At 40.1% G+C, this 265614-nt stretch overlaps 6 protein-coding genes, 2 long non-coding RNA genes and 1 other non-coding gene across 19 annotated transcripts; 6 read left to right on the plus strand and 3 right to left on the minus strand.

Annotated features, from left to right (window-relative positions):
- Positions 1-304: 304 nt before the first annotated feature.
- LOC101738710 (mediator of RNA polymerase II transcription subunit 25) lies at positions 305-21081 on the minus strand. Of its 9 annotated transcripts, none has more exons than XM_062674373.1 (15): positions 20793-21081; positions 19700-19858; positions 18987-19150; positions 17764-17918; positions 16702-16802; positions 15423-15612; positions 13746-13916; positions 13156-13353; positions 11979-12122; positions 11027-11120; positions 10053-10174; positions 9490-9726; positions 8251-8379; positions 3877-3940; positions 1447-1581 (listed from the first exon to the last, which is right to left on the minus strand). In XM_062674373.1, exons 1-14 carry the CDS (start codon positions 20912-20914, stop codon positions 3905-3907), a joined length of 2022 nt encoding a protein of 673 aa, XP_062530357.1. In that variant the 5' UTR covers positions 20915-21081; the 3' UTR covers positions 1447-1581; positions 3877-3904. The 9 variants fall into 9 exon arrangements, with proteins under 9 accessions (XP_012546759.1, XP_021204390.1, XP_021204389.1 ...); XM_021348717.3 differs by having other exon boundaries at positions 13746-13919; XM_062674374.1 differs by having other exon boundaries at positions 1449-1581; positions 13746-13901.
- Positions 21082-21720: 639 nt separating this feature from the next.
- On the plus strand, positions 21721-38378 carry LOC101739309 (malonate--CoA ligase ACSF3, mitochondrial). Its single transcript, XM_021348718.3, has 9 exons — positions 21721-22078; positions 27146-27283; positions 27920-28012; positions 29206-29493; positions 30099-30276; positions 30769-31024; positions 32433-32627; positions 33422-33552; positions 34572-38378. The coding sequence occupies exons 1-9, from the start codon at positions 21928-21930 to the stop codon at positions 35011-35013; spliced, it is 1872 nt and encodes a 623-aa protein (XP_021204393.1). The 5' UTR covers positions 21721-21927; the 3' UTR covers positions 35014-38378.
- A 1233-nt stretch (positions 38379-39611) lies between these two features.
- On the minus strand, positions 39612-80396 carry LOC101739027 (probable sodium-coupled neutral amino acid transporter 6). The gene is made up of 9 exons (XM_004927212.4): positions 80208-80396; positions 68465-68671; positions 67322-67442; positions 66546-66658; positions 50261-50393; positions 48424-48586; positions 42490-42658; positions 41657-41782; positions 39612-40502 (listed from the first exon to the last, which is right to left on the minus strand). Exons 2-9 carry the CDS (start codon positions 68655-68657, stop codon positions 39919-39921), a joined length of 1602 nt encoding a protein of 533 aa, XP_004927269.2. The 5' UTR covers positions 68658-68671; positions 80208-80396; the 3' UTR covers positions 39612-39918.
- Positions 57429-58483, plus strand: LOC134200773 (uncharacterized). Its single transcript, XR_009975824.1, has 2 exons — positions 57429-58004; positions 58301-58483. It is a non-coding gene; the product is annotated as an uncharacterized LOC134200773 (long non-coding RNA).
- A 5709-nt stretch (positions 80397-86105) lies between the features above and the next one.
- On the plus strand, positions 86106-125391 carry LOC732996 (ornithine decarboxylase). Of its 3 annotated transcripts, none has more exon segments than NM_001046992.1 (9): positions 86106-86351; positions 115359-115516; positions 116825-117185; positions 117849-117966; positions 119066-119197; positions 119834-119957; positions 121424-121603; positions 123004-123135; positions 123484-125391. In NM_001046992.1, coding segments are annotated over 7 exon segments (1335 nt in total). In that variant the 5' UTR covers positions 86106-86351; positions 115359-115516; positions 116825-117001; the 3' UTR covers positions 123949-125391.
- On the plus strand, positions 86424-88611 carry LOC110385410 (thyroid transcription factor 1-associated protein 26). The gene is made up of 2 exons (XM_021348720.3): positions 86424-86800; positions 87872-88611. Exons 1-2 carry the CDS (start codon positions 86784-86786, stop codon positions 88503-88505), a joined length of 651 nt encoding a protein of 216 aa, XP_021204395.1. The 5' UTR covers positions 86424-86783; the 3' UTR covers positions 88506-88611.
- A 243-nt stretch (positions 125392-125634) lies between the features above and the next one.
- On the minus strand, positions 125635-150558 carry LOC101739596 (exportin-2). Its single transcript, XM_004927215.5, has 19 exons — positions 150337-150558; positions 149571-149716; positions 148599-148791; positions 147831-147976; positions 146683-146880; positions 145490-145660; positions 144260-144389; positions 143183-143346; positions 141364-141553; positions 140434-140534; positions 139237-139423; positions 138473-138629; positions 135809-135900; positions 134721-134932; positions 134047-134144; positions 133099-133266; positions 131625-131787; positions 130392-130536; positions 125635-129656 (listed from the first exon to the last, which is right to left on the minus strand). The coding sequence occupies exons 1-19, from the start codon at positions 150419-150421 to the stop codon at positions 129502-129504; spliced, it is 2901 nt and encodes a 966-aa protein (XP_004927272.2). The 5' UTR covers positions 150422-150558; the 3' UTR covers positions 125635-129501.
- A 5685-nt stretch (positions 150559-156243) lies between these two features.
- Positions 156244-156323, plus strand: Mir3374 (microRNA mir-3374). The gene has a single exon (NR_107653.1). It is a non-coding gene; the product is annotated as a microRNA mir-3374 (primary transcript).
- Positions 156324-181371: 25048 nt separating this feature from the next.
- LOC134200777 (uncharacterized) lies at positions 181372-188155 on the plus strand. Its single transcript, XR_009975831.1, has 2 exons — positions 181372-182898; positions 187474-188155. It is a non-coding gene; the product is annotated as an uncharacterized LOC134200777 (long non-coding RNA).
- The last annotated feature ends 77459 nt before the right edge of the window (positions 188156-265614 follow it).

Here is a 265614-nt window from a genome sequence, read left to right on the forward strand (position 1 = left end):
CCCACCCTTCAAACCGAAACGCATTACTGCTTCACGGCAGAAATAGGCAGGGTGGTGGTACCTACCCGCGCGGACTCACAAGAGGTCCTACCACCAGTAAATGTCGCTCAAACCTAGCCTTTCACTCCTCAATATTATATATTTTTTTAAATATTGTCATTAGACATTTACGGATTCACACATAAACGGTTACCATAGACACTGGAATTACCACAGTCGCAACCAAATTTCTAATTTTAAAATGATAATATGATGCTCATTTGTCGAAACACAAAAGGAGTTTATAAATAAGAAGACAATGTACTTACGATTTTATTAAAAATAATTTATTTCACTTGTCCTCTTGTAAAATATAATAAAAGACCAACAATTCAACAACTACAACAATACAATACTTATTTCCGTTTTTAAATCATTATTATTATTATTAATATTAAATTATAATATGCAAAAGTAACAAGTTAGATGACACTAATTTTTTTTTAAATTATATTTCACCTTCTTTCTTGGAATCTAAAAAATGTATACAAAAAAAAAACGTTCACACATAATATTTCATTCGCACAAATTTGCAATTTTTTTATTCAAAAACGGAGTCATTAAACAGTAGGTGTAGTATATTTATAATGGCGTAAGTCATGCATTCAATATAACTAACTAAGTGAGGGTATCTTTAAAATAAATCAGTATTGAACCAACTTGCGCGTGTTTCACTACGGTAGGTACAATCACGGAATAGATAAATAAGGTAAATAATAAACCTTATTTATCTATTCCGTGGGTACAATGATATTATCAAGAAGTTAATTGTAAAAAAAAACTTACACAATACTAACATTTTCTTCGGTCTATTGGAGACATAAATCCACTACCGCGATTTAATGTCGCATTTAGTATTTTAATTTTATTATTCTCATCGTTTGGAATACTGAGTACGAATTTCGAGTATTGAGATCTTACAACTTATATATCAAGATGGGTGGCGCATTTACGTTGTAGATGTCTATGGGTTCCAGTAACCACTTAACACCAGGTGGGCTGTGAGCTCGTCCACCCATCTAAGCAATAAAAAAAATAGTTACTTGAATAATTTCCGTGGTAATTCGAAGTGTTGGCAAGGGTTTTTTTTTCAATAAAGTCTGTAAACGTAAGATTAAGCTGCGATGGTAGTTTTTTTTTTACATACAATTTTTTGTTTTTTTTTATTGCTTAGATGGGTGGACGAGCTCACAGGCCACCTGGTGTTAAGTGGTTACTGGAGCCCATAGACATCCACAACATAAATGCGCCGCCCATCTTGAGATATAAGTTCTTACGTCTCCAGTCGTCTCTAAGTATAGTTACAACGGCCGCCCCGCCTTTCAAACCGAAACGCATTACTGCTTCACGGCAGAAATAGTGACGGGTGATGGTACCCACCCGCGCGGACTCACTAGAGGTCCTACCACCAGTAAACTTGCTTATTAAATACACATATTTTTTAAACTATTGTAGGAAATCGTTGTAATTGTTGACATCGTCGAACTGTTGGGTTTGTTGAGTCGTCGGTCTCACCACAGCTGTCCCGGGTCGGTACTGCGGCTGCTATACACAAAACACGTGTGACCTGAGTGGTTACGGAGGCTCAACAATCTTTACAATTCACCGATACTAAAAGCCACAATGTACACACAGACAATACAGATTTCAGAAATAACGAAATTATTTTCAATTATTATATATTTTTTTTAAGTCCCAATTCGCGTGTTGCTGGAAGAGGATAATTAAAAAAAAACAAATCAGTATTGTCTTTGATATTTCCCATCCCTGTTCATATCGGCTAAAAATAGTTACCAAACAAACCCTGTCAGTGGAACATCACTATTATTTATCCAGAACTATAATTATGTTACTATTACGTATTTTCATTTCACATATTGAAATGTTATTTTAATCGACAAATATACACGGACACTTTCAATGATTATTTACACTATTCTGAATTAATTTGACAGGTAGAGAAGAATAGGTTATGTTTATACAATAGTCTTTATTTAACCGATACAAGAATTCTTTAAAGTACCTACATGAATGGTTTTAATTTACGAAGTGATGAATATCGAATTATTTTTTATTTTAATGATAAAATTGCCACTTTAAGATCGCCATGCTTCCCTACAAACACATATGTACATAGATTGCAGAAGTTTGCTGATTTGTAAAAATTGCTTTTTTTTTTTAATTATTAATTTGCAATTCTGATTTCTGCAGACTGTTTCAATAGAAATATTATATTCTTAGATACTAAACAGCATGCATATCGAGAGATGAAAGACTATTTGGTTTAAGCAACATTAAAGCAACTTTACAGGAGAGCCATTTAAACTTTAAAATTTGGAAAAAAATATCATAACAAAAAAAAAACTTATTCATCTATTTGAATGGCGTAAACTTAATTGCACAGTTCAATTAAAAACATCGAACTGTTGATGCTGATATCAAACAAAACTAACCTTTAATGACAAATATAAACAGATAAAAGTCGCGTATTAAGCGAAATGTCGCTTAAGCCTTTCATCCCTCGATATTTACGACCGTACGACGTGTTATGTTGAAATATTAAACCAATTTCAAACCAAATTCAAACCATTGATACTTTTAATAACATGCTCAAAGTATACTAGAGTGTATAAAACAAACTTATACCAAGCAAATACCACATAACCAAAGTTATGATGACGCATGCGCTACTACGTTCGTGAAATCAAAGAATTGGGACACAATACACGCTTAATTTGATATCGTAATGTCGCTAAATCGTAATACCGTTGGACTCGGGTGTATATCTAAATTCGAGATTCTATTTAAACCCAGTTGGACATCGGGAACGTGGGTCGCGTTTCCGATCCGGCGGTAGATTCTGCGAAGCACCGCTCTTGCTGGGGTCGTGTTAGCAACGTCGCCAGGTTTGAGCCCCGTGAGCTCACCTACTAGTTAAAGTTACGCTGATATGGTCTCTCTAGGCCAGCCTTTCCCAAAGTGGACGATAACGCCCTCTTGTGGGCGCTACAGACCTAAAGGGGGCGGTAAGAGTCCCAGAAAAAAAAGGGGGCGTTGTGTAATTTCACTTAGGAGGGCTCTTGTACACCAACTGAGCTCTCGCTATAGTGATTTTAAGTAGGTGAAAAATGGGGGCGTTAAAAAATAATTTATCCTCAAAGTGGGCAGTAGACAAAATACGTTTGGGAACCCCTGCTCTAGACCATCAGCTTAGGTAAGGAAAAAAAGGGGGAAGTCAGGGGCAGTGGCGAACCGCTGCCTACTGGTTGGACCTGTCTTCAAACGTTTGAAGAAGGACATAGCATATGCCTTCTGTTGGGGGGAACTCATTCTAAAGCCGGTCCGTTGTAAAAAATTAACTCAGCCAAAAACCGGCAGTGCGATAGTAAAAAATAATTTAAGGGAACAACTCGATTACTTATTCACGATAAAAATGTGGTTCATTATTATCAATCAATTAAATTTACTGGATTTTTTCATATGATTTCACGAACACAGTAAAATGAATATTAATGTGAAAGCGATGAACGATTGCTGATCAGTGAATATAATCGATGAACAATAGTCGATTTAATCGATTATTGCAACGAATGATGGATCCGATTGTAAGAAAACATGTTGGGTTTGCTCAAATTCACAAGGACTTTACTAATGAATATTGACTTCATATCCGACATTAAATATAATGTATATTGAGCAATACAAAATACACGAAATGCCTTTCCTGTGATTGTAATTCGGAACTAGATCACTGTGAGTCTGTACATCACTACGTCACATCATCATAGATTATTTTCACTGAACAATCGCCCATAGTTATCTAGTGCGGGATGTTACTTGTGCGTGCTACAGCTTCGGCGGCGTCTCACGCGTGAGGTCTCGGCCCACGGTGCTGCTGTTGCTATAAACAATGCAGCAATGGTTGTGCTTTGTGTGTGCGGAAAACACATATCGACTTTGCTCCTGTGCTTACACGGGGGAGAGAGGGAGGGATGGTGAGGGGGTTTGGGTATACTATCAAAATTAGAATCGACTTTTTTCAAAAGTAATAAATAGGTGAGGAGACCGATCGAATAACTTAGATAAATTGACGTCTAAGCTATGCGAATGTATAAGAAGACGCCTCGTGAGTTAGTCAGTCAGTTTTAAGTGCATTAGTGAATTACATCTGTCTCGAAACAATATGAATACAGTTTTTTTTCGTCTGCTAGACTATTGGAAGGGTGAATTAAAACAAATAATCTGAATGATACGGTGGTGCTATTGTTAGCGCCCCTGACTGTTGCGCCTAGTAGGTCGTAGGTTCGATTCCCACATCGGGCATAGATTTTTTGTGATGAACACGTTAGTTTGTTCTTTGTTGATTATTGACTAGGTATATATGTATATTTGAACGTATATTTATTTATTTTATTTATTAAGTTGCACCAACAAAGTGATCATCGATACAAAACATTGAACAATTAACAAAAGTTCATTGCAGATGTCAACTCAATTATAGGTACAATCGACAGTGCATTAACAACAACAACAAAAAAAATATATATATATAGAACTAAGATTTGATTACATTTAATTTATTGCTTTAGATTAAGTTATATTTAAAGTATGTATGTCAATATAACACATGGAATCGTTATTATTATTAACAATAATGCAATTAAATCCGGATTTGTTGTCGGATATCAGTGATGGTATATTTCAAATCATTTCGTAAATATATGGAATATAATAGAAATAGACGAAAAAATTTATCACCGTTCGTTCGTAAGCGCATCGATTGACAGCTTTGGAAGCCATATAACAAATAGATACTTTTATACGTAACTAGCTGTACCCGTCCGCTTCGCTGGGCCTTTAAATTTAACATTATTATTTCTCACCCCCACAAAGATTCTCATCATTAATGCCCCCGCAACTGGTGTAGGGAGTCCAACACTCATATAAATATTAGCCTATCCATTAAGTACATGTAGTTTCTATCTGGATACTAAATTTCAAGTCAATCGGATGCACGGTTCAGTATTTAGAACGGAACATCCGTAAAAAACACTTTAGATTTATATATTAGTATAGATATAGATATTCCGAACAAGGGTTTTAGGGAGTGACATAATGACAAGTAAATTTTTATTGGAGTTTGGACAACGTCGCATAAGTATCTCGGTGCGAAACATTTTTAAAACAATATTTTTAATCATTTATGTACCAATTATTACAGCCCCGATAACTTTGAACTAGAAAGCAAAAAAAAAAAAAAAACGTGAAAACTACAATAAGTGATTCCGTGTACGGAAAAAAATAATAATCTGTAGATTATTATTTTTTTCGTAAAAAAATGCCAACTTATATACATTTTTGTTTTATTCAAACGCATATTAAAAAAACATACTGTACATAAACGGCCGTCTGGTGTAGTGGTAAGTGACATGGTCACTACACAAGGGGGTCGCGGGTTCGAATCCCGCCAAGGGAAGATATTTGTATGATAAATATAAATGTCTTTTCCAGGGTTATGGATGTATATTAAATGTATGTATGTGTATAATAAAAATCTTACATTTATTTCCGTTATCTGATACCCGTAACACAAGTTCTTTACGAACTTATCACGGGACCAGTTAACGTGGCGTGATTGTTAGTAAATATTTATTTATTTATTTATATTTATTAATAACGACAAGAATACGAACAGAAGCAAAGTCGATTCTGTGAAACTTCACCGAAAATTCTTTTTTTTTCAGTTTTTCTTTTAAAATATAATTATGACACAAATTACTTTTAGCGAGTCGTAGATATAATCAAAATCGCTCTTACGCTTGTCCGTGACAACGACAAACCTTAAAGTAATCGATAGGTCGGAAATAATAAATTTTTTATTCATTGCTTAGATGGGTGGACGAGCTCACAGCCCACCTGGTGTTAAGTGGTTACTGGAGCCCATAGACATCTACGATGTAAATGCCGCCATCTAATTTAAGATATAAGTTCTAAGGTCTCAGTATAGTTACAACGGCTGCCCCGCCCTTCAAACCGAAACGCATTACTACTTCACGACTGAAATAAACGGGGTGGTGATACCTACCCGCGCGGACTCACAAGAGGTCCTACCACCAGTAAAACAATAAAACAATTAAAAACAATAAGGCAACGAGATCAAAACGTAAAAGCGATTTTAATTTTATTAATTCAACGCAAAACATTGAAAATATAATTTCCGATATTGTTAGCTGTGAAATTTTCAAGCTATAAGAGAGATTCGCGACAACCATATCGACGCTTGAAAGGCAAACGTGACTAAGCGACAATAACTGCTTTGTACATAAATGATAGGCAATAACCATATTCGATGCGCAAAAAATATATATTTCTAGATCTATTAAAATAATTTCAATCCTACAGCTAGATCCGTTAAAATAGATTTTTTTTCAGGTATCTCAACTTTAAATTAGCCTACTGTAAAGTTCACGCGTTGTCGCTTAGCCAATTTTGTTGCCTTTCAAGCGTCGATATATATTTATATATATATAGGAGAAGGTAAGCAAAGATTTATGTGTGTACATAGATTAATATGTTCATCAAACACAAGGAAATTTTATGTTTACAATGAAGCCTTCGATAGGAAGATTTTTAAAAAGCATCATTCAAATGATTCTGATCGAACGAAGAATTTTGGAGGGGTGAAAATCTATTTGGTTTAAGTGACATTTTGGTTAACACGCAATATTTATCTTTGTAATTAAAGGTGCGTTTTATTATTAACTAGCGACCCGCCCTTGCTTCGCTTCGGAAACTGTAATTTATTATTGATTTCTCCACTATTTAATGGATGCTATTATACATATAAACCTTCCTCTTCAATCACTCTATCTATCAAAAAAAACTGCATCAAAATCCGTTGCGTAGTTTTAAAGATTTAAGCATACATAGGGATATAGGGACAGAGAAAGCGACTTTGTTTTATACTATGTAGTGATTCGCATCAACAGTTCAATGTTTTTAATAATTGAACTTCAATAAAGTTTACTCCATTCAAATACCTGAATAAGCTTTTTTCGTTTTTCCAAATTTTAAACTTTAAATAAGTCCCCGGTAAAGTTACAAAAAATGTCACTCAAATCAAATGACCTTTCACCTCTCGATTTTATCTTTATAAAGAATAACTACACGTTTTGAAGTCTATAACTTATAAGCATTATAAAGGCGTGTTTTCACTGACTCATAAAAAAGGTTCTTTTGATATACGTTAATATAATTTAAATCGCCGTTTTGGTCGAATTAATAGCAGAACACGTGATGTGTGAAATAAATTTACAAAGCACGTACCAGAATTGTGGTTAGAATGTTTTTTTTTTTGGTATATTTTTATTGACACCTAAATTTTGATCTTGAATGAAAGAGTTTGGCCACGAGTGAGAAGTGCCTTCATCAAAAATTTACAAACTAAATGGAAGGAAGCCATGGAGACGTGTTTATAAATACGCGATTTCTCACTTATAAACACTCGTCGCCGATCGGTCGCAGTGAAGACACACCTTTACAAATAAAACTTATCAAGTGTAATTGAAGACAGGACGGGGTTAAGTACCATTTTTTCCTTTTTTATTGCTTAGATGTGTGGACGAGCTCACAGCCCACCTGGCCGGTCACAGGCGGATACCAATTTTTCTAATGAAATACGTACTCAACAAATGTTCACGATTGACTTCCACGGTGAAGGAATAACATCGTGTAATAAAAATGATACCCGCAAAATTATAATTTGCGTAATTACTGGTGATAGGACCTCTTGTGAGTCCGCGCGGGTAGGTACCACCACCCCGCCTATTTCTACCGTGAAGCAGTAATGCGTTTCGGTTTGAAGGGTGGGACAGCCGTTGTAACTATACTGAGACCTTAGAACTATATCTCAAGGTGGGTGGCGCATTTACGTTGTAGATGTCTATGGGCTCCAGTAACCACTTAACACCAGGTGGGCTGTGAGCTCGTCCACCCATCTAAGCAATAAAAAAAAGCAAACTTGTTAAATTTGTATCATTATAAGTTTGTTTAATGTTATACGACGATGTAGGAATCGTTGAATTCATATATACGCTATAAATACGCGCGCACGCAATGTACTACGAACAAAAACATGACGAGTCAATGAACTCGCATGACGTTTTCGCTTTACATTGCGGGTCGGGCGATTAGTGTGAAAGCACACGTTACCTGCTGCAGCAGATGCTTGAGGCCCGGGTTGGTGGGCAGCATGGGCCGCAGTATGCGCGTCGGGTGAGCGCCGGCCGCGCGCAACTGTTGCTGCAACTGCTGCTGTAGTTGATGCTTGCGCTGTTGTTCCTGTAACGTCAGTTAAGCTAACTAAAGCGATTCGAGACACGAGTAAGTTCAGCGCGATATATATGTATATATTTATATTAATAATCACCCTCATTAGTAACATAGGTGAGTCACATTTTTGGCGGAAACGAGAGAATTGAGGTTATGTGATTAGTTTTTTTTTTTAATTAGCCTCTCTTTACTATACAATAATGAAGACTTATATTAATTTATAATTTATTTAGTATTTGCGGATTGTTTGAGTGTAAGAAAACAAAAACAATATCGCTGAACCATTAAAGCTTCCATTAAAGTCTCAATTAATTTCCCACAATTTCATTTTATTTCGTTTCATTTCATTCAAATTCAAATTAATCCACTTCACTTGTTTCACACTTTCATTATAAACTAAATTATGATTCGACTCAAAGGACCATGAATTGGAAGCTATTAAAAATTTAAACTATCGTAGAATTATTTTGTCCGTGCAGTTTGGGTCATAAATAATCGGAGCGGTGAAGCGAATATTCCGCTCTCCACTCCCGAGCCTTATGGACGGGCATAGTGATAGGCATTATTGTTTTCGATAATCGTTATGGATAGTGTATTTAGTTTTGTCATTTTGTGGGTTAGTGATAAAAATGAAAGTAAAAATCACTAATCGAACACTTACACCACATATCGCCGCAGCAATTTAACGAGAACGGCAGAAATTAACATTTTGTAACTTTTCGGGATCTATTTTCATTTCAGTGAAATTTTTTAACACATTGTTGAAAACAACACGTGCAAATATTGATTTGAATAAATTTTACCATTTTGGTACAAAACAAAGGAGTAGCCATTGTGTCACTAAAGAAATTCCGAGAACGAATGCATAAAAACATATTTCTCTTCGACATATGGTACTATAATTTGCAGGTAGGTACAACAGATGACTCATAACATAACAATGTCTCATCACCCTTCGTATACCACCCCGCCGCCGTGTACTTGCCTTCGATGACTCATTTGTTATTATCGATAATGGCGTTGCGCCCGCGCAACATGCTCACTGCCCTAGCTGGGTTATGTTTTATGACCCAAACTGCACCGACAAAATAATTTTCCTATAGCAATGCATATGATTACTTCTAGCTGTTTATAGTGCTGCTCTTGTTGCTGGGCGGCGTGCAGGTGCGACATGATGTCCATCTGCGACTTGAACTGGGCCTCCTGCTGGTGCGCGGCCTGCAAGGTCTCCTGGAGCTGCTGTATCTTCTCCAGGTTCTGTTGGCGGGCCGCCTCCAGCCCGTCCAGCTGCGTCACGGAGCGCGGGCCCTTGCCGCCGACAACGCCGCCCGACATCCCGCCGCCCATCATCATACCCTCAAAACAATATTATTACATTTCAAACACGTTCCACTGCGAATTTTTGGGCCGTCAATTTTTTATCCGTGCCTGATATCTATATGTATAGTCTGTGCGACCACGAAAACTACGTAGTATTCAAGTATTCAATATGTCAAAAATAAAATAATGACAATAAAAAACGTAAAATTTAAACCGTAAAACTAGTTTTAATTATATCCAAGATTCGCAAAAACCAAAGAAAATACTATAGTTAATCTTATCTTAATCTTAATCTTATATGATTTGGTTATGTCTCTATACATTGACACAAAACAATGTAGTCTATATATATAAATATATACCTGTGCGTGTTGTTGCATCTGCTGCGACACTATGGTGCTGTTGGCGGGGCCCAGCGCCGGCACGCTGCCCATCGCTCCCATCCCGGACGAGGACATGCCCGCAGTCGACATCTGACCTGCAACTAAGGACCGCACTCATTAGTCCACGCCACCTCTACCTCCTCCATCACGCAAATGTACCTCCTATCTATCTACAAAATGACGTTGTATATGTCTATGGGCTCCGGTAACCCCTTAACACCAGGTGGGCCGTGAGCTCCTCCACCCATCTAAGCAATAAAAAATAAAAAAATAAAAAAGCAATGCGAGGCTAGGATATGCAGGGTGGAGGTACTCATACGTGAGGAGTGAGAATATATACGGCACCAGTAAATGTGGCCGAGTCACTAGTGTGACTTGTGAGATACGGGTCTACCGGGTGTCTTTCTTATACATAGCAAGTTGCAAACCAAAATAATTCTCTAATTTTTTTTTGTCCGCTTTAGAAGCCCGCAGTGTATTGCGAACATGCAACCTAGCCACTACCCTCAGACACAGCCCACTGAGTTTCTCGCCGGATCTTCTCAGTGGGTCGCGTTTCCGATCCGGTGGTAGATTCTGCGAAGCACGGCTCCTGCTAGGGTTCGTGTTAGCAACGTCGTCAGGTTTGAGTCCCGTGAGCTCACCTACTAGTTAAGGTTCCGCTGAAATAGCCTCTCAAGGCTATCAACTTAAGTAGGAAAAAAAAATAAAAATAAAAAAAATAACCACTGGATAATTGCCTACCCAACTCGAGACGTGAAGTCCAAGTGTCAATGGTATAACAATTATACCAACCTTCAAACTGGAAAGCGCGACTGCTTTGGCGCAACAATAGATTATATACTGTTGCAAAATCATTAAATGTTACCAATAACCGTCATTACGAGCCGATCGCTTGATGGGGCGGATGCTCATGTTCCACCCAAGCCCCTAGAGAGAAGGTGGCATCGAACCTGGCATGCTGGGCGGCGGTCCGGCGGCCGCGCTGACCGTCGCCGGATGCTGCTTGTTGATTATCTGCTGCGTTATCTTCTGCTGTTGGATGACCTGGTCGAAAGATGGTTTTTATTGTTTTATTGCTTAGTTGGGTGGACGAGCTCACAGCCCACCTGGTGTTAAGTGGTTACTGGAGCCCATAGACAACTACAACGTAAATGCGCCACCCACCTTGAGATATGAGTTCAAGGTCTCAGTATTGCTGCCCCACCCTTCAAACCGAAACGCATTACTGCTTCACGGCAGAATTAGGCAGGGCGGTGGTACCTAACCGCGCGGACTCACAAGAGGTCCTACCACCAGTAAAAAATTCTACATTAATTTGCTGTAATTCTCCAAATTCATATTCTAAGCTTTTTTGTCAGACGCGATTACTAAATATTAACTTGGAACACGTGATCAAAATTTCAATTGTATTAGTACTTCTCAAGCAAAGTAATCAAAATATTCCGATATTGATTTTTGAAGTTATACTTCTTTAGGCGCTTTATGAAAAATTGATGAGAGTGAAATTTTACGATGCGCGCACCGTGACACAAAATTAACAGAATGAAGTTGCCCACTAAATCGCTCATTACAATACGACCGACGTAACTTGGCGAGCCTGAATATTTTTTATATGAATTTATACGATGTCAAGAAAAGGGATGTCCAATATGCGTGTTTGAGGATGTTGTTTAATCGATTTTTTTTCAAATTGATTAAAATTTAAATTAAAAAAAAAGAAATAAATTTACTAAAAATAAAGTGTAACTTCTTACGCGCGTACATAAGTACACGCACCCTTTTTTTTCCAGAATTTGCTTTCTACAAAAATACAATTTGAACTCCCACTTCAAATATAATGTTTGACGTTGATTATTCTTAAACATTTCATCAAGTGATATATAACACAGTAAAAATGCTTACACTTCTAAGTCTGTCGACGAACGCGACTTGGTTATTAGGAATGAATCCCAAATAAGCCTTTTTGTCGGGCGTGTACAATAACATTAGCACTTTTATGTCACATTGAGGCGGCGACGATATTGGATTGAAGTGTACGCAGCCAGCCTGAAACCAAAAACGTATTATTTAATTCCAATACGTGAAGCAAAAAAAGCATACACCGCTTAATACATACAAGAGTGTAGGACATACAGCAAACAAACACTCCACATACACACACACACACACACACCCTTATAACTATACATTTCCAGTGGACTAATTTTAATCATAAATATATTACTTAGTTGTGTTTATTTATAAATTGTAAGCTGTGTAGTTAAGGAAAGTAGTGTGCCATTTCCACTACAAATATCTATTACAGACTAGCTGACCACGCAGACTTCGCAGTACCCTTAATAGATAAATAAAAGACACATCAAGGGGACACATCAAAGGGAAAACAAAATTGTTTGCTTTTATAGAATTCCAAGTTTTTTTACCCTTCTCTGGACTTCCACGAATAATCCAAGACCAAAATTACCCAATTCGGTCCAGCCCTTCTCGAGTTTTAGCGAGACTAACGAACAGCAATTCATTTTTAAATATATAGATAGATAGAATATTCGTTTGGAAATAAAGCGGTCAGAGCGGTTAGAGCCCCGTGAGCTCACCTATTAGTTCTGTGAATCTAGTATAACCCCTCGAGGTAACTAGAATAGGTAGGAAAGTAAAAAAAACCTTTTTATTTATTTATGTTATGTGACTTTTTGACTCCCATTGGAACCAAAAAACACCATGACATGACTATTTAAGGGTAAACATTTTAAAGCCTTCGATCTGACATCAGCGTTTTATCAAATAAAACTACAACCTTAAAAGGTAGCAATAGTGGCAAGCGAAGTGGTTCATAACAATTAATAGTAGCTACATATTGGATTACATAAATTTCACAAAAATAACGCTTTCAATATCAAACAAATACTGTTTTACCCTGTCCAAATTAATTAAATTGTAAAGTTTATTTAGACGACCATCTACATACAGGCATGGAATACAACTTCTAAATCCCACTGATAGTACGTTAACTTTGCTTTGTTCTATATGAAAAAAAAAAAAAAACTATTTACTAAAGTAGAAAAAAAATTGTAATACTCACATACCCGTTGACCATAACGTTGGTTAAATGGTCGAGGGCTTCGCTCGGCTGAAGGTGGAACAGTACTGACTTGCTGTCCTTGAGATACTGTCCTCCGATGTTGCTGATCAATTGCTTCGGCATCAACTGCATTAAGAGCTTACTCGGCCACGTGTCCGCTTTCAATTCGGGTTCTATGTCTTTTGAAGTTGTCGATACCTATAGTATATCGTAAATCGTGTTAATTACGTCAATGATGAGTATAGATTTCACTGGTGGTAGGACCTCTTGTGAGTCTGCACGGGTAGGTACCACCACCCTGCCTATTTTTGCCGTGAAGCAGTAATGTGTTTCGGTTTGAATGGTGGGGCAGCCTTTGTAACTATACTGAGACCTTAGAACTTGTATCTCAAGGTGGGTGGCGCATTTACGTTGTAGTTGTCTATGGGCTCCAGTAACTACTTAACACCAGGTGGGCTGTGAGCTTGTCCACCCATCTAAGCAAAAAAAAGGATATTTGTACTGGTTTGCCTTACAATCCCGGGCTAGGCGCGTCCAGATCGTTATGTCTGAGCAGGCAATAGAATTGAACCCGGAACATTGCAACTCACTTGACAAGGTAGAAGTTTGGTTGTCTTCTGCTGATCTCCCGGCGCCTTACCCTTCTCCATGAGCTCGATGACGCCGCTCCAGATGTAGCTCCTCTGCAGCTGGGGTTGCTGCGTGTTGCTGGTCGAAGGAGTCGCCGCCATCATGCCCGGCATCCTCTGGTGAGGTGCACACTGCTAATTATAATGTAGATATGTGTCGTTCGCGAACGAATGAATCAAACCACCCGGGTCTCTCAAAATCCGCGCGAACGATAACGGGTTACTTCAAAAAATATTAGTCGTTCACTAAATCGACTCGTTTAACGAAACCTACGAATCAGAAGAAAAGAACTATATTCAAATTCAAATTCAAAATCATTTATTTCAACTTAGATGTCAGTATGACACACTTGTTGAATGTCAAAATACAAATAACAATGTTAACTCTACCACCGGTTCCAAAAAAAGCCACAGTCCTGAGAAGAACCGGCGAAACAAACTCAGCGGGCTTTTTTTTTTATTTTTTCTCAAATATTTTCTTTTTTTTAAATAAATAGAAATATTCACAATAAAAGAAAAAACAAGTCAAAAAAATACAATTAAAAATAATAATAATAATAATGAAAAATGAAAAGGCCAGGAGCAAGCGCCTCATTCCCACGTAGTGCCATCTAGTAAATAATCCTTAACTTTATAATATGCCTTGTTGCACAAACGTTCCTTAACAGTTTTCTTAAATCTATGAACAGGTAGTAGTTGAACGTTTAGTGGGATCTTGTTGTTATACGATAGTCATTCGGGTCGCCGCGTCTCGCTCCGCGCCCGTCTCGGTTAGTCGTTCGTTGTCGCCTAATGACGCATAACGCATTTGAATTGTTTTGATCTCACGTAAAAAATCGAACTATAGCAGTTCCTTTAAACTGTAATTCAATACTAAACTTTATCCAGCCAGTGACCTGATAATATTAAAGATAAAGAAGCCTTTATTAACAACCTTAATTCATATTTAGGTACATACTATTCTTTTTTTTTCTTTTCATTTGACATCGGCTAAGATTGTTTTGCTTTCGCATAGGCCTCCCCCAAATCCTGCCATAAGTTCCGCCATCAAGTGCCATCAAACGGCAAATGATAAAATTAATTACGTCATAAATTGATATGATAAACGGTAATCCAAACGTTCGGATGAACGAGTCGCACGAACCGGATCATTTTGTCAACAGGTCAGTATCGATCTGAATCTCTAAAATTGAACGAACGATACACATCTATTATGATGATCATCTTGTATTTAAATTAAATAAATTAAAATGGTTATGATATGAACGGGTGAAATTACAATATATGCTATTTTTGTTCTTTAACACGGAAGACCAATACGTACCTATTATTTACCTCTGTTTGCTCAACGTAAGTATTAAAAGTTTATATCGCCTCGTTCGTCTAGTGATTCTAATGACTATGCCACGCAGTCCGGTGTTCAGTTCTCGTTAGGGCACCTTATCAAAGGCTTCAAGTATTCATGGTCAAGTATACTTTTCTTTTCTTGTATATGTTTCTGGTATCCTTAGTATTAGGTGAAAGCCCTAATTTAGGGATGTCGAGTGTTGATCATTTTAAAAATGAAAATAAAAAAAAACCATATCGTGAAGGTGTAGTTTGTACTTTTTCTCGGGTGATTGTTTACGTAATGAGTACCTGTGTGGCGTGTGCGGGTGGAGGCGGCGGATAGGAGGGCTGGGCCAGCTGCGTCAGGAGCGCAGAGTTGTTGCAGTACAGCGCATGCGGGCGGGCCGGCATCCAGCCTAGCCGCGGGATCCCCTGCCCGCTCCGCGGAAACGGGGGCGTCGTGCCCCCGCGCGGGACCGCGGTCGCGCCGCGCCCTTGTCTGTCCCAGGGGAATACGGGGATTAATGTTCGAGCTTTAATTAGTTCGTTTTGTATTCATATCGACGCTTGAAAGGCAAACGTGACTAAGCGACAATAACTGATCTGTACATAAATGATAGGCAATAACCATATTCGATGCGCAAAAAAAAATACATTTTTAGGTCTATTAAAATAACTTCAATCCTACAGCTAGATTCGTTGAAATATAATTTTTTTCAGGTATTTCAACTTTAAATTAGTCTACTTCGTCATGTTTGCCTTTCAAGCGTCGATATATTTAGTGATTTTTTTTTATTGCTTAGATAGGATGAGCTCACAGGCCACCTGGTGTTAAGTGGTTACTGCAACCCATATACATCTACAACGTAAATGCGCCACCCATTTTGAGATATAAGTTCTAAGATCTCGTATAGTTACAACGGCTGCCCCACCCTTCAAACCGAAACGCATTACTGCTTCACGGCTGAAATAGGCTGGGCGGTGGTACCTACCCGCGCGGACTCACAAGAGATCCTACCACCAGTAAAAGTTCTCTCCAGTGTTCTCAGCCAATTGAGAATCACAATTCGGTCCTGTTTTTAGAATTTTCTTATTAGCTTACCCTATATATGTTGAGTGACATTAATAAATCTATCTTTAGTTCAGCTTGTTATTAAAGATTTTTTATTTCTAGTTTCTGAACTATATTTATTCCATCGAATCTATACTAATATATAAATCTACAGTGGTTTTTACGGATGTTTCATTATAACTACTGAACCGTGCATCCGATTGACTTGAAACTTGGTATCCATGTAGAAAATACATGTACTTAATGGATAGGCTAATATTTATGAATGCTGGACTCCCTAAATCAGTTGCGGGGGCGTTAATGATGAGAATCTTTGTGGGGGTGAGAAATAATAATGTTGATTTTAAATGCCCAGCGAAGCGGACGGGTACACCTATTTATCATAGAAAGTGGCTTAGTCGAATTATCTTACGACGTAGTTGTATGAAGCTTACAAAATTTTCATTGCGACAACCTTAAATCTAGACACAAATTTAAATGACATAAAAAAATAACTCATCAACGAAATTTTCTTACCCATAAACGTCAGTCTGTATGTCAGGTACGGGGGGAGGCGCGGGGCTTGGGGGGCGTTCCTTCAGGCTGTACCCACGAAGCAACACTTGATGTTTTGGATCCTGAAGCATTTGATTTTATTATCCAATCGAGCCCGGCACCAGTTTTTTTTTATTGCTTAGATGGGTGGACGAGCTCACAGCCCACCTGGTGTTAAGTGGTTACTGGAGCCCATGGACATCTACAACGTAAATGCGCCACCCACCTTGAGCTATAAGTTCTAAGATCTCAATATAGTTACAACGGCTGCCCCACCCTTCAAACCGAAACGCATTACTGCTTCACGGCAGAAATAGGCGGGGTGGTGGTACCTACCCGCGCGGACTCACAAGAAGTCCTACCACCAGAAAAATTAGTTGGGCCGGGAGGTCGTTCACACATCTAAGCAATAAAAAAGGTAATACAGATTAACTCTACCCCGATGAGTGGTGCAATGGGATATAAGCAACATTAGTTTTCCCACTGAGTTACTCGCCGGATCTTCTCAGTGGGTCGCGTTTCCGATCCGGTGGTAGATTCTGCGAAGCACTGCTCTTGCTAGGGTCAGTGTTATTGAGTTTGAGCCTCGGTTGAGCCCCGTGAGCTCACTTACACACGTTAAGGTGAACCTGAAATAGTCTCTCAAGGCTATCAGCATAGGTAGGAAAAAAGACATTAACTTCATTAGTTCCTCGTGGCTCTTTCTGCTGATGTGATCGCAGAGCATGCAGAGGAAGCCCAAGTTCGTAACTTTTTTTTTATTACTTAGATCAGTGGACGAGCTCACAGCCCACCTGGTGTTAAGTGGTTACTGCAGCCCATAGACATCTACGACGTAAATGCGTCACCCACCTTGAGATATAAGTTCTAAGGTCTCAGTACAGTTACAATGGCTGCCCCGCCCTTCAAACCGAAAGGCATTACTGCTTCACGGCAGAAATAGGCAGGGGCGGTGGTACCTACCAGTGCGGACTCACAAGAGGTCCTACCACCAGTAAGAAATGGTGTGATCGCAGAGCATGCAGAGGAAGCCCAAGTTCGTACCTTGGCATAATTCCTCTGTTGCGCTTGCAATAGTTCCCCGCCGGCGTTCTCGTACAAGGAGTTCAGAGCAGCGATGCGCCGGGCGCTCGTTATCGATAGCTGAACTCCTCGTTCGCTCAGCATCCTGGCCGCTTGTTCTATAGTGGCAGGTACTCCTGTTTGTTATACTCTGGTTAAAACTCGTAATCCAAACTTTGTAAAGTTTTTTTTTTTTAATTTTATTTTATTGCCTTTGTAGGCAGATGATCGCTCATGAACGTCAGCAATGCCAGGGGCAGAGCCAAGCCGCTGCCTACTATTAAGTACTCTCCCGCCAGCCTCGTTTGACATGTTTCAAATGTTTAATGCATTTAATACATCTAATATATAAAATTCTCGTGTCACGGTGTGCGTGATTGAACTCCGCCGAAACGGCTCGACCCGATTTTCGTGAATCTTAGCGTGCATATCGGCCAGGGTGGAGAATCGGACAACATCTATTTTTCATCCCCCTAAATGTTAAGGGGGTTCACCCCTAAATTAATTTTTTTATTTTTTAGACAAAAAAATTTGTTTTTATTTTTTTATGATACAGAATACAAAAATACATACAACCCTAAATTTTCACCCCTCTACGATCAACCCTTATTTTTTATTTGTAAATCCTTACACACTTACAATAAGTTAGTTTTTTTTTTCTACCCTAGAAATCTTTTATATGGCAAAACAACGTTTGCCGGGTCAGCTAGTAATTATATATGAATGCAATTCATTGAATTGAAGCAGTATCCGTCAGTGATTTCATTAATACAATGATGGTTGTTTTATTTATTATAGATCTATACTAATACTAATAATATATAAATCTACAGTGGTTTTTACAGATGTTCTGTTATAACTACTGAACCATGCATCCGATTGACTTGAAACTTGGTGTCCATGTAGAAAATACATGTACTTAATGGATAGGCTAATATCTATATGAGTGTTGGACTCCCTAATAATAATAACAACAATAACACAATAAATAATAATGTTAATTTTAAATGCCCAGCGAAGCAGGCGAGTACGGCTAATTATATATAAATCGGTATATTATATTATATATAAATATTGTACCCAATCAAAACAGACATATATTATAAATAAAAATGAGAAATCAAAAATAAATTAAATTTTGAATTAAAAAAAATTTGAATATGTTGTGTTTTTCTAAAGATTTAGACAAAACTAAATTAGTTTACCTGGTGGAACTATTCCTCCGGCGTAGGCAGAGTAAGGTGGGGAGCAGCACATTAAGACAGCATACATCGGTGCATCAATACGACCAAACTCATCGAAACATGTCAAGGCTGTTGTTAGGGCTTCAGTGATACAAGCTCTGCTCTCCGCATGTCCCCCAATGAATCTGAAGTTTTGTTTATTTATATGCTTGGTTTCACACAAATACAGAAATATTTCATTACAAATGTGTAAATTATTGTTTTATATAATTACATCATTTATTAATGTTTATTATGTATAGCATTAAGTACTTTAAAAATAAAATTCCCCTTTCATTTCATTTTTTAAATATTTTTTAAATAATAAACAAAACTAAATTAACATCATTCATCTTTACTTTCATCTTGTGGATACTGGTCAAGACATTAAAATTATTTTAGGTAATTTTTTAAACCTTGGGTTTTTAAACCATTATTGGAGTTTTAGTAAGGATCCCTAATTTAAAAAAAAAAAGATTTTATCCTATGTCACTCCAGAATAGTGTAGTTAACAGTGAAAGAATTTTTCAAATCAGTTCAGTAGTTTTGAAGCCTATTCAATACAAACAAACAAACAAATCTGTCCTCTTTATAATTATATATATAATATATATGATATGATATATATTATATAATATTAGTATAGAAGTATAGATGTCATAAGCCCAATTATTATTTCATCTCCTTCTACTTACTGTATTTTATCAACAGCTTCAACTACATTCTGAGGATTGTTGAAGGGTCCATAAACTGATACTGGTACTCCAGGGTGGCAGTCTGCAGCCTTGTATGTAACTATTGCATATACAGAGCCAGTACCACTGCCTTCTTCGAGAGCACCGCCATGGAAATATCTGAAAAAATGAGAAAATAATGTGATTTGATAATAACATGTTTTACTGTATTTCGATTTTTCTATTGTAAAAACAAAAGAATATATTGTAAACAGAAATTGAGTTTAACGGATAAAATGAACGGCTATTTCCATCAAACGTACCAAGCTGAACTAAATAAGGTGACGGTATAGAACTGTGTAGGTGGACGAGCCCCCATATAGACAGACAGCTGGTCATGTACTGATTAGGCGAACTGGGCTTCACAAATTGGGGCCCAAAGTATTTCTATAATATTCAAGTTGAAATAAATTAATGTGTTGAACACGAGGCGGCCCACCGGTGGGTCTAGCGTACTATAGCCAAGTCAAAATCAGGGAATCAGTAACTTTTATCAACTTCAGATTGTCACTCTAATATTTAAAAACTGTGACAATTTACAGAAAATATAAAAATTAGCAACTTATACAATCTAGTTTCTAAGATATTTTAAGAGGCTTGATAAACACTGGATTTGAAAACCAAGGCGTTCGGTATGGCTAATGGACCACGCTGCTCACTTCCATATATGTTTTGTTTCATAACTGAAATCTGTGGCTTATTGGAACCCTGACGCGGCCCACGGGTGACCCGGTTCAATAAGACAAGAAACACCGGTCAGCACCATGGCCTGAATGAAAATACTTGATTTTTCATGTTGCATTCAACGTATTAAAGTTGAAATTTGTCACTATAAGACAAGATAAGCCCCCGAAGGACAGTCACAACAACAAATCCAGAGTAGTCATTTATGTTGTGCTCTCTATGGCCTTCAGTTAATTACCAGATGAGCCGTGAACCCACTCATCTACAAACACGACAAAAATAAATAATTACTAAGACAACGACGAAGACGCTTCAACGTTTTAATAGATTTTTATTGTTATTTTAAGTTTATTTGTAATGGTTAACTTACTCTAATGTGGGTATAAGATAATTTACTTTTAGTTCGTTTATGAAGGCACCGTTAACAGCGGTCGCCTCAATCACAAACACTATCTCCGCTTGTACAGGAGTTTCCGGTGCGTTAGCCACCATTGCGACTTAGTTTAATATTTTTGTATGATATTCTAAAATGTGACAAATCTATGAAAACTTTAGCATAATCATTTAATTCACTTAATTTAAAAGAATAAAATTGAATGTTTGTTAATATGATGTTTGTTTATAGGTATGGTAGTCTATAATCTATGATGGTAGTGGAAGAATAAACTAGCAAGGTGAAATATTGACATCTCGAACTTTTTTATTTAGCAAGTCGATAATTTTGAGCGATGTGCAACATTTCATATTTTAATGTTTATTTTTCAAATCGATGTTTTATTTTTGAGATCAGGAACTCAAAAACTAAGTACGAAAATGAACCTTCACATCAGAGAGTTTTATACATTTTATTTTTCCTGTCATTTACGGTGAAGGAATAACATAGTTTAATAAAAATGAAACCCGAAAAATTTAAATATCCGTAATTACTGATGGTAGGACGTCTTGTGAGCCCACACGCGTAGGTACCCACCGCCCTGCCTATTTCTATCTTAAAGCAGTAATGCATTTCGGTTTGAAGAGTGGAGTAGCCCGAGTAGCCGTTGTGCTGTAAAAACTGAGACCTTTAGAACTTATATCTCAAGGTAGGTTATGTCGTAGATGTCTATGGACTCCGGTAACAAATCACCACTTAACACCAGGTAGGACGTGAGCTCGTTCCTCCACCTAAGCAATAAAAAAAATTAAGAATATTTATGTAATCTTAGATTATCTTTATCATTTACTTATGGGACTTCGTTATGAAGTATGTAATATGTTTCCTTTACCGGTATTGGTGATCAAAATAATAATGGACCGCAGTCAGCTGACTGTGTCAAAGTCAATACGAGCCCTGAGACTGCTTTAGGTTTTGGACAAAACTTGAATGATTAATTTGATCATTCTCCAAACTACTAGTAGTACTACAACTAAAATAGTTCAATTTAGCAGAGTTCGTGTTTGATAGTGGCTTTCGTCCAGTCCGTAGCTTGAATACGGGAATCACTTGCAACAAAAAAATTATTGCGATGGAAATAACTTTTCGTTCGTGTCGTTTGATCAACCGGCTTTTGAGAAAACCCCTCGCTTTAACAAGTTACAGAAGTGTAGTTAATGTCGCGGCCAAAGATGAAGTGAATACCGAGCTACTGACGAGTTTCAATAAAGATATTCAAGATGGTAAGTTGTTTCGTTCACCTTAAACAGATCTCACTCCTAATTGTCTAGTCTTGATGAACTTGTTGGCGTTAAACGGGATCCAATTGCGGTGGCCTGACCAGACGATGCACCGCTTTTACATACGTATACTGCCATTATAAGGAGCTCCCGTGTTTGGTTTGTCCCTAACTGTGAGAGTTGTGTAGTGTCGTATTGGCAGGTACGCCGCCCTGGAAGCGAGGTGACCGCTGCGTCTGCCACTGGCTATCCAAATTCCATGTCTACGGCTTGCTGTAACCCTGTCCTAATGTTATCTAAGTTTGGAAATCTGGATTGCTGCTTTGAATTGAAATTATTAAGTTTCTTCAGCTTGCACCCTGGCTGTTGATGGTATTTGTCAGATCCACGATGACTGGATGAACAACTTGAATACCACCTTTAAGACATGAGGTCAAACCCTCGGTTGTATTGTTATACAAGGGTGGAATAAACTGTATACAATAAAAGTTATTTCACCATTGAAACCAGAAGGTGTGACTGTTCATGGTAGAAATAGTCAGGATGGTGGTACCTATTACATCATCTACTACATCTTAATAAAATTAATTTGGCCTTACAATATTCTCTACCACCAGCAAGTGCTAGTTGGTAGGATAGTTAGGTAAAGAATGCCACCACTCATTATCCAGTGACTTCTTTAGTTGACTTTTATAGCATCCGTGAGAAAAAATAATTTATGATGCTTTCGGGCCATCATACATTCTAGATCCCTCATAGCCATTTCTGCATAACTTGGTCTAATGGATATAAACATTTGTTTAGATGAAAGTAAGGTGCTTAGTTTTATCAACTACTTACTGATATTTTGATAACATTGAAGAATTTTGTTAGTCATAATATACTGTTATGTCATCATTTTATCTGTTCGAAAATTCAAAAGGGTATGTATATTAGCTTTCCTACATTACGGAGGTAAAAAATTACACAGAGAAACACAGAGACCATCATTCTATATATTTCCTTCCTTGAAACGGTCACAGTACAATTGTGATCTCTACTCTAGATGGCAAGATGTAACCTAACCACGTCATACATGTGCTGTGCTTCCCTCTACTAATCCTAAGCAAATACTTTGTCAATTTTAAACAGTAATTTTAATTAGTTTATTTTAGTAATGATTTTTTTTTCTATTTTGTGTTCTATGCTCTGTTTTTTTTTTTCTAGATAATACATAAAATAACAGTAGTTTTTGAATTAGGCTAGTAGATAATTTGGTGATTTTTCACCTTCTTTGAGCCAAGGGGAAACTACCAAAAATAATTAGATAGTATATAATAGCCTATACTGTAATGAGGCATAAGGAAAAAGTCAGTTTCGTGACAGAAGTAATGAGAGTCATTGTATCTACCGTACCCTGGCTAGTGAATCATCCCACGACTTAAGTCTGTGAACTGTGAACTCAGAAAGATAAGGGGGAAAACACATAGCATGATGTTACTTTTCTATACATGAAAATCTGACATTGATACGTGCTCCATAATGTTATATAGAAAAAATAGGAGCTCTTGTTTCAAATCAATCCTCCTGTTTTTAGGAATTGTCAATATATTCTCCTATTTATCAATAAATTTGAGACTAAACCATAGAGATATTTGTTATCAAACCAAACTGCTTGTTTTTGAAGTAGCCAAAATAAAGATATCCCAATGACCGCTATCTTTTTGATAAGATATTGACTGCTACATGTCTTCTAAGGTGCCGTTAAACTCATCAAAAACATTATCATTAGTTACATAATGTTTGTTATCTTAAATATGTTATGATATACATAATACAAGCCCATAGTTATCAATTATCACAAACAATATGATGTGAACTAGAAAACAAAATACTGATAAAATATTTTGTTAACACTGTTGGTCTAGTAGAATAATCTGGAAAGCATTTTTTTGTTTATCATTTTTCAGCAGAACTGCTTAAAATATGAGAAGATGCTATTATGACGATTGTGAATTATTAGTTTTGCCTCACTATTGTCTAGATCAGTGATTCTCAATTTTGTTTGTTTCTCTATTATAATGATTTTAAAATTTAACAAGATTAACAAAGAAAATTACTCTTTACTCATGTACAATAATAATACACAGGTGTTAAATAGTAATATGTATATTCATTTCAATGTAGTTTTTTTTAAAACACTCGTGTGTCAAAGTTTTGAAGTCGTCGTGGCCTAAAGGATAGGACGTCCGGTGCATTCGTACATAGCGATGCACCGGTGTTCGAATCCCGCAGGCGGGTACCAATTTTTCTAATGAAATACGTACTTGATACGAGGGCGGCACTGAAAATTTCGGGAATTAACGAAGTGACACAACATTACTATTTAAAAATGTATTTATTGCTTTTCGAAGTATTCTCCGCGAAATTTGACACATTTTTCCATACGATGGAACCAATCATTGAAGCAACCATTCCATTCGGAAGTTGGGGTCTCCAAAATGGCCGTTTTGTAGGCGTCCACAGCTTCTTCAGGTGATGAAAATCTCTGTCCACGCAATTTATTCTTTATTTTAGGGAAAGTATAGAAATCATTAGGGCTTAGGTCGGGGCTGTACGGCGAATGGTCTAATAATTCTATGTTTTCTTGCTCTAAAAACTCTTTTGTTCTGTGCGCGGTGTGAGAACTCGCATTGTCGTGATGGAGGATGATGCGGCGGTTGCAGTTCTCTTTACGGAGTTCAGAAACGACCTGGGGCAAACAAATGCTAGCATACCATTCTGCATTAACCGTTCTTTGTCCCTCAAGAGGAATAGTCGTAATATGGCCGGTTTTGGAGACAAACGTGGCCACCATTTTTTTTGCAACACTCCTTGAACGAACAATTTTTGTTGGCTTTAACTCATTTTCGAACACCCAAACTCGTGACTGGTTTTTTGTTTCGGGTTCGTACGCGTATATCCAGGATTCGTCACCTGATACAATTTTGTATACAGCATTTGAGGATCCTGCTTGGAATCTTTCGAGAGTTCTGACGCACCAAGTAACGCGAGCCGCTTTTTGCTCTTCACAGAGCGAAAATCGGGAAAACAACTTTTTTACACCTAATTGTTCATGCAAGATTATTTGTATTTGACTCATGCCAATGTCTAAAGATGCCTGAATTTCGCGGTATGTCACATGTCGATCTTGCTCAATCAGCTTACGCACAGCATCAACGTTTTCTTGGGTGCAGTTTTTGGACGACCTTGACGGGGATCATCACTGAGCTTGACACGTCCACGTTGAAACTCAGCAAACCAGCGATAAATTGTGGTTTTGGATGGGGCTTCATCACCAAATGCAGAAATCATCCGGTCAACACACTGTTTTTGTGTTAAACCACTTCGAAAGTCATAATAAATCATCGCTCTTGAATTTTCTCGAGTCAATTCCATTTTCTCAACTAAACAAGTTTGACAAAACCTCGTGACAAGACCGAGAATCTTTCTTTAAATAAATAAATGGTATTCGATTTTTAAAAACAAGGAGTTTTCAATTAAAAAGATTTTAATATGACAGGAACAGTGCAAATATTCCATTCCCGATACTTTTAGTGCAGCCTAGTAATTGTTCACGATTGACTTCCACGGGGAAGGAATAACATCGTGTGATAAAAATCAAACCCGCAAAATTATAATTTGCGTAATTACTGGTGGTAGGACCTCTTCTGAGTCCGCAAGGGTAGGTACCACCGCCCCGCCTATTTCTGCCGTGAAGCAGTAATGCGTTTCGGTTTGAAGGGTGGGGCAGTCGTTGTAACTATACTGAGACCTTAGAAGTTATATCTCAAGGTTTGTGGCGCATATACGTTGTAGATGTCTATGGGTTCCAGTAACCACTTAACACCAGGTGGGCTGTGAGCTCGTCCACACATCTAGGCAATAAAAAAAAAACTTTTCTTAGTGTGTCTTTCAGAATTTAACAGCACACAAAAGTGCGACAGCATAGTCGTGCACTAATTACTTAGAGAAGAATTACTTAGAGAATCACTAATTACTTAGCACTAATTACTAATTCACTTAGAGAAACTGTTCTGGAACATCTATTAAATAAGGTTTGAGCTACAGATCTTTGAGAGCTGCAATAGTCTGTTCGTTTAGTCATCAGAAAAATTGGAACACTCTATGTCGTCCATATTTGTAGTCTCCTCAATTTACCTTCTTGCCTAATTTTCTGATTTTTATCGCTGAGGCGAGTGAACGAACTCACGGCTCACACCGTGTCAAGTTCTTATCGGATCCCATTGATATCGACAACGTAAATGCGGCCACCCACCATGAGACATGAGTTCTAAATCTCAGTTCTATACTACAACGGCTGCCCCGACCTTCAAACCGCAACGCTTTACTGCTGCGCGACAGGGTAGCGCATTTAAGTAAGCAGGTCTTTCCGTATGGACTCATAAGACGTCCTACCATTAGTAAAACAAGAGGTCCTCTCATCAAAACTACAAAATTCCTATCTTGAAAGCAGAGTGCGCTGCTAGCCTTCTTAAATAGCCTAGATGCTAGAAGCTAGACTTCTAGATGAACTTCCTGCCGTTACCAGCTACGAAGATATCATGCTTTCCAATTTAATTGGCAGGACATCAGCTATTTCAACGCGGTTCAAATTTCGGCAGGCTTCAGGCTTCAGTGTTGGTTGCGGCATATGCGTGGTCCATGAGCTCTAGAATCCCATTAACACCAGATAGGACGTGAACTCGTTTTCCTATCTATAAAAAATCAAAACGTTATGTTTTGTTTATATATTTTTAAATGATGTTCAATTTTTATGTAATAATAAGTTAATAAATAATTGAGAACAAATCACTGACGGTCATCCAGTCCCAATTTAGGAATCCCCGTGTTATGGGTACCAAAAACTGACAAACATACTTATATACGTTGAAATATGTAAATATATAGATAGCAAACACCCAGACAAAGACTAAAAAAACATGTTTATCACACGAATGTTTGCTTGACATGGGAATCGAACCACGACCCCGGCGCAATACTTCGAGTCAGTCGAATGTCTATAGATTGATGTGTCTTTGTGATTCCCAGGAGGTGCAGTGCCGGTGTTCCGTCGCGCTCTGCTGTTCCCGACCCGGGTCGCCTTGCAAGACGAAGTCGGGATCTACACATACGCGGGCCTCTATCAAGCCGCTGCAGCGCTGAGCACCGAAATATCTGCGCAACTTGGCTAGTATTTTATTTGGTCATTAGCAAAAAAGCTATCATAGGAGTTTCGAAGTAGTAACATCACTTTGGTCACCTAGATAATATACTTTGATAATCTTAGTACTAGCGAGGAAATGACTCCATAGAGCGCCTTGTCGTTCAGGGCAAAATAGAAGGCACCAGACCACGTGGAAGGTTGCCCATGCGATGTACCGACTAAATCAAGTCGGCAGTTGGCGGTTGTTTGCATGGGTGTGCCCAAACCAGGAGAAGTGGTGATAGCTCGTGAGGCACATAACACCTGCCCACAGTAATGATACTAAATGACGACCATGACCGCTCTAACAAGAGTGATGCGACAAATGAGAAAGAGTGAAGAGAGTGATAAGAGTGATACTATGACTGTGAAATTATTGTATCGTCATCACCTCGGAGCGTTATTGATATTTTCGAAAATAATGTTAATAAATTTATTTCTAACAGAGTCCAGGGTTCTATTAAATACGCGATGTACTTATTTTTTGGACCTATTATAAAACTATAGATTTCACCAAAGCATTCCACCAGTAGCCGGGAGTACATATTTTTTACTAAAAAAAACAAACTTAATTTTGTACAGAAAATAATTTTAAATTTATATCGATACACATATTCCAGTTGGTGAAACAGAAAGGACGATAGCTTATATGTGTGGCAACGACGCTTCGCATGTCATCGTGCAATGGGCTATATGGATGACGGGGAATATTGGTGAGGGTCTAAATAAAATTACAAATTTTTAAATGACTTTTTTTGTGTACATTGCGCGCTTAAATAGACTCTGATGGTAGGACCCCTTGTGAGTCCGCACGAGCAAGTACCACTACCCTGCCTATTTTTGCCGTGAAGCAGTAAAGCGTTTCGGTTTGAAGGGTGGGGCAGCCGTTGTAACTATACTGAGACCTTAAAACTCATATCTCAAGGTGGGTGGCGGCATTTAGGTTGTAGATGTCTATGAGCTCCAGTAACCACTTAACACTAGGTGGGCCATGAGCTCGTCCACACGCCTAAGCAATAAAAAAAATTATCCACTGTAAATCTGTTATAAAAGTCTAAATACCGCGCAAGTGCTCACGATGTGAAATATGAAGTCGATAGTTTGACTGTTATGCAAACAAAATTAATTTATACATGTATTATGTGGTTTAAAATAGCAAACCGAATCAACTGTTTTTTTATCCTGTTGATACTGCTCATAATATAAGAGCGAAGTTATAAAATTATTGTATGCCCTGATCTGTATCCTGTGTCTCTGACCCGCCTGCAGATTTTGATATCCATCAGACGTCAACATACAGTCAAAGATTTCATTATATACGAACGCACACACACACGCACATAAGCAAACACGCACACACACACACAACAAGCGCGCGCGCACACACACACACACACACACACAAACACACACACAGCACACACACTCACACACAGACACACACACACACACTCACACTCACACACACAGATACACACACCACACACACACACACACTCACACACACAGACACACACACACTCACACACAAAGACACACACACACACACACACACACACACACACACACAGACACACACACACAAAACACGCGCGCGCGCGCACATTCACGCACATCAAGCTAATAAAAGCGTTTTTAACAACAGTAGTTTTATAGGGAAACTTTTTACGTTGTTAAATATATTTGTAATATGAAAATCACCGTGTAAATTATATAACTTATCTTTCTGATTGTGAGCCGAATCGACACACCACTTACAAAACTTTTTAACTTCTTATAAAGCTAAGCTATATGGGGATATATAAGCGTTTATTACGAAGAGTATAAATTTATGTCTAAGAATGGTTACAAAACTGCTCTACATAACAAACCAAACTACCCACATTTCATTTACTCTCAATTTCAGCCGTCCCTTTAACTCCTCTGCATCCACCGGAGATGTTAAAGTATTTCCTTACGGATAGCATGTCGACGATAGTTATATGCACCCAAGATTACGAAAAGCTTCTGCGTCCAATCGCCCTTGACCTCTCCAGGCCTTTACTGGTCACCGGGAAAGATAAAGAGATAACGGCTCAACTGTACCAGCCGAATAGCGCTTTCATGAAACCGAGGGTAGTTGATAATTTGAGCGACGTGGGTAGATCGAACTCTTGGTACGGATCGAAGGATGCGCTTATCATTTACACCAGCGGTGAGTTCCTTTGCGTTTTGTTATATCATTTATATCATTATAATAAGGCATTATAAGTAAGCAATAAATTGATAGTAATATTTTTTTTTTTTAATTGTGTTGCAATCGATAATTAGTTGTATGTGTATAACTTGAATGAAACTTGTTACGTCTTCTTGGCTGGTAAGGACCGTTGAGATACCACATGGATAGGCACCACCGGTCTGCCTATTACAGCTGCGAAGTTGAAGTTAGTGTGTGTGTATCGTCTTCCACCACGTGACATTTGATTTTTGACATTTGACGTTTTCTTCAACCGCCTATCACGAGATGGGCAGTTACAAGCAGTTCCGCTCTGATCTCCAATTTTTTTAAAGAGATTTTATGTCATGGTGGTCATTTACTGAGATTTTTTCAGGGGACTTTTTGGAGGATTCCGAGAAGCTACGTTCAGTGTTCATTTTCCCACATTTTTGCACTTTCACAGATATATTAAACAGTTAATGAACCACCGTTTAAACCTAAAGAAACACTAAATAGATAAAATAAAACAAATCACACAACTTTACTCCTTGCGTTCTCGCCAAAAAGTCCCTCTGATCTCCAAGCTATCATTGGGTATACAGGTACGACCAGTAAGCCGAAGGGCGTGGTCTGGACGCACAGCATGCTGCAGACGCAGATTGCAGCGCTGCACAGCGCCTGGCATTACAGCGGCAACGACGTCGTCTTACACACGCTGCCGTTACACCACATACACGGGCAGCTGAACTCGATGCTCGCGTCTCTGGCCGCCGGCGCCAGGTAAGAGCTGACCTGCTGGGTCCTCGAGTATATCTTAATGCTTGAACTTGAGATAATGGAAATACCGGATTTTAGGGTTGGCGTTTCAAATGTTTTTCTTTTTTATTGCTTTGATCGGTGGACGACCTCACAGTCCACCTGGTGTTAAGTGGTTATTGGAGCTCAGAGACATCTACAACGTAAATGCGCCGCCCATCTTGAGATATAAGTTCTAAGGTCTGGTGGTAGGTGGTGGTAGGACGTCTTGTGAGTCCGCACGGGCAGGTACCACCACCCTATTTCTGCCGTGAAGCAGTAATGCGTTTCGTCTGGAAGGGTGGGGCAGCCGTTGTAACTATACTGAGACCTTAGAACTTATATCTCAAGGTGTGTGGCGCATTTACGTTGTAAATGTCTATGGGCTCCGAAATAATAATAATAAAACTTGAAGTTATTTTGCCGTGAGCGTAATTTTCTCTCTTGCGTCTTTTGAGTACGTTGCGTTGCGGACAGAATACGGATGCTGCCTTCGTTCGTATCGCACGCGGTGTGGGCCCGCCTCCTCGGCATGGGCGAGAGGGACGACTCCAAAGTGAGCGTGTTCCACGGCGTGCCGGCCATGTACATGCGGCTGGCGGCCGACCACGACAAGATGTTCGCGGACGCCCGCACCGCGGAGTACGTGCGGAACACGCTCGCCACCCGCGTGAGGCTCATGTGCGCGGGATCCGCTCCGCTACCCAGCACGCTCTTCGACAAATGGGAAAAGGCAAGTTTCGTGGCCCGACTGTATGTTTTTTTTGTTTTTTTTTTTTTTGTTTAAGGGGGATCTTATGACCTGGTAACTAAGACCTTTAAGTCATGTCTTATTTTAATTTATATCTTATTTTTATGGAAATCGATAATATCGAGTGAAGTGAAATGAGATGAGATGATATGGGATGAAAATATAATCTCAATAAAATGGTGGTCAGTTACTGAGATTTTTTCAGTAGACTTTTTGGAGGATCCCGAGAAGCTACGTCCAGTGGCTTTGTTTCATATTTTCCCACATTTGTGCACTTTCACAGATATTAAACAGTTAATAAACCACCATTATTACACATTTGAACCCAAAGAAACACTAAATAGACAAAATAAAACAAATCACACAACTTCACTCCTCGCGTTCCCGCCAAAAAGTCAAAAGGTCACTGTATGTTTCGTCTACACTGCTGGCCGCCCACAAGCTATGCCAGGGCTCTCAATATTTCTAAAAGTTAAACGTGTTTAATACCATCATCCTCCTGCCCTTCTCCCAGTCACCTGGGGTCGGCGCATCATGTTTTCTCTTTCCATACTCCTCTATCATTATCTTTTCTTCGCTCACTCCTTTCTTACACATATCGTCTCTCACCCAATCCCTCCATTTCTTCTTAGGTCTAACTCTTCGTCTAAAGAGAGAGAGAGAGAGAGAGAGAGAGAGAGAGAATACACTTTATTGCACACCAACACAATTTACATTCAAAAAAAAAAACAGTTAAAAAGCACATATGTACAATAGGCGGTAAAGCCTTCCACATTTTGTGTATGTATATGTATGTATGTGTGTATGTGTGTATATATATTTCAATTAATTGGTACACCGCGTGTAATTCGTTTCCAAATGATTCTTTTCCACCTGATGATTGTCTAGAAGAGATCGCTCTTAGCGATAAGACCGCCAATTGTACTTTTTTTTGTATTTAATGTTTCGCATTGTTTTTTTGTTGGTGTACAATAAAGAATACTCTGTCTCTCTCTGTCTCACACACATTCATAGTTAAAACTCTCTTAACAATCTCATTAATAATAATAATATATGACATACCTTAACTAACCTTAATATACTTATGTGTAATATACCTTAATATACTACATTCAAATTTATATTTCAAAACTATTTTTATGGTGATGATTGCTTTGTAAATACTTCACATGAATTTTGTTGTTTCATGTCGGTCTTAAATGTAAAGCGTAATAGCGTAAAAGAAATATGTTTTCACAGAAATAGACGGTAGCTAGCACAATATTTAAATGGCGACGAATATAAAATCTTAGTCTTCCGTGTTCACGAAAACCGTAAACTATTCGAAATATCAGAAATAATATAAGGACAATAAAAAAGAATGCAAGTATATCCGTGATGCTGGATGTAGATATCGGGACACCGTCTCCTCGAGCGGTACGGGATGACGGAGGTGGGTATGGCGCTGAGCAACCCGTACCGTCCGCTGGAGGGTCGCACGGTGAGCTGCGTGGGGGCTCCGCTGCCGGCCGTCAGCGCCAGGATCGCGACCACCGGCACCCTCGAGCCGCTCGTCACTGTCGAGTCTCCAGCCCCCGATTTGTTGGCAAGTATCATTATTTTATAGGCTTTTTCTATGAGATTTTATGACCTGAGAACTAAGACTTTTAAGTCATGTCATATTTTAATTTATATTCTTATTGTTATGAAAAATGATAATATGGAGTGAAATGAAATGAAATGTATTGAAGATGATTAATTTGAGACATTAATCAACTAGGATGAAATTAAATGAGACGATAAGGGATGAGATATAATCTTAATAAAATTGTGGTCATGTACTGAGATTTACTCAGTGGACTTTTTGGAGGATCCCGAGAAGTTACGTCCAACGGCTTTGTTTAATTTTCCCACATTTGTGCACTTTCACAGATATTAAACAGTTAATAAACCACCGTTTTTACACATTTAAACCCGAAGAAACACTAAATAGACAAAATAAAACAAATCACACAACTTCACTCCTCGCGTTCCCGCCAAAAAGCCCTTATAGGCCTTTGCGACTTCAGAGTACATACTTAGACTTCGGTAGCTATATACCGTTCGGGTCAGTATCACTGTATTGGCTGCTTCGTCACAAAACAATAGTGCTGGCTTGAGTAAGATTATCGGTGTCCGTGGATCCCTATATTTCTCCATATCCCTCTCAAAGTGCTTTAGATGGCTTCTACCATGCCTTTTAATGTAACCTAAGTAATGCAAAGCAGCAGCCCACGGTCACTGACACTGCTGATGTCCATGAGCGACGCTGACTGAACTCCTGAGATGTGTGGCACGGATTGTCAGCCTACAGTGAAAAGAAAATATCTGAGGCATTCTTTTTTCTAACCTAATCCCAAGCTCGGCTTGGCCAAGGATGGCTCCGGAGATGAATACCGGTGGGATCGGCCCAAGGTCACTGTGCACGCGCAGAGCGAGACCGAAGTCTATGAAGGGGAGCTGCTGCTGAAAGGTCCTGCAGTGTTCTCCAGGTCAGGCGCGAAGGTTCAAGATGTCGAGTTCGCAAGCTTTTTTTATTTTTTATTGCTTAGATGAGTGGACGAGCTTACAGCCCACCTGGTGTTAGGTGGTTACTGGAGCCTATAGACATCTACAACGTAAATGCGCCACCCATCTTGAGATATAAATTCTAAGGTCTCAAGTATAGTTACAACGGCTGCCCCACCCTTCAAACCGAAACGCATTACTGCTTCACGGCAGAGATAGGCAGGAAGGTGGTACCTACCCGTGCGGACTCACAAGAGGTCCTACCACCAGTTCGTAAGTAAAATTAGAGTTTGGTTGCGGGAGCATGAACAATAGGAGAGGGTGGACTGTTGTTTTTTTCCCTACCTATTCGCTGGTAGCCTAGGGGCTAATCCGGTTATCGTGGACGCATCGGACCATTATATAGTTGATAATACTAACAGATTAGCTAAGGGACTTGAGTTTTAGATAGGTACTGCCATCCTATCTTGTTCCTGCCGCAAAGCAATCATGTATTCCGGCTTGAAGAGTGTGGCTGCCGTAATACACTTGAGGTGGCAACGTCATGTCTCATGCTGAGTAATGAGGGTTCCGGTAATAGCTTAACGCCACGCGAGCTTGGTACTGGTGCCATCCGACTCTAGGAATTCTTCTCTGTTGACTTTTCCTTCAAATAGAGCTTACATATATCTCAAGAGTAGGCATATCCATGAGCGCTGGTGACTACTCATCATTAGGTTTTTTTTTTCCTACCTAAGCTGAGAGCGTTGAGAGGCTATATCAGCGTCGCCTTAACTAGTAGGTGAGCTCACGGTGCTCAAACCTGACGTTGCTAACTCGAACCCTAGCAAGAGCCGTGCTTCGCAGAATCTACCGCCGGATCGGAAACGCGACCCACTGAGAAGATCCGGCGAGAAACTCAGTGGGCTGTAAGGGTTAATTTACTCGTCGAGCCCTTCGTCACAAGCCACGGGTTCGACGAGGACGATGACCGGTTAGGTTCACAAAAACTCTTGACCGACAGATACTGGAACCGCGCGCCGAAATTAAACTCGGACGATTTCACGTCGGACGGCTGGTTCCGCACCGGCGACACCGCCTCGTACGACGGCAAGTTCAAGATCCTGGGCCGCACGTCCGTGGACATCATCAAGACGGGCGGGTACAAGGTGAGCGCCCTGCAGGTCGAGTCGGCCATCTTGGAGCACCCCGACGTCGAGGACGTGGCGGTGCTCGGCTTCGAGGATGAAAGCTTCGGGGAGATGGTCACGGCGGTGGTCGTGCTAAAAGAGAACAAAAAGCTGACCCTAAAAGACCTCAAGGACGAGGCCGGCAAGCGACTGGCGCCCTACCAGCTGCCCAAAGTCTTGCTGGTGGTGGAGCAGATGCCGAGAAACGCTATGGGCAAACTCGACAAGAAGGAGATCAGAAGACTGTACGGTGATAAACTTGGAACCAAAAAGTAGATTGTCTTGAAACAGTAGCTTTTATCAATAAGACTTCATATTTTCTTGCATTTGAACCTAAGTGTTTTCATTGATATTTTTTGGTCGTTTATTATAAAGTGAACAGGGTTCAACAGAAAGGACCCAAACCGTTACAAATATGTCAGCATCAAACTGGTATTCAGAAATGAACGAATGAAACAACTGAATTTGAAACTGTTATATCTGTAACGATTCTTAATATCGTTCTATTGTTACTATTTGAATTTTACGGCTTTTTATGTGTTGGTTACTTTTCGTCGAACGACATCCTAGAGACCTGAGTGAGACAAAGTGCCACAAGCTCTTTGAGTGGAAGGTGAGAATCGATTTTCTGAATTACGACATACGTCATCTGTGATACGAACGGATTCTTAACTCGTTCAAATTTATTGATAGTCCACAGAATGAATAAAACATGTTACATTCTAATTGAGTCGACTATTATCAAAGCCGGCAATGTGACTTTTGGACAATTATTGGTAAATCAGAAAAACGAATTATTGACTTTGTATTCCATTGGCAGTCACAAAACTCTTCTGAACGACATCTTAGATAAATAACAGGTTAAGTATTAACCTTTATTTAATGCAGGTTTTGAACCGTATTCTTTGAAGGAGACGATTATATTCAAATCAATCTGTATTGACATATCAATAACATTTTTTTGTCCAAATGCACAGATTGCCACCTTTGATAATAGACGACTCAATTGTGCAATTCTTAGTGAAAATCACAGATTTGGCTCAGCATAAAATTATCGACGCTTGAAAGGCAAACGTGACTAAGCGACAATAACTGCTTTGCACATAAATGATACGCAATATCCATATTCGATGCGCAAAAATAAAAATATTTCTATTATTTTATTATCCTATTAAAAACATTTCAATCCTACAGCTAGATTCATTAAAATAAAAAAAAAAATCAGGTATTTCAATTTTAAATTAGTCTACTGTAAAGGGAACTTTTTGGCGGGAACGCGAGGAGTGAAGTTGTGTGATTTGTTTTATTTTGTCTATTTAGTGTTTCTTCAGGTTTAAATGTGTAATAATGGTGGTTTATTAACTGTTTAATATCTGTGATAGTGCACAAATGTGGGAAAATGAAACAAAGCTGCTGGACGTAACTTCTCGGGTTCCTCCAAAAAGTCCACTGAAAAAATCTCAGTAAATGACCACCATTTTACTGCGATTATATTTCATCCCATATCATCTCATTTCATTTAATTTAATTTCATCCCAGTTGATTAGTGTCTCAAATTAATCATCTTCATTTCATTTCACTCCATAATATCATTTTTCATAAAAATATGAATATAAATTAAAATAAGACATGACTTAAAGGTCTCAGTTACCAGGTCATAAAATCCCTTAAAATCTAGTGTAAAGTTCACGCATTGTCGCTTAGTCGTGTTTGCCTTTCAAGCATCGATATATTCTTGTCTATATCTATATCCGCTAATCGTCAATAGATGGCGTTACACTTCTCGAACGTTTCCGATAGTATTCGTTGTTTGGACATTCGTTTCTGGTATTCGCCGACAGATGGCGATACTTGTACCCGACATAATAACACTGGTCTAAATAATTTGATCTAGCGTATTTTATTTGTCATTAAAATTGTATCCGACGTCTGATATTGTTCGTATTTGTCGAAATTTGTATATTGTTCTTCAACGCCTAACACTTTAGTCCTTTAGTACGGCAAAGAGAACTCAAATCATCATCATCATCATCATGCTTTCCTATTACCCTCTGCTGGGGTGTAGGGCTCGAATCAAATTTTTCCATTTATATCGGTCTTGGGCAGTCTGTTCTAGCTCCTCCCACGTCATGCCCAAGACCCCTAGCTCCTGCTCCACCGAGCGACGCCAAGTTGTTCTGGGGCGGCCTCTCTTCCTTTTACCAGACACTTTCCAGGTCAGTGAATACTTTTGGGTCAAGAGAACTCAAAAGTATTCGAAAAGTCGGACATAATGTACTGACAATAAAAACTACGATATTAAATTGAAAAAAAAATTTATATCGTTTATATCATATTGTTATGAATTAACCATTTTATGTATTTGTTTTGTTTATATTTCTTTAATAATATCCATTACAGCGTGGTTTTTTGTGCGGTATATATAATTTTTTTTTAAATTGTAAATTTTGATTAACTACATGCGTGGCTCGCGCCAAAAACGAATTTCGTCTGTGATTGTTTTTGAGATAATGGCTATGTGATGGATTCATTAAGAAAAGTTGTTAGGGCGAACTGTGAGACCGCACGTGTCGATTGCGTGGTCCTGTGTCTGCTGCGAAGTTTTTTTTTTTATAGAAAACAGAGGCTGAGGAAACTTTTCTTTTAAGACTTTTTACTGGTGGTAGGACCTCTTGTGAGTCCGCGCGGGTAGGTACCACCGCCCTGCCTATTTTTGCCGTGAAGCAGTAATGCGTTTCGATTTGAAGGGTGGGGCAGCCATTGTAACTGTACTTGAGACCTTAGAACTTATATCTCAAGGTAGGTGGCTCATTTACATTGTGGATGTCTTTGGGCTCCAGTAACCACCACCAGTAACACCAGGTGGGCTGTGAGCTCGTCCACCTATCTAAGCAATAAAAAATAAAAAATCCGTACAGGCGTTCCTCTTTTTTCGTCAACATCATCCTCATTCGACCTTTTACGTCATTTAGTTTCTACCGTATGTCTAATTTTTCACCTGGCTTCATTACGTACAACAAACACATTTTGTTAGTAGAATAAAAACTAAACACAAAGTATACTTAAAAAAAATATGATTCGCTTCTTTGTCATAAAACGGGGAAAACAAAACATAAATAAAGAGATATATATATATGGTCCATTCTGAAAATGTGTCTTTTCGTAGTAGGTATTCGAGCAAATTTGAGATAATATACATTTAGAATTATATTCGTTATACATATATTTAATAATATACACAGAAATATAATTTTAGTCTGATAGAGAATTGTTACGATTTATTTACTTTTTTTTTTGGTCTAAGTAAAAACATTTGTGGATTTGTTATGATTTGATGAAACTGAAATGTAACTCCAAAAGCGACACTAAAAGAGATAAGCATATAGGTTTCGCCTGCACGAGAATGAGATAGTAATATATCTGACGGTTTCGCTTTTAACTCATGTGAACTGCACAGATTAGGCTATTTATTTATTTTTTCATCTCGCAACACTTCAACATTATGAATGTTATGTAATATCATACCTACAGAACTTTAAAAATCACAAATATTTATGCAATTAGCATTTTAAATTTAAACAAACCAGACTGATTGTTGGAAATTGTTGTTAATAAATAATAAATATTAAATGAAATGAAAACATTGGTTTTAATTTTCAACGAATTTTATTGGTGAATTTGATACATATTGGAAATCACAGCCCAGTTGCTCAGGAATTTGAAAAGATGCTGCATAGCGCCACCCACCTTCAGGGACTAAGGCGAAAAATTGTTTCACTTGAGTGAATTATTTTGACCCTCAATCAAAGACGCCATTGCTTAAGCAATATATTTTTCTAATGAAATACTGTACGTACTCAAAAGATGTTCACGACTGACTTCCACGGTGAAGCAATAACATCGTGTAAATAAAATCAAACCCGCAAAATTATAATTTCCGTAATTACTGGTGGTAAGACCGCTTGTGGGTCTGCGCGGGTAGGTACCACCGCCCTGCCTATTTCTGTCGTGAAGCAGTAATGCGTTTCGGTTTGAAGGGTGGGGCAGCCATTGTAACTATACTGAGACCTTAGAACTTGTCAATTTCAAGGTGGGTGGCGCGTTAACGTTGTAGATGTCTATGGGCTCCAGTAACCACTTAACACCAGGTGGGCTGTGAGCTCGTCCACCCACCTACGCAATAAAAAAAGTATATGAAAGAAAAAAATTTTTTTTTTTTTTTTTCGGAATTTGTTTGACGTGCACTAGTTTTCACTCAACATGGGTGAATCACGTCGTGTACGGGCTTCGGTAATCTGTTGATAATAAAAAAGCCGTAACTTCCTTAACACCACCAAAATCATCTCTGAATTCCCTGCACACAGACGGTAATTATTGTTAATGTTGCCATTAACAACATAGTGTTGCCGAAGTCTGGTGTTTGTCGCACATAAACGATAAATCAATTAGCCAAATTATTCTTGTGGTTAAAGTAACCGGTTCTCACATTAAGACATATGCAATTAATTCCTACTGCATTTCGATATCGGCCGAAGTAAGTTTATTCAATTTGGCAACCCAAACGCGTTTAATTAAATACTACATTTATTATTAGCTACGCCCGTGGACGTCGTATGAAGGCTCAATGGCCGGGTCACAAATAAGCTGGTCACCCTAAAGCACTATACCTTTGATCTGACTTCTTTGAATGGAAGATTTATTTTATCCCAGTTCTTGTAAACGCCAATGAACGCATTTCTTATCCGCGCCGGTACGAAGTAAATTACGTAAATTTTTATATGACGCTAGCAAAGCTGATATACGAATGAATTAAATTCGCATCAAGCAAATATTTGACATCCTAGTCTTGATAATTAAAGAAAAGAAAAACAAAATGTGTAATACTCATATTTAATCTATTCTAGAAAAAAATTATGAATGCATATCAGACATAATACATATTCGGTAACCAATATTTTCAGACAGCAATCGTAACAATGAAATGATTCATAAACAAAATTTAAACTATCAAGATCTTCAAACGAACACGCTGGGGATCACGATTGGGGATCCCAATCACTTGAAGTTGTCTATGGTTTTAAAATTTAAAATTTTACTGCAAAAACAATTGTAGTAGTCCAGTAGTAGAGTCCCATTTTGTTTTCATACATCGCCAATATTTAGAATTGTCGATGAGTACTTTCATAGAGCCATTTGACTCTCCAGGAAACTTCTAGCCGCTATGGTAGCGTTTAAGAGACATGGCGGCGAGAACTCCGCGTACTCTATCGAATGTGCCCAACTACAATACGTTGCTATAACTGTTGCCGCGATGCCCAGGGTCATCACCACTAGAGCCAGTACGATGTCGTACCACTTTATCGTATATTCATCTTCTTTGCCCATTTCAGCGTAATCGCGCGAAAAAGTCTTGTATTTCGTGTACAACGATGGGTTGACATTTTCGCCATTTTGGATGACTGTCACGACGCCATTTTGTTGACTCGACCCGCTTGTTTCGATTTTGTTTAATTTGCTTTTTTGGCTGTCCAAAGAACCGTTAGTCGCATTATTTGAATAAGCGTTTTGGCTCTCTGTTATGTCCTTCTTTGATTTTAAATAACAAAGTTTTAGGAAGAATAGCGGCGGGAATATGAACATGAGTGGTCCCGTGAGCGTGGACCCGACGAGGCCCATCACTAAATCGAACCTCGGCACTGTTTCAGCTAGGAACACTGCGACAGCCACTACGCTTGATCGGATTAAGCAGCGTTGTATGCAGAAATCTGAGAAACAAAAATAAAAGTGTTCTCGTTAGAAATTCAATTGGAATACTAAATGGTATTAAGTGGTTACCAGTAAGTAACCTTTAGGCCCGAGATTAAATTCTTTTTTTTTATGCTTGAAGTATTACTGGTGGCCCGGAGGCCTTTCCACTTTCACCAGGACAGGTAGACGAGCAGAGGCTCAGCCAGGGGGGGTGGGATTTGCTAACAGCTGCCCGAGCGCTTCCGAAAAAGACCTAACAACTCAAGAGCAGTTGTTTCGCGAATGAATCTACTACCGGATCGGAATCGCGACCCGCTGAGAAGATCCGGCGAGAAACTCAGCGGGCTGATGCATGGGTTAGGCAAATTCAAATTTGCTGAACCACGCTCTAAATCAGAACGCATCGGTGACTCTCGGCAGAAATAGACATCATGGTGGTAGCTATCTATGCGGACTCACAATGCACACGTAGACGTAATGGGTTTGGTTTGCAGAATATGGCCGCCATTGTACTGTAAAAACTGATTTTTTTATTTATTGCCCTTGTAGGCAGACGAGTATACCGCCCACCTGATAGTGAGTAGTTATCGTCGCACGTGGATTTCAACAATGCCAGGGGCAGAGTCAAACCGCTGCCTACCGTTAGGTACTAGTGTAGTCGTTGCCTACTTAGAACTCATGTCTCCAGGTGGGTGGCGGCATTTACGGTGTTACGGCATTTTCGGGTTTTGAAGTCGTCGTGGCCTAAAGGATAAAACGTCCGGTGCATTTGTATCTTGCGATGCAACGGTGTTCGAATCCCGCAGGCGGGTACCAATTTATACAATAAAATACGTACTTAACAGATGTTCACGATTGACTTTCACGTTGAAGGAATAACATCGTGTAATAAAAATCAAACCCGCAAAATTATAATTTGCGTAGTTACTGGTGGTAGGACCTCTTCTGAGTCCGCACGGGTAAGTACCACCGCCCTGCCATGAAGCAGTAATGCGTTTCGGTTTGAAGGGTAGGGCAGCCGTTGTAACTACATTGAAACCTTAGAACTTAAGTCTCAAGGTGGGTGGCGCATTTACGTTGTAGATGTCTACGGGCTCCGGAAACCACTCAACACCAATGGTCCGTGAGCTCGTTCAACCATCCAAGCAATTGAAAAAAAAACCGTATTTACTTCTCGGGATCTGCAACAGGTCTTCGATGTGCTGGAACAGTGCGGAGTTGCTGACCGCGCTGGAGAGGCAGAGCTGTAGGGTCACTAACAACGCTACCAGGTACAGCGGTATTGAGGGCGGGATGGCTGACAGAACAAAACGTCATTAATTAATTTTCTAAAAACCCACAATAAAACGCAAACGAATCAGCAACAGGACCTACGTGCCGAGATATATTTAATCTGTGCTGAAAACTAAAAATATTTACTACCAAGTCTTACTGAACCGTTTTTTTTAAACTGGTGGTATTTTCCTCAAGTTCATAATCTTATTTGTATAACTTGGTGTCTGGCTGTTTGTTATAGGCTGTTGTGTTGTTCTTTATTAACATACTTTTATTAACTTGAGATGTATGTACTATCTATTTAAGTAATAAATATTTCTGTAACGTAAGTTACCTAAAATTAATAACTTTACACAACTTTAATAACAATTAACAGCTTTAATAAACAGAGATAGCATATGACCACGACATCATAGTCGGTTAATTTTGGCGCTCTACCATGACTATGATGACTTTAAAATCCACTGGTGCCACCTTGATTAGGTCCGTTTCAACGGATACCCTCTATATAAAAGCTGAACAAGTTTCACTAGATAGGATTTGCAAAAGGTGGTGTATCCAAATCAAATATCGTATTTATTAAGCGCCTTTTTTTCTGAAAAACATTACATAAATACACAAGACAGCCAGTTTATGAAATAAGGTAAGAAAAATGTCATAATGAACACGTTACGGGGAAATAGCACTTAGCAGGAATTCAGTGTTGCCTATATGGTCAGATATACTCACTCTGTAGTATGTTATTGGTGACGTCTTGGCCATATCTAGTGGCCACAAGGAAAGCGGTGGTGGTAAACATGAAACCGGTGATGGCGAAGCCACCGAGCACGGCTTTGTTCACCTTCTTACTGTCGCGCATGTCCACTTGGATGGTCAACAGCATTGGATGGATATCGAACTAGAAGGCAAAGGATTTTAATACGCTTTTATTAGCTTCAGACGTATGTATGTTTGTAACGGAATCTTTGAACATGATTTTGACCCCGTATCAAAACGTCGGATTAACTCGAAATTTGGTATACTCGGGAGTAATCAGTGTCAATGATGTGTGCTGTTTGTTCTTCTGTCTTCATTAGCATCAAAGGACTTCCAGATAGGTGCGTAAACACCTCCGCCATTCGCCCCATCATTCTATTCGGCCAGCCCATACCGTGGGCGACCGAGAGAAGTGAATTTTTCCTTTGTAATAAGGTGACTCTATAAAACTTGCACACGCCCGATCATCATGACCTATGCAAGTGCAGTATTCGCTCACGTGGCCCACGCTAACTTGAAACCTCTTCAAATCATACAACCTCGTTTTTGTAGGACAGCCGTCGGAGTACCGTAATACGTGAGGAACGTGGATCTCCAAGACGACCTAGCCCGCGAGTCCATCAGTAAGTATTTACAGTCGGCATCAGTGCGCCATTTCGATAAAGCGGCACGACACGAGAACCCTCTCGTCGTGGCCATCGGTAACTACATTCTCGATCCTGCGGACCGTATGGTAAACAGTCGACGTGGCCCTAAACACGTCATTTCGGATCCTCCCGATCCACTAACGATGCTTTTAGGCACCTCAAGCACCGGTCATCGTTCTCGTCGAACCCGTCGCTTGCGACGAAGGGTTCGGCGAGTAAATTAACCCACAGACACGGGCCACTGCGTTTCTTATCTTCACAGTGGGTCGCGTTTCCGATCCGATGGTAGATTCTGCGAACTCTTGCTAGAGTTATTATTAAAGCGTCGTCAGGTTAGAGCCCCGTGAGTTCACCTACTCGTTTTGCGAATTTAGTATAACCTGTAAGTTACTAGAATAGGTACCTATTTAAAAAGAAGAAAAAAAAATATCATAGAAAAAATAATAGTTTTTATATTGTATCAGCGACGTCGTTTTAGTAAATTAAATTCATAGAATTCGTTTCTCTTGTTTATAAATAGTGTCATGTCGTTAAGTATTACCCAACTATCAGTCACATAATAAATCATACACTAATTTATTACATTAATTATCGTACAAACGATGTATGATTTACTTTAATTTAGTTTTAATTGGTTTTTCCTACTGTCGGTAGCACGTATTGTGAGTCCGCACGGGTAGGTACCACCACCACCACCACCCCGCCTATTTCTGGCGTGAAGCACTAATGCGTTTCGGTTTAAAGGGTGGGGCAGCCGTTGTAATTTACTGAGACCTTAGAACTCATATCTCAAGGTGGGTGGCTGCATTTACGTTGTAGATGTCTACGGGTTCCGGTAACCAATTCACACCAGGTTTGCCGTGAGCTTTTTGCAGCCATGTAAGCAATAAATAAATAAATAAATAAACCTATCCTGCGGCTATGTAAGCGTTAAGTTTGTTATTCATAAATAATAAAACACTTTGTCTTTTTTCGGTATAAATAAATTGCTTGTGTCATTCTCTGGTCCTTAAGTTACCGGTTTTATAGCAACGATTACCATGGAAACTGTTGCTACTCGTTGCTATTATTAGCTAGTTTATCTGTATTATCTACTAGCGACCCGCCCTCGCTTCGCTTCGGAAACATTAAAACACACATGAAACCAAAAAAAAAATATTTAAAAAAGTAGCCTATGTTCATCAGGGACAATGTCGGCTTCTAATGGAAAAAGAATTTTTCAAATCGGTCCAGTAGTTTCGGAGCCTATTCGAAACAAACAAACAAACAAATCTTTCCTCTTTATAATATTAGTATAGATGACTATAATGTGAGCGATGGTGATAAAAAATTCGTTCCGGATTCGTTTTTAATGAACGCCTGAATTAAAAAGGCGATTTTACTATTCCCAATTTAGTAACATCTATCGGATTGAGAGCAAGTGGAAAGCAAGAGATCGCGCGATCGACCAGCACTCCATTGGACTGACCTAACAAAGAAAGCAACTGAGTCAACCATGGTCAAATGTACTCGAAACACTTCGAACCATTAGATCTGGAAGTGCATTGTCAGGAAGCTAATCCTTGAAAATATTGAGGACCTAACGAAAGCTCTTACATGTGCATCATGAGCGAAGCCACGACCACTCTGACAAGAGTCCCCGACCAAGTAGGAGATCGAATGAATAGCTTCACGTGATGAGTGGTGTTTAGATTTTATATTGAGTGGAGTATGCTTTATTGCACACCAATGTAAAACAAACACAATTGCGTAATACATTATTTTTTATTGCTTAGATGGGTGGACAAGCTCTCAGCCCACCTGGTGTTAAGTGGTTACTGGAGCCCATAGACACATACAAACCTTGCCCTTAAAACCGAAACGCATTACTGCTTCACAACAGAAATAGGCAGGGTGGTGGTACCTACGAGTGCGGACTCACAAGAGGTCTTACCACCAGTAACATTAGGTACATACAAAAGTACAATGGTTTTATCGGTCTCGATCGATCGAAGGAAGGAAATTAAAACCAGGTGGGCTGTGAGCTCGTCCACACATCTAAGCAAAAAAAAAAAAACAAAAAGGAAATTAACCACGGCTTACTTATCGATTGAAATAAAAGAACATATTTTTTTTTTTATAACAACGAGAGACAAACGAGCAAGACGGGTCTGCTCATGCTGGTAAGTGATTCACCGCCGCCCACGGTCACCAGCGTTTACGCCAGTGCGTTGCCTACCCTTCATATACATCAATAATACCTACATTACTACTAAAATAGATTATCTCAGTGAATTAATTCAATTCCACGTTAATGTTTGTGAAAACTGATCGTTTCGCTTCTATTTATAAAGTGTATATACAGATCAGATTTAAAAGTGACCTTACCATTTCTTGAGTTAACTATTCTGCTAACCTTCGAGCTGTCTGTTCAAGACCAAATTAATATACCAACAAAAACCGTGTTGACTAATCTTGTTTAGTAAATATTTAAATATGAAAAATTTGATTAGCAAATTATAACCTCTTTGAATTGAGAATGTCTATTTTAGTGTTTCCTGTGCAATATGCAAATGTAGGTATATACGTCTTTCGGCAACACTCTAAAGGCTTCGTCAAACAGAACGCGTAATTAGCGCGCGTCATAGCGTAGCGCTCTAGTAGTAGCGTTTGACGAAGCCTTAAGCGTTAATGCCTTCTTTGTTTTCGCACAGGGTTGCGTAATTGGACTTAAACATTATCAAAATACAATTGAATATCCTATCGCATTTTTTTCTAATAACTCTTTTAAATTATAAATAATCTCTTTTAAATTATCAGTTAAGAAATGACCAGTACGTCTCTTATAGGCTGCAAGTCCTAAGTCATCTTTTAAAATACGCGACATGGTTCTAGGTGGATTCTAGGATCTTTCATCTCCCGAGATAAAATCTTTTGCTTTCGGACAGGATTTCTTCGAATTCTTTCCATTACTGCTTTGTCCACCTTTTTCGTACGAACACTACGTGGACGGCCAGATCTTTTTCTGTCACAAACAGAGGAGGTCTCATTGCACCTTTTAATAGCACCATTTAATAGCCCGGTACACAAACATTTTACTAATACCAGGCGTATGGAGAGTTTTAAAAATTGCATTTGGCTCCATACCTACTTTGTGTAGTGCAATCACAGCGATTCGGTTCTCTTTATCACCCCACTCCATTTTCATATCGCAAAATATTGTACAATATATTGGCGCCAAAATGAGAAAACTCAATGAGCAATCATATAAAAATGACAGATTCCAAATTCAAATGTAATATTTTGTTTATTTTTAGTTGTAACAGTATTTATGGCCAAACTAAGTATAAGACCATTAAACGGTATCTTTATTTGTTTTAATTAATTAATTATTTTTAATTAATTATTCATAAATTCGTTTTGCAAACACGTTCGTTCGGTGTTTCTCAATATATTATTCATTAAGCATGATCAATTTTACATTTAAAAATGCATTTCGAAATAAGTAGAACCAAAGCGCCCACGTGGCCCAAGTCTAAAGTATCTACACGGGCAAAGCTGCGGTCGTAAACCTGTATAGTTGTAATTGAGACTCTATTTTTCGTCCGCGTGGAATAGCTGCTTTGGCATAACGCTAAATTTTACCCGCGACTTCATTAACGTAGAAAGTGAAAATATTTTTGAATAATAGAATGTTAAGGAGATATTTAAGGTACCAAAATCACGCTTTTTAACCGACTTCAAGAAAAGAAGGCTATCAATTCGACCATAATTTTTTATCTATGTTCAACGATTTCTCGAGAATGCTTGAACCGATTCTGATAATTCTCTTTTCTATTTTTTGTTCGAAAGGGTAGACTTCCCGAATTGTCCTTTAATCATCAAGACCTGATGATGGGATCCTGGAGAAATCCACAAAAATCTATAATTTTCTAAGCCTATCTTGAAGTGATTTGGGTGTTTCTTGTTATTATTCTTATTCTGTGCCGCCTTGTACATCAATATTACGCGCTTGATCATTATTTGTTGCGATGTTATTTTAAAACTGCGATATCTATAAATAATCACTGATCGGAACCCAGTAGTTTAAATTAACTATAATAGTAAGTGATATCGGTCATATAGGGGCAGTACTATCTGTCACGGACAGAGTTCCGTGCACCCACCGCAATAGGGACAGTACTAATCGTCAAAGACAGCGTTCCATATCCAATACTGTGCAGTACTGACTGTCGAAGTGACTGTGACAGTGGTCCGTACACCAAGACGCATCCGCTCAAATGCGTGCAGAGCTTTTTTTATGATTCAAAGATTACCGGTGACCCGGAGGCGTTTCCAGTTTCACCAGGACAGGCGGACGAGCAAAGGCTCAGCCAGGAGGGGTGGGATTTGCTAACAACTGCCCGAGCGCTTCCGAAGGAGACCTAACAACTCAAGAGCAATTGCTTCGCAAATGAATCTACTACCGGATCGGAATCGCGACCCGCTGAGAAGATTCGACGAGAAACTCAGCGGGCTGATGCATGGGTTAGGTTGCACGTCGAACTCTTCGTCGAGTTCGATGAGAACGGTTACCGAGGTCCCTAAGCCTGCTCCTAGAGCTGAAGATGTCTAATGCAAAAGTTATTGGATCTGATGGATCCATAAGGACGTGTCTAGGGCGTCGACGGTGACTGGCTCCTGCGTGATCAGGATTCGGGGAGTAGTCAGCGGCGGCAACGATAAGGCGATTATCATGGCGCATAGCCTTATCGAAGTACCGATCCGACGCTGACTTCATGTATTTCCGGATTGATTCGAGGCCCAGGTCTTTGTGTAGGTCAACGTTTCTCACGAACCACGGAGCCTCGACGGCTAGCCTGCAAAAGTGGGATTGTAGGGATTGGAGGGTATCTATGTGCGTGCGGGCCGCGTGAGCGAACACCACACTCGCGTAAGTCATGACGGGCCTTATGCAAGTTTTGTAAAGAGTCACTTTGTTCCGAAGGGATATTATACTGCCCTTACAGATCATGGGATAGAGTCTGCCAAGACTAAACGCAGCACGGTCGCGGACTGTTTTTATATGCAGGCGGAAGCGTTTAGAGCACTCCGCGCAACGGCTTATAGGTATAGAACTAATTCCCTATCCGACGATACCGCAATCGTGTGGCCATCTCTCGGAAATCCTGCTGCGTTTCGTGTAGCTACCAAACTGATGACCGTCTCAGACTTCCTTTAGCTACCAAACTAATGACCGTCTCTGACATATATTTTTGTATATCAAAATTCTTTTTCTCACCTGAAAAGCCAAGATGCCATAAGCGATAAGGAAGTCAGGAGCATGCGGCTGATACTCCAGTATGGTGCCTGTGCTCACAGGGCTAACGTCGTCCTGGATGATGCACGTCCAAGTGGATACCGCCACGGTGGTCACTATGAACACTGACGTCAGAGCGAGAGGCCTAAAACAGAGTTTCACTTGTCACTTCCCTACAAAATCATAAAATATAATATGGTGTCTTCCCAATGTATCCAATTGCTTGGGGTCTGTTTATCGGAAAATATATAAATTGGGGTATTTACAGATATAATAGTAATAATAATAGCAATCGGGGAAAGGTCACATGCGGTCTCCAGTTTCCAAACTAGGATTCTCTGTATAGTGGGAGTCCTTGGGAAGATACTGATATACATACTATGTATTTAATATAGAAACACCCAGATTTCCCCTTGCTCTAGCTGCCCAGGAGACCCAGGCAAGGTGTAGTGCTGAAAGACAAAACTGAATGCAATGTTACTGACGATGATATCGGAGAGACAGTGGGCAAGAAAAATAAAGAAAACTGACCCCACCATAATGTCGACCGAATAGCTAGGAAGAGAGAAATTAAACACCCAAACAAAGAGCAAACGAACCAGAATGTTTCCCCGACGTGGATTGTATTCGAACCCACGACTCCAGGACCGGGAATCAGGATGACTAATCACTACACCATCGAAATAGTGCTTACTTTATAAGGGATTACGTTCGACCGAATAGACCGAATAGACGCTTTTGAAATGTGGTGTTGGATAAAAATGCTACAGGTTCCGTGGACCGCCTTTCGCACCAACGTGTCTATTCTGAGAGAGCTTCATATCAAAGCCAGACTGTCCACTATATGCCTTCGTAGGGTGCTGGAATTCTTCGGACATATTGCTCGTAAAGAGGGTCACAATCTTGAACAGCTGATGGTGACAGGAAGGGTAGATGGCAAACGTCCCAGAGGACGCAGTCCCACGAGATGGTCGGACCAAGTACGATCTTCTCTGAGCATCAATTTCCATAATGCCCTTCATGAAGCAAAGGATCGCGGCAGATGGAGGGAAGTCGTATGGGAGAAACTGATGCAGCGGGGGAGTCTCGACCCTCAGTAATGAGGAAAACGACGCGAGGACGTTCGACTCAACAGTGCAGGAATTACGTTGTGAATTAAAGAATGTAATCCGTTAAGCTTATGAATTAGCGTAATAAATCTCGTTGGTTTGAAGGAATATTTAAGGAGAATTATATTTAAAACTAGCTGACCAGGCAGACTTCGTAGTACCTCAATCGATAAATAAAAGACCTAAAATTTTGTATAAAATAAAGTTAAAACAAACAAACGGAATCCGTCCGACGGGGGACACGTCAAAGGAAAAACAAAATTGTTATTTTCATTTAATCCCGAGCCTTTTCATATTTATCTACCTTTTAAACCTTCTCTGGACTTCCACAAATAATTCAAGACCAAAATGAGCCAAATCGGTCCTGCAGTTCTCGAGTTTTAGCGAGACTAACGAACAGCAATTCATTTTTATATATATAGTGTTAAGATTTTATGTGGAAGAATAAGCAGACTGTTATTTATCACAAACTATATTATAAAAACTTTACTAGGACACAATCTTCATAAGATGAGAATGTAACCATAGTAACCAGTTAACATTACTAGTGCGGGACACGCAGATAGTGCTGTACCTCAACATATAGATTTTATTTAAGGAATAAAGAAATTATTTGCTTCTGAATTCTGAATTAATGGGTGACACAGGCAGTTTTTTTTTAGAGGAAAATCCTAGACCTAAAAAGATATATATCTGAAATGGAAACTTACTTCATATCCTTGGGTGAGCCGAGCCACATTATGGGACAGAGCAGTAAGGCTAAAACTAACATCCAAATGCAATATGTTACGCCAACGTTACCACCGGAGATCTTCCACCAGAATATCTGCAGGCTCTGGGCGGCTACGACAATAAGAAATACATATATATAAATAAAAATTATATTAATAAAGTGAATTATCTTATACCTTTAAACGAGCAATTCTTGTTTATATATAATATGAAACTCGGAAACGGCTCCAACGATTTTCATAAAATTTAGTATACAGGGGATTTCAGGGGCGATAAATCAATCTAGCTACGATTTATTTTCAGAATATAATAATATAATATAATAATTTCTTAATGAGGGCAACTAACCAAGATGGCGTTATCAAAAAAAAAAACCGAGCAAAGCTCGGTCATCATCTAGTATTAATAAAGTGAATAATAATTAACATGCGAAGATTCAAACTTAAAGTTCTACTGGTGGTATAAAGTAAGGCATGAGACCCTAATGAATTCAGAGGGTGACGGAACTCTGGCCAAAGATTTGTTGTACTAAAGCTGGGAGTATTAACATGCGTATAGTTTCGTTTACATGGGAACTATCGATAATAAATGTAAATAAAAATCTTTATTGTCTAAAACTCTGTAGTTTTCTAAAAATGTTTTTATCTTGAATGTCTTTCAGTGAAGTCTGTCAGTCAGTAAAAATAAAGCTCAGTTTGTTTAAAATATTAATTTTATTAGATTAAGAGGCTTTAAATGTACTTTTCTTATGTATACAAATAAATAAAATTGGAGTGTCTCTTTGTAATATTGAAATAACTGCTTTTTACTACATGCATTTTACTACATGGTATATAGTACATACACCAAACTAACATTTTTTACAATTTTTGTCCGTCTGTATGTTTGTCTGTCTGTCTGTTTGTTCCGGCTAATCTCTGGAACGGCTGGACCGATTTTGACGAGACTTTCACTCATAGGTAGCTGATGATATGAGTTACTTTTTTTTAGACTAGCTTCGCCCCGCGGCGTCATCTGCCAAACGACAATAATCGCGAGTAACATCGCGGGACTCGGCTATCAATAATAAAATTTAATGTTTCCTAAGCGAAACGAGGGCGGATCACTAGTTATACACATAACAGAAAACGCAATTAAGCTTTTTATTTTTTATTGATTCCGAAGTATCCAATATCATTATAAAATAAAAATCCTTTAGAAAACTAAAGGGCTTTAGACAATAAAGTTTTTTCTTGACTTAAATAATAATAATAATCAATAAATCACGCACGTTCATCCAAATTAGGATTCCCTGTGTTATGGGTATCAAAGACTGACCTATAATGCACTCGACGTATCGTGAGATGCTGTTATACCGGTGTCCAAATGGGTAAGGCAGGTACAATTTTTTTAAAATAAAATACGGTCTTACGTCTTCACGTATGACTTCCACGATGAAGGAAGCAAATCACGCGATTTAAAAAAAAACTCGTATGATGATAGCATGTGATTAAGAGATGAATAGAAATGGTAGTGCAAGGTAGAGGGGGAAGAGGTCGAGAGAAGAAGACATGGATGGAGTGTGTGAATGACGATATGAAAGAGAGTAGAGTGAGCGTTGAGATGACGGCTGATAGAAGAGAATGGAAGAAAAAAATTACCTGTCCCGACCCCACCTAGTGGGATAAAGTGGAGAAAACGAAGAAGAAAACAATCTCTATGCTAGCATGAATAGATTCCTGCCTAGATCAGCTACAAAATAGTCGCGCGCTCCATATTATTAAAATACAGGCCTTATCCAATACGATTAAGGGAACCCCATACTCTATCAGCAAATCTATCTAAAAGCCATTTGCTACAGATACGTATTATGCTTTTATCGTTAGAATAATGATTATTTAATCATCACTTAGTTAAAAACACTGATTAGGTTAAACTTGTTTCAAAGTGTCATCAGCATCGGCGACCTTTTTAAAATACGTCATGTGCAAATATTCAGTTTTAAAGTTATGCGTTCAGAATCAATAGTCCACAGAGTAAATACATTACGGTGAGCTAAAAATCGAATACTAGATAAGTTAGTTTCAAAATAATCCGGTCATCGTTCTCGTCGAACCCGTCGCTTGCGACGAAGGGCTCGACGAGTAAATTAGCCCGCAGACACAACCCACTGAGTTTCTCGCCGGATCTTCTCAGTGGGTCGCGTTTCCGATCCGGTGGTAGATTATACAAAGCACGGCTCTTGCTAGGGTTCGTGTTAGCAACGTCATCAGGTTTGAGCCCCGTGAGCTCACCTACTAGTTAAGGCGACGCTGATATAGCCTCTCAAGGCTATCAGCTTAGGTAGGAAGAAAAAAAAATTATAATAATAATAATATGTTTAAACATATTATTATATGTTTAAACATATTATTATTTTTTAGACTAGCTTCTTAAGAGTTTTTTCGGCCTTTACAGTCGTAGACGTAATTAGAGCTATTAAATAAAATACATATCTACTCTAGCGCACAAGAACCACCATCCCGTCTATATATTCCTATTAGCTATGCCCGCGGCTTTCGTGACCTATGCAAGTGTAGTGTTCGCTCACGCGGCCCGTACACGCATTAGCTCTCTCCAGGTTTTCCAATCCAGGATCCAGGTTTACAGAAAAAAAACTCATTTTAAAATGTTCAGGAAAAAACTGTATTCTGAACTTTACTCTTGTAAAAATGTTTTATGTTGCTATGGAAAAGGAGAGAAATGCGTGATCGAACGTGGCGAATTGTAAGACTAATGATGTATTAACAATTTGAGGTCACTGACCCAGGGGGTTTTTTTTTTCAATCTTAGGAGATTTAAATGAAATAAGGAGATGCTTGATAAAAATGTAATACTTTTTTTTATTAAAATCTAATAAATGCATTTCACCCTTTATTGGGATGTCTTGCGCGTCAACTGTTCCGTGTATAGGTTACCTGAGCGACAAAGCTCACGAGCTATCCGGTGCTCAATGATTACCGCAGCCCATAGACATCAGCAATGTAAAATGCCGCCACCCATCTCGAGACCAGTGTGCTTAGTGCGAGTTTTTTAACGTTCTCGATAGCGTAAAAGTTAACTCATATTTGTATGGAATGGGATCGTTTGCCTGCGTTTGCCGCTTGCCGCTAGGGGCGCTGTTCCAACTGCATACAAAATTGGGTTAACTTTTACGTTCTCTAAGCGCGCTGTAAGTCTGAGTTTTAAAGTACATCGCACGTACAAGATGCCTATCCGTGCGTCGCCAGTCTAAACAATAAAACAAATAAATTCAAATTGCCGTTGGGATATCTAAGCTGAGGGCTTAAATAAAAACTTATTAGATAGCGTGGAGCGGTGGCCTCAGCTGACGAACTGAATGTTTTTTAAACTATGTAACTCGTTTCACGTTTGCATAAAAAAACCAGAATTACAAGGTTAATGTTGCTTTGAATCAATACATCTTCGTTTTTTTTTTCAGTAAGCCAATCGGTTTGCGATTTCGTAAATGCCGGCTTTGAGTTGCTAAATTCGTTTCTTTGAAGTATGAAACGTGAAACGGAGCGAAATAAAATGAAGTTTCTTTACCTGAAATAGGTCGTGGGATAAAATCGAATGAGGTATTACTGGTTTATTACTGGTGGTAGGACCTCTTGTGAGTCTGCACGGGTAGGTTACACCTCCCCGCCTATTTCTGCCGTGAAGCAGTAATGCGTTTCGGCTTGAAGGGCGGGGCAGCCGTTGTAACTACACTTGAGACCTTAGAACTTATATCTCTTATATGGGTGGCGCATTTAAGTTATATATGTCTATGGGCTCCAGTAACCACTTAACACCAGGTGGGCTGTGAGCTCGTCCATCCATCTAAGCAATAAAAATAAAATAAAATAAAAGATAAGATAAAAAATAACGTCTATAAGCCGAGTTCGACTATTTTTCCCCCTAGATATTGGTTACTTGAATTAATGAAGCTTGAATTAATAATCAATATTATAAATTTCCTTCAATTTATTCTTCTTGATCACGAGTATATACCAAAAATCCGCCTAAATTCTGGGATATGCGGACGCACTCGGCGTGGTAGGAAGATGCCTGCTTCCCCCGGAGGGGTTAGGGGTTGCATATCGTACTCTTCAAAAATTCGCCGCCAAAGCTGTCCATTTCATATGACTAAAATTAAGTAGGTAAGCAAGATCTAATTTAGGAAATGAATATTGGCAATGACACCTTTGCTAGCGTCAAGGAATTTGAATACCTTTGACCCTTGGTAAGTGATAAGAACGATATCTTCAGAAATAAGGCGGAGAGTAATGGCCGATAGCATGCTAATCTCTCCTATTTAATAAGCCTAAAACTTATTTTATGTTAAACCTTTAGTAAGGTTGTAACCTTAGTAACTTTAGTAAGGTTGTACCTTAAGTAAGGACCATAGGTGGTCCATACTCATTTACTCTCCTGGAGGTTGGGTGCTGAGTTAAAAGCCCGAAAATTCCTTATTAGATATTGAGCTTTTCTGTAAAAGCCCTATGGTCCATACTCAATTACGCTCCTGAAGGTTGAGTACTGAGTTAAAAGCCCGAAGATTCCTTATTAGATTTTGAGCTTTTATGTTAAGCCCTATGGTCCATACTCATTTGCTGTCTTGAAGGTTGGGTACTGAGTTAAAAGCCCGAAAATTCCTTATTAGATTTTGAGCTTTTATGTTAAACATTATGGTCCATACTCATTTGCTGTCTTGAAGGTTGGGTACTGAGTTAAAAGCCCGAAAATTCCTTATTAGATTTTGAGCTTTTATATTAAACCCTACTATGGTCCATACTCATTTACGCTCCTAAAGGTTGGGTACTGAGTTAAAAGCCTGAAAATTCCTTATTAGATTCTGAGCTTTTATGTTAAACCCTATGGTCCATACTCATTTGCTGTCTTGAAGGTTGGGTACTGAGTTAAAAGCCCGAAAATTCCTTATTAGATTTTGAGCTTTTATATTAAACCCTACTATGGTCCATACTCATTTACGCTCCTGAAGGTTGGGTTCTGAGTTAAAAGCCTGAAAATTCCTAGATTTTGAGATTTTATGTTAAGCCCTATGGTCCATACTCGTTTGCTGTCTTGAAGGTTGGGTACTGAGTTAAAAGCCCGAAAATTCCTTATTAGATTTTGAGCTTTTATATTAAACCCTATGGTCCATACTCATTTGCTGTTTTGAAGGTTGGGTACTGAGTTAAAAGCCCGAAAATTCCTTATTAGATTTTAAGTATAAAATACTTAAGCGCATCTTCGGAGCTGGGAAGGAAGATGACAGATGGCGAACCCGTTATAGCCATGAGCTATTATTAAATAAACGATGAGCGAAAGGTCATTAGGACCATAGAGGCCTGCAATGGGTTGGGCACGTGATATTATTGAACAAGGCCAGAGTACCCACCTTCTCGGAGGCCCTTTTTTTTCTTTTTATTTTCTTACCTATTCTAGTAACCTCGAGGGGTTATTCTAGATTCGCCGAATTAGTAAGTGAAGCTCACGGGGCTCAAACCTGATGACGTTGCTAACACGAGCCCTAGCAAGAGCCGTGCTACGCAGAATCTACCACCGGATCGGAAACGCGACCCACTGAGAAGATCCGGCGAGAAACTCAGTGGGCAAAGCTCAAGTGGTTGGACGGCGTCAAACTGGACACCGAGAACTTTAGGGTGTGAGGTGGAGAAAGATTTAGCCGCGAATAGATTGGACTGGAGAGATTTACTGGATCAGGCTAGGTCTCAACCACGGCTGTAATGCCTCAGATGAAGAAACAGGTGAGATAAGAAAACTGCTTCTCAGTTTGAAGGGTATTATTGAAAGTTCGACCTCATGTCTCAAGGTGGGTGACGGCATTCACGTTTTGGTGTCTATGTCTCCTCATCTACAGCAACGAAACAGCTGTGATGCATGAAATTATCCGGTTAATAATGCAAATGACATTGTGAATAACACCGGCGATAATAAATTAAATGTTTAGGCTATGAGTGTTAATAAGGAAACTAGAATTCAAAAGCTTGTCTTCCTCACGTTGTAATAGTTAAATATGAAATAGATTTTGGAGTTATTCCATATGATTTTATTGAATTTAATTCATAGATTTCATTAAATACACCTAAGTCGGTTGTAGGCAACTCGGAGAAAGAAAGAAAGATAAGAAAGAAAGAAATCTTTTACTCACTAAGCAAATTTCGTTAAGAAAATGAGTTATTATATAAGTTAAAAGCAGCGAGTATGTTTTGTCATTATTTGACATGCGTATTTTAGTGCCGTACAAGATATTATAATATTATATCATTTACATTCATCCATAATTCAACTAATAATAAAAAAATCCATTTATTTTTAATGTCGTCCCTAAGAAAATCATTTATGTGATAATCATTTTCGCTAATAAGATTATCTTTGAGTTTTTTCTCAAAATGAAATCGTCTAGGTCTCTTTTCTCTGGTAGTTTATTAAATATCCTTACCTAGTATACTGTTAGTCTTTAATGTAGTTTTGGTTTTTGGAAAACATAGTTTATCGTCGCGTCGATTTCTATTTGCCACATTAGATATCTTTTTTTTTTTTTATTGCTTAGATGGGTGGACGAGCTCACAGCCCACCTGATGTTAAGTGGTTACTGGAGCCCATAGACATCTACAACGTAAATGCGCCACCCACCTTGAGATATAAGTTGTAAGGTCTCAGTATAGTTACAACGGCTGCCCCACCCTTCAAACCGAAACGCATTACTGCTTCACGGCAGAAATAGGCGGGGCGGTGGTACCTACCCGCGCGGACTCACAAGAGGTCCTACCACCAGTAATTACGCAAATAATAATTTTGCGAGTTTCACTTTTATTACACGATGTTATTCCTTCACCGTGGAAGTCAATCGTGAACATTTGTTGAGTACGTATTTCATTAGAAAAATTGGTACCCGCCTGCAGGATTCCAACACCGGGGCATCGCTTCAACACGAATGCACCGGACGTCTTATCTTTTAGGCCACGACGACTTCAATCTTGGTGAATCTATTGGGACAAGTTTTAACAAAAGATGCAACTTCGTATATAACTTCGGAATCTAAGTAAAACTAGTGATAGCCTTTTTCGATTAAAAACAGATTTTGCCAATTGTGATACAAAAAAAACTTACCTAATATTTAATAATTTTCTTTATAAATTTTCACTTTATAAATCTATTCTTAGATAGATAAAATTTAAACCATTGTCTGAGGTCTTTTTTACTGTAATCCCGAAAAATTCTGATAGTTATAAAAAAACCTATTTTTTTTATCATCTTCAAAGTAAAATTCCGTGTGCACGTTTTAGATTGAATTGAAACTAAAATTGTAAGGTGAGTCACGTGACCAAGAAACTATTTTGTTTGATTTGCTGTTTCAAAACTTCACCAAGAAACCGATTGCTATCACGAACATCAACTTAATCTTCATACCTAAAAATATATTTTTAGATATACCTACGTCAAACATGTCAAGTTTTTTTTTTCTTTTAGTTCAATGCTACCTTCGATCAACAATACTAACTAGATTTCGGGTCGGTGCATAAAATCCGTCTCGTCAAATAACAGCGCACTTGAAATGTGAGCTCTTATTTTGTTTAGTTCACTTCAAACACAGCCAATGTCAACCCGTCTCACAATACCGCAGTATGTATTTAAAAGTTGCAAAAATTAGGCCCGAAAAAGCAATTTAACGGCCGGAGTATCTTACTTTCGGTAAGTACATGAAGTATAAACTATATTTTAAGCTTTAAACTTATAAATAATATTAAATTTTGAACAAAATTACCGATTTTTAACCACCGCTACAAATGTTGGCCAAGGCTCGGCCAACACATGGACAAATTTTTGCTTAACAGAACAGTAAATGCATGGAGTAGATTTGTGTTGTAATAATTTTTTAAAATTTGTTAGCAGTACTTCAAAATTAGTTGGTTAAAATTGTTTAATGCTGCTTTTGTGTCTGTTTGTTGGACTCTCATTAGATACTTAGCTTTCCATTTTTATTTTAGCTTTCCTAGCAATCACGTGTGCAGAATGGATCTCGATTGTCGCCAGAGAAACAAGAGATGACTTTTATAAGCCAGCTAAGATCTCCGCTCATTGACACTGGACATCTTTGCCTTCCGTGCTCACGGCTACTGAAACGTGGCCGAAACATTGTAATAAAAATACCACGCTTGAAACCGTTTAAACGTTGTTTTATTATGTGCACCGGTCGCGAAAACTTAAAAATATATATTACACAAAAACGTAACGCTAATAAAATAATAAGAAATGTATAGATACTAACAAACATACATTTCCAAAACATAAAAAGTAAACAACTAAACTTTTACTTTAATTCATTAATAAATTATTTTAGTGTTCAGCGCGACTCCCTTACTTCCTGTAGTAAACAGAAATCGGCATTTCAAAAAGCAAAAATAAATAAAGCAAAACGATGTTAGTTCTCGGAGCAATTAAGGGAAAAGTTACTTTATTTGTTGCCTCTTAAGATTGATTTAACATAAAAAATTGTTTAAAATATGTCTTTTTATTGGTAAGTGACAGGAGTAATTTATTGCTTTGCTCGTTTTATGTGACGAATAATCGTAAGTATTAGATAATATTTTAGAGATTTGTGACTTTATTACTAGGTGCCATAGTTGTAATTAGTTTGAACGTAAAAGTGTTTCAAAACTTTTTTCTCCGTTTGTTAGTAAACGAATGTAGCTATATAAGTATATATTCACGCGGACAGTGTTTGCTTTAATTTTGTACGTATCCCTTTATCTAGTTACTATTGTTGATCGAAGAATGCTACGAATAAATATATTATTTATTCGGTTATTCGGTATATAGGTTCAATGGCAATTATAAATGCTGAATTTTAATGAGTTCTAAGTTCCATGCGATCGTAACATAAAAATGAAGGATTCTTGATCAATAAAGAATAATAATAATAATATAAATAATAGAATATGAATTTAATCAAAACATCCTAGGTCGGGTCGCGTTTCATTTCGATCGTTTCATTGATTCAATTCAAGGTCAGTGGAATTGTATTGTGTGACTTTTTTTCCTACCTATGCTGATAGCCTTGAGAGGTTATTTCAGCTTCTCCTTGACGTGTAGGTGAGCTCACGGGGCTCAAATCGGGAGTGTTGCTAACACTGGCCTTAGCAAGAGCAGTGCTTCGCAAAATCTACCACCGGATCGGAAACGCGACCCACTGAGAAGATCCGGCGAATAACTCAGTGGGCTGTGTCTATGGGTTAATTTACTCGTCGAGCCCTTCGTCGCAAGCGACGGGTTCGGCGAGGACGGTGACCGGTGCTTGAGGTACCTAAAAGCACCGTTAATGGATCGGGAGGACCCGTAATGACGTGTTTAGGGCTGTTGACTGTTTGATATCTTGTTATACGTTTTAACTGTGGATGATCAAAAAAAAGTACTACAAGCCGCCCTGGCTCTGGGTAGCTCAACAGATTTCCAGCGCGAAATAGTGTTAAAGATTGTAATAATTAATCTACCGGTTGGATTCGTCTGATAAAAAAACATTTCTTAATAAAATGCAGAAAATTGTGTTCTAATGGAATTTAAGAAGCATAGGTAAATAATTACCTCCAAAAATTGATAATTTAAAAATATTTTTGTTTAAAAGTATTTTTCAACAACATTTTTTTTGTTAGTCAATGTTAATTATGAAAGAGCTCTAGGCCTTCTTGATGTTAAGTGGTGTAGTCACCGTTCCGATATCGAGTCGAGGGAACGCGTTCCCGCCCCCGTCACGTCACAGCCGGAGTCCCGCAAGGCTCTGCCCTCTCCCCGTTACTATTCAGTTTGTATATCAATGATATACCTCGGTCTCCGGAGACCCATCATTTAACGGCCGTCTGGTGTAGTGGTAAGTGACATGGTCACTACACAAGGGGGTCGCGGGTTCGAATCCCGCCAAGGGAAGATATTTGTATGATAAATATAAATGTCTTTTCCAGGGTTATGGATGTATATTAAATATATTTATGTGTATAATAAAAATCTTACATTTATATCCGTTATCTGGTACCTGTAACACAAGTTCTTTACGAACTTATCACGGGACTAGTTAACGTGGCGTGATTGTTAGTAAATATTTATTTATTATTATTATTATTATTTATTATTATTATGTGTATTAAACACCGCCACGCCTGGGAAGACGGCAGGACACACTCCGGCGAGGTGGGCAACAATCGGCCGGAGCGTTAGGGACTATTGGGAGAGAAACCGGCGAACTATACGGGCATTGTCGAGCAAGACTGCTTTTTGCATTTGGGCCACCACCGACTTTTTGTTGAGACCAAGCCTCTCGAGATGTTTTGAGAGGCTTTTAGGGACCAAACCATTCACCGACACAACTACCGGGATTATTTCTGTAGATACCACCCTCCACATGTCGGTCACCTCGTGCGCCAGGTCCAAATATTTGGTCTTTTTATCTGCCTCGGCCCGCACGAGGTTCTCGTCGTAGGGGATGGTGATATCCACCAGAAATACCCGAGACTCCGTCTGGTCCATCAGCACGATATCAGGCTTATTCGCAAGAATAGTCCTGTCCGTAATGATGGGCCGGTCCCAGTAGAGCTTGGCACGGTCGTTTTCGAGTACAGCGTCCGGCTGGTACTTATAATACGGTAGCCTCTGTTCGATGAGGCCATACTTAAGGGCGAGCTCTTGGTGGAGGATTCTGGCTGCTTGGTTATGTCTGTGCAAGTACTCAGTGTTAGCAAGCATAGAACAACCAGAGGTGACATGTCTGAGGGATTCACCCGGTCGGCGGCATAATCGACAGATGTCAGCTGTCCCATCCCTCAGAATGTGCTTCCTATAGTTGTTCGTCCTGATAACCTGATCCTGTATTGCACAGACAAAACCCTCGGTTTCCCCAAAGAGGTCACCGAATCGCAGCCAGTGCACGGAGGCTTCTTTGTCCACGTGGGGCTCATGCAGTGCCTGAAAGAAGCGTACGTGCAGCTCTTTCCCTTTCCATATGGCCTCACGGTCAGAGGTACTGAGTACCGCCGGTGATTGCCACCCGTCTCTGGCCAGGGCTAGCGGGGTCAGTCCTTTGTCGCATTCCATGACCTCTCTGTGCATCACACTGTCAGCTCTCGATAGGAAATATTTCCTGAGACTGCACACCCCACTGTTGTGCATGACCTTGGCGCTAAGTAGGCCCCGGCCACCACACTTCCGCGGAATGTACAATCTCATTACCGAGGACTTCGGGTGGAGCATCCTATGGAGGGTCATAATTGAGCGGACTTTTCTATCCAGGGCATCCAGTTCGGTCTGAGTCCACCTGAGCACGCCGAAGGTATACAACAGGACGGGCATCGCCCAGCCGTTAAACGCCTTTGTCTTATTCACGCCCGACAAAAGGCTCTTACACACTTTTGTTAAACGTTCACAAAACAAGTCGCATGCAGCCTGTTTAACGACCGCCACGTCAATACCTAAATTTTGCGACATGCCCAGGTACCGGTATGTTTCTCCCTCGGAGAGTGCCCGAAGGTATATCCCATCGGATACAGGTAAACGATCCGATGAGACTATGCTCCCTCTCTCTACATGGAGAACCGCACACTTGTCGACTCCCAGCCTCATCCTAATGCGACTACTGAAATCACAAGTGATGTCAAGCAGTCGCCTGAGGCCTGCAGCGTGAGGAGCGTACAACTTGAGGTCATCCATGTAGAACAAGTGGGACACCTTCAATCAAGCCCCCCCTTCGAAACTGAAAGCCTGTCCTCGAAGCCTCCAGTAATGAACTGAGAGGATTCAGGGCCAGGCAAAACCACAATGGACCCGATTGTGGATGGTGAATATACCCCGATTCACCTTTATTCGGTCTTCTACAGCCGACAGCCGCACACCGGATAGACTAAGCATTGTGTTCCATTGCCCCATACAGGCACCGAGGAAGTCTCGAACTGTATCGTCTATCTTATACAGCTCGAGGACCCTCTTCAGCCATGTATGGGGGACCGAGTCAAATACCTTTTTATAATCTATCCAGGCGGCAGAGAAATTTCGTCGATTGCGTTTGACCTGCTGGCCAGATACCGCGTCGATCAAGAGGAGTTCCTTAGTACCGCGGCTACCACGCCTACACCCGTTCTGGGCACCAGACAGTACTCGACAGCTGTCTATGTGGTGTGAGATCTTAGTTTCCAGAACGGATGTCAGTGTCTTATAGGTGGTAGGAAGACACGTTATTGGCCGGTACTGTGCCGGATCCGCGGTACTTTCCGATTTTGGAATGAGGTGAGTGATCCCAGTAGTGAGGAAGTCGGGGAGCACTTTTGTATCTATGGCTTACTGGAACTGTCTGGCGAGGGTTTCGTGACAAGCCCGGAAACTTTTTAGCCAGTAAAGCTGCAGTCCGTCGCAGCCTGGAGACTTCCAGTGTGAAGAACTACAGACTGCAGCCTTAATATCACCTTTGCTGATAGTTACCGGGCTCATCGGTGGTATGCCCGCACACGAGTCCTCAATGACCTGCATCCAGGAGCCCTCCACATGCTCCACAGGTCTTGACCACAAGTTGCGCCAGAATGTGACCATCTCCTGTCCAGCTGGACGTTCAGTGACGGCGCTAACATTGGCCTGTTCTAGGGACCTCTAGAACTTCCTCTGATCACTTACGAAGAGGCGATTCTGGCGATACCTTTGAACTCGTTCCGAGTACCGCCGGATGCGCTTGCTCCAAGCAGCCACCTTCTGCTTCAGGAGGTCTATGCGATCTGCCAGCTGTTGTGCATTTGGCACTGCAGGGCCTAAGCCACACCCCGCAAACGCAATTCTGACAAACCGCAAGACTCTCGGCCTCGTGTTGCCCGTCCTGAAGCTAATCAGTTTGCCGATAACGACTCTAGCGTCACCGATACGACGTTCAATTCTGCGCTTCCAAGCAGGCTCGGCATCTCTCACACGCTGAGCGTCGGCAGCTGTCACCTGCCGATTTGGCTGGAGCTTGGCGCCAATACACCGACATACTGCCATTGCGGCGCCAAACAGGATTGAATTCGTATCAGTGAGGCTGTTGATGTTCTCCAAATATGGAAGCAGCATCTCGTTAACGGCCTCAACGACATTCCGATTATGGTGACTCTGAGCTATTCTGGGGATCCGGGGTCTCGCGTCGAGAGGCATCTCACGCACTTCCAAAATCGCCTCTTCAAGAATCCTCTTGATCTGCTCGTTGTCCTGGGAAGCTATTCCGTCCGCCCCTCCGTCAGCAGCCAATGGTTGATAACCAGTGTCTACCGCACCGCCGACATTTAAGTCCTGCATAGATGCGATAGATACACGTCCTTCAGCTGGTGCAAGAGAGGAGGCCGGAACAGCCTCGAGTCGTAGTTGTTCGAGTTCGTTTGCGCTGAAGATGTTAGAGCGCATTATGAAACGAACTCGGTCGGCTAGGTTCTGGTCTGTAATGTGTGTCAGCGATGGCTCAAGCGCTTGAAAATTACGAAGCAGTCTTGCTCGACGCCCTGTGCCGCTTGTTTCTCCCCCCACAGCCCCAAAGTGGGCGCGCATGACATTGGAATTTTGTTCACGAGTCCATCGCATGCGCCGCCCTCCACCGAGTGCGGGTGCCTGTTGCGAAGTCCTTGTGGACTCTGCAGGCACCAAGCCTCCCGGTGGTGATGATGATGGGGGTTCGAGCCGCTGAAGTGGTCTTAACGAGTCAGATCTTTTGTTTGTGTTATAGGTTTTACTCATCGTTGGGCTTTTATGTGGGGTCTAACAGTCGCTGCAGACAGAGCCCCATATCTGCAGAAGGCTAGAATACAGTGGAGGGTCGCCAGTTACTCCAAGGGGACCGTTCACGACCTAGACTTAGTGCCCTAGGCCATGCAGCCGCTCGGCACGGTGCCTTACACCTTCGGCTAGCGCTAGTTGCTTGCGCGGATGGAACAACCATCTCATATTGATTGTTTCACCCGCGGGCGATGGGGTCACCATTTCCCTACGCCAATTTATTATTATTATTATTATCTGGCGCTCTTCGCCGATGACACCGCCATCTACTACTCGTGTAGGAAGAAGGCGTTGCTTCATCGACGACTTCAGATCGCAGCTACCACCATGGGACAGTGGTTCCGGAAGTGGCGCATCGACATCAACCCCACGAAAAGCACAGCGGTGCTCTTCAAAGGGGGTCGCCCTCCGAACACCATGCTGAGCATCCCTCTCCCGACTAGGCGCGTCGACACTTCCGCCTCCGCCATTCGCCCAATCACGATGTTAGACCAGCCCATACCGTGGGCCCCGAAGATCAAATATTTAGGCGTCACCCTCGACAGTAGGATGACATTCCGCCCTCACATCAAGACCGTACGCGACCGTGCCGCCTTCATTCTAGGACGTCTCTACCCGATGATATGCAGGCGAAGTAAAATGTCCCTTAGAAATAAGGTGACACTCTACAAAACTTGCATACGCCCCGTCATGACATATGCAAGTGTAGTGTTCGCTCACGCGGCCCGCACTCACCTAAAATCATTTCAAATTATCCAATCCCGTTTTTGCAGGATAGCCGTCGGAGCCTCGTGGTTCGTCAGGAACGTCGACCTCCATGATGACCTGGACTTAGAGTCCATCAGTAAGTATCTACAGTCGGCGTCGATGCGCCACTTCGATAAAGCGGCACGACACGAGAATCCTCTCATCGTGGCCGCCGGTCACATTCCCGATCCTGCGGACAGAATGGAAAGCAGTCGACGTCGCCCAAAACACGTCATCTCGGATCCTCCCGATCCACTAACGGTGCTTTTAAGTACTTCAAGCACCGGTCACCGTTTTCGTCGAACCCGTCGCTTGCGACGAAGGGCTCGACGAGTAAATTAACTCTCAGACACAGCCCACCGAGTTTCTCGCCGGATCTTCTCAGTGGGTCGCGTTTCCGATCCGGTGGTAGATTCTGCGAAGCACGGCTCTTGCTAAGGCTTGTGTTAGCAACGTCATCAGGTTTGAGCCCCGTGAGCTCACCTACTAGCCACGGTTACGCTGAAATAGCCTCTCAAGGCCATCAGCTTAGGTAGGAAAAAAAAAAAAGGTGTAGTCACACCGTTAGTTGTACTTTTAGGGCTGTCTCCTGTTTCGAACTAAAAGCATGACTGCTTCGCAGCAGAAATAGACAAGATAGTGTTACCTACCCGTACGGGCTCACAAAATGCTCTACAACTAATAATGATACAAATAGGTCTACTCAAATATATATTCATCTCTTTCCAACACTAAATTAAATTGAAGTTACGGATACCGTACGACAGAGAAGTCTAAGTTCTTCTTAGCCCATAAGGGGCTTATCCAGAACTGGTCTCGCACTTATGAATGAAATGAATGAATGAATGAAAATTCTTTATTGCACAAAAATATTGTTGTACAAAGGCGAACTTAACGCCATTTAGGCATTCTCTTCCAGTTAACCCTCGTTGATGAAGTGAAAGATCCAAGGAGTGCGTAGCTGTGATGAAGTTAGTACGTGGCGATAATTTAACACGTTAACTGCTACATAGGTCACCGGGGCCCTACGCGGCTCTCTGAAGTAATTATGACGGTTTATCTCTTCGATCTACATACTAAAGTGCCGGAACGTCTAGTAGACTCTGGGAATGTCAAATCAAGCAGATACTAAGAATAAACCTATTTTTTAAAAGACCTAAAAGTCTAAAACATACATTAACCAACTGAGGCCGTCAGCGCAAAAGTGGCCTAAGCTTATGGAGGCAATTAGGTTTGAATTTTTATGAATTTGAATTTGCACTGCCGTGAAGCAGTAATACGTTTCGGTTTGAAGGGTGGGGCAGCCGTTGTAACTACACTGAGACCTTAGAACTTATATCTCAAGGTGGGTGGCGCATTTACGTCGTAGATGTCTATGGGCTCCAGTAATCACTTAACACCAGGTGGACTGTGAGCTCGTCCACCCATCCAAGCAATAAAAAAAAAAAAAAAGGAGTAGGCAAAAAAAAAACGCGCAAAAATAATGTTTACAAAGCCATCCGTTATCTATCGGTGAAACTATGTATAGGCCGGTTTTGCATCAACGTTTATTATATTTTAAATAAATTCCAATATTCGTCATATAAGCTTGAATATAAAAAATTATGGGTAAGGCCATTTTTGCGCTGTTGGCTTTAAATAAATGAAGGCAAACTTAGGTAGTCTATTTGAGCTCACTGCACTGACATCGTAAACAGCGGTACTTAACATAAGACTCACCTAAGATGAAGTTTGGAACGCCAGAGCCGAAGACGGTGGCGTCGATCAGAAAGATCACCAGCCTCCTGGCCGGATCTCCGAACGCTAGTTGTGCCACAGCTGCGTATGGACTCCTGATAAAGAGATTTTGATTAGGATTTGATTAACAAGTAATTTTCAGGACACAGTGGGAACATACATAGAGACATCAGTCTTAGAAGAGAAAGGGGAGAGTAATTTTTCTTAATGATATTTGTCAACTATGTGTGTATTTTTTACGTTTTTATTTTTACTGCCAGGATGGGTGGACAAGTTCACAGCCCACCTGGTGTTAAGTGGTTTCCGGAGCCCATAGACATCTACAACGTAAATGCCGCCATCCACCTTGAGATATGAGTTCTAAGGTCTCAGTATAGTTACAACGGCTGCCCCACCATTCAAACCGAAACGCATTACTGCTTCACGGCAGAAATAGGCAGAGTGGTGGTACTCACAAGAGGTCCTATCACCAGTACGTATTATACAATAAAAATAAGCAGTTAATTTTCGGTTATTCCCATAATTATATTGTATGTTCATAGTGCACAATGCAATTTCCTAAATAATTTTAAACAAAAATCTCCATATCGCGTTATAGAAGTACCTACTATGTTTCAAGAAGGTTTTGGGGAATTTTTCTTTTCATGTTATAGTGGAACCGTGTTGTAAAATATCGTGTTATATGGACGACATTTGCGATACCCAATTCACACAGCAAAGCTCGGTATGCAATCAGAGCGTATTGTTAGAAATGTTACCTGTTCTTTTCGCTGATAATAGGAGTGATTTCTTTGGCCAATAGCCAGCACCTCCCCAGCAGGGCAGCGGTGTATAGCTGCAGGCCAACCACTGACAGGACTAGGGGGATGCCGTATATTCCTGAGCAATCACCAACATTTGTTCAAATTTCATTTGTTTTTTTGTTTTTAATATATTTTGTTCGGTGTTCTAGATAAGTAAAACTTAGGATCACATTGTTTTCGTAAGCCGGCAACATGTGACTTTAGAATGGATTCAAATATATATCTTTTTTCATCCTACCTATGCTGATACCTTTGAGAGGCTATTTCAGCTTCACCCTAAAATGTAGGTGAGCTCACGGGGCTCAAACCGGGGGTGTTGCTAACACTGGCCCTAGCAAGAGCAGTGCTTCGCAGAATCTACAACCGGATCGGAAACGCGACCCACTGAGAAAATGCAGCGAGAAACTCAGTTGGCTGTGTGTATGGGTTAATTCGCGAAGGGTTCGACGAGGACGGTGACCGGTGCATGTGGTCAAATAATTTAAGACAAAGTACATGTTCACTAAGCTTCAATGATGAAGACGTAGTAGCATCCTCTAATTAAATTGATTTGATTAATCGAATAATTAAATTATTTATTTACTTAATAAATTAAATGATTCTAATTTTAAAACTTGTATTATAATTAATTAAAGAAATGCATTAAATGATTGTAATTAAAATCATAAGAGTTCCTAACTTACGTAATTATTGGCAGGGCGGTACTTTATATTGTCAGCGGTCGCTTCACATCTTTCTGATTTAGCTCAATAGAAAACCTTACTTAACCTAATAAATGGCATAAATACTAACTTAGCCTAACCTAGCATACCGCGAAGAAGGAATCATGTGTGCCGATTTGCAGTACACAACGAAAGAGCAGATACATGGACTCCTTGTCTCGTGGTAGAGGCAATCAGCTTTTGGCTCGGTTAACATAAGGCACGGTAACATTAAGGATCTCAATTAAAACTTACCACCAAAACTGTATAAACTGTATAAAACATATTTATAAAACGCCACTAAAACAAAATGACCAAAATAAAAATCATAAAAATAGTTTTAATGTTATGTTTTCGACACACAAAGAAAATACTATTAATATAATGAGAATCTTACCGCAACTTATCACGCTTTTAGGTAGTGCTATGACAGGAAACACTCCGAAGAGATCTACTATGCAGAGGATAGTAAACAGAACGCTGAGCCCACCGGTGGTTTCGCCAACAGTGTAGCGGTCGTGACTAGACACCACCAAGGGCTTGGTCTGCGACTCCTCGAGTGGAGTTTCCGGGGTGCAATTTCCATTCATCCTCGGCAGTTCAGCTGCAAACAAAACGCATCAGTTTTTTTAATTGCCTTTATAGGTAGACGAGCATACGGCCGACCTAATAGTGAGTGGTCACCGTCGCTTATGGACAACAACAATACCAGGGGCACAGCCAAGTTGCTGCCTATCGCTAAAAAAAAGGTTAATATGTGCCCTGACATTACTGGTGATAGGACCTCTTGTGAGTCCGCGCGGGTAGGTACCACCACCCTGCCTATTTCTGCCGTGAAGCAGTAATGCGTTTCGGTTTGAAGGGTGGGCAGCCGTTGTAACTATATTTGAGACCTTAAAACTTTTATCTCAAGGTGGGTGGCGCATTTACGTTGTAGATGTCTATGGGCTCCAGTAACCACTTAGCCCCAGTTGGGCTGTGAGCTCATCCACCCATCTAAGCAATAATGCATGGTCCCTATGTTTGTATCAGTTTGTGTCAGGATTCAAACTATGGTAGATACAAAAATATTCGGAATCAAGATTTGTTGGCGAACGACTTAAAAGTTGATATAATCAATTCATATAGTAAAATAAATAAATAAGTTAGCACTATTTTGTTATGAAAATGACCGTAAGTCGTATTGTGAGAGAACCAGTTTATCTATTTTTGTGGAATGTGATGAAGTAATGGAATTTTGGGCGAAAAGGAGTCCCTTGCCTCGTTGCTATGCTAGTTATAAAAAAAAATATCTTATTTTCTTGCAATTCGTCCTGTTATATATATGGTAATATATATATGAGTCGTCTATTATCAAAGGTGGCAATCTGTACATTTGGACAAAAAAAATTTATTGATATGTCAATACAGATTTATTTGAATATAATCGTCTCCTTCAGAGAATACGGTTCAAAACCTGCATTAAATAAAGGTTAATAGTTAACCTGTTATTTATCTAAGATGTCGTTCCGAAGAGTTTTGTGACTGCCAATGGAATACAAAGTCAATAATTCGTTTTTCTGATTTACCAATCATTGTCCAAAAGTCAGATTGCCGCCTTTGATAATAGTCGACTCATATGGTATATTTCGTAGTACTAGAGGTCCCGCAGTAGTCGGAATTCGACTATAATATAAACTCTTCTATAATTACAAATTTCGTCAAGGCTACACTATAAAAAATATTAATAAAGACAAAGAGTATTTAATCTATTCTCAATTTGACCACAGACGTCAAGAACAAAAGTTTGACAATAAATAGCATGCATGCGTGTGTGCGTTAAATACATGGTATGTAGTGTGTGTAATGTTTTCTTTATTGATTTAATGTATCTTTTATGCATTATTTAAAAAAAAAATTAGCATTGTGCACTTCTTCTCTATAATCTCTATAAGTGTGGCAAATTTCATACTCCTCCGTCCGCGCAATTTTCGTAAAAAGGGATACAAAGTTTTTCCTTCACGTATTAATATATAGATTCCGCTGTAGTCTAGTAGAGAATGATAATCTTAAACTTCGAGGTCCGATTTAAGTCGGAATCAAAATAATTGTTAAATAAGTATCTAGTCACATTCAGACTGAAATCTCAAAATAATAATAACTTTGTTCTTATCTGTACCTATCATACTGTACGTGTATGTTTCCGGTTTGAAATAAAAAAAATGGAAAAAAAAACTAATTTGAGATCGTTAAATGGTAATTGATGATATCATAAAAAGCTTTGCATTAAAAATGTTTGATCCAAATCCTTTTCTTAATTTGCACAGTCATGGTCATCTATTAAAACAAGCCATAAGAATTCGTGCACTATAAAAAAACTTATTTTATCATGAATGGCATCACAAAACTTAAACAAGAAGTTTAATATCTTTAGTTTATATCATCAAAGGTGAATGAACTCAGTCAAATAAAAATACAAAGATCTAGATAGAATAGACTAGAGTCTAGAGTAGACAACAGTTTTTGTTTTTTTTAATTCTCAGTTAATATTTAAAAACAAATACAAGGTCAAATCGATGCCTCCAATGAACACTACTCTAACTCCAAATTCGTAGGTTTACAGGAGGAGAGTTTAAACGAAAAAAGTTGATAAATATATCTGCAATAATAAAGATTTTATGGTTTTTTCTTGTGTAACTAGCTGAATTACTCTTGCTTCGAACCCCATTAATAATGAATTTGTAAAACTTTTAAAATAGTGAAGCGATTTGCGTGAAAAACGAAAATTTCAAAATTTTGAGTTAGAGTAGTGTTCATTGGAGGCATCGAAATGTTGAAAAATTATTGGCGGGTTCGTCTATGTTTGGCGTCGAATGAACGTAGCTGATGCCATTATTTTATTTGGAAGACAACGGAGTAGCAGACCTTAAAATTATTATCTCTAGGTAGGTAGCGGCTAGAGGAAGAGCGCCAGCTAGATGGGTTGACCAACTCAAGGAGGTGACTGGAGGCCAGATATGGGGAGCGGTACATATGGCGCAGAACCGGACCGAGTGGAGAAGATTAACATACAGTCACGATCCTCAGCATTGAGGGAACGACCAGAAAGAAGAAGGTAGCGGCATTTACGTTGTAGATGTCTATGGCCTCCGGTAATCACTTAGCATCAGGTGGGCCGTGAGCTCATCCGACCACTTAAGCAATAACTAAATAATAAATAAAAACTTCGCTTGTATAGGAGTGTTTCGTACATGGCATGTTATTTGAGCGGGTTCAAACTAAAGAACAAACTCTGGTGACAGATGATCCAATGATAGAAAGATAAAGTTGTTATCATGACAAAAGCTTTTTTGGAACGTTCCTAAATAATTTAAAGATCTAAAGTACCTGTGAAGATCCAAAGCATGCAATCTCTTCAAGACATCCGAGATCATGTAAACGATACGTCTCTATGGGCAGTGGAGTTCATTATTTAAGAACCGGTATAAATAAACAAAACTATGGGGCTGATGATGTCTTTAGGTCGTTTTCTACGCAATTTTTACAAATAGCACTAGCTTAAATTAAAAAAAAGATAGCATGTTAACTTTCCATTTATGTACCGACGAAGGTTTATATCATTTTAATAGACTTTTATTAGCTTGACTTATATATTTTTATCTGGTTTTATATAAATATTATATCCATTAATTAGTATCCATATTTATATCTAATTTTGTAACTTTCAATGTAATATTCACCAACCTTCAAACGACCGATTAAGGATGGACCGTTGACAATACAACAATTTAATTACTTTCATATAATATCTTATATTATGTTTTGCTGCCTAATTGCTGGTAGCCTAAGAGGATATTCCAGTTACTCACGGACCGGTAGGAAAAGCTCACGGGTTCAGATTGAAAGATTACTAAGTGGCCCTAGCAAGATTAGTATTTCGCTGAGTCTATAACCGGATCGGTATCTCAGGCCCCTGAGAGGATCCGGCGAGAAGCTCAGTGGGTTTTGTCTATGGGCGAGGTTTGACGAGAACAGTGAGTAATGCTTGAATTGACTAAAAGCGTGAACGAATAGGGAGAATCTGATAGGAGATGTTTTGAGCAACGGCGGCTTTGCTTTGCTCCTTCGCCTGGATCGGAGATGTAGTTAGAGGCGGCCACAGTAAGAGGGTTGTCTTTAATGTCTAGAACAGAAGCAACAAAAATTACATCAATTCTTAGTTCGGCTTACTGTTGACCCGCGATTATTTTAGTTTTTAATACGCTTTATTAGCTTCAGACTTATGTTTGTATGTTAGTATGTAACGGAATTTTTGAAAATGATTTTGACCCCCTTCAAAACGTCGGATAAACTCGAAATTTGGTATACTTATTAAGGACCGATGACAATTCAATATTAAAAAAAAAATTGAAAAAAATAAAGAAAAATAAAATTTTTAAATTGAACTATAAAATGAAAATAACTATTTAAAACTACAGATACCATGCACCCCACGCTTTTTTCATTCAAATTTATCAAAATTTATTTTCTATTTTTTTGTTGGATTTTCTATAAAATTCTATAATACTTTTGTTAGTTTTTTTAAACTATTATTTAATTACATTACAACTATAGACTTGACAAACATCTTTAAACTTAATGCAAACACGACGCATATATTATGAGAACGCAGGGCACGTCTAGTTGTCATTAATTTATTATCTTTGTCCAATTGGAAACAATGTTGAGAGTGGCGTCTTTTAAAAAATTGCAATGTATCCTGATTGATTTGGAACAAATAACTTTGTTGCTTCAAATGCACAAACCAATTAGATTAAAACTCGTTGAATTAATTACTCTTGTATAATTAAATATGTAGCTTCTGGCTAACAGTACAACGTACTTATAAATTTTATCGTTCTGCTGAATGATTTTGTTAATATCTTTTTAAGGACTTAATTATTAATTGACGTATTAAGCAATATTGTCGCACCGTGGCCTTAATATGTATATTTTAAAAATCTGGTAAAGCAAGTCAAGCATAAAGGAATTATTGATTTAATATAACCGGTTTTGACGCTCATAGATACAAAAATAATCTAATTATTACTGTAAATATCATATCATAAAATTATAGGCCCAATGGGATATTTGTTTGAAATAACCGGAATATCTACACTGAATACAAGATAATAAAATACTACAATTTATATTTAATTTATATACATATATCACACGATAGTCGTCAAGGAAAATGTTAGGAAAAAAAAATACTTTTTTACTTTTTGTATCGACGATACTTTCATGTTCTTTCAATAAAATGCATGTTGCCTTTTTTTTCTGTTGCTTTTCAATGATATTTGATTGCTATTCCGCTCTGTGTTTCGTTGTGACCTCATTTCATATTTCAGGGACTTTGTAACTTGCAACGTATGTACCTATTTAAAATTCGTTCGTTCTCTTTATTTTAATTTTTAGTGGAAGATTGTACAACCTTCCAGTAAGAAATATAATGTTTCTGTAGTTTTTTCTGAAACGTAGTGACGTAGTATTACTTTTTTTTAAGGTTTAACTTCTCGTAAATTATTTTTATATGATTATTTCCAACATTACGAATATTATATAGTTTTCGTGGTCGCGAACAAGTAAGATCTTATTCGTGGACAGATTTTTATCTTTCTTTACACAAAGAAAGAATCAGGAACAGGAATCGCGACCCACTAAGAAGATCCAGCGAGGAACTCAGTGAGCTATTTCTTAGCATATGACGCATGAAACAAGAGCAGTCTGAAGTTCCCTGTATGGTCATCTGTGTATAGTATATCTTCGTTTGATAACTGTTCTCTTATGACATCACAGAACACAAGACATTTGACAGATGCCTGAATCTCGCTTACGACATTTTCAAGATAAGCTTGCATATATACAAGTTCCGAACAACCACATGGGGCCCGATAGACACAGCCCACTGAGCTTCTCGCCGGATCTTCTTAGTGGGTCGCGTTTCCGATCCGGTGGTAGATTCTGCGAAACACTACTCTTGCTAGGGTCAGTGTTAGCATCACTGCGGTTTGAGCCTTGTGAGCTCACCTACTAGTTAAGGTTACGCTGAAATAGCCTCTCAAGGCTATCAGCTTAGGTAGGAAAAAAAAACATTTGGACCGTCAGTCTACCGAGCAATATCACCTGTTCGGTAGAAGATCTTCCCATTGTCGTTAAACCTACACGCTCATCATCCATTGCACAACACTTCTCCACGTTTCTGTATCTTCGAAATTCCTTAGTCCTTCACGTCTAGAGAGACCAGTAAGTAATGCTATCAATTCTACCAAGTCAGTAGAAACGGGTAAGTGATCGACCATATATATGGCTTTTTCTCGTATGCGACTTACGCCATAAGCTTTCCGACGTTTTTTTTATTGTTTAGATGGGTGGACGAGCTCACAGCCCACCTGGTGTTAAATGGTTACTGGAGCCCATAGACATCTACGACGTAAATGCGCCACCCACCTTGAGATGTAAGTTCTAAGGTCTCAGTATAGATACAACGGCTGCCCAACCCTCAAATCGAAACACATTACTGCATCACGACAGAAATAGGCGGGGTGGTGGTACCTACCCGCGCGGACTCTCAAGAGATCCTACCACCAGTAATACGAGCCATGTATCTAAAGTGGTTAAGTATGCGCTGATAACAGATTGTGGAAACTTCCGGTCATCGTTCTCGTCGAACCCGTCGCTTGCAACGAAGGGCTCGACGAGTAAATTAACCCATAGACACAGCCTACTGAGTTTTTCACCGGACCTTCTCAGTGGGTCGTGTTTCCGATCCGGTGGTAGATTCTGCGAAGACGACTCTTGCTAGGGTTCGTGTTAGCAACGTCGTCAGGTTTGAGCCCGTGAGCTCGCCTACTAGTCAAGGTTACGCTGAAATAGGATCTCAAAGCTCTCAGCTTAGGTAGGAAAATAAAAATAAAAAGTGGAAACTTGTTGTTATGTGTAACTCTTTGAAGAAGGATAAGTTTGTTCGGTGAGCGGTCCATAGGAATGCATAACTTACGTCTCTAACACCACATCTCAAATGACTCGATTTTGGATCAATCTCTGTTTAGAATCGTCCAGGATTCGACCCCATAAAGGAATAAACGAGTATGTGCACCAAACTCACTTTAGTGTTAGGAGATATGTTGCGATCTTTCCGCAGCTTCTTGAGTTTAGTCATAGCTGGTTTTGACATTTAATTGATTTCCCCCTGGTCAAAAAAAACTAGCAAGTAGAAGGACGCTGAGGTCGACTGATTATAGACAGTTTATTATGATTTTAGCATCCTCCTTGGAATGTGTTTATGTTTTTAGTGGTGTGTGTTTCAAATGAAGGCTATGTATGTGTTAGAAAGACGCTATTGAATATTCAATATTTTTTGCAATCATCGACTTGTGTGAATCGTTAATACGATGATTCTAATGAACAGATCGAGAAATGTTGATACCAGTTTTTAAAATACGTTCTTAAAATAGAAGACATTTAATGAATGTTTGACCAATGTGAATTGTCCTCAAAATTTTTATATAGCCCACGGATCAATGGATTCATTTATATTCAATTTTTTTTCTTCTTTTTTTTTGTGTGCATACAATGATGCTTTTCTTAACTAATGCCTAATATTATATTTTTAAACACACACATATCTACATATGTCTGATTTGTTTCTAGTGTCACGCAAAATTTTTGTTGTAAGGTGAGTTCTAATTTGTTAGAGCCATAAAGTGTTGGAAATTTACAACATTGTGTGAAATTTATAAAAAAGAAACTGTTAATAAAATGAGGTTTTTGTTTTCGGGTTAGAGATCATCAGCACTACCCTTAGACGGCGGGCTTCGCCGGGTGAAGGTCACGGGGCGACCTGAGGGGATCGAGGTCGCATGGCGCTCTACCAGCGTTCTAGCGTATCACACAGGAGTAACATCGTAAGAGCGGTAGGCTCGTTCCGGCTCGTCCGGCTCGGCAGGCTGGTTCCAACCCAGCGGGATATCCCGGGACAACAACGGCAGCGCCTGGGCGGCCTGACCGGCTGCCGTACCGAGATGGCTGACGTTCCAATGCTTTCGTTTCGCCTCAAAGGTTCTGACGGCTGGGCGTCCTTGGACTGAGCCGCGCGTCAGGTTGAAATATTGACCGCGGTAACGCCCTTACCCCGTCCGGGTTCTGAGGTCCGGAGATCAGACGTTTGGGCGAGAGTGCCGGGAATTCATTCAGTGTGTAGGGCCTTAAATTCCATCCCAACAACTGCGGACCGTCCAGTCCCACTTGCGCCACACCAGCCTAAGAGGCGCGTGGACCTCGTAGAAGATTCAGCTCCCGGTCCCAAAAAACTGACCATCAGCCCTATAATTTACATCTCTACCTTTGGTCATAATTAGAAGTATTCTATTTTCCGGAGAACATGTCAGTAACTTCTCTACTTTTTTTTATTACAGCGATTACAGCGAACGTGTCCACTGCGATGGAGCTGACGTTAACTGGTTACTAGAACCCATTGACAGTAACGTGAATGTCACCATATTTGTTTTGTCATAATTACGAAAACGACTGACCCACCCTTCAAACTGGAATGCACGACGATGCTTGGATCAAGGAAGGCACGGGCGTAGCGCGGCGCAGACTTGTGCGATCGCACAAATACCTATTTACAACATTTGTCTAACTAACTCCATCATCAAGGGTGCAATAGTGTAATAAGGTACTATCATCTGTCTTCGTTTTGGGAAGCGGTCTCCTAACACCCAATATACTGGCTAACAGTACAATAAACCCTACCGTAATTACGAGAACTTAAATACAAAGCTTTGATTTTCATTCTTTAGTTATATTTTTATTACACGATGTTGATTCTTCATTGTGGGGGGTGGGGGGTGGGGTCCTTCGTCTGTCATAAATAAATTTTCTTACAACAATCGATATCTGCCTGCAAGATTTGAACACCCGATTAATCATAATGTTCGATATGAATACCCTGGCCACATTTAGGCCGTGATGACTTTACAATTTCGAATTCCTACTTCACGTGAAAACCGGTAACTTGAAATGAACGATAAACGGTGGAATGACTAGGTCTTCAAGCATTAGACTTGCCTCTAAAGGTAGACCTAACCAGTTCCTGAATCAACGTCATTAACGCACAAAAAAATGCGTCTCAATCGATTACATAACGTATTTAATAACCAGTCGCAAATTAATATAGAATCGTTGATAACGTCCACCGTCGCCGACTGTGGTCAACTCTTGAGGACATACTGCCATTATGTTGGTACTTTTGAATTGAATAAGGATGGTTATGTTGGCAGTGCCGTGTTGATTTTACTCTTCTTATTCATCTATTTTTCAGTATGTCTATTGTCTTCTTGTCATGCTATTGTTGCGAGGCAATCGAAACTTGTTTGGGAAATACCAGGGATTCAATCCAAGGTCGGGTGGTACGTACGTACGACCAAAAGGGTTCCAAATTTCATTTATCCAATTTATGTACACTATGAACTCTGGTCTGGCGGCTGGGTGGTGCGATGGGAAAAAGGAGATGATGGATTCATCTCGAATTCTAAGCTAGGTTAGTTTTCTATGCCGATCTGTCGCAACGTGAGCTAAGCGAAGTCTCAATCGCCTTGTCTGGCGGAGAAAGCTATGCACAATCAGGGTTTTCAAGCTATGAAGCGTTTCTCTTGTTCGTGCCTATTTCTACCGCGAGGAATGCGGCTGGTAATGTGAAGCAATTGAAACATCGACCTCGTGTCAGAGTATAGGTAACGGCTTACTTATCATCAGGCGGCCGGTAAACTCGTTTACCCGCCTGGAATAAATAAATGAAAACAGAAATTCAAATCCTCAACGGTATGTTGCGTGAATAATTTATAAGGTCTCAGCGCTTTAAGCTTAAAATAATTAAAAAGCACATAAATAAATAAGTATGTGATATTTTAAGCGTCGCCGTTATGTTTATTTTAGTTTTAACGACTCGAATTTTTTTTTCTGCGTTCTTTTCTACTAAAAATTGTAAATTAATAATTTATTTATTTATTGCCTAGATGTGTGGACGAGCTCACAGCACACTTGGTGTTAAGTAGTTATTGGAACCCATAGACATCTACAACGTAAATGCACCACACACCTTGAGATTTAAGTTCTAAGGTCTCAGTATAGTTACAACAGATGTCCCACCCTTCAAACCGAAACGCATTACTGCTTGACGGCAGAAATAGGCAGGGCGGTGGTACCTACCCGTGCGGACTCAGAAGAGGTCCTACCACTAGTAAAAAATCTTATCTTGTTTTAGGCCGTTATGAGTTTTGAAATTTTATCAAGTTCTTAGATAGCGCTGTCGTCTGAATGCATTTTCGGTGCTTTTAGGCTCTTCAAGCGTCGGTCCTAGTCGAACTCGTCGATTATCGACGAGTGAATTATCCCATAGACACAGCCCACTGAGTTTGAGATTCCGAGCCGGTGGTAGATACAGCGAAGCACTGCTCTAGCTAGGGCTGGTGCTAGCAAATTCTCTCAGGTTGAGCCCATGAGCCCACCTAACCGTCCGCGTGAAGCTCGAATATCCACCTAGGCTACCAGAGAATAGGTAGGGAAAAATAGGGATAAGTGGTATAATAAATTTTTGTACACGAATTTATTATGTCCCAAAATACGTAGTTATCAGGTTTTTTAATTCAAGAACATTATTTAACGTTTATCTTATGTTAATTTAAATCTGTATTTTAAATGGTATTAATGACGGTTGCATTTAAAAACTTTGAATTGGCTGTTCGGTGTCGGCCTATTACTACCATAAGGAGCCATAAGAGGCGACTAACTGTAACCGTACTTGTTGAACCTTACTTGAGATGTGAGTCTCCTTTGGATGCGCTCGGGTAGCTGTTAGCAAATCTCACCCCTCCTAGCTGAGCCCTTGCTAGCCCACCTGTCCTGGCGAAACTGAAAAGGCCTCCGGGCCAACAGTAATCTCTCAAACATAAAAAAGGCGACTAAGGGTCCATTGGAGAATAATAATTAGCAGTGTTTTCTGTAAAATATACCAGAATACTGGTGACCGCTAAGCTGAAATGGTGGTAGAGTGTATTGTAACCTATCCTGTCCGCTTCAACTGTGAAATAATCATGCGTTCCGTCTTAAAGGGTGGAGTAGCCATTCTACAAAACAACTGAGATTTTGACCTCATGTCTCATGGTGAATCGGGGCATCCACGTTCTAAGGTTCGTAAGTTTCTAAGGGAGCCGTAAGCAAGTTCACTAACCAGGCATTTAAAAAAAAGCATTAATAAAAAACAAAAACACAGACGCTACTGAACCGGCAACAGTGAATAAGTGCAAAGAAGCTCTATTTTTATTTATTTTTTTATTCAAAATTTGCATAAGAAACATAAAAGTCGAATATTTAAGTTACTGTGAATTAAATTATTGTTATATTGCTATTTTATTTTTCAAGTCTATCCAGTGATAAACTATATTCTTTTAAAAAAAAAAGCAGATATACATACCCCGTGCTGCGAATAAGAGACGTTGATATTTGATATTTAAATCGAAACGACTCCTCAAACAAATTTCACAGTGAACTTGCAAGACGTATGCAAAATTTAAATACTTACTAATATTTTTTTGCGCAATAGCATACTGGTTTGGCTGTTATTTTTTGTGAAACGTGAGATATTTCTTTTTTATTTTTGGTTCGCAAGTAAAATACCTAGGAATGTGACACAACATAATTGAGTGCTGACAATATTTGTCCGTTTTTGTTATCCAGGGATAAAATAAGGGAATACAATCGTTTGGACTTAACTTAGCCTTGTTCTGGGTCCCCGGCCCGTAAAAAAAACCTTCTTGTGGGTACCGTTTTTTTTGCAATTTACTTAAAAGACCTATAAGCGAGTCCTCAAAAAAAATTACGTGAATTCCTGTAGACGTGGCAGAAGACGACAGAGGAGGATAGAAAGAATTTTTTCCGTCCTCTTTGCACCCGAAGCGATTCGCTTCCTATCGTCGCAACATAAATATCACATTCAAATTCAATCCATACTTATCTTACTAGACAAATTTTCACTTTATACTAAATAAAAAATAGTAAATTACATTAATCACACAAAACAATAAGATTATGAATAAGAAAATAATTTAGTAAAAACTTACACAAGATCACGTGGTAAGAAAAAGGAAAACGAAAAATTAATAAACTAACAGATCACAGACACACACTCTCGCACCATTTTCTTCGCAAATTAAATAAAATCATTTTTATTTTCTATAGAACATTTTTAAATATTATACTTGGAATAGCCTAGTGGGTTGCACGGTGGTTAGATCGGGACTAGATCGATGGAATGAAACGTACCGCGCGAGGACAATCATCGACATAATGCATTCATAAAATATTTTTATAATTAACAATATAGGTATTATTATTTATTAATTAGCGGTTTTTGGCAAAAAAATTCGTGAAATAGTGAATCTTTGTTTATCATGCATATTGTTAACTATGTATAATTGTAATTATATATCTATATATAAAAGTGGAGGGTGCATGTAGGTATGTTCCCTATAGACTCCGAAACGGCATATTCAAGAAATCTCTGGATTGATCGAGCAGATGATCCTCACAGGATTCGGTTTTTGGCACAGGTTTTGTAGCGATCGCACCAGAGTCTAATCTGAGATCGACCACAAAATCAGGTCTAGTTTGGCTAGTAAGTAATATATTTTTAGTATCCTTATAGGTAGACTTTGCAGCCTGCTCGTATGTTCATACTTGATCTTAAGTGGTTGCCGTGGCTCATGGATGGCAGGGGCAGAGCCAAGACGCTGCCTACCACAGAGAACTCTCCTCAGACCTGTTTGGAGAAGGACATGCCAATTTTGAGGAACGGACTTTTTTATCGCCCGCTTAGTAATTAGAGGCTAATGTATCTATATACCTGGTCCGCAATCGATTCAATAAAACCATCTGCCACACGGATTCCGAGTGTTCTTGACCCATATGAATACCCACGTTACCCTAAAATAGGACAAAGATCAAATTTATTTAATCTCTCAAATCCATTTATCCTTAGGAAATGGTAGGAGACGAAATTATCACACATTCTCGTTCAACAAGACCCACTTGTAGTGTTTTTTTTTTTCAGTTACATCAACTTTTAGAAACCGACCTTAGATAATGGAATAATAAATGAAAATCTGAATCAAATTAATATATATATATAATATATTGCAAGGAAAACACAAACTGATCCTTAACTATGAAATATTAATATGACTATCAACTAAATTATTTGTCGTCACGAAAGTACTGCCGTAATCCAATACGCGTTTCTTACTGCGAACGTTGACATGGCCCTATTTCCGACCTATTAGACATATTGTCATGACAGCGGCGGCCATCGTACACTATTATTCTTAAATTAAAGGGGAATAAATTTTGAAGCAAAACTCGCTTGTTTACCTTCGGCGAGGCGAGCACGTCATATTATTATATCAACAGCAAAACAAACATTCAATACATTAAAATATATATTTTTAATTGTATATCCGAAGATGTATTAAAAACTACTGTACCTAATTTGTCTCAATCAAATTCATTTTGCGTCTAAATGGTTTCTGTATAAAGCGTGACAATCCATGTTTAGTTTCTCAATACTGGGATACATACTCGTATGTTATTCATACCAGAAACAAATCCAAGACGAAAACAATAAAAATCTGATAACAATATTTTCTTTAAAACTAAAATGCGCCGAGAATCATACATAGTGCAGTGACATGGAAGTCTCTTTTGGGATGGAGGGCGGGGCATGTCGGAGTCGAACCGACTAAAACCTCCTGTCGGTCAACAACGCGCTCTAACCACACTGGGGTTGGGACGTGCCACGCCCCGGGCACGAAGGTCAGCCCGACACTGATAGTCAGACAGATGGAAGTCTCTACTGTATTACATCATTTACTGTCCCATCTCTCTTTTTCGCGGATAGCATCTTCAGCGGCAGAAATATATTTCTTTATTGCTTAGAAAGGTGGACGAACTTACGGCCTGGAAGATACATACTTACTGATGGAGTAAAGCTCCAGATCATCATGGAGATCCACGTTCCTCCGACTGCTATCCTGCAAAAACGTGACTAAATGACTTGAAGGAGTTTCAAAGTAGTGCGTGCCGCGTGAGCGAACACTACACTTGCATAGGTCATGACCGGGCATATGCAAGTTTTGTAGAGTGTCATCTTATTACGAAGGGACAATTTGCTTCGCTTGCAAATCATCGGAAAGACCCATTTCGTCATGACCCATGAATCCCGTTTTTGCAGAATAGCCGATAAACTTAAATTTAGAACCGATACTTCCATGTAAAGGCGGTGTCAGAACGCTACTTTGAAAAAGCGGTGCGACACGATAACTATGGCCACCGCTAATTACATATCTGACCCAGGCGACAGGACAACACAAAGCCGCCATCGCCATCGCTACACTAAACATAACTTGTCTTGATCCCCCGGATCCACATTCGGTGCTTTAAGGCTCTTCAACTAGTCACCGTCCTCGTCGAACTCGTTGGTTATCGAAATCGTCGTGGCCTAAATGATAAGACGTCCGGTGCATTCGTATCGAGCGATGCAACGGTGTTCGAATCCCGAATCCCGCAGGCGGATACCAATTTTTCTAATGAAATACGTACTTAACAAGTGTTCACGATTGACTTCCACGGTGAAGGAATAACATCGTGTAATAAAAATAAAACCCGCAAAATTATAATTTGCATAATTACTGGTGGTAGGACCTCTTGTGAGTCCGCACGGGTAGGTATCACCACCCCGCCTATTTCTGCCGTGAAGCAGTAATGCGTTTCGGTTTGAAGGGTGGGGTAGCCGTTGTAACTATACTGAGACCTTAGAACTTATATCTCAAGGTAGGTGACGCATTTACGTCGTAGATGTCTATGGGCTCCAGTAACCACTTAACACCAGGTGGGCTGTGAGCTCGTCTACCCATCTAAGCAATAAAAAAAAAGTTCGACGAGCGAATTAACCCATACACACAGACCACTGAGTTTCTCGCCGGATCTTCTTAGTGGGTCGCGATTCCGATCCGGTGGTAGATTCTCCGATGCACTATGCTGACAAGGGCTAGTGTTAGCAAATTCTCTCAGGTTAAGTGAGCCCTGTGAGCTCACCTATCAGTCACAGCGTAGCTGAAATAGCCCCTTAGGCTAGCAGCGGATAGGTAGGCGAAAAAAGTGCATATATAAATTATACATTACCAAGTAAATTTTAATATAGGTAATAATAAGAGTTAATAATAATGAAAATAAGAAATAAAAACAATAGTTCGGAAATAATGTAATGACAATAATAAAAGCGAGCTTAAAACGTAAAAGTAGTTGTGATTGAGTTAATGAACCATGTTTATTATTATTTATTATTTATGTTATTCGGCCTTGACCGCATGCATATTAAGCACAACAACAACAAAATATTATTATGTGATCAGATGATTACTAGATGAACCAGTTTTAAGGATGTATGGATCAACAATAATTTTAAAATATTTACTGTTTTAAATTAAACCTTGACTTCTTAATTTCCGAAAATATCTATACTGTTTTTAAAAGAATGTCATTAGAAAGACTGTCAATTGTCACTAATAAACTAATAAAGCCTATTAAAGTCCAATCTGTTTACGAAAACGTAAACTATAATAAATTTAATAACAAAAACCTAAGTATGATACTGCATTAACTACAAATTTCTTTGTTTTCTTCGTGCTTTATTTTTCTAATCACTGATCCAACTATACTACTGATTTCAAACGTGACGCTGAAATTGCGAGCTGTGATTGCGAGCAACCTAGTATTAAGTGGTACCTAGTATGGATATATCGATTTTTTTTTTATTGCTTAGATGAGTGGACGAGCTCACAGCCCACCTGGTGTTAAGTGGTTACTGGAGCCCATAGACATCTACAACGTAGACGCGCCACCCACCTTGAGATACAAGTTCTAAGGTCTCAGTATAGTTACAACGGCTGCCCCACCCTTCAAGCCGAAACGCATTACTGCTTCACGGTAGAAATAGGCAGGGCGGTGATACCTATTCACGCGGACTCACAAGTGGTCTATACCACCAGTAATTACGCAAATTATAATTTTGCGGTTATTCCTTCACCGTGGAAGTCAATCGAGAACATTTGTTGAGTACGTATTTCATTAGAAAAATTGGTACCCGCCTGCGGGATTCGAACACCGTTGCATCGCTTCAACACGAATGCACCGAAAGTCTTATCCTTTAGGCCACGACGACTAAAATTCTGATTATTTACTAATTTTTTCAACACAAATACATAGGCAAAGAGTTTATAAGCCCTACGTTTTTGTACTTAATAGTGTAGTATTTAATATTTAAAATAAAACAATTGACTGCCAAATCATTTATTTTTCGAAATGAGAACGTTGTGTTTGTGTAAGAAAAAAATCACGAATCTTAGACCATGAAGATTTATGAACACTATTAATTATCCTGTTTTTACCATGTATTTAAAATTAATGAGCTCGTTATTTCAGAGCAATTTTTTGCCTACCTTTTGCTGGTATATATAATATAACTTCAAGGTGTTATGTCAGCTTCACCAGACGTGCAAGCAAAGGCCAATATTGCAACAATGCTGTATCAACTTGCCCCTAAAGTGTGAAATAACTAATCCACCTTTAGTTTTAGCTTACAGCGACATCTATATTAAAAGGGTAACATCGCACTATATTCATTAATATTTTCTAGTTCACTACATAAAAATTCCTTCTTCAGGTTTGAGGTGGTTTCAGAAGACGTTATCTAGCTGATACATACATACGTAGGTACATACGTAAGTTAAGTAAGATATTTAATGCTATTCAAATTCATTGCTGTACCTAAGTTTTTATTAGTCTCGAGAGCTCACAAGCTATGTACCGCGTCATCTTGTGTATTTGAATGATGGCACAATTATTCTATTACAACAAGAATTCAAATCTTAAGGTGGATTCACTCTGAGTCTAACGGTTTCGGTAAACACTTAATACCGGAAGGACTGTGAGATATTATACTTAGATACAAAACTTAGATGCTAACTAAATGAAAACGATAAATTTAGACCACGGTGAGTATGATTAGTCTAGTAGTAACTATAGGTAGGTAGGTTATAGGTTGATAACCTGCCTCACTTCTTTGACGCATGGTACCTCCTACCTACTCTAGGGTTCAAAGGTCAAAAGAGTTGGCCAAAAGTAACGAACTTCCTAAATGTCATACACAGGTGGCGCTAAATACAAAAATAAATGCGTTCCGTTCCGATCCGTACACGGGCGCCAATTTTAAGTTTGATAAAATTCATTAATAGGTAGCTCTGAATGAGTACAGTAATTACAAAAAATCAGTATTACAAAAATCAAAAAACTTTACTGGGCATTGAATCTTAATTTAGCTTTTTCGAATGTAACCATTGACCACACTTTAGAAAATATATTTTTGTAAACTATTGAGGTATTGTCTAACTTTATTTTTTTTTAGTTGCAGACATCACTAAGTGTAATAAACTGCAAAAGTAAACCTAAATCATAATTATTTAACATAAAAAATGTTTTTTAGTGATTCTTATCAGGATTGTCGAGAGCTAAATGAGTTTATACGCGAAGCGATAACAGCGGCTCCATAAGAATAGCAAGGCATTAGAGAATACCGTTACCATTTTAGATTCACCATAATCTACCGGCTGCCACTTAATTGGCATGCTATCAGATATACTTAGCAATTGTATTGCTAAATTACTAAAACTAATCCCAATGCAATAACAGTTAATTAGAAGTAAGTAAATATTTAAAATAGAAGGCAATCTTCAAATGAATACATACATGAAATGAATCCGCTATGTATAAAAAGCTTAAAAAATATGACACATACATATTTGTATACTGCGCATGATCCGTTTTACGCTAATCGATCGCAGCTAGCCGAGCCCAGTTTGACTTTGAGTGGTATTTGACATTAAGCCGAAAGTAGATGGCGTAGCATACGCAAATCGGTCATCGGTCGTTTCCTTCCTATCCCAACTCTTTTCGTGTCATTTTTGCGAAACGCTAGTGGCTTTTCGTGTGAATTTCCTTAAAAATCATATTAGGGCATGGTCGGTAAAGTTTTTCACGGGAAAACACGTGAAACAAAATCATTAATCGTGGGTCAGTTTTTTTGTGCCAAGTGCAACTAAACTACCAAGATTCCGCCGTCAACTGAAAGCCTACCCAGTGGGTGGCTTATTTTGGTGAGTACATAATTAATTTCATAACAATTTACATTACACAATTTATAAAATGTATCCATAAATAAGGCAAAAACCTTTAACTAACTTACAAATTAATTGCCATTTGTAATAGTACTAATATTCGAAAATATCCTCACGTTTCTATTAAAATTCCTTTCTTATCGAACAATTCAGGTTGAAACGTGTAACAATTTGTTTTTCCTTTCAATATGCACGGCCTTCCAAGTTCTGATTACAAAATGTCCGATACAGATTTAATTACGTGTGAAGAAATACGTCACTAAATCATATGTTAACGGTATAGCTCATTGTTAGGTGTTTAATCTCTCTTTTGAAACCATAAAAATGTTAATTACCTTATGAAAAACGCGATAATCAACTTACTTTTTGACGTAGCTAAGTATCAATAAATATTTCGACCATCAAAGATGGATGACCACTAAATTCAGGTAAAAAGCGGTTTTCTAATTGGTTTAGAAAATGTTGAATACCATTTACACAACTAATTCCAATGTTGCTAATTTTAAAAATGAAATATATGATGTATCACTAAAAATCTTCAATGTATATTATTCATTATCCATGCTTATGCATTGATTAAAGCTGGAAATCTGATTATATAGTTTCCAAAGGATTTCTTAAGTAGTGCTAGTGATTTATATTGTAATTATATTGACACAATATCTATGAAAGAAGGGTATTTCATCATATTACACGAAAAGAAAATCAAACCATTCTAACCTCAAAACCTGTGAAATAAAACAAAATAGCAGGAAAATTAAGAGAAGGAATAACATGTATATATCTCCCTTTATGATGATTTACAAACAAAACCTGATTTGATCCCAGTAAAAGACTTGACAAAGATTTGAAATTCAACTTCTTATATTGCTAAATTAAAATCAAATATCCAAATTATCAATTAGCCATATTAATATTTGTAGATTGTGAAACCAACCCCTCATCTCCGGCCACTATAGCTATTTGTTTTATTTCTACAAGTTTAACTATTATTATATTTTGTCACATCAATAGTTCAATGCTTTTTCCCACTTTGTTGAACCTGGACTTGAAACATCACTCATATTACTATAATGTGGTAACTTCAGTATGTTAAAGTTTTCGTTGGAAGAAAGCTTAATGATAACTACAATAAATGCTTAATCCAAGCTTTATATTCAAGACAGTTATTACTACTTAAGAGTTTTAATGTACATTTTAAGATAAAATTTTATTAAATGAACAAATAGATTACATTTCTATAAAAAAAGCCATAATTTATAATCCTTTTTAAGGCAACTAAATGTAATAGATATTAATAGAATTTTAGTATTACTAGTAAACTAGTATTCTGCTGTATAAGAAATGAAAAAGCGTGTTTAATATATATTTGTTAATATATAAATAATTATAATATTTATACAAAATCATGAATATGTACTGTGCATGGTGATTTCTTTAAGTTTGTTGTTTTGTCTTTTTTTTTTGGTCATGAAACACGCTTTTTCGTTTCTTTATAGGTCTGAAGTTGAAATGGAAACCAAAAAGAAAGCATTCTTCTCAAACAATAAAAATAAAGGTGATGTCTCAAGATGTGACAAAGAGAGAGACAGTAAAAAGGATGGGAGAGACAAGTCAAAACAACAGAAGGAATTTGATGTAAACCGTGACCTTGAAGAGAAGAAACCCTTTGATAAGAAGACATATCGATTGAAGAAGTACAGCAAGAAGTATAAGCTTCAGCAATGGGAAGAGAAACGGAAGCAGCGTTTGATGAGAGAATATCAGAAGGAAGTAAAGAAGGAATCCATGGCTGGTACATATAAACCAAAGTTGTTTGATGAAGACACCATCGATTCTAGTAACACTGGAAGGTTCGTTAAACATCCAGATTTGATAGAAAAGGAGAATTTACAAACCAAAAAGGATCCATTTCAAAAAGCAAAAGAAGAATACAAAAAGGTGAAACAATCCAAACTAGAGAAAAAACAAGAGTTTGAAAAAATAAAAGAAGAAAAGAAACAAAAGTTGGAAGAATATAAAAGAAAGAAACAGGAGAGGTTCAAGAAGTTGAGTAAGAAAACTAAGAAAGGACAGCCGGTGATGACTGGACGATTGGAATTACTCTTAGAGAAAATACAGGAAAAAAAATAGAAACACTTTTTTCATCACAGTAGACTTTGCTCATAACATTAATGTCTGTATAATTAATACTCATGGTACATTCATCTTATAAAATAAATTCAGCAACATTTTGGAACCAATATTTTTATTTTGCAATACTATAAATAAAGTGTCCACACACATAAACCACAGAGTAATATAACTTTGAATGTTTTCTCCCTTTTCTTTCCTGTCCAACCCTTATCGTGGCCACCCCTAACTACATTTTCGAATCAGGCAACAGGGCAACCCAAGGCTGCCGTCCCCCAATACATGTCTTATCAGATCCAAAAGTTCTTATTGAACTCGTCGAATACGACGAGGAGTTCCAAGACTTAGTCCTACCCATCCGAGCGGAGCTTGAATTACCCCTTGGACCACCAGCTATTGGATAGCAAAAAACAAAGGTTATGCTTAATTTCTTTAAAAATAATCGCTTAGTTTTTTTAAACTGTCAAAATTATAAACATGCCATTGTGTCAAATACCCTTCAAACTGTTGCTTCGCACAAGTACAGTTGCAACCAGTTCCAATTTATTTAATGAACAGTTATTACAAAATAAGTCCGATTGTTTTTCGCAAGACTTTCCTACGCTCGCTTTGATTACTACCACCGTCGTCTATTTTTCCACAAAAAACTTACTGGTACAATAATAAATCGAATTCACGGTTATGTGTGTCATATCATCCAGAACATAGGTCTATAAATGGCTTATCGCAAGTTGCACATGATTACGTAGCGTTTAGAAGTTGTCGTAGCCTAAAAAGAATAAGTGTACTGCATTTTCTAATAAAATACGTACTTATCACACGTCCACAAAAACTGCCACGATGCAAGAATAACAACATCATGTTATTAAATTAAACCTGTTAGATAATAATTTGCGCAATTACTAGTGGTATGTATGGTGTGAGCTTGCACAGGTATGGTGCAGATTTCTGCCGCGAATCAGAAATGCATCGGTGTGCTTAGTGCGAGCTTTTTAACGTTTTCGGGAGCGTAAAAGTTAACTCAAATTTGTATGAAATTGGAACGTTTGCCTACGTTTGCCGCTAGGGGCGCTGTTCCAACTATATACAAATTTGAGTTAACTTTTACGCTATCCAGGACGTTCAAAAACTCGCACTAAGCACACAAGTTTGAAAGGTGAAACAGTTACAATTAAAACCTTGACCTCATGTCTAAATGCGGGTGGTGGCATTTACATTATTGATGCCTATGCCTGACTTATTTCTGCCGTGAAGCAGTAATGCGTTTCGGTTTGAAGGGTGGGGCAGCCGTTGTGACTATACTGAGACCTTAGAACTATATCTCAAGGTGTGTGGCGCATTTACGTTGTAGATGTCTATGGGCTCCAGTAACCACTTAACACCGGGTGGGCTGTGAGCTCGTCCACACATCTAAGAAAAAAAAAAAAAACTCCGGCAACCACTTAACACTAGATGGGCCGGTAGCTTGTTCACCCATATAAACAATAAAATAAAAATATAACTCATACTTACCCAACATTTTGTTCTCTGGCTGATCACGAGCAGTTTCTGTATTAGGGGTCGTCTATAGGTTGGTTGTTTTGAAAACATATGTATGTATTTGTTTCCCTCTGATTTAAAATGTTCATTTCTTTCGCTGATACCAGAAAGCTTTGTGGGTCTTAACTGTCTTTAGATATTTATTCATCTAATCGCTCCTTAATTTTTCAGCTTTTTTTTTTTTTTTTTTTTTTTTTTTTCCACAGGAGAAAATCGCCGGATCCCCACCCGCGCGGCAGGTGGGGTATGTGGGAGTTGAACCTCACTAAAAACTCCTGCCGCTCACAACCGGCGCCCTACCTCGGACCGGGCCGGAGCCCAGTCGGGGCTATTGAAACGGCGGGACAGGGTTGACGCAGAGCACATTACATCCATCCCACCGTCCCACGGACGCCGGACCGGTGGCCGCCAGCGAAACGACCACCGGTTCCCTCGTTCAGCGGGCCGAGAGCCCGCTTTGATGGCGCCGCGTTACACCTTCCCCCAGAGCGGTCGGGGGAACGCGGTCTACCATCACCCGGCTTCCTATTGCGGGTGAGCGTGCAGAGCACGCCACCCCTCGTCTGGGTCCCTCCCCGCACAAAACGGGTGGGACCCCTAGCTCTTAGGGGGCCAGGTCACGGATACGACCCCGGTCCCGACCCCCTGCTCGGCGGCGGCGGGTTTCTGCGTAGTGAGGAGAGCTTTCCCTCACTCGCCCCGCCGCCTCCTTCTGCGAGATGGTGCACTCGCAGAAGTCGAGCATAGCCTTCCATGACTCATCGCTGCCAAGCATCGACGCCACGACGCCAGGCAGCGACAAGTCAGGTCCTATCTTTGCGACCAGGACACGGCGCTGCACCTCCCAAGCGGGGCAGACAGCGAGCGTATGCTCCGCCGTGTCCAGGTCGTGTCCACAATGGTGGACACCTCGTCGTCGGCTCAGCCCCTATCCGGCGCAGGTACTTCCCGAAGCATCCGTGCCCGGTCAGCACCTGCACCAGACGAAAGGTGAGACGTCCCTCGCCACGATTCACCCAGTCATCAAAGACCGGGTAAACCGCCTCGACGGTCCGTAGCCCCCACGTGGGGTTGGCCAATCGCCTCGACCACGACTCGAGCACGGACCGCCGAGAATGGGCCTTCCGCGCCCGCAGCTCACTCTCGGGGACACGCGCCACGCCCCGAGCACGAAGCTCGCTGCGCCACCGATAGTCGGCAGCGAGCGACTCCGCCTCCAGCTCCCATGGCGGCGTCCCCGCCAAAACACACGCCGCCTCGAAGGAGACGGTGCGATATCCGCGGATGACCCTGATGGCAACGGTGCGCTGCGGCCGGCGCAAGAACCGAGCCATAGTGGCCCGGTTGCGCGGCTCAGCCCACACAGGTGCACCGTACAGGGCCATCGATCGCACCACCCCCGCGTAGAGACGGCGCACAACCTGATCCGGTCCCCCAATATTCGGGAGCAGCCGGCTCAAAGAACCGGCCGTCCCCATCAATCGGGGGACCAGCTCCGCAAAGTGAGCACGAAAGGCCCACCGGCTGTCCAACACGAGGCCGAGGTACTTCAACTGCACCCCGACCCCTATCCGGACGCCTCCAACCACGATGTGGGTGTCAACGGGTGGCGCCCTCCGCGGCCCGTGAAACCACAGAGCCTCGGATTTATTGAGCGCCACGTCGAGACCCAGCCTCCTTATCCTTCCGACGACGAGGGCCACTCCCGCTGTGGCGAGACGGGCAGACTCCCTAAAATCATCCCCCCGGGCCACGACCAACGTGTCGTCCGCGTAACAAATAACGCGGAGGCCCGGGAGGAGGGCGCCCCTCAGCACCCAGTCGTACCCGATATTCCACAAGAGGGGGCCGAGAACCGACCCCTGCGGAACACCACGCACGACCGGAAAACGATGAAGGGTCCCACCGTACCCGGTACATACGACCGACCTGGCCCCCAAATAGGACCCAACCAGCCGGCGGAGGTAGAGGGGCACTCCATGCCTCTCCAGTGCCCCCCCTATCACGGTCCAGGGCAGAGTGTTAAATGCGTTGGCGATGTCAAGAGACACCGCCAGCGCCACCCCACCCCGAGAAACGGCCTCGTCCGAGAGGGACCGCACGCGAAGAATTGCATCCACGGTCGAACGGCCCTCCCGGAAGCCGTACTGCTCCGCCGACAGGTCAGGCCCCACCCCGACCAGGTGCCGAACGATGCGGGCAGCCAGAATACGTTCCAGCAATTTTCCCGCCTCGTCCAGCAGCACGATAGGACGATACCCGGCGGCTGTATCCACCGGGCGCCCCTCCTTCCTCAACAACACAAGTCTACCCGTCCGCCAGAGCGACGGAAACCGTCCCGACTCCAAGCAGCCATTATATAGCTCAAGGAGCCGGTCCCCCAGGGCACCGAGGGCCAAGGCCAATACCCGGCCGTGGACTCCGTCCGGGCCGGGGGCCGTGTCTTTCGCAGTCATCTTGACAACGGCCACCCGGAGCTCTGCCTCGGTAATACGAGGCACCTCAGCAGGAGCTTGGCCGTCGACGGTGTCAGACGGCCCGCCCATAGCGGGAGGGACAAAACCCTCCCGCTCCTGCGGGAACAACGCCGAAACGATGTCCCGCAGCTGCTGGGGCTGGAGACGCTCAGTCATAGAGGGGGCCCACGGGCGCAACTTGCCGCGTACCAATTTGTATGGGCTCCCCCACGGATCCGCTTCGAGCGCCTCCAAGAGTCTCTCCATGTTCTGCTCCTTGGCCCGCCTGATGGCCAGCCGCAGGGCGTCCTTCGCAGCGCGATATTCGCGGTGCAGCCGAGCTTCCTCCTCCGCGAACGCGACGGGCTCGTCGCGCCGCAGGCGGCGGCGACGGCGGTGTCTAGTGCACCGGCGGCTCGCCCGAATGGAGACCGCACGCAGTCTTGCAATTTCGGGCGACCACCAGGGCGACTGTCGCCGTCCAGAGTGCCGAGAGCCGACCCGGGGCATCGAGGCATCACATATGCGGTGCATCGCGCCCCGGAACCATTCGGCCTCGGTTTCCACATCGACAGGTTGTGGGCGCTTGGGCGCCCACGCCGCCACCATAGAGGCCTCCACCAGGAGCTCCCTGTTCAGGAGCTTCAGTGCCCACCTAGGGAATGACCGGGATGCACTCTGCGGGGGGTCAACCCCGCGGGCACCTGCAGCCGGCGTCGGCGCAGGGGCAGAAAGATCGTACCGGATATACCGGTGATCGGACAACGATTCCGCCCCCACCACCACTCTCCAGCCGAGGATGCGCCGCGCGACGGGCGAGCTCGCGAACGCCAAGTCCACGATAGACTCGCCCGTCCACCGCACGCAAGTCGCGATCGAGCCCCTATTAACGATACAGAGACCGACCGCGACCGCCCACTCCTCCAGCAGCCTACCACGAGCGTCCGTGAATGGGGAACCCCAAGCGACAGACTTCGCATTGAAGTCCCCCGCCAGTATCACTGAACGGGGAGCGAGGTGACGAGCGATCACCTCTAGCCCGTCCAGGAACCGCTCGAACTCGACGGTAGGCCGATTCGGAGAAAAGTACACCCCGATCACGACGATATTTTCTAACTGTACCGCGACGATCCCGGGGCCCCTGGTCACCATCGCCAGGGGGGGGACCATCGCGGTTCTTCTGATATGTATGGCCGCCAAGCCATCAACGTCCCCAAACCAACAGTCATCCGCTGGGGGAACGAAGTATGGCTCGGCGACCACAGCCACGTCAATTGACCACTCCGCCATGGTCTGGAGCAACATGTCCTGAGCCCCAGCGGAGTGGTTCAAGTTTCCCTGCAGGAAGCGATAGGTGTGATCCATTAAGACTGAACCACATCCATCGCTCCCTCCCCTACTCCATTGCCCCCGCTATCGGGCGCGAACGCCTCAGCGGGGGACAAAGTGCCGGCCGGTGCTCCCCCGGCCAACCGCTTCTTTTGACGCCGCTTAGCTTGGCGGCGCCGATTTCGTTCAGCATTCTTGCTGGCCGGAGGGCAGGCCTTGCCCCCGGCCCGGTGGTCAGCCTTGCGCCCGGCCGCCGCACATAATAAGCAGTGCGGCGCAGCCGAGCACACGGCCGCCTTGTGTCCCGGCTGACCACAGCGAAAGCACAATCCGCTGCGGTCAACGGCACTCGCGCATTTAGCAAGGCAGTGCCCAGTGCTGAAGCATCTGAGGCACCGCCAGGCGCGTGGTTCGAGAAGGCGCACGCGGGCCGCTATCCAGCCCACGCGCAACCTGCCCGGTTCCCCCGACGGTCTCCCGGGCGGAGGAGCAGCCAAGGAGGTGGCCGTCTCTACCGGGCAACGCACCCAAACAGAGCCAGCCCCGGTATAACCGAGGCGCAGCTCGCCTACGGTTATACTCTCCAGGGCGCAGTTGCCCCGGGCGGCAATAGCCGCCGCCACCTCATCCTTAGTGGTGCAGTCGTCCAGGCCGGTCACTCTCAATTCAGCCATTTTGACCGGCCTGTGCACTCGAACCTCCTCCTCAGGCAGAACCGTACGGAGCTTCGCCGCCAGACGCTCCGCGATGCCGGAACTATCGGCACCGGGACACTCTAGTAGCTTGGCCCCATTGGCCGTCAGCCTACAGCGGAGGCCCTCCCCCGCCCCGATCTCGTCCAGATCAATAGCCGCGCACGCCCGGGAGACTACATCTCCGTATGACACGCCCTTGGCCTCGGCGGCCGGCAGCAGCGTTAAGACCACTGCCGCCGACCGCGGCGCGCGCGTCGACTTCTTCTTCGTCTTCTTTTTCTTGGCGGCCACAGGCGCTCGACCCTGTTGGGGAGCAGCCTGAGACGCCGCAGTGGCCGGTGCTCCACCCACTTGGGGAGCTGTCGGTACGGCCCTCTTGGCACCCCGCCGGGCCACCACATTCCACCCCTCGTCCATGTTAGACGGGGGCGGGGGCAGCGGACGGGGTTGAGGCGCTTGCGATGTGCACTTCGCGTTAGCGCCGCCCCCCCGCTTGGCTCTGTCTCGCCCCGGGCCCGCCCTAGTAGCTGGAGCCTGTACGGGGGTGGAGCGGGTCACTGCAGCACCCGACACCGCGGCATGTGTAGACGCAGGCCGTTCAGCGTCACCAGCGACAATACGTTTCGCTTCGAGAGCCGCCAGCCCGCCACCCAGCCTTTCCATTACAGCCTGGACGGTGCGATCGATAATCTCGTCCAGGCTGTAGCAATTCGGTTCCGGCAGGCCCAAGATCCGTGGCCCCGCGGATCCCTGCTGCCGCTCGACGGCCGTCGCCTCCCTAGACCGCGGCGACGGGAGACGCGAACGCCGCTGTACCGCGCGCGATGGTGGCAGCACGGGCCACGGGTCGCCAGCCGCCGCTGAGGGACAGGGACCCCGAGGGACCCCGGAGACCAGCGGCGACACCGCCGGCACAGATGCCGGAGGAGTCCGCGACCCAGCGGCACGCGGCAACGCGGGCGACGACCTCGTCGCGGCTACCCGCTTGGTAGCAGCAACCTTGCCATCGGGCCGCTGCTGCGCCTGTAGCTGTGCTCGGAGCCTCAAATTCTCCGCCATCAGCTGCACCACCTGGTCATTGGCGGAAGCAACCGAAGGCAGAACCTTCGAGACTCGCGAGACGACTTCCCGCAGCCTGCGGCCAGCAGCTTTGGTTTTGGCACTGGTCGCCGCATACGACTTGACGGTCTTCATGGCCCTGCCTATGACCAAGGCAGGGTCCCGAAGACCGCCCTCCTCCTCTTCTGTCGTCCGCCCGTCCAGCGAGGCGACAGACATCGACGCCGATGACGGCGCCGGTGACGGTGCGCCCTTCCCCCGAGCGGGTCTCCCTTTAGGGGGCGGCATCTCCTCCGCGGCAGAGGCCGAATCGGAGACTACCACCACTTTCTCCGGTGGGGCATCCGTGTCAGAGGACGACGTTAGCCCCCCCTTCCCTTCGCGGGAAGAAACTCCCCTCGATTTCCTCTTCCGCCTGACTTTCCCTTTCGGGCCAGCCGCCTCGCAGTCGCTGACGAGCGCAGAGCGCGTCGAGCCAGCGCTGGCACACCTCGGTTCGACGGGTTTTCCGCTGCCCGTCGCACAGCCCCCTTCATCGTGGCATGCTTTGCCCCCCCCAGAATACGTGGGGCAGCATGCTCCCACCGAAGTGGAAGCACGGAGGGATTCTCCACCTAGAGTGGTACCCTCCTGGGGTAATGTTTTTTGTAAGTTTGCCATCATTCATTTCGTTCCTTTGTTATTTAACCAGGGGTCGGTCCCCTGGGACGGCCCTCACGACTGGACACCCTCCAGCCACTCATCCCATCACCGGGCACGTCACAGGCTTAGGATTAGGGCATTTTTTATAGAGGTTTGCATCCTCGCGGCCCCTACTAGGCAGCGGCCCCCGCCCCCCACCAAGTGGGGATTACGGTATGGGACAACCCTTGGGACTAGACTCCCTCCAGCCATTCATCCCATCGTCAGGTGTCAAAAACTTGGGATTGGGGCATTTTTTATAGAGGTTCGCATCCTCACGGCTCCTGCTAGGCAGCAGCCCCCGTCCCCTACTCGGTAGGGATTGCGGTGTGCTTCTTCGAAGCCACGCCGGTAAACCGGTACCCCCCTTTGGGGGGCCTTCCCCTGTAGCCGCCAAGAGGCAGCCGGGGACATGGCAACCAGCGACCGGAAGGGAGTGCCCTCCGGTTCACTTCTCATCCACGTGGGGTCTACCATTACTGACAGACCCACACGTCTGACCACGGTGTGGCCACGCCGGCGTACCGGTACCCTCCTCTGGAGGGCCTTCCCCTTTAGCAGCCAAAAAGCTGCCGGGGACATGGCCTAGCATTCAAGACGGCTCCAGAAGGGAGCCATCTCCCGCTTCACGCACCCTTTGTCCAGCAAAGGTGGGAAAACGGGAACACGGTGTGCAGTCCTCTTTGTTCACGGCACCCCTGTGCAGACAACGCTGCTCCACGGTATCGGGGTGCACGCTTAAGCCCCACCGCCGCGACAAGGCGAGACCACGTTCGGTGGGGTAATTTTTCAGCTTAGTTACTGTTCGACTTTTCCGCTCCGCTTTTTCCGTTTGCTGTTCCAATATTTTAAATTAATGATACAATTCGTCAATATTTCTAGGTTTAAACTATTTCTATTTCAAATTTTGCTACCTTACCTTACCTATAGAAATTTACTGTGCATTTCTGTGTCTAGACATTTTATCTCATATATATATTTTACTCTTGAATTGTCCTTCGCAAAATGTAGTGCATACAAAGATAAATATGAAACCTTTATTATAAACATATATTGACTTTATCATGAAGAAACTAGAGAAAGATAAACAAAATGTGTAATATGGCATAAAATTGTTTTTATACGCTAGGGTTGCATATATCGATTTTTGCAGGGCGTGTGCTTCACGCGCCTTTTTTAAGGCTAAGGTCTCCTGAGAGGAATTGAAGAGAGGAGGACCTCTGTCATCCTTTTCTCCCCCTTCTTTGGAGCAGTCCGGCATATCCCGGTCTGTTACCCCCTTCGACCGGGTATCCGTAAACGCATTTCCCAGCGTTAATTTTATATATCCGTAAATTGAAGATGTTGCATATTGCACTCGAAAAATCTTTTTTTCATCCTAAACAAAGTCATATGGCTTATAATTCTGTCGCAATTTTATAATCTCGTCCATTGGTTTTATAACGGGAGGATATCTGTCAATTAAACGCAATGAAAAGTCAGTTGTCTTCGATTAAGGGTTTTTTTCCCTTCCTATGCTGATAACCTGGAGGTATTATGCCTGCTTTACCGAACGAAAAGGTGAGCTCACGGGCCTCTAACCTAAGTTGCTAACACTAGCCCTAGCAAGAACAGTTCTTCGTAGAATCTACCACCGGATCGGAAACACGCGACAAACTGAGAAGATCCGACGAGGAACTAATTGGACTGTGTCTGAGGGGTCAAGGAACGTCTTCACGTTGTACACACTCACTTAGCCAAATAGCTTCTCCTATAAAACGATGAAAAAATTCACAAAATACATAGACATGCTCCCTATTTATACATAAAATATTTTAATCACATTATTTACGCTTCTAGTATATACTGTGATTACTTTGGGAAATTATGAGCGACAGACAATCCGTCTATAAAGTTAAGTTTATTGTTATGATAAAACTAGTGTAATTGTTTTCAGAAATATTATTGTATTAGCTTATGTAATATAATGCATCATAGTATGTTAGGTCTGGTTTGTATATCGGTATCTACAGTAAAACTCTTTCTTTTTTTACCTAAGCTAATGGTCTAGAGAGACTATACCAGCGTCACCGGGCTAGTAGGTGAGCTCACGGGGCTCAAACCTGACGATTTTGCGCTAACACGAACCCCTGGCTAGAGCCGTGCTTCGCAGAATCTACCACCGGATCGGAAACGACCCGCTGAGAAGATCCGGCGAGAAACTCAGTGGGCTGCCCGGTCTTAGGCATCCTTCTGGGAAAAGAAAACTAATATTAAAAAAAATATCTAATTATTAAAAAAAAAAGACATGTCCGCTGAGTTTCTTGCCAATTCTTCTCAGGACGGAGGCTAGTTTTTGTGAATTGGCGGTAGTTCTTTTGACGTTCAACAAGTATGTACTTTCATTTATGTTGAATTTTTTTTTATTTATTTGATTTGATTTGGGTGAGGCTCCTCAATACGGGCCTATATCCAATCAGCATTTCTTGGGCCTACCACGGAATCTTGGACCTAGTATGTAGAGGTTGAGGAATTTATTTCCAAATGAACGCCGATTTGTTGTAATAATAAAATATTTACGTACAGGTATTACAGATTATTAAAGGTAATAATAGTTGTTACTGTAATAAATACGTTTAAATTTCCCCCCAACATATTTACCCAGTGTAGTTTCGATATAAATATTAATACTTGTATACTATATTTAAATTATGTTGTAATTGATTTAGGGCACTTTGTTAAATACAGCAAATAGTGGTTTTACCGGTAAAAATGTTGTCATTTTCAGAAAAAAATTGTATTCAAGTTTGCTCCTTACTGACTATAATTTAGGGTCTGTTGTTCAGCTTTCGGAATTACCTACTACTTTTACCTATTTCAAATTATATTGAACGAAACCAGTCCCACAGTCCGGACGTTCCATCAGTGATAACAATTATTAATGCAAAACATATTCTCTATCAAATACATTTAAAAATAATAGATATAGTTTTAAAAAAAAAACGTTTCAATAACCAGCCGAACTCATAAACTAAAATGATAGTATCTGTCATTGTTATTCAAAATAAGAAAACATGTATTCTCATCGATCCCTGAAATGTATAAAATTTTCAAGTTACTCGAACGTCCTAAAGTTTGTCTAATTAGATAAATTCTAGAAGATTCCGTTGCGTTGGTATTTATGGTCAAGTTAATAAAAACGTAGAAAAAAACTATCTCCGGAAATTCGTCGTTAGGGTGGGTGGCGCATTTATGTCGTAGATGTCTATGGGCTCCAGTAGCCACTTAACACCAGGTGGGCTGTGAGCTCGTCCACTCATCTAAGCAATAAAAAAAAAGCTATTAAATAATTCTTAAATATATATTATACATAGCCACTTTTTTTTATTACTTACATGTGCTAACGAGCTCACAGTCCATCTGGTATTAAGTGGCTACTGGAGCCCATAGACATCTACAACGTAAATGCGTCATCCATCTTGAGATGTAAGTTCTAAGGTCTCAGTATAGTTACAACGGCTGCCCCACCCTTCAAACCGAAACGCATTATTGCTGCAGAAATAGGCAGGGTGGTAGTACCTACCCGTGCGGACTCACAAGAAGTCCTACCACCAGTAAATACAAGAATATGCAAGAAATACCTATGTAACTCTGTTGTTTTTTCTTCTTCCTAACTGCTCGTTGGCAGCCTAAGGGGCTATACCAACTTCGCGCGGACCGATAGGTGAGCTCACGGTTTCAACCTGAGACAATTGGTAACACTAGTCCTAGCAAGAGCAGTGCTTTGCTGAATCTACTACCGGACCGGGATCTCGCGACGCAGAACGAGAAAATCCGGCGAGAAACTCATTATATGTTGCTTCTCTTGATCTACGCCACGGCGAAATAATTTTCCATCTACGTATTTTACCAACAAGGAAGAAAACATTTACTTGGAAAATACATGTAAACAGATACTAGGTCTGATGGTTTGTTTCCAACTAAAGGTGCACGTTTGAAACTGATGAACTTAAATTGTTTTTCAAGAATGCTTGGCTATTTAAAAAAAAAGAAATCTATACTTATACTTATATACTTATAATATTATAAAGAGTTTGTTTGTTTGTTTCGAATAGGCTCCGAAACTACTGGACCGATTTGAAAAATTCTTTTTCCATTAGAAGCCGATATTGTCCCTGATGAACATAGGCTACTTTTTTTTTATTTATTTTTATTTATTTTTTTGGTTTGATGTATGTTTTAATGTTTCCGAAGCGAAGCGAGGGCGGGTCGCTAGTATACAGTATTTTGTGTTGTTCATACCTACCAGTCGATCACGAATACACTTAAACCAAACAGCTTTTTCTGTTTCGAGTTTAAAGTCATAATAACGACAATAATAATATAATATCATGACGTCTTTGCTTAGCAGTAAAAAAAAAACGTGCAAGAATTGTAAAAAACTATTACTTAGAATTACTTTTAGTTTACGTAGCTAATACGTAACACCGAGGCCAAAAGGACAATGTATCTAACATTTAAACAATTTAGGGCAAAAGAACCCGTGTTTGACCTGTATCTATGTGTACCTTACCCCCAAGTTATCACAAGTCACGCGCCCTCTCACGCGTCTTCGACGTAGGTTATCGATAACGGAAGCTATTGTTGTATGTAGTGTCTCCTAATATTGTTGATATTAATTAATATGTTTACTTGAATTCTATAATTTTATTACCGATAATGATATTTGTTAATGTCACTCTCTGTCTTTTCCCAGCTGTTTATCCCACATGGTGATGTGGTCAGCTTCCCTTACTGTACTTCTCCACTTCGCTCTGTCTTCGACATCCTCGTCAGCAATATTATTGCATTCCCTTTTGTCCTTCAGTACATCCTTCCATCTTGTCTTGGGTCTATCTCTAGGTCTCCGACCGAGGTCGAGCAGTAGTGGTAAATTTCCTACGAAGTCAGGTGGCTTCCTTTTTACGTGACCATACCATCTCGGCCTACTCTCCTGCCTCTGATATTTGTTTAGGTGAATCTGTAATTGTGTAATGTAATTACATCACAAAATTGAATTGTTTTTTTTAAGGGATTTTATGACCTGGTAACTAAGACCTTTAAGTCATGTCTTGTTATAATTTATATTCTTATTTTTATGAAAAATGGTAATATGGAGTAAAATGAAATGAATATGATTAATTTGAGACATTAAACAACTGGGATGAAATTAAATGAAATGAGATGATATGGGATGAAATATAATCTCAGTAAAATGGTGGTCATTTTCTGAGATTTATTCAGTGTACTTTTTGGTGGATACCGAGCAGTTAAGTTCAGCGGCTTTGTTTCATTTTCCCACATTTGTGAACTTTCACAGATATTAAACAGTTAATAAACCACTGTTATTACACATTTAAACCTGAAGAAACACTAAATAGACAAAATAAATCAAATCACACAACTTCACTCCTCGCGTTCCCGCCAAAAAGTCCAAAATTGAATTGTAAATAAGATCGTCTCACCGGCTCACAGGAGTTTTGTTCTTCAAAACGAGCACTTTCACTTTCGCGACAAAATCTGGATTTTCGTCACTTGTTCAGTGGAGGTCGAGAAGGTCCACTTCTACTTTAGAGATCCTCCAGATATTTTCCAGTGGTACTTTTGTAATATCAAATGTAACGAGCTGTATATATAAAGCATGATCTTAACACGTGCGCTGGATATGGCGAGGTCATCGGATCCGTGGCCTCTTATCTGGTGCCATTCAGTTGTTTGTAAATATTCAAACTTTCCTGAACTCCAACACTCATATAAACACCAGACCTGGGCAGAATTGTTCTATGGGATTTCTTTTTATTTTCCAACAATTTGAGTCTTATGAATTATTATTGTGTGTCGTCGGGCATCAGTCCTAAAGGTGAGTGGGCGCTCATGTGTATCAGGTATTCCAGGAGAACAACAATGACGCCACCCACTGCATCGGCAATTAATTAATATGCTTTTACCAATTCTAACGGATACTTATTGTCATTCTCGATCATGTCAGAATCCAAGGATTATTAAAAGAGGAAACCAGTTTAGCTGGTCGAAATTTTAGACTTTATCGTGGGTTCTTTTAACAGTGCAGTAACAAACAATATATAAAAACATAATGAGGCTGATAATAGTTATGCTTCGTAACTGCGGGTACTTTAATATTGGAGGAACAACTATTTAATGTGCACTGCAAGTATCGTAACAACTGAAAGATGGTAGATTTTTTTTATTGCTCTTATAGACAGTCGCACGCCTGGCTTATCTGAGGGGGTGTGGTTACGTCACGGACGTCCACAATGCCAGGGGCATAGTCAAGCCTCTCGGCCTTTTTTTTTTTTTTTTTTCGTCGGGTAGAGGGCCGAACCTCCTACGAGGTCCCCGCGCAAAAGGGGCGCGCGGGGTATGTGAGACTCAACGGTCTGCATGGTGTTGTGAGTAGACCGCGGGCCCAAGGATTTTAGGGCCCACCCACTAAACGACTCCCCTGCACTCTTACACCCGACGTCCGATCCCCTCCGAGGTCAGAACCCGGATGAGGTAGGGGGGCTACCGCGGTCAACACTACAACCAGACGGCGCGGCTCACCCCAAGGACGCCCAGCCGACGGAGCCTTCGAGGCGAATCGAAGGCTCTGAAACGTCGGCCGTCTCGGTACGGCAGCCCGTCGGGCCGCCCAGACGGTGCCGCTGGTGTCCCGGAATATCCCGCTGGACCAGAACCAGCCTGCCGGGTCGGGACGCGATACACCGTCGACCGGTCGCTCTATTCACTCCACGGCAGCGCGCTAGAGTGCTGGTAGCGCGCCGCGCGGCCTCACCCCCTCAGGTCGTCCCTTGACCTTCACCGGGGGCTGACTATTCTACCAAACCTAGGTTTTTTTTTTTATCTCTTTGTACTATCATCGATTGTTTAATTTAAAATTTAAGAAGATGCAAATATCACTGTGCATTCTTGATAAAGCTACGATAACCTCGTTCACAATCTGCCTCGGTTATAGGTCCGTAATCGTATCCCACAACTTTGTACCGAACCGATAATGATAACCTTTTAAATAATACGAACAGTTAAAACTTTTTTTATCTTAGAACAACGAACTGTAAGGTTTTTTAATATAATTTATTTAAATAGCTAATTACCGTTTACAGCGCTTATTTAGGTACTTACAAATACTTGTGCATACGTGAATGTCATCGATCATCTTGGATGATACAAGTTCCAATTGAATCGGAACCAGCTTTACGTAACTTTGATTTCATTGCGAATTAGGAATAAATAGGAATTCCTCCTCCTCCCTGCGTCGTATTCCTCATTGCTGAGGGTCGTGACCACCCTTTTGTATCACCTTCGCACGCACGATCTTTCTCCATCCATTCTTGTCTCTGCGGTGTGGAGGGCGTTGTGAAACGTGGAATCAAGAGCGGTGCGGATCTGGTCGGACCAACGTATTGGGCTGCGCCCCCAAGGTCTTTTCCCATCTACCTTACCAGTCACGATGAGCCTCGTGTAGGAAATAGGAATTAGGTATAATAAAAATCAAAACCCGCAAAATTATAATTTGCGTAATTACTGGTGGTAGGACCTCTTGTGAGTCCGCGCGCTTAGGTACCACCGCCCTGCCTATTTCTTTCTGCCGTGAAGCAGTAATGCGTTTCGGTTTGAAGGGTAGGGCAACCGTTGTTACTATGGTTCGTTGTTACTTTGGTGACGTCGTCTTTGTGATCGGATGAATCCTTTATGGGAACGCAAAGAAATGATCTCTACAATTATAAAAATGAAAACGAATTAAATGCATACAATGTATTATTCATTCGATTCTACTAATGTCACAGTCAACGCTCGCCTTAATTAATTAATCTAAAATAAACCCATCAAACGATGTCCTAGGATATTTTATTTCACCATCTGACTGATACCAAGACTGTGATTGAAATTCTAAACTGCCTGCCGGTTTGTTTGTCACCTTTTAACGCTTTCCTGTCGATCAAGGGAGCGAGTCACGAGTTTATATCTCTGCCCCCAATAGTATAGCTATTTAAACGTCATATTTAATTACAAGTACTAGAGGTCCCGCAGTAGTCGAAATTCGACTATAATTAATTGGAATTGTAAGTTCGTTCACTATTATGATTGTATTTTATACTTCTATAATCACAAATTTCGCCAAGACTACACTATAAAAAATATTAACAAAGACAAACAATATTTAATCTATTCTCAATTTGACAACAGACGTCAAGAACAAAAGTTTGACAATAAATAGTATGCATGCGTGTGTGCGTGCGTCAAATACATGGTATGTAGTTTGTGTAGTGTTTTCTTTATTGATTTAATGTATTTTTATGCATAATTCTAAAAAAATATAAGCATTGTGCACTTCTTCTCTATATTCTCTATAAGTGTGGAAAATTTCATACTCCTCCGTCCGCGCAATTTTCGTAAAAAGGGATACAAAGTATTTGCTTCACGTATTAATCTTCTAATATATAAAATTCTCGTGTCACAATGTTCGTTCCCATACTCCTCCGAAACCGCTTGACCGATTCTCATGAAATTTTTTATGCATATTCAGTAAGCCTGAGAATCGGCTACTATCTATTTTTCATACCCCTAAGTGATTAGGGTTGTCCACCCCTAACATATTTTTTTTTTATTTGGATTTTTTTTTTATAATGTGGTATTATGTGGTTGAATGAGGTTTTGTTATTTTTATTATATATTCCCTCATCGTTCACAGCACTACATACCTCTTTCACTCATTTACCACATCCTTACACACTTACAATAAGTTAGTTTTTTTTTCTACACTAGAAATTCCCTAGAAATCTTATCTTACCTCTATATGGCAAAACAATGTTTGCCGGGTCAGCTAGTATGTAGATAAATTTAATGAAGCAATATCGTAAAGAGAACAATACACATATAGTTTGTATGTTTACTATTAAAATCCTTGAATCGTTGATAGCTCTGAGCAAAGGTTAGATGTTCTCCGAGATTCCCCTTGGCTATCGGCGTTGGCCTGTTGACTAACCGCCGATTGTATTCTATGAAGCAGCGAGTAGATACAGAGCAGGCTAATAAGCATTATGTTAACAGATATATTATTTTTTTTATTGCTCTTGTAGGCAGACGATCATACAGCCTACCTCATGGTGAGTGGTTACCGTCGCCCATGGACTTGAGCTAGCCGCTGCCTACCATTATCGTATGTATGAGTACAAATATGTACATATATGCAAGAAAACAAATTAGTGAATACAATTATCATCTAAAAATTAATGAAGGCTTTATTTGTGTAACATAGCTGTGTTTAAGCTGATTTACACGTCATTTCGGATCCTCCCGATCCACTAACGGTGCTTTTAGGTACCTCAAGCACCGGTCATCGTTCTCGTCGAACCCGTCGCTTGCGACGAAGGGCTCGACGAGTAAATTAACCCACAGACACAGTCCACTGAGTTTCTCGCCGGATCTTCTCAGTGGATCGCGTTTCCGATCCGGTGGTAGATTCTGCGAAGCACGGCTCTTGCTAGGGTTCTTGTTAGCTATGTCGTCAGGTTTGAGCCCTGTGAGCTCACCTACGCTGAAATAGCCTCTCAAGGCTATTATTAGCTTAGGTAAGCAAAAAAAACCTGATATAGATTTTTTTAATTAACATATAACAAAATGTATCTCGCACGAAAACAGATAACTATTGACGTGTCTATTTCGCTTATTCATGTTTGATAATCTGGGAAATAACTGAAGATTGGTTACATATTTTTTTTCCAAACTATACACAAAAGGGAAGGTAAGGATTTTTAGATTTCTTTTTAAAGCGGTTTCCAATTTTATAACCCCAAAATCTCCTGGATACGTTTTTGCATTTTAAAACTAAAGATCGTAATTGCTAGAATTTCCCTGGAAGGTATATATATCTGTATCTTCTTTTAACTCAATGCCGCGTTCGTATCGGAAGCTGTAAAGGGCCTGAAACGTCGGTAGTAATAAAATTAATGTAAATGAACGCCATGGTACGACTATTGAAAACCGACAAAAACACTAGATAGAAATTCTACTTACTTACTCTATGTTGACCTCGGACCTTTAATGGGACAAACATTATGAAAAAACACGATGCTCAGTGAAAATTATAAAAACATCATAATTTATTATAATACATTGCATAAAAATATGTCCCAATTGTAAAATTACTGGTGGTAGGACCTCTTGTGAGTCCGTGCGGATGGGTACCACCACCCTGCCTATTTCTGCCGTGAAGCAGTAATACGTTTCGGTTTGAAGGGTGGGGCAGCCGTTGTAACTATATTTGAGACCTTAGAACTTATATCTCAAGGTGGGTGGCGCATTTACGTTGTGGGTGTCTATGGGCTCCAGTAACCACTTAACACCAGGTGAGCTGTGAGCTCGTCCACTCACCTAAGCAATAAAAAATAAACCGATTTTTTTTTAACTAACTCTAATTTATTTGTAACGTTTTTCTCGTGAGACATTTCAATTTTAAGATTTTAACGCCTTCATCATAATAAGAATATAATAAAATTAGCAAGTACTTTTCAAATGCGCGTATTGGTTATTCCTGAAAGAATACCACTATGCTGTACTAGAATTATGGAGAAAAACTGTCAAGGCCATAATAAATGAGGATTCCACGTGACCACGACTGCTCTGCCAAGAGTAACCGGCTATGATGATGATAATATATACTATACTATAACGAATTTCAAGATTTCGATTGGAATCGGTCATGTTAACAAAACCAAAACAACAATGAACTGTGACAATTTCAGTCAAGATATTTCTTTGTCGTTAAACAAGCATGTTAAAAAAGCATTGTATATTTGTATGTATATTCATAAATGTATATATGTAAGGAATTTTTGTATGTATATGTATGTATGTATGTATGTGTATATATATATATATTTTTATTGGTACATAGCGTAAAAATTCGTTGATTCTTTTCCATCTGATGATTGTCTGGAAGAGATCGCTCTTAGCGATAAGATCGCCAATCGTATTTTTTTTGTATCTAATGTTACCCATTGTTTTTTATGTACAATAAAGAAATACTCTCTCGCATTTCGTGAGTATTTGCCGCTGAGGTTTTTTTTTTTATTGCTTAGGTGGGTGGACGAGCTCACAGCCCACCTGGTGTTAAGTGGTTACTGGAGCCCATAGACATCCACAACGTAAATGCGCCACCCACCTTGAGATACAAGTTCTAAGGTCTCAAGTATAGTAACGACGGCTGCCCCACCCTTCAAACCGAAACGCATTACTGCTTCACGGCAGAAATAGGCAGGGTGGTGGTACCCCACCCGCGCGGACTCACAAGAGTTCCTACCACTAGTAATTACGCAAATTATAATTTTGCGGGTTTCATTTTTATTACACGATGTTATTCCTTCACCGTGGAAGTCAATCGTGAGCATTTGTTGAGTACGTATTTCACTTGAAAAATTGGTACCCGCCTGCGGTATTCGAACACCGGTGCATCGCTTCAACACGAATGCACCGGACGTCTTGTCCGTTAGGCCAAGACGACTAGAAGAACTTGCATTATTCCCTGGATCTCATAGCAGCATAGTGACTAAATCAATTTGAATGTCGCCTCCATTGGTTCTTTGGTTGTTTCATTTATATCAGCGTGCTTAGTGCGAGTTTTTTAACGTTCTCGATAGCGTAAAAGTTTAGTCAAATTTGTATGGAGTTGGAACGTTTGCCTACGTTTGCCGCTAGGGGCGCTGTTCCAGCTGAATACTAGATATGTGTCGTTCGTTCAATTTTAGAGATTCAGATCAGTACTGACCTGTTGACAAAATGATACGGTTCGTAGGACCCGTTCAGTCGAACGAACGACTAAGCGAGCGGGCGCGAGGCGAGACGCGGCAACCCGAAATGACCCGAATGACCGTCGTACTCGTATGGTTCTTTTCTTCTGATTCGTAGGTTTTGTGTTAAACGAGTCGATTTAGTGAACGACTCATATTTTTTGAAGTGACCCTATCGTTCGCGCGGAGTTTGAGACCCGGGTCGTTTGACTCGTTCGTTCGCGAACGACACATCTACTGAATACAAATTTCTTTACGCTATCGAGAACGTTAAAAAACTTTAACTAAGCACACAGTTATCAAAAAAAAACAATGTCGTTTTGTGTTAACTTGTGTACAGTTGAAAATTAACGCGAATATTTTACCTTAAATTTGCCCAATGGTTTATTTAACATTATCCTTAAAATCAATAACAGTCAATCTCCGGCTGCGATCGGTGCAAATCGTCCTGTGAAAAAGGTAAAACAGTGTAAATAAATTGGCGTCGCTCGGTGGAGCAGGAGCTAGGGGTCTTGGGCATGACGTGGGAGGAGCTAGAACAGACTGCCCAAGACCGATATAAATGGAAAAATTTGATTCGAGCCCTACACACCAGCAGAGGGTAATAGGAAAGGATGATGATGAGTGTAAATAAATGAATATGAAATTCCGAAAATGGCCCATCTCTGAAAATGTAAAATGTTCAGGAAATGAAAAAAATCCGATTATTTTCTAAAGTAGTGTAAAATTTAAAATATTAACTTTTGAGATATATTTTAGTCTTAATTAGCAATTGAAAATTACTGGAATTATTACAAAATGGGTGTAGGTAAGCCTCAAAACTACGTGTATATGAAAAAACGTATTTGACAAAATATGCGACATGTGCCCTTTTCGAAATTGCATATACAAATAAATCGTGACAAAAAAGATTTTCCTGTCTCAGTTTCAATTTAATTATGTAACTTCCGAGAAGCTTGCTGCTAAGAAACCTAAGAGTGTTGTTTTGAATCATAAATAAAATAAATATAAGTTTAATGTGCCGGGTGTGTATGTATGTATTAGTTTGGATGTGTGTGGCGTTCACAATCCGAGCTCGTGCTACACGTGACGTCACGGCCTGCCTATATTATTATTACATCAGTTGTAGTACTACATGCGATAATACGGACATCCCGCGGTACGTGATAACCAATAGTGGTGTTCCAATTAAATATAATGCGATAGCGTGCTACGGACTTTCAGCTTTATTTAGCGCGCGTTTTAAAACGCTATATTTAACGTGATTGGTGGAAGCGCGATTTTGATTGATTTTTAAGTTATTACCCGCCTTTTTATTCTCCATTTGTGATTTCATTGAAGTATGGTAATAAAAAAAAACCTATATCAGATAATTTCCACAAAAAAAGCACTTCTCATTCTGTTTTTATAACGTGCTATTTAATAACGTTATAACACAACGTCCCTGTCACCAGCACTAGATGATAACGCTTCATTTGAACATATATAAATTGGGACTTTTCATCTCGACATCAGTCAGCGATTGACGCTAAGCGCGGTGACTGCATCTAGTGGAATCTATGCGATTATACGGGACGAACGTCCTGTTGATATATTGCGTGAACAATACTATTTACAGCATTTAGCAACAGCCTGTAGGGTTGTTGCTTAAGAGATAATAAAAGCTTTAAGAATTACTCCATTAAAGGTGAGTTTCTGATTCCGATTATGTACTGCTCTAATTTTTCCTTCAAAATCTACTCTAATGTTTTTAACAGAACTCTTTCCTGTCAAAGAACTTTGAGTGACATTTTTTTTTCGCGCCTTTCTTTGCTTCCTTCTCCAAAACTAAGAATATCTATCACTAAATAGAATAAAGGAGAAATTGCTGTTAACTTTTCTTTCTGCATTTATTTCTTCTAAACCAGAAGACAATCGATTTAGATTCGTTTATTTTATAACAAGGAAAATTTGAAACAGCTTGAAAGTTACCGAATAAATTTTTGGGTTATTTTATGAGTTTATTAATTTTTATAAGTACAATTATGTGCAGGGAATACATTTTTATCGATTATCGACATAATTTACATAAAAATGTAGGTACTATAGTTTTTTTTTATCTGAAAAAGACAATAAATGAAAATTCTTTAATATTATTACAACCTTTACTTTCTCTAATAAGTTTTTTTCAAAATGCAAGAATTGACATTATCTATTTCTCACGTCGTTGAGTTTTTTTTATCAAGAAGCAACAAGTTTAAATGTACAAATAGACTTGTTGAATCAATTCTTTCAATATCTTTGGATTTAGGATTTTAACATTGTTTACTGGAATATGAGATTCTAACTTAGTAATAACCCAAAAAAATGTTACCCAAAAACTAATGTTAGTTGCAGTAATTCGTAGGCTTCCCAAAAATGTTTACCGCTTTGTACAAATCTCCGGTATTACTTGCTTCTTTCTTTAAATTAAGAACTATAAGGAAAGAGACCTTGTAATGATCGTGTTTTCATCGACATTTTTCTAATTTCGTCAACAGGACAGTTTGATGTCGGCCATTTTGAGAATAACTGGTTCGATCACGCACATAAGGTTAGGTACATTGAATATAGGGTTCGGTAGGGTTAGGTCGCAAGCCTGCGCACGCAGCAGCCTAATGATTAAATGGTGTGGCAAACTATTATGTAGTGCGGAAGTTTGCTTACATTAAAAAAATGATTAATTATCCATGCCTTTACATTAACGTCTAGTCTATCGCGACTTTCTAAAAACTTGCATTCCACGAAATACGTTATCAACGTAGAGTGGAAGAAATTGTGGCAATGGCCTTGCCCACCCTTTCCGTCGTACGCGACCACTGAGTCAACATGGCGCCCGCCAATGACGTAACCGTTTCCCTCCCATTGATTAATAATTCGAATCACGAACTACTCGTAAATTTTGACAGATACTTGTGAACTATTTGACAGATTGTAATATGCGATACACTTACTGAGATATAGTCTGCAATTAATTGTGCTGCCTTAATATTATATCGCATTGTTATCTTGAAGTAGGTACTAATCAAAATAATAAAACTACACAGTTATAGAAATTATTTCGTATTAATCTACATAAGATTAAAAATAATACTAATTCATGGTACATTATGTTAAGTGTTATCGTTCGCAATAATACAATATAGGCTATTCCTGTTTCTTGACTTAAAGTGATAAGAGTGAAGTAAAAGTCTTTGTGACCAATTTCCTCTCCTTGCCCTTATAATAATACCGGATAAAAGGTTAAGGTTCTTGAATACACGAAACTCAATTTCCTTGTGTTGCCCGATTTAATGACATGTTCGGATTTCGTAGCACGTGACTACTATGAACAATATGAGCGCTCATAAAGTTCGTTGTCAAAGATATATATGTATAACGGGATCTATAGATGTTATCGGGAAGTACTGGTAGTAGGATGTCTTATGAGTCCGCAGGGGTAAGTACCACCACCCCGCCTATTTCTGCCATGATGCAGTAATGCGTTTCGGTTTGAAGGTTAGGGTAGCCGTTGTAACTAAACTGAGACCTTAGAACTTATAGCTCAAGAGGTGGGTGGCGCATTTACGTTGTAGATGTCTATGGGCTCCAGTAACCATTCTTAACACCAGGTGGGCTGTGCCAGGTAAGCTCGTCCACTCATCTAAACAATAAAAAAAAACAAATTTTAACTTTAAATGTCTCTCCTGTAAAGTTTCAAAAAAGTCGCTTGAACAAACTAGAGTTCCACACTCGATATATTTTATAATATAATATATCATATAATATATACTATTTAATAGTTCAGTAATCAGAGTTACAACCCGGGGTCAAGACATATCTTAGCCGCGTAATCTCGCGTTTTCGAAATGTCTGAAATAAAAATAATACAATAAGACATCCACGATAATGCCCTCTGTATCCGGGTGCCTCGAAATATTATTATCGTGCGTCTTTATCTAAATTTTGGCCGAGATCAAGGCCGACCTGATAAAAATGTAACCAGAGACATCTATCGCTGTCACGAAGATATTGATGTGTACTTTTTAGGGCTTAAAATCGAGTCAACAATATAGGAAGAGCATTGTGACGTGGCCTTCTTGAAACGTGAATGAAGGCGGATTTACTAAACCCTCGGCATTTCTGACGTAGATAAGCGATGGCGGCCACTCACTGATAGCCTTGAGAGGCTATGTCAGCGTTACCCTAGCATGTAGGTGAGCTCTCGGGGCTCAAACCAGGAGGTGTTGTTAACACTGGCCCTAGCAAGAGCAGTGCTTCGCAGAATCTACCACCGGATCGAAAACGCGACCCACTAAGAAGATCCGGCGAGAAACACAGTGTGCTGTGTTTGTAGGGTTATTGAGGTGCCTAAAAGCACCGTTAATGGATCAAGAGGATCCGTAATGACGTGCTTAGGGCGACGTCGACTGTTTACCATTCGGTCCAAGATCGGGTATGTAATTTCCGGCGGCCACAACAAGAGGGTTTTCGTGTCGTGCCGCCTTCTCAAAGTGGGGCATTGATGCCGACTGTATATACTTACTGATTGAGTCAAGCTCCATGTCGTCATGGAGATCCGACGGCTTATTGCAAAAACGGGGTTGAATGAGTTGAAGGGGTTTCAAATTAGTGCGGGCCGCGTGAGCGAACACTACACTTGCATAGGTCAAGACCGCGTATGCTAGTTTGTAGGGTGTCACCTTATTACGAAGGGACAATTTAAATTCACTTGCAAATCATCGCATAGAGGTGTATGCTCGTCTATGTTTGAACGGAAAAATAGCATCAGCGTCGAATGGCTGGATCACGTCTCGGTACATTTACAGTTTTAATGCTACATTAATATAATAATGCCACGTCAAAACTGTCCACTGAACGTTCTCGTATTCTATTGTCTATTCAAAATAAACATTCAGAAAAATAAAGAGACTCAATAAAGCCTGTCGAAACGAAAACACCTTGAGAGTTGACTGGAATTTCTTTTATTTCATATTTAATAAAAGAATATACGAATAAGTATTGTATTTATAAGCGAATGACAAATCTATTTACACGCTAACGATTATCCACATAAATATGACGTAGGCAGTCGGCTGCTAGTGTTGTTTGAAGTCAAAAACGGATGAGTGTTAAAATTATTTGATATAATGTTGTGGTTTAAATCATTAAATTCGACTAAAACTAAATAACTAAATAGCGATTGAATATTACACACACATATACGATGATTTTTTGTTACACTAAATCTCAGATATGGTTTTAAGTGGTATCGAAGCCAATGGGCATCGATCAAGCGGATATGGCAACGCATGCTTGCCCCACCATTAAACATGAGAGGCATTTTTAATTATATATATAATTTAAGAGGATTTTTTTTTGTTTGATTTTTATTACCTACTAGCTGACCCGGCAGACTTCGTAGTGCCTCAATCGATTAATAAAAGACCTAAATTTTTGTATAAAATAAACATAAAACAAACAAAAGGAATTCGTCCGACGGGGGACAAATCATAGGGAAAACAAAATTGTTATTTTTATTGAGTTCCGAGTATTTTCATATTTATCTACCTTTTAAACCTTCCTTCCACAAATAATTCAAGACCAAAATTAGCCAAATCATTCCAGCCGTTCTCGAGTTTTAGCGAGACTAACGAACAGCAATTCATTAATATATAGATATATATAATTATTATTACTTGATCGTAATAGACGTTCGTGAATACGTAATACGTACGTAATTCCTTGGTGAAATCGGTAATGCCTCAGCCTATGGTATTTTAAATCATGGCATGATCGGCATCGCTCGATACCAGCGTACTGGGTCTTTCCTTCATCCATGTAAGCGCGAACCGTCGATAGATCGACTTTCTATTAATGCGCGTAAATTTGCGCAAATTTGATATAGGTATTAGGTATCGACCTGTGCGGACGTCTCTTGGCGCGTGCGTGTATTTTAATAAATTAATAAAATTTATAAGTAACCATTTAAAATTATTTTGATGTGCAAATTTAAAATTAAAAAAATATAAAAATAAAAAAAGCTGTAAAAAATTAAATTTTGCATTGATTTTTGTATTGAAGTAAAAAAAAAAACAACAGTACTTTTGTTCACAAACCCTTTAGCAATTTCTGCAAAATATGTGAAAATAAGTGCAGCACTAAAAGGGTTAAGTCATGAATAGTAATCACATAAGGTTAATATAATAATTATGTTAAAATAACAATCGCTTCTTAATTTGTTTGATTTAATCTTTGACTGCAGATAATGTTATCAGTAATCTAACAAATGATTAATTAATTAATGCGCAGTGAGTTCTCTTAACGATAATAAGAAACATAGTTAACAATACAATTTACGAGAATGTAATCTCTCATGTAGGAACAAAGTATTTATAAGTCATTTAATATTTAAGTTTTTGTTGAAACTAGTGTTCAACATTCAACAACATGTTCAACATTTTGATCTGTTTTATGTATCATCACATTTTCTTTTGTTTTTGACATTAAAAAAAAACTAAACCGTTTAAAAAAAATATGGAACAACACTACAGCTACGCAACAAAAACAAAATGAGAATAGATTATAATGAAAATAAAGGGTTTTATTAATGATTGGGCTTTTTGTAAGAACTTTTTTTCGTAAAAAGACTTGGATAGTAACCAGCGATTTGATTGAATTCGTTCTGTTTCTTTCCTCACGCTAGTTCGATTTCACAAAAACTAAACTGTTAATAAGCCAATATCGTATAAGAAAGAAAAAGAAACTTGGAATGGCAAAATTTGACATTTTTTTATTGCAATGATGGGTGAACGAGCTCACAGCCCACCTGGTGTTAAGTAGTTACTGGAGCCCATAGACATCTAAATGTAAATGCCGCCACCCACCTTGAAATATGAGTTCCAAGGTTTCAGTATAGTTACAACGGCTGCCCCACCCTTCAAACCGAAACGCATTACTGCTTCCCGGCAGAAATAGGTAGGGTGGTGGTACCTACCCGTGCGGACTCACAAAACGTCTTGCCACCACTAATTACGCAAAATATAAGTTTGCGAGTTTGTTTTTTATTTACATTTACACGATGTTATTCCCTCACATTGAAAATCAATCGTGAACATTCATTGTTAAAAACGTATTTGATCAGAAAAAAAAATGATATCGCCTGCGGGATTCCAATACCGTGGCATCGCTAGATACCAATAAAAAAAAACAACAAAGAAAAACACTAAAATCGACATGATTAGTTTTAACGTTTAATTTTGTCCTCAGGGAGCACCGGGTGAGTCCGGCGCGTGTGGCAGTGCCGGGCGGAACGGACGCACACCCCGCCCGCGGCCCTCGCCGCGCTGCTGGCGACGAGCCCTCAACGTAGACCCGCCCTGGCTGCGCCGTGCCAGGGCCCGCTGACGCCACCTCACCACATTCACGTGAGTGCAACACGAGAACTTAATATAATAATAACCAAATGTGCTGCAACATGTTTTTTTTTATTGCCCTTGCAGGCAGACTTTGACCAGTCGAATCTTTTTAAAATTTACGTTAGCTAAAGATGTATTATCTAGTGTAGCAATTTGATTTATTGAAGAGGTGGTCGGGCCAAAGGAAGAAAGAAAAGCATCGAAGTATATCAGAGAAAGTGTGAAAGTAACTCCGGTAATCAACAAATTAAAGAGCGGACGGTTAGCATGGTATGGACATGTGATGCGTGGAGAGAAGATGTATGGAAATGGTAGTGCAAGCTAGAGGGGGAAGAGGTCGATCAAAGTAGACATGGATGGAGTTTGTGAATGTCGATATGAGAGAGAGAGGAGTGAGTGTTGAGATGACTGCTGATAGAAGAGAATGGAAGAGAAAAATTAGCTGTGCCGACCCCACCTAGTGGGATAAGGTGGAGAAAAAGAAGAAGAAGCTCCTGTAGGCAGACGAGCATACGGCCCACCTGATGCTGAGTGGTTACCGTCGCCCATGGACTTCCGCTTAATACTCTCCACAAGCCTCGTTTGAAGAAGGACATGTCATAGCGTTCGGGAAACACCGTGGAGGGGAGTTCATTCCATAGCCGGATGGTATGTGGGAAAAAAAGAAAAAAAGACATTATATTCCAAGTATCGTATTGCCAATTTCCATTAAGGTAATAACGTGCATTAATTTTTACTACCTCCTCATTTTTGAAAATGATTAATGTTGACTTTTGTTTGAAGTCTATTAAAAACGCCAATTCTCGATTAAATTTACAGTCATTTATTTCCAGCAGTAATTATTATGCGCGTGGAAATTGTTGGCCGCCCCTTAGGTATTTAAGGGGTGGGACGGAGAGGCGGAGACGCTTGCTGTCATTACTGATATGAGATTTGATACTACGATGGACGAAATCATTATAAACTTCTGATGATTCTGAATCAAGTTCATAGAATTCAGAATCAAGTGACTCAGAGGACATGTCAGAGTAATTTCATACTACCCTCAATTTTATTAATTAAATAATTTCATATACTTAATTTGTTTTTTGGTTTATTTTACTATTAATTACATTGTAATTAAATAGGTACAATATAAACTTCTAAAAGTTCAATTGGTTTTTTTTGTCATCACTGTGCGTTACAAGCAGCACGCAACACGCCCCCTCACCCCTGTCTCCACCTAAGGCGCGGCCAACTGGTTCCGCGCGCACTATAATTCAAAAAGGGCTTATGTCAGATGAACGGCCAATAATAATGTTGCGTTTCGATTGACAGCTGACACTTGTGGACTAGCGCTAGTGGGCCCCCAAGACCAGGCTCCGACGACACTTGACACCGCTAACCCGGACAGCTGAAACGTTACAAGGAAACGGCACAGTCGACCGAGGCGCCGGCCCCCGCCGAGCCCGGGATAAACTAAGGAAACAAGTCCACGTAAAGTTGGATAACACCATGAAGGTTGTGGAGGAACAACGCATCAGAGTGATGGAGGGATCGTGGTCCCCGGTCAGCGTGATCCGGGAGATCGTGGAGAGCGGGGTGCAGGAGGACCCCTTCTACGTGATGGACCTCGGCGAGGTTGTCGCCCGCTACCAGCAGTGGAAGGAGCTCCTGCCCAGGGTTGAGCCGTTTTACGGTAAATGTTACATTTGAATCCTCTACTCTTTATAAACGTAGGGTTTAGGAGCAGTGTTTGCTCAATGATCTAAATTCGACCTTAACCACTGATTTCAAGACTTAGATTCGTTTTATGATAGTTTAGAACCCCGAGAGCTCAACTACTCGCTCGGTTACGCTGGCATAGCCTCTCAAGGCTACCAACTTACATAGGAAAAAAAATAGTTCTATCATTTTAAAAAAAAAGGCTGAGCTAACATAAATACTTCAATAAATAAATAATAGTTTAACAAAACTAAAAAAAATCGCTTTTATAGAAAATCCAACTAAAAAATAGAAAATAAATTTGAATTAAAAATAGTGTAAGAAAAAGTGATTTTATTGTAAAAAAAGCGTGGGGTGCACGGTATCAGTAGTTATAAATATTTTATGAACAGATATGAGTAGAAGGGTTATTTTGATAATATCTTGAAAAGCACACCACGCTTTCATCTTGTCCTTAATAAGTATACCAAATTTCGAGTTAATCCGACGTTTTGAAAGGGGTCAAAATCAAGTTCAAAGATTCCGTTACAAACATACATACGTCTGAAGCTAATAAAAGCGTATTAATAAGAAATAGTGTCTATTCTTAGCCTATAAATTGTTTTGTGTTAAAAAATATTAAATGATATCTTTACAGCTGTGAAGTGCAATGATGACAAGTTGCTGTTGACCACCCTGGCGGCTCTGGGCACTGGCTTCGATTGCGCTTCTAAAGCTGAGATCGAACTGGTCACATCTCTAGGAGTACCACCCGAGTAAGTTGGTAGTAGTAAGCTAACAGTGACCTCCGTTTGCCGCTACGGGCGCTGTTCCAACCCCCATACAAATCTGAGAACTTATTTTTATTGCTTAGATGGGTGTACGAGCTCACAGCCCACCTGGTGCTAGGTGGTTACTGGAGCCCATGGACATCTACGTCGTAAACGCGCCACCCAACTTGAGATTTAAGTTCTAAGGTCTCAAGTATAGTTGCAAGGGCTGCCCTACCCTTCAAACCGAAACGCATTACTGCTTCACGGCAGAAATAGGCAGGGTGGTGGTACCTACCCGCGCGGACTCACAATAGGTCCTACCACCAGTATTTGTTACGCGATCGAGAAGTTGAAAAACTCACACTAAGCACACTGAAGCCAGTATTACACCGCTGCTTCTCAGATTACAAGTAGGGGACCTATTTTCTTTGTGCTAGTTTTTTTTGAAGCGAAACTTCTTTAGAATCATAACGAGATTTCAAATTCGATGAAACGAAATGAAACGAAACGAAAAAATAAGTCCATAGAGACACAAACACATAAATGTATAGGATTTAGCCGCCGAGAGAATGAGAGAGAACACATTATACGTGAAGTTAAAGTATCAATTCACAGGGGGCGCTACCTCATACTATAAAAGATGATTGACAATTTTTTTTTTTATTGCCTAGGTGTGTGGACGAGCTCACAGCCCACCTGGTGTTAAGTGGTTACTGGAACCCATAGACATCTACAATGTAAATGCGCCACACACCCACACAAAATCCCAAAGCCGATAAATTTGTTCAATAACATTCTCGCCCCGCCTGTCATACATTGATGGTACTATGATAAATCTTTCTGAAGCAACTATAAAAAGTTTCAACTTTACCAATCAACTGGAGGCGAACAAAGACAACATTAATAAGGAAACTCATAAATATCTTATTTAATATGTTTAAATGAATATTTGAGTGTCTGTTTGTTTGTTCGTTTATTATGGGAGGAAAGGTTTTGTTGTAGTCACATCAAGGCACGACATGTGACATTTTAAGAAACTTTTTTTTACACATATCTTCTGTTAGTGCCGAGCTATCCGGATTTAATAAAATTCCCTTCTCAGGCGGATAATATTCGCGAATCCGGCTAAAATGGCGTCTCACATCCGTTACGCGTCCGCCGTCGGGGTCGACGTGATGACCTTCGACTCGGAGATTGAACTGATGAAGATCAAGCAGTACATGCCGCACGCGCAGTCAGTATACTTTGTTTATTTCGAATATTTATTTACACCAACGTACTGGGATTGGCGACTGACGTCTATTTGAGATCGTCAGCGCAAAAGTGGACTAAGCTTACGCAAAATTGTCCCTCTTTCGGCTTAACGCAAGCGGTGCAAAGCTATGTTAAAGCAAATTTGTTCCTCTAATAATTATCTATACATATAAATAAAATTGGAGTGTCTGTTTTTACTACATGCATATGAATATATATACGGTACATACACAGAAATAACATTTTTTACAATTTTTGTCTGTCTGTCTGTCTATTTGTTCCGACTAATCTCTGGAACGGCTGGACCGGCTCAGCTAGTACTAAATAATATTAATTACCTAAATAAATGTCGCTCAAATTAAGTACCCTTTCGCCCCTCGTTAAGATATTTTATTCCCTCTATGCTCCCACTGTATGTACTGTAATAAGTGTATTGTTTTTTTTTTATTAAATCAAAATGCAAGGTAGTTGAATAACCTAAAAGTACATATTATTATCCGCGACACGTTTTCGTCAGATTATAGAAACAGATTCATCAGCAACATGCTTCGTCAAAAAGTATCAATACTTACTTTCAGCTACAAGCGTCGTCATGCGTGTGTATTGTCTGTGGCAGGTTGTTGATCCGCATCCGCTGCGACGCGGCCTCGGCCCAGTGCCCGCTCGGCATCAAGTTCGGTTGCGATCCCGTCACGGAAGCTCCGCGGCTGCTGAAGCTCGCCTCTGTACTCGGACTCGATGTGAGCACTCAAATGTCATCTTCATTTCATTTCACTCCATATTATCATTTTTCATAAAAATAAGACATGACTTAAAGGTCTTAGTTACCAGGTCATAAAACCCAAAAAAAAGTACTCAAATGTCACACTGAATAATAATATAATCTATGTGAAATACAGTAGAGTATATATTCTGGGGACTTTTTGGCGGGAACGCGAGGAGTGAAGTTGTGTGATTTGTTTTATTTTGTCTATTTAGTGTTTCTTCAGGTTTAAATGTGTAATAATGGTGGTTTATAACTGCTTAATATCTGTGAAAGTGCACAAATGTGGGAAAATGAAACAAAGCTGCTGGACGTAACTTCTCAGGTTCCTCCAAAAAGTCCACTGAAACAATCTCAGTAAATGACCCACCATTTTACTGCGATTATATTTCATCCCATATCATTTCATTAAATTTCATCCCAGTTGATTAATGTCTCAAATTAATCATCTTCATTTCATTTCACTCCATATTATCATTTTTCATAAAATTAAGAATATAAAGTAAAATAAGACATGACTTAAAGGTCTTACTTACCAGGTCATAAAATCTCTTAAAAAAAAAGTATATATTCTGGACTTTTTGGCGGGAACGCGAGGAGTGAAGTTGTGTGATTTGTTTAATTTTGTCTATTTAGTGTTTCTTCAGGTTTAAATGTGTAATAACGGTGGTTTATTAACTGTTTAATATCTGTCAAAGTGCACAAATGTGGGAAAATGAAACAAAGCCGCTGGAGGTCACTTCTTGGAATTCTCCAAAAAGTTCACTAAAAAAGTCTTAGTAAATGACCACCATTTTACTGAGATTATATTTCATCCAATATCATCTCATTTCATTTCATGCCATGTTTCATAATAATCAACTTCATTACATAATATCATTTTTCATTTAAAAAAGTTTTCATTAAAATTAAAATAAGACTTGACCTAAAGGTCTTGTTACCAGGTCCTAAAATCCATAAAAAATTATATATTCTATGTGTCATGCAATAGAGTATGACGCATAGGTTATAGAGCACAGATAGAGAATGTGAGTTCACAGAGCATCTAGTGTTAATGTGAGTAGCTACGTTAAGACATTAACTGGGTCTCGTTTGAAAAAATTGTCATTGTCATTTTTTTATTGCATAGTTGGGTGAACGAACTCACAGCCAAATGCGCCACCCACCTTGAGATATAAGTTCTAAGGTCTCAAGTATAGATGGAACGACTGCCCCACCCTTCAAACCGAAACGCATTACTGCTTCACGGCTGAAATAGGTATGGTGGTGGTACCTACCCGCGCGGACTCACAAGAAGTCCTACCACCAGTAAAGTACCAGTACACGTATTTCATTAGAAAAATTGGAACCCTGCCGACGGGATTCGAACATTGTTGCATCGCTACATACGAATGCAGCGGACGTGTTATCCTTGAGGCCACGACGACTGTTGTTGCGCGGCAGGTGGCGGGCGTGTCGTTCCACGTGGGGTCGGGCGCGGCGGAGGCGGCGGTGTTCGGGCGCGGCGTGCAGCTGGCGCGCTCGCTGTTCTCGGCCGCGCGCGACCTCGGCCTGCGCCCCCGCCTGCTGGACCTGGGCGGCGGGTACCCCGGGATCGCGGCGCAGCACCACTTCATGCTAGAGGTAACAATCTGTCATTGACATATTCAACGCAACGGTGAGCCTTATCTTAATAAACCACTCGGAAGGCTACCCGTGAGCCCCGTGAGACTTTTTTTAATTGCTTAGATGGGTGGACGATCTCACAGCCCGCCAGGTGTTAAGTGGTTACTGAAGCCCATAGACATCTACGACGTAAATGCGCCACCCACCTTGAGATAGTTCTAACGTCTCAAGTTTATTAGAAAATATTAAAAAAATTAGATGCTATAAATCGCAAATTTTAATCTGTCGTGCAAATTATCTCATTTCATAAATCTTGGAATGAAAATCTCAAGGTGATAAAAAGAGCCTACCGGTGGGTAGCGTGTCAAAGTTTAGCAGTGTTACACTTTGACAAGTTCAACGCTTCTCGACCTTTTAACAATTAAGCCAACATCTAAAAATTTGAAACTTGAACAATATCTTGAATACTGGAGAAAAATTTACAAATTTCTTAGATTTATTACTTAATATGTTATTCATTGCAAAAGCTCCAAACGAATTTATATTCTCTATTAATATCTTATCTGTGTGCCTTAGTGCGAGTTTCTTAACGTTCTCGATAGCGTAAAAGTTAAGCCAATTTTGTATGATGCAGTTGGAACAGCGCCCCTAGCGGCAAACGTAGGCAAACGATCCGATTCCATACAAATATGAGTTAACTTTTACGCTATCGAGAACGTTAAAAAACTCGCACTAAGCACACTGATCCACAAGATTTCCGAGGGCGTTGATAACACTCAGCTAAATACTCCAGTGTACTACCAGTAGGAGTGGGTAATATCGGTTTTGCCGCGTATCGAATCGTATCTATATATCGAGTATCGATATCGGATATTGAATCTATATATTTTTTGAATCTATGTATTGATGGATGCTAGTAGATTTTCTCGATTCATGATATTTGAGATTTAAAACGATACGCTGATATAATATCGTAGTAGATATAGATTAAGTCAGCGTTATACGGGTTGGTTTTCTGATGAACGTGAAAATAAAAATATCAAAAAAACTTTCCTTCATGCTTTTACCAGGCTTAGGACTGGCTACATTATTTTTAGTTTTTAGTGTTTTGTGTCTTAATTTAAAATTACAAAATATACTAAAAGAGTGTACGATAGGGATATCGTGCGCTCACTCACTCTGGCCGATTCGATACGAACCAAACGAATATTGCTGATATTCACGAATCGGTACGATACGCCGATGCGCATCACATCGAGCAGTATCGTGTATCGGCTGATATCGATATATAGATTCCGTGCGGGGCGATATCGGATTCAACGATATTGCTGCGATATATAGATATTGAATCTATATACGATTTATATCACCCACTCCTAACTACCAGTGATACTCAATAAGGAGTTTGTATGTTCAAGATTGCGGAGGTGGTGAACGCGGCGCTGGAGAGCCATTTCCCGGAGCGCTCGGTGCGCGTGGTAGCCGAGCCCGGGCGCTACTTCGCGGCCGCCGCCTACACGCTCGCAGCCATGGTGCACTCCAAGCGGGAGGTCAGTGTGGGAGTCTTTTGATAATATCCTGAAAAGCACCGCACGCTTTCTTTACAATAAAATAACTTTTTCTTACACTATTTTTAATTAAAATTTATTTTCTTTTTTCTAATTGAATTTTCTATAAAAGCGTATTTTGTTAATATTTTTAAACTATTATTTATTTTTAATTTTTTAGTTGAATTTCAATTTTTTTAATATATATTTTTTTAATATTGAATTGTCATTGTTCCTATATAAATATGCCAAATTTCAAATCATGTTCAATGATTCCGTTACTAACATACATACATACGTTTGAAGCTAATAAAAGTGTATTATAAAATATTGTCGTCTTACATTGAACAGATACCGGCCAAGGAGGGCGAGGACGCCGACACTCACACCATGTACTTCATCAACGACGGCGTGTACGGCTCGTTCAACTGCGTGCTGTACGACCACCAGATCGTGTCCGCTGAGCCGCTACACGATAGGGCGGATTCAGTCCTGCCTTGCTCGGTGTGGGGCCCGAGCTGTGACGCGCTGGACTGCGTCATGGAGAGCGCGCTGCTGCCGCCACTGGACGCCGGGGACTGGCTCGTGTTCCGGGACATGGGAGCGTACACCATCCCGATCGCGTCGCCCTTCAACGGGTTCCCGGTGCCGCGGGTCAGGGCCGTGGTGGACGCCGGGCTGTGGACCGGGGGCCTGCGCGAGGCCTGGCCGCCCCTGGACGAGGAGTGCCGCGCCGCGCCGGACCTCACGCCGGACCTCACGAGCGACCTCACGCCGACGCACCGCGCGGTCTTCGTCGAGTGTGCGCTCAAGTGATCAACGCGCGTGCCGCCAGATCTCGACTTGAGAATCTTTTCTATTATATCTGTTTATGTTTTTATCCGCGTTGTTCATAAGCAAAGTGTTTTTTTTATTATTGTATCAATTATCCATTTAATATATATTAATGAATTACATATCTAAAGATGAACAGTTTATGTCCTAAAATATAACAGTGTATGTAAATGTTTGTGTGTATTTATTTTATTTTCAATTAAATTTGTTTCTTTCATTGTTTTATATAATGTATCTAAACTCAAGTTGAGATCTTTCATGTGTAGTAAACGTGTATATTATATAGAGTTGTGTTAAATTTCTTGAAATCACCATCATTTTAACATTGGTATGTGATCTATGAATTATTTATCTAACATTTCGTAATGAAGCTGAAATCATAAATAAATAACAAGCAAAATAAACAAAACATAAAGGTTGTTAGTAATGGACTTATTGTGCTATTTCTACATGGTTTGCGAAACAATAATTGCAACAATGTGTATGGTGCTAAATTGATATTTGTAATCAATTACCATCAAATTGAATATCTATATATATCACACGTTTACTGCGACAAGTGTAGCGCTTTGTTTTATAAAAAACATTTTTTTTATTTTGCAATTTATCGCTTTATATGTTCGTGTATTGAATTTAGAGTATTGGCAATTTTATTAGCTCAGTTTCTATTCGTATTTGATTGAACTTGTTCCTTTTGAATATGGTACAAAATTATTAAGAAAAATTAACACTGCCCAGCCCCGATTTGGAGCTTAAATTAAGGACAACTTTGTAATTTCATTTTAAATTATCTTTCGAGTTACGTGGCTTAGATGAAAACCAGTTTGTTTTTCGATACCATATGAGACTTCACGAAAATTGGTATATAGATTGATAGTGAGTCACTACTGCGATCGCATCAATACTTTTGTAACCAAATATTGTATGATTTGTCGTTTTTAACATTCTGCTGTTTGCACTTGTTTCGTATTCTTGATGTTATTGCATACAATCGTTGTAGAATGTTTACATTGTTCGTGGAACTCGATTTATATTAATAAAAACATATATATATATAAATTTATATACATTTGTAATTAATGTTGTCGAAATGTATTTGTTTGCGATAATTCTTGATGCAGCAGTACGCAGTCAATATCATCATTTTTAATTATCAATCATTATTTTGTTGAAAATAATTTTACTATTTGATTACATTTAATTAAAATGTTTTAATATCTATAAATGCTTATAATAAATATTTTTGCTCATTAACTAACATATTGATATAGTAAACTGTAATTATGTGTACTTGAATTAGTGCGGCAACATTCCGTGTCGGGGACTTTGTTATTGCATTTCTCTGTGGATTCTATGAGAAGTCATGCGTTTCGCAAAAATGTAGTACTTTTGATGCTTTTCCGGTAATAAATTAATCATTCATTATTTTTTATAGTTTCATTTCTGTCTTGCTTATACAACCTGAGTGTAACGACAATGTTCAAAATAAGTGGTTTGCTAAAAACTCGAGTACTGGCAATCTCAGCTTTAACAACATTAGACTTTGCATCGGGAGATTAGTATAGGATTTGGAAGCAGAACTGGTGAGGATTCCAGGACAATTACACCATTAATGATCTTTAAAAATGTCTGTTGTACTTGTTTGATATTAAAATGAGAAAAACCAAGTTAAACAAAAGCGTTTTAATTTTACATAGATACAGATAAATCAAAGAGACACTAATTGTGAGTAGCTGAAACAAATACAAGTTCACAAGACATTACAAATAAGACTTATGATTACACGACTGGTTATGGCGAGTTTTCAGGTGAGACATCAATTAATATATAAACAATAGCTCTTCTGAAAACTTAAAAAAAAAACTAGCTTATCTGTGGGATCATATTTTAGCCCACATTACAATTTTAATACAATGCTAAACTCTACATTATTTATACTATCAGTACATTTAAATCTACCATTAGTATTGCTTTAAACGAAAAGGCTACAAAACGGAAACCGCAAATTGTTATTAAAAAAAAACTATACAAAGTATGTCTGAAGGAGTTTCATCAAAAGTGACGTCATTTGGGGCTAAATTAAAAGTTTATTTAACCACAGCTTACAAAAATTACCTATAGTCCAGTTAACCGCAGTTTATAAGGATCAGTTATGGCTAATCTGGCATGTGTTGTGGATTTGTTTTAAAAATATTTAATCTTGACTTATTTAGTAATTTAAAAAACGCTAAACCCTTATATACTTTTTAAATTGATTTATTATAGGTGTCCAGTTTTGCCCATGGTGACACTCATTCCTTTTGTTTCAGGAAACATTATCATCTATTGAAAATTCTAAGACGAATATATTCTTCAAATTCGCGTTTCTAGACACGACTAAAACTAATTTTACGGATTGTCATCTTCCGCGACAACGAAAACCGTAAAGTTTGTATTCGAAATATCAGAAATAATATAAGAACAATACAAAACGCGAAAACAAGAGAAAATTACCGTAAAAGTGTTTTTAATTATGACTTTTATAGTTAAATAAAGAGGAAGTTCTTGGTTAACTGGTTAGTTAGTACATTCGAAAAGGTAGGCCTAAAATTAAGCAATTGATTATTATTCAACAAAAACAATACCTTACTGTACAGAACAATTTTTAATTGCAATACAAAAACCTAGCTTCATTAAATTCCGCTTTCACTCACGCCTTTATTGTCGTTTAAATACAAAAACACCACTTCTGAGGTCAACATTGTATCACATGTATATAATAAAAATTCAGTTAAATCATTCGTCCCATAGCACTCTCATTGAAACAAAGGCCAATATATCGCACATACGGTGGGATAACGTCACTTATGCAAATTATGTAATTTTTCAGGAGTAACGTTGGAAAATTCAACATTTTATTATATCATTCTTTATTATATCATATATAGTTCTGTTAGGCTATAGAAATAAAATGATAATATTCAAACTACAACTTTAAACTTCATCAGTAAAAGCAAACCTCTCTCTCTCTTTTTACTCATACTCAGTTCAGCTTTAACAAAAATTGCTTAAGTGACTTTATAGCACCACCTTATGTGTGATATAAAAATTATTACCCAAACAAATAACGCTCTCATTCTGCTAGTTCGCTTATTAACTAATTTGTAATTTATTCGATATAATTACATGAAATCCCATTTGACACATGAGTCGTCTATTATCAAAGGTGGCAATCTGTGCATTTGGACAAAAAAATGTTATTGATATGTCAATACAGATTGATTTGAATATAATCGTCTCCTTCAAAGAATACGGTTCAAAACCTGCATTAAATAAAATATTAAATTAACCTGTTATTTAACTAAGATGTCGTTCAGAAGAGTTTTGTGACTGCCAATGGAATACAAAGTCAATAATTCGTTTTGCTGATTTACCAATAATTGTACAAAAGTCACATTGCCGGCTTTGATAATAGTCGACTCACATCCTATAGTTGACATCTTGTAAGGCACTGCCTAAAATGTCATTTTGCAATATTCATTTTCGACTATAATTAATTTTGTTTTAACTCCAATAATTTATGTAATTACTCGACATTGACGTATTAAAAAAATAATTATACATTTTAAACAAATGAGGTTATTTTTTGTGTGCTTCTAGAAGTACTCACAAACGTATTAAAATTTTACAAAATGACCAGACATACGTAATGTCATTGACAATGTTTGTTTTAATTATTCTGAGGCACACGATTGGTGGACTGACGTTTGACTTGATATCGATATTGTCATACATGGTTTTATTTTATTCAGAACAACATTATGGAGGGTTAGAAAAGTAAGGAGCACCATCTTAATGTATTAAAAAGTGTATACTGAAAGGTGGGTAATTAAGGTGGCGCCACAGTAGCAAGTGAAAAAATTTTAAATACAGCGCCATAAATAAATGGAGAACAAACAATTATTAACAGCGAACAATCTAGAACAAACGAATTAATAGAAAAAAAGTCGAAAACAGAAAAAAAATACATGTGTGCAATTCACACGTGGTAGAAGTGAAACCTAAAAAAATTAAAATACAACTATCTTAAATGTCTAAGTATATGTAAAATTTTGTCATTAGTAAATAATTGAATATGCAATTTCGAAAGGGGCACATGTCGCATATTTTGTCAAATACGTTTTTTTTATAATATACATGTAGTTTTGAGGCTTACCTAGACCCATTTTATAATAATTCCAGTAATTTTCAATTGCTAATTAACACTAAAATATATCTCAAAAATTAATATTTTAAATTTTACACTGCTTTAGAAAATAATCAGATTTTTTCATTTCCTGAAAATTTTACATTTTCAGAGATTTGTGCCCTTTTCGAAATTGCATATTCAATTGTAAATCATCTTTAATAGTATGAGGTAGCGCCCTCTGTGAATTGATATTTTAACTTCACGTATAATTCTAAATTAAAATCCACTACAAAGAGGTTTCATACACACGTTAGTATTAAAAAAAATCATACATGGCGCTGTATTAAAAAAAACACTACGGACTTATTTTTTCGTTTCATCGAGTTTGAAATCACGATTCTAAAGAAGTTTCACTTAAAAAAAAATTTTTTTGGCTAACTTTGGTGACCTGTAAACTACCACGCCTCACTTTGTTTAAACTCTTCCACTTCCTACACTAGCGCTATTTCAAGTGAGTCTTCCAACAATAACTTGCTGTTTACAGGCGAACACTTTTCCAACTTGTCCCCTATACAAGATGGTGGTCCTTACTTCTACCCTCCATAATGATAGTAAATAAACTAGTTGCATTCAGTACACTTCCAATAACACTTCCAAGCTGTTAAACTTAAATTTTGCATCTGCTCAAAAGGTATTTGTATAGTATTATGTATGTAAATGTATTTTTACAATGTGGTGTTAATACCGGAAATAATCCAAAAGGTCTGTTAACAATAATTTCAACGTTTTAAATATAACTGATTGTTTTAACGTATGATCTTCGAATATCTGTGCATTTTTGAAGTTATTTCGGTTTGGGAAAAATAGTATCTCTGTATTATCTGTAGTGAGTGATCAAGTTCCGGGTGCCGTTGTAATATTTATAAAATTTATTCTGTGAATTTTGTTATCAATAGTCTCAAAGAAGTAAAACTACTGATGTACGACTCTAAGTACACATACGGTGTTTTTTTTTTAAATGTCATCTCAAAATTACTTATGTTTTTTTTATTTATTTTTTAGATGGGTGGACGAGCCCAGAGCCTACCTGATGTTAAGTGTCTACTGGAGCCCATAGAAATCTACAACGTAAATGCGCCACCCACCTTGAGATATAATTTCTAAGGTATCCGTATAGTTACAATGGCTGCCCCGCCCTTCAAACCGAAACGCATTACTGTTTCACGGCTGAACTAGGCAGGGTGATGGTACCTACCCGCGCGGACTCACAAGAGGTCCTACCACCAGTGATTACGTAAAATTATAATTTGTTAGGTACTTTTGTTTAGGTTGGAGCGTTTAGTCGTGGCGTGACGTCACGGCGTGCGTTAGGACAGGTGCACGTTGTGCGCGGCGAGGTACGCGGCGAGCGCGGCGCGGTGCGGGGCGGAGAGCGCGGCGAGGCGGGGGGGCAGCACGCCGGGGTGCGCGCGCGACATGCGCTCCAAGCTCTCCACCAGGTCGCGCTTCGGATCCTCTATCTCTGTTCATGTAAGCGCCGACAAAACATTAATTCACGGGCCATGAGCTAGCGTTGGCGAATAACATCACTGTGTATTGACTATGAGACGTGAGGTCGAATGTCTCAATCGCGTTACATCGCGTCAAGAAGTAGGCAGAGGGCGGCAATATTCATTTTTAAAATTACTTGATTCACGTTATGATGTTTATGAGTTCCGCCAAAATAATGACGGAGTTTTTTTTTTTGCTTAGATGAGTGAACGAGCTCACGGCACACATGTTGTTAGATAGTTACCAGAGCCCATAGATACCTACATCGTAAATGTCGCCACTCATCTTGAGATATAAGTTCTAAGGTCTCAGTATAGTTACAACGGCTGCTCCACCCTTCAAACCGAAACGCATTACTGCTTCACGGCAGAAATAGGCAGGACGGTGGTATCTACCCGCGCGGACTCGCAAGGGGTCCTACCAACACTAATTACACAAATTATAATTTTGCGGATTTGATTTTTATTACACGACGTTATTCCTTCACTGTGGAAGTCAATCGTGAACATTTGTTGAGTACGTATTTCATTAAAAAAATTGTTGTACCCGCCTGCGGGATTCGAACACCGGTGCATCGCTTCAACACGAATGCACCGGACGTCTTATCCTTTAGGCCACGACGACTTCAAATAATTCAAATGTTCTAGAATTAATTATTATTATTGAGTAACGTCGGCATCTTTAATAAGTATATAGTTGGTCTCACTTGCTAGCGGGTCGTCGAGGAGTCCCTTGGCGCAGGCGAGCTGCGCGTAGTGCGCCTGGTAGCCGGGCGCGTCGTCCACCTCGACGAAGTGGTCGTCCGGCAGCGAGGACTCGTCCGGGGGCAGCTCGAACAACTGGATCAGGGCCTGGATCGTTCCAAGGACGAGGCGTCAATTACGCATGTCATAAATCTAACTATTATTATATATGTAGTTCTAATTAAAATTAAATATATAATAATAAATATTTATAGGTATAAAACTAACTATAAAGAATAATAATTAATAATATTAATAATTTAATAACTAAAATATATTATTAAAAGGAGTCCCTTTACGCTAGGTTCAGAAGATACTGACAGCGTTCACCCTTTGAATAGCTAGACTAATTCATAAACTATCATAACCTAGCCTTTCTTTTGAACAATCCATATCTGTGCCCAGTTGTTCCCAAAGAGTACGTTTGATTTTTATGATACAGAAAAAGCTTCTTATTCTGCCTGGATTTAAAAATGCCACATAATTTCTATATTCGCGACTAAAGAATTCTTTATTCGCGGATCTAATCTATACATCGATACATACGCATTGATAAAACCGAATTTCTTTTGTAAGCGCGCTTTTCCAACATATACCCCGCGAATAAGGAGCTTTTACTGTAAATTAACCAAGAACACTCATACAGTGTACAGTGCGTGCAGTATACAGTGCGTGCAGTGTACAGGGCGTCTGCAGAGTACAGTGCGCATAGTACACAGTGCGCGTAGAGTGTACTGTGCGCGTGTAGCTTACAGTGTGCATGCAGTGTACATTGTACCGTGTACAATGCGCCTAATGTAGAGTAATCGTACAGTGCGCGTGCAGTTTACCGTGCGTGTAGTGTACAGTGCGCATAGTACACAGTGCGCGTGTAGCTTAGTGTGCATGCAGTGTACAGTGTACCGTGTACAATGCGCGTAGTGTACAGTAATCGTACAGTGCGCGTGCAGTTTACCGTGCGTGTAGTGTACAGTGCGCATAGTACACTGTGCGCGTGTAGCTTAGTGTGCATGCAGTGTACAGTGTACCGTGTACAATGCGCGTAGTGTACAGTAATTGTACAGTGCGCGTGCAGTTTACCGTGCGTGTAGTGTACAATGCGCGTAGTGTACAATGCGCGTAGTGTACAATGCGCGTAGTGTACAGTGTGCGTAGTGTACAGTACTCGTGCAGTGTAGAGTGCGCAGTGGGTGTACCTGCATGAGCGGCGCCCACAGATGCGCGAGGCTGCCGTCCCGCAGGTGCGCGGAGGTGCAGAGCAGGCGCGTGCAGCCGGCGGCGGCGGCGCGGCGCTCGTGCGTGCCGGTCACGCGCTGCAGCTCCGACACCAGCACGCGCTCCACGTACATCGCGAACATGCTACCACGATATGTGAATTTTTAGTTTACCCACGACATAGCCTTCTCTACTGTTTATCAAATAGAACAAATAGGAACGGTAGATGTATATTTCACTACGTAAAACTGGAGGCAATTTTTTTCTATAGCAAATAACGTAGCAGTTAAGAAATATGCGTTAATATACAATATCAGTTAATTAATAAACGATTCGTAGTCGTACTTTTCTTTTTTTTTGTGCAGATAGGCAGACGGTCTCACGGGCAATAAAATACGCAGACCGCCGTCCATTGTATGGTGAAAATGTCAATTGTATAGTTTAACGACTGTACCGAACTCTTCTTTTTCTTTCCTACCTATTCTAGTAGCCTCGAGGGTGTTCTAGATTCACCGATCCAGTAGGTGAGCTCACGGGGCTCAAACCGGAGTGTTACTAACACTGGCCCTAGCAAGAGCAGTGCTTCGCAGTATCTACCACCGGATCGGACACGCGACCCACTGAGAAGATCCGGCGAGAAACTTAGTGGATTGTATCTATGGGTTAATTTACTCGTCGAACCCTTCGTCGCAAGCGAGGGGTACGATGACAACCATGACCGGTGCTTGAGGTACCTAAAAGCACCGTTAATGGATCGGGAGGATCCGATATGACGTGTTTTGGACGACGTGGACTATTTACGATTCGGGCTGCAGGATCGGGAATGAGCCCGAACCCTTCAAGGCAAAAGGTATGACCACTGGTGGTAGGACGTATTGTGAGTCCACAGAAGTCGGTGCTACCACCCTGCCTATTTCTGCCGTGAAGCAGTATTGCGTTTCGGTTTGAAGACTCGTTTACCGACTTCAGAAATACGTTATCCTAAGAGCTCATAACGCGCTCTACCAGTCAGCAATCTATATATTAATACGTGAACCAAAACTTTGTACCCTTTTTTACGAAAATTGCGCGAAGGGAAGAGTATGTTTCCCACATATACAGAGAACATAGAGAAGGACTGCAAAATGATAACAGTTTTTTAAATTATGCATAAAGATACATTAAATCAATTTAAAAAAACATTACACACACTACCATGTGTTTCACACAATACGCATACACACTATTTGTTTATTGTCAAACTATTCTGATTGCTTATAGTCTGCGGTCAAATTGAGAATTGATTAAATATTTGGCGAAGTCTGTGATTATAGAAGTATAATAATAGTCTTTGAAAATAGAATCATAATAGTGTACAAAGTTATAATTTAAATTGAATATAGTCGAATTTCGACTACCGGGGGACTACTAGTAGTAAGGAATGTCGTCGACAGTAACACAGTATCGATAGCTCACTTCGTCTGCACCGAGTCGATGAGGTCGATGAGCGGGTCTGCGCCAAACTGCACCGCGTAGAACCCGAGGAAGGCTATCAGTCCCCGGATGTACTTGGTCGTCTTGGACGAGGACAGGCGCTGGAACAGCAGCGTCATTATCTGCTTGGTGTACGGCTGCATTACAGATCTGGAAATTGTTAAACACTATTATTATCTCAATGAATAACTATATCGATACCTAGCGACAATATAAGTTGATGACTTAGTATTATCTATGTAATTTTTTTTTTATTGCCCGTGTAGGCAGACGAGCATACGGCCCACCTGACGATGAGTGGTTGCCGTCGCCCATGGAATTCAGCAATGCTAGGGGCAGAGCCAAGCCGCTGCCTACCGTTAATGCTAATTTCAGAAGTCACAAACAAGACCAGTTGAGGTGTGTTCACGAGTGCTCACTGTTGACAATCTTTCAACATTATTACATTCAAACGAACAGCCAGCTTAAAGGTTTATTTTTTATATTAAAGTTTTTCATCTTGTTTAGTCATGCGATTCTTTCAGTAACTGACTTTTTGGCGAGAACACGAGGAGTGAAGTTTTGTGATTGTGTTTATTTTGTCTATTTAGTGTTTCTTCTGGTTTAAACGTGTAATAACGGTGGTTTATTAACTGTTTAATATCTGTGAAAGTGAACAAATGTGGGAAAATGAATCAAGGCCGCTGGATGTAACTTCTCGGGATCCTCCGAAAAATCTCAGTAAATGGCCACCATTTTACTGAGATTATATTTCATCCCTATTATCTCATCTCATTTCATTTCATTTCATCCCAGTTGATTAATGTCTTAAATTAATCATCTTCATTCCATTTCACTCCATATTATCATTTTTCACAAAAATAAGACTTGACTCAAAGGTCTTAGTTACCAGGTCATAAAATCCCTTAAAAAAACCTTTCAGTAACTTACTGTCCAAACTTGTAGAGCATAGTCTGTATCAAGTAGAAGCCTTCATGGTCGTTTGTTTTCGAAGCTATCAACTTTTGAAACACTCCGAGTATCGCGTTCTGTAATACAGACAGAAATAGTCACAACAAAATTAGTTCTCTGGAAAACTTTATGACACGCCTTTAAGTCGAGAGTTGCGCTTCAAAATATGAGAGATCTCTCTTTCTTTTAAATAAGAGGCGGACGGGACTCTTCGACGTCAAAAACATAGAAGACACAACCTCCTTGCTTTCTAATATTTTCGCGGCGGACCATCCCGGGCGGCATACTGAAGTAATTATGTCGATTTCTGCTACTAACGCCACGAAATATCTAGTACTCTGGGAAAGACGAATCCGAAGATACTGAGAGTGAATTTATTTCTAAAAGACTAAAACGTCCATTGAAAACAAAAAAAGTCAGTTAGGCAATCCGGGCGCTTAGTAACAGAAATCGACATATCTACATCATTGTGCTACGTTTGTTTTTTTTTATTGCCCTTGTGGGCAGACGAGCATACGGCCCACCTGATGGTGAGTGGTTACCGTCGCCCATGGACTTCAGCAATGCTAGGGGCAGAGCCAAGCCGCTGCCTACCGCAGGGCACCGGTGACCTACACGGCAGTCAACTTGTTAATGTACGGTGGGGGACGCACCAGTTTCCCGGAGTTGACGACGAGGTTGGGCGCGACGGCGACGTACGCGCACAGCAGGCGCACGAGCGGGCGCACGTTGGCGGCGCGCTCCCACAGCGCGGGCGCCACCGCGCACGGCAGCAGCGCGCTGTACGCCTCGCCCGCGCCGCCCCCCGCCCCGCCCCGCAGCTCCAGCAGCAGCGACAGCATTTGGAACACGTACGGCATGAACTCTGCAATCGAACAGCAAGACGCAATTTAAACCCCCCGCAAATTCATAAAACCCGTGATGAACTTTCTAGTAATATTCAAAATACATATTTTAACTTCAAGTTATTTTGGTTCAGGTAAACTTTAATAATTTTTATAGGTAAATATGTTTTAGGCCTTTTTTTAAAGCATTATGATAACATTTTTAAATATAAAAATTGTATCCGATGAGGATTAAAAATAATTTCTGTATGTTTTTGTTTAATTAAAAATAATTGTTCATTGTATTAATAATAAACAATTTTGTTAGCCTATCTGTATGTTTTTTATTTTATTTTATTCCATAGTTCAAATCTCGGAACTTTTTCCGGTACTTCCCATTATGGATAAAATGGCATGTCCATATTATAATATTTTGACGCAAGTATATAAAATCAATTTTCCTACTCCGACTGTGATATAGTTGTAACAAACACTCGTGTGATGAACATGTTTGTTTGTGTATATATTTATATGTATTTAAAAAACGTATATAGGTGCGTATATCAGTCTCCAGATCCCATACTACAGGAACCCTAGTCAGGGACCATATGACCAAGTGTGGTTGGTCTCCTATTATTACTAAAATTACTAAAGCTTTCCATCGGTTTAGTTAACTGTACTTTAGATCGATAAAACTTAAGAGCCCAGGATGTTCGTCAATATAGTCTGACAATTTTTCTACTGATGTCCTCAAACAGTGGCAAACATCATCGGCGACTAAGTATGGATCATAGGGTATACGTACAGTGTACATTTTGTTATGTATATAAAATAAATATAATTTTAAGTTGAAATAAATTATCACCGTGTGAGAATTGTGTTTAATGAAATTATTTATATGAAGTATTAAAACTCACCCTGTATATCGTTCTGCAATATTTCTTGGAATATCGGGAACAGGGCGTCCTCGAAGGCAGCTATGGCGTTTGGATTCGATTTCGTCACCAACCTGAAAAATAAAGCCGCATTTCATTATTTCTTATTCATTATTTATTTATTCCTTATTTCTTATTTTATATTATTTCTTCATATCGTCTTATCGCATTAAAACTATATAATCTAAAATCTTACTAATTTTAAGTGTTTTAAAGGTTTAACCTGTAATATTTTTTTTATAAATATTTTTTATTAATTATTTAATATTTAAAAAAAAAAAGAAATAAATTTAATAAGTCGTCGTGGCCTAAAGGATAAGACGTCCGGTGCATTCGTTGTTGCGATGCACCGGTGTTCGAATCTCAGGCGGGTACCAATTTTTCGAATGAAATACGTACTTAACAAATGTTCACGATTGACTTCCACGGTGAAGGAATAACATCGTGTAATAAAAATCAAACCCGCAAAATTATAATTTGCGTAATCACTGGTGGTAGGACCTATTGTGAGTCCGCACGGGTAGGTACCACCGCCCTGCCTATTTCTGCCGTGAAGCAGTAATGCGTTTCGGTTTGAAGGGTGGGGTAGCCGTTGTAACTATACTGAGACCTTTAGAACTTATATCTCAAGGTGGGTGGCGCATTTACGTTGTAGATGTCTATGGGCTCCAGTAACCACTTAACACCAGGTGGGCTGTGAGCTCGTCCACCCATCTAAGCAATAAAAAAAAAAAAAAAAAAAAAAAATAATAAAAATAAAGTAAACTTCTTACGCGCGTACATAAGTACATTTACATTATCTATATTTTAAATTAAGATAAAATTATGTATTAATTTTGTTAGTAGCGGTCAAAACATAGGTAAACTAAAAAAAAAAAACACACTCTACTACGCTCTTTTGATTGTATTCATGAGAAAAATACTGGTGATACCAAATGTTTACACATATTAACTCAATTTCGAATATTTTTGAAAATTGTACACTTTTAATGCGAAAAGGCTATATTATGATGTATATTATCGTCTTCGATTTTCACGACTCGTAAAAGTTATTACTACTTTTACGATTTAATCTTTTGCATTTTTTTATTGTCATTATATTATTTCCGACGTTTTAAATACTTTAGTTTTATTTATTTAATATATTTTGTACACACAGCTGTTAGAAAAAAAACACGACAATAAGGATACAGAGTACAAGGGCACTACTTATTTCATGTTGAAATCTCTTCCACTAGGCCCGCAAAAGGAAAGAAGAATTAGGGACACAAACCTAGTGCATACAGTAAACATTACATATAATAATATATACATATTACAAGATACAAAACAATATATATACATACAAATACATACACACACACACATATATATATATATATACATACACACATATACCTACTTTATATTATAATACATTATACAAATATATATCGACGCTTGAAAGGCAAACATGACTAAGCGACAATAGCTGTTTTTTACATAAATGATAGGCAATAACCATTTATTTATTTATTTATTTATGTACAAACAGAAAACAAGACATAGTACAGAGTAATAGGAAAAATATGTACAAAGGCACTGCTTATTTCTTTAAGAAATCTCTTCCAGCAGACCTGCGAGAGGATAATGAGGATAATAACAAAAAGTGATGAGTGTGTGTAGAACAAATAACACATAACTAAAATAACAAATACAACATGAGAATTATAGTAATGCACATACACATAGCAAATATTATAAGTAACACAGTAACACTCGTATATACGAAGAGTATAGAACCATTATCATTCGAAGAGTATAGAACCATATTCGACGCGCAAAAAAAAATATATTTCTACGTCTATTAAAATCATTTCAATCCTACAGCTACTAGCTAGATTCGTTAAAATAGATTTTTTTTTCAGGTATTTCAACTTTAAATTAGTCTACTGTAAAGCTCACGCATTGTCGCTTAGTCACGTTTGCCTTTCGAGCGTCTATATATACTTTTATTTAAGATGGTAAGGATAAATAGTGCTCTTTAACAGATTTCTTGAACGCTGCTATGGTTTTGCACGCATAACCGTTGAGAAATAATATCGAAGGGTATTCGACTATATAGTATAAGCGACATTACGGTTAATACTCGACATTTACATTTGTAATTAAAGGTCCGTTTTATTTGGTATCAGGTATCAACAATTCGATGTTTTTAATTGAACTTCAATTAAGTTTACCCACCTGATGTTACGTGGTTACCGGAGCCCAGACGTCTACAACGTAAATGCCGCCACCCACCTTGAGATATAAGTTCTAAAGTCTCAGTATAGTTACAACGGCAGCCCCACCCTTCAAACCGAAACGCATTACTGCTTCACGGCAGAAATAGGCAGGGTGGTGGTACCTACCCGTGCGGACTCACAACAAGTCCAACCACCAGTAATTACGCAAATTATAATTTTGCGGGTTTTTTATTACACGATGTTATTCCTTCATCGTGGAAGTCAATCTTGTTAAGTACGTATTTTATCAGAAAAACTGGTACCCTCCTGGGGGATTCGAACACCGGTGCATTGCTAGATACGAATGCACCGGACGCCTTATCCTTTAGGCCACAACGACTATCAATATTGTTTTCTAACATTGACAAAGAACAACACTTACGACACAGCCAGAGACAGTGTCTCGAATAGGTAGTGGTTGAAATGAGGTTTGCAAGGATTCTTGGCGACCACGGACAGCATCCTGGCGAGTTTCGGCAGCGCCTCGCCGAGGTACGGCAGAGCCTCCTCTTGCAGGCACGCCAGGGTCCTTAATATAGCTGGAAAATCAAAGAACGAATTTTAAAGGAATCTGTATACGCACGAAAAAATTATTATACTTATATGGCTGTAATGTTTACCAACTCAGGCATTCGTTAAATTGATTCATTTATAATTCACTTTTTTTGTTTTGTTGCGTGACCAGCGTACTTAGTGCGAGTTTCTTAACGTTCTCGATAGCGTAAAAGTTAATCCAATTTTGTATGCAGTTGGAACAGCGCCCCTAGCGGCAAACCTGACGACGTTGCTAACACGAGCCCTAGCAAGAGCCGTACTTTGCAGAATCTACCACCGGATCGGAAACGCGACCCACTGAGAAGATCCGGCGAGAAACTCAGTGGGCTGTGTCTGAGAGTTAATTTACTCGTCGAGCCCTGTCGTGCTTGAGGTACCTAAAAGCACCGTTAGTGGATCGGGAGGATCCGAAATGACGTCTTTTGGGCGACGTCGACTGCTTTCCATTCGGTCCGCAGGATCGGGAATGCCTAAGATGTAGTGTGGGTTGGCCATTGAAGTGGACTACTGAAGTTCGCAGGAATTTTCTAGATAATAGCTGCGTTGAACCGATCATCGACTGATGGTGATGACGATGTGTCCGATTCGCACCCTTCATGACGTATTCGTTGTGCTGCTCGGGCGTGCAGTGGTCGGGCAGCGCGGCGAACAGCGCGGCGAGCAGCGCGGCGGCGTGCGGGGCCAGCTCGGCGCGCCGCACCATGCCGCCCGCCACCAGCTTCTCCGCGCAGCACGCCGCGTACGTGCACACCACGCCCGCGCCGCGGATGTGCTCCACCTGCGATATTCAATCTCATTTATATATTTATTTATTACTGAGATGGGGAAGTCTGAAAGTGGGGAGTGCTCTGAGGAATTGTTTGAGATGATCCCCTCATCTCATTTTTATCATCGCACCTCCGGCCCTTGGAGCAGAGTTCATCCATATTAACTGGAACCGCTGCTTTCGTCGACAGTGCGTTTCCAGAGGTCTTTTTTGCCACGTACCATCTGGCTATGGAATGAGCTCTCCTCCACTGTTTCTCGAGCGCTATGACATGTCCTTCTTCAAAAGAGGCTTGTGGAGAGTATTAAGCGGTAAGCAGCGACTTGGCTCTGCCCCTGGCATTGCTGAAGTCCATGGGCGACGGTAACCACTCACCATCAGGTGGACCGTATGCTCATCTGCCTATAAGGGCAATAAAAAAAATGCGGCACCTGTGACAGAGAAGCTGAGAAGTGCACGTTTGGGATGGTATGGACATGTGATGAGACGAAATGAAAATGAGGTTGGTAAGAGAATGTTAACTGTGAATGTGGAAGGAAATAGAGGAAAAGGTAGACCTAAGAAGAAATAGATTGATTGCGTGAACGACGATATGGGAAAGGGGAGTGAGCGAAGAAATGGTATATGATAGAAGAGTATGGAAGGAGAAAAGGAGAAGGGCAGGATAATGATGGTGAAATGGATGGCCGAGCTCACGGCTTGAAATAAGAGTTCTAAGTCGCAGTTTTACAGTACAACGGCAACCACTCTTCAAATCGAAAAGCATTACTGCTTCACGACAGAAATAGGCAGGAGACTCACAAAACGCCCTACCACCAGTAAGACACCGGTCGATTCTTAAATCAATTGTTACTTAAGATCACGAGCCAGCGAACACACTGGCGTATTTATAATAATATAGCAGATGTTCAGTCACATCATTTACTGAAAACAAACTCAAGCTATTATTATTAATGTAAGTGTTAAATTATATTTATGGGAATTTTTATTATAACACGCTTATAATATTAGTATAGATTCACCAGCAATGGGAAAGCGGTCAGCAGTAGCTCGTTGGGCAGAAGCGACCTGAACGTCATCAGGAACTTGATGGCGTCCGCCTTCAGAACCGGCAGCTCGTTCACTGAAACAATCCATCCAATTCACTTTTTTACAAAAGTTATACGTGCTAATTAGACACCTCCGTACAGGTCGATACGTAATACTGCGCTAGTAGTCGATATTCCGATGCTCGGTACTTAACACGCACAATAGAAAGTCGATCTATCGACGGTTCGCGCTCAAAGATCGTGAGCTTTTTTTATTTATTGCTGAGATGGTTGGACGATCTCACAGCCCACCTGGTGTTTAGTGGTTACTGGAGCCCATAGACATCCACAACGTAAATGCGCCACCCACCTTGAGATATAAGTTCTAAGGTCTCAGTATAGTTACAGGCTGCCCCACCCTTCAGACCGAAACGCATTACTGTTTCACGACTAAAATAAGCAGAGTGGTTGTACATGTTCGTGCGGACTCACAAGAGGTTCTACCAGCAGTAATAAAGCGTTTTTAAGTTATTGCAAAGCTTTTATCGCGGGCTTTGAGCGCGGCGACTGAATCAAGAAATTCTGTAACGAAAATAAAATCTAACACTCCCCACTCGGCCTACCATGTAGCTTGCGTTTAACACATTCACACGTTGCGCTTGTGTAGTGTTTGTGAATAAGCGCGCGGGGTGATGTCGCACTGCATGCGCATCATGAAATTCTGCCCATCTCTCTCTCGCGCGGTCTAGCTTACGAGTGTGAAGGGGACAGTTGATGTTTTGCTTTGTTAATGTTTATAAATATAGAGTGGTCTTATTTTATTATTGTTTTAATATTAAATTATAATTATTTTCTAATTATAATTGCATAAGTTGATAAATAATACAAGATTAAGTTAGTAGTTAAGTGGATGTAGTGTCTCACGGTTGGGCCGCTGCAGCTCGGGCAGCGCGTGGTTGGCGGCGAACTGTCCCAGGTCCACGAGCGGGGAGGCGCGCGTCACGCCGGCCGCCAGCGTGGCGCCGCGCGACGCCAGTGACGTCACCAGGTACACGGCCGCGTCCTTGCCGCGCCACTCCGCGCCGCCAGACGCGCTGTACTTCTCCAGCATCAGCTGCGACACACGCGGGGTACGTTACGTAACGAGAACCTGAATCGCGCTAATGACATTTACAAGATAAGCTTGTATATATATTTTATATAGAATACTAAGTTATTTTAAAGCAAACTCACGTCACAGCCGGAGTCCCGCAAGGCTCCGCCCTCTCCCCGTTACTATTTAGTTTGTATATCAACGATATACCCCGGTCTCCGGAGACCCATCTGGCGCTCTTCGCCGATGACACCGCCATCTACTACTCGTGTAGGAAGAGGGCGTTGCTTCATCGACGACTTCAGACCGCAGCTACCACCATGGGACAGTGGTTCCGGAAGTGGCGCATCGACATCAACCCCACGAAAAGCACAGCGGTGCTCTTCAAAAGGGGTCGCCCTCCGAACACCACGCTGAGCATCCCCCTTCCGACTAGGCGCGTCAATACCCCCGCCCCCGCCGTTCGCCCAATCACGATGTTCGACCAGCCCATACCGTGGGCCCCGAAGGTCAAATATTTAGGCGTCACCCTCGACAGTAGGATGACATTCCGCCCCCACATCAAGACGGTACGCGACCGTGCCGCCTTCATTCTAGGACGTCTCTACCCGATGATATGTAGGCGAAGTAAAATGTCCCTTAGAAATAAGGTGACACTCTACAAAACTTGCATACGCCCCGTCATGACCTATGCAAGTGTAGTGTTCGCTCACGCGGCCCGCATACACTTAAAATCATTCCAAGTCATTCAATCCCGTTTTTGCAGGATAGCCGTCGGAGCCCCGTGGTTCGTCAGGAACGTCGACCTCCATGACGACCTGGACTTAGAGTCCACCAGTAAGTATATGCAGTCGGCGTCAATGCGCCACTTCGATAAAGCGGCACGACACGAGAACCCTCTCATCGTGGCCGCCGGTAACTACATTCCCGATCCTGCGGACAGAATGGAAAGCAGTCGACGTCGCCCAAAACACGTCATCTCGGATCCTCCCGATCCACTAACGGTGCTTCTAGGTACTTCAAGCACCGGTCACCGTTCTCGTCGAACCCGTCGCTTGCGACGAAGGGCTCGACGAGTAAATTAACTCCCAGACACAGCCCACTGAGTTTCTCGCCGGATCTTTTCAGTGGGTCGCGTTTCCGATCCGGTGGTAGATTCTGCGAAGTACGGCTCTTGGTAGGGCTCGTGTTAGCAACTTCAGGTTTGAGCCCCGTGAGCTCACCTACTAGTTAAGGCTACGCTGATATAGCCTCTCAAGGCTCTCAGCTTAGGAAGGAAAAAATATATTTTTAAAAGTATATCTCCTGAATATGCAAATAAAATTCGAAAATATCAATTTTAACTATTTTAACTATTTATTAATATGTGTATTTCATTCGTTTTTATTGTTGTTGTTGCAGTTATTGTTGTTATTCGAAGCTCAGATAATGATTGGTCGGTCTAATGCTGGTGGTAATCGTTTAAGACGACCAAGCGATTAAACAGAGTGGACAATAGCGTCCTCACTAGATACCAGCAAACTCGATGTCCCACTTATGGTACTAGAAAAAACTGTAAGCCCACACGTGTGGACATCGTCATTCTTGCCCATTTCTACTCCAGAGACGCGAAGCTTTGAAGCGCGAGAGGACACCGTGCAGAGAACCGACCTGGACGTATTGCCCGAAGATGTTCATCATTTTGTCTTCGAAGTGCTGGGAGAGGGACTTGACCAGGTCGCAGGCCGCCCGCCGCCGCGTGTCCACGTCCGAGCCCTCGATGTCGCGTCTCACGTATTCGTCGGGGTTATCTTCAAAAATCTCCATGTCTGATTCTGAAATGAAGCAACCAATAATTGGACCGTTTATTTTGAAAGTGGTGTAAGTCCATTTTTGAGAAAAATGAGCTATCACGTAATTCATGCTTAATTTAATGTAATTTTTTTATATATAACTAGTCCGTGTTTAATTTCTCAAAAAAATCCCATGTTTTGTACAACTTAAAATCGGTCAGTAAATGAAATTGCATAATCATCTATTATGAAAGTGGTGTAAGTCCAATTGACAGAGGTAGGTCGCATAGCCAGACCTCATATGACTTGCCTGTATTTTTAAATCAACAAATATAGTAACCTTAAATTTTCTCGAAACAAAAGAAAATGGACTTACACCACTTTCAAAATAAACGGTCCAATTAATGACTCCACTCTTTGGCAAAGTTACAAACATAAAATCTGTTGCTTGTGTGGTAGCATAGGGTATCGTAGGGGGTGACTGTGGTAAATATTTACACATACTATATCAGTGGTCGTTCACGCTTTTCTGGTCGGGGGCCACATAGGACAATGTGTATCACTGCAGGCCACACATTTTTGGACTGTTTAGTTGACCACCAGTCATTTGACATATTTAATATTATATTAATAATATTATTGTATTTAATGATTACCAGATGAATGAATTGAATATTTGGCAAAAAACAATATTCACCAATCACTTATGTCAATTTTCTTGCTGGAATAAATGAAAGTGACAGATTTAATTAGCTTTAAAGTGTTTTTATTGGGAATTGAACCCAATATATTATTATTAGGATAAATTGTTACCAGGCGTCAGTGTTTGTTTGTTTTTAGGGCATTAATAGGAAGATATCGCAGCAACCCAGCCAATGACAAATGTCAGGTCACTCACTGACTGTCTGACCTTTATTAACGCATTCTACGTCCTACGTACTTATGCTGAACTCACCTCTAAACTCCATGTTGGGGATGACGACTTTCTCGCAAATACTGCTCAACGTTGACGGATCCTCGAAGAGACCCTTGTAGCAATTCTTCTCGGCAACTTTCGCCAGGAACATAAGGGCGTTCGAAACCAGCTGTCGAAAACGTACAGGTATATAAATAAATATCTTATACATATAATAATAATAAATAAATACCTTCTATGTCAAGATGGGTGGCGTATTTACGTCGTAGATGTCTATGGGCTCCAGAAACCACTTAACACCACTATGGGTGAAACTATGGATAGGTCGGTTTTGCATCAAAATTCATTATATTTTAAATAAATTCCAATATACGTCATATAAGCTTCAATATAAAAAAAAATGTGGGAAAATTGTTTGTGCTGATGGCCTCAATTATACATCAAGTACTTTATCGTATCGATTCCAGTGCTGTAATGTTTGACACAGGATGCTTCGCCTATCCGATTCACTAACACGTTGTTGAGATTGTTTACTGGAAAGCTCAAGTTGTTTGATGTCACAACTAAAATAGTCATCCACTAGAATAAAAAAAATTTTTGGAGTTTACTCCTTAAGAATCGATTTACATATATAGGCCCGGGGTATGAAAATTATGGGGACCAAAATCGTACTAGCATGTCACACGAAATGCGTTATGCGCCTGATTGGCTCCTGATTGCGTGATGCGTGCGCGCGCCAATCAGGAGCCAACGCGCGGCTGCGTTATCGCAGGTGACGCCGGGCTGCTGCGCCGGCAGTCCGCCACAAAGCCTCGTACTGATCGCGCGTTTCTCTCATTATTGTATTTTCATATATTTGTTAGTCGTTTGTTTTGTGTCTCGTTAATTTGTTAATAATCTGTAGTGTATCGTGTTGTCGTAATATAGAACTATTTCTCGTATTGTTTCGTTTAATTTTTTATATCCAGTAAACTCCAGTCGTGCGTCGGAGCGGACACACACACTTTTTTTTTTTGTTTAGATGGGTGAACGAGGTCACAGCCCACCTGGTTTTAAGTGGTTACTGGAGCCCATAGACATCTACGACGTAAATGCGCCACCCACCTTGAGATACAAGTTTTAAGGTCCCAAGTATAGTTACAACGGCTGCCCCACCCTTCAAACCGAAACCCATTACTGCTTCACGGCAAAAATAGACTGGGTGGCGGCACCTACTCGTGCGGACTCACAAGAGGTCCTACGAGCAGTAAATTAATAATACATAGTTACCATATCGTATTTAGCTTTCTGCGTTGTGGCGAGGAGTATGTTCCACACAGCCGTCACGAAGCCGCTTGAATAAGGCAAAAACTCCTCCTCGTACTTCAGTGCGTATAACGAAACGCATTCGCATATCTCCGTGCGGAGTCTCTCCATTAGTCCAGGGTTGTCGTCGTCTCCCTTAAAAGAAATATATAAAAAAACAAGTAATTTTTTATTTAAATAAAATAGCTGACCCGGCATACTTCGTACTGCCTCAATCGCCAAATAAAAGACCTAAACTTTTGTATAAATTAAACTTAAAACAAACCAAAAGGAATCCGTCTGACGGGGGACACGTCAAAGGAAAAACAAAATTGTTATTTTTATTTAATACTGAGCATTTTCATATTTATCTACCTTTTAAACTTTCTCTGGGCTTCCACAAATAATTCAAGACCAAAATTAGCCAAATCGGTCCAGCCGTTCTCGAGTTTTAGCGAGACTAACGAACAGCAATTCAATTTTATATAAATAGATAGAAGATAGATAAATAACTTAAAAATAGTACATCGTGCACCAAGGGAGAAAAGTAGGACATTTCGCACGCCTTCGGCTCGGGTGGCAAACACGCGGGATGAGATGTCCTACTTTTTTCCCGCGGTGCACATACTATTTTTTCTCCTATCAGGCCGAAAGTTCGTGGGGTACTGAGCCGGGGCCCAGGGGGAAGCCCTGGCGGGTGTAGGCGCCCCCCCTTACTCACAAAAAAACAATTTAACTGTTTTTTTGGTTTTAAATAAACTACTACTAATTGAATAAGAACTGTCTGATGGACTCATCATTGCCTTGTCTTGCATTTTATTGCCTTTTGTTTATTTCACTTTTACACTTAACACAATATTGCAGATTACCCGAGCACAACAATGGCGGAGAATTTTAGGTGCGTGAGAGCAGACGTAGACACTAACGCGCATGCGCACTTGTCAGTACCCAGGGAGGAAAAGTTACACTTTCTTCCCTGTACAGAAGGGCGAAAACCGAGCTTTCAGCGTACGTAGGAGAAAAATTCTTTTTGTTCAATATGTTTAAAATTGTTCTATAACACGAAAATCGTGAAAATCGTTTCAAAATCACTTATCTTTTTTTACAGAACAAGTAAGCAGAGAAATTGACAGAGGCAGACAACAACTGTATTTCTTTACTCTTCTCAATGAACTTACATCATCAACATTCGGAACATCCACTTGCAGTAGTCTCAGCAGATTTGGCATCCAAATGGGCATGTTGTCTTCAAAGAACTCCGGCAGATCCTGGTAGTTAAGTGAATAGAACACTTTGCAGATGAGGACGAGGGACCCATAGATTACACGCAGGGCCTGGACGTCCGATGCATGCTTCTGAGTTAGTTCTATCGTAGCCTGGAAAATATATTGCATTTATTACTTCTATCAATTTTTTTCCTAATTAATAGTAACCCGACAGTTTGGTACAAAATGGGGATTTCGTGTATATTTCCTACTTATCATTTAAAGTTACTATGTACATATATTTATTTTTATACATAGGTTATAAATAGAAAATTTACTGGTGGTAGGATCTTTACTGGTGGTAGGACCTTACTGGCGGTAGGACCTTTACTGGTGGTAGGGCCTCTTGTGAGTCCGCGCGGGTAGGTACCACCGCCCTGCCTATTTATGCCGTGAAGCAGTAATGCGTTCGGTCTGAAGGGTAGGGCAGCCGTTGTAACTACATATACTGAGATCTTAGAACTTATATCTCAAGGTGGGTGGCGCATTTACGTTGTAGATGTCTATGGGCTCCAGTAAACACTTAATACAAGGTGGGCTGTGAGCTCGTCCACCCATCTAAGCAATAAAAAAAAAAACAACATGTGAGTCTATTTACTAAATCTTTTCCATAAAACTGATAAGCTAAATATGAGTGAATCATTAAATAAATGATTCAATGTCCTTAAACTAACACTCAAATACCTCTCGCAGAGAAGTATCTCTGGAAGAATTGGACTGACATGGAAATTACACGTAGCAATCTGTAATTGAGAATCTTGCATACGCAGGATGCTCACATCCCAAGCATTAGTTTAAAAATGGGTTTTCGACAAAAACTTTAGTGTTTTTGCCCTCATTGCTGTTGCTAAGAAAACAACATCCAACATTCGTATGTAAGATAATCTCCTCTGCGACATGTGTGCCCTCATGAGATCAAAGTCCTCATGATTGTTTTACTAATGATCAAAAACTGAAGATGCGAAATGTAGATGTTTACTCAAACTTGGCACATGGTATTTCAGGCCACAGATTTTTAAAATGATTACATATTTATTCATGATTTTAAATTAAATACTTACAACAAAGAGATCTGTGAGGGGTCTTGCAAAATTCTCAAGGACATGTTTGATTTCCTCCCATAGTTTTTGAGATTTAAATTCGTATCTGTACCTCTTGAATAATGAATGAGCTGTCCGTAGTATACCATTAATCACATGGAAGTCGCCTAGAATGAAAAATAAACAAACAAAATAAATGCTTGTAGATTGTGAGTGCCCTTTAAGACAAATAAATAACTAATAAATAATATTAAATAACTGGAACCAAATCACGCGTGGTCATCCAGCCTCAAATGTAATATACCCTGTGTTATGGGTACCAGAGACTGACATACATACTTATATATGTACATGTAGAAATATACATATATATAGATAATAATTACTCAGAAAAAGAGCAAACAAACCTGTTCATCACACTAATGTTTTTCCGATGTGGGAATCAAACCTACAAGCTTTGGCGCGGCAGTTAGGAGCACTTACTACTGCACCACAGGGAAAATTCAAGGAATTAACTTTAAACCTTTCACGCATATCAGGGCCCAGACAATACAATAATTTTAATTCTATAACCTTAACATCCTAAGTAACATGAACTAGTATAAAAATAAATGATTAGATTACTTTTAGTTCATTTTGATATTTAAGTATAATTATTATTATTATTGCTGTTCAAGGCTTCATGATTCACCTATCTCTAGTGACAAGGGGCAAGAAAAAACATACCATGAATGCCACTAAGCACCTTGAGATATGAGGTGTGCAGTCCTAGCCTAAAGTTGAATTTACCTGTAGCAAATTTTTCCACCATTTCTGGTATAAGTGTTGGCCACTTCTCAGGAAAATCATATTTTCCGATTATGGAAACGGCATCACTAAATTGTTTCTGTATTGCTTCTGGTGATTTAAGCATCAAGTTCACTATGAGATTCTTGATAGAGACTCTGTCTGCCATATGAATGCGATCCACGCCGTCTTCTTCCTGAAATTATTTTAAAATTCCAACTTATGCACACAGAGATGGGAGGCTGATTAGAGATCAAAAGTCCTATATGCAGTTGCACCGCGCATGGAGTTTGTCTTGTTATTCAACTATGTGGTACATACAGCCTAGAACAGCTCTTCATATCTTCCATTGGGTGTTGCAAAAGGCATTGCAAGGTTGCAAAAGGATTCAGTGAAAAATAAGCTTGCAACATTCTCTAAGTAGAGTACTAGCACACTCTGAATACTATATACCCACTTAAATCGGCCATGAAGCAATCATGTATAACAAGCATTATATAATTCAATTGAGAGTTCGACCTCATCTATACTAATATATAAATCTACAGTGGTTTTTACAGATGTTCTGTTGTAACTACTGAACCATGCATCCGATTGACTTGAAACTTGGTATCCATATAGAAAATACATGCACTTAATGGATAAGCTAATAAGTATATAAGTGTTGGACTCCCTACACCAGTTGCGGGGGCATTAATGATGAGAATCTTTGTGGGGGTGAGAAATAATAATGTTAATTTTAAATGCCCAGCAAAGTGGATGAGTACAGCTAGTGTCTCAATATAGTCATTCACACATGTATGGTCTCCAGTGATCGCTTTAGCAGCTTTAGTTGGTGGTATCAACACAACTTGATCAATAATCAACTGCAGTAGTACTCTTTGTTTAGCTTGACCATTCCATTTCCATTCCAGGAAAAGACAGAGTGGAAGTTTTACAGGTGAAGTAACTATAAAAATTTGAGTATTTACTTACAATAGGCCAATTCCGTTTAATATAGTTTTTAAACACAATTGCTGCTGCCACTCTAATTGTATTATCATAGTTGTTCTTGTCAATGAGATGCAACAATAGTATGGCATAGTTCTGGTTGACTTCTACACTCTCTAAAAATTTCTCAGCTACAAAAAAATCACAATGATTTAATGGTGTTTTAGTGTATTTTTTTATCTAGATAAGAACTCGAAATCATGTGAGGGGTGGATATAGTAATGTGAATTTCTTTTAAAAATATTAACTGTAACTGTAACTGTGTTCAGTGTAATATAATCGACTCCCCTAGTTTCAAATTCAAACATCTCAATTCCATCCCAAATGCCCTTTTTTTGTCAAATTTTACCTTATAATAGCGTTGTATGCATTACATAAAAAGAGTTGGTATAATGGCGATTAATTTAAAACAATTTCCTGTAATAGGAGTTACATCAAAAAATTTTTATTGGTCTATGAATGAAGTAACAAAATAACATTTAAATTAGAAGTACAAACATAAATATTTCTAGTATCCAACTCACGCAGTACCACGTTAGTTATTCATTATGATTATTCTGCATAAGCTAACTGACTACAAGCCATCAATTTCGATATAATACATTTTCAAGCTTGGAATTAAAATAGTACTGCTACTTCCCATTGCATAGCTGTTTAGTTCTTTGCTATCAGAGAACTGATTTAATATTTCAAAATATTTAAATATCATTAAAATAAGTAATAGTTAAGTCACAATAATAACAAAACCAACCGGGTCTTCTGATGTTCTGATCTGGATTCAATGTTTGCTGTAAGTAGTTTGCTAGAGTTGCCAAATTTTCTTCGGTTACATCCATATTAGTTTTTAAAGCCAAAACAACCTTTTAAACCACGTTTAGTGCTATATTTACTACAATAACTGTTGATAACCAAATTCAACTTTCAGGACCGCTGTGATGTGATATGACTACCGTATTAAATTAAGTGTATAATCTATGACTACCGTGTATTATCTATAATCTATGGTGACGTTAAGTATATCATAGATAAATTAAATTACTAAAATATTGTATTTTTTTTTTTAATTCTAAATAATTATATCATTCAACTGCAACCCTGTGTCTGTGTGACGTCACGGCTCAGTTACATAGTATGGAGGGTAGAGGTAAGGAGAACCGTCTCCTATGGGAGAAGCTTGAAAAAGTGTCCCACTTTCTGCACTAAATAACAGATCAAAAATCCTCCAGAATGGCGCTAGCATAGGCACAGGGTATGATATGAATTGAGCAGTTGTGAACTGATTGAAATATGCTGAGTTAGGAAATTTAATATATTTAATGACTAGAGTAATTAGTGATAGTAAATATACAAGACTTGCATGTTTACGTACTCCAAACTAATTTCGTCAATATAACCTAAAATTATTGCTGTGGTAAAACGTGGAGACATAGATTGCATTTTCTCATCAGCTTTAAATAAAATACTTTTTGTCATTTTGTAGTGCTTACAGTTCTTTTGTCCTTTTTTATTTCTCTATCTTATACTAATAATTTTCAGCGCCTTTTTTAAATTTTACCCGGTTGCTACCGTAGCGACACCTTTATTTACCAGATTTTAACGGACACTTTTTAAACTTAAAGACGGTTTTCCTTACCTCTACCCTCCGTATTACGTAGATATTAAGCGGGACTTTTTGGCGGGAACACGAGGAGTGAAGTTGTGTGATTTGTTTTATTTTGTCTATTTATTGTTTCTTCAGGTTTAAATTTGTAATAACGATGGTTTATTAACTATTTAATATCTGTGGAAGTACGCAAATGTGGGAAAATAAAACAAAGCCGATGGACGTAGCTTCTCGGGATCCTCCAAAAAGTCCATTTCAACCCATATCATCTCATCTCATTTCATTTGATTTCATCCCAGTTGATTAATATTTCAAATTAATCATCTTCATTTCATTTCATTTCATAATTTTTCATAAAAATAAGCATATAATAAATTAAAATAAGACAGGACTTAAAGGTCTCAGTTACCAGGTCATAAAATCTCTTAAAAAAAAGAGTTAATAATATTAAACGTTTTTTTTTATAAGAGATTTTATGACCTGGTAACTAAGACCTTTAAGTCATGTCTAATTTTACTTTATATTCTTAATTTTATGAAAAATGATAATATGGAGTGAAATGAAATGAAGATGATTAATTTGAGACATTAATCAACTGGGATGAAATTTAATGAAATGAGATGATATGGGATGAAATATAATCGCAGTAAAATGGTGGTCATTTACTGAGATTTTTTCAGTGGACTTTTTGGAGGAACCCGAGAAGTTACGTCCAGCAGCTTTGTTTCATTTTCCTACATTTGAGCACTTTCACAGATATTAAACAGTTAATAAACCACCATTATTACACATTTAAACCCGAAGAAACACTAAATAGACAAAATAAAACAAATCACACAACTTCACTCCTCGCGTTCCCGCCAAAAAGTCCAAATATTAAACGTCAACATAATATTTTAGAGGCTATCTACAAATATATTAAGTGTATAATCTATGCTATCTACCACAAAATCAAAATCGATTGACTTTTTGGCCGGAACGCGAGGAGTGTGATTTGTTTTATTTTGTCTATTTAGTGTTTCTTCGGGTTTAAATGTGTAATAATGGTGGTTTATTAACTGTTTAATATCTGTGAAAGTGCACAAATGTGGGAAAATGAAACAAAGCCGCTGGACGTAACTTCTCGGGATCCTCCAAAAAGTCCACTGAAAAAATCTTAGTAAATGACCACCATTTTACTAAGATTATATTTCATCCCATATCATCTCAATTCATTTCATTTAATTTCATCCCAGTTGATTAGTGTCTCAAATTAATCATCTTCATTACATTTCACTCCATAATATCATTTTTCATAAAAATATGAATAATATAAAATAAAATAAGACATGACTTAAAGGTCTCAGTTACCAGGTCATAAAATCTCTTAAAAAAATATCAAAATCGATTGTATTTTGTATTCTAAATTAAATATTATGTGTACAGTGCTCTAAATTTACCATGTGGATACATTCATAGAGTGGTTTGTGGACTCTCAGTGCAAAAATACAAGTATATAATTACGATCAAGTTATTTGTTCACGTCCCAAATAGATAAATGTGGTTTATATGGTTTAACTTTGCATGGCGAGATCCACTACATAATTTTCTAAATACTGCAATTTATTTCTGTGATAATAAGTATTTTCTTTCCAAAATATTTTAAAGTTTTATGATCTTTATAATGCCATTTACACATATTTGAATTTTTTTTTTTTTTTTTTTTTTTTTTATTGCTTAGATGGGTGGACGAGCTCACAGCCCACCTGATGTTAAGTGGTTACTGGAGCCCATAGACATCTACAACGTAGACGCGCCACCCACCTTGAGATACAAGTTCTAAAGTCTCAGTATAGTTACAACGGCTACCCCAACCCTTCAAACCGAAACGCATTACTGCTTCACGGCAGAAATAAGCAGGGCGGTGGTACCTATCCGCGCGGACTCACAAGAGGTCCTACCACCAGTAATTACGCAAATTATAATTTTGCGGGTTTTGATTTTTATTACACGATGTTATTCCTTCACCGTGGAAGTCAATCGTGAACATTTGTTGAGTACATATTTCATTAGAAAAATTGGTACCCGCCTGCGGGATTCGAACACCGGTGCATCGCTTCAACACGAATGCACCGGACGTCTTATCCTTTAGGCCACGACGACTACAAATTTTTTACGTTTTCTTGGAAAAACTGATAGATGACCGTTTCTACGCCGATAATAAAATAGAAGTATGTCGGTCATGGCTATGATAGCCTTTTATATGTAGGAAACAAAAAAACAGTGTCTGATGTAGAATTTAAATATATTTTTTTATGAAAATGTAAGATTGTATTACTATTTTTAAATCTATATGTTAAACATCCTGAAATCGTCAAATAAATATAAAAAGTACTTCAATAAACATATATCGCTTAATTGTAAATTACTAATATTAGACAATTAACTTTGAGCATGTGCCTCAACCTAATTAATCATCTGTCTAGCAATGCAATTGGTACCTTTTATTTAATAATCATCACAGTTTTATTAAGTAGGCACCTCTGCTTCATTAGCTACCTCTCAACTTAATTAATAAAATTTAATAATCATCACAGTATTGTTTGAGTATGTGCCTATTCTTAATACCTAATTGGTTCATTTAACAATCATCACAGATTTATTCAGATTGATTCATCTTATTACTAATAAAGGTTAGTAGTTAAATAACAAAAAAAAAAAGGATAAAAAAAGTAACAACATTTAATAATCTTCTTTGTCATTACCCTGTTCTTTCTCACTATGCTTTAGGTTTCTGTAGAAGTCATGATACTTATTTGGAATAATTAACGTATCGCATAAACTAATCCAGTCTTTATATTTAACTCCAGTGATAGGAATAGAATTATTGTACACCTTCTCTAGAATTAGTTCTTGTTCCTTTTTTTTTTCTCCCTCTAGTCAATTTTAAATTATTACTGCAGTAAAGTTTTCTATAATTTTCTTCAGAAAAGTCGTGCTTAAATTCTATTATGTCTGGATTATTTCCTTGCACTTTACTTCTCTTACCTTATTCCAAGAAATTTTATCTGAATTTGAATCTTTTGTCCAGTTTTTAGTATGCAGCCAAGCTTTAAAATCCCAAACTACGTCTTGATCTACTTCTACAACTGTGTATGGTAGATTATTCTGCTTTCTAGATTTATCGCAACTGGATAGGGTAATGTTCGTGCGAGAGATGAAAAGATTCGCATCTCCATTTCATTATACATGTATCCCTGTTCTAAATTGATCAGCGGTTGAGTGGTGCATGTCATCTGTGCATAAGCGACTTTAACTTCAGCCAGCATTAGAATTACTTTTAAAAATATCCCGTAGTTCGCTTCAGTAGCTAGTACGCCAAAAGGCCTCCTTCCAATCGACATCATACGTTGCCATAAAGCTTGGGTGAGTCGAGGTAATGCTCGAAAGGTAATTGGAACTGCGGTTGGCGCGGTGCTAGAGCGCAATCGAATGGTGCTCACCTAAGTGCGATCAGTTACATGCAGACGCTTGAGAAGTGACGCGGTTAGCTGGGCCTGAAATTCCTGGTTCTTCTTTCCACGGAATTTTTCAAACTTGCGGTTCTTTGCGCCTTTTCCTTGCTGCTTACTCTGCTGTTGTTCCTGAGCCACAGGGGCTTCACCGGTAACGATTTTCTGGTTGTCAGCCATAGTTAAGGATATTGTGGTGGTAAGGATTCCTGAAGTATAAATACCACAGGAGGTCAACAATAGGCAAACCAGTACGTCCAACAGTGTAGGTTTCCCTAAAATCGGAGATTATTCTGCTTAGCCCAACGAACCAGTGTGTACCATTCATCTGGTATGTAAATTAGTTTATTTTTTGCGGTTCGCTCTATTAATGCGTGAACACTATCCGCCTCATTTTGGGTGTGACCTTTTTCTAAGAATCGATGGGACACATTTACCTTAAACCTATCGCTCGTATGTAAATACATAAAAAACAATGTGATTGCGGTTTTGACCAGCACAGTTATCGGACCAGAATCTAAAATCTTTGACTCCAGCTTTAACCTTGTTGTCGATAAAAGAAAACAAACAAACTTCATTGGCACCACGCTTAGCAACGGCTTCATCCCGCATGTAGCACGTAGCTACTTTTAATCCGGCGTCAAAAACAGTGAAATTATATACTGATAATTCTCTTTAATAATACAGCACACTAATTTCGCCATGTGGAGTGTTATTAATTTTTTGGAAGTCAAACATCGCGGTGCAAATACTTAGATTCGATTGAGCTTCAATTTTATCTACGTTTTTTAAATCCCTGGCAAGTTTTTTGTTATCGATGTGTGACTTATGTTTCATTTCATCGTAATAAGTTGGAGAGATGTTGTTTTTCATTGCATGGCACAGATCACATTGGTCTTTTTTGGGTATGTGAAAAGCTATATTTAGTTCTTTATTAACAATATCTTTGTATTGTCTCACTGAAGTAGCTATATTTTCAGAACTATACAGTTCTTTACACCACACAGTATATAGGCTGTACATTTTTTTTAAAGTTAATTCGCAATCTGAATACTGTTTGTTTGAGTCTTTACGAACATAATGACCTTCTATGGTTGCAAAACTTTTAATATGTTGTTAACGTGCTCAAGAAACATATACTGCGAAGTACCTGTATTACATTAGACCGTAAGACGATTGATTGTTCTTTAAAAATTACAATCCGACTCTTTTAATAAAAACATATCTTGAATTTGATTAGCACTAAATCTGTTGATAGTATTATCACTAATATCACTGAGAAAGTTCCACGATGTGCATGTCAAATGGATATCACAAAGGCGAATATTTGGAGGTACATAATAGTTATAAATTTTTAGTAACTGCATTCGGATTGTAATTGTTATTCGGTTTCTTTCATGTCCCTGACATCCTTCCACAAAAAACCTACTTTTAGTTTCAACAGCTCTATAATAATATGGTAAGACAATAAGAGTTCCAACCATAAGTGCACTTGGTGCAGAATAAATTCCTTGTCTTGTTGGAAGTTCTTCTAAATAAAGAATGTCTTGAAGTCTTTGGCTCATTGACAGCCGTTGAAGATGCACCAGATGTTGAGAGGCCTGAATGGAAACGCCAGGATGCTTTATTTGCTCGCACTCAACAAGAGTGACCGATAACATTTAAAGCGCCCATCTGAAAGTAATATATCTACATTAAAGGGTACTTTTACACAAGAGATGTGTGATTGCACGCTTTGAAAAAGACTGATCTAAAGAAATCCTGTGAATGATAAATCCTGATCTGTATCCTGTTTAATTCACTTTAATGTTTTAGATTGTCAAATTACATTTTAATGCCCTTGTTATCAAAACTAAAACTAAAAAAAAAATCTAATAAAACCCTTATTTAGCAGATTTTTACGGACACTTTTTCGTCCGATCAGATCCGATCCTATCAGTTTGGTCCGATAAGATTAAGGCGACTTTGGAATCCAGCATCAATGTCGCTATCCACTGCGCGGAGGACAGGAGTGAATGGAGGAACATAGTCCTAAGAAAATTGCTCCGTAAAGGTCACGACCCTCAGCACTGGAATACGACGCACGGAAGAGGAACGGACACTTTTTCACACACAGAGATGGTTCTCCTTACCTCTACCCTCCATACCGAGAAGCGAGAGAAGTGACAGATGTCAAGTCGTGAAGGCACCGTCAAATCGCGACCAGTGTTGCCGTGATAAAAACTCAAAACTCACAGATTGGTTTCGAACATCAGTTTTTTTTTTATTAAGAAAAAAATATTTCGAATTTTTGTTCTAAATTTTTCTACTTTAGTGGCGTAAAAATTGAACCCATTTTTTTCAAAGATTTATATACTAATAAATAACAAGGTCCTTTTTTAATTACGTCTTCGGTGATATTCCCGTTGAAAATGCCAATCGCTTTTATTAGTTGGTTTTTTAGAAGAGGATATTTTATTATTGAAATTAAGTCTACACTCTGTATGGTATGATATTTTTGGTCCACAAAAATATTTCAATTTATTGCATATTTCTGCACATTCTTCTTGACCTTCGATGTTGGGTAGTACGCTAGATTTGAATAGGTTGGTATCAGCTTTATGAAGTGGAAACATTTTTGGACGTAATTTTTTATGTTTTTTGTTGTTACAATACACAAGCAATTTGATGGTTATTATTAGTAGCACTCTTTTCGGTTTGAATATGTACATTCTGCGTTGAATCCAGTATCTTCAATAACATCTGTTTCAAAGATATTTGTATTTTCTGGAGAAGTTGTGGATTGGACTTCAATTGATTCAGAACTGTTCCTGATGGTAAAAGTAGTCTGTATAATCAGTGTAATAATTTTGATCATAGTCTACATAGTCACAGTCGTAAGATTAATTAATGTAGTAGTCATATCCATAGTTGGATTAATTGAAGTTTATCTCTCTTGTCTTAAAATACTTACTAGGGGGCGGATTTCTATGTACAGGCCAATCGTGACCTTGTAGAGTTGGTGGCAATGTCTTTGTAGCGAAGTGGCTAACGTCACTCATGGTGCGAGGCTGAATATTAAATCTAAATCCTCGCTGCGGCGGCGGTTGATTTCTATTCGGTAATCGAAACACGTAACTCTGTGGGTTGCGGCTCGGAAACGGAGTGCCCATTATTTGTTGAGTATGAGAGAAACGGAATAACTCGCGGCAATTATTGCCAAAATTATTTGGTCTCCAACCTTGAGTAGGTGCAGATTGTCCTTGAGGCTGACGCAAGCGGCCGCATATATTAAATCCGGGCTGTTTCAAAAGCATGCCGAATGTCATAGGGATTGGGACAAAATTATTTAGAGGTAAAATGCTAAGCGGGCTGCTGCCAGTCTCCTATTAATCGTACCTTCATTACGATGTTGCATATACACAGTACTGAGTTCCTCCTGAACGAACTCCAGTGCCTTCTCCATACTGTTGGTAGGACCTCTTGTGAGCGCGCGGATAGGTACCACCACCCTGCCTATTTCTACCGTGAAGTAATAATGCGTTTCGGTTTGAAGGGTGGGGCAGCCGTTGTAACTATACTGAGACCCTTAGAACTTATATCTCAAGGTGGGTGGCGCATTTACGTTGTAGATGTCTATGGGCTCCAGTAACCACTTAACACCAGGTGGGCTGTGAGCTCGTCCACCCATCTAAGCAGTAAAGTATCGAAGAGTGGGTTCTCTCCAGGTAGCTCCCGTAGGTTCTGGATAGGCGCCGTCCTTGAACGATACACTAAGTATACGTCTATCTTACCTACTGCGTATATTGCAAAACCAATTTTAATTATAGAAATTACAATTTAAAAGTTAAACTAAGTTAATCTAGGATGGTGAATTTTTAGGAATATTGCGTAGTTTTCCTCGGTGGCGAGTGCTTGAAAGTGACGAGTCCTAATCGCTTGCTACGATTCGCTGGCCAGACTCTATTTACATTGATTAAAATACCTATAAAAACAATCATATAAACTAAAACAAAGGAGTATTATTTATTTATAATAGTATCAATTTCTAAATCGATGCCATTTTAGGGATACTCTAATTCTAATGCGTACGTTTGTGGAGCTAGTTACGTATATTGAAATAAGCGTTGCAGAGGTTTACAAAGATTGTGTAGAACAAAAAAATGGAATTATATTTATTTTCTAATCTTGGCCATTGCCAATGAAGCTTCAATAGGTTAATCAAACAAAATAGACTACGTTTTTGGAACATATCCCATTCGTGTAACGCTTAGGTCCAGAATCGGGTTTCTCCATGTGCTTTTGGCGGAAGAAGAAATGGAAGAACATGTTCATAAAATAAGGCGTTAGAAAGTCAGACGAAGAATATGGGTTGCGGAATTTTAGCAAGAAAGGTGTAGTTTTGGTGAATTTAATACACTGTGTACGACTTTACCATCGAAAGGAGTTTTGTTTTACGATCACTATAAAAAGGATTATCAAAAATCTCGAATGCTTGTTACGTCCATATATTCAAGAGAAGGCCAATAAATTATCGTTCAAGCATTTCTGTTCAAGAATGCCTAACCATGTTTACGGGTAAGGAAAATTTCAAATACAAGGTAATTTGTTTTATTTATTTATTGAATTATTTAAAAATCAGAACATTTTTAAGATACCAGAAATTCCTCTTGTTGGAAAAGAAATTACTAATATATTTTTCAGATAGAAAGGGTACGGTGATGTTTGGACAAAAAAAATAGGTAAAAAGGAATTATTTCTAAGTTCTCGTACCCCTTATATCTGGAAAATGGTAATACTTTGTTAACACTAAAAATATAACGGGATTAACCACGAACTATTTTTAGTTTTAACAATGTGTACAAACCGTGAAAGTTTAAAAGATAGAATGGGAATATTTATTCAAAATTAAGTGCATTATCGGAATCTTCAGTCGAATAGTTTGTTTGTCTTAACGGATAACAATAGTAACCTTTCATAGTTGGATTGTCGGTATTCGAAGTTATATGTTTAGTTGTATTGGATTTTATTATAAATTCAACTGGTGGACTTTCTTGAAATTGAAATGAAGTACGCGGAGCGACTGAGGATGGTGTGTATTGGGGAGTAGTATTGCGAGCCACTCTTGTTGGTACATATGTATTATCTACAGTATATCCAGTAGTGGGAATTTTTATTGAAGAACGTGATTCATCAAAAGATAGAGTTGATTCAATACCATGCTGAACGTAAAATTTCAATTCCACATCATTTGGAGTTGGTTCAATACCATGCTGAACTTAAAATCTCAATTTCACATCATTAACTGTTTTAAATACTTTCTTTATTTCGGTGAATTTGCTGTGGAAGTTTTTTTTACAATCGTAGCCTTGGTCTTTAAAAATATATCTACAGGATTTTCAGATTCTTTACTTAGGAGATATTTTTCTAGAATATCCGATGCACGTCCCCAATTCTGTACCTCCAACATGTATTTTTACATTTGGCATGCGAACAATTGACATATAATATACAATACCAATAAATTGGCGTATTTCTTGACTAGTAACATTGACAGGCTTAGTAGCATCTTTCTGGACAGAGTATCAATTAGTCTGATCTCTGATAAGGTCGATAATGTCATCTGTAAACATATATGAAAATACCTAAAGAGGAGTGTCTAAAAGAAGTATTTCCGGAGGCAGTTGCGCAGATACATGAAAACGTAGTTGGTCCTCATTCAAGTTCAGGTTCTTCGTTTTCCATATTATATTAGACCTAGGCACACGTTTAGATGTACTAAGGGCCGCTGCAGAACTAGTACTAGGAGAAGCAATGACGGTTGGATTTGTACCGGTTAGAATACTACTTAGCTCAGTACTGATGGATGTAGTAGCTACGCTGCTGACAGCCTCAATTTCATTTTCCAAGTCAGATGGCTCCTCTGGGTCCTCATCAGAACTTTCATGCTCATTCGTCTCGAAGGTGAATGTTGGATCGGCGACATCATCGTCGTCGGAATAATCAAGGCCATCTTCACTATCTTCCAACTCTCTTAATATTTTATATTGTGCAGTCCTCACTTGTCAAATTATGCAAGTAACGTCTCATCTTGGTGCTGAAAAACAAATATTCAAATTCGATCGCTAACGAGCAATGTTGCAGTTATGCAACAAAACTAAATTAGGCCAAAAATAACATAAATAATTGATTTTACAGAAAAACAATGTCGAATAACAAAATTCATACAAAATTCATGCACTTACCTTTTACTCATATCAATTACAATACCAAAATATCAATATTTCATAATAAAATAAATTATCGTAAACGAATTCAAATACAGGTAAACCGGTTTGTGCAAGTTCGTCACTTGAATGAGCAATAAATACACATGCCGCCATCTAGTTGGCGCATTTGTTACTAAATCACTAGAATGCTTTGTTGCCGATGTACAACACCGCGCAAAGTCGTTGTATCGGGTTTTCCTATACTTTTAAGAATTTTAGACTGGTGTGTTGCAGTACTGCAACAAGGCTCCGTAAAGGGATAAAATATACAATAAATAAAATATTTTTAGTTAATAGATTGGCCATGTTTTCTTGTTTGTAATACCCAAATATGACGGATGGAGTTGGAACTTGTAAATGTATTTTCTTACAAAGTTACATTTATCTAAAAAAACTTACACGGTTTATGAGAAGTCTGATGACAGACAGACATATAGAGGTTGCTTAGTAACAGGGTCCCGTTTTTACCTTTTAGGTACGGAACCCTATCTAGCGACTGTTTTCGGCTTCGCATGGTTGCAATAGATAGACGACGTTTCCTTGCTTATTTTCGAAAAAATACAGGCCAATGATGCTGCCTGACCACAAATCGCACCGCGCGGTCACATTTTTTGGATGTAATGGTTTTTCGAGGGCTATTTGTGGATTTTGTGAGCCCCATATGTGACAATTTTGTTTGTTTACATAACGCTAAATTGAAAATGGGCCTCGTCACTAAAGATGATTTTGTTGAAGAATGCGTTGTTTTCATTCAGTTTTCCAAACAGTTAATTTACAAACGTTTACGCAAGCAATGGTCGACCGGCTTTAATTCTTGAACGAGTTGAACTTTATATGCGTGAAGATGAAGATCTTTATGCAAAATGTTGCACGAAGTGCCTCTGGTGATGGCGAATTGTTGCGAACGTCGACGAGTTGATGTACCAGACTCATTTTTAACACTGCTGTACAGCGGCTATGTTTGCATCACTCACGTAGTGGCCGTCTACGAGCGTATTGTTTTGGTCTGTTGTCATCAACAGTACCGTGAGCCTCGAATTTAGTGATTAAATTACGTACAACAGTCACAGAAGGAGCCTGATTACGAGGAAAAGCTCCTCTAATTTTACGAAGTGATAACATTTTTTTGTTCAAGAGTGTATCGTTCCATGGTTGAATTTCCCAACTATTAAGTAAATAAATGTCAAACGATGACAGTTTAATTCTTGACATTTCAACGTTTGACAGCCAATTTACTTCCTAACCTCAAATTTGCCCACCCGAGGAAATGTCCTGAATGAGCAAAAAAGACCGACTAGAATACCAAACTTACTTTGTCAATGAAGGCAAAGTACCTTGGCAGGATAGTTTCATTGAAATGGGACATATTTCTTTTATTTCTATGTAATAATATTGTTTCATGAATAAATGAGCAACCACACCGCTTAAGAGTTGATTCTGTAACAATCTATGTAGGTACATACATTTTGTAAAGCTATAAACGACGTTGCCAAAAACTTAGGTACAGACGACCACTATTACGCGTTACAAGTTTTCGAGAGTTTTTTTGCGTCAGTAGGGGGAACTCCTCATGGATACCAATCGGCCCGGCCCCGATGGTATGCCCGACTCTACTGAGAAGGCTACGAACTAAAACCCCCTTTCGAACATTACTGATTGTATCGCTGACGCCAATAGTCCACGCTTGCTTGATCTCGGCCCTCCTTTCCTGGGCTTAATGCTCGATCTCGGCTCTCCTTTCCTGGGCATAATTTGGCCAAGGGTGACTGTCAGTCTTTCGGCTTTACCAGTTATTTCTTCTATGTGCTTACCGAAATTCGGACTTTTGTCAAACCAGATGCCGAGGTACTTATGTTTGTCAGTTGGAACCACCCTGACGCCCTGGAGGGTAAAGCAGATCTCGTTCAGCTTCCTTCGCCCACTTAGGACAATTGCCTCGGTCTTTTCGGGGCCAAGTGTAGCCTCTTCTGCTTCATCCAAGCGCTGATCTTCTCTAGGGCTGCATTCGTTATTGTCATCACTTCCGTTTCTTTCTTTGCTGTCTCCACCAGAGCTAGATCGTCAGCGAAGCCTATCAATTGTGCCCCGTCTCCCAGTTCAAGGCGCAGTACCCCATCGTACAGTATACTCCACAAAGTGGGGCCCCGTATCGAACCCTGCGGAACACCACCGGTAACCCTTTTCTCTGCAACCCCTCCCTCGGCGTCCGTCAAAGCTGCAGTTAGGAGATATATAGCAACTAAACGCGACAAAGTCCTTCATCTTGAAGCCAATACACCCGTTCCCCTTATAGATTTCGGAAACCGTCAATGCTTTGTTCAGTATTACTAGGGCTGCATCCCATCTGGTGTCACACTCCCATCCAACAGCTTTTGCCAATTTCTTATTGGGTTCGGATAGAACCACGAGATCCGCGTTTATACTGCTCGCAGTTGCCAAAAGAAGGTCGTGCGCTCGGTCTATGTTTATCTATAATAAACTACTCAAAACAAAATAGGGCCCACCATGTTTTTTAAATGAATTTTACAGATTATTTTACTTTTTTCAGTTTTTATGATTAGGAATGAATAAATTAAGGTTTTTGAAAGTGTGTAAACATTAACAAGAGTAAGTTTTGCCAATTTTATGGAATTTAGTCAAAATTTACAGTTTTTAGGAAAGTTGATAGAAATTATTGATTTAAGTAAAGTTTGATTTTTATTATTGACTAAATCAATGAGTTTGATGGTGCTTAATAGCGAGTAGGTTGTCCTCTGTTCCGTATGCACTCTCTGACCCTATCTGGGACACTTTCAATCAAGTGGGTGATGTTTTCCTCGGGTATTCGCCCCCAACACAATTTTAGGGCGTTTATGAGCTCTTGTCGATTAGTCACATTACTGAAGTTCGATTTGAGGATTCTTTTCAGTTGGTCCCATAAATGATCAATGGGGTTAAGATCGGGACTCATGGCCGGCCACGGTAAAACCGTAATATTGGCCTCAGAGAAAGCTCTCTGGGTTGTTCGCGCTGTATGTGGGCGAGCATTGTCTTGCATAAAGACAAAGTTTTCACCCACTCTTTGTGAAAATGGGATGACATGGGGCCGAATTATTCGATCGACATACCGGGAGGCAGTTATGGGGCCTTCTTCCAGAATTACCAGCTTAGTTTTACCGAGCAAACTTATTCCAGCCCACACCATAACATTTGTACCTCCAAAACGATCCCTTTCACGTATGCAAGGTTATGAAAAACGTTCTCCTTCTCTTCTCCACACACGCACTCGACGATCATCGCTGAAAAACTTCACTTTAATTTCGTCCATAAAGAGTACATTTCTCCAGTTGTCCGTTGTCCACTCCGCGTGCTCGCGATCAAACCTCAAACGTGCTGCACGATGCGCTCTTGTCAATTTTAGACGAATTACATGAAATCTGGAACGTTGTCAGTCTTCATGGAGCTGGTTTCGAATGGTTTGATCACCAATTCGTGTGCCAGTCGATTGCCGCAGTCGATTTTGTAAGACGCGGGAGAAAATCGTACGCTCTCGACGTGCAGTCAATCTGATATACCACCGGTTTTCCTGGACTGTTGCAGCTCGCGCTCTTCCTGATCCAGATCTCCTCGTGACACTACCTGACTCTAGAAAGTGTTCCCACGCGTTTCGAATAGCTCGTCGCGACACACCAAGACGTCTTGCCACTGATCTCTGAGATTCTCCCTCCTGAAGCATGAACACTGCTTTTGTTGCTGTTTCCACATCCATATGGCGCCGAGAACCAGGCATAATGATCGCGAGTAACACCGAAAACAAGTCAAAATGAAAAAAGTATACGTGCGACTGTAACATTCAGAACGTGACTGAAGGTACAAATGACTAAGAATTTGAGTAATAGACGTTTTTTGGAGTATTTCACTTTTTTTGTCTACACACCATTGAATTCCTGACTTAAAACATTGATAACGTTAAATAAACATGTCAACAATACTTCGAAATGTTTAACTTCCCTATTTACTACCAAACAATTTTTTTTAGACGAAATTCGAGATTAACTTAGAGTGGGCCCTATTTTGTTTTGAGTAGTTTACATTAAAAGCCATTTTTGTTATGAGTTAGATTTCGCCTCGCAGTTTCCAGTGCCTCCCGGAAGAACGGGCATCTACTGGTGCCAGTTGTATGTCCTTTTTTACTGCAGAGGGGACAGAGTTGCTCATTTACACAGTCGCCGGCAATATGGCCCGTGTCCGAGCATTTCTTGCATGCTTTACTCCTGTCCTCCCCATCGCAGTTTTCTGCTTTATGGCCATATTCCCAGCACCTGAAGCATCTCAGCAGCTCAATCCTTTCTTGTATGTGGCATATATCTTTCCTCTTTTTCCGCATCCTTTTCATCCAAGATCACCGTTGCCGTCTGATTTCCTCCGCCCATCGGTCTCAATGATCTTATCTCTAAGCTGTCCAATTCTTTTATCAGGTTTGCCGATTGTAGATCTTCCTTTACTCCCTCTTTTTCTACCGAGCTGTCTATTCCTTTTATATGTATTACTTTTTTCTTAGCCCCCTCCCCAAATCTTACTTTTTTATCACCCATCATTTCCCTTATTTTTCCTGTCATCTCTTCTATGTTCCCCGTTACTCTTACCAGGACATGTCCCTTGGCTGTCTTTTTTGCAAGTTTGCTACAAATAAAATATATCTATCTGTTAAAAAAATCATCTATAATTCGTACGTCGTTTTCCTTTACACTGGCGTATAACTTTTCTTTAGTCATACGACTATACATCTCCTTCGATGGTTCAAAAGACGCAGTTTCCAACACGTGTTGGACCTTTCGTACCTTCTGCAACAAAAAGGGTGCCAATTCACAGTTTCCACAGTAAGTATGTTTTTATTAAATCGACTTTACCAAAAACCCGCTCGCAATCGGAATTCGCATGGGGTACGGATAATGTAGATAGGGCAAAACAAACCAGCTCGCAAAAGTCTTTGTCTCCAAAATTTATCTGGCTCACAAATTTCATTTAAACCTTCAGGATTTGAGCGTTCGGCAAGCTCCTCCATTGATCGTCGATTACTTGTTTTTTTGAGCTATCAGCTGGTGCGATTATACGCTTGACCACTTCAATAAGAGGCATAAGTGTTGTGAAGAGGCTTCTGAAATTGTGGGAAAGCGCTGATGCTAGTTCAAAAACTTGTAACTTTGACAAGACAGGATCTTCCATGTTATATCGCTTTTTAATTACGGTGGCTGCAATTTTGTAAAAAAATTTGCAGCATGAGAAGAACTGTGTTATATCTGCAAGCCGTATTATTTAACCATATCTGGATGTTTTAGGAGCTAGTACACTTTGACGTCAAGATACAGTGCAGCGTCGTGGAGCCGATGGCGTTTATTTTCAGGGTCTATTTCACTTAGGTTCGGCTTCATGACATATTCACGTTGCAAATAACGCAATAGGATTTCCTGATAAAGTTTACGAATTTTCCCAAGTAGATTGTGAACAACTTTCTCGCTCTGAAACTCCTTATTGAATTTATTATATAATGGGAGATACCATTCAAGGAAACAGATATAAAGTTTGTAGAATGGGTTGTTAAGTTTTTCGAGAATAAATACAAATACTCGATCTCTTACGTCGGCTTTTCCTCTATGTGTAAGATTTGTTGTGAAAATGATAAAAAACCGACGTAGAGCCTCCCATAGTTCTAATATCCTTTCAACCACTGTTAATAAAGAAAGCCTAGTCTGTGATGGTTTCAGTATTTTGTACGCTTTAAGGTTTAAGTCAATCAATTCATAGTTAATACCAGTATACCAAAAATTAATATCTTTTTATTTATAAAAAAAAGGCGTTTTAGTTGTTTAAGCATTTCGGGATCTAATATGCCCCTTAACGCCATTATGACAATTTTCATACGAGGTCTTAAGTGTCCCGTAACACAGGAATGGAAATATTTAAAAAATTAGTGCCGCTGCCAACGTGTTATGGATTTTACTGAACTCTCAATTGCACCAAAATGGCAGCAAATGTTTAATAAGAGCAATGAAAATGTTTTTAAACTTGGATGAAGTAATTTCATTTTTATTATCTATTCCCGTCACGAGTTAGGTTGTGGGCGTTGGCAAGATGGTTTTTAAAAAGCGATTTGGAGGCGTGTGTTCGGCTTGAAGAGCGAAACTCAACTGCTTATCTTTATTGGATTACAATAATATATAGGCTTAGGCTAAGTACAAAGGGTTTCCTGATACTACTTAATGTTGACAATAAAGGATGTAATAACAGAATACCTAGTCAGGTCATAAATTCTGTCACATGTTTAATGTAAAATAATTGAAACAAGTTTATTCATTATGTAACCATTCATATACCAAAATGAACTTAACAAAACATAGATTCTTATGACACTAAATTTTATTCAAAATGACCTCCGTGATTTTGAATACAGGCCTTCAATCTGCGCGGCCAGTCGTCTATCGCAGCACGAACGAGGTCCATGTCAATATCGGCGGCTGCCTTAATCAAGGATGTCTTGAGTGACTCCAAATTGGGATGAGGCTTTGAGCACGCCTTTTCCTCCAAGTGTTGCCATATCTTGTAATCTAACGGATTTAAATCTGGACTGGAGGAGGGGCCAGTCTTCGTGCCGGATGAAGTCGATTTCACGCGCCGCCAGCCAGTCTTGTGTACTTTTCGCTCTATGAGCTGGCGCCGAATCTTGTTGGAATACCCAGTGCCTGTTATTGAACATGGTATGAGAAACAGGTTCCACAAGGTTCGTCAGGACTGTATTTTGATACACAACTGCATTCGTTTTTATACCTTTCTCACAAAAATGTACCTCTGTTAAGAAGCACCAATAAGAAACTCCCAACCATACCATGAGCGAGGATGGAAAATGACCTCGTTGGACACGCGGAATACGGTTGCTCGCTTCTTCACTACTGTGTGCGTACACCTTATCATTTTGTTTGTTGTAGCTCTCTTCTACGGTAAAATTTTTTTCATCCGAAAAAAGAATTTCCCGATATTTTTTTCCCGCGTACCGCTTCAACAAAGCGCGGCATCTCTTCAGTCTCAGGTCCATTAGACGAGCATTCAAACGATGTCCTGTTTTTCTTCGATATGCCCGAAGCCCTAAGTCTTCATTTAACACCCTTTTCATCGTGTTTCTGCTTAACCCCATCTGAAGGGCCAACAGTTTCTGCTAACGTTTGGGATTTCTTTGAATTCGCGCCTTCACAGCTTTTATCACTGCTGGAGTCCTAACAGGCCGAGGGCGACCACTTCTTGATCTGTCATCTACACTAGAGTCTTCATTGTATCGTTTGATGGTACGATAAACGAATCTTTTGGTTATATTCAAATTTTTCAGTATGTTAAAAATATGAATTGGCGCGTAACCACAACGATGCAACGCAATAACTGCAACACGGTCTTCTTTAAGCGTCCACTCCATATTTAAAAATGAGTAAAATTCTAAAAGTATACTTTTTTATTTTCATGAACAATTCGAAATTCGAATTCAATAAACTTTTTTGTGGCCAGCATTCTAAAAGAAAAGTTTTTACTGTGTGACTATACTTATGACCTGACTAGGTATAATGATGTCTAAACTTAAGCTAAGTACAAGGATTACCTGTTATTGAACAATGTCGACAATAGGAGACATGTTAATAGGATACTAATTGTATAATTACAACCTGGTTATTGTGTGATAACGAGGTTATGATGATACAACTCCTCCCCCCAGATAAATTTCGTCCTGATTGTTTTTTATATGTTTTAATTTTTTCTCCTGAATGAATTCTCATTATTCCTAAAGTTTGCTTTTGGTTAGATGCCAGACTATTAGAGGATGAGTGTAGTTGTTTAATTTCGTTATCTATTTTAATGGCATCATCTTGGTCTAAGTTACCTGTTATTGCTTTGATTACTGAGCCCAAGCCATCAATTAAGCCTCGTTTAGACCTGTATCCCGTCTTAAAACCTTCTGTTTCTAAACCTAGATATAGAAGTCTACTTTCTATAGTGCTTATTATATAATCTATCTGTCTTGTGATAGTGGATATTTTAATAGTGCTGTTTTGTTTTATCCTAAAAGTATAATAGTTACTACATATGTCTAGATATATATTTCTTAAGCTAGATATGTTATAGATAATTACCATGTTGAACGTGTCAACTTGATATTGGGCTTGTGCCTCATTGAGGATTAAGATTCCATTGTGGTTGTCTATTGGCTGGATGACGGCGGTGCTTGCGGCGAACCGGAGCATTGCGACGAGGGTGACGGTGTACCTGAAATATTTTCAGGGCGTCTTAGTAGACGGAAGTGCACTCTGATGGACTTCGCGTTTACATGTTTGCCTATTATTTCCGCCGTTCAGGGTGTAGTCTTATTATTGTATAAGGACCTAAGTATTTTGGTTCTAGTTTGTTGCTGCGTGATGTTTTTGCAACTTGTTTATATACTTTATCACCGACTTTAAAAGGTGCTACTTCTGTGTTCGTGTTAGCTTTGCTTATTACCACTTGTTTATTTTCTGATAATTTTTAGTTAATTAATTTTTGTACGTTGTTCATGAACTGTTTATGTTTTAGTACGTATTCCTGATAAAATTCTTTAGGGCAATTCATTTCCAATGGATTTCTACCGTCGGTATGACCATAGAGTAGCTCGAATGGTGTAAAGCCTGTTGCGGAATGGATGATATTATTGTATGCTATCATAGCGTATGTCATTAAATTTACTGGGTCGTCTTTATCTGTGATTCTTTGTATTCTGATCATTTCAGCTAGAGTGGCATGAAGTCTTTCAATAGGGGAATTTGAGTTAGGGTTATATGGTGTTGTAAAATGTATTTTAATGTTGTGCAGTGCACATATTTCTGTAATAACATCGTTGTCGAATTTGGAATCAGAATCTGTGGTTATTTTGTGTGGCGTTACTATTACTGAAAATATTTTTAGTAATGCTTCAGCTATGAGTATACTGGTTGATGCTGTGAGTGGTGTTGCTTGCGCGTATTTCGTGAAATTGTCTATTAATGTAAGGAATGTTATTCCTCCGCTACTGTATAGGTCCATAAACATATGTTTCATAGGTCTGTGTGGCGTGTCTATTAATGACAGGGGTATTTTTAGTGGGTTTCTTTCATACTTGCTTTTTAGGCATGTATCACATTTATAATTAAATTTTTGAATGGTGAATAGCATGTTAGGCCAATGATAGTTTCTATGTAAGTGTTTGTATGTTTCTTGGATACCTCTGTGTATAGTTTTACCCTCATGATACTTTTTTATTAGGTCGGTTTGTTCGGAGATGTTTTCTATGAGTGTGACTCTAGTGTTACATTTTATTAATTTTGGGACGCGATTACTAAATGTGGTTTTGAAAACCTCGCAAAATAATGGGTAAAATTCTTCGTGATGGAAGTAACAATAGAATGCTCTGTCTGGAATTGTGTGTTCCTTTAAAAATTTGATGATTTGTTGTTTTGTGTCGTTGATTGGTATCCATACATCTTTAATCATTGTTTTGCCTTTTGATCTGTCTTCGAATCTGTATTGGTTTCCGGGTGTTTCTCTGATGTGGAATTCTATCTATTGCATCATCTATATCAGGCATACGGTCAATTGTGCTTTCGTTTTGTCTTGATGGTTGTGTTGTGGTTTCTGGTGTAATAGGTGGTCCTAGTATCGCTTGTAGGTCAGTGTTGCTTGGTGTGTTAGGTAACGTAATGTTACTTAATTCTAGTGCCGTGTAGTCGTCTGAAGTACTTGGTTGAGGAATTATTTCATTATTGTGCAGAATTTGGACTCTGGAAAGTGCGTCCGCATTCGTATTTGCTTTACCTTTTTTGTATTGGACGTCGTAGTTGTATTCCGCTAGTCTTAACCGCCATCTAGTGAGTTTTGAATTGGGGTCTTTTATGGACATGATCCATGTTAAGGGTCTATGGTCTGTATATATTGTGAAAAGTTTTCCGTAAAGGTAAGGGCGAAAATATTTGGTTGCCCATACTATGCTTTGTAGTTCTTTTTCTATTGTTGAGTAACGTTGTTCTGTGTCCGATAGCGTACGTGAAGCGTATGCTACTGGTTTATCTGACCCAAGGTTGCCTTGTGACTGTACTGCGCCTATGGCTACGTCCGAAGCGTCTGTAGTTAAGATAAATGGTTTGTCGAAGTCTGGGTATTGTAAAATAGGTGCATTTATCAGTACCTCTTTACATTTTTCAAATGCTTGTGTATAATCCGTGGTAAATTTTATCTTGTTACCTTTCTTTAGGCATTGCGTTAACGGTTTTGTCAATTTGGCAAAGTCTTGTATGAATTTTGAGTCCTGAAGTGTAGGTCAAATTAAACCACCCGCACAGTTTTTAAAAACACTTTCAGTTTATTGTCTTATATTATATTAAAGCACAAACACAAAGAAGGGGAAGAGAAAACAAATTTACAGACGTCAACTTTAAGCCAAACTTAAAGGTTAAGTGAAACTATGCGCAAGCACTGCGAAGCGGGTTAGCGGGTAAAATAATACAAGTATCCGACGGCAAGATAGTTTACGGACTGGTGGCCACCCGTAGCGCTTGCGCACGGTGCGTCATCGCCAACTATATATAAATAATGTTTGTCACAAAAAACAGACAATATTAAAAATCAATATAATAATTCTAAATCTAATATAATTTCAAAATAGCTACATAGTTACACTACATCACCCCCCTCCAGAGACCGGGTTACGGGCGATAATATTGCGGAAACTTCACTCTACGCCCTGATCTAGTTCTCCTGATGACACCTTCATCGGCATCGAGGACAACTGGGTCTGTAGTATCAGGTGAATCTGTGTGAGTGTATGTATGTGTGGGTGATGGTGTATGTGTGGTATCTGAATCGTGCAGTATGTAGGCCGGCTTGATGCGGTCGATAGATACTGCGACGTTTTTACCGTTTAGGATTATTCTAAACACTTTGTCACTACGCTGTAAGACTTTCATGAGGTCCAGAATATGCTTGTTTAAGCGAACCTCCCAATGTATCATCCCTCAAAAATATATGGGATGCTGTTGCTAAGTCTTTGTTGGGTAATGGGTATTTGTCTTCTATAGTTTTGTCATTTAATTTTCTATAGTCTATGACCAATCTATATTTTTGTTCTCCTGTACTATCAATTTTTTTGGGACTATGTGTACCGGACATGACCAAGGGGGGTTACTTTCTCGGATTACTTTTTGTTCCAAAAGTTGGTTAATTTGTTTTTTAATTTCTGCCTTTTGTTTAGGTGCTTGTCTGTAATTGCGTGTATAAATAGGTTTGTTATCTGATAATCTAAGTTGGTGTTTAATTTCATGAGTAAAAGAGAGTGGTAATTCTTCACAATGGAAAACGTCTGTAATTATAACATAGTTTTTGATTTCACGAACTTCCTCACGGTTCATGTGCTCTGTTCTTAATCTGTCTAAGTTTTTTCTAAGTTTTTTGTCAATTTTGTTGGATGTTTGTTTACTGTTACAGGTATAGATTGGTTTCTTTTTTGTTTTAGTATCTAATTTCTGTAATTGGAGGTCATAGCGCCTTTTTATTATAATTTCTTTATCAGTATTGTTTATTACGGTTGGTAATGCGCTTCCATTCTTTACTGAGACTATTGCCGCTGGGAAAATTAGGCCACTTTTTGTTTTGTGTTCATTAGTAAAGTAATCGCCTTCTTTATAGTTACAGAGTAAGTTTATGGTTTGTTCTGTTTTAGCTGCGATGCGTTTGTAAGATTTGATGTCATCTGTAATAGGTATGTTTGCCTTGTCTGTACGTAGAATCATGTTTTTGATGTCTATTTTACAATTTAAGGGGACTAGTAGATCTAAACCTAGTAGTCCAGTGAAGTCTGGATCAAAATTGAAAACGAGAAATTTATGTGTGATGTCTTCTATAAATAATTCTCTAGGGAGTTTTATAAATGCTACCTTGTTTTGATGTACCATGAATTGTTTTAATGTAGTGTGTTTCATTTTTTATTCTACAATTAATGGATTTCTTTTCTTTTAAAACTTTTGGTTGTATTAGCGATTGTGAGGCGCCTGTATCTATCAGGAATCTACCAACCAGTTCGCTAATATAAATGTAAGGGAGACGACTATAATTGTGAGTATTATTCATGTAAACTACGTTTCCAACTGGCTTAACATATCCGTTAGAAAATTTTCATCACGAGTTTCCTCGGATGATTCTTCCTCGTCATCTGATTCGTCAGATGATTCTTCGTCATCATCTAATTCTTCTTTTTGGAAGTAGATTTTCTTTTTGTTTTGATTTTCGTTATCTGTTTGTTTTTTGGGGAAGGGCTGTTTTTTATTTGCAGGGTAAGGTTTTTGAGAATAGTTATTATTAGGTAAAATTTTCTTTTGTGTTTTAATTGCGCTGATTAAGCCTGGATTTAAATTTAATTTTGTGATGGCTTGGTCTAAATTTTCAACATGTTTTAACCTAATAAGTATTGCAGTTATTGGGTTTAATTTGTCTAGGAAGGTTTCTAATGCCATTTGTTCATAAAATATTCGCCTTGTTGATTCCATTGTTATTAAGGCGTTTCTTAGAATTTTAATTTTGTCGCCGAACACATCTAGTGAGCCATTATCTCTAGTTGTGTTCATCAGCTCTTGTATTAGTTGGATTTCAGTGCGAAATTTACCAAATTTCTTTTGTAAAGTCCTTTTAATATCTTCCCAAGTCTTTGAGCCAGGGCTCTCGGAGAGGGCTTCAACAGCATTACCGGATAGGTTGTTTCTGATTAAACAAGCCATAATGTAATCGTTTTTGTTTGCTATAAGTTCTAATGCATTTTCCACACCTTCGATATAAAATGCTAGGGTGCGTTTGTTGCCGTCATAGCTCGGCAAAAGCTTTGCTAAAGTGGAATACTCTACTTGTGCAGGTATAGAGTCAATGATGGGTTTATCGTCATGTAGGTCCTTATCACTGGCCATTTTAAATACTAGTTGATCTGGAGACTATCAATAACTCAAAACAAACTATATTATCGATTAGATAATATTGGAAATTTGTCCCCCACACGAGAAATGCGCTCTAATTGCTATACACGAGTGGAAAGGGATGAAAGGAAATGAAAAATCCTGGGAGTAATCAGAGTAAATGCTTACCCCACAAGCATGTTTCGATGATAGGTCTTGATGGTGAGTGAGTTCTGCCCGCTCGAATCTGCCTCGCTGTCAGGAACCGCTCTTGTTGCTGCTCCACCGTAGGTTCTTGCTCACGTCCCGGAATCAGTACGATGATTGTAATCTTAAGAAATACAAAATATATTTAATATCAATAAAATACAAAACTTCCCCACACTTTCATGATTAATTTTAGTTCCCATAGAAGAAAGAATCTCCCTCCTCAACTTCAAAATCGCATTTCTCCCATTCACCATTAGCTATCTTAACTTCTTGTCTTTTTCAGTGAGGAGCTCATCCTTTAGTTTCTTCAAAGCATATTGAAGTTGAGTGGGCTCAGTAGTGAAGTTTAAGGCACTCTTTCCTGTTGTTATATAGGTCAGGAATTCTTGCGTAAAATGGCGCTTCCTAAAACCAGTGAAAGAGGGCCTTCCAACCGCCATTGGATCAATATTCTGTCATTAATGCTTGTGCCATCTTCGAAACATATTTGAACAATATTGGGGAAAACAATATTTGCTCTTTTTCACCCTGTTTTAAAAAGACTGCATTCACTTCCTTCCTATTGTGCCATTTCGGCTTAGTGGTAATTTTCTCAAGCACATTTAAGTTGTCAAGGTATGTCCCAAACATTGCATGGAAAACCACTTCCGAAGTCTTAAAAGGGTCTAAACCACTACGCATTTTCATTTTCAAATCTGACCTTAAGCAGAAATCCGTATAAAATTTGATCATGGAAGACCCAGAAAAGCTCCATTGAGTAGATCCTTTATTCCTCCAAAGAGTTGTGAACAATAACAGTGGGAAATATATTTTCTGTGTTGCCCGTGCAGTTGTTAACAACAAGATGTCCCCAAGTTCTTTCATGACACCCGAAACATTCCCAGGATGATTGGCTTCCTTAAAATTATCTCAGTAGCCATTGGGAGCATTTGGAGGCTATTAGACATTGCTGATTTCAATTTGTCAAAGAATTTGTCCTCCATTATAAGTAATATAGCCTGAGTAAGTGGACCTAAGCTGCGCAACACCCCAGTTCTTCTCTCAGGTGCCAAAGTTATCCCTTGTAATAAAGAAACATGTTGATTTGTTAGGCCGTATTGTGAGATGTTTTGTGTGTTCTCTTGTTTCATAGTGGCAGAAACAAATTTCCCTTCACGCGTCCTCTTAACACCTCTTTTAGCCACGGAGTCTCTAACCTTGAATCTTGTCACTCCTGTGCGAACTTCGTCATAAAAAGATCTGAACAATGTTATAAGCTCAACTATAGGAGTGCATACCAGAAAATTTATTTAAATTTTGTTTGCCCTAATTTTTTCTACTACTGATTTAACTGAAACGTCTATTCCGCTTATTTGTGCAGTGTATTCCAAAAAACCTAATGTGACCAGGCTTATCATTCTCTTCTTTGCGCAGACACGTATAAACTGTCATCAGGAAACCTGATATCTCATCTGATAAGTCAATGTCAATTATATTTCTTTCAATATTTGACCTGATTTTGGCACGCTTATCAACACCCAGTTCTAACACTATCAAATCTATTATACGCAATAGCTTTTCAATCTCCATATCCCTTTCCCTCATAGCATTTTCTTCTACTTCCATTACTGAAGTGCTTGGCCCAGACATGATTTATTTTTGATCTCCAAATTACTTTTAATAATTTATAATCTCTGTTCTTGCAGCTTGTTATATCCGCGCATATCCAATTTTGATCGAAACAAAAAGTCATTAACTCACTATAAAAAGGTTCGCCAGGGTGTGCATTAAAGTCACCTAATACGTAAACAGATTCAGGCATATAAACACTAAATACTAAACATGATCTACGCTCCATTCGTATTCTTATCGCACAAACACGCGGATTATCGCACGGAACAACCGACACATTCTTAAAGACACTTTTATTCCACAATAAAGCAACACCTCCGTGCGGTCGCCCGCGTAACATACCTGCCGTCGTGTCAAATGCGGACGTGCCCGTGCATCCGAAATCCTTATCAATACTACTAAGATACGGTATGTCATCTGGTAGTAGCCAGGTTTCTTGCAATGCTATTATATGCGACGTACGACATAACTCGCGAATACCTTCGATGGAGCGCTTTACGCTTTTACAATTAAAACTGACTAGTTTAATTACGTAATTAGCATTCATGATGCTCTCTGTGATAGGCCGATCACAGTAGTATTACTGTGCATATCTGTTCTATGCTTAAAATGCACGAAACGACGAAAAATAATACCCGCAGGCCAAAGCTCATCGTCCAAGAACATAGATATTTTTTGTTGCGGTACAAAGAGCTTGTATGCATTGTATTCCGTTTGCCATTTTATAGATATCTTTTCTAGTACGACTTTTTCTTTCGTTTTATTATATATATAATCAGTAATATCTTTGTTAGTCGTTTCCTTGTGTATGTTTGTAATAAAAATAGGCACCTTTATTTCTGCTGCTTTAAAATTAAATTGTCCATCCGTGTTGCGGGCAATACCCGTTTTGCCACTATACCTGTACTTATTTTTCCGTTTTAACTTCTCAACTTTGGTCCATTTGTCTTCCGTATCATTTAAAGTCCCGCTATTATTATGTACAGGCACCGTAGATGTTTGCGCACGCGCTTGAGTCAGCTGATGCGCTGCCGCCGACGATTCATTCGCGGAACTTGTTTTTTTACCGACCGATATCGGCTCTGCCATTACCCTCGACGCGTAACTATCGCTCACCGCTACCACCCCCTCACTGTGTTTATTGAAGATAATTTTCGACACCGGTGATGTTTTGGGATTAATTTGTTTAGGAGCAGATGAATTTATTAATATCTCACTTTCATTGACACCAACTGTGTCATACTCGTAATGAGACAATCGCATGGGGCCGCTGTCTAAATAGCCACCGCGCTTCATATTAATATTCATACTACTATAACGATTCGAGTGGTCAGGACTTAATGTTGATTTTATTTCCTTTTTTATCTCATTTCTCAATTTATCCACTTCACTTAAGGCGGCATAAGTCGATCGGATATCACATACATCTGCTTTGAAAAGAACTAAGTCCTTTAATAGCTTCGAAACATCTAAGTGGTCGAAGGTTATTGGGGGTAGTTTATCCAAATCTCTAGCCACAAAAACTGGTATTATCTCCACATTGGTAGACTTAAATAGCGATATTATATCCAACATATCCCGATTTTCTTTTCCCTCCTTTTTACGTGCGATTCTTCGCATATCCGTTGGTAAGGATTCAAATAACAAAGTTTTCGATCGTTTTATTTCCTCACTTTTAAACGCAGAAATACATATCTTTATTAAACTCACTTCGTCAACGACTGAAATCTTATTTTGAACGGTAAGCTAACAGTTCGTCAATAACAATATTGCACGAATTACATTTTAACGCAGACGTCATTGTCACCGCTTTCCGTAATAGCTAAACGCACCCGTCTCGCGTGGATACGCGCGGACAACTTTGCGGACATCGTTTTCTTGAACCGAAGATCGCGAGTTACCGACTGCGCCAGTTAGGTTGTGGGCGTTGGCAAGAGGGTTTTTAAAAAGCGATTTGGAGGCGTGTGTTCGGCTTGAAGAGCGAAACTCAACTGCTTATCTTTATTGGATTACAACAATGTATAGGCTTAGGCTAAGCTAAGCTAAGATACTACTTAATGTTGACAATAAAGGATGTAATAACAGAATATAATGATGTCTAAACTTAAGCTAAGTACAAGGATTTTCTGTTATTGAACAATGTCGACAATAGGAGACATGTTAATAGGATACTAATTGTAGTATTACAACCTGGTTATTGTGTGATAACGAGGTTATGATGATATAACTCACGTCAGCATTCACAGAGTTTTTTTTTGTGATGAATAGCAAATGGCGAGATGAAATACATAAAGCGTCTCTGAATTTGATTAAAAATGAATTACTTATTTATTTTAATTTAAATGTAGGCTGCAAAGATTCAGTGCAATTCTTTGCAATTCTTTCAATACTAATTTAATAACAATCGCAAAAAGTAAAAAAAATATGTATTTAAACATAATAGTAATAAAAAATAAATTGTACCTTATTTTAATACTATGTACTTTATTTTTTCCTAACAATAATAACCGAAGTACTTTATATGTAAAAAAAGGTGCCAACCCTAATAGGGCGCTCCATTGAGAATATCAAATCGGTATGCGGTGTTTTCTACTTCAATTATACCGCTTTTGACTGTCGTGATGCATTCGGTGAACGAACACAATTGTTCAAATATTGCTACGGGATTATAGACTGCGCCATCAGATGAATAGATTGGTATTCTAACAAGCTTAGGGGCCATCCATAAAGTACGTCACACGTTAATGGGGAGGGGGGGTATCACCGAAGTGTGACATCGTGTGACAAGGGGCATGGGGGGGTCAATAATTTTGTGACGTCACATGTTAAAATTTAAAATACTAAAACGCAAAGTTTGTATGTGAATTAAAAATTTTAAAAATTTACAAACTTGATCTATATTTATTAATAATTTAGCATTCTCGCTATGCGATAATCTCTCATGCAACGTCATTTAACTTCTAGAGCGGCGTTGTAATGCAAGTGAGACACTCAAATTAGGATGTTCCTGACGTTCAAATTCAGAACGAAAATGAAGTGCCTGATTTACCAGTAATAGCTGATATAAAAGAGTGGATCCAAAGTCCATGGACACTCGATAATTAAGTTTTTTATCTTTAATTAATATAATTAATCGTTTATTATTTTCTAACTAGTCGTTTGTTTTTTCGGTTTTATGAAATGTTGGACTTTATGTTGATTTTATTAGATTATTATTTAATAAAAATAAGTAAAAAATGAAAATAGCTGTTTTCTCTCGATTATTTTTAAATACATACATAAATTTAAAAAATGTGTGACGTCACATCAGGAGGGGGGTGTTATAAAAATTTGACAACCTGTGACAAGGAGGGGGGGAGGGGTTCAAAAGTCCTAAAATTCGTGTGACGTACTTTATGGATGGCCCCTTACTAGAATTAGTACGATGTCTTCGTACAGTTTGACGTTACGAGAGTTAAACATTTCGATAGGGTTAGTAGAATTATCTGTAAACACTAAGTTGTCCTTAAGATCGATTCCAGATTTCCATTTAGTAAGTAAGTCTAAGCCAATAAATCCATCAAAGAAGTTGTGAAAATCGTAGACAAACAATTTAAGAGGTTCCGCGTCGCTAAATTCTGAGAAAGCTGGTATCGTGATAGAATAGTCGTTCCTACTTATACTGTGGACCTTCGTTACTTCGAAGTTATCAAACATATTATTTAAGAGTTAAATTCGAATAGTATTTTTCTACCGCTTTAGGACTTAAAAAAGATTGGTTTGCGCCCGTGTCGTAGAGTTTTATAGTCCGCGTCATAGTCAGTATAGTCTGTGTAATAATTACGGTCATAGTCGTAGGTATAGTGGTCATTGTCGGGGTAGTAACAGTCTTCATTATTGTAACATTCGTTTATGTTCATCTCTCTTGTAATAATTTGCTGGAGGTGGGTTCCCTAAATACATGCTACGGGGGTTGTAGTTCGGTGGGTGCAATGCCAAAATCTGCTGCTTGCGTGATGGGATGTTGGGCATGTACTGAGGGACATTAAATTTGAAAGTGGGTTTGCAATGGTTATTAGGTCCTGGTGGTGGCTGTCGTTCCCAGCTCTATCCTGGGTTCGATCCGAATGAAAATGGTTTCGGCGTTGCTTCAGGAGGTGCAGGCTTGTATAAGGTTGCGACGTTCAGGGGTGAACCCGTTTCGCTGTTGAAAATACATTATATTTAGTTTATCCTGCACAAATTCCAAAGACTTTTCGATGGAGGACGGTCTCATGCAGCGTATGCGATATCCCAAAAGTTCCTTGAGGCCTCGAACAAATGCTTGCACCGTTAGTTTTTTATATAGATCGCGTTTTGCCTCGATGGTTGTGGCAATATTGTCGCGTAAAGTTATACAATGTGTCCAGACTTCGATGTCGGAGACTTTATGGGGTTAAAATACAATCAATTTCATCGACAAATCAGCCATCAAATATTTTTTATATCCAACTATTAAAAAATTGGAGTAAAGAACATGAAAAAGCGCGCCAAGAAATAATTTCTCATTTAACCAATGAACGAGTTCTGGCAATATTCGATCCGGAGCCATCAAATGAATAGCACACTGATGCGAGTTCGATAGGTTATGGAGGAACAGGTCGTCATACAGGTACATAATGATGGGCGTAGACGCGTAGTCGCTTATTTAAGCAAGTTGACAGGTGTGGAATCAAAGTACCACCGCTATGAGCTGGACACCTTCGCGGTAGTAAAGTCATTACAACATTTTAGACAATATTTAGTTGGTAAGCCTTTGAAAATTATCACAGATTGTAATGCTTTAAAAATGACCCAGCGTAAAAGGGATCTCCAACCCAGAGTGTCTAGATGGTAAATATATATGCAAGATCTCGATTTCATGTTAGAATACCGTAAAGGCTGCCTCATGTCACAACACGTAGACTATCTAAGTAGGAATCCAGTCAATGTTGTTAATGTTGTTCAAAAACCACAAAATTGGACTCAGGTGGCGCAGGCAGGTGACGAAGAAACTTTAACGTTGCTAGAAAGATTAAATAACCAATAACCAAACCATTCATAATAAATATACTACATATTTTATAACGTGTCTGTGTCTAAGAGTGTCCCTGGTATGCCGATGTTACATGAGGCCCAGTCGCGTCACTCCCCAAAAGGTGGTCTATGGGCCGAGAGACACGGGGCCGAGTCGCACCACTTCTAGACAAGTCACCACCGGTAGACAACCAGTGAACAGGAGACTGTGAGGAGGATCTCAGGGCGCCACCACTTACCGCTCTGGGAGACACACGCCAATAAATAAAAACAATTACAATATAACACTTGTGTTTTTTCAATACAAATAACACAGTTACAATGGTTATAATAATTTACAAAGATTAGCAGTCAGGTACAATGTTACATGTGTGTCGGTAGGTATACCGACACATATATATATATATATATAAAAGGTATACCGAACACACGAGAAAGTTATCAACGAAATTAGTCTAAAATTAAATTATTAGAAACAATGACGGATTACAATATAACACTTGTGTTTTTTCAATACAAATAACACAGTTACAATGGTTATAATAATTTACAAAGATTAGCAGTCAGGTACAATGTTACATGTGTGTCGGTAGGTATACCGACACATATATATATATATATATATAAAAGGTATACCGAACACACGAGAAAGTTATCAACGAAATTAGTCTAAAATTAAATTATTAGAAACAATGACGGTTTCACCAATTCAGTTAACAAACGGACGATGAAAGTTCACCGGATTGCTTCCCCGCAACTGGGGTTGTTGGATCCGAGCAAGGCTGTGTATGCAGGTGTGTTCTTGGTCTACCGTAGTCAAGTACTCTTTCTTGGATCGCCTAGCCAGAGCACCTCGCTTGCGGCAGCGTCCACGCAGAAAGGTACTGCGAGATCTCGAAGGTGATCTAAAGGTCACACTCCGCACCCTAACTGATGTACATATAATGTACCAGTTATTAGGACCTACACGATAAGACAAAGTGGTGTTAGCTTCTAATTAGTTAGTTTGTGGACACAGTGTGGAGAATAAATTATGAAACACTTGCCCTGGTTTAATACAAGACACCAAGGAACTATTTAATTGACTCCGGTAAATGGGTAAGAATACTTTCACTGCAGCTCGAGAGATGTTGATAGAAAAATGCTTCGGACAAAGTGACTTGTCCTTTTATAGCAATAGTCTGACGGTTCTCAAAGATTCTGCCTAATAGTGCTGGGCTAATCTCACCTTCGAACCACAGACAAGATCGCACAGTCACGACATGCAGTGTCGAGTGAGAGAACTGAGAAGTGTTTCAAAATTATTTTATTTCCCCACACTGCGCCACGTATACGCTAGATGGCGTTAATTTAAAAAAAAAATTCAATTCAATTTTGCTAGCATTACAATTTGAATCCAAAGAAAGTTAAACGACAAAAAATCACTAGTGACTTGTGAATCTTTTCGTGTAAACTTTTCGTGTTTATTACCAAGTGCAAGACATTTTGGACGGTCTTTGATCATTATTTGGTGCTAAGTAGTGCTAAGAAATACATTGTAGTGAAAATATAACCTCTTTTATAATAAGAAAACCACGTCTTTCAAAGTCATCCAAAAATACTCTGATTATGGCAACGCCATCTGCTAAAACAAGCACGCACTACTTTAATCATCGTAGCGCATCGCACTGACACCACATCGATCTAACGTTCAGATCAAAATATATGACGGAGGAGAAACAACAATGGAGAAATCTCCGTAATGTTTTTAAAAAGTGTGACGTCACATTGCCGACGTCACAGTTATTAAGTTCTTGACGATGACTCATGCTTTCGAAACAAAACTTCATAAGAACTTGTTGAGTTTCGTATATTTCACGAGAAGCATAACAACGTTCCAGAAAGACTGTAACGGCTCGGAAACGAATGAATGAGCGCTTTTTTTTATGATTGAAAGATTACTGGTGGCCCGGAGGCCTTTCCAACTTCACCAGGACAGGTGGGCGAGCAAAGGCTCAGCCAGGAGGGGTGGGATTTGCTAACAACTGCCCGAGCGCCTCCGAAGGAGACCTAACAACTCAAGAGCAATTGCTTCGCGAATGAATCTACTACCGGATCGGAATCGCGACCCACTGAGAAGATCTGGCGAGAAACTCAGCGGGCTGATGCATGGGTTAGGTTGTGTTAGTGGGTACATCCCTATTAAGAAGCTGTATGTAGCACGACACTAGTATAAAAAAGGATATAGAAGAGTAGCGTCATAACACTATGGTCTCTAAGAAAATTGTAAAAACAGTAAAACCAGTAATGTCCAGTTAATTAAATAAATAATATATATTAATAAAAGGTTTGTTTTCTCTCGTCTGAGCATCTCCACACCCTTCAGGTTATGGGCCCAGGACCCGAGACTGCTCAGACAGAACCAGAGACTCCAGAACCAGGACCCCAGACTGTCCAGAACCAGGACCCGAGACTGCTCAGAAAGGACCCGAGACTCCAGAACCAGAACCAGACTGCCCAGAGTGAGAAAAGTGTATAAAAAATTAATAAAACAAAATGAATAACCAAGAAATAAATATAGAAAAACTTACGAACTCTGAAAATTTCCACATCTGGAAATTTGAGATAAATATACATGTTTCGGCATCGAATCTGTCGGAAGTGTTGAAAGAAACAAAACCAGAACAGAGAGAAAAACCAGAATTCCAAACTAAGGATGCTAAGGTAAAGAAGTTGATTTTAAACTCCATAGATAGAAAATTAAAAGGTCACATCATAAATTGCCAAAATGCACATGAAATGTACAATAAGCTATGTGCAATATTTGAAGGATCTGAAGAAAGAAACAAGTCTTCCTTATTACAAGATTTCTTTAACTTCAAATTTGAAAACCAGACAATGTCACAGTTGATCACCGATATAGAAAACTTGAGGATGAGATTAAATAATCTTAAACAAAATATTGATGATGACATGGTAATTTCAAAAATATTAACCTGCTTACCAAATCAATATAAATTCTTCATCACAGCATGGGAATCAACACCTGATGACAAAAAGACACTTACCAACTTAACTAACAGACTTTTATCAGAAGAAAACAGATTTATAGAAAGGAAAATTGAGTACAAACAGGTTGCTTTTAAGACGGAGAATAAAAACATAAAATGCTTTAAATGTAACAAAATAGGCCATCTAAAAAAAGGATTGTAAGATGTGCACTTTCTGTAAAAGATATAACCATGAAGAGAAAGATTGTAAGTTAAAAAACAGCTGTTGTTCAATTTGTAAGAAAAATAATCATACAGAAGAAAATTGTTTCTTTAAGAAAAAAGATGATAGTAAGAAACACAAAAATGTTACTTTTTTGACACAAAACTCTGAACAGACTTCAATAAAATTCATAGTAGATTCTGGAAGCACAGTGCATATGACAAATGATTCTAGCATTTTAAGCAATTTCGAAGAAATGGATTCTACAGTTTATGCAGCCAATGATGAAAAAATGAAAGCACAAGGTTCAGGTACTGTCCATGGAATGTCATGCGATTTACAAAATACTTTATTTATACCAGACCTAGCACAAAACCTTTTGTCTGTAAATTGTATTACCAACAATGATGGTTCTGTTGTGTTCACAAAGAATAAAGTGGAGATTTACAAAAATTCAAAATTAATTTTAACCGGCAAAAAAGAAAATGGCTTATACAGGGTGAATTTAGTACAAGACCTGAAAAATGAAAATAAATCCTTACTTACACAAGTAAACGGAACAGCATTGGAATGGCATGCAAAATTGGGACACCCAGGTAAATCAGTACTAGAAACACTAACAAAAGTGGCAGACGGCATTAATATACAAGGACCAAAAGTATTACAAGAACAGTGTAAAATATGTGCTGAAGCAAAACAGTCAAGACTACCATTTAATACAATCAGAACTCGTGCTGAAAGGTACCTACAAATAATACACACAGACATATGTGGTCCCTTCGAGGAAAAAACTCATGATGGATATAGATATGTTTTAACAATAATGGACGACTACAGTCATTTTACAAAAATCTTTTTACTTAAAAACAAGAGCGATGCAAAAGCAGAAATTAAAAATTATATTGAAGAAACGGAGCGAGAGAAAAATAGTAAAGTATCAATTATAAGATGCGACAATGGAGGTGAATATACAAGTAATGATTTTAAAGCATTTTGTCAACAAAAAGGTATAAAATTAGACTACACAGTGCCCTACTCACCACAATTAAATGGAAAAGCTGAACGCCTAAACCGGACATTATTAGAAAAAACAAGAGCATTACTCTTTGATTCTAAATTGAACAAAGAAATGTGGGGTGAAGCAATATATTGTGCTACTTATATTTTAAACAGACTACCAAGTGATGCCCTAAAAAACAAAACACCATATGAAATGTGGGTTGGAAAAAAGCCTAATATATCTAATATGCAAAAGTTTGCAAAACGGTTACATCCAAATGTAAAGAAACTGGATCCTAGAAGCAAGAAACTGATAATGATTGGATACACTAATAATGGGTACAGACTGTGGAATGACAAGGAGAGAAAAATAGAGATATCAAGGGACATAGTGATAGTAAAAAGTGAAACTGAACAAAAGAAAGAAAACTATAAGAAAATAAATAATAATAAAAGTGAAAATGATGAAAAAGAGACAACAGAAAACCAGGAAGAGACTGTAGACAACCAGGAAGAGACAACAGAAAACCAGGAAAAGACAACAGAAGATACCAGAACAGAAGAAAATAAAAATGATGAGACTTATGAAGATGTAGTATCAGAAACTGAATCAGAAGACACACAAAGAGAAAGAAACAGACAGAATGAAGAAAACGGTTACCTAAGAAGAAGCAAGAGAATTAGACACATACCAATACATTTAAGAGACTACAGTTTACTTACTTACAGAGAGGCTGTAACATCTAAAGAGGGAGAAAACTGGGAGAAGGCCATAAATTCGGAGAAGGAATCCCTGGAAATCAATAATACCTGGGAAATAGTAGACAAGAAAGAGGCAAAAGATAGTAAAATACTTACAAACAAATGGGTATTCCGTGTGAAAGATAATGGGACTTATAAAGCTAGACTTGTTGTACGAGGATTTGAACAAAACAGTATTGACTACAATGAAATATACAGTCCAGTTGTCAGTCAGTCAACTTTAAAATCTTTATTTGCACTTGCTGCTTCTAAAGACTATAATATGATGACATTTGATGTTAAGACTGCATTTTTATATGGAGAGCTGGAAGAAAATGTGTATATGAATATACCGGATGGTTATGAAAAACAACCTGGGAAAGTTTGTCGATTAAAGAAATCCTTATATGGACTAAAACAAGCTCCTATTACATGGAACAAAAGATTTACAAAAGCAATGTTAAAACTTGGTTTAAAAGCTACTAAAACAGATCAGTGTGTATTTACAAATGAAGATAATACAATAATAATAGCAATCTATGTAGATGATGGACTTGCTTTGGCTAAAGAAAAGCAAACATTAAAAAACATTTTAAACTGCCTAGAAAAGGAATTTGAAATAAAAGTATACAATGATCCTACTACTTTTATTGGATTTGAAGTCAAGAAGACTGAGAAAGGTATAACACTGAAACAAGAAAGCTACATTGGAAACTTATTAAAGAAATTCAGTATGGAAGATTCTAAACCTGTTAAGACTCCCTGTAACACAGAAAATAAAACAGAAACGCAAAACACAGATTCTATAAATTTTCCATATAGAGAACTGATTGGAGGACTTCTATATATATCTACAAGAACAAGACCAGACATAAGTCAAGCTGTAAATGAAGCAAGCAGAAAAATAGAAAACCCTACAAAAGATGATGTGATAGCTGCAAAGAAAATACTAAAATATTTAAATGGAACAAGACAGAAAGGAATCATGTACAAGAAAGGAGGAGATATGTCAAAACTAAATGCATACTGTGATGCAGACTATGCCAATTGTATCAAGACAAGACGCAGTACAACCGGATTTGTGATAATGTTAGCAGAAGGACCTGTGTCTTGGTGTTCAAAACGACAACCAATCGTTGCATTATCATCAACTGAAGCAGAGTATATTGCAGCAGCTGATTGCTGTAAGGAATGCTTATATTTAATGTCATTTTTAAAGGAGTTGATTGGTTCTGAAGTTGAAGTTACATTAAATGTTGATAACCAAAGTGCTATTCAGCTGATCAAAACAGGTTCATTTAATAAAAGATCCAAACACATTGATGTGAGATACTATTTTATTCATGAAAATTATAAAAAGGGTAAAATTAATATTAAATACTGTCCTACTGATAAACAGACTGCAGACATATTTACAAAACCATTGTTAAATAATAAATTTAATTTTCATGCTCAAAATATTGTCAACTAAATAAGTTCATGATATATGTATATAACTTAAGAAACATCTACTTAAAATTTGTATAATTTAAAATTTGATAGCATAGAATAACAAGTATTATTTAAATTGTAAACAATTTTAATAATAGGAGAAGGTGTTAGTGGGTACATCCCTATTAAGAAGCTGTATGTAGCACGACACTAGTATAAAAAAGGATATAGAAGAGTAGCGTCATAACACTATGGTCTCTAAGAAAATTGTAAAAACAGTAAAACCAGTAATGTCCAGTTAATTAAATAAATAATATATATTAATAAAAGGTTTATTTTATCTCGTCTGAGCATCTCCACACCCTTCAGGTTGCACGTCGACCTCTTTGTCGAGTTCGACGAGTACGGTTACCGGGGTTCCTCAGCCTGCTCCTAGTGTTAGAGCTGAAGGTACAGAGTAAGTAAGGTAAGAGCTGAATGAGCGCTAGACAGCACGGCCGTATTTATAGGGCTTCGTACACGTGTTTTAAACATGTGAGCGTGTTTACAAGTTTTTACAGGTATTGAAATTACAATAAAAGGAACTGTTTAACATCAATTTCTTATCACAAAGTGATGAGTAATTAGTTGATGATCAGATGATCCGATTATCACATTCAATCATTATTATTTTTATAATAAGTAGGTAAATAGTCATATTTGCGCCGACACGGCCATACTGACAGGCGGTGCGCGCTCTGCACCAGCCGTCCATGTATGGTGAATCACCAGGGAGTTCTTGGAGTCCATCTGAAACAATGGAATGTCTGTTTCTAGATAGATATTAAGAATTATTATTAAATATGAGGCTTGTATTGCAAAACATTTAAATATTATTGTTTATTAGTTGCTCAATTGGCTGCTTTTAAAGTGACGTGACTAAGTCACGTGACCGGTCAAGAGGGGATAGCCGGCTGAGACGTATTTAAAAGAGAATGCAGCGGTCAGAGCACAGTAGTTGAATAAGTCGCATCAATGTAAAATTGGCAGATTAACTCAGAGTATGAATAAAGTTAGTCTGTTTAATTTATATGTCTGACACCCAAAATTATGTAGTGGGCGTACACTGTGGTACTTATGTAGTGGGCGTACACTGTAGTAGTTATGTATTGGGCGTACACTGTGGTACTTATGTAGTGGGCGTACACTGTGGTACTTATGTAGTGGCCGTACACTGTGGTACTTATGTAGTGGGCGTACACTGTGGTACTTATGTAGTGGGCGTACACTGTGGTACTTATGTAGTGGGCGTACACTGTGGTACTTATGTAGTGGGCGTACACTGTGGTACTTATGTAGTAGGCGTACACTGTGGTACTTATGTAGTGGGTGTAATTTTAGTAATCGAGATAAAAAGGAAAAACTTTACTCTTTGTATTAATTAATCAGTTGATTGTTGGTTTTGTTGCTCGACCATGCTGGTTCGTGAAGTGGATGATATAGGTTCATCGGCTCATGCTGGAGGGTCGTCTTCTTCCGCCGACACGGTTATCTGGTCTCCAGGTTGCGGTGCCTGACGGAGTTGATGATGAGCTACTTTTCTTGAACGCCCTGAACCAACCACCTTTTTTACTAAATAACGGTCATTGTCCAGGATTCTTGTTATCTCATATGGTTCGCTGAATTTGAGATCCAACGAAGTTTGATTACAAGGATTATTTTTTATGAGCACATAATCACCACGCTGGAAATGACGGATCTTAGCTTTTTTTGAATTGAAACGTTGCCTGTCCTGTTCTGCATTTTGTGACATCTTGTGTTGAACATGGTTAGTGAGTGCTTCAATGTCAATAGTCTGCTCGTCAATATTTACTAAACTGAGTAGCTCTGGAGGAACATAATGCTTTCGTTGAGTGAGTAAAGTCAGTGGGGCCACGCCTGTCATACGATGCGGAGTGCAGTTTATTGCGAGCTGAAGTTCTTCAATCGTTGTGTGCCACTCTTCTGTTTCATAATTCTTGATCATAGTTAGAGTATTTTTTAGTGTAGCTACGACGCGCTCTACTTGTCCATTTGCTCGGCTGACTCCTAGTGCTATAGCATGAATGTCTATACCTATCCTATCGCAGTAGGTTTTGAATTCACCCAAGAATTCTCTTCCACCGTCGGCTATTATTTGGACAGGAGTACCGAATAGATGAATCGTACGCTTTAGGGCAGCTAATGTGCTGGGTGGATTCTTCTTATTTGCATAATAGAAGAGAACGTATTTTGTAAAAGCATCTATTGTAATAATCACATACTGTTGGTCGTCGGACGTTCCCATCTTGCCTGTTGCCTATATCTATGTGTATTACTTGAAAAGCAGCAGACGGTTTCTGAATCTGGTGCATTTGAGCTTGTACCGGACCAGATGCTCCTTTGGATGTCCTGCAGACTACGCAATTATCTACAAATTTTCGTACATTCGTGCTCATGTTGTCAAACCACTGTCCTTAATTTTCTGCAGCTTAATTTTCTGCTGAAAAGATTCCCAGCCAGGGTGTTTCAATGCGGTGTGGAAGGAGTTTATTAAACTCCACTGAAAAGACCTGGGTTTGTGTTTCATCACGTCGTTGTTCAATTTTCAGCCAGTCTAGATCTCTGGTCATTATATTCACTGTGAGCTCGACCTGGTTCCTACTGAAGTAGTCTGCGTGTTGAAGCTATTGACCACCCTTGCGGTATTCAACCTCAAAATTATAGTTTTGTAAAAATGCCCACCAACGATGGATTCAAGGGAGTAGATCCTTTTTGTGTTTGGACGCCTTTAGTGCATTACAATCTGTGATGACTGTAAACTTACGTCCATAAAGATATTGCTGGAAGTGTTTTATCGCTCGAACTACTGCCAAGGTCTCTAATTCTAAGAGTGATATCGACTTTCTGTTTCAGTAGTTCTCATGCTCATGAAGGCATGTTGTCGTCCCGCAATTACTTGTACCAGTACTGCTCCGAATCCCAAACTACTTGCATCTATGTACAATTGAATAGGTGCTTCCTCCTGGAATAGTGTAAGTACTGGAGTTGATGTTAAGCACTGAATCACATTCTCTCTTGCTTTCTCATGGCGCTCGTTCCACTCCCATTTAGGCCCTGATTTGGTCAACTCATATAGCGGTATCATTATGCGTGAGAAGTCTGGTATACAATTTCTAAAGTAGCCAGCCAATCCACAAAATTGTCATACAGTCCATCCGATGTGACAAAGGCTGTCTTTTCAATTGATGATTCTACAATAGGTATTTGGTGAAACCCTGCAGCCATGCCTAAGGTTGTGAAGAATTGTGTATTATTATACTTAAAACTTAAAACCTGATTTGCTACTTTAAACTCTGAAACATTTTTGTAAACAGATTTGCGAGGTTTGTAATATTAAAATCAATTAATTGTCTATATTATATTTCATCTATCTTGTGAATTATTTTCATTTCTAGCTTTGTAACGTTATTTCGTTACGCCAACCGGTAGTCACAGTGGAGAGTGTGTGACCTTTTCTCAGAGCGCCATATAATTAAAATATGAAGTGTAGATGTACAAAAAACATATTAACTCAAGGCACACACACACAACACGAATAATACAATTAAGAATTAACAATTAACAAACAAGATTTTATAAAAATTAAATTTGGTGATTATTTATTTATTTATTTATTTATTTCTTTAATTTATTGGGTACCAACATGTTATACATCAGCACAGAACATTACAGGTATCATGTACATTGATTTCACACTAAATGCTAACACAATTACAGGTACCGACTGCATGCATAAAAAAAAAGCGGTTCATTATATAAAAAACAAAGAAAAACTATATATAACATTACATGAAGACCTTACATTATTACACATTTACTACCAAATACGCTATTACTTAATTGAAAAAACTCATTGAGCAAGGCTGTAGACTTCTCGTCTAAAACTGTTAGTTAAATAGTTAATTAGTCTTAAATTATCGAGGGTAGGTGTATACTTAGTATTATGAGTAGATACTAAGGTGGAATACGTATCTTTACAGTAATGGTCATTCTGAAGCACCAGCTCCTGGTATCCAACAAGGATACTCCAGCTCCTTTACGTAAATTGATCAGTAAAAAGGCATCGATTCAGATTTCGGGACGTGACTGGACAATCCACGGAGCAAAATTCCAATAATAGATAAATGTGTCACGATTAACGGCACTATTGGAACCCTATAATTATTTATTCACAAATTAGTAACGTGAATATATGAAGATTGAACACAGTAAAATCTAAAAGACTTACCGCTATTATAAATTGGACACTTATAATTAACATGACTGAATTATAGCTAATTATATACTGAGAATATTCGACCCACTGAGAAGATCCGGCGATAAGCGGCTACTGCGGTGGTACGCGCTTATGTACAAATAAGAACAAAAGGTGTTAAGATGCAGTGTGTGCCACGCGCAGATCGCCAAAACTTGTTAAGATGCAGTGAAGCCAACACACAAGTCGCAATAAGCATTTCATAATTTAACGGCATAACTCACAAACCACCCAAAATCACAAAGGAGATACAGGCTGAAAATCACATTCAAGAACAATGAAAAAAACTTCACGAGTAGAAGATACTGTAAAGGTTACTTGACTCAATAATACATGTCGTGTGATTCATTCATTTATTAAAAAAACAAATTAAACCATATAAAATTATCAAGCAAACATTAATACAAAATAAACATTACTGCATATTATTCATATTAGCTTTTACCATCGTTCTGACTATTGGATCAGTAAAGTTGACATCCTCGTATGATGCTTTTTTTTTTTTATGATTGAAGCATTACTGGTGGCCCGGAGGCCTTTCCAGTTTCACCAGGACAGGTGGGCGAGCAAAGGCTCAGCCAGGAGGGGTGGGATTTGCTAACAGCTACCCGAGCGCCTCCGAAGGAGACCTAACAACTCAAGAGTAGCTGCTTCGCGAATGAATCTACTACCGGATCGGAATCGCGACCCACTGAGAAGATCCGGCGAAAAACTCAGCGAGCTGATTCATGGGTTAGGTTGCACGGCGAACTCTTTGTCGAGTTCGACGAGTACGGTTACCGAGGTCCCTAAGCCTGCTCCTAGAGCTGAAGGCGTCTAGTGCAAAGGTTATTGGATCTGATGGATCCGTAAGGACGTGTCTAGGGCGTCGACGGTGACTGGCTCCTGCATGATCAGGATTCGGGGAGTAGTCAGCGGCGGCTACGATAAGGCGATTATCATGACGCATAGCCTTATCGAAGTACCGTTCCGACGCTGACTTCATGTATTTCTGTATAGATTCGAGGCCCAGGTCGTCGTGTAGGTCAACGTTCCTCACGAACCACGGAGCTCCGACGGCTAACCTGCAAAAGCGGGATTGTAGAGATTAGAGGGTGTCTATGTGTGTGCGGGCCGCGTGAGCGAACACCACACTCGCGTAGGTCATGACGGGCCTTATGCAAGTTTTGTAAAGTGTCACCTTGTTCCGAAGGGACATTTTACTCCGCTTACAGATCATGGGGTAGAGTCTACCGAGAACAAACGCGGCACGGTCACGGACTGATTTTATATGCGGGCGGAATGTCATCGATGCATCCAGGGTAACGCCCAGTGTTCGACTTTCCGAGGGATGATTATGAAAATAAACTTGGATTAGAAAAACTTTTATATTCAATAAAAATCAATAATCTACGGATACAGTGTCACGTATGACAAGGGTATCATGACAACGGATTTGCGTATTACAGCGCGCTCTAGTGACGGTTTTAGGAGTTAGAAGAAACAGGGTGAACATTCCGCCCACCATGAACTACAAAAGTTCATAGCCAACAATGAGGCCATCAAATTTTACATGTACAATTAACATTTCCATGAAACCGTAACATCTTAACCTAATGTAATCAATAAAGAACTGCTCAACATGAACTAAATATAAACTATCACATTAAAGAAACCATAATAACGACAAAGTTCAATCAAGGGTTGCTTTTAAACAGTTCGTACTTACTTACAACTAAACAATAACAAAATACTTAATAGCTGATGCATCCAAAGATACATTTAAGTTACATACATTGCATGAAATATCCAGTTATTCAGGTAAGTAATGTTAAGAAGCGATAGGCAAAATGCAAAGTTTGGAGACTGGTCTTACAATTTTAGATTTCTTACATTTGATAGTAACCACCCTTGTGACATTGTCTGGACCAGTGTGCTTCTCTATCAAACCGAATAACCATTTTGAAGGAGGGAGGCCATCTTCCTGAACAAGAACAACGTCACCTAATTGGGGTTCTGGTATAGTTTTAGTCCACTTATATCTCTGATTTAGAGTCGTGAGGTACTCGGCAGACCACTTACGCCAGAACTGCTGAGTCATTTTTTGTATTATTTATTTGCTCAATATCTTTAGAAAATGCCTGAGTCTGACAAACCTTAATTCCTATCTTTAATGCATGATCTCATTCGGAAGCCATCAAGTAAGAAGGATATCGCTTTGACCTTAATTTATTAATAAATGGAATGCAAAACGCGACCACTCTAACCATTTTTTATAAAAATAAATACTTCGTCCATGTCTGGAGATCTGACCTAGCTACTTCGGAAATAGTTAGGTGATGAGACTTCAACGGCTTGACTTCTAAATCAGTCGATATGTTTACCGTTGGCGATACATACGTGGATTCTCTTAAAAACGTAGGGCCATGGAACCAGAGTTCACAGTGGATAAATTCTTGTGGAGCCAGCCCCCGGGATGCACAATCGGCTGGATTCTGGCATGACTCCACAAGCGACCATTGGTCGTTGTTTAAAAACTGTCAGGATTTCAGTCACTCGATTTGCGACGAAGGTCTTCCATCGATTTGGCTGTCCCTTCAGCCAAACCAGAGCGATGGTGGGTTCAGTCCTTTGCCACTTGTTGCAAACTCTTAACTGCTAGATATGGGGCCGACGAAACACCAAAGGTAACTCTTAACAGCCTGCAGTCCTTGACTTCTTCACTAGGATTCTCTCTCCACAGTACTCGCTGGAAGTCAGTATGCTCTGGTACGCCCTTGACCATTCGATACATCTTAGCTATGTCCGCAATAAATCATTGTTCAATGACTTGCCGCTGGTATCCTTACACGAAGCGTCGAAAACAACGCCGACCTTCGTTGTACTTTTGTCCTCGCGAACAACCAACTGCATGATGAGGTAGATAAACGCATCCTGGCTTAGCAGCTTCTTGTTTGTCATTAATTACTTCTATATGATTCATAGCCAGGTGGCTACATTTATTACCTTGGATTATTCTTGCTTCAAGAATGGATTATTTTCAAGTTTCTTCTTGAGCAAGTGGATTGTTGTCGCGAAAAGGAAGACCTACAACATAACGACCCAAACTGTCCCTAGTTGTAGTGGATTCAAAGTATCTTTCACAGGATTCTTCTTCCTTGGATAAAAGTGGATGAGGCTGGTCAGTTTCAATCTCCCAGAACTGACGCAGCAAATCATTGATTGAGTTGTCATGGGTATGTGCGCTAATAATGCAAGGAGTATCCCCACTAACCTAAACTCGTCCCGACAGGATCCATCCCAGCTGTGTATTTTGAGCTGTCAAGGTTCCAGGTGGATTTCTCAATATGCCTTCTGACAAAACCTGACCATACACATCAGCGCCTAGTAGAAGATCTATATTGCTTGGTGTACCATATCCTGGATCAGCCATCTGCAATTGCAACAATTCCGGCCAATCCTGAAATTGAATTTGCTGTGAAGGAAGAGTGGATGTTAGACAGTTTAAAACATAGGCTTGAACGGGATAGCTAAAAGAGTTATATATGGACTGTACTTTAAATTGAACCATATGTTTTACTGAAATACTAGATTTGTCTCCTCCTAAACCAGATATGGTACTTCGAACTGGCAACCTTCAAAGCTGCAAAAGTTGAACTGCGTGTTCACTAATAAACGAGGCTTGAGAGCCCTGATCCAACAATGCCCTAAGTGTGTGATACATACCCTTGTTGGATACATTAACTAATGTGGTAGCTAACATTACTTGACTACTTGATCTCATTTCATTGTTAGAAAAATGGCTGACAACACGCTCCACGTGATCCGCCGCAGGCGGTTCTTGTGCTGGCTCCCGCTGTTGATTAGCGGGCTGACTAGGGCCCGCCAGGGCCGGATTGTGTGTGCCGCCTTCCTGGTGCAGCAGCGAGTGATGACGTCGGCCACAGCGCCGACAAGCCGTGCATCGTTTGCACTCTGTTACCGAATGGTTAGCTCCGAAGCAATTGAAACACAGTTTTCTCTTCTGGATGAACTCCCGGCGATTCTCGATGGCTTCTTGTACAAATTTCTTGCATTGATAAAGCAAGTGATCTTCCGAACAGAATGGGCAGGATACAGACGTCGTCACGCTGAACACCTTCGGTTTATCCACTGCATCTTTGCCTCTAGACTCTCTTCTTTGGTTTGGTTCTAAAAATTCGAGTGCTCGATATCTTGATTCCAGGAATGATTGGAACTCGCTTAGTGTAGGCAATCGATCAGCCTGTTTGCTTAGTTTTTGTTCCCATTGTTTCCGGGATTCATTATCCAATTTTATTGTGATGAGATATATAATCTGGATGTCCCATGTCGATACAGGTATACCAAGATTAGATAAAGCGTGCAAGCAATCATTTGTCGTATCGAATATTTGTTTGACACCGTTGGATGACTCTGAAGATAAAGCCCTTTTGCCCAACCAGCCTGGCCAGAATGCAGTTCGCGATGTAACGTTTGTTATTGTACCTTTTGTTTAATAGCTATAATCGTTACTTTCGCATCCCAATATAACATTCTGGTGATTTTCTTCAAACTTTAACCAATGTTGTTCCAATAATTGCAATCTCGTTTCGATATATTCCCTTGTTATTCTAGACGCAGGTGACTTTTTGGAATTAACCTGTGCCTTAAATATCTTGTTTTGAACATCGGTTTGCAATTTAATATAACTGTCCGGGCCCATTCTTCACATTCACTAGTACTTAGCAACGAAATAGTTTTGTGTTAATTACGGTTTGTAACGTTCTTTTGCACTAACAAATTATTGTTTATCATTAGTTGTTTTCCAATCCGGCTCGTATTGGACCATGTTCGACTTTCCGAGGGATGATTATGAAAATAAACTTGGATTAGAAAAACTTGTATATTCAATAAAAATCAATAATCTACGGATACAGTGTCACGTATGACAAGGGTATCATGACAACGGATTTGCGTATTACAGCGCGCTCTAGTGACGGTTTTAGGAGTTAGAAGAAACAGGGTGAACACCCAGGTACTTGACCTTCCTGGCCCAGGGTATGGATTGACTAAAGAGAGTAATCGGGGGTGTGAGATTCCTCCTCCTAATACGGGAGGAAATCCGTGTGGAGCTTCCCCTCTGAAATAGCACCGCAGTACTTTTCGCTAGGTTGATGTCTATGCGCCATTTTCGGAACCACTGTCCTAGGGCTAGGGCTGCGCTCTGAAGCTTCTTCGCGATTAGGGACTTGTTTCTACTGGAATAGTAAACAGTCGTGTCGTCGGCGAATAAAGCTAAATGGGTCGGCGGCGACCGGGGAATATCGTTAACGAATAAGCTAAATAGGAGGGGTGAGAGGACAGAGCCTTGCGGGACTCCAGCTGTGAGAGGTCGTGGGGAGGAGCGGGTTCCCTCGACTCGATATCGAAAAGAGTGGTTCGACAAGAAGTCCCGTATGATGAGCACGAGACTATCCGGCACACCCATGTTGAATAGTTTGAAAATCAAACCGTTGTGCCAGACTTTGTCGAACGCTTTTGCGACGTCGAAGAAGAGAGCTCCCGTGTATAACGGTTTTGGTCGATTAAGCCCCACAAGAATGTGCTCCGTGAGGCGGTGCACCTGTTGAACGCATGAGTGATTTGTACGGAATCCGAATTGTTCATCGATGAGAATGCCCTTGGATGAGACGAAGTCTCTGAGGCGTTTGTAGAGCAGACGCTCATACAGTTTGCCTAGAGACATGAGGAGGCTGATCGGGCGGTAGCTCGTCGGATGATTTTTTGGTTTACCGGGTTTATGTATGCCGATAACGTCCGCTTCTTTCCACACCGCGGGAAAGATACAGTTCGCCATAGTGGCATTGAAAATAGATGCCAACATCACGATGAGTTGGACGGGTAGAAGTTTAATAACGCGGTTGGATATACCGTCGGAACCGGGAGCCTTGCGAGGACGTAGGTCTTTGATCAAGTCTTTAACTTCCATCGGGGTGACGGGTGGTAACGCATCCGAGGGTGGCAAGGAGGCTCTGCGTTCTACCTCACTGTCTACTAATTCTACATGAACAGGGTCCACGGATTGAGTGCTGGGCGTGCACTGGGTTTGCAATGTATCGGCCAGCAGCTCTGCTTTTTCGTCATCATCGAACGCCGTGAGTCGGCCTGAGGGGCCTACGGGGGGGGGGCATAGTTACTACCGTATCCGATTTGAGAGTACGAGCTAAGCGGTAGTAAGACCTTTGGGAGGGCGCGAGTCCTTCTAAGAAATCAGACCATCTGGCATCTCGGACTTCGGCGATGCGAGACTTTACGTCGCGTTGTAGGGCACGCATTCGAATACGATTTTCCGCGGTAGGATACCTGTCGTAGGCGCGTATTGAGGCGTTTTAGCTCTTAGGGGCTCCCTAATATCGTCGGACAATTTGAAGCGGTGAAGGAAGTCCTCCGCTACAACTTGTTTCGATGACCTATCTAATGTCGAGGTGATGTGTGACGTTAAGATGTCTATGGCTTCAGCGGTATCCTGAGGAGACGGGGTAGAGTCCGGGCTAAACGGGAGCGATGGTGGATCAGATTCAGCCAGGCTGACGCCCAGCGTGTGCCAATCCACCACAGTCCTCGTGACGGGAACGGAATCGGGAGCGCGACCGAGCTTCATAACGACGGGACGGTGGTCTGAATCTAACTCTGATACTACTTCGATCGAGTGTAAGCGCAGAGTTACGTTTTTTAATAACGCTGTGTCGAGTATATCCGGGCGATGCGCGATATTTAGCGGGTAGTGAGTCGGGGTTAGCGGAGCGACGATATCGAAGGCGAGATCATCAACTAACGCGTCAAGCCGCCTGCCATTCGGGGTTGTGGTGTGTGAGTTCCACCTGATGTGTTTACAATTTAGGTCGCCCGCCAGAATGACAGAGCTTCCCATGCCGAGCAGCGCCTCGATATCACTGCTTAGAACGATCTTATCCGGTGGAAGATAAACGGACGCGATAACGATCGGCGCGTGTCCCGTCAGTGAGATTCGGCACACTGATGCTTCGATATTAGCGAGCGCGGGAGGATCGAGCGGGACGCAATGCAGGGCTCTTCTATAGTAAATGACGGTGCCACCACCACGAGCAGAGAGCCTGTCGTTCCTGACCATGTTATAGTTCGCGATTTTAGGGTCACGGCGCGCGGGCTTAAGTAGGGTCTCCTGCACTAAAAAGATATCAATTTGATGGTCACGCAAAAAGTCAGAAACCTGATCACGTTGATTTGCGAGACCGTAAGCGTTAAAAAATCCTATCGTTACGGATAGGGGCTTTATTCTACTTATATACGCCATTGATTACCGGCGGAGTGAGGGAAGGACGTACGTATTTAATGACGCGTATACGTCGGCGTATTCTTGCACAACGGCGATAAAGTGTTGTGCAGTGGAGGCAGCGCGAATGGCGTCGCCCAAAGCGTTAACGCGCTCAAAGTTGATCGACTGAAAGAAGTCGATCGCTAAAGCGAGATTGTCGGACGCGGTCGGAGGGCAAGTCGCGGGAGAGGGACGAGTCGCGGGGGCGGGACGAATCGCGGAGGAGGGAGTTGTAGCCGTGTTCGTGTACGGCAGCGGTTTCGCCCAGGCCGAGACACTGGGCACCGGCGCCGGAACGAACGCTGGCTTAGCCTGCGACACAGAGGGTGCCGAGGCTTTGATGTCTGGGCCGGAAGCTCGGAGGCGGTTTTGGCGGGCGACGCGGCGATTTGTTTTAGGGGCTCGGGGGCATCCGCGGTAATTTGCGGGGTGACCCTGTGTACGACACAGGACGCAGCTAGGCGGTTCCGTCGCGGTTTTTTGATCGCGAGTGCATAGGGCCGTGGCGTGATCGCCTAAGCACTTGACGCATCGGGGGCGCGCGTGACAGTTGCGGGAAGAATGCCCGTATAATTGGCAGTTATGGCACTGGCTAGGTGTGTCTTTCTTGTGTGGGGTTTCGACTGCGATTCCGGAAAGGCTACAGACCGTTCGGATGTTGAATATTTGCTTACCCTCGGGGGTAGGCTGGAGGGCGACGAGAACCATATTATATGGCTCCCTTCCGCGGCCTGTGTGCATGCGGTGTACGGAGTTAACCGGTAGGCCTTGTTCGAGAAGGTCGGCCTTGACGAGCTCGGCATCCAACTCTTTAGGGATGCCACGTATAACAGCACGGAGTTCGCGCTCCTCCTGGAGCGTATATGTGTGGAAACTTATACGCTCCTTATGGAGGTAAGAAGGCCCTATGGTCGTCGGGTGTTCGAACCTTAATTTGAATGCCGTTCGCGAGGTTACGGGCATTCGTGAAATTGATATTTTTGGCCTTAAGGGCCAGGGAAACTCGTCCCCAAGCTGCCTTCTCTTGAAGGATTACCGGGGGAGGGGTCTGGGTTTTATTTTGTGCCACCGGACGCGGCGACGGAGTGGCACGGACTGGAGGCGCAACGGGAGTCTGAGGGCGAGGGCGCGACGCGTTCGCGGCTTTGCTAATTTTAGCGGCCGCGGGAGCTCGAGACTCCGCGGCACGCTTCTTACCCTTTTGCACCAGGGTGAATCCATCCGTCGATGAGGCGGGAGCGAGGTCGACCTCCATCTCCGAGTCAGAGTCGGAGGACGAGGAGGCGGGCGCAGGTGACCTACGAGTAGGTGTTTTGGAGGGCGCGACGGAGGCCGCGGATGATCGCGCTGCTGGAACGGTGACCACGGCGGACGACGCAGCAGTTTTACTCGCCAGTATAGGCGACGCGGGAACGGCAGGCACGACGGAGGCTGCGGTGCTCGATGCAGAAGCTTTGCACGCAGGTACAGGCGACGCAGGAGCAGCGAGCTCGGCGGAGTCCACGAGAGGGCTCGCGGTGTGATCGGCCTTGAAGGCCTGAAACTCAGAAGTGAGCTTTGGGTAGCGAAGCCGGAGAAATTCCGCAAATACAGCGTCCATGATGTCTACGTGCCCAGGTGGGGCTACCCTGGGTCTTAGAAAACACTCGCCTTGCGGCGAGGCCCCAACTACTCGGACCTGAGCGGTTCTATTGAACACAGGTGGCGATGCGGCACGATTACTACAGGACAAAGAAAAAACACAACAAAACGGAAATAACAAAAAGAAACAAAACAATTAAACACTTTCAGGAAGACAGTTTGTCGGCAGATGTACCACGACACAGAAATAACAAAAGGAAACAAAACAAATAAAAACTTCCAGGAAAAACACTTGGTCGGCAGATGTATCACGAACACAGGCCGCGCGAACAATGGCCGGGCTAACAAAAGCCGGGCGATCGAGTGGTCGATGAGCACGTCCGTGCGTGACGGGTGCCTCTATCGGAATCCTCGTATGATGCATTTGATGATTGTGTAGTGGTCCGTGTAGCGGGAGATACGGGGTTGTCCCGGCGTGTTCCATAAAAATCCCAAAATAAGGATAAGATGTCCGGTGAATTCGTGTTGAGCGATGCAACGGTGTTCGAATCTCAGGCGGGTACCAATTTTTCTAATGAAATACGTACTCAACCAATGTTCACGATTGACTTCTACGGTGTAGGAATAACATCGTGTAATAAAAATCAAACTCGCAAAATTATAATTTGCGTAATTACTGGTGATAGGACCTCTTGTGAGTCCGCACGGGTAGGTACCACCACCCCGCCTATTTCCGCCGTGAAGCAGTAATGCGTTTCGGTTTGAAGGGTGGGGCAGCCGTTGTAATTATACTGAGACCTTGGAACTTATATCTCAGGGTGGGTGGCGCATTTACGTTATAGATGTCTATGGGCTCCGGCAACCACTAAACACCAGATGGGCTGTGTTTTTAAGTCATAAAAAAATCAATTTAACTGTTTTTTAATTTTTAAATAAAGTACTACTAATTGAATAAAAACTGTCTGATGAACTCATCTTTGATTAATACTTGACTATTAAATGTTATTGCCTTTTGTTTATTTCACTTTTACACTAAGCACAATATTGCAAATTACCCGAGCACAACAATGAACAATGGTGGAGAATTTCAGGTGCGTGAGAGCAGATGTAGAAAGTAACGCCCATGCGCACTTTTCAATTCCCAGGGAGGAAAAGTTAGACTTTCTTCCCTGTACAGCGGGACGAAAACCGAACTTTCGGCGTAGGTAGTAGAAAAAATGTGTTTTTCTTTGCTGCAACTTCGAACTGACTAAAACCTCCTGTTGCTCAACAACCAACGTCCGAACCTCGCATGAGACAGAACTCATTAAGAGGCAAAGGGAGGAAACTGAAGCGTTTAGTGCGGAGCACATCTCTCCCATCACCCTCCCCCTCGGGATACCGGACCGACGGTCGTCGGCGCCACGACCACCAGCCCTCTCGGTCGGCAGACTGTCCGAAGCCCGCCTAGATGGCGCCGGTTAGATTGGGTTACCCTACGGAATACCCCGCTGGACCAGAACCAGCGTGGGTCGACGATAGCCGGTCTTCCATCACCCGGATGCTCTTGCGTAAAACGCGTACAGAGCAGCTTGCACGTCGTCTTCTTAGGCCCCCCTCGCCGGTCCCATACCGACATGTGAGGGGGACACGAAACACTTGAGGGCCAGGGCTTGGGCGAGATCCGCCTCCCTGGCCCCCGCTCGACGGCGGCGGGCTTGTGCGTCTCTCACGCGCCCCGCCGCCTCCTTCTACGAGATGGTGCACTCGCAGAAGTCGAGCATCGCCTTCCACGACTCGTCGTCGTCAGTGTCATTGTCAGTGTACAATACTATTCCTTGATCTAGTAATCCATCGATCAGTTCAATTACAACAGTTTCAGCGACGCCAGTTGTAGAATTTTGATGTTTGCCACTGTATATCATCATGTTTCAGGTATACCCTTTATTCAAACATAATTTTAATACTTCCATCCCATATTTATGACGTTAGGGATATATTACCGGAACAAAAGGCGACCTCTCCAGGGTACGAGGCTTTCATCAATGCATATTCTTTGTCCTGGAGTTTACGGTTGTTGAAAATTGTCGATAAATTTATTGATATGATATTATGATAGTTTGAATAAACGATCATCGTTTGGGGCTTCTGCATTATTAGAAAAAAATTCTAACTAGAGGAAGTCCATATAGTTCATTTTTCCGCTAGTAATCACGGATAGCAGGAAGCTTTATTAGACCCATCCATCCCATGAGCGCTAAGAATCTCATTATTTCTTCCTTATTTGTTGGGGCCCTGGCATGATGTAATTCCCTTTTACAAGTTATTGTGTTGCATATAAATTTGTTACATCAACTATTATGGTAGTAAATATGTCATCTGTCAGAAATAATTCAAAATAATCAAGAGGCTCAGCGTCTGCCAAAATTCCTCATGCCACTAGAATATTCACCTGTAAAGTACCATGCCCAGTATGGAGCTGAAAGTCAGCAGTGCCATGCAATGCCCAAATTGCAGCTCTATGTCATATGATAACTTTTTAACAGGATTTACATGATATCTAGATTTATTGTCATATAAAGCACTTCAAAAGATATTGAACATTAAACATGATAACTTCCTACTGGTTTTTTATACATTTTATCGTTTACAGACAGCAATTCGGAGTACGTTGGTGCCTCATGGCCATTTCTATTATGTGAGAAGCATCTGGCCGATCTTGAATTGTAGGATTGAAAGCTATTAATTACTGCAGCTGCAATTTTAAAATCATTCATTAAATGCGCGTGAGCTCTATTAACACTAGATTTACCAACCATTTAAATATACGTATTTCTACCATAACCAGTCAATATGACTGGTGTATAAAAAAATGCTTAACTGAGTCTCCAATCTTTATTCACTCTTAAAAAATGTTAAAAAGAATTCAACAATATTAATTTTTATACAAAAATGGATTTATGGACATTGTCAAATAACAAAACACTTAATTTTTACAGTTTATCGCTCACAATTTCTACAGATGTAGATTTTGCTTTTTGTACACTTTCCGCATAGACTTTTCTTGCATTTATTGCAAATATTTGTAGTCTTATTGTTATTGCAATATCCTATTTGACACCATTTGCGCACAGAAACCGTGCCAGCGGTAGTTGATATATCAGCTTCGTGTGGTTTTTGCCTTGAAGTCTGATATTCTGAAGCAAGTTCTTCTGCTAATCGAAACAGAAAGTCTTTCCGTGAGATATTTTCTCCTGTTGTGTTTTTGTATAATATCCAGCTATTTATTCCGGCTAAATCTAAAATATTGAAAAACACTTGAAGTGGCCACCTTCTGCAACCAGACTTCACCGTATATTTTCGTGCCATTTGATCAGTCACATCGACGCTAAATTTAGTTTTATTATAAAACAATACAGTTTCAGGTATTTTTTTAGCTGCTTTATCAATTTTGATGTTTTTATGTTTTGTACTTAGTAAAAGTACTTTTTTATTTGGTTTGCTCTTATAAATAGTAAGTGTGCATCCATTAGATTGGTACAACAACGTCGAGAATCGTGCCATGCTGTATTTTTTCAGTTTGCAAATTTTCGGCAGTTCCCTCTTGTTTGCGCGTATTCTTCCAAGTAACGAAATGTTTTTAGATCGTAATTTCAACGCCAAAGGAATACTTGTAAAAAAATTATCAGTTGTTACAGTTCTACCCTTCATGGTGTACGGTTCAAGAAGTTTCATTACGACAAATTCGCTTAGGGGAGCTGATGCATTTCGAGTCTCGTCTTTTCCTAAATATGGAAAGCCATTTACTACATATTTTGTTTCTACATCAGACGCTAACCAAAATTTGATGCCAAATTGATGGGGTTTGTTTGGCATATACTGAGTAAATCTGCATCTGGCCTTCGTTGGAAAAAGTTGCTCATCCACAGTAATAGAAGCTCCCGGTTTGAAGCAATTTTGACTGTTTTCAATAAATTTATCCCAAACTGCTGAGACTAAAGCGAACTTGTCTGTTTGCAAACGTTGACTCCTCTGATTTCTTTTATCGAACCGAATGTATCGTAAAATATCTGTAAAATCTCGTCTACTCATAGTGCTAGAAAAAAATGATGGTCCCCATTTTTTATTCCACAAATATTGAAGTCTCAAAGTATTTCCTTCGTATGCCCCACGTGCGTACAATATTGCAAGAAATGCCTTCAATTTTTCTTGCATGATTGTCCAGGTTTTCCCCAAAACTCGAGAGGCTTTTCTAGCTCTGTACAAATTTTCGTTTTGACATTTTTAGGGGCTAACGATATGCAGGCTACTTGCTGAAGAACATATATTTGAATATTTTTCAAATACTCATAAATGTTTATTACGTGTCACTGTATGGGTAAAGATGAATGATTACGTTTGGAGATCGCTTGGAATAAGTACTCGTAAAAAAATCGTATAGATACCGTAATCGCCTAAATCGGCTCGATAACGATAACGTAATGAACAAAAGAAGCATGGGCACTATTTGTATTTTCACGGTCTCATGATTCTCCCGAAATCATACATTTCTTCCTAGAAACATGCACCAGTCATTTTGACTGGTTCTGGTATAAATAGTTATAACAAAAAATATATTTGTTACTAACATTATATAAAGTAAAATTAAGTTCATAAAATGTATTCTCTACTTATACCTACAAAAGTTATAACATCAATTTGGAAAGCAAATATTTAATGTAGTAGTAATTTTGAATTGAAGTTGCACGACCAGTCAAAATGACTGGTCTGGTAAATCTAGTGTTAAAAAACTTCTAGCGATATTTCGCTATTTCGACAACCCATCGACATAAAGTTACTAATCGACTTTTATTCGCTTGAACAGTTGTTAACTGGTGTTCTCCCTAATTTAATGACTCAGGCTTCTGCACATTATAATTGCAGGCCTCCAACAGTGGGATTGTATCTCTGAACCCTCGGTCGAGTATAAATACAGGGTGGCCCATAAGTCCTTTGATATGAAAAAAAATTTATTAAAATAAAACTAATTACATTATGAATTAAATTTTTATTTACATAAAAAGCTTAAAAAACGGGAATTATTTTTTGAAAATAACATCTCCTAAATGTAATCCGTTGCGATCACGGCACTCTTGCAAACGACGTCTAAAATTGTCGATGACTGCGCGGCACGTCACTGCTGAAATGCTTGTCATTTCTCTGCGGATGTTTTCTTTTAGGGCCTCAATTGACCGCGGGTTTGTGTCGTATACTTTAGCCTTAAGGTAGCCCCACAAAAAAAAATCCATCGGGGTCAGATCTGGACTACGTGGAGGCCAGGAAATGTCTCCTCTCTTAGAGATAACTTTGCCAGGAAAAAGTTGACGGATAACGGGCATAGCAGTGTTAGAGGTGTGAGAAGTGGCCCCATCCTGTTGAAACCACGTCCTGGCATTAAAGCCTGAAAAGTTTTGCAATTCTGGTATGAAAAACTCTTCGATCATAGCCACATATCGCTCCGACGTAACAGTAACTGCGCGCCCTCTGCCATCCTCAAAGAAGTAAGGCCCTAGGATACCATGGGCTGACATAGCGGCCCAAACAGTCACTTTCGGACTATGTAAGGGCTTCTGATGCTTAAGTTTTGGATTGATGGGGCTCCAATAGCGGCAATTTTGTTTACTAACATGCCCGTTAAGATGGAAATGAGCCTCGTCAGAGAACATTATGTTATTGAAGGAAGTAAACCGATTCAACATTTCATTCGCATAATTTTGTCTTTGAATACCGTCAGTTTCCTTTAATTCTTGAACCAACTGAATTTTGTAAGGGTGCATATGTAAATCTTTCTTCAAAATCCGTTGTAACGATGTCCTGGATACGTTTAATGCTCTGGCGCGCTTACGAGTTTGTGTCGGATTTTCGCGAATAGACTGTGTCACTGTGTCTATGTTTTGTTCCGTACGTGACGTCCTTGGGCGACCCAACCGCGGTTTATCTAACGTCGAACCGGTCTCCTCGAACTTAGCAACCCAGTTCTTAATCGTTTGAAGAGTTGGAGTGTCGTCAAAGTTGTGTAAACCTTTGTGTTCTCGAAATTTACGCCGCGCAACGGTTGCCGAATTGTCGTTTTTATAAAACTCGCGCACACAAAACGCACGGTCCGCTCCGGTAAAACGCTCCATCGCGACTAAATTCCCAGAAACCGACGCATTTTCATCACTGAATAAATCTTTCATAATTTCGGCATCCGTCTCAGTGGCAGTATATGGACCTATCATCAATAATATGCCTCTCTGTACACACACAAAGAAATGGTTTGACCAGCTTCAAATATTTATGTAAACTATAAGTTTCCTTTTGGTAAAAATAATTGGAACCCTTTTTAATATATATGTAAGTGCCATCACATATTGTGATTGCAGATCTTGTTTCATCTGAGTCATTTGGATGGCCAAAAAAAGCATTTGGAATACTAAGATTTCTTCTTATGATATCTTGTCTAGTAAGATTTTGCAACCCAATATGCAATGACACACAATGTTCATGTGCCTCTCCGTTGTTGATCGTCGAGGTATATTAAATAAAGAAGACAACCTCTTGTTACTGTCCCCTGTCCTCATTTTAATTAAAAAGGTAGCCAAAGCAGTTTTTGGTGATGGTACCTGATTAAATAAAGATAACTCATTAAGAGGAGAGAGATTTCTCTTGTCGATAGAAGACAAGAGGAAGAAGAGTACGTAGGAAAATTCAGATTAGGCTAAAGGAACCCTAGAGGCAAAGCACTTGCAAATTACCACGGGCAGCACAAATTGTATACTATGAATACTTACTTCCAGAAAAAAGGTTGTGGACGTGGAGAAGGAGTCCAGATGGGAAAACTAAAAATCAAACTGTCGGCGACGATACCTAAACGTGCGGGGCATGCGGAAGCGGAGCGCGGGGAGACCCGGAACAAAACGTGAAGACAGACAGACGCGACACAGACGCGTGCGCAACACCAACATAAGCAATAAGCCGCAGACTTAATGTCAATCGAATATATAATATAAAATTGTAAAAAGCAAAGTACATAATAAAAGCATAAAAATATAATTATATGATTTTGTTCAATGCCTGGACAAAAATTGGCGACCGTGACAGGACGAACGTGAACAACGGATTTAATATACTATCTGAAGCAACCAGCTGGACACTAAGTAAACCAGAGGACCATCATGGAGAGATTCCGACACCAGGGGAGTAGCTCTGTCCTTTCCTTTTATTCGTAAATGACCCTCTTTAATTTGTGTTGAGAGTTTCTTTACTTTTTTTTCTCTGCGGGTATGTGCAACTTTTGTTTCTCGTGCATTTTGGTGTCGAATATTCGTTCTAGAGTATTCGTTCTTTTTTACATGAGTACCTGAGTGCTTATAATTATACGTTTAATGTGTTTAACTATCTTCATTGCGTACGTTTTAACTTTGCTTAAATATTAAATAAATTGTTTTCTTAATTTCAAACAATATTTAATGCTACAAGTGAAATGCTCATCTCTTTAATTATGGCTAAGCCCTTAAGTACATAAATACATAATCAGTGCAGAATTCTCGTGATAGTAATCAATAATTAGTACTTTTGTTTACCGAGAATTTCCATAATTACAATTAATTTCTGCACTTTAAAATAATACTATCTTTATGCCCTTATAAGTTCGAAAACAAACCAAGTAAATTATAATTTGCTAATAATTTCGCCGAACATTCCAGGCGACATCGAAACGTAATCGGCAACCGGCCGCTGCGCTCCGGTGTTGCGAGTGAGCATTGTCGTCGTGCACTGTGATACGCACGGTGCTGCACTGTGTCTGCCGCACTGCGCGGCGCCGTGTCTTGCAGTGTCTACGCGCCTTGCGCCTGACGAGTCTATTTGAATCGGTTTGATGCACATTTACTTTGTTTAGCTCATTAAGTACGCTTCAATAAAATGCCTCAAGATCAAGATATGTTGTCTGGTGGTAGCTCTGAGGTTAAGAAAATGAAAGAGTTAATTAGATCACGCGGGACTATTAAGGGTCGTTTGACACGATTTAAGGATTACGTTTCAGCTTTTAACGTTACTAATCATGAGGACATTAGTGATTTAAAGTTTAGAGAATTGAAATTTCGTTTAGACAAAATTGAGAATTTATTGTTTGAGTTTGATGAAGTTCAGTCTCAGATTGAAATGTTGTCATGTACCGAAGATGACAGCAGTGATATAGATAGTTTCGAAAACTTATATTATGGTACATTATCTTTAGCTCAACATATACTTGAGTCGCGTCGTAACGCACGAGACGAAAAAGAGGGGAGCCTTCACTCAGCTCGCTCGGCATGCTCAAATAGTTGTAGTCATCACAATTTGAGCAACATTAAACTCCCTACCATAAAATTACCTACATTTGATGGAAATTATCTAAAATGGCTAGAATTTAGGGATACATTTGATTCTTTAATTCATTCGAATGAAACTATATCCAATATATTCCATTCAAAGAATCCCCTGAAGTAGCACTAGGTGATTCGTTCTTTATTGCAAAAAAGCGTTTCTTGAGCCTTGAGAAAAAACTTAATAAAGACCTTAATTTAAAGAAGGAGTATTGTACACTTAAATGACATGTACAGTTGGGTCACTTAAATGAAATAAGCAAACCTCAATTTGGTTACTTTAAGACTTAAACGAATGTTCGCATACGTATTCCGGTTCATCAACAATTGTAAAAACCCTACTAATAGAACAACTGGTTCTCTTAATGAAACTGAACTTCATCAATCTCTTACATTCCTTCTTAAAACCGCTCAGCAAGACTCCTTTGGCTGTGAGATAACTGCACTTAACAAAAATAAATCGCTTAAATCTAAATCTGAGATTTTGCAGTTATCTCCCTTTATTGATGCTACGGGGCTGCTACGAGTAGGTGGTCGCTTAAAACATGCTAATCTTAAATATGACACAAAGCATCCAATTATGCTGAGGTCCAATCATCATCTAACCAAAATCATGATGTTGAATGAGCACCTACGATTGTTTCATGCGGGCCCTCAATTGCTTCTTAGTTCTTTTAGAGAACAGTACTGGCCCATTGGCGGTAGAATGCTTGCTAGAAGTATAGTCCGAAAATGTATTACGTGTGTTAGGATGAAGGGTAAGACCATGGAGCCGTTGATGGGTAATCTGCCTAAGGCAAGGGTGACTGAATCATTCACTTTTCAGTTCACGGGTGTTGATTTTGCTGGTCCTTTCATGATCGTGAGTAAAAAGGGCCGTGGCAGTAGAACAATAAAATGCTATTTGTGTATCTTCATTTGTTTCGCTACGAAGGCTGTTCACCTTGAAACGGTCAGTGACCTCACGACCCAAGCTTTTACTTCTTGCCTCAAGAGGTTTATCTCCAGACGAGGTAGGCCACATTATATTTACTGATAATGGCAAAAACTTTGTTGGAGCGAGCAATGAGTTGAGCAGGGTATTGCGATCAGACTTAAATTCCATAACCGATTTTGCGGCTGATAGGGGCATAAGATTTGTTTTTAGTCCTCCTTATTCTCCAACGGTCGGTGGACTTTGGGAAGCGGGCGTGAAAAGCGCAAAATTTCACCTTAAGCGTATAGCGGGAAATATAAGTCTCACATACGAGGAGTTGAATACTCTCTTTACACAAATTGAAGCGATCCTCAACTCCCGCCCCTTAACTCCTTTATCAGCCGACCCAAATGATCTTTCTCCCTTAACCCCAGGGCATTTCCTGATTGGGCGGCCACTGACGTCGCTACCTGGTTCGCAAGGGACTGACATGAAAATACGTACCAGATACCAGTTGGTCGAACAATTGCGACGCCATTTCTGGGAAAGATGGAGGAAGGAATATCTGGCTGAATTGCAACAGCGCACAAAATGGCGTACTCTACAGACAAACTTAAAAGAAGGTGATCTGGTAGTCTTCAAAGAACCCAACTTACCACCACTAAAATGGAGACTTGGTCGAGTTCAGCGACTTTATCCTGGAGATGACGGAGTAGTCAGAGTCGCTGATTTTAATACTTATCGAGGCATCGAGCAACGAGCCATAAATAAGATCTGCCTTCGACCTACTGCAGAAGATTCTGAAGTTTTGGAAGATGCAGCTGTCCTTCCAAAGGCGGGGAGGATGTCGGCGACGATACCTAAACGTGCGGGGCACGCGGAAGCGGAGCGCGGGGAGACCCGGAACAAAACGTGAAGACGGACAGACGCGACACAGACGCGTGCGCAACACCAACATAAGCAATAAGCCGCAGACTTAATGTTAATCGAATATAATTATAATAAAATTGTAAAAAGCAAAGTACATAATAAAAGCATAAAAATATAATTATATCATTTTGTTCAATTCCTGGACACAAACCGACTACATACTGTGTAACAAGAGATGTAATTCAGGATGTTGATGTTTTAAACATGGCAGGTGCGGGAAGTGATCGTAGGATTTTAAGAACCCGCATAAGATTGGAGTTAAAACTCGAATGCAGAAAGCTTATTGAGTCCAACCGAAATACTATAGCCCACATTCCCCAGTTAGATTATCTTAAAAAGCAACTTATTCAAAACCTTAAAAACGACCTGAAGTCTGAAGACGTAAATAGCATAAATGAGCACATCGTAGTTTCTATACAAAATGCAGTTAAACAAGTTAGAACTAAAACGCCTAAGGCAAACAATACACCTGCCTTTAACGATATTGAAAAACCTATCCAAGAACGTGCAAAGATACTAAAAACGCCTGACCAGATAGGAATTGGAACAATAAATAGTAGTTTTAAACACCCTAATACAGCTGAATAATAAAGCTGAGGGAGAAGCAAAACAAACTGATCCTAGAAACAATTGGAAACCATAGAGGGCCAAAAGTTTTTCACCGTATACAATCGTCCCCAGGCAGTGGCCTTCGTAGATTATGAAAAGGTTTTTAACACAGTCGAGCACTGGGCGTTAGTAAATTCTCTTCAGAGACTACAGATTCTTTGGATACATTAAAAACTATGACAATTCCTAAATTTATAAAATTAAACAGTTTCAAAAGCAAATTGCCAACATCCTGGTGTAATGATATTTGTGATCAAATAGTCATTTCTTATGTTTTAAGATTATATGAAATGTACAATAGAGAATTATAAAACTATAAAAGAAAGGATGAACAGAAAAAATAACAATAGCAGAGCAGAAAAAAATGTTTGGTATTATAATCTAACTAATACTTTCAATAGAACAACACCAATTAGTAAAATTTGGAATTTACTCGTACTTAAAATGTTTAAAGGTGTTGGTGACGCAGGTGAGCGTCACCTTAAACGTGAGCTGATGAGCTGAAAGGGAGCATATGAACTCTGCGGAGAATGAGCGGATACGAAAGGGTAGGTAGGAAAACGGGACTTACTTGGAGGCTGATGCTGGCACTATCACGGTCGTAGTGGTGTTCCTCTGCGATGGATGGCACATACACCCTTTCACCGGTTCACACTCAACCTTTTACTTAGTAACGAAAGGCGCGCGCGCACAATTTACTCAATATCGAACGAGCGTATCTCCGCGTGCCGTCATGTACCGCACTGTAATGAGAGGTGCGGGGTGCGTACGGGCGACGGCACCCGAGTTGAGCCGAACATTTACAAACGTCGCGCTGTCGCGCGAACATCCTGGGCCGGCCGGGGCTGAACTTCTTCATGTGCTGAATCCAGCGGCAACCTGGCTAACTTGAACACAGGTCTCCGCAGACTTCCATGCTTCGTGTCCAAATCCACGACTCTGATCACTCCATCCTTGCCGGGTAACGTGCGGATAATCCTTCCAAGTTTCCATTGCGGCGGGGGCTGATTGTCCTCTTTGATGAGGACGAGCTCTCCAACTTGAGGAGGTGAGGATGTGGAAAGCCATTTGGAGCGGGTTTGGAGGGTATGGAGGTAGGATTTGGTCCACAGAGTCCAAAAACGCTGAGAGAGAGCTTGGATGAGCTGAAAACGCTTAAGAGCTGATAATGGCCTATCATCAAAAGATGGCTCAGGAAGAGCGGTGAGTGGACGGCCAATAAGAAAGTGGCCAGCTGTTAGTGGCTCAAAATCGGAGGGATCTGACGAAAGTGGACAGAGAGGTCTGGAATTAAGTACTGCCTCGACTCGAGTTAAAAGTGTGGAAAATTCTTCAAACGTGAGGTGCTGTTCACCTATAACATGATAAAGTAACTTCTTAGTGCTCTTGACCGCAATTTCGTGAAGGCCCCCGAACCAGGGTCCCGTGGGCGGTTGGAGCAGCCAAGTTATGTGCTGATTAGCGAGCCTATGCGTGATTGTGCCATTATTTTGCGCGAGAAAATCTTGTACCTCAATGAGATGATTCTTAGCTCCTACATAATTTGTGCCGCAGTCAGAACGGATAAGAGTAGGAGTACCGCGACGCGACACAAACCGTTGCATTGCAGCAAGAAACGCTTCAGTGCTGAGTGAGGAAACGAGTTCCAAGTGAACCGCCTTGGTAGATAAGCAAACAAAGATACAAAAGTATGCCTTCATGAGTTTTACATTACGTAAAGTACTAGATTTAATGAGAAACGGGCCAGCAAAATCTGTAGAGACCTGACTAAATACTGGCCGGGGTGTGACCCTGTCTGCGGGCAAATCAGCCATCAACGGAGCTCTGGCCTGAGCGCGATATCGGAAACATCTAATGCATTTGTACACGCGATGCCTGATGACACGACGTGCTGATAGTATCCAGAACTGCTGACGGAGGATAGCGTGTAATGTGTCAGCCCCAGGATGACAGTTTATTCTGTGATAGTGGTCTATGATGAGATCAACTAGTGGGCTAGAGCTGGACAGAACGAGAGGATGCTGAGCATCGTATCTTATTGGCGCATGAGTTAGGCGACCACCAACTCTCAAGAGATCATCTTTCATCAAGGGTGAAAGACGCTGAAGTCGAACGGTACAAATCTTGCCTGCCTGAAGACGGTAAATATCTTCCGCAAACTCATTGTGTTGAACAGAGCGAACCCAGAATAACAGAGCATCTCTACGTTCTCCAACTGTCAAGGGACCAGAGCACCTATCAGTTGAGTTGTGTCTACAATTGAAAATAAAGCGTTTTATGCAAGCTGTCACTCCAACGAGCTTGTCGAGAGAACTGAATCGAGTAAGCAAGTCAAGGTCGAGGTCAGGAACTGCTATATGAGCTGGTACTTTCTTGGGCTTCAGACCTGGTAGCGCATGGTGGCCTAGAGCAGGAGGCATTTTGGGCCAGGTGTCAGGAGGCTCCTTCAGCCAGTTAGGAGACCACCAAAGATCATGAGCTGATAGTGACTGGGCAGACATTCCCCTGCTCGCACAGTCTGCAGGGTTCAGATTTGTAGAAACATGTTTCCATGTGGAGGTGATTGGATTGGATGTTATCTTGGCAACCCTGTTAGCTTCAAAGACCTGAAGTCTATGAGGAGGTGTGTTTAGCCATGCTAGGACAATGGTACTGTCTGACCAGCATATGTGTTGCTTTATGGTAATATGGGACAACAATTGAGTCGAGACACGTATCATAAGCTGTGTTAAGAGACTTGCAGCAGATAACTCCATCTTGGGGATGGTAAGACGATTTTTAACGGGTGCGACTCGTGATTTAGCAATTACGAGGTATACGTTGACACATCTGTGCTCATCGAGTTCATGGAGGTAAATAACGGCAGCAAAACCTGCCTCTGAGGCGTCTGCGAACCCGTGAAGCGTGTAAGTAGACTTAAGTTTGTTTGTACAAATAAGGCGAGGCAAGCGAAGGGTTGACAATTGGGGCAGATCTTGTGATATGCGGTTCCATTCTGTCTGCACTTCAACAGGGGTGTGTTCGTCCCATTCTAACTTTAGAAGCCACAGCTTCTGTAGGAGAAGCTTTGCGCGGAAGATAACAGGAGTAACCCAACCGTTAGGGTCATAAAGAGAGGCGACTGTGCTGAGGATTGAGCGTTTGGTAATTTGTTTTATTGAGGGGAGAGAAATACGATAAGTTAACTCATCCGATTGAGGAATCCACTGTATACCTAATACTTTTATGGAGTTGGAGTCTGGGCTAATGTCAAAGTTCTTGGGCATGTCACACTGATCATCGGGAAATCTTTCGAGAAGCTGAGGGCAGTTTGAGGTCCATTTACTGAGCTGAAAACCACCTAAGGCTAGTAAGTTAATCAAGTCGTTTTGGAGAGCTTGAGCCTTTACTACAGAATCGTGACCAGTGAGAATATCATCGACGAATATGGACTTGCGCAGCACTTGAGCAGCTGCAGGATAGCGATGACCTTCATCATCCGCTAATTGGATTAAAGTGCGTATAGCATGATATGGGCTTGATCTTAACCCGTATGTAACAGTGTTTAAGGCATATGTAAGCAGAGGCTGATCTGGCGAAGAGCGCCAGAGAATGAGCTGGTAACGCCTCTGATCGGGATGTATGAGTATGTTTCTGAACATCATACAAATGTCAGTGCTGAAAACTACGGGATGAGTTCTAAACGACAAGATAATATCGACAATGTCCTGTTGAAGAGCTGGACCAGTGTGTAAACAGTCATTTAGGCTGACACCATTTGAGCTTTTACAGCTACCATCAAAAACAGTGCGTAGCTTGTCTGATCCCGACTTGAAGATGCCATGATGAGGGATATAGAAGTGAGGTTTATGAGCAAAAGTACTCGGGTGGCATGGGGACATGTGACCCAGCTTCTGATAATCTGCCATGAAATCAATGTATTTCACACGGAGATATGGGTCAGCTTGTAACTTCTTTTCAAGATTAAGAAACCTGCGCAATGCTATGGCATGGGTACTTCCTAGCTCGGGCATATTATGTAAAAAGGGTAAAGTTACCGTATATTGACCTGAGGGTTTACGAGTAGTGGTAGTGCGGAATATTTCTTCACACTGATCTTGCAAAGGGGTAGTTTCAACATGAAGTTGGGGCTCTTCAGATTCCCAGAACTTCTCAAGGCTCTTGCGAATGTCATGTGTAGATACCTCGAGTTCTGGTTGTGCGCTGACAATGTGAGCCGATTCAGTTTTGCTTACAGGAGCAGTATACAAATCGTGTATGGGTCCTAACAATGTAAAATCAAATATCGTGCCGAAGGCTATTGGCCTGCCGGGCCCCAATGAGACTTTAGTCCCATCTAAAACCTGTCCGAGGATGTCCGAGCCTAACAACAGATCGATCGGAGCTGGTGTATGGTATCCTTGATCAGCTAAGGGGATCGTTGACTGGTCTACCATATGTGATATATCCTGTACCTTCCCTAGAGGCAGATAACCGGTAACATGCTTTAAAATATGAGCTGTAGCCGTTATCGTAGGTGTTTCGCTATGAGTGAGTCGACATACAATTTTGATTGATGCCTTGGAGTACTGTGTGTGCTGATTTCCCACTCCCGAAATTTGTAATGAAGTATTCTTTAGTGGTAGTTGTAAAGTTCGAGCCATGCGCTGAGTAATTAATGTTACCATACTGCCACAATCCAATAGGGCTCGTGCTCTTTGAAATTGACCATGAACATCTGCTATTTCTAAGGTGACAGTAGGCAATAATATGGGTGTATTAGGGTTGTGGTTTTCATGTTGTGCTGAAGTTATGGTTTGTGTTGATACCGTGGGACGAGTGTGTGTTGTATGGGTGTGCATGAGCTGAGCGTATTTCTCTTCCTGGTCGTGTTCGGTGATGGTAGATAGTCATTGGTTCCGGCGTGGTGATCGCGATTGATGTAGCGAAGAACCATGAGTTTGATACTCTTGGGGTGAGACTGGCCTATTTGCCTCTTTATACAACCAGGGCAAATGTGGTGAAGCCACTTTTGGTGTGTGCGATGAGCTCGGCATATGCGAGGTCGCATGTGACGAGCGTGCCTGAGGACAATGAGTAGGGCGCTGCCTAGGCTGCTGCCGTAAATTCAGGGGAAGGAGATGTGCAGAAGACTGTGTTGGAGACGATGCGCCATGGCGGTGAAGTGAGGTGTGATGATTAGCACTTCCACATTCCTTACACACACCCGTGGTTTTGCACTCGTTTTCATAGTGCGGTCCTAGACAGCGTTGACAACGCTCGCGGGCTCTAATAAAGTCCCATCTACCCTGTATTGGCTGATCATTGTAGCGAGTACACGTAATTAGTTTGTGCCCTTTTGTATTGCAATATGGACAATATAAGTTATTATTTTGGGAGAGCTGAGTAGGATGAGCTGAGTTAATTTGCCATGGTGGGGCAGTAGTTCGGGGTAGATACTCTGGGCGGGAATTATTTGGGGTAAAGGGCCGACGCTGTTGATATTGTGTTTGTCGTGTAACTTGAAGGGGCTTAGAAGTGGGAGACTGCCTACGAGAAAAACCAGACTTTTGAGAAGGTTGATTGTATTGGGAGTATGTTGTATTAGACCATTCGGTCTCATTACAGCGTGCGTGTTTTTCTAAAAAAGAGTGTGGGTGACTCACATGTATTTATTTATTTTATAATATTTTATTATAATTACACTACACAACAACACATACATACTTTATTTTATATCAACACATTCATTTATCACACAATCATACAAAACATTATTTACACTAAACAAAATAAAATTCACAAGCAAAGTCAGGCGATAACTGAAGTATAGCGGCGGCGATATATTTCGCTAGTACATCGGTCGCATTTTTACCGATCCACCGCCACCAGTCGAAATCTGACTTGCGAGCGCGCATCCCGTATTATCTTTTCTGTTCTACGCCTTTTATAATTTTTGCTTTTTGTTTCGTGTACCTGCTTGTGTTGCTTGGACTATCTATTTCTTGTGTACTTTCTCCTTCTTTCTATATATTGTGTTCGTCTTAAATAAAAACTTTATTGTCTCCATTTGTGTTTGGAAAGACATTTATAATTCAACCTAAGACGACTAAACTGGTGACCCCGACGTGATTAAATTTTTTAAAGTGGGTAAAGACTGACGCGACCTATGTCTACGTTCGAAGAGAGTGCGGAGCTCACCTTTGAGTTTTCGCACCACTATCGAGACAAAGATATAATCGCAGTCTTTCATGGGCAGATCTAGATTACTAAGGGCTGATTGCGCGGAAATCAAAGGTGTCAAAAAGAGTGTGCGGATATTAGAGCGTGAATGTATATTTGGGAGGCTCATTATGATGTCCACAAACCTATCAATCAGCACGCGACGATTCTCGTAGCGCCTGGTTAAAATGTCCAAGGCAACGGAGAAATTCTCATTAGTAATTTTGAGATGAGACACCATACCAAGCGCTTCGCCCGATAGGCATGAAAACAAATAATGGAGTTTGACAGAATCTGAGAGAGTGAGCATATCATCCGTGAGACTTTTAAAAATTGTGATAAATGAAGGCCAATCTTCGACCTTTGAGCTGAACTTGGGGAGGGCAATTTTAGGCAGAACAGTCGCCAGCGTACTAGAAGTTGAGGGTTGAGAGCTGGGTGAGGAAGCAGGCTTCGAGTTTATTTTTTCCCATGCTACTAAGATGTCATGGTAGTCAGCAATCGAGGTCTCATAATTTTTTGTGTACATTTTTTCCTGCTCCTCTGAGAGATCCTCGTCATCGAGGATCTCATAATATACATCTTCTAGTTTAGATTTATTGGTATCCAATCTAGGCAAGCGAGCAGACAAATCGGCCATGTCATATTTTATTCTGTCCCCAGCCAGTATGGACAAGGCAATTTCCTTTAATAATGTTATGAATTTTGTTGCTTCTCGAAAAATAGCTGCCTGAGATTTCGACGGCATTGATAACAATATATGGACTTAACTAAACAAAGGTGAAGAGAAAAAAAAAAAGATAACAAAAAAAGTGTGTTCTCAAAAAAAAAACAAAAAAAAATTATAATAAAAAAAGCAAAATGGGGCACTCTGTATATTGAACCTACCCTGTGTAATGATAATGTGAATGAAAACAATTTTTTTTTTTCAAAAACCTTTTGACCTACTGTTCTACACCGAACTATGGCAAAAATCAAAGTTACAGTTGATTTACTGTTGTGAACTGTACTGTGGCGCGCAAGCACCTAAATATCGTAGGAATTGTAAGTACCTACAAGTATGTAATTACAATAAAAGTTAAAGTATAATGAAATGACACAAATCACGATACGCTTTGACAACAAATTTAATGAAAAAAATCATCAATGTTCCACACTTTTAAAAATCAAACTAATGTACTAATGAGGTCTATATGATTAGAAATATATTTAGACAGGTATATATAATATTCATTCGATGAGCCGAGACGATAAGTCCCTACTTGTTTACGTTCTTCGTTTTAACTTTTAATAATAACTTTTTATTGTTGTGGGTAAAATGGAATGAAGTGATTGTATAATGGGCAGACAATTTATATACTTTTGCCGTGTTAGTAATTATTATAAACAACGAAATGAAGATATTATTATAGTAAATAAGTTTTAGAGTTAAATAATGGGCTGATTATAACCGATTAAAACCTACAAAAGGGCCAATTTTCTTCTTTTTTTTTTTGAGCCGTTTGTATATCAAAATTTGGGTGGGTCTATGGAGGGCAATGGATTGTATCCAAAGGATTTAGGGTTCAAAGCGCGAAGGACCAGAAAATTGTGACGCAGGTGAGCGTCACCTTAAACGTGAGCTGATGAGCTGAAAGGGAGCATATGAACTCTGCGGAGAATGAGCGGACACGAAAGGGTAGGTAGGAAAACGGGACTTACTTGGAGGCTGATGCTGGCACTATTACGGTCGTAGTGGTGTTCCTCTGCGATGGGTGGCACATACACCCTTTCACCGGTTCACACTCAACCTTTTACTTAGTATATAACGAAGGGCGCGCGCGCACAATTTACTCAATATCGAACGAGCGTATATCCGCGTGCCGTCATGTACCGCACTGTTATGAGAGGTGCGGGGTGCGTACGGGCGACGGCACCCGAGTTGAGCCGAACATTTACAAACGTCGCGCTGTCGCGCGAACAGGTGTTAAAACTGGCAATAAATAGGTCATATAGAGATGAAATCATTTCCTCATTTTTGGATAACTTAACAGATAATACTCGTAGTAATTTAAGGGAGACTAGTAACTTGAATATTTATTTTAATTTAAACAATGACAATGAAAATTGAAATTTTTTACTTAAACATGGTCAGAATTTACAATAATCAGTTTACAATCTAGACGTAATACAACACCTGGTATGGATGACTATTGATTAAAATCTGGATGAATCGCATCAAAAATTATTTCTAGAATTTGCTAGCTCATATAGAGCAATTTACTTCATGTCTTGGCAAAATTTTTGAAACAATGTTAAATTTCGTCCTGATTGGTATGTTGAAGCTAATCACATCATTCCGGATGTCCAGTGTTATTAGAAACCGTCCCGTGATTGGTCGCCTTTATAGGTATCACGTGTTCGTGTCAAAAAAATCGTGTCGTGAAATAAAGAAAACAAAATGAAACCGATGAATTAAGTACTTAGTGTAAGTACTTAATGCAAACAATTTCCTGATTTGTAGATAGAAAAACACACATTCTAATCTCTGGAATACTATCAGATACAATTGTTCCCGATATCGGAAGAATAGCATTTCGTGGTATCCAGTCATTTATGATTCCACAGGAAGTACTGAGTCTGTATAATTCATTCTTCTTCTTCTGTATAACTTTACCGATCACATTCTTCCTATCTAAAGGGCCTCTATCTACTTTAGGAACTTTGACTAACACAGTAGTATCAATATCGACATCTTTGAACTTCTTGGATGATGCAGCTGTAATTTTTTCTGTTACTATTTTTAAATTTATGTGCGACTTTTGTCTTTTTCGCATAATGTTTATTTTGTTGAAGCATATAAGGGTGAATATCTGGAATGAAGATATCTCTACCAATTTCAGGTACATATTCTTTGGTCTTTGAGTGCTTATATCGGATTTATTTATATATTTTATTCTTTTATTATCAGAAAGAATATCAAGGTCTTTTGAAAGGACGATTTCTTCTAGAATGTTGATTTTGTTGCAAATGATGAATTCTTTTTCTTGTTCGTTGGCCTGAGTCTTGTTGGTATCCAAATTTAGTTTATTTATTATACAAGTAATATCTCATTTATTACAGGGCTTTTATCAGACTCGTTTGAAATGATGACCTGATCTGGTGAGATGTTATCAATTTCAGTTAAGGATGGCTTTTATTGGATGACATTATAGTTATTATCTTTAAAAAAATCTCAATAATTTCTCAATAAAAGTTCTCTTCAGTTTCTAATTTAAAAAAAATATGTTTTTAGATAAATAGGTGTAAGGAAGGCCACATCTTGGATCATCTCCTGTTGGGAATAACTGGGTTGATAAATAAATAACTTGAACTTGAATAAAAAATGCCTCACGTATATTATAGAAAAACACTTTACATACATGAACAGACGAAGTGACAAGAGAAGAAAAAGTATAGCCAATATAATTGGTGCAAAATCAGTACTGGCAACATAATAAATATGGGTGCGTTCTCATATTCCAACACTCCCTCCTGAACGCAAACCCATTTTACTTATAAAATACAAATGTTTTTCTAGCGTTACACCCTTTGTTAAATTATCAGCTATCATATTACAACCATTAATAAATAGAAATTTAACTTTACCCTTTAATATGTTTTCTCTAAGAAAGTGTAATCTAATATCTATGTGCTTATTCTTAGGTTTATAACAATCTGTTGACGCTAGTCTTATTGCACTTTGATTATCGCTATAAATAACTAACGCACTGTCCAGACCTTGGCCCAGTTCTTCTTGTAGTTGACGAAGCCACAAGGCCTCCTGGGTCGCCGACGCCATCGCCATATACTCGGCCTCTGCTGTAGATAGGCCTACAGTCTGTTGCTTACAGGAACTCCAGGATATGCATGCAGTTTGATAGATAAAACTGTAACCTGTGCATGATCTCCTGTCTAATGGGTCACTTGCCCAATTTGCATCGCAATACCCAGTTATTGCTTTAGAGTCTTCTTTGACATAACATAACTTGAGATCCTTGGTGCCCTGAAGGTATCTCATGATCCTTTTAACTCCAAGCCAGTGTTGAACCCCTGGATTATTACAGAACTGACTCAATTTATTCACTGCAAATGTGATGTCAGGTCGTGTTACCTGTGCCAGATATATAAGACAACCAACTGCTTGCCTGGAAATTGCTGTTTTCATTTTCAGGTTTCTTATCAAATTTTATATTTACCTCTATGGGAGTATGCACTGGTTTGCACTCAGACATGCCACACTCAGACAAGCCAAAGCGTTCTAAAATTAAATTGATATATTTCTCCTGGTCAATCATAATCACACCTGCCTCACGGTTTCTTTTAACGTTTATACCAATACATTGCTGAATCTCACCTAGGTCTTTCCTACAGAACTCTAACATTAATTTTTCTTTGATTTCTATAACTGTATCTTTATCATTTGTAAAAATAAGAAAATCATCGACCCATACTGCAATATACCTAGTCAGGTCATAAATTCTGTCACATGTTTAATGTAAAATAATTGAAACAAGTTTATTCATTATGTAACCATTCATATACCAAAATGAACTTAACAAAACATAGATTCTTATGACACTAAAGTTTATTCAAAATGACCTCCATGATTTTGAATACAGGCCTTCAATCTGCGCGGCCAGTCGTCTATCGCAGCACGAACGAGGTCCATGTCAATATCGGCGGCTGCCTTAATCAAGGATGTCTTGAGTGACTCCAAATTGGGATGAGGCTTTGAGCACGCCTTTCCGCGTACCGCTTCAACAAAGCGCGGCATCACGAGCATTCAAACGATGTCCTGTTTTTCTTCGATATGCCCGAAGCCCTAAGTCTTCATTTAACACCCTTTTAACACCCTTTTCACCGTGGTTCTGCTTAACCCCATCTGAAGGGCCAACAGTTTCTGCTTACGTTTAGGATTTCTTTGAATTCGCGCCTTCACAGCATTTATCATTGCTGGAGTCCTAACAGACCGAGGGCGACCACTTCTTGTCCTGACATCTACACTAGAGTCTTCATTGTATCGTTTGATGGTACGATCAACGAATCTTTTGGTTATATTCAAATTTTTCAGTATGTTAAAAATTTGAATTGGCGCGTAATCGCAACGATGCAACGCAATAACTGCAACACGGTCTTCTATAAGCGTCCACTCCATATTTAAAAATGAGTAAAATTCTAAAAGTATACATTTTTATTTTCATGAACAATTCGAAATTCGAATTCAATAAACTTTTTTGTGACCAGCATTCTAAAAGAAAAGTTTTTAATGTGTGACAATACTTATGACCTGACTAGATATAACATCGGGGCCCTCTATTGTTTTGGACCTTAGCAGTATTCCTTTGACTGGCTACTTTCCTAGTGAAGAACGCTGTGCTTTCTGAGCATTGAACTTCCTGCAGGAGCTTCGTTTTAATGGAATCTGCGCTAATCTTTACTCCTGAACTCTCCAGACCCATTATCATTGACTTATATGTTTCAGGTAAGCCAGCTAGCATGAGTGTACCGAGCCACTCATCATCAATCTCAAACTTTATATTCCTGAGTTTGTGAGCAGTTAACATGATCTTGTTCACATAGTCGTCTACGGTTCGTGAGCTGTCCAATGTAGTTGTGATGAGATCTCTTAACAAGGCTACTCTTCTGTACAACCCGCTGTCATCAAAAGCTTGTTGTAAACTGTCCCAGACTTCTTTACATGTATTTGCACTCTGTACATGCACGTAGTTGACAGGATCTAGTAGGAGTACCAGCTTAGACTTTGCCTTTACTTCTTTCTTTTCATCCTCGTTGGTTCCATAGACACAGTCCCATAGATCTTCTAGTTTAAAATAAGCCTCCACGGCGAATTTCCAACTTGCATAATTGTCTCGTCCTACGAGCCTGTCTATGTGAAAGGGAACAATCCCTTCATCAATCAAAGCCACAAGGCTAGTATTGGACATCTTTTTCATATTATAAAAATTGACACATACAACTGACCCTTAATTAATCTTAACTAAGCTTAATGATTAATAATTTTGATACACTGAAAAGACTTAACTAAACTTAACAAATTAAACTTATGACTACTGAAATACTTATTAGTTATTTGATTCTGAGACAATATTTGTGTTCTCTAAACAATCTGATACAGGCAACTTACATAATTTTACAACTAGTCTGACTAATTCTCCTGACTGAGTTTTTAATTTTACAGATCTGACAACTGAGTCCCTAGTTGGGTACAATTCTATGACTCTTCCTCTCCTCCACTGTAAAGGCGGTGCATTAACATCCATTATTAAAACTAGATCATTGAGTTTAATATTATCTGACTGATTATACCATTTATGTCTGACTTGTAATGACGTTAAATATTCTGAATGCCATCTAGACCAATTTTGATACATTTTCTGAATAATCTGAAATCTAGACAACCGAGACATCTTAGTGTCTTTCAATGTGTCTCTGGTAGGGCTACTAAAGGCTGACCAATTAAAAAATGACCTGCTGTGAGTATTTCTGAATCACTAGGATCTCCGACATTGCAACAAGTGGTCTAGAGTTCATGATGGCTTCAACCTTTGTGAACAAGGTTGTGAGCTCCTCATATGTGAGGATAGTTTCACCTACCTCTCGTCTGAGCAAATTCTTAGCGCTCTTGACGGCTGCTTCGAATTACCCACCCATATGCGGTGATGCTGGGGGGTTGAACTGCCAGTTGATGTTTTGACTTCTGAATTCCTCCTCGAGGACGAGCTCATTATGTAATAGAAAGTTATTTACCTCTTTTAAGTAATTGTTGGCACCAACAAAGTTTGTATCTCGATCTGACCTGATGAGTGTGGGCAGGCCTCGCCTGCACACGAAGCGTGTGAACGCCGCAATAAAGCCCTCGACTGATAAAGTCGATACAACCTCTAGGTATACCGCCTTCGTTGCCAAACATACAAAAACACATAGATAAGCTTTATATGATTTAGCATTTCTGAGTAAACTTGTTTTGACCGAATATGGGCCTGCAAAGTCTGTTGCAGTCCTGGCGAATGACCGCGCAACCGTGACACGGTCGGCTGGCAAGTCCGCCATGAAGGGGGGCTGAATGGAGGGTCTGAATCTGAAACATGTGATACATTTTCTGACAAAATGAGATACCTGTCTCCTTACTGATGTGATCCAATATTCTCTTCTTAGAATAGCTATTAATGCATTAGTGGCTGCATGACAATGACTTCTGTGATAATATTCAATTAATAAATGAACAAATTTTGTATCCTTTGGCAATAAATATGGATGTCTTGAACCATATCTGAGCTCAGAGTGTTTTATTCTTCCTCCAACTCTGATCATTCCTTCTTCATCAAGGAATATACTTAATTTCTGAAGTGACGTACATACTGACTTTCCCTTTCTCAATGAAATTAATTCTGAACTGAATGAAATAGCTGGGATTTTTCTTACCCAATATTTTGTAGCATTGCGTGTCTCTTCTAATTACAAAATCTTATTCTCATTTCTGTCCCTCTTGGACAACTGAAGGTTTCTGACGTATCTTAATACATATGCTGTAACATTGATGAGTTTAGTAAATGAACTGACGCGCTCTAGTAATGATAAGTCCCATGGTTGGACTGGTGTGCTGATATGAATATGCTTCTTGAATCCAGGCATATCCTTGTGCATACTGATTACTGAGTGAGGCCAATTTTCTTCTGAGTTCCTGAGCCAATGTGGGCTCCACCACATATCTGTGTGTAGTAACTGTCTGGCTGAAAATCCTCTTGATGCTATATCTGCTGGATTAAGTTCTGACTGAATATGTCTCCATTTAATAGCTCTTTCTGAATTCTGGATATATTGTACTCTATGACATTCAAAGGTCTGAAGTAAATGAGGCTTAGTTCTTATCCATGTAAGAGCAATTGAACTATCTGACCATGCATTGATTGAATCCATACTGATTGAAGGCTCAAATGACTGAGCAACATGATTTAATAACTGACATGTTAGATGAGCCGCACTGATTTCGAGTTTCGGTATAGTCCGGCATGTTTTCTTTGGAGCTACACGTGATTTCGAAAATTAATATGAAAAGGAAAGCTAAGAAGTAAAGGGAAGTGGTCACTACCATATGAGGAAGAAAGTGTAGACCATGAAATAGTGGAAGCTAAACTAGGAGTACAAATGCTTAAATCAGGGACACTTGAGCCTTCATTGGGAGAGGTCCGCCGGGTCACAGAACCATCGTTGAGAAAGCAAAGATTATGGGAGTCTAACAGTTCAATCAATGAAACTCCGTGTGTATTGGTTGTTGAACTGCCCCAAGAACTATGTTGACTGTTAAAGTCGCCTAATAAGATAAAAGGCTTAGGAAGAGTAGAAATGATAGAATCAAGTTCGACAAAGATAGAAGAACTTGGATGAGGGATATATATTTAAACATAGCAGATATTATTTACAATAGCAGCAATAATTGAAAAATCATTACTGTGAGAAGGAGATGAGTGTGAGAAAGTGAGAAAAAGGAAGATGATGTTTGACTAGTAAGGCAACCCCGCCATACCCGTCAATACGATCTTCCCGGAGACAGGTATATCCAGAGTACCTAAAAGGAGCACCTGGTTTTAGCCAAGTCTCCTGTAGAGCAAAGATAAAAGGTTTATATTTATTTATAAGATAAATAATATCACTTTTCTTAGACGAAGCACTTCTACAGTTCCACTGTAGAGCTTTGGCTTGCTTGTCCATTATTAATATAATTTGGTAAGTTAACGATAGTGTCAATTAAAGGGGCAGCGTTGGACGGTGGAAGAATATTAGACTGTGATAAAGTGTTAATGAGAATTTTAATGAGGTCTGCAATTGATTGTAATGTCAATTCATTATGGTTATTTGAGTTTAATGCAATACCATTTCTGGGTGGGGGCATATCATAATCCTTAATTAATTCTTGTTGTGTTTTTTTGTAATATCCTTTAGATAGCTCAGGAACAGAGTTTGGTTTAAGAAAAACAGTCTTTTTGTAAGAGTTACTGAAAGGTTGTTTATGAGGCTGTTCATATCGAGGAGTAGAAATAGTAGAAGCCCCGACATTGGAAGAAGAAAGTAAAGCATCAGCATAAGATATTTTAGAAATGGGTGCATGAATTTTAGATGCTTCAGCGTATGAAATACAGCTCTTGGCCATAGTTTCTTTAATGGCTTTTTGGCGCTCAAATTCTAAACATCTTTTACTTGTGGCAAAATGGGAACCTTTGCATAAACAACAATGAGCGTCTTCCTCTAGGATAGAGCACTGGTCAGCAGTATGGTCTTGGCCACACTTGAAACATTTTGGTTTTGACCTACATAATGCTTTTACATGACCAAATCTGCAACAATTGTAACATTGTATTGTGGGGAAAATGTAAAGATCCACTGGGAGAGCAGTGTAGCAAATTAAAATTCGCTTAGGTAGAATTTGCCCATCAAAGGTGAGAACCACAGTTTCAGTAGCCTTAAATTCAGTGCCATTACTAGTAATGATACGCCGTCTCATTCTTCTTACTTTTAAAATTGGACCGCATCCAACAGGTAAATTAATATTTTCCATAACTTCTTCATCTGACCACTCAGCAGGTATGCCTCTTACAACACCCATACGGGTCACAGTAAACGTTGGGATAAAAACCTTATACTCGGCGGATTGCAAAGCAGAGCTGTTTAAGAAAGAATTTGCGTCCTGGTAATTATTAAAAGATAGAGACAGTCTATTACAGCCAATTCGTTTTAAGCTTCCGTTAACGATGTTGTGGATAGAATGCCTTTTTAAAAAACGATCCAAAGCGATAGGGTGAACAGTAACATTGTCATTAGAAGTTTGCTGTATTTTTTGCACATGAACGACATATGGTGTTGCATCACTTACCTGATAACTTAAACTAGCTACCGATTCTGGTTTTTTGTACTGATTGAACTGATTGGAATTCAGTTGCGAGTCAGTGAATTGGGGAGGAGTAATACTTTGGGTGTTAGTGTTATTATTAAACAAAGGTATGCAATCACATTCGTTTGGTTTTATTTCTTTGCCCTCATTTCGTCTCCGATTTCGTCTTTTTTTATCTTATTGACAGTGGCTCTACGTTTTCGAGCACCACTGCTAGATTTAACGGATCCATCGGTTTCCATTCCAGATTCATTTGAGATTGTTACATTATAACTGACCCCAGGGACTTCTCCGCCCCCAGGGTCATCAGAAGGCTCCATAAGGAGCAAAAGTTAAAAAAAAAAAAACTTACCAATAAAAGTCCTAATTCACTTTTAAATAAATAAAACTTAAAAAAAAACAAATATTAATATACAAACTACACTAAACTACTGACCCAATCCAAAAAATTAAATAAAATTATTTATAAGTCGAAAAACGCGTACGTCTACAATCAAGTTTCCCGCCTTATCGTCATCTCAAGTTAAAAGTGATAAATTGTGAATTTCGTAGGCTTGTCGACGCATTTCACGCTGATCCGTAGCGTCAGCCTCTTTCAACAATGTTTTCAATAAAAACATACGCTCCATAAAATATCGATGGAGAATAAAGTTATTTTAAAGTGCAATTTTGTTAATTAATAGTATTTTTTTAATAATTAACAGCGGTTTATAACGTTTTCGTATATTCTCACTCACAACAAACACTTAAAACACTAACTTTTGATTTGACAAATAAAATGATTTTGCGATGCGAAGTTCTTGCCGAAATTCGACGTGATTTACACTACAGAATGCCGTTTCAAACATCAACTCATACATTTTAGTAAAAAAAAAAAACTCACGCTTGCTAGTTCAATTCATTTCTGATCTCCCCCGAGGGGCGCTAGTGTAGATTCGGCACTACAATGAAATTTACAGAATGCCAATTTGAAAACTCACACCAAATTCACGTGCGAGTTTGTTAAACAACGCTTACAGAATCGCACGGCTGATCCTTTCTTGAATATACCATGATGCGCGATGAAATAGTGTTCTGAATCTAGTCTGAAGTCTGATTTGGTCATGTGACCCAATTTTTCATATTCATCCATGAATTCTATGTATTTCTGAGCAAACAATGGATTGCTTCCCATATTACGTTCGAGCGCCTTGAAACGCTGAAGAGCAATTTTTTGTGAATCGCGTAATGCAGGCCGGTCTGATAAGAGTGGCAATCGTACCATATATTTACCATCTGGTGTTCTTACCGTGGTTGTCTGATATAATTCTTCACATTCCTTGTGATCTGGATGCTCAACCTTTTCCATAGGTGGCTCCTCTGATTTCCAAAATCTCTGAACTGCCTCTTCTAGGCGGGTGACTTGAACACCATAATATTGAACTGATGTAGGTATTTTACCATTGTTGGAAGTAATCTGCTTCCTTCTGGACTGATGAGTTGACTCGTTCTGATGAGTAGCCACTGGTCCCATGATGACGTGGCCAAAGCATGTGACATATGCAGCTGCTCCCGAAGGTAAAGATATTTTTGTACCATCAAACACATAATTCAAAATATCTGTTCCCAATATTAATTCTATTTCTTGATTCATTCTACGAGAATTATCTGCTAAATGAATATTATTATACTGACATGACCGTAAATCCTTTTGATTGATCTGATATGAAGACAGCTCCGTTGTGAGTGTATATACAATAATTGCATTGGTACTGATTATTGGTAGGCCTGATGACTATTTTAGCTGTTTGATTAGGCTGTCTGACTGATTGATTCCCGATACCGTAAATTTTACATGAATTGGACTGTCGATACAAATTTAATTTACTGACTAATGAATCCTTAATTATTGAGACACTAGCTCCAGTGTCTAATAAGGCTCTGATTTGGATATAATTACCATGACTATTTTTAATACTGATATAGGCTGTGGGACACAGTCCTCCCGTGACGCCATTAGTATCGACAGTCGCCGTATCTCATTCTGAACGTGGGGGTGAGCTCCGCATGCCATACCGCAATTCCTCATATATTGCGTTGGCTAAACGCACCCGCTGGCCTGGTTGTCTAGACTTTGGCGGGCTGAACTGAACTGGTGAACCACAAACCCTTGGGAGACGTAGCTCGGCTCTGATCCTCGTGACTTGATTGCCGGATCTGTACCAGTAGTCTTCCGGGACTGATATAACCTGTTCTGGCCGCTACCGGTAGATGACTGACCTTTCTTTTGTGAGTCTTGGAAACACAACAAGGTATTGTGTGTCTCGGTGTTACAATATTTACACCAACCCTTGTGTGAGCAGCTCTTCCCCGGATGTGATCGGAGGCATAATTCACATAATTGTTCCTTGGCTGCCCACACCCTGCGTTTATATGGGTGCAGCTCAAGGAACTCCCTACACTTGTATAGGGTGTGTTCTGAATTACAAAATGGACATTTCACCTGACAATTTCCGGTCTTGGACTGAGCGGACTGATGCTGTGTGGGCTGATACTGACTGGTCGAGGCCACTGGACGCTGCCGTGGACTCCTCGGCCTTGTTCTTCTAATAGGTTCTGAACCACGGTGTGGTGACTGACCCGACACCGTTGACTGAAGTCTGCACTGTTCATCCAGCAGCTGCATCAGCTGCTCGAAGGTGGGCAGGCCGTCTTGCGCCTTGCCATACCGCTCCTCGAACGTCTGACGCAATCTAAATGGTAATTTCTTTAGTACTATGAAGACTAAAAGGTATGACCATTGAATAACGGGTAGTGCTAACTGAGTGAGGGTCTGAATACTTTCTCTCAATGGGTCGTACAGAACCCTTCTGAGGTCTGATGCAGGTGTAACTGCAGGCAAACTGATGATACGCTCCAGGTGGGTATCTGTGAGCGCCCGAGAGTTGTCATACCTGGCCTTAAGTAATTGCCAGGCACCCTGATAATTGCTGCCGTCCATGGGCAGATGACCAATTACCATCAACGCTGCACCTCGGAGTGAGGTCCGGAGGTAATAATGTTTTTCTGACTCTGATAATGTTGGCTGACTGTCCGTCCACCAACGACTGCAACAAGTATCTGAAACTAATCCATTCTAGGCTATATTGCCACTGAACTCAGGCAACTTAATAGCTGGCAGCTGGACCTTCAGCTGGTCTGAAACTGGTGAATGCGTCGGTGAGGCTGGTGAAAGCATTAATTCGTCTATTTTAAGTGACATTGCACTCACTTCGCTGAACTGAGTTTGAATAGCCTCTAGCTCCACCGCAAACTCGGACTCGTTGAACTCCGCTTTGTTAGTAATAATTACCTCGTAACACTCCAACAGGTGAGAGAAGTATGTACTGAACTGTCGCTGGGCAGTGGCTGATGAAGGTTTGACATCTTGAACCGATTTAAACGCGTTAGTCAATATCGCGTAACGCGACTGAAACTGAGCCTTAGCCTTCAATACCCCCTTAGAAGACATTATTTATTTAATTTAAAAACTGATAACTGATCTAGTAATAACTGAAAAATGCACTACAGTGTACCTAAACTGATTTAAAAAGTACACTATAAATTACTGGTATTATTTATAAAATATTATTAACTAGGTACATTACGTATCACGTAAAATACTGATTCACTGATCACTGATGTGCTTGCGCCGATGCGTTGGTACTCGGTGACTTGAGCCGGGCGCCGGCCGCATGCCGGTTTGACCGCTTCGTGCTTGAGAGCGCCACGTGCGCCGCGATGTGACGTTGCCGTGCCGAACACGTCGATAAATTGTGATCTTGACTGAATAAACTGATTTTCTAATTTAGTTTTCACTTTGCTTGACTTAGCTGAATTCTTGTGCTAGTTCTCTTCCCTCATGGGCCACCAAAAAATGTTGAATATGGCGGTCGAATGAGCGTGGTTACTGATTTTCATGGGCCACCAGACGGGCTCGGCTGGATCGCATGCAGCGTACTGATAGTCTGAGTATTAAAAGCACTGACTTCTTATGAACAATTGTATTTGGTCTGAATTAGAACATTTAATTATATTCAAGTCTGATTGAAGAGTACTGAAGACGCGTCCGTTCGCGTGAGAGGCGCTTGGGCAGAGAGCGAACAGAGTAGTGAATGACAAAACTGAACATTAACATAGATTATTACGGCTTCGTACTGATCTAATACAGATAAACAATTTCGTTTTTACAGAGTAATAATTACGTGTGAATTTGCGTGAACAATATAAAATAAAAAGGCACTTCAGAATTTTCAATAGTGTTAATAAACTTTAATGAAATGTCTAAATCTTAAACAATAATAAAATGCTTTAATCTAACAATAAGTACGAAACCATAAAAAAAAGTCCCAAATAAAATAGTAAAAATCACATAACTGGTATCCCCAACTAAGTACCTGTCATGGCGGGTACTCTCTTACGAACATTGTTTAATGGTATCAAAACCCTCTGATTCTTCTGTTCTGCTTCACAAAACTTCTTCACCTTCAATATGATTTCTCGACAACTCTCGACGACTCTTTTTACAATTTGAAGTATCGTAAATAACAGTTTAAATACGACAAATGAATAAAAAACACAATGATAACGAACACAACAACAGTACTTGACAGTAGCTGATAACGACAAACATGGCCGACCTGTGATATTAGTTCCATTTATCGCCATGGGACTTATTTCGTGAGACGAACTTTACGTAGCAGATGCGACAGCTCTTTTTCACCTAGTTCGAATTGTTCCATTTTGGCGCTAGTGTAGTCTTTTTTTTTAATTTTTATTCTACTTAAACGTCTATGGGCTACAGTAACCACTTAACACCAGGTGGGCTGTGAGCTCGTCCACCCATCTAAGCAATTCTGCCAGTCAAGTTGTAACGATAATGGTTACACCCACCGGTAGCCGCAGTGGAGAGAATGAAAATCTTAATTTACCTCAGGGCGCCTTATAAAAAAAATAAAAGTTGAACTGCAGTCTCACAACAATTAACGTATATTAACTAAAAACGAAATTGTTATTTTTATTTAATTCCGAGCATTTTCATATTTATCTACCTTTTAAACCTTCTCTGGACTTCCACCAATAATTCAAGACTAAAATTAGCCAAATCGGTCCAGCCGTTCTCGAGTTTTAGCGAGACTAACGAACAGCAATTCTTTTTTATATATAGTAAAAATTACACCAATATACCATACAATGGTATATTGGTGGTTCTCAAAAAACCGCTGCGAGTCTCTTCTTGGCTTCCAATCACCAACGCAGCACTTCAGCCCATTGATGCAGTACACATTGTATCAAACTATGAGGAAGATGTCGATATTTTGGTTCCCCAATATACCAAACTTAATAGACGCAAAAACGTGGGCGGGCGGCAGGGAGTACATGGTTGGTCACGTGGGACCCACTTCGATGGTAGCGCCAAAACGGAACATTTGGAACTAAGCTGTCACACCCCTGCATTATTTTTAGAGAAGAGTGTTTCCGTTGTTTTGTAGCAAAGCAACCGGTTGCATTTGTTTCTCAAACCTGTTGCGTCAATAGGTTGCTTTTGCAACATAAAAAATGTCGAATTGCAACGAGTACGTACAAATTGGGAATCCTTCTTGGGAATACTACCGCTTTGCTGCACTTGATATTTTATCAATTTATCAGTGGCCATTCAACTCCTCTTAAAATAAGCTACTATATCTTTAACTTTTTCTAACATGTCCCTTAACAACTTTTAATGCGTCCTCACCTACGAAATTTAAGGTATGGGCATAGCACCCAAAACGCTTCCATCTTGTTAAATGAATTTCATATACAATATTATTAGCATTATCAGTTATTGCTAATATTGCTTTTCCTGTCAAACCCCAGGTTTCAACCATATTTTTCAAAAACAGAGCCATTAGTTCCCCTGTATGTCTTTCGCTTTAATGAGCACACTCTAAAATTACTAATTTGAATTCTAACTCCGATGTTGTGTAGTGTATGATTATTACTATATAACCGTAATTTATAGATGATGTCCATGTATTAGTTGTGAGGCATACACTTTAAGGTCCTCGCTGCACTACTTCCATTAACTTCTCCCTGCAGGCAGAGTAAGCAGTTGGTATCAAACTGGCTGATATGGTTTTTCGGCTAGGTGGTTTATACGAAGGATTTAAAGCGTTGGTATGTTTTAAAAATCCTTTATCCTCTACTATAACTAAACGGCTGATAATCCCAAAAGAAGAGATGTAACAACGCTGATCTGTTTACTTTCATGTGCGTCTGTTTTTTTAAAAATATAAGTCGTCATTGTTCTTTGTCGCTTTTGAACTGTAGAAGCAGAGCTAAGAACTTCAGGAGTTGTCGCGTTAGATGTTATAATCGCAGCTGAAGTTGATGCATTTGCTGAATGTGTCGCATTTTTGTTACTGCCTTGCTGATGTTGAGAAATACGTTGGTCAAGTGCTGCATATGCGTGAGCGTTGAATTGTCCACATCTCAGCATAGTTGTTTTCAGGGCTATCAATGACGTTGTTCCATTGAGTCTCTTGATATTCTTGCAGCGCTTGCTTCTTTATGGTCTTTGCAGCGTTGTATATCCGACGGAGAACATGTCCTCTTGGTGCATTTTTAGCTTTTAGTTTGCTTCGGTTGCGATGTTGTATCATGTATTGGATACTTATTGGCAATAAATACCTCCCGTCGTGTTAACTCTCGTAGCGGTGGTAGCGGTGCCATCTCATCTAATGCCGCAGTAAGTATATTTTCCAAGTTATCGAGGCATGAATCGTCTCAGCATCAGTGGTTGGCACCATAACTGGAAGATAATAATAATAATATGACTCTTTATTTAACACCATATTATGTAGGATAGGTAGGAGGTAGAATCTAGTTGTTTCGTTCGATAAGTGCACTACATGGCCTCTTGTGTGATCAGTGCAATATCAAGTATTCCGTTTCCCTGATGGCAAGGTCGAGAAGGTAAGCCAGTATGCATCAATTTTGCCTCTCTGCTGGCAAAGGCCCGCTGCACCAGCGCACCTGCGGCTTATGTTTGAGAATGTCCAAGTCAGGGGGGTGCAACTCCCATACAAAGGAAAATAACATACAACTAGCGTCATCTTACTCCTGTGGCGACGTCATTTTTGTAACTTTTAGGCATTAATGATCTAATAAACTCACTAGATGGCAGATATGAGTTCTGACTCAATAAAAAATGTAGCGTACTTTGAAGCAGTGCTTCCACTTTTAGGGAATTCTCCCTTTTTTAGGGAAAAATAGCTGATATTTTGGATGATAAAGACAATTTAAAAAATACCAGGATTTAGGATATTTCGGGGTAATAAGCAAAGCCTATTCTAGTAACTGTTGTGAATTTTAAAATAAACGATAATTAAAGTAAAACAATGAACATTTTATTTTATGGAGAGAGAATGACATTAAGTCGAGTTGACAAGTAAAAGAATAAAACAGAGTTGTGTATAAAAACTATAAAGGTTTGATTCAACAGTAACCCTCTAGTAAAGTAAATCATAGATTAAGCCACTGCTTTTTCTTAGGGATTCCCCAGAATCCCAATAAGTATAATCCGCCAAATTTTTATTTACCTATTTTCGTTGATGTCACCAGAACTTACTTGTATTGTAATATACAGGTACTTCATGTACCATGAAAGATTATCATGGTAATTTCATTTACGAAAACCTTGTAATTGTCATTTCACTTTTGCTAGCAGTTCCTTCTTGAAAGACTGAGGTGGAAAGATTATTCAGTGTTCTCAAATTTAAAAACTGACAAAAGAAACAGGCTTTCTAATGAAACCCTGAACGGCTTGCTTCATAGAAAGTTCCCAACTTTGCCAGCAAACAATTGCTCAATTTTAGAACCGAACAGTGTTAGGTTGTGCAGCAAAAGAATATAAAAGCAATGCGTCAACTTCCTTGAAAATTCTAATCCTATAGATCTGTGATCTTCTGGGGGCGTTTATATTATATATACCTACATTAAATAATATGCTGTGGTTTATTTTCTGTATTTTATTTACGCTTTCTATATAAAGGATTTATGAAAGTTGTCTAGGAAATTTTAGGGTAAATTCAAAAGAAACTAGGGTAAAATGTGTTAAAAAAAACGTAAGTGGAAACACTGCTTTGAAGTTTTCAAAATTCCAGTGCCGTAAAACAATCTCAAAAAAAAAAAAAGTTTTCAAAATGTAACGATTTAATTTTTTAAATCGTTTTTTTTTGTCTTGGTGTGAGTTATTTTACGTTGTAGTATTAATTTAGAGCAACTTTTAGCTTTATGAGAATATTAGACGATTAGACATTGAGAAACTCTGTTTTGAATTCTCTTTAGACATAACTTGGCTCCAATACTTTTTTCTTCGTTAGCGTTTCGTAAGCCTGTGTAACTATTTTCATTTCTTACAGAATGTTTATTATTAAAAATCAGCATGCCTCGAAGATCGAAAATGAAATGCTATTTCGGATGCCTTGATAACGGTGAGTTTACACTATTTTCCCGGTATATTATTTGCTAACAGAATTATTATTCATAATATAATTAAATGAATTAGCACCAACTAATGGTCCTTCCTATTTCTGCTGCCTAGCTATCATATATGTTAAGTTTTGATCAAAACAGTCGGTATTAAGTCTCGTACTATCACACACACACCTCAGATAATAAAATTGTCTCGAGTGGGTGGAGATGTTTTGCAACTCAGCGTATTATATGCTTATTGTCAAGTGGGCCCGAACTAGTTTTTTGGAATGATCAATCAGTCATGCTTTCCTGTTTAAATAAAATACAGCACAATTGATCTCACATCCAAAGTTAGATGATGGCATTCACGTTTTGTTTCCTGGTGTTTGATAACTAAGTTACACCAAGTGGCCTGTGACCACGTTCATCCTTCTACCCAATATAAAATAATGTTTTTATTTTTGTAGACAAAGGTTTGATAATGACAAAATTTTATGGAAAAATTATAAGGAGCACTAAAATGTCTGAAACATGAAAAGATTGATGCACTATATTTGAACCAGAACGTGTTATGTAATATATTAATTTGTAAGTAAGATTACATTAACACTAAATTTTTCATGGTCGTATTTTTTCAATATTTGTTACATACTTAAGATACTTTGTTTCTCCGTTTCAGAAGAGAAACTGATTCAGCAAGGAACGTGAACTCTCAAGGGATCTTATTTTTTTTTAAATATGTTTATAATTGATAAATTAATAATTGAAATAGTTCATAAGAACTAAATTGATGCCAATTTTGTTTTAAAATAGGTTGTTTAGTTCTTATAGTTATACTATTACGTTTGAATAGTTGTAATTAGTAAGTTAGTAATATATGAAAATACTGATATAAATTTTTGTAAATAACCTTTTGTAAATTCTACGAGAAGATGATTTTAATTAATGATCAAAAGTCAACGGTCTTTAAAAGCATTATTTGCAATTATTTAGATTAACTGTGGAATATATTTGCTAAGTTGTGTTTTCTGTATGAGCAGATATAAATGAAAATGCCCAAACATGATTATGTTTCTTACATTTTCATTATGTGAAATCAATATGCTTGTGACTGAGTATATTAATAATTTATTAAAACTTAAGTGATAGACAGCAACCCCTATGGCACTGCTGAAGTTTATAATCACTGGTGACCACTTATCATGGGCCGGGTTGCGTGCTCGTCTGCTGTTGAGTGCAATAAAAATTTTCGAAACCCTTTCTATTATTTAGATGTAATATTAGTGTACATTTAATTTGGATTAAAAGATAAATTTACATTTTATGTTTGCATGTGTATGTTTATAATTCATTTGCATGTAACGAACACCAGTTTCTTTTGTAACAAAATGTAAACTAATGGTTTGTAATGAATGTAATTAACTTTAAGATGATTTTCTTTCAATCTGCTGTTTGTTTCATCTAGTATTACCAAAGCTAAAGCATCAGAAACGTCAGAATAGAAATAATTTAGATAGGGAATAAAAGTATAACTAATGTAATCATGTCTAAGATTACTATAAGCGTCATTAAGTACAAACTATCAATATTTAAGAGTACTTTAAATCATCATTACAATTTTTCCACATTTTTTTTTTTTTTCAAATCATGTAAAAAACGTTTTGTGCAGAACAAAATGTCACATGTTATGAACATGATTGTGGGTTAATCGTTTCTTAAATTTCTAAATGTTTATAAGAATGCTAAGAATAATTTAGTATTCACTTTAGTGTGTGTATTATCTCTACAATGCTAGTATAAATGACAATTATTGTATGACGAGGCATAGGTAGTGTTTATAGATGTAATATTTTCATACAAGGTCATGATCTGTCACGATCAACTTTAAGCAAGAACTGCTATAGTTAAGAAACAAATTTATTAAATTTAATTCAAATTGTCTACTATGTTTGTAATGGAAAGCTGACATGTTTATATTTCGCACAAATGACTTAAGTGACATTGAATGATTTGATTATCTAGACTTAATTAACTTTTAGATAACTTTCGATTTAATGTTATTAAGTACTCTAGTAGGATTAATCTAGAGGAGTTATTGTTATTCGAAATTTTATACAATTGTACGTTCATACTATCTTTTAACAGTAAATTGTTTGTAATATAGGGAAATTAAATAGCTTACAGAGAATTACAGCTTTTTATTTTAAAAAACTGTTTTCTCTCTGTATGAAAAGGTCTTATCGATTAGAATGCTGAACACAATCAAACGTTCTTTAATATTTCATAAGTACTACCGGGAATTTCAGCGATTCTAAACGATAAGATTTTTTCATAAAGAGAGTTAATTATAAAATATATTAAAATTACTAAAAAAGCCACCTGGTGGGGGGTAGGGAGACTAATAATCGACAGCAGCGACGCCTGCTGTCCTGGGCTCTAACTAAAGCAAAAATAAAAATGAGAGATGCGCATCTATCTCAAGTATATTAAGTGTATAATCTATGGTCCAAGTTGTTGCATTCTCAAATTTAAATCCCCCACGTTGATCGAGATGGTGTTATCTTCTAACAGAGCTTCCCAGTCCGCCCGAATTTGATTGAAACGTATATGTGGATTATAACTTTGTTAACCTCAGTTCGGAATTATCTTATCACGTGACGCTTGCTTTGCGTCCGATGTTACAATAAAAACATTGCACTGTGTCTAATCCATTACTGGAATTAATTGGAGCTGTGAAACACAATCTTCTTAAACAGCGATTTATCGTCCGTTTTCCACTCACTATCTAAAATTGTCAATTTTTAAGTAATAAATAACAATAGTAAAAAGGGTTTGCGCTGCACGTCGGCCTGGGGCTTACATCACGTAGCCCCGCTCTTGGCGGACATCACTGGAGTAGCGGCGCTCGATGCATACATACGTCCGTTCTCCTCCAGCGCCAGCACGCGAACTTTTTATTAGTACTTGTTGTACAAGTACAAAGTTACTAAATGACCGAAAATAAAACGCTGGTGGATGATTACAAGTCATAACGATATGACTTGTAATCATCATAATCGAACTGTAATTACAAGTACACAGATACTGTTACTAATTTTTACGCTATGTTTGAGGAACTTAATAAAAAAAAGATCTAAGAAAGGCATTGAGATGCAGTTCCAAGAAATTTTGGCTGAACCAGCAAATGAATTTCATAATTTCTGCAGAATGTCTTTTCCAGATTTTGAGTGCTTTTTACAAAAATTGGATCCAATAATTTCAAAACCAAATACTAATTGGAGAGATTGCAGACCTTCTATGCAATACTATGTCAATACTAAAACAAATGTAGTTTGTTTTAGCAGTGTTCAAGGTTAACAAGTTACAACTCAACCAGCTAGCTATCTGAATCAGACCTGTTTCTGTATTAGATCTTACTTCGTCCCACGTGAAAGCAGTAAAAACAATAGTGGTATCATCGGCATAAGAAATAATTTTAGCATTTTTTATATGCATGTTACAGAGGTCATTGATGTAAGTTAAAAATAAGGTTGATACCAGAATGCTGGGGTACACCATATGTAGGTTCCTCGCAACCAATCGTACTGGTGGTAGGACTTTATGTGAGTCCGCACGGATAGGTACCATCGCCGCGCCTATTTCTGCCGTGAAGCAGTAATGCGTTTCGGTTTGAAGGATGGGGCAACCGTTATATCTATACTGATCTTATATCTCAAGGTGGGTGGCGCATTTACGTTGTAAATGTCTATGGGCTCCAGTAACCACTTAACACCAGGTGGGCTGTGAGCTCGTACACCCATCTAAGCTATAAAAAAAACCACTAATATAATTGTCAATTTTTAGCATTTGCTGTCTATTACTCAGATAGTCCGCTCAAGTTTCCGAGAAAGAATGGGGATAGAGACGGTGTAAAAGTCGTTTTTCATGTCAAGGAATACAGACATACACTTAACCCCCCCCCCCCCCCCCCCCATCCAACGATTGAGCTACTAAAGTAGTTAGTTCGATGACAGCATCTTCGGTCGATTTTCCTCTCCTAAAGCCTCTCATACTTATTCATATAATTGATTAGTCTGGTATTGAACAGCTTTTCCACAATCTTAGAAATAGCAGGTAAGACTGAAATGGATCCAGAATTACTAACTTCGTCTCTATCCCCCTTCTTATGTAGAGGTGGTATGGTAGATTGTTTGAGTGGCACAGGGAAAACACCCTTCGAGAAGCAGAGATTTGTAAAGTGACTTAATAATGGCACTAACTCATTTTTAGAAAATTTCAAAAAAGATATAGGAATTTTGTCCCAACCAGCTGCACTATTTGATTTGAGGCTCATGAGAACAGCTTGAGAACAGCTTTAACTTCATCACAATCTGTTGGTAATTACACAAATGTATTAGATTGAGTTGGTATATGTGCCAAGACAGAGTTCAATACCAGATTTTTAGATTTAATACACGCAGCCAATTTTATTTACCTTAAGCATTATATGGTCCAAACAGTTTTTATCATTGGTTTTCAGTGTGTGCCCTGCTAATATCCCATTACTCGCTAACATATTTAAGTACAAAATTCTGTTATTTCGTTCATGAGTAGTTTCAACCGTTTTAAGTTTTATATTTGTATTAATGTCACCTGTAACAAGTATATCTTTACCAGAGGCTAAAGAAGTTAAATGTCAGTTCAAAGAGTTTATGAAAGGTTCCGCGTTTAGTTTTGATGGTGATCTATACATACCCAAAATGATGGTTTCAAAAATTTCCAACTGTAAACAAGGAGCGTGAGTAAGTTTGATTTCATTAACCTTATGTTTTAGAGTATTCTTAACGTAGATAACAACTCCATCATTTTGGTTTATGGTGTGATATGTTTGATAGCAATTTATTTGCGGTAATGGTTTATTTTCGCTTAGGCTGCATTTTTTTTTCACCTAGCAATAAAAAAAAACAGTTAATATTAATATGTCTAAATCATATCCAAAAGTAGATAAGGTAAGAAAGTCGTCGAAATTGTGATATATACTTCTTATATTTTGTGTTAATAATCGTATGTGCAAGGTCATTTTTATTGACTCTTATTTTTGTGGTAAGATCGAAGAATTGATAATTAATTCTAATGTTTATTCTTAAAAATGACAAATTGGCTTAATTATTTAGCTAGACCTCATTAATATGTTTTAAATTGATTGTTTGTGCAACTGTGGCTGTAGAAGAGTTCTCATAGTGAAAGTCGTCTAAATACACAATATCTCCACGTTGAACCATGACGTCCGTGGAAAGCCCTGTATGAGTAGTTTATGTAGAAGTTGTTTCTTGTTGCACACTGCCTTCTTGTTGAGTTTGAATTGAACAGATGATGGTGTAGAAGAGTAAGATCGTATAGTTGATGAAGAATTTGGGCTATTGCCTTCATACACCTTACTTTCATCATAAAATAATTTTGATCATCATTAAATCTCTGCGATCATCTTTGAATTTTCGCATCTTTTTTGCCACAAGCCTACCAAAAGTACTACGATCACCTCTTCTTTTTTGTGCTGCGGCTGAGTTATATTTTGCAGCAAATTGAATGCTTGATCCATATGTCTTTGGCCTGCTGCAGTTCAGAAGGATTATACTGCCTTCTTCCGGGTGTAGGAGAGCAACCCTTCTGTTGAGATGATGAGTAACCTGAAATAACTGGGTGTTCCACTTCCACTGTTGATGTTTCATCATGCAGTGTTGTTTCAGTGTCATGACTAGTGTTCATGGCATCTGTCAGTTCTGCATCCTGTTCATTTTCCTTTAATAAATAATTAAAATTAAGTTAAAACTTAGATTAAGGAGATTGCCCATTCTTCTATGGATAGCTGTTGCGCATATTTTTGTATGATAGCATAAATTTTATAAGGAGATATCGTACTTTCAAAGGAAATAAAAACTATCCATTTATTTTGTGGGGCTATTGTTGTTCTTTGACTTTTTGTTCAGTTTTGAGGTGAGTTTTGTAACAATCCTTCTACCAAAATAAACCAGTCCTTACAACGATTATGATTTGAATTTTTATACGACAACAGAAAATAGTTCCAACAAACCAATGAATGATCCCAAGGAAATAATATTATTAATAATGTTAGGTCATGCTAAATGTAGGTGGTTTGTAGGTGGGTGCCTATATATATCATCATCATCTTAGGCCTTACAGCTCAAAGTGAGCCTTAGCCTGGTCCAGTCTCTCTAGACTGCTCTGTTCAGGGCTCTCTGGGCTCTCTCCTTCCAGTTTCCGACACCGATAACTTTTGAGGTCGTGTTCTGCGCCATCTAACCATCGGAGTTTGGGTCTGCCACGACTTCTGCGGCCCTTTGGTTTGCCATAGAGTAGTTGTCTTGGCATTCTGGTCACCTCCATTCGAACTACATGTCCTTTTTTTTTTTTTTTTTTTTTTTCGGGTAGAGGGCCGAACCTCCTACGAGGTCCCCGCGCAAAAGGGGCGCGCGGGGTATGTGAGACTCAACGATCTGCATGGTGTTGTGAGCAGACCGCGGGCCCAAGGATTTTAGGACCCACCCACTAAACGACTCCCCTGCACTCTTACACCCGACGCCCGATCCCCTCCGAGGTCAGAACCCGGATGAGGTAGGGGGGCTACCGCGGTCAACACTACAACCAGACGGCGCGGCTCACCCCAAGGACGCCCAGCCGACGGAGCCTTCGAGGCGAATCGAAGGCTCTGAAACGTCGGCCGTCTCGGTACGGCAGCCCGTCGGGCCGCCCAGACGGTGCCGCTGGTGTCCCGGAATACCCCGCTGGACCAGAACCAGCCTGCCGGGTCGGGACGCGATACACCGTCGACCGGTCGCTCTATTCACTCCATGGCAGCGCGCTAGAGTGCTGGTAGCGCGCCGCGCGGCCTCACCCCCTCAGGTCGCCCCTTGACCTTCACCGGGGGGAGGCCGCCACCTACAGGGGCCGGGACGTACGGGCGTATTCCCGCCTCCGGCCCCCGGCTCGACGGCGACGGATCGGTGCGGAAAGGGAAGAGCTCTCCCTCTCTCGCTCCGCCGCCTCCTTCTGCGATATGGTGGACTCGCAGAAGTCGAGCATCGCCTTCCAGGACGCGTCGCTGCCGAGCATCGTAGCCACGACGCGCGGCAGCGAGAGGTCCTCTCCAATGATTCGAACTACATGTCCTGCCCATCGTAGGCGTCCATTTTTTCTAGTTTTTATGATATTAGAATCCTTGTAAATATCCTCTTCTGTTTTTGGCTGTTTTACGTCACATACAATGAATGGCCATTTAAATGATCATCTAAGTCCTAACGATGATTGTAAATAAGATATACCATAACATTTAATTTCGCTGTCATTGGCAGCATATCATTTTAGATCGCATTTCTCAATAGACTTTCTAACACACCGCTTTGGAATGACGGAAATGCTGGCGCCTGTGTCGATCAAAAAACTAAGTTTTGTTACACTATCCTTGATTAATAAACAGTGATTTGTTTGTTACCTGACCTTGAGTATATCCCTCCACCGCGCCCGCACGTACTCGCGCTAGTTTCCCGACTGCCTGGCTTGCCACGCGCAGGGTTGCTCGCAGCGGTTAGCCCTCATTCTATATCGGTAATGGAAACGGCACAGCCAGTCCGGATCTCCAGGGGCTCTTCTGGGGCGCGATGTGGATCCTCTACAAAAATTTTGACCTCCCTGACTACTCCCCAAGCGCGCGCGACCTCTCATTTCGTTCCATACTGCGGTATCCAAAAGCTGAAAAAGCACTTTTTTGTACCAGCGTATAGTTTTCCTCGGCAAAGAATAGTAACTTATCATCCGGTCAGACCTATCTACACCGGACATGAATTTATTATACGTTACTACTTCAATACGCTTCTTAACCTTTTTCCCAAACCTGTTTGTTGTTTCTATCATAAGGGGGTGTTCCGTAGTGGTCAACATAATCGCTGGTCGCTTATCAGCCCATTTGCTGACATACACTTTATTTTTCCTTACCCAAACATGATCACCTTTTATAATTTTCTGTCCACTACTTCCTCTGGATTGTCTTTTCTATTAAAACGAAGAGTACGCAATTTAATAAGGCAAAACGGTGGAAGTCTTACCTTGAAATATGATTACAATTATATAACCGTTAATACTCTGAAGCATTACATTGGGAAAGAAGTATTTACAAATTTTAATCAGCATTCACTGGATCAGCGACATTCAATCACTGAGTTCATTTAATTCGAGCCATGATAAATCAGTATACAAAAATTAGTTTTCATCACGAAGCAAAAACTGATAAAACTGCGAATTACTATACCAAACAGCAGAAACTAACTAAACATATATATTTAAAAAAAATTTAAATATTTTTACACTTTAAAAACTTTATTTATTCCCTAAGGCTTATTTTGTCTTCTATATCTTGTAGTGCCTGTTTGGTTTTTGGGTTATTTTCACGGAAAATGTCTTGACGGCGTTGGTCGCGCTTTCTCTGGCTTGGAGGTCGACTTTTAGGGCCTTGTTTCTGCTGGGGTGCCACTTCCTCCTCACGAGGTGGGGGCTCACGCCAATTGGATAGAGGTCGTTGTTGACGCTTGTCAGGGGGGGGTTGACGGCGGTTATCGCGGTCAAAGCCTCGTTGGTAACTCATGGTGTTGGGTTTTCCTGGAATCCAGAAATTAGTGAAAGTAGTTACTGGTGGTAGGACCTCTTGTGAGTCCACACGGGTAGGTACACCGCCCCGCCTATTTCTCCCGTGAAGCAGTAATGCGTTTCGGTTTGAAGGGTGGGGCAGCCGTTGTAACTATACTGAGACCTTAGAACTTATATCTCAAGGTGTGTGGCGCATTTACGTTGTAGATGTCTATGGGTTCCAGTAACCACTTAACACCAGGTGGGCTGTGAGCTCGTCCACACATCTAGGCAATAAAAAAAAAAAAAAAATAAGGCTGGTTTTCCACTCACGCTGATCGTCGGCGCCGACGGTCGGCGCGGAGCTCGTCAGCGCTGATCAGTCAGCTCGGATCGTTTTAGTCTCGCGCTGATCACCGTGAAGTACAGAAGCGAATAATGTCGATTTTAGTGAAAATTGTTGGCGCGTACTATCTAGCAAAGAAAAAACGTCGGATAAAGAAAAAACTACCCGTTCATCCATTAATCGAGCAGAGAATATTTGCAGGTGAATTCATTGTATTATACGGCCAGTTGACGAAGACTAGTTTTTCAAGTATTTCCGTATGTCAACTAGTAATTTTGACGAATTACTAGCAAAGCTCCAAAATAGATTAGTCCATTGCAGTTTACGTCGTATTCCTATACAGCCGATTGAACGCTTGATGGTTACTTTAAGGCAAGAAAAAACAAAGAAGGCTGAAAATATATATTTATTTATTATACAACAAACAAATTAGACATGTTCAACATTCTCGGATGAATGGTCATTGTCGGCATAAAAAGTGCTAGCTGTTTGATACCCCGGATGTCTTGTTGTTGCCTCATAGTCATAATATGGTGTCGGTGGCTCATATTGTGGTGGTGACGTCATCTCCGGGGATGTTACATTTACCATGGAATTAGATCTACATGGTCTATGATGCATATTTTTTACAGCTGTGACGACATTGAGGATTCTTTTTTGTTCAAGGTCAAATGTTTTTAAAATTGGTCCCAAAGAGGAAAAAAAAGACAAATCATCACTTGCTATATCTGGCGTTTGACTTGCAAGAAGAGTTAATAATCCTTTTTCAAATTCAGAACTTTCCTGACTGGATTGGCGAGGTCGGTTTTTTCTTTTCTTAGTCCATGAATTTTCCGATTTTGCTGTACTAGATTTGCCTTGTAGGTCTTGTAAAACATTTGAAGAAGATGGAATTACATCATTATCAACAGATACAGATATATTGTTATTAGATTCGGTATTTTGAGAACTTTCCGGGGGTGATAATACTGATTCACTTAGTGATTCATCTACTTCATTTTGGTTTAACGGGATCAAAAAAGTTAATTCATCAAAAAAAACATATTTTTTAGCCTTTTTTGCAGAACTGCCAGATGGTGTGTTTTTCATAACTGATTTTGATCTAAAGAAAGCATCCCTGGCTGTCTTCCATCGTTGTTGAATTATTTTTCCTGAAAAAATTTAAAAATATTGTTACTTTTACAGATTTTTGGCTACAGGTCGGACATATACAGATCTGCAGTATTCATTTAGAATAGGAATAACAACCATCAGTCGAATCGTGAATGAAGTGTGTATGGCAATTTCGGAAATATTACACGATGAATGTATTCCAACAAAAAATTGTGATATGTGGCAAGAAATAGCTGCAGGATTTCTTAAAAGGACCAATTTTACTAATTGTATTGGTGCCATTGACGGCAAGCACATAAGAATTATAAATCCAGTGGGTGGCGGATCAATGTTCTACAATTACAAAAACTTTTATTCCATAGTTCTTCTAGCTGTGTGTGATGCAGATTACTGTTTTACTTATGTAAATGTTGGAGCTTATGGAAAAAACTAATGATGCTTCAATATTTCGTGATAGTGAAATATACAGAAGACTTGAAAACGATACTTTGAATATACTCGGTCCTAAGCCTTTACCAGGAACAAATAATCCACTTCAGCATGTGATTGTTGGCGATGGTGCTTTTGGAATATCTAACAGCATAATGAAACCATATGTGCGAAGCAATATGACCCATAAAAAAAACGTTTTTAACTATAGATTAAGTCGCGCTAGGAGATTTATAGAATCAACATTTGGTATAATGTTTCATACATCTATGAATGTAAGTTTCAATATTGCAAAAAAATTTGTAAAAGCATGCTGTGTGCTACATAATTTCACAAGAGTTCGCGATGGCTACAGGATTGAAGATATTCTTACAATTGAAGGTATACTAGATTTAGATAATAATAATATACCAAGGAACAGATCCGGAAATGCTTTACGAGAACATTTGGCAGAGTACTTTTTGAGTCCCGCGGGAAGTGTACCCTGGCAAGACTCATGTATATTTTAAAAATAATTATTTAGGTACCTATCACAGTAAGTGTATTACCTGACCAAAACAATTAGGCGCATTCTGAACATGGCAACTTGAGGACTAGTGATCTGTATTATAAATATTTTGTGTAATAAATAAATAAATATACTATATGATACATAGTATGATTACTAATATATACTCTAGTTGTTTATATTGATTTATTACAATAGTTGCGTTTGTAAATTTAAATTAATCATAGTGCTATGTATCGACCACTAAAAATTAAGTTCAAATAATATGAAATACGATGTTATGTTAAAAACTTACGTCAAATGATAGTATAGTAAGCGGCACGTAAGTTGGCAAGGTTTTGGTGTAGTGGGAGTAATGTCGCGCATAGTGCACATTGCAACAAAAAAATTGTCACTTTTATTGCCCGCATATAATTTAATTTAATTTTATTTTATTTTTTATTTGTCATAATTTGTTTTTAAGCCTGTGTGTTTAGAAGAAAGTTAAAGAAAAGAGAGGAATTCGTGAAGTGTATTAGGTGTTATAAATAAAATACAATTAAAAGTTAAGAAGTTTATTTAAAAAAATACACTTCATATTAAAAATTATGTGTCGCCATCGTCATTATCATTTTCTAATAGTGCTACTCCTTGGATTAAATTTATGGTAGCACCTGAGCTGGTGGAAGGAGTTGGCTCCTCATCGTTGACATAACGAAGAGTCGCTGTCGTCACTGGCGTAAATAATAAAACGCTCAGTAACTGAATCGACTATATGGTCATTGGTATTTGGTCCTGGCATTGCAAACAAATTTAAAAGAATAACACTCGTAACAAAAACTAAATTTAAAACAATAATAACAACTCGTAACAAAAACTCAATATAAACAAAGGGATCCTACAATTTAGTAGGCGCATGTGTAATCAGGAGCGAACGGAACGTGGACGCGGTGCGGGAGGGGAGGGTCGACTGACTCACCAATCGCGCGCTCGGAACAATGCTACGTCTTTCCCCGCGTACCGCTTGACAACCAAAGAGACCTAAAAAACGACTTCTGCGCATCTGACGATTCTTGCCAAGTTACGTGCCGGGGATTATAATAACGCAACGATAGCGCAGTGTTGCGTTAACAAAGAGCAAAGAGTATTTATTGCGCGTCACTATGGATTGTGCGGGGTACAGGGCGCGGTAACCGCATTCCTCTCATGCACCTAATTGTTTTGGTCAAATAATACAGTTCCATGCAAAACTTAACAAAATGCGGAAATAGTGCATCTATAGAGATATATAATCTAATGGCCATTTTCACCGACATTTTGGGATCCCTTAACTGCATTTAAGGAGCCCCTAATTAAAAATTCGTTTTCACCAACCTTTAGGTATCTCCTAAGTTCTTAAAAGGCTCCCTAAATTTAGGAACCCGATTTTTCGTTCCTTAACTGTCTCCTAACACTAGAAGACAGTTTTATGTCTGCTGTCATCTATTTCAATACATAACATTCAAAAGGTTTGAAAACCATTTTTACAATGGATGATGATTTAACTCTATTTTTAGAAAGTTTGGAAGCAGTTGCGTCTTTACAGTTAGTTTCTAGTCATTCTGTACTTAAAAGGCCACGCTTGTATCGTCAGAGAACTGAAGATGGGGAACTTGGGATAATAAAACCAATCTGAAAGGCTCTGGAATCACTGTCTCTGAATTTCTCACCAAAACGAGACACAAGATCTTCACTGCTGCCCGACAACATTTTAGCGTCGGTAACTGCTGGTCAGTGGAAGGAAAAATTGTCATTCTAACACCTGACAAAACTCGTCATAAAATTTAGTGTAAGTCTGAACTGGACGCCTTAACATCCCGATACCCTGCTGCTGCGGCCATCCATAATTCTCCACGGACCAATGATGACCGCGAGACTGCCAAATCTCAGCCAAAAGTGACCAAATCAAGTCGGCGCCGCGTTTAGGCACCTAATCGGCGCTTTTTAAAATGCTTTGCTGGACTTCCACACAGCACATCTTAAAATAAATTAATGTGTAGTGTGCAATGGTAGTTTGAAACACTATGGAGGTATCTACTTTATTACGTACAAAGTTTTATTAAAAATAAAAATAAGAATTGTCATACATGCATGTGTTTTAAATTGTCGGTAGTCGGTGATAATAATATGTTTCATGTATTCTAATTTTTCTTTATATGCTTATATTTATATTGTAATTGTATAGTTACTGTTTGGTTGGTTTATGTATCACGGATCAAATACTAGTTAATGTCGAGAGAAATTGTTTTCTGAATAATATGTTTACATTATTTGACATCGACTTGACATTGACATTTTGCTTTCAACTAAACTGTCTTTTGCGTTTTGTTCTTGCTGTTAGTTGACAAAACATACTTTGTGATTTGCGTTTTATTCGTGTTCTTTGCCAAAAAATCTGTGTGGTGCTGTGTGGTCATAAAACTTTTTTTTTTTTGTAAAACATGTCCTTTTACTATGTACTTTATAATTTAAGGTTTTTTTTTTTTTTAAATGCTAATTTCTTTTGTGTCTAGCAAGCATATAATTTAAGTTGTCTTTTAATTTTTCTCTGTTCAATCTCTGTCACTAGACCAGCGAGTTGGTAAGGTAATCCACTGGGTAATTGATTAATTTGGTTTTTTTTTATTTTTTTATTTAAGTTCCACTTTGGTTCTTCTGCATATACACATACACGTCTTAATTGTGCACGTCTGAAATCTATTAACATATCAATGTATGAAACTGATGATTTACTTGATCTCAATGATAGTTTCTTTTCGTGTACCTCTTCATCTGATAGTTTTGTCAGTGTGAATAGTAGCTCTTCCACAGTTCTGACCCTACATGATCGGATCGCCCAATGTTTTTCTACTTATTCCAATAATCTTAATATAGCCCACATTAATGCTCAAAGTGTTCCTATATATAACTAATACATAACTACTAATATATATTTACCGATGATTATTGTTTCTAATGTATTCAATGTATTTATTTTTTATTAACAAAAAGTCAAATCAAAATAATTTAACATAACTCAACCCACACAGTAGAACAGATCTTCCAACGCGCTTGAAGGAGGCACAGTCCCCAAGATACTGGCTACGTTGCCTCGTTGGACAGCCAGACTCACTCTCTGTGCAAAGTACCAGCCAGCCTTAGCATCATGTGTAACCTCCTTCAAGCGTTTGGAGATTTCTGTTAAAAGAAGTCATTTACCTGTAATCTTTAGTTAAGTAAAAATAAATTATTATTTTAAATTACATTTTAATTATTGATGTAAGACTTCATTCTTCACCTTTGCTGCTGCCTCTAATGAGCACTTGTAAAACTTTCTTTTATATTCTAATTCTTCCTGAAGAAGTTGTCTTTTTATGTCTTCTATATCCTCTTTCTTTTTGTTCACATTTTGAAAACTTGTACAAAGCGAGGACATAGCCCCTGTCCTCTCATTACTGAGTGATAATCGTGGTCGTCTCCTTGACCATAATGGTGTATTATTTGTACTATAATTCTGGAACAATAATAGTAGGTCTTACTATTATTCATACTTAGAATTTTACAGAACATTTGGTGATGAAGGCACAAAAAAATTATTAATGATTCATACTTCAACTGGAATTTGATTTTCTTTTCTGCAACAAACTCCTCTACTGTCGCAGTATTTTCTGTGCAAATCTCTCTTTTATTGGTGATTCATTTTCCACCACATTCAAAACATTAGCAGTACAGTCTTGCACGCCTATTATGCCTGTGCAAACTCGGCCGAGAAGTGTACTGTAGACTTGCTCCAGAATAGGATCAATTTTTACTTCTCCAGGACCACCACCAGTTTTAGTTACGCTTAGCTTAGCGGATTGATAGTATAATTTGCTCTCAGTTTTTAGTTTATCCCACACTTTCATCAATGAGTCCTTAGTCCTGAAATTATTTTTATTATTTCAACTTTTATATTCGTAGTTATTAATACGATACGGTTTTTTTAGTATTCTGATTATAGCGTTATATCATTAAATACAAAAACTTTGTTGAATTTATTTATTTATTTACCTGTAAACAGTCGTAGACGCATTAAATTCGTCCCTCACATTTAACCAAGCCCTATTTTTCGCCTCATTGGTACAGCCATCTGTTTTTTTAATTTAATATAATTTCTTTGTTGGAAGCCAATAACTTCACAAGTTTATCTTTTTCTTCGGTCGTAAAGTTTTGGCCACGTTTTTTTTTCCGCCATAATTTGGTTTCAAAATGATAATGAAGAATAACGAATTTATTATTATTATTTGCCAGATTAATGGCAATCTGCCGATACTTTCAGCAATTTCAATGAATTAAATCCACAAATTTATTTTGGTCACTTTTGTTTGAAGTTTTTAGTTTGACATTAACTTTTTAATTTAAACTGAAAATTGAATTATTGACATTCACGTCTAAAGTGCGTTATTCAATTTCATATTTATATAACAGATTGGGTTTTTTTTAATAAATTATATACCAGAGACTTATAATTATGATTTATTGTCATTAATATTTATTATTATTTTATTTGATGAATATTTTAAAGGTAATCACGGATCACATATTTTTATCGATAAAACAGCACTCAAATCAAAACATTAAAACGTCACCTAACTAAGAAACTCCCTAAAACTTACGGCCTGGCCACGGGGATCGGCGGTGCGAACAGCGAAGCGGTGGACGAGGCGACCATTCGCGCAGCACCGTTTGCAGGCCACGGGTACTCACGTTCGCCGCCGCGACTAGTAAGGAAGTCCGACAGCGAAATGTCTATATCGAAATTATCTCGATATTGCTTACAAATTAATAGTTTTTTGGTTCAGGACCTATTATTTGGAAAATATTGTGAAGTACATGATTTGAATAAGAATCGGAGTATACCTATAGATGGAGAATTCCACAAGAAGTACGAGAAATACTTTGGGTGGCTAGACTTCCAAATAGCTGGTCTAGCTAGTATTTCAGCTAATTTTTTTTATTGCTTAGATGGGTGGACGAGCTCACAGCCCACCTTGTGTTAAGTGGTTACTGGAGCCCATAGACATCCACAACGTAAATGCGCCACCCACCTTGAGATATAAGTTCTAAGGTCTCAAGTATAGTTACAATGGCTGCCCCACCCTTCAAACCGAAACGCATTACTACTTCACGGCAGAAACAGGCAGGGTGGTGGTACCCACCCGCGCGGACTCACAAGAGGTCCTACCCCCAGTAATTACGCAAATTATAATTTTGAGGGTTTCATTTTTATTACACGATGTTATTCCTTCACCGTGGAAATCAATCGTGAACATTAAAATTTGTTGAGTACGTATTTCATTACAAAAATTGGTACCAGCCTGATATTCGACTACCGGTGCATCGCTCAACACCGGACGTCTTATCCGTTCGGCCACGACGAGTATAAAAATATAAAAAAAAAAATTAGTAAAAAATATAAAATATAAAAATTTCGGCGTTCATTTTTCGCGGCGAAAACAACTAAACTCATTTAATCACTGCACTATTCGCCGCGACTACCGCTCGACTCCGTGGCTCGCGCCGTCCGTATTCATGCATTTGTTTTGCTTGCCCGCCGCATCGCGCGATTCGCTCGGTACATTTCGCCGGTCGCTTCGCCGGTCGCCGGTGCGCCTGGCTTGTTAGGTACATTTCTATGCTCTTATTTTAGTCGCTAGACGCTTCGCCGTTCGCACCGCGCGAATATTCGTATCGGCGAATGTCCCGTGGCCAGGCTGTTAGCACAAAGCATGGTGAAAATGAATTTAGGTAGGTGGTTGATTTAGGTAATCTCCTGTCTAAAGTGTTTCCTACGTAGGACCACTTTGGGAACTTGTCCGTGAAAACGGGCATAAGTCTACTACTTAATTAACTAATAAATTAAAACTTAATACTAACCTAAATGTTGTTTTTCTTTTGATGAAACGTTTTCGAAAAGAGCGTCGACAATGTCATCCCAAGCTTTGTTACGCGCATCTGTGTTTCGATATAATGGGTCCGTGGCCTCCCATAAACATTTTCTTTATCGCACTTCGTCAATTACTCGACCGGTGTCTATATCACGATTGTCCATGATTGTATTCGTCAGTACGTGCGTTCAGCGCGATACGAAAACGCTCACTGAGCGTGGAGGCGCGTCGGCGCCTGCCGGTCGGCGGCGCGGACGCACGGCGCGTACGCCCGCGTAGCGCTCAGCACCGACGGCCGTCAGCGCTGAGCGATCTGCGCGACTCGAAAACGCTACATATAACTACATACATATTGACCCATCAGCGCCGACCGTCAGCGTGTGGTCAGCGTGACAGGAAAATTAGCCTATGTAAGTACACACAGTAACAAGGAGGCAGAATAATAAAATAACGTCGCATCTGCGCGTATTGATTTTATTTATGAAAACATCACACCACCGCTTGCCCCGCTGTCATCAAGTAAAGCGCTTTATTCACGATCTATAACGGCTGTACGTCGGCTCAAGGCAGCGGTGCTGGATGTAGCATACATACTATCGTGCACGCATCAAGCGTGAACGGAACAAATCGAACGAATTAAATGAGAGGGCGTGATTTAATTTATTTAAAATGCCAGCTGTTTTATCAAAACGTTCTTCTGATGATGTCAGCAGCAGCAGAAGAGAGGAACAAAAATACCATGAGGTTTTGGATGAAACATTTTATGATAAACTGTAGAGTATACTCAAATAATGTCATGAATTATTTAAATGTGATAGATTTTCATACTTATCTTAGAATGGACAATGAAATATTAAAAATGTTGTTACGAAGGGTGTAACCCGAAATTCAACGTCGTGATACTATTGTTACGCCGGAAAAACGCCATCTATCGCCGAATATTTGAACGAATATCGAAGGATTTAGTAGCATCTAGAACGTCCGAGAAGTACAACGCCATTGTCAGATAGCGGAAACACAGAATACTAGACTTTTGTGGAATATTCTCGACGATTATAGGGATGTCGTCTCGACTGTAAAAGCTTTGCAGAGATGGCACATATTTAGTTAGGCCCCCGCCAGGACAGGGACAGCTCTTAGGCAACTACGATCCCCTCCACGTTCTCCCTCCCCAACTTTATCCCCAATCCCGGTGGACTCTACCCGAGGTGCCCCCGCCCTAAGCGGCACGGCGGGTAACCTGGACTCCACCAGGTACATGGACCTCGAGTCCACCAGACCACGTCACGCCCCTATGCCTAACCCCATTCCCTCTACCTCCTATGCTGCCATGGCAGCTAGGCCGAGTATTCCTTCCACCCAGAGGCCATCCCAATCCTCTCATGTCCCTCTCCCGAGGCCGAAGGGTCGTGCCCAAGAGGAGCTGCGCCGACATCCGCCAATAATGGTGGAGGCCCTCCCTAATTGGTCCCGCCACATGGCGGCCATTAGGGAGCGCCTCGGTCGCGCCCCCTCGGTGCGACCCTTCGGCGCCGGCTTTAGATTCCTGCCGACGTCGGTAGAGGAATACAGGGCGGTCCAGGCCTACCTGTCGGAGGCCTCTGCCAGGGATGGTACCATAAAATGGTACTGCTATGCCCTGACAGGGGAGATTCCGACTAAGGTGGCTGTCCGGGGCCTCCCTGCCGATACTGACGCGGCAGAAGTAACCGATGCCCTGAAGGAGCTGGGGTTTCCGGCTCGTCACGCCAGGTGCATCAGGTCCCAGAGAGGGCGCCCGGGCTGCGTGTTTCACGTAGCCTTGGACCACCTCTCGAAGGACGACCTCGCCCGCCTGTACGCAGTCAATGAACTGCTGTACTTGCCGGGGGTGACGATTGAGGGATGGCGACCAACCCGCGGGCCTGCGCAGTGTCATCGCTGCCAGGCCTTCGGGCACGCCTCCAATAATTGTCACCGAGCGGTCCGCTGCGTTCGATGTGCTGGGGAGCATGTCGTAGCGGACTGCCCGAGGCCGAGGGACGGCCCATTCTCCTGCGCCAATTGCGGGAAAGATCACGCTGCCGTCGACAGGCGGTGCGCGGTCTACCGCAAGAGGGCCAGGATGATGGGAGTAACCGTCCCTCCTCCTGCGCCGTTGGTGCCTCGATCCGGGAACACAGCTCCTCCTTCTGTAGCTCCCATTCCGAAGGGGAAGGGGAAAGGGAAAGGGAAATCCTCCCAGCCCCAGCCCCCTCCCCCGTCCTCACCCATCCCCCCTGCCGTGTCAGTGGAGGCCAATCCATCAGCGGCAACGCTGATGGCAGAGGCCAACGCTCCGCGGCGGGGTATACCTGTTCCTACCCCTCGTGGTTCACACGCTGTTAGATTGCCCCATCCTAATAGCAGTGTTCCAGCTCGTGCTGGAACTCAAGTCCCACAATTATCAGGTCCCAAACAAAAAAAAAATCGATTAAAAAAATTAAAAAAAAATTTAAGGAAGAGAGCCCAACGGGATGCAGTGGTGAGTGCTCCTACTGCACCGGCTCCCGCGGCTCCCTTAACAATGGAGGTGGACGTGAACCCACCCATCGACCCAACTTCTCAACCGACTTCACAATCGGGAACGACCCCACTGCCCCAGGCCCAACCAGCCATCTCGGGCACATCTCAGCCCCCCCTCCCCCCCCCCCGCCCTCAGCGCGAGCGCCGCAGCGGTCGGCAGGCCTCCCAGCCTGCCGGCTTTGCTGCATGGCTGCTGGCGCTCTGGGAAAACTTGGCCGAGGTGATCTCCGGAGTGATCCGCGAGATCGCCTCGGGCGCTAGCCCTATCGGGGCTATCCTGTCGGGGTTCTACCAGCTGATAGCGAGGCTCAATGGCTAGCCAAGAGCTTCGCGTCATCTATTGGAACCCCGACGGGATAAAGTCCCGGAAAAACGAGCTGCTTGTTCTCGCCCGGGAGTACAACCCCGAGGTTGTGCTCCTGGGCGAGACCAAGCTACGTCCTCAGGATGCGTTCAGGATTCCAAACTACTTCATGTACCGACGTGACGAGCTTACCCCTGCCGGGCGGCCGTTCAGGGGCACTGCGGCCCTCGTCAGGCGGGACGTGGTGCATGATCAGTTGGATTTGCTGTCCTTCACATCGACAAGGTCGGTCGGTGTGAGGGTACACACCTCTGGGGGGGATATGCGGATTTATGCCGCGTATAGACCCCCGGGGCCTGAATTTCACCCTGAGGACATAAGACGGGCCCTGAATCACGACAGCCGCCCAGCTCTGCTGGTCGGGGACCTCAACGCGAAGCACGTCGCGTGGGGCTCCCGACTTAACTCAGCAGTGGGCAGGCGGCTGTTAGAAGATGCCGATAGGGGCGACTACTCCGTGGTCGGCCCCGACGAACCCACACACGTCCCGACCGCCGCGCGCTATCAGCCCGATGTGCTGGACGTGTGTGTGCACAAGGGGCTACGGTGCCCCGTAACGATCGAGGCACTGTACGACCTGGGTACCCCACATCTCCCTATCCTGGTGACACTGGGAATGGGGCTCACCCGGGTTGCGACCTCGCCCCTACGACCGGGAGCTCTTTAAGAGACGACTAGTCGACCTTCCCGTGATTCAGGACCCCCAACACCCCTGATGGGGTCGACGATGCGGCAACCCGCCTTGTTGACTCCATCAGGGGAGCGATCGACCAGGCGACGACTCTTGTGCCCAGCGGCGGGCCCAGAGGTATACTCCCGGCCCATCTGAAGGCGATTATTCGCCGGAAGAGGGGCTTGAGGAGGCTCTGGGCGACAACTCGGTTGTCCCAGGATAAAGCGCGAGCTTAATGAACTGGAAGCGGAGCTGGCGACAAAGATTAGCACCTTCCGGGGCTATGCCTGGCAGGAGAGGATCGAGGAGGCCCGCGAGGACCCCTCCTCAGTATCCCTCCACCGGCTTTGTCGCCAGCTCTCAAATCGGCCTGCCCCGACTTGTCTACTCGTGGACGAGAGGGGCAACCGATGCTTCTCGGCTCAGGCCCGCGCCGATGTCCTGGCCGAAATGCTGGAGCGGCAGTTCGCTCCTAATGACTCTGCACCCTCAGAGGCCGCATTCCACCAATCGGTGGAAGAGAGCGTAGCAAGCCTACTCTCCTCCCCGGTGCCACCGTTGGGAGATGGTGATCTCATCACTCCCAGCGAATTGCGCCTCATCATCAAGCGGATGAAGAGGCGCAAGGCGCCGGGCGAGGACGGTATTCCCTCCCTCGCTTTTTTCCACTTCCCTGAAATGGTCGTGTCATGTATGACACGGCTGTTCAACTCCATTCTGTCCACAGGACACTTCCCGGGAATTTGGAAATTGGGCAAGGTTATCGCCTTGCCCAAACCCGGCAAGGACAGGAGAAATCCCTCCAGTTACCGTCCGGTCACGCTGCTGTCGCACGTGGGCAAGTTGTTCGAGCGGCTGCTGCTGAGAAGGATGTCGCCGCACATCCTTCTCAGACCCGAGCAATTCGGGTTTCGTAGCGGTCACTCGACAACGCTGCAATTGGTCCGCATCATGCATCACTTGGCGGATCGGACCAACGCGCGCCAGTACACGGCCGCAGTCTTTCTCGACATCGAGAAGGCCTTCGACCGTGTCTGGCATGCGGGACTGATCCACAAGCTGTTGCAGAACACGGACCTCCAGCACGCCTACGTGCGACTGCTGGGGTCGTACCTGGAGGGAAGATCCTTCCTTGTCGCGGTCGAGGGCGCCAAGTCGTCGGTGCGCCCAGTCACGGCCGGAGTTCCGCAGGGGAGCGTCCTGGCACCATTCCTCTACGCTCTCTATACCAACGATATTCCCACGCTCGAGGGCAACCTCGAAGCCTGGGAAGCCGACGTGAAGTTGGCGCTGTTTGCCGACGACAGCGCCTACTTCGCGTCATCCAACTTCCCCTCTGCGGCCATTTCGAGGATGCAGAGGTTATTGGACTTACTGCCCCAGTGGCTGGACCGATGGAGGGTCGCGGTCAACGTGGGGAAGACCGCGGCTATCCTCTTCGGTCCGGTCCGCACAAGAGTCGTCCCGGGACAGCTCAGTCTCCGTGGCGCTAATGTCGAGTTTAGATCCAGCGTCCGGTACTTGGGGGTCGATATCGACCGGAGTTTGAGGATGACCGCCCACGCCAATAAGGCGTTGGCGGCCGCTCGCTACGCGAGATTCCTCCTCCGGCCGGTGTTGGCCTCCAGGTTTCCGGTCAGGACTAAGCTCGGCATTTATAAGACGTATGTCCGTTCCCGTATCACGTACGCAGCTGCGGCCTGGTATCACCTCATCCCGCAGGTCACGCGGGTGAAGTTACAGGCCCAGCAGAATCTGGCTCTTCGCACGATAGTCGGAGCAGGGCGTTACGTCAGTAATGCCGTAATCGCCCGGGATCTGGATGTGGAGTCGCTCGAGGAGTTCATCCGGAGGCTAGCTCGTAATCTTTACGAGCGGGCTGACGGTGGACCCCACGAGCATCTCCACAATTTAGCTCCCTTGCACGCTAGACCACCTGATGGTCTGGCGCTACCAAGGGAGCTACTGGAACCCCCGGCTATGGTAAGATAGTCGGCTTAATCGGAGTGATATGGGAGTGCTCATAATGAGTGCCCCCATGGGACTGAGCTGTCCACACTCGTCATTTCCCCCCACATCGTTGGGGTGCCCCTTTATGGGGACCCATTTCTCACCCCCGTTGGGTGGACCACTCCCCCGTCTGGGAAGTGTTTAAATCGGTCCCTCCCCGCGATGGTCTTCCCCTTTTGGGGAGCCCGGAGCGGGTGAGCGCCTTACTAGTGCCGCGGCTCCCTCTCTGATTTGTAGAGGCGGGGCCGCGGCATGGGGCCGGTGGCGGGCCCCACGGTTGCTGACTGTTGTCCTGGCTTATGTATATAGTAGAGTAGTTAGTTTTTAGTTAGTTTAGTTAGTTGTGTAGTTAGTCGTAAGGAAAAAAAACAATTAGGAAGCAGAGGACAGCGGCCGGCGCCGGGGTGACTTCGCCACGGGCATCGAGCCGTCAGCAGACCAGCCCATCGTATTATGTATAAGTATATATGTTTTGTCGATGTAGTGCAGCCGTGCGCGCTGCGAACAGCGTACCTCTCCCTAGTTCTTCCTGCATCCATACCACCCCTGCCCTATGTGGCAGGGAGCTCGTCCCGGGCAGTGGGGTTTGCCCCGAGGCCCGTTCCGTGCCCCCGAAAGGGGGTACGACGACCCTTCTTCTTCTTCTTCACATATTTAGTCAATAATTGGAACTGCTCGAAGCCAAACAGCGAACGGATCACCTGAAGTGAAGCGAAAGAAGCTTAAAGTGTTTGTTGAGCGTTCTAAGTGTTGAATACATTTTTAGTTATACTTCGGTGAAATTTTATTTATCCCGAACCCCCAGCGCGTAACACCATTATGAGAGATAGTGTCTCAGCCAAAGAACGTTTATTTATAACCCTGCGATATCTTGCGACGGGAGAAAGTTATCCTGAACTAATGGTTTCGTATGCGGTTTCACCACAGCTAATGAGTACAATTATTCCTGAAACTTGTTTAATAATTTACAAATCTCTAAAGGATGAGTTTCTCAAGGAAAGTGAATGACACAAAATTTTTAGACATTTATTTATTAAAGAGAAAACAACTTACATTATTATATTTGGAAATAGAAATTACTTATGGTTACAAAAAAATAATGTAATATTTGCTTTTATTTACGCCGTCTATGTGTACTGGAGCAGAATTTTCAGTTTCACCATCAAAAGTTATCGGAGTTGATATACTGAATTAAAGAATTTGTTGAAAAAAGCGTCTGAGAAGATGGTTTATCGCCCGAAACCAATAACATATCCGCAATCCGATCCGTATCTCGGATAGGATACCCTTGGCATATAAACAAAAATACAAAAAGTTACTGTTTCTTTTCTTTAATTTTAATTTTGCAATGGATTCGGAAGTGGTAAATAATATTGTGTCATAAGTTACTTATTTAAAGTACAATCTAGTGATGCATTGCCCTTTCCCGCGCATTTTTTAATGTAGTTAAAAAATACAATAACCTTTTCACTTTTAGGTAAGAGGCAAACCTCTGTCTAAAAATAAAACGAAAGCGTTAATAGGGTTGATAGAGAATAGCAAAATAATAATCACCAAACGACCAACGCCATATTAGCAACAATAGCTTAAAAATAAGAGTGGCATTGTATAGCAGAGCGATTTGACGCAAACACTGCTACTTCTGGTCGTCGAACACCGCAGCAACTAATGTTAAAATGGGAAAATTTAAAGCAGAACTGTCGCAAATACAAATCTAAGATAAGGATGAATCGCATTAAGGTTAGTTTGAATCGTTATATCACTTACTGCTGTTTTTTTTATTCTATATTAGAACATGACATTTATAGGTATCGTGATGAAACAATAGTCAATTTGTTTTCCAGACTGGTGGTAGTATTGCTGAATAATACCTCCAGACGAAATATTTGGACAGAGTGGGTTCATTACTAGGAAGCACAGTGAGTGGATTTGTAGTGCCATTTGGGGGTGATAGGGAACCAGAAATGTTAATTGATGGTTGTAGTGACTGTAACTGTGCTAATATTGACTCCTCTTGTGAAAATGCCAGGGTTTTAACTGTGGATGCTAAAAATAACTCAACACCACCAGTGTCTTTGGCCAAATTTATTGTGTTGAATTGTGAGTTGAATGATAATAGTGAGGTTGTGGTGACTCCAGACAAACCTTACCATGTCACATTTACTACACCTAGAAGAGGTAAAAATATTTTTGATTTAATAATTTTTTATGTTGTAAAGTATGTATGTATTTTAAGTGTTATATGTAACTATGTGCATTCACTAATACTCATTATAAAACAAATTGAAAATTAACAATTTGAGGCCACATGTGTAAAAACCTATTGTTTTATTCGATTCGCCTCGAAGGCTCTGTCTGCCAGGCGTCCTTGGCGTGAACGGCGCCGTCTGGTTGTAGTGTTGTCCGAGGTAACCCCCTTACCTCATCCGGGTTCTGACCTCGGAGGAGATCGGTCGCTTGAGTGAAGAGTGCAGGAAAGTCGTTTAGTGGGTAGCGCCCTGAAAGCATCCTTGGGCCCGCGGTCTTGCAGTCGCGGATCAGTGCCACATACCTCGCGCGCCCCCTAGGCGCAGGTACCTCGTAGGAGGTTCAGCCCCGGCCCGAAAAAAAGGCACTATCTCCAAGTAACTAATGGTTACCAAACTGACCTGCATCGCATTGAGTAGCAAAATATACACTCTTCATCATCTACTCAATATATCACTTCGCCATACACTGAAGACGTGGATTCACCCCCAAACACCTACATTTCAGCTCCAATGACATTCTCCAAACGACTGATCTCTCAAAACTCTGCACACTCTTCATCATCTATTCAATATATCACTTTGCCATACACTGAAGATGTGTGTTTACCCCTACACGCTCACACTTCATCTCCAATAACAATTACTTGACCGCCTCTTAAAAGTACCACACCGATTCAGTATTCTTCTACATCAAAAAGTATTGAAACTTAAGGTTCTCATACGCCTGAAATGAATAAGCTATCTCAATCCCTTTTTAGCTGTCTAAGAAAGGAAACGTGATCCTTTTTTCGTTAAAACTGTGCCCCAGTAATCAATCTACGGATCGTGATTTCTATATTTTTATTTATTGCTTAGATGGGTGGACTGGCTCACAGCCCACCTGGTGTTAAATGGTTACCATACATGGTTACATGCCCATAGACATCTACAATGTAAATGCCGCCACCCGCCTTGAGATATGAATTCTAAAGTCTCAGTATAGTTACAACGGCTGCCCCACCCTTCTAACCGAAACGCATTACTGCTTCACGGCTGAAATAGGCAAGGTGGTGGTACCTACCGGTGCGGCCTCACAAGAGGTCCTACCACCAGTAATACCTCCGTCATGTTTATCTCAAAAATACGTATATAAAGACTACGTAGATTCTGTGGCCCACAACAAATCATCATTCTATTATAAGGAATCTTCATTTGACCCAGTGCAAGATGAAAAGTTAGGGAATGAATAGTTAATTTGGTGGCCCACTGTACCCACCTAGTTATTTGAATATGAATAACGGTACCTATTTACAAACAAAAACATATTTTTTTTGAAATATTTAATAGCGGTAAAAACTTACCGGTTCGTCAAGACCATCAGTTCCTAGTCTAGATACTTCTTCTGATTACAAAAAATACATTAAATCATAACACCACAATTTGACGTATAAACATTATTTGCAGACGTTCCCGTGGACGAGCTGGTATTAACTTTCTTTACTTCTCTGTAATAACCATTTCTAATTATGTCTATTTTTTACGCACGCTATCAATCATTGCAGCTTCCCCTAAAATGGGCACCAGATCTTGTAATGCGTTTATTCTTTTTTGTTTGTTCATATAGTCTTTTTTTTATTGCTTAGATGGGTGGACGATCTCACAGCCCACCTGGTGTTAAGTGGTTACTGGAGCCCATACCTTGAGATATAAGCTCTAAGGTTTCAAGTATAGTTACAGCGGCTGCCCCGACCTTCAAACCGAAACGCATTACTGCTTCACGGTAGGAATAGGCAGGGCGGTGGTACCTACCCGCGCGGACTCACAAGAGGTCCTACCACCAGTGAAAAAAGTCTGCGCTTGAGACATTCCACAAACACGTGTGGAACTTATATCTTTCAATAAATCTTGAAAGTGTTTCACGATCCATTTTGACGTACAGTCTCCTCTCGAAACAAGCTCTGTTAAATCTGTTGTACAGCAAGTCTATACACGATCAAGCACGCACGACGCAAGACCACTCTGACGTACGTCCGCGTTATTCACTGTCGATCTGCACGACGTTCGCGGTGGTGGGGGCGCTCGCTGTATACAAAATTGGTCGTGCAAATCCAGCAAACAATTAATAATAATTATTGATGTACGTCAAGTCTATCATGGTACTTTTGCATTGTGCATCGTGCCTGGCTTCAGCGGGACCTACAAGCAAGATGGAACGTGTATAGAGCGCTTGACGCGATACCTTTTGTTTGAAATAGCTTCTGTAGTACGTAGTACATTTAATTCTGGTAAGTACGTATTTTAGTTTATTTTACACACTCCTGTTTTTAATATGACGCGACCTGTACCTAGCATTAAATCATATATTATACTCGTAAATATATATATATGTCTATTAGTAGACTAACGCTCCTTATGGTGAATCAAAAAACAATATTATTTTTTATTTTATTTTTTTCTGATAGGTTGCCGAACCTCCCCTCCCCGGGCTGAGCGTAATTTGTTACGCCGACGATACGTTGGTCGTGGCTCCGGGGAGGGACTACCGGGAGTCTGCCCGTCTGGCGTGCGCAGGCGTGGCACACGTCGTCACAAGGATCCGACGGTTGGGGCTCGAGGTGGCGCTCGACAAAACCCAGGCCCTGTTGTTTCACGGGCCGGGACGAGCGCCGCCTCTGGGTGCCCACCTTGTGATCGGAGGCGTCCGCGTCGGGGTCGGGGTGACCGGTCTTCGGTACCTCGGCCTCGAACTGGATGGTCGGTGGAACTTCTGCGCTCACTTTGAGAAGTTGGGCCCTCGACTGATGGCGACGGTCGGCTCTTTGAGCCGGCTGCTTCCAAACGTTGGGGGTCCCGATCAGGTGGCGCGCCGCCTCTACATGGGGGTGGTGCGGTCGATGGCACTATACGGGGCTCCCGTATGGTCCCACGTCCTGACCCGCAAGAATGTCGCGGCGCTGCGGCGTCCGCAGTGCGCGATCGCGGTCAGGGCGATCCGAGGATACCGCACCGTCTCCTTCGAGGCGGCGTGCTTGCTCGCCGGGGCGCCACCCTGGGACCTGGAGGCGGAGGCGCTCGCTGCCGATTACCGGTGGCGTAGCGACCTTCGCTCTAGGGGGGAAGGACGCCCCGGCGAAGAAGTAGTTCGAGCGCGGAGGCTCCAATCTCGGCGGTCCGTGCTGGAGGCGTGGTCTCGCCGCTTGGCGGACCCGTCTGCCGGCCTCCGTACCGTCGAGGCGGTCCGCCCGGTTCCCGCGGACTGGGTGGGCCGCGACCGCGGATGCTTCACCTTCCGGCTGACGCAGATGTTGACCGACCATGGGTGTTTTGGCCGGTACCTCTTTAAGATAGCCGGAAGGGAACCGACGGCGCAGTGCCACCACTGCGCGGACCGCGACGAGGAAGACACAGCGGAACACACATTGGCGCGTTGCTCTGGATTCGACGAGCAACGCGCCGCCCTCGTCGCGGTCATAGGAGAGGACCTCTACCCGAAAAAAAAAAGGGTGCCGAACTTCCTACGAGGTCTCCGCGCAAAAGGGGCGCGCGGTGCATGGTGTTGTGAGCAGACCGCGGGCCCAAGGATTTTAGGGCCCACCCACTAAACGACTCAATGGGATCCTGTCCCTACCTATAGGATGGCAAAAAATTACCGAACAAAATGGTACCTACATACTTTACTTAAATGTAAATAAACTATACTAAAAAATGATGAGTTTTCTTAAAAAAATGCGAAGAATCTTTCCCCAACCAGATAACGTTATCTCTTTATAGAATATAGATTTATGTACATAGTCTAATCTATAAATATAATAATATAAATAATACTCATAGTACAATCTAAAGATTAATTGTTAAGTAAGTTATCGGTATAATTTATACTGCAGCCGTGATCATTAAGTAAGTCAGATCCTATAATGCCATCATAAGGTATTTTGTCTATAGCGTGGAATTTGTGTGATATTGTTTTAAATTTATTAATTGATAATCTTAGTAGGATATTAATCTTAATAGGCCTTTTGTGTTTAAAGGTTCCTCGTTGGAGTCTATACCTTTCAATTCGATTGTTTCTGGTGTCAGTTTTGAGTGTTTTTTGATACACAAATATTTTAGTAGGCTGACGGGTGATCCTGAGTAGACTAACAAAGAAAGGGGAATATTGGATACAGGAGATTCGACTAGGACATGGAGTAGAAGGGACTTGACGGGGTTGTTAGTTATTTCCAATATGTTGGATTTCGAAGTATTGGGGTTTAGCGTTCTTAGAGTCTGAGTTCTTCGATAGTTTGTATTTTGTTTCAATAGTGGGATTAAAGGATACAGTCGATTTTGGCAAACCTACTTTGTTAAGTGGTTGCGTGGATACAGTGGATTCTGGACTATCTTGTAGTTTTAAATTCTTTTGTAATATTGAGGCTTACTTCCATGTAGCGAAGCTGCCTTGGATTTTGGATAGTACTTAGAGATGCCGGTTTCGTATGGTTGTGGGCCCCCGCACGACATCGGAACGAAACGACTATTCGTTTTTTGAAATCTCGGTGTTGTCTACAGTATTGTAGTCTTGGTCGATATCTGTTCTGTATTCACCGTTAAGTGGACTTTCGTTTATTGTTTATTGTTTGTTTATTTATTATTATTTGTGGTCATAGGTTAACAAAGATGGTGCTTAATATTAATAAATGTAATGTTCTGCTAGTGAAGCGTCCAAATATTAAGGTTTAAGTATAATCTACATAAAAACATTAAACTTAAATTATAATTATTTAACTCTATTATACTTTATCATCTAAATTATCTAATGTTATTGTCTAACTATTATAGTAAGACTTATCTACCAGGCCCTATTTTTGGCCTCATTGGTACAGCCATCTGTTTTTTTATTTAATATAATTTCTTTGTTGGAAGCCAATAACTTCACAAGTTTATCTTTTTCTTCGGCCGTAAAGTTTTGGCCACGTTTTCTTTTTTCCGTCATAATTTGGTTTCAAAATTATAATGAAGAATAACGAATTTATTATTATTATTTTCCAGATTAATGACAATCTGCCGATACTTTCAGCAATTTCAATGAATTAAATCCACAAATTTATTTTGGTCACTTTTG

The sequence above is a fragment of the Bombyx mori genome, chromosome 20 (assembly GCF_030269925.1).
Source record: "Bombyx mori chromosome 20, ASM3026992v2".
Lineage (NCBI taxonomy): Eukaryota > Metazoa > Arthropoda > Insecta > Lepidoptera > Bombycidae > Bombyx > Bombyx mori.

Excerpts from the sequence above, each read along its gene's own strand:
- LOC101738710 (XM_021348714.3), bottom strand. The coding sequence starts at position 20,914 with ATGGTGGCTAACGCACCGGAAACTCCTGTACAAGCGGAGATAGTGTTT. Across the intron at positions 16,803-17,763 it reads AACAGAGGAATTATGCCAAG|GATCCAAAACATCAAGTGTT; the intron begins GTACGAACTTGG and ends CAAATGCTTCAG. Across the intron at positions 13,920-15,422 it reads CACCCGCACACGCCACACAG|CAGTGTGCACCTCACCAGAG; the intron begins GTACTCATTACG and ends CATTATAATTAG.
- LOC101739309 (XM_021348718.3), top strand. The coding sequence starts at position 21,928 with ATGGAAATAACTTTTCGTTCGTGTCGTTTGATCAACCGGCTTTTGAGA. Across the intron at positions 22,079-27,145 it reads CAATAAAGATATTCAAGATG|GAGGTGCAGTGCCGGTGTTC; the intron begins GTAAGTTGTTTC and ends TGTGATTCCCAG. Across the intron at positions 27,284-27,919 it reads CGAAATATCTGCGCAACTTG|TTGGTGAAACAGAAAGGACG; the intron begins GCTAGTATTTTA and ends CACATATTCCAG.
- LOC101739027 (XM_004927212.4), bottom strand. The coding sequence starts at position 68,657 with ATGAATGGAAATTGCACCCCGGAAACTCCACTCGAGGAGTCGCAGACC. Across the intron at positions 48,587-50,260 it reads GGCTCACCCAAGGATATGAA|GCCTCTCGCTCTGACGTCAG; the intron begins GTAAGTTTCCAT and ends ACTCTGTTTTAG. Across the intron at positions 41,783-42,489 it reads CACCAATAACATACTACAGA|CCATCCCGCCCTCAATACCG; the intron begins GTGAGTATATCT and ends TTGTTCTGTCAG.
- LOC732996 (XM_062674204.1), top strand. The coding sequence starts at position 117,002 with ATGAAGGTTGTGGAGGAACAACGCATCAGAGTGATGGAGGGATCGTGG. Across the intron at positions 117,186-117,848 it reads CAGGGTTGAGCCGTTTTACG|CTGTGAAGTGCAATGATGAC; the intron begins GTAAATGTTACA and ends ATATCTTTACAG. Across the intron at positions 119,198-119,833 it reads CAGTACATGCCGCACGCGCA|GTTGTTGATCCGCATCCGCT; the intron begins GTCAGTATACTT and ends TGTCTGTGGCAG.
- LOC101739596 (XM_004927215.5), bottom strand. The coding sequence starts at position 150,421 with ATGGATGTAACCGAAGAAAATTTGGCAACTCTAGCAAACTACTTACAG. Across the intron at positions 148,792-149,570 it reads TTAAACGGAATTGGCCTATT|GAAGAAGACGGCGTGGATCG; the intron begins GTAAGTAAATAC and ends AAATAATTTCAG. Across the intron at positions 140,535-141,363 it reads CGAGCTGCAGCGGCCCAACC|TGAACGAGCTGCCGGTTCTG; the intron begins GTGAGACACTAC and ends GGATTGTTTCAG.